Consider the following 282,790-nt stretch of genomic DNA (forward strand, 5'->3'; position numbering starts at 1 on the left):
TAGTATGGACATTTTAACTATGTTAATTCTTCCAATCCATGAGCATGGAATATTTTTCCATCTTTTTATGTCTTCCTCAATATCTTTCAAAAGTGATCTATAGTTTCTAGCATATAGGTCCTTTACGTCTCTGGTTAAGTTAATTCCAAGGTAACGCATGGTTTTTGGTGTTATTGTAAATGGGATGGATTCCCTAATTTCTCTTTCTTCAGTCTCGTTATTCGTGTATAGAAATGCAACTGATTTCTGGGCATTGATTTTGTATCCTGCCACCTTACTGAATTGTTCTATAACTTCTAATAGTTTGGGAGTGGATTCCTTTGGGTTTTCCATATAGAGTATCATGTCATCTGCAAAGAGAGACAGTTTGACTTCTTCTTTGCCGATTTGGATACCTTTGATCCCTTTTTGTCTTCTGATTGCTGTTGCAAGGACTTCTAGTACTATGTTGAATAATAGTGGCGAGAGTGGGCATCCTTGTCGTGTTCCTGATCTTAAGGGAAAGGCTTCCAGCTTTTCCCCATTGAGAATAATGCTTGCAGTAGGCTTTTCATAGATGGCTTTTATGAGATTGAGAAATGTACCCTCTATTCCTACACTCTGAAGGGTTTTAATCAGGAAAGGATGCTGTATTTTGTCAAATGCTTTTTCTGCATCAATTGAGAGGATCATATGGTTCTTGAGTCTTTTCTTGTTGATATGATGTATCACATTGATTGATTTGCGAGTGTTGAACCATGCTTGCATCCCAGGTATGAATCCCACTTGGTCATGATGGATAATCCTTTTAATGTACTGTTGGATTCTATTAGCAAGGATCTTGTTGAGGATTTTGGCATCCATATTCATTAGAGAAATCGGTCTGTAATTCTCCTTTTTGAGGGGGTCTTTGCCTGGTTTGGGGATCAAGGTAATATTAGCCTCATAGAATGAGTTTGGTAGCTTTCCTTCTGTTTCTATTTTTTGAAATAGCTTTAGGAGAATAGGTATTATTTCTTCTTTGAATGTTTGGTAGAATTCCCCAGGAAAACCGTCTGGGCCTGGAGTTTTATTATTTGGAAGGTTGTTTATCACTGACTCAATTTCTTCATAGTTAATTGGCCTATTTAAGAAATCTATTTCTTCCTGTTTCAGTCTTGGTAGTTTATAGGTTTCCAGGAAGGCCTCCATCTCTTCCAGATTGTTTAGTTTTTTGGCATATAGCTGTTGATAAAAGTTTCTAATAATCCTTGCAATTTCAATGGTGCTGGTCGTGACCTCTCCCTTTTCAGTCATAATTTTAATAATCTCAGTCCTTTCTCTTTGTTTTTGGACAAGTTTTGCCAGTGGTCTATCAATTTTATGGATTCTCTCAAAGAACCAGCTTCTAGTCCTGTTGATCTGCTCTACTGTGGTTCTGGTCTCTAATTCATTGATTTCTGCTCTAATCTTGGTCAACTCCTTCCTTGTCAGTGGGTTAGGCCTGTCCCTCTGTTGCTGTTCCAGTTTCTTGAGGTGAGAATATAGAAACTGCATTTTAGATTTTTCTATTCTTTTGAGTGAGGCTTGGATGGCTATGTATTTCCCCCTTAGGACTGCCTTTGCAGTATCCCATAGGTTTTGGACCGTTGTGTATTCATTCTCGTTGGTCTCCATAAATTGTTTAATTTGTTTTTTGATTTCCTGGTTTATCGAGTCATTCTTGAGCAGGATGGTTCTTAGCCTCCAAGTGTTTGAGTTTCTTCCAGGTTTTTCCTTGTGGTTGAGTTCCAATTTCAGAGCGTTGTGGTCTGAGAATATGCAGGGGATAATTTCAATCTTTTGGTATTGGCTGAGACCTGTTTTGTGTCCCAGAGCATGATCTATTCTTGAGAATGTTCCATGGGCATTTGAATAGAATGAGTATTCTTTGGTTCTGGGGTGTAGTGTTCTATATATATCTATGAGGTCCAACTCGTCGAGTATGGCATTCAAAGCCTTTGATTCTTTGCTTAGTTTTTGCCAGGGTGTTCTGTCTATTTCTGATAGTGGGGTGTTGAGGTCCCCTACTATTACTGTGTTCTTATCTATATGTCTCTTTATTTTGGTTAAGAGTTGGCTTGTGTATCTTGCTGCTCCCCTGTTGGGGGCATATATATTAATAATTGTCATATCCACTTGTTGAATACTTCCTTTAAGAATAATATAGTGCCCTTCTGTATCTCTCTCTATGGCCTCTAGTTTAAAATCCAGTCTATCTGATATGAGAATTGCTACTCCAGCTTTCTTTTGAGGTCCATTTGCGTGGAAGATGGTACTCCATCCCCTTACTCTAAGTCTGAATGCATCTTTGGGTTCAAAATGAGTCTCTTGTAGACAGCAAATGGATGGGTCATGTCTTTTTATCCAATCTGCAACCCTGTGGCGTTTTATGGGAGAGTTTAAGCCATTTAGATTGATAGAGATTATTGACAGATATGATTTTAATGATGCCATTTCTCTTTAAAGTCTTTGTATCGGTTGTGACTTGCTGCTCTGTATCACTCTTGGGGCCTTTTTACCTTTATAGAGCCCCCCTTAATATCTCCTGTAGGGCTGGTTTCGTGGTTACGAAATTGGTTAATGATTGGCGATTTTGGAACGTCTTTATTTCTCCATCAATTCTGAATGACAGCTTTGCTGGATAAAGGATCCTTGGCTGCATGTTTTTCTCTGAAAGAGCTTTAAAAATGCCCCCCCAAGCCTTTCTCTCATTCCAGGTCTCTGTAGACAGGTCTGACGTAATCCTGATACCTTTGCCTTGGTACGTGAGAAATTTCTTTGCCCTGGCCGCTTTCAATACTGTATCCTTGGATCTAATATTTGCGAATTGCACTATGACATGCCGTGGCGTAGGTTTGTCCTGGTTGAGCTTGGATGGGGTCCTCTCTGCCTCTTGGACACGAATGCTTGTTTCCCTTGCTAGATTAGGGAAGTTTTCAGCTACAATTTGTTCAAATATCTCTTCTAGACCTCTGTTTTTCTCCACCCCTTCAGGGATGCCGATGATTCTGACATTGGATCGTTTCATAGAGTCAGTAATCTCCCGTAATCTACATTCGTGGGCGTGGATTTTTTTAAGACCAGCTTCTATTTTCGTTTTTTCTTCTACTAACCCATCCTCCAATTCGCTAACGCGTTCCTCTGCCTCGGTGACCCTGGCCGTCAGAGCCTCTAGTTTTGACTGTATTTGGCCCACTGAGTTTTTAATTTCTGTCAGATTCGCTCTCATTTCTGCCCTTAGGGATTCTATATTCTCAGCAACGCTTTCTCTGATGCTTTTTTCAAGTTTACTCATCATCTTGACCATTGTTGCTCTGAATTCCATTTCTGATAATTGGGATACATCCATATGTATTAATTCTGTGGCCGAGGCCAATTCTGTGGCAGAGGCCACAGACTCATTATCTTTTCTTTGCTGGGGGGGACTTCTCCTTCTCGTCATTCTGATGAAGAGAGATTGCAGGGTTGTCCAGAGCCCAAGTGTTGACTGGGACCCAGGCCGTGCGCCCTTGTTTTATAGAGATCTTAGGGATGTGGGCTTCTTCCTTAAAGAGTTTATTTATTTATTTGAGAGAGAGAGAGACAGTCAGCAAGAAAGGGAACCCAAGCAGAGGAGTGGGAGAGGAAGAAGCAGGTTCCCGGTGGAGAAGCCCGATGAAGGACTCCTTACGGAGCGTTGTGATCACACCCTAATCCGAAGACAGGTGCTTGGTGACTGCGCCACTCAGGCGCTCCGGGTTGTGGGCTTCTTGATTTTTCAGCCTGCCTTCTGGGGGAGGGGCCTGCCTGCCGGTACTCAGAAAACCCTGTTTGGGTAGAGTCTCTGTGTCCCTTGCGAGGGGGGATGGGGATGGGCACCCTGTGAGCCGGTATTTCCGGGCTTTTGTTCTCTGGCGGCTTTCCCTGGCGGTTTGCTATGCCTCTTCTGAGAGAGCAGCAGCGGCTGAAATTCAGCCTCTGTCTCAGAACAGAGGGATCGCGGATCGTTCTCCACTGATGTTCTGGCCACTTTAACTCTGTTTCTGTTGGTGCTGCTCAACCCTGCAGCATCCCGGGCTGTGCGCCCCACACCCGGCGTCCCAGCCCTCACTTCCAGGGCCGGCACGTCTCTGTCCTTTGTGTTTCCAACCCCGCCAGCCGCCAGCCGCCCCGCGCGGGCTCCCGGAGCTCCCCGTCTCAGTCTGGTGTCTCACGGGTGCTGACCGCGAGTCCGCCTGCTCCCCCGTGCAGGTGGCCCTCCAGCCGCCAGCCGCCCCGCGGACGCTCCCGGAGCTCCCGGTCTCAGCCTCGATCCAGTGAGCACACCGGAGCTCCGGAGCTCCGTGAGATGCTTGGTGGTGCACGCTCCCGGCTCACGGACTCAGTCTGCCGTTTCCAGAGTGCGGGTCCGCGGTCCGCCCGCTCCCCGGTGCAGGTGGCCCGCCAGCCGCCCTGCGCGCGCGCTCCTGGAGCTCGCGTTCTAAGTCTGTTGTCTCGCGGGTGCCGTCCGCGAGTCCGCCTGCTCCCCCGTGCAGGTGGCCCGCCAACCGCCAGCCGTCCCGCGTGCGCTCCCGGAGCTCCCTTCTCAGCCTGCTGTCTCAAGCGTGCGGGTCCGCGGTCTGTCCGCTCCCCCTTGCAGGTGGCTACCGCTTCCCGGCGCCCTGACACGGCGGCTCCCTCCCCCTTCTGTTTAGCTTCCGATATCTGTGCGCGGTTTCACGGCTCCCCGCTTCGTACCTCGATACTCAGCGCTGGAGATGTTCATTTGTAGAGATCCAGATGTATCTTCCTGCGTCTCAGGCTGATTCCGTGGATATTCCTGCTGGTCTGGTACCTATCCAGCTCAACTCAGGGGACCGGCTGAAAAAGGTGTCCCCTACTCCTCCGCCATCTTAACCTCCAATCAACATGATATATTTTTAAAACACCATCATAATATATTAGTGAACTTGATTAAAGACAACTCTACTTTCGTCTGCCCGTATCCTCATAGAATGCCCTCATTTCACCGACTTTCAAGACCGATGAAAAATGTAAAGTGCAGAGCATTGAAAATCAATGTGGGAAAAATATGATTTTTACTTAATGTTATATTTTGTAGAAAATAAGTGGGATCAGTAAAAAAACTTTTTTGATCGGATTTCTATCTCTTGATCTTCTGAAGCAATTGGTTCTCTGATTTGAAAAAATTAAGTAATTAGCAAGCCATAAAAGAAATGGACTATCCCCCCTGATTTTACAAACTGACTGATGGGACCCAGGGCTGTGGGTAAATATTTGCAAACAAGTCTTGGAATACAGGGCAGAACATCACGTGTTGCATCTCAAGCAAATTCATAATCATAATCAATAAAGGTGGTGGCTGAAGAGTTCTCCAGTGTAACCGAGAGAAGGGCTAGCAAAAGGGTGGGTTAATAACTTTTTTTAAAAGTTATTAGTGCGGGGCTTGAACTCACGACCCTGAGATCAACACCTGAGCTGAGATCAAGAGTAGGATGATTAACGTCCTGAGCCACCCAGGTGCCCCCCCAGTAACCTTTTTTTAGTATACCTAGTTGTAGTGGTTAGTGATTTTCGTCCTGATGTTTGTTAACAAAATGTTAACTTGTGGAAATTCAAATTTATTCTTAGCTGCTCTTTAGCTTTTGGGATAAAAGTCAGAATCACTTGTCCTCATGTGACTGAGGTTTTGATATGAAAAGCCTTAAATACCCGTACTTATGAAAACAGCCTGGGAGTGCAATCCAGACCTAAAAGCAAGTTTCTGCTGGTTGGTCCTTGACTTCACTATCTCACGCAAGTGCTGGTGTATTCATTGAAGTTTCCTTGCAGCTGCCCTGTGATAGGCGGGGTGGGATGACCCACAGGAAGCAATGTTGACTACACAGAGCTAACAGTGATTGTCCCACTACTCTTCAGATCAGATCAGACTCTTCGGTGGAAATGGTTTTAAGGAATGATGGTCAGGAGGAGCTCTCACCTCCCATCTGGTGCAGTTCTAGAGGGATGCAAAGGTAAGAAGAGTTCATTTTCTATTTTCAGCTTCTAGGAAGAGTTCTGGGTTGAGCTGTTGGTGGGTGATATGTAGGAATGTGGGGCAAAAGGGTCTAGTAAAGGCTGAGGTGAGAAGGTAATTTGGGATGAATTAACCTGCTCCTGACCAGGCTTTTGAAGGACAGGTTCTCATCTATGTGGGGGTGAATGTTCAGGTAAATGTTCAACATTTACTTCAAAGGGAAAACATTAACTAACTTTCAGAATAAATGGAATTTGAACCAGAGAAATTGAAGGAAAGGAGAGGGAAGAAGTGGCTGGCTAAAGGAATCATATAGAGTCCTCTTCTCCTGGTCAATGGCTCTGTTGTGTATATTCATGAGCAGAAGGCATCTCCACACACCCTGGCTTCACCCTGACCTGATTTGAGAAGGAAACTATAAAACTTGATCATGTAAGGAAAATTTCTGGTCCATCCTTTATTCCCTGTCTTATGATAGAAATACCACTCTTTCAAGGTGCCTAGGTGGCTCAGTCAGTTAAGCGTCTGACTCTTGATCTCAGGTCAGGTCTTGATTTCAGGGTAGTGAGTTCAAGCCCCATGTTGGGCCCCATGCTGGGTGTGGAGTGTGCTTAAAAAAAAAGAAAAAGAAATATTACACTTTCTTGAGACACATAAGATCATCTACTAACATGTTTTGACATTGCCCCCTATCTATGGGTCTTAAATACAAGCAAAAATTATCTGAGACCAAATGGTCACAAGTTTAGGTTTTATCTTCAGGATGTTTTGCTTAGATCTGGATCCTGATCACTGAACAGATGGTTGTCAAAACTCCGTCAGTGTTGTTTTTCCCAGACAGAGGTAGTGATGTTATTGTTTAAGTCTATTTGTAATTATCTCTGTTCCTGTGGGCGAAAATGCAGGAATGACCACTTTTTTTCCCCTAGAGGACTAACCAGGAAAAATAGACAAACCAGACTCATTATAGGTCACATTAGAGCTAAGGCAGAGCATAAGAGACAGTATGAACAAGGGTGCATCAGTGATTTACTGCCACAGTAATGGTACATAACAAATAATCCCCTGAAACTTAATGGCTTAAAGCAATAAATATGCGTATTGCTGACAAGTCTGCACATGGGTATGCATGGTTCTTCTGAAATTTCCTGGGATCACTCCCATGTATGAGGGTCAATAATTGCTATCTGATTAGGGATGACTTCAGCTGAGATGAATGTTATGACTTTTCTCATTTCTGGTATCGTTTATCCTCAAACAAGGTGGCCCTGCTGTGTTTTGTCAGCCATGACATGAGCTCAAGAGCCTGTGCTTTTAAAACATTTGCTGATATCTCAGTGGCCAACGTGAGTCACAAGACCAAAATAAAAATTGAGGGGGGAAGGAAATATATTCCACCTTTTAATGGGGGCAGTGTCAGCGTCATGTGGCACTGGTATGAATGCAAGGAAGGGGAAAGAGTAAAAGCTGTCATGCAACAAATCTATCTGCAAGGGTAGTATACAACAATTAAAGAGAACTCTGAAAACCATTTTGAGTCGATCTGGCACATCAAAGCTTTCAGTAAGTCATCACGATGCTTGTGGTGTAGGGCAACATTAGCAAAGGCCAATTTGCCAGAGAAATTGAATTCTCATCTGGTTCAACCATAGAAATGCTGACTGACATTGAAGAAGTGATAGAATCCCATTAAAACCAAGTTTTCTTACGTGGAAACTGAAGGTTCTCATTTTACGTAGTTTCTATTCACATGCACTTATAAATTCATGATATAAATTAGAAATTTATTTTCTTTTACTGTGTCCAATTGACAGGAATTGTGCATGTTTTGTTCATTGCTATATTCCTAGCAACAAAACTTCTAACAAGGTCTGGCGCTTAATAGACATTTAATCGGTATTTGCTGACTGAACGAATGAATGGATTGTATTCTTGTGAACAAGAACCATAACACATGGCACTTACAGGACTTGCTATTATGATTTGTTCATTTTCCATCAGTCATTTTTTCCTAGAAGATGTAAATGTAAGCATTCTGCATGCATATTTATCATATTAAATTTTAATAATAAAACAATAAAAATAATAATGATGCTATCTATTAACTACTTAGAATATACCAGGTACTCAATTTCAAGTTTTACATGTATAAATCTGTTGAAATCATATAGACATTTGACAAGCAAGAGGAAGCAAGTACCACAAGCACCCCCTTTTATAATTTTAGTATTTATGTAATCACTAAAAGAGTTTATTTATTCATTTATTTTAGAGAAAGAGAGAGAGAGAATGGGGGAGGGGCAGAGGGAGAGAATCTCAAGCAGATTCTGCACTGAGCGTGGAACCCGACGTGGAATTCCGTCTCACGACCCTGAGATCACGACCTGAGCTGAAACCAGGAGTTGGATGCTCAGCTGACTGAGCCACCCAGACCCCCCCACCCCACTTTTTATAATTTTAAAAACTAGGGCATGGAGATAGTAAAAAAGACCTACCCAAGTTTACACAGTGTGTGACTGGAATTACAACTCAAGCAATTTAATTTAATTTAATTTAATTTAATTTAATTTAATTTAATTTAATTTCTTCCAAAGGCCATTTTTCATTTCTATAAGAAAGGGGTTGAAGAATGAATCTGTTCTTTGTAATATATTCACATTTACAGCACTAAAGCCTGTGTTAATACACCGGAAGGAGCAACTGCATGGTTTGGCCCAAATCCTCCACAGAAACACATCATCCAAGGAGACCAAACAGACACCCTGAAGACCTTCCTGAAGGGGGAGCCCCAAATCCTGGGGGTGAGTGAGCTTGACCTCCAAATGTAGCATCTGGGGAGATAGCCATTTCCAGAGAGGAGAGCGGGGTATGCAGTACGATGAGCTGTGTCATAAACTGACCTCCATAAACCTCACTGTGGCAGGGAATAGATATTTAAAAAATCAGAGGTGCTGTGATCTGAAAGGAAAATGCATTTCTCTAGTGAGAGGGGGGAAAAAGAAAGTTATCATAAAAGCTTTCTAAGCAGTCTTGAACTTGAGAAAAGGCCATGGATTCCTAGAGGTTTCATCCTGGGAGCCCTGTCAAAACCCTTTCAAATAGCTCCGTGTAAAGACCGCAAAATCATCTTCCTAGAAACCTGCGTGCGTCATACCCTGAGCATCCTCTTTTTCACTCCCCAGGTGGCTCAGATCCTGATTGGTCTGATGAAAGTGTGCCTATTTGCCATAGGTCTGTGTTTTTATTCTTCTGACTTATCCTATCGGTGTTATCCCCTAACCATGGTCTCAGGATATCTTATCTGGGGATCCTTGTTTGTGAGTACGTCGGAATTTCTCAACTTCCTCAGCGGTAGAATTCTGCGAATATTTCTTCCAGCCTTCTCTTTCAGAAACCAATGACTTGATCTGGGATTTTACTACTTAAAGCAAAATATGTGACCTAAATGCTGTGGGGTTCTGATCTCTGGTTTGGGGGAAGTGCAGGTGAAGGCTCGCCAGGCTGAGTGGATTCTTCCATTTTTAGTTCTTCGTGTCGGGAGCTGTGTCTATCGCTGCTGGGAGAAAGATGACGTTAAACCTGGTAAGGATTTCCCGGGGCCCGAAGCAACAAGCAAAATCAGAAGTGCTCTGTCTCAAGACAGAAGAAATAATCTCCAATTTTCTGAATCAGCTGGGCTTTGCGGGGGTCATGGCAAATTCCTCCATGAGGAAACTGAGGCTTGACTTAATTTTTTCACCCCTGTTGTCTGACATTCCATCCCTGGGATTAATTTGTGAATACAGAATCCAATGCTTCAGCCCAAACTCCTCTTTCTTTCTTAGACCTAGGAGAATTATTTGAGAATGTGTCTTCAACCCCTTCAAAATAAATGAATGTTTGTGTGTTTTCCAAAGGGAGGAAGAGCATGAGACAGAGGGACATAGGGGACACAGATCATTCTCTTCCAGATCAAAGGCAGCCTGGGAATGAACATGCTCAGTGCCGTGGTTGGGGGAATAGGGGTAATCATCTTAACAGTCGAACTGACTGTGGATCATGGACCGGAAAAAAGGTGTCTTATTCTTGTAAGTGTTTCTGAGCTGCTTTTATTTTCTGAAGTGATATTTATATCATCTAAATGTATGTTAGTCTGAGATGACTGTCTCTCAGTTGATCCTGGCTTATCACCACAAGCAGTAAGATCCAGGACTTTGATCTCACGGGGAGAATTTTCAGCCCCTTTTTGCAAGGGCCTACCAGGACAGCTACCTTTTTTTCTCGCATTCTTCCCTGAACACAGTGATGTTAGGAAATTGATCACTGGGATCTTTCTTCAAAGTCTCCAGGTTTGAGTTCAGATGGCAGCGGGCTGCCGTGCTGGCTCAGCAAGCTTGGTGTCATTTGCAGGTGGGGTGAGGAGAGTCAGGGTTCCAAGCCAAGATGCTCAGAGCCTTGGAAAGAACAATGATATCACTTCCGTAGACCTGGAGGTTCTCCACTCTTTAGGTGAGAAAAAAGTATAAATTCATTTAAGGATGTTATTATAAGGAAAATAACTTGAAGCGGACAACAGAGAACATTCCTAAGCCAAGAGAACTCAGGAAACACATCTGATTTAATCTGAATTTCCCTGCACTTATGAGGTTCCAGAGTAGAACTCCTCTCGGCCATTTTAGGATTTTCTTTACAATTTTTCTTTTTTTGGTTTGTTATGAGAGAGAACATACCTGTTTCTATAGTGGAATCAGAGAATACAGGGCCAGGGGAAGTATCCATCTATTAATTGTATTCCTTTCTTTTTTCCTCTTCTCTCTCCTCGCGGCATCTGCTTCTCTTTAGAGGGTATTCGAGACTGTAATATTAGTCCTCTCCCTGCTGGAAGTCAGCATCACTATCTCTCTTTCTGTGTTTGGGTGCAAGACGACCTGCTTTGTCACACAGGTAAGTGGTCAGGGCCTGAGGGAGGGTTCACATTTGTCATGTGACACTAGTCTGTGTTCCTGTGCCTCTCACTGTGTCTCTTCTCTCTGAACCAATGAGAAGGCTAAGAAGCAGCGTGAAGGAAAGATAGTTGAGCATGTGACTCCTTCCTGAACTTGGAGAGGACAGCAGAACACAGGGAGAGCTATGGCAGATGGTTCCGGAAGCCTCCTAGGTCTTGCTGGATATTGATGTTTATCTAGTGGGGCTGTGAGGCCGTGAAGGAAGGGATATTTAACTCTCAGGTCCCAGGACACAGAAAAGAAGTAGGGCCCCCAGGATGAGTTGAATCCCTCTGGCTGGAAGAGTGTGTGAATAACAATAATATTATTGCCAATCTTCACAGGTGGTGGTTATCCAGCCAACCAATGACCAGGTGCCCCCAGGAATGGCCCCTTATGAACATGTCTATGAGGATCTGGAGTTTTAACAGACGAGTTCCTGCTTTTAGAAAAAATTATTCATTGAGTATCACTAGGTCAATAATAACCTGCCTGCCAGAAAGGGTTCACATCTGTGCGTGGGAACATAGTTATTACAAAACCAAATAAAATACATTTTTCCCTCTATTGATGTTGATTGTGATTTTGAATCCCCTCCTCCCACATCGTCTCATAACCAATCATATGCCTGCGATGCACGGTATCATTTCTCATGGTAACTTTTAATGGAACTATACCACACACGCAGGACAGTGAATAGATCATCGTAACAGCTGGCCAATTTTTTTTTTAAGATTTTTACTTTTAAGCAATCTCTACACCTAACATGGGGCTTGAACGTACAACCCAGAGATCAAGAGTCACATGCTGTACCAATTGAGCCAGTCAGGCGCCCCCAATTTTTAAGATGAATAGAAAGTGAACATTGTCATGTAACCAGTACTTGCATCAATGAGTAAATGTTCCCAAAGTTTCAGGAGACTGTGACCCTTTCATTCACTAAGATCCCCAGGGTAACTGCAATCTTGACTTTTACCATGCATATGAGTTTTATCTGTCTTTGAATTTTATGAAATGGCGTCTTGTGATATGTATCACCGAGTATATATACTGGATATGGCTTCTTTCTCCTACCATGTTTGTGAACTTCGTTCATGCTATTGCCAGTGGCAATACTTCTTTATTCTTACTGCTGCAAGATATTCGAAGATGTATAGAGCAATCTATTATCTATTTAAGTACCAATGAACATTTGGGATGCTTCTACTTGGGATGAATAGTGCAGTGCATGAAAAATGTATCTATATCCTTTGGAACATGCATGTGTAAAATCCCATTGGGTACAGACATAGTGGTGGAATTGCAAGGTCATATCCAAAGTGCACGTAACCTGCGCATGCCTTCTAGCAGTGCCTGAGTTCCAGTCCTTGCACATTTTCACCTTGACATTGTGTGATTTTCATTTTAACCATTTTGATGTAGTTGTATCACATTGTAATATTTTTAATACTATTTATTTTTATAACAGTTCTAGATTTATTTAAAAAATTGAGAAGATAGTAAAGAGAGTTCCCATACACCCCAAATCAGTGGACATCTTGCATTAGTAGAGAATGAACCATATTGATACGTTATCATTAACTTCAGCATTATTATTATTCAGATTTCTTTAGGTTTTAGCTAGTACCCTTTTCCCGTTTAAGATCCCATCCAAGACATGGCATTTATTAGCTGTCGTGTTTCCTCAGGCTCCTCTTGGCTGTGACTATTTATGAGACTTCGTTCTTGATGACCTTGATAGTTTTGCGCAATACTGGTAAAGTATTTTGTAGAACGTCCCTCAACTGGAGTTTGTCTGATACTTTTCTCATGATTACACTAGTGTTTTGAGTTTTGGAGAGGAAGAACTCAGAAGTAAAATATCGTTCTTACCACATCCAATCAAGGGCACATACTGTCAACATGACTTACACTGTTGATGTTGACTTTAATCACCTCACTGAGTACAGTTTTTCCATTTTTTCCACTCTAAAGTTAGTTTTTTACTAACTTTTATACTGTAGTCTTTGGAAGGATGTCCCTATACAGCCGCTGTGTGCAGTCCAGACTCAAGGAGTCAGGAGTTACGATCTACTGCTTTGAAAGTGCAGCAACTGCATAAGTTATTAGATATTCTGCACTGAGATTTTGTCTCTTTTCTCCCACTTATTTATGCATTCAATTATTCATGTGCATGAATTCCTGAATACTTACACACTTTGGGTTATAATTGAATACTACTTTATTTTATTGCTCAAATTGTTTCTGTTTCCAACACTGTGGCTCCTGTGTCCCTTTTGTGTACCCCATCATTGTGTCTCATTTTGAGCACTTCCTTCTTTTATGGCACTACCATATTCTCCGGCTCATCCTATGTGGCTCCTGCTCAAGCCTTGGAATCAGCTATTTCATCAGGCAGCCCTGTTTCCTTTTAGTGGGGAATGGTATTAGAAACCAAGATCTGGGCTCTAGGTATGCTTGTGGCTATTGGGATGTCATTTCTTTCAGGTTGTCTCAGCTAACAGAGCAAAGAAATATACATATGTCTACTAACTCGTGTGTCTTAGTCGAGCTGCTAAAACAAAATACTGCAGACTGGGTAGCTTAAACACATTTATTTCTCATGGCACTGGAGGCTGGATGTCTGAGATCAGGGTACCAGCATGGTCAGGTTTTTTCCTGGCTTCCAGATAGCCATTTTCTGACTGTATGCTCAAATAGTAGAGAGCAAAGAGAGGAAGCAAGTTCTCTCATGTCTTTTCTTATAAGGTACTAATTCCATCATGACAGATCCACCCTTGTTACCGCATTCCCTCCCTAAGCCCCCAGCTCCAAAAACCATGATGTTGGGGTTTAGAGTTTCAACATATGAATTTGAGATAGGGGGAACACAGACACCCAGTCCATAGCACCATGTTGATCCAACCCTACAAAAGTTTCTATCTGTAGTCATCTGTTACATTATATGATACATCTGGTTTTGGAAAAAAAAATCACAAGAAGTGCTAAAAAAGGCAAAAGAAACCCCACAATTTTTACACATTTTAAAAACTATTCTGTGACCCTGTGGACTATGTAGAAATATGTTCTTTAATTTCCAAATATTTTGAATTTCCCCTTATCATAATTCTGTTATTATCTGAGAACATATTTTATATGATTTCTATTCTTTTAAATTTGTTGAGTTGTGTTTTAACACATGAAGTAACCAACTGGTTAATATCCCATGTACATTTGAGAAAAATGTACCGTTGTTGGATGGAAAAGTCTATAACTGTCAATTAGATCAACCTGATTGATACAGCTGCTCGCGTCATCCATACCCTTACTGCTTCTCTGCCTGGTTGATGTATCAGTTGCTGTCAAAGAGGTGTTGAGTTCTCCAAATATAATAGTATATTTGTCTATTTTTCCTTTTAGTTTTCCCCATCTTTTCCCTTAAATATTTTGGACCAGCCACAAGTGGTCATTGACAACTTGGAATATGGTTACTGAGACTAAGAAAACAGTCTTTAATTTTCTTAAAATTTTAAATAATTTAAATTTAAATTGCCATATGTGTCTAGTGGTTATTGTGTTGTGTAGAACAGAAATGGAATTGTTTGATCTCATGGAACGTAGTATTAATTTTACTTTTGAAAATTACTTTGAAGATTTTTGGTTTTATTATTCAAGAGGAACGGGGTAACATTTTGATTAGTTGTCAGTGGGCCAATTGAGCAACACAAGCTTTTATATATGAGCTTATTTACATAAAATATCACCAGAAAAGCTTAATGTCCTTAGAATGATGCAGTATGATTAATTAACCTAACACTATATTAATGAAATACTGTAACCTATAGGTTATATATATACATATAAATAGCTGTAGGTTATAGTATTTCATATAGTTAAAAGTATTTTTGCCCTTTATTTACTGTTTCCCTTGATGGATATCCCAATCTGAACTGAGTAAGCACAAACTAGATCATTCAAGAGATAAAGAAACTGATGTTTAGTCACAGAAGAGACACATCAAAAGTCACAGAGTGTAAAAGTGATGGACCAAACATGCAAACTATTTTCACAATTAGTTCAGGAAACTCTAAGTTTACTTCACTGTTTTTCATCAAACATTAAACTTTGGAACTTTACATCACCCTACACTTCCTGTCTCCCACACAGTGCGGGGAAGATGACCATTTAATGGGCTGTGGCAAAAGGTGACATGCTTCTTCCAGACCAAAGTATCTAATTGCCAAAGGTCCAACTTCTAACTTTTTATTTCCTTACCTTGGCAAAATAAAAGAACTTTTCCCAGATATCATGCTATTTGATAGAACCCATATCAGCATGGGTCTAAAGCAAATAGCTAACTGATAATGCACATGTAAAGTAGGAAGTAAATGAACTTCTGGTATGCTAAGCCAGCAATATTTCTAGGTTAAGTTTTGTAACAGAGCATAAACCTAGCTTGTGATGACATCCAATCAAAAAGTCGTGACAACCAAATTCTTAATATTATGAATGCCAGTTCTATCTTTGTGACTCTGAACCCCACAGTTGTATCCTCGCATGGGTATATTTACGCCTTGGTGGTCACAGGATGAGCTTCTTGCTGTCACTGTGGATGGAAAATACAGAAGAGAAGCCTCACATTTGTTTGCTAGTATCTGTGGGATAGCGTGAAGGTGTTTCTTTCTTACGGTCAAGTTCTTGATAGATTGAAGTTTGAGGAAACAAGTCTTGGTAAAGAGCTTCAGAAGGTGTTTTCCAGCAAAACAATATAGAAATCTATTAAAAAAAAACCAAAGAATAATCTGTAAAGACTGTAAATAAGCCATTAAGAATAATATACTTCAAGTCCTCAATGATTTGTCTCCAAATACATCTTCTCTTACTCCAACGATAAATTGTGTGGACTTTGGGCCCTGGGGAGCCTACTGGCTGCTCTCCAGAAAAGGTAGAGGGGGGTGTGGGGTCAATTTCAGTTATGACTATTACTACCTAATGATTCAACAAATAGTGTTGGAAAAACTGGACAGCAACATGCAAAAGAATGAAACTGGACCACTTTTTTATGCCACAGAGACAAATACATTTGAAATGGATTTAAGACCTAAGTATGAAACATGAAACCATAAAAATCCTAGAGGAGAACACAGGCAGCAACCTCTTTGACATGGACCATAGCAACTTATTTCTAGATATGTCTCCTGAGGCAAGGGAAACAAAAGCAAAAATGAACTATTGGGACTTCGTCAAAATAAAAAGCTTCTGCACAGTGAAAGAAATAATAAAACTAAAAGTCAACCTATGGAATGGGAGAAGATATTTGCGAGTCACGTATCTAATAAAGGGTTAGTATCCAAAACGTATAAAGAGCTTATAAAACTCAACACCCAAAAACCAAATAATCCAACTAAAAATGGGCAGAAGACAGAAATACACATTTTTGCAAAGAAGCCATACAGATGGCCAACAGACACATGAAAAATGCTCAACATCACTGATCATCGGGGAAATGCAAATCAAAGTTACAATGAGCTCTCACCTCACACCTGTCAGAATGGTTAAAATCAACAACACAAGGAACAACATGTGCTGGAGATGATGTGTAGAAAGGAGCACTCTCTTGCACTATTGGTGGGAATGCAAACTGGGGCAGCCATAGTATGGAGGTTCCTCAAAAAGTTAGAAATAGAGCTACCCAATGCTACTCGGCAATTACAGTACTAGGTATTCACTGAAAAGATACAAAAATACTAATTCAAAGGGATACATGCACCTCAAATGTTTATAGCGGCATTATCTACAATAGCCACGTTATGGAAACAGCCCAAGTGTCCATCAACTGACGAATGGATGAAGAAGATATGGTCCATATATACAAGGGAATATTACTCAGCCATAAAAAAGAATGATATCTTGCCATTCACAGCAATATGGATGGAGCTAGAGAGTATTATGCTAAGCAAAGTAAGTCAGTAAGAGAAAGACAAAAGCCATAGAATTTCATTCATATGTAGAATTTAAGTTCAAAAAAATGAGCAGAGGGAAAAAAGAGAGAGACAGGCAAACTAAGAAGCAGACTCTTAACTATGTTGGTTACCAGAGGGGAGGTGGCTGGGGGGCTGAGTGACATAGGTGACGGGAGTAAGGAGTGCATTTGTCGCACGGGAATGATGAATCACTATATTGTACACCTGAAGCTAATAGTTTTTAAATTTTATTTACATTTTATTTACAAACCCTTGTGTCGAGTGCTGACCTTCAACAGATCACAACAAAGGAGCTGCTCTGCTATGAATGAAAACCCCACCCAGAAGCAGGTCGTCTAAGAATGGTTTAGCACCAGGTTCCCCAAGAAGGTGCACTGTGCAATGGGCGGGGGTGGCCCCCTTTCCGGCCACACCCATTTCCCAGGATGAGTGTCTCCACACCCCCTGAAGCTAATATTACACTGTATGTTAACTAACTGTAATTTAAATAAAAAGTTAAAAAAAAACACAACTACTCAATGATTACTTTTTTCCAGATATTTAGCCAGCTGGGTATCAGTCTGCCTGACTTATTACCATTTAGTTTTTAGGAAGATAAAGGAAAATATAAGCATACCCACTAAAATAATTTTTGAACAACAGAAATAAGGAGATATAATAGAGCTTTTTGCCTTCTTTAATCGTTTTGGTATGAAGACTGTCAGCCCAGCTATTATTGGGACATTTGTCCATACGGTGCATTGCTGATGGGCTGGAGAAAGATGAGCTGATAAGAGAACATAAATTTGTGAGTATCTGAACACGTTATGTATGATTATGTATATACAACTTTAAGTATTTTTGTATTTTGTATTTGTGATTTGATATCGGTCTCTTATAATTAATGATTATTTGATGACAGAAAGTAATGTGAGGTTTTTAAAACAGGATGATTATTGTATTTTCATAGATTTTAAGTAATACTTAACCTATAGAGCTGTTACTAACATTTCCCTTCTCTTAGCAATATGACTTGTTTTTGACCTGGAAAATAGAGATAAAATTGTGACTATATTTCCTAGGCTCTCTTGCAGCTAAGCATGGGCAAATATTTAACTACTTACCAGCAAAATGTGGGAATAAATAGCATGTCTCACTTTGGAGTTACACCCTTAAAAAGAAGGGGATGTATTCCCATCTCCCTTTTCCTTTCTGCTGGTTGGGATGTGGATGTGACAGTAGGAGCTGGACCTCCTTCATTGATCCAGAAGTGAAAGCCATATTTTGAGAATAAAAGATTTACCTTTCCATTTCTGTTTTTGCTGAAAATATGTTGCCATAGAAAGCAAAGACCTGGCTTAAATAGCCAGAGAATATTTGAAATATAAAGCAATTCCAACACCACCTATACCATCAGAGAGAAGGATACCAACACTGAGAAATATCTAAGAAGAGTGTACTTTCCAATGTAGACATGATGGACATGAAGATAAGTGTCCAAAGAGTCAGAGAGGAAAACAGATAAGTTAATACCTCCCAGAGACATGAACTATGGTATAACAAATATTTTATGCCATTGGGGGGGCAGAAAATCTCCATAATTCCTGCCTTCAAAAATTTTGTAATATTACAGATCAGTGATTTCACAATTCTCTTTTTCTCTCCAGGTTGAAGTTTTATCATTATCTTTCGTCCATTCCACATATATATAATGGGTGTGAGTAGAGATGGGCAAATCATTTGTCTTTCAGCCCTCATTGCAATGAGCTACTTCTGGATTTGTTGGAGAGAAGTACAAATACGCAAAGATTCCAGGGCAATAAATGGTTTGGATTATCAACCTTTGTGAGTTGGTGAGTGTATCTTAGGTGTGAGGGGGAAGGTAGATGTTTATATTCGGGCCTATAAAGAAGGATGAGATTGAGAATGTTCCTCATCTTCCTTTAGTAATAGAAAGTCTGCCTACTTTAGCTAGATTTGAGCCTGACGGAATTCTGCAGTGTCTATATAGAGTTCAGTGTGATCGTGTGACACATGTTGGTCTAGTGGATACATTTCATTTCAAATCCATGACCTTAAAAGAATAAATATGTCTCCCCCTTCTCTGGATCTTTTCTCACTGCATGCTGCACAAGTATGAAGGAAGGAGCTGAGGTGGGCCGAATATCATGGTGTCATTACTGTAAGTATGTTATATCATATGACAAAAAAGACGTTATTTGGATGAGCCTAATATAATTACAGGAGTCTTCTAAAAACAGCATGTTCTCTGGATGGTAGAAGAGGAAGTCAGAGAGATTCAAAGCATGAGGAATGTTTGACAAAGAGGAAGTTCTCTGTTGCTGAAATGGAGGGAACCACTTGAAAAGATCCAAGAGGGCTTCTAGGAGCTGAGCGTAAGTGAATCCTGGCCAACCATCTCAGTCCCATAATCACAAGCAACCAAATTCTGCCAACAACAACAATGAGCTAGCAGACCATTCCAGAGTTTCCAGGAGTCTGGTGCCTCTAGTACATGGACTTCAGCCTTATGAGATTCTGAGTAGAGCACCCAGTCCGGTCCACCTAGACTTCTGATCTACAGAGCGTGAGGCACTAAGTAGGTGGTAGGTATTGTTTTAAGCTGATATGCTTGTGGCAACTTGTCAGGCAACAACAACAAATTATCATGTACTTTGGTACTGGAAATGGGGTAATAATACAATATTATTACTATAAGTATATCTAGGACATGTAAATAAATCCCTAGGATACAGGAGTGGCTTTGGAATTAGGCAGCGGGATGAAACAAGTTTGAGGAAAATTTTGAGGATAAAAATTTTCAAGAACAAAACTTTGAGGAGCAAAATTTTGAGGAACAGTGTAGAGAAAGCCTACAATGTCTCAAACGGAGGTTAGTGGAAATAAAGACATTGAGAATGCTGTCAGTGTGGCTCAGAAAGAAGTGAGGAAGGAACACATTACTGGAAACTGGAGAGAGGGTCTTGTGGTGCCGCGGCAGAAGTCTAATAGAATGTTCTCTGACAGTTACGTGGAAAGCGTAACTAGTAAATGGTAAACTTGGATAACGAACTGAGGGGATTTCCAAAGCATTGAAGGTAAAGCCTGGCTTCTTCTTGCTTAAAATGAAACGTGGAAGAGAAGAAATTCTACCTTTTGCCATGCCCGTGGGTCCATTCCACCCATGACTGACTGCCCTGAGGAATTCAGACTTGCTTAAGGAGCCCTTAGAATCATGGAATCCAATGCTTGCGATAAATGCTATACACTTGAAATGAGGGGAGTTCGGATGCCATAAACCTTTCCATTTTCTGTTTGAATTAACTCTAACTGACACACAGCCGTGGCCATGATTTCAACACACAAAAAGAACCAGGTGATGAGGCTGGGGAAAGAATGCTACTAGTGCTGTGTTACCTATATTTGTTAAATGTGATAATGAAACATAAAATTCTAACTGTATCTGAGTTTCTTAGTCTATTGTATTTTCAATTGTATATACCTGCAATCATATATTTCATCTCCTTCAGGTTTTTAAATTAATTATACCTTGATTTTATTATTTTTGGATGATAGATACTTTGTATATTCATCACACTAGAAAGTATACTTCATACAGTAAATTAATGGCTGGCCAGCTGGTTGTTTGAGTTCATGGCTATATGCCCATGAGTGAGAGTTTCTGTACGGACTAGAGAAGTAGGCACTGTGCATTCCAAGTGTGCGCAACACACCAAGTAGCTCCCACGTTGTCCACTGAATCACTTAGTGTTTATGTTTTTGTTCATTTTACCGAAGGTAAAAAAAAAAAAAAAGTCACTGACAACCTCATTTAATGAAATAGTTGAAATCATCCTCATTCTTCCAAGAATTGTACTTACCCAGTGAATATTCTTGTCATCCACTTTATAGTTGAGCATGGAGAGAGGAAGTGAAATTAAAATTTGCAGACAAGTTAGGATAATTAGGACAATCACAAGTCCCTGTTGAAGAAAATAAAATGTCATGCATTACCTTCCACCCTGAGGATAGTTTGGAAAGTTTTATCTCAGAGCCCCATGTCAGGCCCTCGAAAGGCAACACATTACATTATCCAAAATGGTGGCATGAGGTTGGATCTGAACCCGGAAATATAGGTGCTGCTATGGGAAAACAAGAGTTGGAGATGATAGTCGGTATTCTTGAATATACTAATACAAGGTGGGAAGTTAAACTTGATGACATTTCAGAATTCACAATGATTATTCCACTTATTATTATTAGTATTATTGGTGGTGGTGGTAGTGGTGGGTTATTAGTTATACTATTATTCAAGTTATTACTAGTCTGTCATAGATATCAGAAATGTCGCCAGTGCTTACAAAGCTGACCCTTCTCCATATTCCAGGCAGAAGTGTCAGGGCTTCAGATCTCCCCAGTGAGATACTGAAATTTTCCAGTTTTCCATTAGACTCAATTCTAATGAAAACCAGAAAGTTTCCTAAATTTGGAATATACTTTAGGGTGTGAAATTTTTTTGTCATTTTCCAAATAAGGCAATGTGTCTTCCAACTAATGTTCTTGGTTTCTTTTACTGGTTTCTTACTGATTTCTTTTTCCTCTTCCTCAGACCACTCTTTCCATTACTTTCCATTACTTTCACATGGCTTTATTGCAAAAAAAAAAGGTCTACTCTCAGGTAGAGGCAAGTCAGAATAACTACTCATTCTCCATGTAGCTTTGGGTAATACTTTTTGAAAATTCCTAGCAGTAATGAATATTATGATAGAAAATAATTTAAAAATAATAAAGTATAAAGTAAGAATTACCCCAATCTTTGACTCAGATTTTAATATCATTCCATCTCTTCACCATTTTTTCTTGAAAAATAAAATTTAGCTCACAGAATTTGGGGCTCTTTTCTATTGTGAAGAAATAGTTTTTTCTCTTTCTAAATGTGACACCTGTAGAGATGGCTTGAAAGGAATTTGCAAGCAGGGATTTTTGTCATTTCCTGAAATATACCAATGACCATGTGTCATCTTCATCATGCTCAGATAAGCATTCAGTCTTCCCAGAATTCCGGAGGATAATACTTACAGTTCCAATTGATTTGCTGCCCAAACAGAGAGTTTCCTTCTTGCAATCGTAGAGGCCATTTTTTGTTAAATTGTAGGACAGAATACAGATCCCAACAATCGAGACCAAGGTGCTGAGAGCGTTGGCACCTAGATTCCCTCTCAGCTGAAAAAAAGGGAAATAACTAGCTTATAAGTTAAGGACCAGGGGTTTCTAGACCCTACACGCTGGGAGGAGAATTCTGACTTAACTTAGCCATGGGATCTCTAGGCATTTGTCATCCCTTTATTGCCAATTCCGTTCAATGGCAAATCACAATTGGAAGAAGAAAAGTTGGAGAGGATTGATCTTTCTTAAACACATACCATGGATAGGATAAAAACATTATGGGCATTTTAGCGTCTCTAGTTTCTGACCCTGTATTAGCTCCTCCCTCCGCCAAACGTAAGTCTGCCTTGCTCAAGCCTAAGCCATGCTTTTATCTTTATTAGCATCCCCCTACCCCATACCGTAAAGACTTAAATAGCTAGATAAGTCTTTACTCATTCTTCTTCTGGTGACAAGATATGGGGATCAGAATTTCTAAAATCCCAGGAGATCTAGCTTGTCTGTGTCTAGCCATAGGACGATCACAGGATTCATTGGGCCAAATGGACAGTTACATGATGAAATGTATTACAAAATGATGAACCCCCTGGGTGACTGGGCTTCACATGGGAAAGTCAGAGTGTTACAAGTTCTCATTTTCTCCCTGAACGACAAATGGAAAACGTGTTAGCTTACCAGTGACTTTGTTTGCTTCTTGGCAGACACAACAGTCAGAATTCCAGAAATGATAAACTGTTTATAAGATAAGAAAGGTGTCTGCAGAGTAGAGACTTCTTCCAACTCAACCTCCCACCCCGTTGCCAGTTGCATATCTCGGTTCCTATCTACTGACCCCGGCCTCCCAGGCCATCCCTTCAGATCTCAGAGGAAAGCAGGTCATTAAACTGTGTGCACCGTACGATTAAAGTACCATAGTTATCCTTTTATTCTTATGAATAGTAAAATTCCTTTCACTAAATAAGAGAAGTGGACATAAAAACCACAGCAGAAATTACTTATTCAATGTGGAGAAAATAAGTAAATATAATTCAAAGACACACTTTGGGGTGCAGAAAAGGGAAAATGTGAGCTCAGATTACATGGCATTTTTCTCAATGTATTTGGCCAAGAAGTATGATGATTTAAGAAAAGTAACACTTCCCTACCCCCACCATCTTCTCTGATCCAAATATTATTACATTTCAGAGACACTTCTTCCCTGTGTCAAACCCAGGATTTTCTCCTCAAGCAAAACAGCAAGATTATACTGAATAGCTTCATACTACACAGTAATGAATAGAATTTAAGGGCATTGTTACATTATATATATTAAAGTTCAGGTTGGAAATTCAATCTTGACTAAGTATCGTTGCAAGTATTCTAGAATTGGCAAGATGCCATACAAGTTGTGTGTTGAGTTGATGAATGAATGAATAAATGACTGAATAATTATAATTGGAGATGTAAGTGAGATACTCACAGACAGCGCCCCCCAGAAAGAGAAGCCTGCGTAAATTGAGAAGAAAAAGATTCTGTACATTTCAGAATTAGGAGCAAGAAATCCAATTATCCCATAAAAGAAGCATTTCACACCAATCATAATCTGAGCCACCTGAATAAGAGACAAAACAAACCAAATTACCAACCATCGAAATTAACGAAACAAAAATACGTGCTTTAAAGACAATGGTGAGCATTTTTCAGGAGAGAGGATCACTTGGTCCAAACATCATGGTCATCCATAGGATGGACCCCTATATTATTAAAAGATCTGCTAAGAGGAGTCAGATCCTGGAAAGTGCTTTTTTTTCAGAGGCCAGTCCATATGGGGGCAACTTTGCTATGATAAGATACAGTCACAATGAGGCTCATCCAAGAGCTTAGGACTTTTATAGTCTCCTCTTAATGCACCCCTCCCCCATATAAACATGGTCCCTTGCTTTTAATCAACGTGCCTTTTTTCCACTCCACACAATGGTTGACACAGGTCATGACCTGGTCCCCCTATGCCAACCACTTCATTAGCCAGAATTATCCTTCACCCTCAATAGATTCCCCAGTTTCTCCTGGTTCAAAATTCTTTATCAGAGGTTTACTTACTTACCCCCAGTGCTTCTAGATTCCCCTTCAGGAATTTCTGCAGCTTGTCTAGTAGATGTTTCGGGGTACTAGATGTTTCTGTCGTTCCCAATGGGGTACTTTGGCTTTGGTTTGGAGGAATGTCCCCAGGCATCCTATCAGAACCCAAAGTTTTGTTCATTCTGTAACAGACGGTCATCTGTTAATAGCATCAGATATGCACCATCATAGGACAAATACTGTTAATCTTGTTGTAATGGAAGTAGATACTGGGCTTCTTTTATCAAGGTCTTTATCATATATGAAGAGAAGTCACTGGCCAAGTGATATTCATGTGTCCCTGCTGCTGACTCTGGTATCACTCGTGTGATAAACAGCAGTGTAAAGTAAGGATAGAGAGGACAGAAGTTGAGGAATATCAAATCCTACGTAACTATAAGATATCCTCCCAGGTTAAGGAATGCTATAAATCTCAAGACTGTTTTTTTGCTTGTTTGTTTCTTTTAAAGTTGCATGTGGCCACAGGCTTGTAAAAAAGTACCCACCATGGGAGTTGTGATATATCTATTTAGCCTTATCCACAGTGGAGTGAAAATAACCTGGGACTTAAAGGCAAATAGAGGGACGCGTGGGTGGCTCAGTTGGTGGGGTGTTTGCCTTCCGCTCAGGTCATGATCCCAGGGTCCTGGGATCGAGTCCTGAGATGAACTCCTTGCTCAGCAGGGAGCCTGCTTCTCCCTCTACCTGCACTCCCCCTGCTTGTGCTCTCTCTCTCACACAAATAAATAAAATCTTTAACAAAATAAATAAAGGCAAATAGATTTGAATGAAAGAAATATCCCTTTATTTTAATTAAATGTATCAAATAATTTATCATCTAATCCAAGATAGTTTTGAGAATGAAAGAAATCGGAGTAGTGTCCATAATTATGCTAGGGAAATAGGAGAGACCTGGGAATACACTATGTAAAAGCCACCTTACCTTTAATTTCTGTGTGACGATGAATGCTATATTTAGATGAAGCCCCAGGTTTGTCAACATAAAATATAATCATGCTTATGCCTCCTATGTGTGACACTGGAAATGATGCATCCAATTTTCCTAGTATCATCAGGGATGTAATAAATGTAGCATAAACTCTCGATTATCTTCTTAAGAAGTTAGGATGTGCTTTGGCACTTGTTGTCAAAACGATAATGGATTTCCATGGCAGAACAACCCCCACAAAGGCCTCCCTTGAAAACTAACTCATTTTTAACCTTCCCCCCCTAAATATTAGCTTTTTATTTCTTTATCATCTTCTATATCAATTTTATGACTATTTGCTAACATTAAGTTTGGAAAGTAGGGGCAGACTTTATTCCTTATTGCATTGGTATTTATGAATTCTATCACTCTCCCTATAATGTTTTAACTAAGTTTTGATTACACTTTATACAATTTCTCTATGTTTTATCCTCCAATTATGCTAATTATATGGGATTAGGCCCTTTATATAACTGCTTATGTATAAGATTCCTGGATCAAAGTGGAAACATAGCTTCTGACTCTTGAGATCCATGCCAAATTTCTTTAAAAAAAAAAAGAGTTAGCATTGTACACTGGTCACAGTAATGTTTGTATGTGTAAATTTCTTAGCAGTTCTAATGAAAAGATTAAGCTATCATGGCATGGAACTCTTACAGGACACTTAAGATTAATCCTAAGTATTCAATTTTTCTATTCCCAATAGCTGCTTTCAATTAAGGAGTTTAAACAAGGAATTGATCTTATGTGATCACACTGGAAGTGCTAACAAGAACATTTCTTTTTCTATTTCTTTAGTAGATGAGTCTTGACCACTAATACTTCGTAAATAAAGAGTATCTCATCAACCAGTTATTATACCTTTTTAAAATGTGACCCCTTATCCAAAGATGGTAAATAACTTGCCCAAATTCACAAACATATTTACAGATGTGGGACCAAAGAGTCATAGGTCTGATAAGTAAGAATCTGCTCTTTNGATCCCATAACGCCAGGATCACGCCCTGAGCCGAAGGCAGACACCCAACCGCTGTGCCACCCAGGCGCCCCAAGAATCTGCTCTTTAGATAAAGCCAGGCTCAGACCAACACACCCCTTATTTAGCCTCCTGAAGCCCACACATAACATATTTGAGTGTTTGAGGGAGCCATATCGTTCAGTATAATTTTGTCCGGGTGAAAATTAACTGTTGTGGGACACCCGGGTGGCTCAGTCGTTAAGCGTCTGCCTTCAGCTCAGGGTGTGATCCCGGAGTTCTGGGATCGAGCCCCACATCAGGCTCTTCCGCTGAGAGCCTGCTTCTTCCTCTCCCACTCCCCCTGCTTGTGTTTCCTCTCTCGTTGGCTGTCTCTCTGTCAAATAAATAAATAAAAAATCTTAAAAAAAAATGAAAGAAAAGAAACTGTTGACTCCAAAAAGTATCTCCTATCACTCCTCACTATGAATGTCATTATTTACTCATCTATTCACTCAACAGATATGGATTTTAGGTTCAAAATATTGACCATAATATTTACTGAGCACATTTTTAGTCCCTAAAATTCACTTTAATGATTTTTATTACAAATATGTTATTAGATACTGTAATAGTCTATCAAATCTTAAGCCAGTAGTTCAGCCTTTGCTCCTTTAAGCTAACATCCAACTGTTCAATATTCTGAGTAGGATTTTCACATTTACAGTCATCATCTTTCTAACGAATGCTGCTCTTTCACCTCTGTTGCCTATTTAGAAAGGACATTGCAGTATTTCTTGGTTACTCCACAATACAAAAATTAGCCTTGTTTACCACATGGTTCTCACCTTAAGTATTAACTTCAAAGCCTTTATAAGTTAACATAACTTCAAACCCACCTAATCTTCCTCATTATTCGTCTGCGAGATCAGTTATGAAACTCCCATGATTCTCACTAAGAATACTATTGTGAACGTAGCTGGCTCACCACATCCAGCCTTGACGTTCCGAATTGCACTTGCATGTTGTAAACAGAAAAGTTTCAATGTCACAATTCTAACCGAATTATTCCCCTGTATCTTAAATTGGGTCTGCTAGAAAATAGGGCTGGAGACCAACTTCCTCGTTCATGCTAAGCCTTACTCTCTATCCGCCGATGCATAAAGTGTGCTTGCATAATCAGAAAGTCAGAAAGCAGGAACGAAGACAAGATCAAATGTGTCTAAGTCACTGAAGCTTTCTACATTATCTAAAAAAAATTCCTGAAATATTTGGCATTGAGTATCTACCAGTGGAAAGAAAGGAAGAGCTGTCTTTGCCTTGAGCCCACATTCTGTCCAGTCTGTCTGACAGGTCCTACATCTGTGCCTTTCAGAACATAGACAAAAGTGCTTTCTGGTGCTCTGGATAATGGGGGGAAAAAAAAGTTCTACCTACCTAGGTTTATTCCACTGCACAGATGTGAGAGCCTGTAGTCTTAAGCTTTCTGTCTCTTCTGTGTCTATCAAGGACTGTACCAACATGTGGGGGAGGAAAATCTATGTTTTGATCTCTGTGTTTCCTCATTTGCTGTATTTCCACACCTAGGACTTCAGATAAGCAGCTCTGATGTATTCAGACAAAGTTGATATAAGTCATGTTTTGTTGCACGAAATTAGAAGCATTATAACCATAATCCCCAATACCAACTGAGTTTTATTTCCACACATTCTCTTTCCATTTCTTTCCATTAATCTGACAAAGACTGTATTTGTTCTTTTAACTTACTAAATAAAATTATTTCCTTTGGAGCAATTTCTAAGAAATTCATTTTTTCAACCAACTTCTCTTGGTCTTTGCTTTAGCACCTCTTTAACTATACCTTCACTAAAATAAAATAAACATAAACAAAACAAAAAATAAATATATCTCCAATAATACTTAAATTTCAGGAATATCTATCTATCTGTCTATCTATCATCTATCTATCTCAATGATCAGGCTCAAGTATACCAAGCAAAGAATTAACATAGAACTGTATTAAGATGACATTACAATAAAAATCAACAAACTGGATTAAACTTTGTTCAGATTGACCAAAGAAAAAAGAGAGAAGACAAAAGTTATCAGCGTAAGGAATAAAAGAAAGGATTTCACTGCAGAATGCAGAGATGTTAAAAGGAAAATAAAGAAATACCGTGAACAAATTTAACATCTTGAAGGAAATAGAATTACTTGAAAGACATAAATTATGAATGACTCAAGAATAGATGGTCTCAATAGTATAATGTCTATTAAAGAAATTGGATGTATAGACAAAACCATTTCAACAACAACAACAACAAAACCAACTCCATCTGTTTAATCATATCACTGGCTAATTCCACCAAATTTTTAAGGAAAAAAATAATTTGACATAATCCCTTCTATTTTACAAGGTCAGCATTACTCCAAAACCAAAACAAGACAAAGATGTTGTAAGAACTACATAGCAATAACTTTCAATATAGATGCAAAAATACCTAACAAAATTTTATCAAATCAAATCCGAACAAAGTATAATACACCACAACTAATGGGGCTTATTTCAAGAAAGAAACACTGATTGAAGAAAAAAAATCAATGTATACAATTCATCATATTAACAGAAGAAATACAAAAGCCCATATCATCTTCTCAAGATAGAGAAAAATCTACTTGACAAAACTTATTTATTCATGATAAAGAAAAAACTCTCAAGAAACTAGGAATAGATGGTAATTCCCATTATCTGGAAAAAGCCATATACAAAAACCTACAGTTACAACATACCCAATAGTGACCTACTAAATATACTCCCCTGTCTCCCAATACTAGTGTATCTTCCCTCCTCAGTCCTATTCAACATCTACTGGAAGTCATAGCCAATGTAATACGGCAAGAAAAGAAAGAAAAGACCTACAGTTTGGAAATTAAGAAATATAAATGTCCCTATTGAAGATACAATCTATATATAGAAAATCCTAAAGAATCTTTAAAAAAATCCAGTTGAGTAGTGTAGAGTAGACATGGCTTTCTGAAAAAAATCATTTAAAAAAGATAAGAGATAAAGTTTAATTTGTTAGACCATAATTGGATGTTTTTTCTACAGTTTTTTTGTCCCCATAGATCAGAGTTGAGCGTCTAAGACAGTGTTAAGTGCCAATTAATATATAGTAGTTGATGACATGCTATCAAACTGTGACAACAGTTAAGTCAGAATCATACTCTGATTGCCAGTTTCTCATCCTCTTGCAGGTGGTACAGGGAGGATTGTATTCAGCCATCTGCTAGTACCGCCTTAAATTTTGGTTAGACATATCCTAAGAGAGGCCACCTATGACTTTGACTACAGCTTACAAACTTGATAGTGTTCCAGGCCTTTCAAAAAAGTCAAAATGTGATGATGACTGTGCCCTTGTCAAGTAGTGTGTGGGTTATTTCAGGCTGTATCAGGATCCATGAAGCAAAGGAGACTAAGGACCTGCAGGGCATCAATCACTGAAAAAGCAGAACCTGTGTGCAGAAAGTGTGCGTACTTTCCTTTTTTTAAAAAAAAGATTTTACTCATTTATTTGAGAGAATGAGAGAGAGTGAAAGAGAGAGAGAGCACCAGTGGGGAGAGGGGAGAAGGCAGAGGAAGAGAGAAGCAGGCTCTCTGCTAAGAAGGGAGCTGGATGCAGGACTCCATCCCAGGATCCTGGGATCATGACCTGAGCCGAAGGCAGATACTTAGCCGACTGAGCCACCAGGTGCCCCTGTATTTTCCCATTTTAAAACATCAGTCACACTTTACTCATTGGATTGGTTTTATAGGACCCTGAGGTTAAAAACCGTAACTGACTTCATGATGTCAAATCTTCATGGTAGAGATAACACTACAATGGAAAAATAAAAGGAATGGTGAGTACTTCGAGGTGAAAGGATAAGAGCAGGGTTTATTTCAATTCATTTATTTCATGGAAATTTATGCTTGTTAGGCAGTGTCGGTAACAACGTGATCTACACAGCTGGCCCATTGTACAATTCCCAGTACAGCGTAAGCATTACAGTCTGAGATGAATGGCTTCTCAGAAATTATGTAAGTCAGTGGTTCTGGTACCTACCCTCCAAGGTCAGACCAGAGTCTCAAAATTCCTACAAATTGTCTGGTATGTTCCATTTTTTCATATTACGAAGGGTGTGCGATGACGCCAGTGGTCATGCTGATGGATCGTAGGCTTTCTTTATCATGTCCAACTGTAATCATAATTGGGGTAGAGTAGGAGACACAGCAGAGTCAATGTCAGCAAATCTGTGACTTTCTCTCCCCTTGAGAACGCTGAAGGCTCTGTTCACTGCCTGATTACTGATTTACTCCCAATAATACAATAAGAGTAAATCCAGGAATAGTTCGAAAGTTGACATATCAAACAACTAAGTGAGTTGGAAAGCCACCTCATCATAGTCATGAGAAAGAGTAGCCATGGGAAGTCCATGCTCATTGGAGGATAAGTCGACAACCACCTGTAGAGGAAGACCACCCAGTAGATGAGATTTCATGAGACGATACGACATTTCACTTGCCCATGGCCCTAGTTCTCTTAATGCACAGACCCTCCTTGGGGCCACCCTTCTTTCTTTCTTTTTTTTTTTTAAGATTTTATTTATTTATCTGCCAGAGGGAGAAAGAGAGAGCACAAGTAGGGGGAGCAGCAAGCAGAGGGAGAAGCAGACTCCCCGCTAAGAAAGGAGCCCGATGTAGGACTCGATCCCAGGACCCCAGGATCATGACCCAAACTAAAAGCCGATGCTTAACTGACTGAGCCACCCAGGCATTCCTACTCTTCTCTTTCTGACATAAACATCTACGTCCAGCCCAGCAACTTTCCTCTAGTCCCCAGTCTAATCTTACGCATGTGGCCGCTAGTGGCAAAACAGAATGTGACAGGCTCCTCATGTGACGGAGGGTCTTGGATGTTTTGTACGCTTTGAACGGTTCAGTAAAACTTAAAGAGGTAAATGTAAAAGTGGCAAAGAATATCCTAGAACACAGTCGAAGTCCTCTGGATCGTAGATACTCACTGAGGTCATATCACAGCAGACAGCACTGCATCCAAATGCAGACAGCAGCACTGAGATGATGAGTCCCAGGATGACGAGGATGAGCTTCAGAAACATAATCCCCTGCAAAGTAAAATCACGCGGGGAGGAAAGAGGGAAGGACTGAGCAAGGGAACTCCGCCACGGGCCCCGCGTGCTCTCTGTCAGAACTGATGGACAGACTGTCAATGGTAGTAAAGTATCCCACTCTGGCTTCACCTTCAGATAGAATCTGGGTGGAGATACACATAATTACTCTAATTTACAGACCCCCAATTTGCAATTTTATTTATTTATAATTTTCACACAAATGAAGTGAGATCCTGTTATGCACTTTTTTTTCTCAACATAAGCAACCAATCAAAAGCCTGCACATTTGCAAGCCATGCCTTATTGAGGTGTCCAAAAATTAGAATGTTTTAGGATCCCTTTATATCTCATAGTAATTTTCTCCATATGATCAGTAGCTCAGTTTGCTTTTGTTAAATATATACTTTCTAGAAAGGATCCTGGACTTTGTCTATCATTGTGCTGAATGGACTGAACACCTAGACTTCTGTTTACCTTAGTGAAGATAGCAATTACAATCACTGAGTGAATTCGTTGGCACCCATTCTGATCTTACCTAAAACAAGGATTTTATTTGGCTTCACCTGGTGTGCTTAAGTCCTAACATCACCAATAATTCATAGTTCAGAGATATTTATTCACTCAGGGTCAAGGCCCTGACCTTTTTCTTCAAGTTTTAAGTGGCGCCCTATTGCCTACCTATGATGAGAAAGACATCTGCAAGGAATTTTGTATCTATGGATAAATATCAGGAGATTTTTTCACTGAATCTGTCAATACTTACAGTCATGAAATAACGAGCTGATACGCTTGATAAGAGGTAATAGGATATGGTCACTCTGATTGCAAGGATTATTAGTGACAGTCCTGTTAATATGGCAGCCACGGTGTTTGCCCCAATGCTGCCACAGATCTGAAATAGAATCAGAAACTGAGTCCCTGTTCTTGAACCCGGCAAGTGATTGTACATATGTATGCATTTTATTTAAAATTCAAAGAAAATTGGAATTTGTAAAAATTATGCAGAGGGTTGCTATCTACTACGGGGTAATTTCTCATCTGAGCCAGATAGAGACAATGTGACCTGTGGGGAATAGGGAAGGAATCATTCTGGGATCTCAACTCAAGGCAGAGAAAAACCTGGGAATCGGAGACAGCTTGATCATTTTGGAGACGAAGGTTGGTCTACGCTATGCCTCTGAATTTTCTGAAACTGTTGATAAACGTACCATCTGTTTTGTTGTCTTCTTTCCAGACACAATGGACACAGTTCCAGATAAAATTAACTGTACAAAGATAAAGTGTGAAGAGTTAGCCTGCAAATACATGATTCTGTCATCCTTTTTCCTAACACTAAATACCTCTCAAAACTTCCCCCCAAATTTTGTGCTTCTAAATGATAACTATTAAGGATTTTACATAAATTCTAAGTAATACAGAGATCAAAGTGATACCAATTTACTTACAAAAATTGGTCCCAAAAGGAAAATAAAGGTATGTGCACTGTTTTCTAGTGCTAGATGTAGTTGGTGGAATGAAAGGAAGACCTTTATCATAATCCACAGGCAAATGTTCATTAGGCCGATCATGATTTGGCTCACCTAGAAAATGAGAGAATGTCTCTGAGTTAGGAGGACTCAGGTTTACTGTTAGAATCATTTGCCCCACAGTTGGAGGTTGTACATGACTCCAGCTTCTTTTAATTTGGACAATTCCATGATCAGTGCTTACATTTTTATTCAGCGTTCCCAAATATAAAACAGTTTGGTGATTTGGCTACTTGGCAAACGTGGTTTCTTATTTAAAAGTCCTATTTTCCTCTTGATACGGAAATTCGTGGGACCACTCTGAACTCTTCTCTCAGGTAATCGTGTAGCTTTGATCCAGAGCAAATTCAGGGGAACACGAGCCGCCTCAAAATCCTTAGCTGACCTTCGCTGTACTTACCCCAAGAATAACTGGCTTCCCCTTGAGAAAATTCTGCAAGTTCTTCTGTGCCTCATGAGGGAAAGGCATTGGCCCAGACCGGCCGTGGTGGATGGCTGGATCTCTTCGTTGGAGATCCATAGTTGTGTCCCTTGATGCCGTTGGTCTTCACAAGCCGCTGCTCCCCTCACGGGCGGTGTGCAGTCACAACACGTGGGAAGCATGGGCTGCCAAGAAAGATCAGGTAAAAGGACTAGTCTCTGATTCCATGCAGTAGTTAATGTTTATGCACATTTTAAAGTCAAAGGTAGGCACCGTGCTACATGTAAGGAACCAGGCCATGCAATTGTTTCCATTTTGAAGGGTGGGAAATCTGACATTTATTAAGAAATTAGCAACATATCTCAGGCAGTTCCGAATGACACACTCTCCCTTATATTGAGTTTCAGAAAGGCTATGTAAGCAGTGTAAGCTTAACGTTATAGGAAGCTGAGGATCTTAGCCTGAGTGCGTGTGTCTTACGGATCCTTTGGTCTTGACATAACGTTGACCATCTTGACCATGAAGCTGAAAATAAATATTGCCCTCTAGTCCTGGTATTCCCGCCCCATGGGGAGACAACGAAGGATTTGTTACTTTGTTTCTTTGTTTTGCTGTGTAGAATTCTTTCATTTACACCTCTGTTCCTAGGTAGTATCTGGTATAGTTATTTTTGTTTTGTCTCTGGGTTCAGGCTCTTGCTGGAGTTTAAGAACTCACAACATTTGACTCAACAAGGTAACAGGCACGCTCTTACACTCAGCGTTTGCTTCCTCTTGATGCCCCTGATTAACTCACCACACCAACCACCACACCAACGACACACAACTAAGTTATCACACAAACTATGCACAACTCACCATGTGTCTTTGCGCTGACAGAGCTGGGGAGGTGACTTGGAACCACGTCTGCCTGAGCCTTCAAAACTTTACTTTTCTATTCGTGATCTGCCTACAGAAATGTTATGCAAAACACCCACATATTAGGAATGCTTTCCTTCTCCGACAGCAAGAAATCTTCTTTTTTTTTTTTAAGATTTTTTAATTTATTTATTCAACAGAGATAGAGACAGCCAGCGAGAGAAGGAACACAAGCAGGGGAGTGGGAGAGGAAGAAGCAGGCTCAGTGCGGAAGAGCCTGATGTGGCTCGATCCCATAACGCTGGGATCACGCCCTGAGCCGAAGGCAGACGCTTAACCGCTGTGCCACCCAGGCGCCCCAAGAAATCTTTTTTTATTTGAACACATGGACCATCCTGAGTATAGACAAAAAATAGTATCGCCTTTTCTGTCTTCATCATGATGGCAAATGGATACTCTGTTTCGTGTATATTTCTCTTTGAAGTAAAATCATGGGAAATTTGCGATGGTCCGCGGAGCTACAATTTCACTTTTCCTCTAGAATTCAGTATAAAAATTTCTGGCTGTATGGTGTGCAGGTATGTTCGAATTTATCGGGAAAATATATTAAAGCAATAACGATGAAACAGATATTTCTTCTACCTACTTTTATTAAGTTCTGTAAAATCTGATGGTTCTTTTACAGAAATTAATGTCTTTTATTCTGAGGAGATTGACCAAAAAAACCCCAACCAAACAAAAAAGGAAACACTGTATACAGTTGAACCTTGAACAACATAGTTTTGAACCTTGCAGGTTCAATCCACGTATATGTGGAATTTTATAGTACAATAGTACAGTACTAAAAATGTATTTTCTCTTCCTTATGACTTTCTTAGTAACATTTTCTTTTCTTTAGTTTACTTTATTGTAAGAATATAGTATATAATACATGTCACATAAAATGTATGTGTTAATTGTTTATGTTATTGGTAAGGCTTCTAGTCAACACTGGGCTATTAGCAGTTAAGTTTTGGGGGAGTCCAAAGTTATAGTAGGTTTTCTATTGTGGGAAGGGTGTCCAAAACCCCCTGTGTTGTTCAAGGGTCCACTGTAATAACTTTCAAATGGAGAATGGGAGGGAAAAAGTCATGCATATTTGAAAGCTAATATGTAGATGTTGAATTTGCATTTGTGTTTAATGTGGGCCAGTGATCCTTTATATAGAATTGTTTCATGATATTCTGACTTTATTCCTACCTTTGTTTCAATGACAGTTACTGAACATTGTCTTCTCATGCTCAAAATCTCTGTTTTTGCTACCAAAAGAAGATCTACATTAGATACGGAAACAAATTTGCATTTTTCTTATATCTTGATAACATTATTAGTATGATACTGCCCTTACTATCTAATTTACTTTTTTTTTTTAAAAAGATTTTATTTATTTATTCGACAGAGATAGAGACAGCCAGCGAGAGAGGAAACACAAGCAGGGGGAGTGGGAGAGGAAGAAGCAGGCTCATAGCGGAGGAGCCTGATGTGGGGCTCGATCCCATAACGCCGGGATCATGCCCTGAGCCGAAGGTAGACGCTCAACCGCTGTGCCACCCAGGCGCCCCTAATTTACTTTTTAAAAAAATCTTTAATCCTGTCCCTTATTATTAATCATATCTGAAGCAAAAATATCATGTTTCTCTGAACAAACTATGACTCACTTTTCATGATGGTAAAGTCAACATCCTAAAAAATATTTTGTCATTGATACCTGATTTACAAAGCAGTCTTTGGAACTGAGAGTCCACTCAGTGTCATATACTTTTTCACAATTAGAGTAATGACTATGCAAAGAATATAATTCCAGATCAAGAACATCCTCCTTTTGGATCAAAGTTCTTTCATTGACACACACTCAAAAAATTGTCAAAGTAATCATTCATTACATAAAATTTTAAAAAGCAGCACTAAAAACCCTAGCCGACCTAAGGACCACTAGAAAAGTACTCTGTGTTGCAAGATCTCGCTAGTATATGATTTTTAGGCCAAATGTTTTCTGTCTTTTGAAAATGATTACATGGCTGAGATCGTTTCAAAGCACAATCTGGATGGTTCTATGGGTCTATAAAATTGTAACATTAAGTTTGTTACTAGTGACTCAAGCATTTTTTTTTTATGGAAAAAAATCCCCTGAGACGTCTATGTCCTTCTCAAGTAACTAGTTTTATAAAAAGTAGTTTTTATAAGATTATTCCACTGCTATGGTTTCCTCCCATGGAACATTTCCAGGAAAACTTGTATGAATCTTAGGGACTGGCATGGAATTGACATGCCCTCTTACAGGCCAAAGGAATACCCATGTAAATACAAAGAAAAGAAAAATACATACCTCTGTCCTAAAACAATATTCAGTCTTAACTAGATATTCATATAGGATCGGGGAACATCAGTACCTCAGAGTTGGTCTCAGAGTCTTTCCAAGGAAATTCCCCCAAAGCAGCAGCAATTTCTGCCCCATGTCTTTAGCAGGCTACGGGCTGTGGGAATTTGATATACGCAGGTTTTGCTCAATAAGACGGAACTCCCTGTTGTATGAAGAGATAATGAAACATCACCCTAAAAGGCATCTTTCTGCTCTGTACTTCTTGCAGATGGGTTTCTATGATGGGGTAAAATGCATGGTGTTGACGGAGATAACCATTTATCTCTGCTGTTCAGATAGCCACATCTCGAGTGCCAACCCTTTGCACACTCTTTTCTCAGTGTGAGGGCAAATCTTAATTCCTGTTTACCCACCATTCCCCCAAAGACCTTGCTAATGAAGCACGTGCTTTCTGTTTGGGGCTGTATTTTGATTTACAAATAAAACCTTAATTTTCCCATAGAAATCCTCACCTTTAATAGAAAATATGGGATTTTTCCATAAATATGGAGTTTTTACTCTCCTGGCTCCCAAATTATACTTTGTATGTTTTGCTAACAATGCCAGTTCCTCTGCGGTGACGTTAGCTTCCTTACTCCCATTTCTACTACTTGACAAATAATAATAGAAAAATAGCACACAATATTTATAGAGCCCATGTCAAGAAATCCAAAGATGGGAGTAATGTGCTATTTGCCCACATCTCTGGAATTATATTCTCTAAAAGTATAAGGGAGCTCTTGGATATTCTATCACCTTGGCTAAATTATCCTTTAACTTAGAAAGAACGTAGAAATCTGTCATCCTCTCCACCCTGTGATTCCTCCGGGTTCTTTTCTGGTCCTTGCCCATGGTTGCCATCATGAATGATGGAGAATCTCTGTACCACCACCCCGGCCTTCCTTCAAGGCATAATAATTTGAGGTAAAGCTTTTAATGGGGGAAAAGATGTTCTTTTCCTATCCTTGCGTCTGTCTACAACTGTGTCAAAGAAGGTTAAATGTTCCTCTTCTTGTTAGTTCGCGTTTCAAATCCATCGACAGGAACACTTTGCCTTTTCTTCACAAGCTTGAGTGTCATCCTTGCTCAGAGCCCATGCGAATCTTCTCTGTGTTGTTCCAATTTTGGTATCTGTGCTGCCGAAGCGAGCCCTGCTCTGCCTTTTCTTAACTTGAGGAATTTTCAGAATATTCTTTAATTTGCTGAAAAATTCTGTTGGGAAAGGAGTTTGACCTCTTTCAACAGCTTTTTCTCCACCTGTTGTAATGACCGTATGGTTTCTCTCCTTTATTCAAAGGTGTGAAACAACCTTGCACAGCTGGCATAAACCTGGATGGTTATGACATACTTTTTATAGGTTGCTGGGTTTAATTTATTAATATTGGTAAGGATCTATGGGTCTAAGTTCACGTAAATATATCCATATTTTATTTTCTTATGATATTTTCATCTGTTTTGGGAGGTGAGAGCTGGTTACTACTTGCCTCAAAAATAAACTTTGAAGTTTATCTTCCTCCTCAATTTGCAAGAAGTGTTTGCATAATATTGGTATTATTTCTTCTTTGAATGTTCTATAGAATTGACCAGCCAAGCCGTCTCCACCCAGTCTTCTCTGCATGACAAGCCTTTTAATTATGAATTCAATTTCTTTTCATGATACAGGTCTATTTGTATTACTCGGGGTCCTCCAGAGAAATAGAACCAATAAGGTGCACTGATATGGACAATGACATTTATTATACGGATTTGGCATATGTGATTATGGAGGCTGAGAAGTCCCAAGTTCCACAATTAGCAAGCTGGAGACCAGAGAGCCAATGTATAGTTTGGGTCCAAGTCCAAAGACCTAAGTAACAGGGGAGCCTACTACAAGGTGAGGTGTTAAGGATGGGGTCTATTTCTTGGTGACTAACATAACATAATAAAAAATTATTATAAAAATCCCCCCAAAAAAGGATGGGGTTTATTTTTAATTATTTCTATTCCATAGTTTTGTGGAGAGTGCCTCAGAAAATTCACACCCTGACACAGATGGCCTAATCCCTAACTCCAAGTAGCATTCACAGTATGATCTGAAATGAATGACTTTCCAGAAACTGTACAGATCAGTGTCCTGAGACATGCTCTGCAGGAGCAGACCAGTGTCCTAAATCTTCAACAGACTTCCTGATGTGTCTCTTTCTTTGTGCTAAGAAGGCTGTGACATGATGACAGTCCTGACGGCATAAGCATTGTATGCTCAATTCATTATGTTCAAAGGTAATACATTGATGGAAAGCGTAAGTGACCCTAGCAAAGTCAACATTAACAGACCTATGACCTTCATATCGCTGAGGACACCTCAGCCCCTCTTTGCTATGTAGACACTGATATATTTTCAAGAGCACAAGCTAGAACAAAATAGGAGTTGCTCCTCCAAAAGGTATATCACACAACTGAAGTGGGTTGGGAAGCCACGCCATCATAATCATGCTATGGAGATGTTATGAGGAGTCCACACTTGTTGGGAGATAAGTCAACTACCAACTGTGGAGAAACCAGGACACACAATGGATGAGCATGTGGTGTTTTGCTCATGGCCTTAGATCTCCCAATATCTTATGGATCCTTCTTGGGGCTACTTTTGTCTTGTTCTGATCCAAACATCTACACCTACGTAGGCACCTCCTCAATTCATGCCCAGTCCAATCTTCTGCACATGGATCCTAGGGGCAAAACCGAGCACTAGGGTCTTCTCATACGGTTGTGTAACATGAAACGGGACGTTTATATGCTTTGTACTGCCTAATAGCAATAAAGAGGTAAATATAAAAATGGCAGAGAATGTTCTAGAACACATGCCAAGTCCTCTGGACCACAGACACTCACTGAGATCACATCATAGCAGACAGCACTTGCATCTAAGTGCAGAGACACTGAGTTGACAAGTCCAAGCACAAAGAGAATGAGCCTCAAAATCATAAATCCCTGCCAATTAAATCATGTATAGAGAGGTGCCTGGCTGGCTCAGTCAGAAGAGTGTGTGACCCTTGATCTTGAGTTTGAGCCCCATGTTGGGTGTAGAGATTACTTAAATAAATACAACTTTAAAAAAAATTTAAGTAACTCTTAATAAAATAAAATAAAATCATATATAAAGAAAAGATTGAAGGATTGAGCAAAGTGAGTTTCTGCCGTTGACCCTGCTTGCTCTCCTTCATAAGTGATTGACATTTCTCAATGGGGGTGAAATATTCCACCCTGGCTTCCACTACAGATGAAGTATAAGTCAATGGGCAGCAGCATTAACCACTATGTTACACAGATGCTCAAATTTGCAGTTGTATTCACACAATGACATGAGCTCCTGCTTATCTGTCTTTCCTGATGTCACTAGCACGGAAACTGAAACATGAAAACTGCTGATTAGCAAACATTGCTTTATTGACACTTATGTGATTTGGAATATCTTAACAACCCTTCTGCACTTCATAGCAATCTTGACTATGTCCTCAGTGTATCAGTGCAGGATAGGTCCCATGTGATGTCTGCAGAGAGAATCTTGGACTTTGTCATCGTTCTGAAAGGAAAAAACACCTAGACTTTTCATTTTTTACCTTATGGAGACAGGGATCAAATTAATTGAATGAATTCATTGGCATCCATTCTTCTCTCACCTAAATAAAAGTTTTAGTTAGTTTTACCCGATATACATGTCTTCACATGACCAGTAACTTACAGCATAGAGAAATGTATCCAATCAGGGCCAAGGCCCTGACCTTCTTCCTTCAAGTGGTCTTTCAGGGGTAATCTATGCATTTCTGCCACCTGCCTTGAGAATAAATTCTGGAAGTCATTTTATATATGTGTAAACATCAGGAGATCTTTTCACTAGATCCGGAAATCCTTACAATGAGCAAATCATCTAATATGTTTTGCATGTCATAAATGAATCTGTCCAAACTGACCACAGTGATTATTAGCCATACTTCTGCTAATATGGCACTCACAGTATTCATCCTAGGCTGACATATATCTGCAAGAGATTCAGAAAATGTGTTCTTATTTCACATTCTTTAACTGACAAATGATTATACATGTGTGTGCACTACATTTAAAATAAAAGTATCATGAATTGAAATTTATGAAACGTTATGGAAGAATTTGCTATCCACTACTAAGGAATTTTCCCATATAAGCTAGAAGAGAATTCTGGGGAATTCTGGGGAAAGAATCATTCTGGAACCTCAAATCAGTCTCAATTGAAGACACACCTGAGAAGTTGAAACAGCTTGGTCATTTTAGAAACACAGATTGGCCTATTCTGACTCTTAATTTTCTCAAAGCATAGAGAAACTAACCATCTTTTCTGTAATTTTATCTCCAGCCACAATAGACAGAGTTCCAGATAGAATTAACTGGATATAAGAATAGAGTTAAGTGATTTAATCTATGAATACACCATCTGGAATCTTTTCTCCTAGCACTGAATGGTTCTCAATATGCTTCCCCAAATTCTGTGCTCAAAAGCCACATATGAAACAAATACTAGGAACATATACGTAGTCTTTTTTTTTTTTTAAGATTTTATTTTATTTAGTTGACAGAGAGAGAGACAGCCAGTGAGAGAGGGAACACAGGCAGGGGGAGTGGGAGAGGAAGAAGCAGGCTCCCAGCGGAGGAGCCCGACGTAGGGCTCGATCCCAGAACGCCAGGATCACGCCCTGAGCTGAAGGCAGACGCTTAAGGACTGCGCCACCCAGGCGCCCCGGACCATGTATATATTCTAACTACTAGAAAAATCAGAGTGATTCCAATTTACTTACAAAGATTGGATCCCCAAGGCAAATGTAGGAATTTTCAATTGCAAGCAGAGAGGCAGAACACAGAAAGGAAGGCTTTGCCGTAATCCACATTCAAACATTCATCAAGCCAATCATGATTTGGCTCATGTAGAAAATGAGAGAATGCCTCTGAGTTAGGAGAATAAGCTCTTCTACTTGCAAATTAATTGCCTCACGTTTCGAGAATGCAAACAACTCATGGCTCCTGTAATTTGGAGAATTGTTTATTTTATTTTATTTATTTGACAAAGAGAGAGATGGCCAGTGAGAGAGGGAACACAAGCAGGGGGAGTGGGAGAGGAAGAAGCAGGCTCCCAGCGGAGGAGCTCGATATGGGTTCGATCCCAGGACTCCGGGATCACGCCGCGAGCCGAAGGCAGAAGCTCAATGACTGAGCCACCCAGGCACCCCAATTTGGAGAAATTTTTGTCTAAATGTCTTAATTTTAAATTCAGGTTCTCAAACCCAGAGCATTTTGGAGATTTGGCTGAATGGTATATGTAGTCTCTTATTTAAAAGTCCACATTGTCCTCTGGATGTGGGAATTATTGTGACTCCAAACTCTTCCGTAGGCTAATCCTGTAGCTTTGACCTAAAGCAAATTTAGGGGAATATGAACCACTGCAAAATCTTGAGGAGGCCTTCAATATACTTACCCCAAGAATAACTGGCTCCCCTTTAGGGAATTCTGCAGGTTGCTCCATGCCTCGTGAGGGAAAGGCCTTGGCCCAGACTGGCCCTGGTGGATGGCTGATCTCTTTGTTGAAGACCCATTGTTGTGTCCCTTGATGCCGTTGGTCTTCACAACCTGGTGCTTCCCTTGCTGACAGAGGACGTATTGGCCTGAAGATCAGATAAAAGGATGACTCTGATTCCACACGAAGTTCCCGCCCATGAAGTTTCAGAGGAAAAGGTGGGCACTGTGCCAAATGACAGCTATTAGACAATGTTATTGTTTTAACTCTTGAGCAGGAAAAATTGATATTAATAAGCATTTAGCATTGTCTTGGCTTACTTAAGAATGTGGTACCTTCCGTCTTATTAAGGAATTCCAGAAAGGCTATGCAAGTCACGTAAAGTTACTCCGATAAGAAACGGAGGTTCTAGGCTTAGCGCTTGTACCATTCAGATTATTTGTCTTAAAATGTGTGGAACATCCCAACAATGAGCCTAGAATGAAACATAAACCGTTAGTTTTAGTGTTCCTGCCCCAACGAAGAGACAGTATTTAGTTTAGTTAGTTTCTTTGTTTGGCTACATTAGAGCTGTTTTTTATATGCAGAGTCCTAAGAAATATCCCACGTGTTTGTTTCAGCTTTGTTCCTGGGGTCAGGCTCCTATTGAAGTTTAAGAGCTAATAGCACTTTTCCAGTAAGCCCCCTTATAACCTGCATGCTCAGGGTTGTAGTTTTTTTCCCTCTTCATACCTCAGACTAACCAGCTGCACATTTACAACTCACACAGCCCTGAAGGGACCATACGTCCCCAGATGGGCATAACTGTGTGGATGGCTTGGTGCCACACCTGCCTGAGCCCAAACTCTGGCAGCTCCCCTCTCATCACCTGCTTACAGAAATGTCCAATGAAACACAGGGGTGCCTGGGTGGCTCAGCTGGTTAAGGGTCTGCCTTCAGCTCAGGTCATGATCCCGGGGTCCTGGGATCGAGCCCCGCATCAGGCTCCCTGCTCAGCAGGGAGTCTGCCTCTCCCTCTCCCTCTGACTCTGTGCCAACCCCCCCTACTGCTCGTGCCGTTGCTCACTCTCTCTCTCAAATAAATAAATAAAATCATTAATTTTTTTAAATGAAACACTTACATATTAGGAATCCTTTCCTTCTCTGTAGACAAGAAATCTTTATTTGAACACGTGGATCTTCCTGAGTATAAACAGAGGAGAGAATGATGTTTACATCTTCATCATGAGGACAATAGATATTGTCTCACATACATATCTTTATATTTATTTATTTTTATTTTTTAAAAGATTTTATTTATTTATTTGTCAGAGAGAGAGAGAGCACAAGCACGGGGAGCTGCAGGCAGAGGGAGAAGCAGGCTCCCCACTGAGCAAGGAGCCCAATGTGGGGCTCGATCCCAGGACCCGGGGATCATGACCTGAGCCGAAGGCAGACACTTAACTGACTGAGCCACCCAGGCGTCCCTCACATATATCTTTTTAGAAATGAGGCCATAGGGTACTTGATGTATACCCTAGACCTTCAACTTCGTTTCTAGGGTGCACTCTACAAATTTTGAGAAGTATGCTATATGAAAATACATAGAAACAATAAAGGAAAACAGAAATATTTTTTTTCTGACTTGATTATACAGTGTAAAACCTGTTCATCCTTTTAAAGAAATTAATGGTTCCCCCCCCAGGAGAAGGTCCAAGGGGAAAAAAAATCACTATTGTTATTTTCAATGAGCAGAATGAGTAGGAAAGAAAAGGCAGGAACATATGAGACCTCGTATTTAGGTGCTGAATTTGTATAACGACCCAAGTGGGATAGGAGCATTGTGGTTAATGCAGACCAATAATCTTTTTTTCTTTTTTTAAAGATTTATTTATTTATTTGAGAGAAAGAGAGAGAGTAGGGGAGGGGCAGAGGGAGAGAATCTTCAAAGAGACTCCCCCCTCGGTATGGAGGCTGAGGCAGGGCTGATCTCACAACCCAGGAGATCATGCCCTGAGCCAAAACCAAAAATTGGATGCTTACCCTACTGAGTCACCCAGGACCCCCCCAATAATCTTTTATACAGAATCGCGCCATGCTGTTCTGGCTTCTTCCAACTCTTGTCAGTGACCGTTACCGCACTCTGCATTCCCACACTCAAAATGCATTTTGTGTTTATTCTGTGTTTTGTTAGGAAAAATATATTTTTCTTATATCTCCAAAATACTATAATTAGCTCAAACTTTCTTCACTACTCAATTGACTGTTTTTTAAATCTTTTAATCCCTAGTTTCTCATCATCAAGTCCTAGCTGAGTCAAAAAATATCATGTCTCTTTGGATAAATTGTGACTATTTCTTCATGATGATAAAATTCACATTTTTACAATTTTTCTTTTATTGACTCCTGGCTGACAAAACACACTCTCTGGAAGTGAGAGCAATACCATACTTACTTCTCAATGAGAATAACGAGCACATGGAGAATAGAATTCCATATCGAGTACACCTTCTTCACGGATCACAGTCCTTACATTGGTTTAAAAATTTCAAAGTAATGATTTGTTATGTAAAACCGGATCGAGCAGCACCAAGGGAACAAACTAGCCAGCCTTGGAGACCACTGACAAAGTACTCTGTGTTGCACATTCTGGATGAAATATGGTTTTAGGAGAATTCTTTCCTGCCTTTTGAAAATGACTCCCTGATTGCGATCATTTCAAAGCACAACTTAGACGTGTTCTAAGAGTCTATAAAATCACAACATGAAATCTGCAACCAGAGACTCAGGTCATTTTTTTTTTTTTATGGAAAAAGAAATGCCCTCCAACATCGATGGCCTTCTCCAATAACTAGTCCAATCACAAATAGCTTTTATAAGATTAATATTCTCCTATATTTTCTTTGCATGGGACAATTCAAGGAAAATTTGTATGAGCCTTAGGCGCTGACTTAGACTGAGCAAACCCTCCAAAAGTCTAAGGGAATAGCCACGTATGTAAGAAAATAGGAGAAATACATATCTCTATCCCCAAACATCATTCAATCTTTATTAGGCCTTAGTGCAAGGCCAGGGAACATCATTTCGTGAGAGGATATTTCTGAAGCTTTCCTAGGAGGTTCCCTGAACACAGCAAGCAAACGTATGAGCAGCGTCCCTACCAGGCACTTTAGACCGTGGGCATCGGCTACACTGCACTGGGGTTTTACTCAGCAAGACAGTGCTCCCTGGTGTTTGAAGAGATGTTTGCACCAAGCTTAAAAGCATCTTTCTGCACTGCGTTTCCTGCAGGTGGTTTTCTGTGATGGAGTGAGTTGCATGATGGTGACACAGCTCCTATCTGTGCAGTTTGGGCACATTCGGCTAGTCGTGGTTTCGAGTCACCAAGCCTTGAACACCCCTTTCCATTCGGAGCAGAAATCTGAGGTCCTCGTTACCAACCGCTTGCCCAAGACCTTGCTGATGAAGGCTGTGCTTGCTGCTTAGGGAGGTAGCTGAACTTACATATGAAAGCTTCGTTAGTCCATAGAAGGCCTCTAGTTGGGAAGAATACTGAGGATTATTCTCATAAATTTGAGGTTGCCACAATTCACTGTCAATTTATCCTAGAAATTTATTCTAGAAAAAATATGTAAAAGGAGACTTATTCTAGCCCTTGAGGAAGTAAGGTTTGTTTTGTTTTGTTTTTTTGAGGCCTTGTTCTTTAATACAGATATTTATCACAATGGATTTCCATTGTAGCATTGCTTTTGCTGCATCCTGAATTTTGGTCTGTTTTCTTTCCATTTTCATTTGTCACAAGATTTTTTTTTTTTTAAGATTTTATTCATTATTTGACAGAGAGAGAGCGTGATGAGGGGTTTGGGGGAAGAGGGGAGGGAGAAGCTGACTCCCCACTGAGCAGGGAGCCCCATGCAGGACTTGATCCCAGGACCCAGGGATCACAACCGGAGCCAAAGGCAGACGCCCAACCAACTGAGCCACCCAGGCGCCCCTGTCACAAGGTTCTGTTAAATTTCTCTTTCAATTTGGTGCACTGGCTGTTCAGTAACATGTTTGATTTCATTTTTTTTAATTTCCCAGTTTTCTTCTTGTAATTGATTGCTAGTTTAAACGTACAGTTTTAGAGAGTGGTGTTCAACATTTAACCTCCTATTTTTATTTCTACCAAGGTAAAAAGTGAACGACCTCAGAAAGTGCTAGATGTTCCCCCCAGTTTGGATATATAATTGGGCAGGGGTCCTACTGTCATTCTCTTCAAGTTTGCCGCAGGCGATCCGCCCCTCACTGTGGTGCTAAGAGTTCCATGAAGACTTACAATAGAGAGTTACAAGATGTGTGGTTCAGAAGTGTTGAGTCACCGAATTCTACACCTGGAACTAATATTACACTGCATGTAAACGAACTGGAATTTAAATAAAAACTTAAAAAAAGAATTATAAGATGAAAAGTTTCCGAGGATCTGATATGCAGCATGGTGACTATAGCTCATAAAACTGTATTGTTGCTTGAAATTTGCCAACAGAGTAGAGCTTAAGGATTCACACGGCAACTGTGCAAGGTGATGGATGTGTTAACTTGATTGTGGAAGTCATTTTATAATATATACATATATCAAATCATCACATCGAATACTTTAAAAATACTATGCTTTGTCAATTACACCTCAGTAAAGCTGGGGAGGAGAAAGACTATCAGAATAAAGGGAATTCTAAAAATTATGTTGAGGAAGATTTTGTGAGGGAGGCTTGTGACTGATGCTCTGGCCTCTTTATTCCAAGGAAAGACAAGAAAAATAATCATCATAAACATGTGATCGAAATAATAAGTTAATAGTCTTTTACATTTGAGAAGCTTCCTATGATATGGGGAATGGCTGTAATGTTTACCCAGATTTATCTACATGCAGAGAGAAGGACAAATCCTTTATTGATTAGAAGCTTTATCGGTTAGACATGATGGCAATGATGGCACGTGGTATAAACTTGTCTTTCACCTGTACTCAAGCCTCTACTGAGTCGCAGCCTAATCCTTTAATCTGTTTTGGTTTCACATGATTTTAATTGGCGGGGGCACCTGTTGGCCTATTAGGTCCCAGGGAATATGAACTAATATGATCAAATTATGAAAAGCACAGGAAGTGTTTCAGGGATTAGATCTTATTATATGGAACCATCGTCTATGCTGACTGATAGAACGTGGTCAACAAAAGAGGATCTAAACAAGCTTTTGACTGTATATTTAATTTTTCTGTTTCCATCCCCATGACTGCAGGTTACAGAAGCATGTTCTCACATCCGTACTTCTGTCTCAGGTGTTATAGTACAAAACTGCGTCCTTCTCAAGGTTTTTGTAGAATGAAAGCTGAGGCAGCAAGTCTTGGTAAGGACCTTCTGAAGCCTATTTCAGGAAAAATAATGCAGAAAGCTGTAAATAAGCCAAAATATCATTCAGAATCATTTCACCTAAATCCTCGGAGTTTTAATCCAGTCCTATTCCTAAAGTTATATCCTGGCCTCCAAAGTCTATCCCACATTACCGAGTTGCTGTTATTTAGTACGTAGTCCCCAGAGCGGGCATGGTAGAGGTCAATGTCAGTCACGACACTGCCACATTTCCCGGTGATCCAGCCATGTGTCAGGATGTGTATGAACATTTTCCAGCCTCTTTACCTGTGTCCACAGAATTTATAGAGGTAAAGGAAAAAGAAAGTCTATCCATTTAAAGATATCCAGGATGACACAAACAAAGGAAAGATACAAGATCACAGCCTTCCTTTTCTGTCATGAATGTGGAAAAATCAGCCTGGCTATTTCTGGGAATCTTAGCTATTTATGAGGTCCTAGAAATTTAATCTGTGCCTGTCTGACATTTAATATATATCTGTATGTGTGTGATTTTATGTCTGTCTGTACTTAAATGTGTAAAGAAGATTTCACAAGAGAATATATGTAAGATTTTCTACATGTATGAGGGACGATCATTGTGTTTTCCAAACATGTATTTAGCATTCTTTTTTAAGACACTTCTATGAAGTTAAGGTTACATTTTCTTATTCCTTTAAAAAAATCATTTGTATTTATCTGAGCAAACAGCTGTCGATTTGTGGCTTTCTTTTTTCTTTTTTTTAAATTTAATTTTATTTAAATTCAATTAATTAGCATATAGTTGTGACTTTGTTTTTCAAGGCTATTTTCATCTCTGTGTGGCCAGATTCTAAGACCTGGCCAAGGGAATGTAAGAAAAATTACTGTGAACCACTCCTGAACCACTCACTTAAAATATATGTGTGTGTGTTTGTTTGTTTCTTTTCCTGCAGGCTAGAATGCACATCCAAGGGCTAGAACTGAAGCAGCCAGAATGGATACAGACATGAAATTCACAAGCGGAAGAGAACAAGGCGGTGAAACCATTCCTGACCTTTTTAAGATATTTTCTTTTCATAAGCTCAAAGGCCAACACTGCAAAAACCTGCATTGATTGACATCTGAAACAATTCCTGGATCCCCCTGCACCATCAGAATGTGGGGTACAAAAATCGAGCAACCCCCAAAGAGGGAAAGCTCCTTAATACCCAGAGGATAGTAAATAAAGTGCTGCTTAATAAATGAGCAGAGGAGAAAACCACAGCATTGCTTGGGCTTCTCAGAATCAGATAATTCCTATGGATGGGTAACATTAAGGTTATCAATGACTTGTTTTTCAGAGTGGGGATTGTTATTATTATTATTATTTTTTTTTTTTTTTAGTGCAAAAAGGTGCTTTTATTTTAGCACAGGGACAGACCCCATGGACAGAAAGGGGGATTGTGAGGTACAACTGATTATATACGAATGTTATTATTTTTAATCCTCCTACATTTTGGCGCTGAGTGGAAGAGAGTGCAGATAACAGGACTTCCACTTAGAAACTTCTTAAGTAACAAATAAATAGTTCCAGAATTATAAGGGAAAATAACAAATCACTCAAAAATCCTGGACTTTGAGCCAAGTGTAACAAATGTGTGAGACTTGTTTTTCTAAGGATCTTCCACCTTGATGAGTGGGGAGGTGCATTCAGTTTGGGGGAGGAAAGTTGAACCTGACATTGGGGTGGCCAGGAAACACAATGTGACCAGGAGATACTGGTCGTCTACCAATTTTCAATATCGTCTGCATCCTTGAATAGCAGAACTCCTAGGTTTAACTTACACAAACAACTGCCAAGATAACGATGAAATTATGCAACTTCCCTTGCAGTTGTGTGTGGCCACAGGACAAAGATCTGGGCATAGGAGGCAGACAGAAAGGAAAGAGCTAGAGAAGTAATTGTACGCAGAAAGAGAAGCCACACCACATCGGAGGTTAAATTTACACTACTCGGTGTGGGCTGCCCACTTCTGAGCTGTTACAGGAAAGGAAAATAAGATGACGACTTTAAGGCACTTTGGAGGTAGTCTGAGTTCACAGCACAAACCACAACACTATCATTGATCTCTTCATAGGGCGATACTACTAATCACTCTTTGAGTTATTTAAAGGACAGACGGATTTTTGTCTCTTTGCCATGTTACACAGTGCGTCACACAGGTAGGGATTCTGCATATGTTAAATATACAAATCAATGAATCAATAAGCTAACCAAAAAATGGAATTACTTGGTGTCAACATGGGTGGAAGTTTCTGATTCTCCTGGGCATTCATCAGTGTGCTGGAAAGTGTGATCAGCCTATGAAGTGTGGTTCTCTAAGTTCTACACCACCTGTTTCCTCTTTGTTCCACTCCAAAATTATGCAAATACTCTCAGCCCAGGTCACAAAATAATCAATTGCACCCTCATTCCCCCAAGAACTGCTACCTACCCGATCAATTTTCTCACCCTCCGTATTATAGCTGAGTATGGACAGGGAAAGCGTAATTGAAAATTGCAGACAGTTTAGTATCATCAGTATAACCACGAGACCCTGTTAAAGAGAATAAAATTTCACTGGGTTGGATTTTACTCCCACTGCCTTATGAAAACCTCTCTCCCAGAGCTCCACCTCAGGCCTTTGGAGCGGATCATCTTAGCATTTCATAAAATGGGGACGCCAGGTTGAATCTGAATTTAAAAATATAATGTGCTGCTTTTGAAGAAGAACTGAATTTCAGAAGAAAAAAAAAAGCCAGTGTTCCCATGAATTTTAACACATCCGTGACTGCATTAAAAAAATAGCCTTGGTTAATTTTCTGTGTCCACAAAGATCATTTTATAAGTTGTTAATATTTTAATATTGTTCATTCTCAGATAGCAGAAAAGATGCAATGTCTACAAGGACAAATCTTTTCAATGGATAGGGGATTCCAGGAGAAATGGTAGGGGATCCAAATCTCCCTACTGAATCTGGTCTCCTAACTAAAACCAGAAGTCTCCTAGAAGTCGAGGGTTCTTTTATAATAATTCATCTGAAAGATGTGAAATTGTCTGCAGGGCCAAGTCAGTGCTGGTTCTCAAAAATGATGCCAGTCCTTTTTAGCAGATATGTGGTATGAGGCCATCGTGACCTTAATCTGCGTTTTCCTGATGACCACAGGCATCTTTCCATGTGTTTATTTACCATCTATCTTCTTTGTCAAAATGCCTTTTCAATCTTTTTCCCATTTTTGAAACTTTTATACAGAAATAATTCAAGGAAGTTACAGGCAGTTGCTAAGAGAGCACAAGGTGGTCCCATTAACCGTTATCCACTCTCTCCCGAAGCTTGTATCCCATGTGTCTATGGAGCAATATCAAACCAGGAAATTAACACTGGTATGATGCGTGTGTGCGTGGTTCTGTGAGATTTTATAGTATGTGCAGATTTGTGGTAACGAGCACCATGATTAAGGCACAGTATGATTCCATCTCCACAAAGATATCCCTGTTTTCTTCTGCCATCACTAAGCCCTGTTCACCACTGATCTGTTCTCTGTGTCTATATATTGCCATTCTGAGAACATCACACAAATGGAATCATACAATAGGTGATATTTTGAGATTGGTTTTCCACTCAGCATCCTGCTCTTGAGATCCGAAGAAGCTGTTTTTAGGAATGAGTAGTTCGTTCCTTCTATTTGCTGAGTAGTGTTCTGTTGTCAGGTGTATCATAGTTAAATCATTTATCTCCAAGTGTCTGCGGAACACTTCGCTGTTGCTGGTCTTTGTGTGTAGCTCTTATGAGCATATGAAGCCACTATGACCAACCAAGTACAGATTTTGTGTGGAATTCAGTTTTTATTTCTCTGAGATTCACGCCCAGGAGTGAGATTGCTGGGTTGCATGTTAAGTGTATCTTTCGTTTTTTAGAAAATTGACAACCTACTTTCCTGAGGGATATTTTCCAGAATACCATTTTCTTTATCCACCAGCAATGCCTAAAAGATCCAGTTTTTCTTCATCCTTGACCCCATTCAGTATTGTCACTACTTTTTAAATTTTATATGTTATGTGAGGGAGGTAATCATGCCTTGTCATGGTCTTAATGTACATTTACCTAAAGAATAGTCATGTTAAATGTCTTGTCATGTGCCAATTTGACCCGTGCACATATTTTCTTCAGCAAAGCGTCTCTTCATATCGTTCACCCACTTTTTCATTGGATTGTTGGTGTTTTATTCCTGTGAATTCTTTGTATATTCCACATATATACTTCAGGTGCCAGTCCTTTGGCAGGTGTGTGTTTTGCAAACATTTTCTCCAGGTCCATTTCTCTTTTCATCCTTATTTTATGAATTCAATTCCTATTTTGTTCATTTTTCCCCCAAATCATCTTTATCATTATAAATGACCTTCTTTATCCCTAATGTATACCTCACTCTAAAATCTATTCTGATATTAGTTCACAGACCAACTTTCTTTTCATGTTATGTCTTTGTTTCCTTCCCTTACTACAAACATACCTGTCTCTTTATATTTACAGTGTATTTCCTATAGGGAACATGGAGTTTGGTCTTTTTTTTTTTTTTTTTTAATCCAATCCGTCCATCTCTGGCTTTTATTTATGCTATTTATATTTATTGTGATCATTTATATGGTTAGCCTTAAGTCCTTTCACCGTATTATTTATTTTATATTTGTCCTATCTATTTTTGTTCCCCTTTCTCCACCTGCTGCCTTCTTTTGGATTAATTACATATTTTTGTGATCTCATGTTATCTCCTATTTTTGCTTATTAGATGTAATTCTTTTGTGTGTTATTATCATGGTTCCTTTAGGATTTATATTATATATATTTCAACAATCATATATATATTCAACTGATATCATAACACTTTATCTGTAATATAAGATCCCTTTAATCATATATTTTCATTTCTACCCTCTTGGACTGGATGCTTTTGTTATTTTATACATGACTTATACATATTTTTAAGTCCCCCAAATATGTTGCTATCATTTTTGTTTAAATGGTCAATTATCTTTGAAAGATATTTAAATAACACAAAATTCTTATGTATTTACCCACATTGTCACCATTTATGGTGTTTGTGCCTTGGGTACATGCTCACTTCCCATCTGGATGCATTTTTCTTCTTCCTGAGGAACTTAACACTTTTTTTTTGTAATGTAAGGTTCTGATGGTAAATTATTTTAGCCTTTGCATGTCTAAATACATGTTTGTTGGGTCTTCATGTTGAAAGATATTTTTACTAGACATGGAATTTGAGGGTGACAGATTTTTTTCTCTGCATATTTTAAAATTTTGTTCACTCTCTTCTCCTTTGTGTTGTTTCTGATATGAAATCGGCTGTCATCCTCCATATGATATGTTTCCCCCCCCCACCCTGCTGCTTTTCAGATTTTCTTTCAATCATTGGTTTTGAGAAATTCCACTACGATGTGCCTTGATATAGTTTGTTTGTTTATTTTCTTATGCTCAGAGTTCATTCAGCTTCTTGGATTCTGTGAGAATATAAGTTTTGAGAAATTTTGGAAAATTTACCTAACACTTCTTCAAATATTTTCCTCTGTCTCACATTCTCTTTCTGTGGGGACCCCAATTATATATCTCTTCAATAACTTGAGGTTATTTCATTGGTCATTGATGCTTTTTTAGTATTTTCACATTTATTTTGTGCCTCTTTTTCTCACTTTGGAGAGTTTTTAATATTATTTCTTCAAGGTCATTATTAGTATTTTATTAGTAGTATTTATTTTCTTGAATGTTTATTCTGTTATTAATCCTAACAGCCAGTTTTTCTTCTCAGGCATCCAATAGTTTCCTTACTTTTTTTTTTTAAAGATTTTATTTATTCATGTGACAGATAGACAGCCAGGGAGAGAGGGAGCACAGCAGGGGAGTGGGAGAGGGAGAAGCAGGCTCCCAGCGGAGGAGCCTGATGTGGGACTCGATCCCGGAATGCCGGGATCACGCCCTGAGCCGAAGGCATACGCTTAATGACCGCGCCACCCAGGCGCCCCCACCTTTTTTTTTTTTTAAGTAGGCTCCATGCCCAGTGCAGGGCCCAGTGTGGGTAAGAACATGGAAACAAGCAAACGATGGAAATCACCACAGTCATGGACCAAGAAATAAATAAGATTGGTCCTTTGTTTGCCATTTTTCATGAAGGTATCCAGTTGGGATAAAGGAATATTGGGCTCTTTGCCCTGGCAATGTTCGTATGGAAGGGGAATATTTTGCCTTTTGTTAAAAGGACATCAAATTTAGCTAGAAATTATGAATAAACCTCAAGTGAAGGAACTTTTTGCAGGTACTCCTGATCTGATCCTGGGCCTCATAAGTTTTTTCAGCATTCAGAAGAGAAATACTTACAGTTGCAACTGATTTGATATCAGAACATAAATCTCTGTCACAATCCAGGAAGAGTATTTTTATTAAGTTGGTTGAGAGAATAAGAATTCCAATGCCGGAAACAATTGTGCTGAGAGTGTTAGCTCTCACATTTCCTCTCAGCTGAAATACAAAAAAAAGTTCATTCACTGAAACTATTCAAGACCCTTTACTTCCATTTTTTTTTAAAATAGAGATTTATTTATTTATTTTAGAGGGGGAGACTGAGTGGAAGGAGTGGCAGAGGGAGAGAGAGAGAGAATCTCCAACAGGTTTTGTGCTGAGTGCGGAGCCCCATATGGGGCTCTATCCCACAACCCTGAGATCAGGGCCTGAGCCTAAATCAAGAGTCACACGGCTCACCGACTGAGCCACCCAGGTGCTCCATTTCCATGTTCTTATAGGCCTCCATAAGTCTTTCCCAGCAGAGATAGTCACAGAGCATTCATAATATCTCTTCCTGCCAATTACATTAAATGGAAACCCACAATCGAGCAAAGGAAAGCTGGAGGCATTTGACAACTGAATAAAAGGTGCCATAGGCAAAGTCATCAGTTGTGGGCCTTTGTTATTTCCCTTTCCTGCTCTAGATGGGCCCATAGACGTCTACCCTTATCAAGCCTACAGGCATTCATTCTCTATATCAACATCATTCATGACCGGAAAGTTGATCTCCAATTTTTCTTATGCAGATTTGTATTCTGAAACTCCAGGGCAATATATCTTATCTAAACCTGAGGGAGCTTGTGGCTGCATCCAGACCTGGGGTGATCAGATAAATCAGTGGAAAGCAAAGACCTTTGTACTTGTCCTCAAAAGTACTGAAGAACATGGAACTTCTGGCTCACTGGGCTTTGTACAGGATATCAGAGTGTTAGATGGCCATACACTATCCATAAATGAAATAGGAATTAACTGATACTTTACCAGAGCTTTTGTTCGCTTCTTTGCAGACACAACTGTCACAGATCCAGAAATGATAAACTGCTCATGAGAGAGAAATGGGCGTATTAGCACTGCTTCCTGGACATTGACTGTCCATCTCTAAAGGACCAACTTTATCTTAGTGTGTATTTTTTTTCCTATGAAAATCCCTTCAAAACTTTGAGTAGAGCGGATTATTGAATTGTATATTGTACATGACTAAATTTTCCTGGCTACCTTCACATCTTTTGAATATAATTGACAATATTTAAAGGTAAAAAAATCTTTATCTAAAGCATAGGGGTGAAGTCAAAGGAATCCTGTGAATGTTTTAATGGAAGGTGGAGAAGAATGAAAAAGAGAGCTATAGATAAAGTTATTTTGAGGTTCAGACAAGGGACTAAATGCACTCATACAACAAGATATTCATCTCAGTAACTTTGGCCAGGAAAACAGAGAAGTTGAAAGGAGTAGTTCACCCCCTCACCATCATCTTCAACACTCCAGTAGCCTCTGCACAATTGAAGATAAGTCTGTGGATGAACCAGGGATTTTCTAATAACCCACCCAAGATAGTCTCCTAAAGCCAGTGAGCAGGATTTCACTGTATGGCTTTATGCTACACACCTAGAATTTAATAAGAATCCTCAACACATAGACCTTAAGGCTCATATTACAATGGCAGATGTCGAATGGCTGAGATTGAATACTGAACCTTCGGTCAGCAGGTGTGAAAACTCCGCAGCATTTGCAGGAGGCTAATGCACAACTGGATGGATGACTGAATGAAGAGTTAATTGACTATTTTAGACATAAGTCAGATGTACTCACAGCTAAAGCTGCCCATACGGGGAAGCCTATCTTAAATGAGTAGAAACTGATTTTGTGTATTGTGAAATGGAGAACCATAATTCCAATGATCCCATAGAAGATGAATGTCACACCAATCATTATCTGAGCCACCTGGATAAAAGAACAGATTAAAATACAGACATCAATGAATATTCCAAGAGAGATTTCTTTGTTCAAACATAGAGGTCACCCATGGATTGAACCCTCAGATGTCACTAATTCTACCCCTGAAACGAATAATACACGATATGTTAACTAAATCGAATGTAAATAAAAAATTAAAAAAAAAAAAAAAGGAAGAGCTCGAAGTAAAGCCTGGTACAGTGGGATCTGCTCCCTCTAGTGGCAACAGCTAAAATCGCATCACTGCGACCCCTTGTCCTGTAAGCTGGCATCCATCAAGGCCTCCTCCATGGGATTCCCAGCACCCCACTCTACCACCTTCCAGGCAACCCAACCACCACCACCACCACCCAAGATTAGACAAAGCTTCCGGTCTCTCCTCACCAACACTTCCACCTGGCTGAGGCTCACTTACCCCCAGTTGTTTGAGATTTTCCTTCAGGAATCTTTGCAGCTTGTTGGGTGGGTTTCCTGAGGTGTCAGATGTCACAGCCCTTCCTAACTGGGTACCTTGGTTTTCACTCGAGGAAATATCCACAGTTATCTCAGTGGAACCCACAATTTCTCTCATTCTGTAAAGAAACCCACTGTTAGCAGCTTTGGATTCACTATTGACCACTCACGATTCAAAATACTCTGTGCTCTTCTATGAGACATAGCAGTAGGAAAGTAGACACGAGTGTTCCTCTTTGTGCAGACTTCATATCTCACAAATCAAAGGAGTCTCAAGCCAAGCCATGTTTGTCTATGATTACAGGTCCCAACACTATGCCCACACTAGGCTCCTAGTAGCAAAAGTAGGAAAACTACAGGAGAAAGAAAATGATGGAGGCTTAGAAATGTCATTTATCGGGAGTCTGGAAAATTTTCTAGGTTATAGAAACATGTCACTCTTGTGTCCGGGTTTGAAAAAGAGTTCTATGTGGATTAGATGGCAAGATGGCCCAGAAAGAACTGTTTCATGTTGCAGCATGTATCATGCTGCCTTTTTTTTTTTTTAATGACCAAAGACTATCGCATTTTAAGGATACATCACATTTTGTTTCTGCATATCTGTCAACGGGCATTTTGGTTGTTTCCACTTTTGGATGACCACGATCATCATATACCATGTTGCTATAAACATTAGCGCGCAAATTTTTGTATGTACCTGTGCTTTTAATTCTCTCGGGCATAGACATGGACTGGAATTGCTGGATCATACGATAATTCTGTGTTTAACTGTGTTTAACCATTTGAGAGCTCAAGTGCACATAGATTAGTCTCCACGATTTTTTTAATGACCAAAGACTATCGCATTTTAAGGATACATCACATTTTGTTTCTGCATATCTGTCAACGGGCATTTTGGTTGTTTCCACTTTTGGATGACCACGATCATCATATACCATTGCTATAAACATTAGCGCGCAAATTTTTGTATGTACCTGTGCTTTTAATTCTCTCGGGCATAGACATGGACTGGAATTGCTGGATCATACTATAATTCTGTGTTTAACTGTGTTTAACCATTTTGAGAGCTCAAGTGCACATAGATTAGTCTCCATGATAGACTATAAGCTAGGCCATAATGCAAACCTCAATACATTTAAAAAGATAGAAATAAAATAAAGTATGTTTTATGACCACACTGGAATGAAATTAATAATCAATAATAGAAATGAACTTGGGAAACACACACACATGGAAACTAAGCAACATACTCCTAAAAGTGGGGGATGGGGGGTGAGGGAGTAGTGGTCCAGGAAAAAGCAAAAGGGAAATTAGGAAATGCATTCATGATGAATGACATATACTTATGGAATGCAACTATAGCAGTGTTTTCCAGAGTGGATCGACCATTTTCCATTCCCACCAGCCATGTGTGACAGTTCCAGTTTCTCTGCAGCCTCACCAACACATGTTATTGGCTGACCTTTTGATTGTAACCATTCTAGTGGGTAGAAAGTGGTATCTGATCCTGGTGTTGAGTTGTATTTCCCTGTGACTAAGGATTTTGAACATCCTTTCATACGTTTATGGCCATTTGTATATCTTCTTCGGAGAAATGTCTGTTCCGATCCTTTGCACGATTAAAAATTGTGTCATTTATCTTTTTAGTATTGACTTGTTAGAGTTCCTTATATATTCTAGATACAAGCCCCTTATCTGATCTACGATTTGCAAATATGTCTTTCCTATTCTGTGGGTGAGTTTTTGCTTTCTTGATAGTCTCCTCTGAAGCCTAGCTTTGATTGTGATGAAGTCCACTTGATCTATTTTTCTTCTGTTTCTCATATTCTTTTGCTGTTCTTATTTCTAAGAACCCCTTGTTAAGTCCAAGATCATGAAGATTTACTCCCATGTTTTTCTAAGAGTTTGGTAACTTTAGCTCATAAATTTAGATTTTTAGTGCATTTTGGATTCATTTTTACTTATGGTATGAGCTAAGGGTCCAACTTCATTATTTTGCACACGGCTTGTCACAGATCAGTTGACTGTAAACAGACACATGAACTTATTTCTGGACTCGCAACTTTATTCTATTGATATGTATGTCTATCCTTATGTCAATACTGTGCTTTCCTGATTATCATGGCTTTGTATTATTGCTTTGAAACTAAGTGTGAGTCTTAAACTTTATTCGTTTACAAAAACATTTGCTATTCTGGGGCTCTTGCAATTCCATATGAATTTTAGAATCAGTGTATCAACTTTTTAAACAGTAGCCAGCTGAGGGCCTCCTGGGTGGCTCAGCCAGTTAAGCGTCTGCCTTTGGCTCAGGTCATGATGCCAGGGGGTCCTGGGATGATTCAGCATCAGGTTCCTTGCTCAACGGGAAACCTGCTTGTCCCTCTGCCTGCTCTGCCTGCAGCTCCCCCTGCTTGTGCTCTCTCTCTGTCTCTCTCTGACAAATAAGTAAAATCTTAAAAAAAATAAAACAAAAAGTAGCCAGCTGGGATTATAAGGGACAGAGTATTGAATCTCTATTGACCACTGGTGGCTATTGCCATTCTAACACTATTAAACATTATATTTCATGAACACAGCATTTGTTTCATTTCACTATACCTTATTTATTTGAATTATGTCTTTGTAGCATTGACTTTTATGCTTTTTTTATTAAATGTATTCCTAAATATTTTATTCTTTTGGATGCTATTATAAATAGCATTATCTTATTAATTTCATTTTCAGCTTGTTTATTGCAAGTGTATAGAGTTACAGTGATTTTTGCATATTGATTTTGTATCCTGCACCTTGTTGAACTAGTTTATTAGCTCTAATAGATTTTTTAGTGGATTCCTTAGGATTTCCAATATACACAATGAGGTCATGTGCCAATAGAGACAATTTTGCTTCTTCCTTTCTAATTGGAATGTCTCTTATTTTCATTTCTCTTTCTTCTTTTTTTTTTTTTTTCATTTTCTAATTGCCTAACTAGAACTTCCAGTACAGTGTTGATAACAGAGATGGTGATAACAGGCAACCTTATCTTATTCCTGCTTTTGGGGAGAAAGCATCCAATCTTTCACCATTAAGTATGGTACTAGCAATGGGATTTTCATAGATGCCCTTTAAGAAAGCTCCCTTCTGTTCCTAGTTATTGAGTGCTTTTATAATGAAAGGGTATTGAATTTTGTCAAATGCTTTTCTGCATCATGTGAAGTTTCTTCTATCAATGGTGCATTTTTTGGTGTGTGATAGTGTAGTACATTCATTGATTTTCAGACAGTAAATTCACTTATATTCCTGGCATACAGACCATGTGGTCATGGTATATCATTCTTTTATATATTGCAGGATTTAGTTGGCTAGTGATTTGTTGAGGATTTTTGCATCTATATACCTAAGGGATATTAGTCTGTAGTTTTCTTTTACTGAGAGGTACTTTCTGGTTTGGGTATCAAGGTGAGACTGGCCATATAGAATGAGTTTGAACGTGTTCCTCCTTCTTCTACTTTTTGGAAGAGTTGGTGAAAATTTGGTAGTAGCTCTTCTTTAAATGCTTGGTAGAATTCACCCATGAAGCCATCTGGGCATGGGATTTTCTCTGAGGGCAATTATTTTTGTTAGTAAACCAATCTCTTTTCTCGTTAGAGGTCTACTCAGATTGCTTATTCTTGAGTCTTTTCAGTACTTTGTGTCTTTTAAAAATCAATCCATTTCAGCTAAGAAAGCTAGTTTATTTGCATACAATTGCTTATCGTATACAGTTATAATGCTTCTTTCTATAAGAGAGTAGCAATGTTCCCCTTTCTCTTTCCTTTCTAATTTCTAAATTGAGATTTTATCTTTTTTTCTTGTTCAAGGTAGCTGAGGATTTGTCAATTTTGCTGGTCTATTCAAATAACAGGCTTTTAGTTTCTTTCATTGATTTCTATATTTATTTTTGTTCTCTATTTCATTAATTTCTGCTCTGATATTTCCTTTCTCCTGCTTGCTTGAAGTGAAGCTTTTTTTCCTCCAGTGTCTTAAGGTGGAATATTAGGCTATTGATTTTTGAGATCTTTCTTCTTCTTCTTCTTCTTTTTTTATAAGAAAAAGAGTGTGCACACATGCGTGTGCATGCAGGGGTGGGGAGGGGCAGAGGGAGAGGAAGAGAGAGAATCTTAAGCAGGTTCCACGCCCAGCATGGAGCTTGATTAGTGGCTTGATCTCATGACCCTGAGATCGTGACCTGAGCCAAAATCAAGAGTTGGGTGCTTAACTGACTGAGCCACCCAGGCGCCCCTCTTCTTTCCTAATATAGGTATTTTCAGGTACAAATTTGCCTCTAAACACTGCGATAGCCGCATTCCATAAGTATATGTCTTTTATCATGAATGCAGTTCCTAATTTCCCTTTTGCTTTTTCCTGGACCACTACCCCTCATCCCCCCATCCCCCACTTTTAGGAGTATGTTGCTTAGTTTCCATGTGTGTGTGTTTCCCAAGTTCATTTCTATTACTGATTATTAATTTCATTCCAGTGTGGTCAGAAAACATACTTTATATTATTTCTATCTTTTTAAATGTATTGAGGTTTGCATTATGGCCTAGCTTATAGTCTATTATGGAGACTAATCTATGTGCACTTGAGAAGAATGCCCATTCTGGTGTTGGATGGAATGTTCTCCTTAAGTCTGTTAAGTCTGGTTGGTGTGTAGTGTGTTCAAGCCTTCTATATATTTTTTGATCTTATGCCTGGTTGTTCCAGCCATTATTGGACTGAGGCATTGAGTCTCTATAATTGTTGCATTATCTATTTCCCCCTTAATTTCTGTTGGTTTTGCTACCTATATGTTAATGTTCTATTGTTAGGTGCATATATGCTAGTAATTGTGTTTTCCTGGTGGACTGACCCTTTATCACTATGAAATGCCCCACTCTATCTATAGTCACATGTTCCTGCTTCTTTCTCACATTTTTTGTTAGAAAATGGACATTTTATATAATATTCTGTAGCATTTCTAGGAACGGTACTGCTCCCGGGCTTTCTATTTTTATTTCTTTGTTTACGTTTATGTTCACTGGCTGGACTATTTTAGTAAGCCTATCTCTCCGCCTGTAGAGGGAAGCTTCCCATGTGCCTCCTGGGTAACACAGCCTTGGGTATGCGCACAGTCACCCTGGGATGACCGTGGTTTTCTTCCCACTTGCTTTCATTGTTTCTTTCCCTGCCCTCAACCAGCTATCAATCTCCACTAACTGCAGGCTGATCGCTCTGTTGTTCTCCACGTGCCTTTCCCGCCCTTTGAATGGCTTCACACACACATGCAATCATACGTTCCTTTGAAGAGTTAGTTCCCGGTCAGTGTTTGACATTTGTTCCGGCCCCAGGCAGACTTCTCTCTGTTTCCCTTTTTCCCTGCGAAGCTAGCCAGTGTAGAGCTTGGCATCTATCTCCAGTTCATCTACGATGCCTTTCCCTACAACCTACGCTGCTTTGCGAGAACCTTCAGGCTCGAACTTCTCCACACTCCGATTCAAAGGGAGTAACTTCCTTTGGATTCGGAGACCTCTGTCTAGGGTCAGCTACTCCCCATCCCCAGGCAAATAAAATAATAAATCAAATCAAATCAAATCCCAAATCACAGCTCTGGTGCTGGAGTATCGGAACAATGACACGGGTCTTTATGCGTGAGACTGCTGCTTCAGGAGCTAAGCACTCTGTGGATGAGAGGAACCACCCAGGCCCCTCAGCTTGCCTCTCAGGGTGCGGAATCGAACCCAGGAGCTGGAGTAGGGCAGTCAGGACCCCGGTGTTCTCAGAGGGCTGTGCCCAAGGCAGAGCCACAAGTGCGGGTGAGAAGAAAGAAGGAGCGCCATGCTACAGGTCCACTCATCTGGAACTTGGCCTCGCAGCAGGCAGGGGGCAGGGTGAGAAGTGTTGATGTCCTGCCCCTTCTCAGAAAGAGAGCCCTCTGAGTGGGAGCCCGGGGAAGGTGGGCGGAAGACGCAGGTCTGGGTTTAAATATCACAGATTCTTGCTTTCCGCCCCGCCCCCTGCGTTTTAGTGGATTTGCCTTCAATAAATATCATTCGTTGACTCTACGCGCACTTATAGACACACAAAATGCTTTTTAAGAATTTTTACCAGTTTGCCTGAGGATAGCTCTGTAAAGCTCCTCACACTGGCGAGCTGGAAGTGGAACCTCTGAACCACTTTTTAGGTAGGATTTTCCTACCGTGATGCATTTTGTCGATCTGGTGTTGGCGAAGCAGGCGAGCGAGGTTCTTGTTTCACGGAGTCGAAGAATGAATCTTGTGGACAAAGGAGCGTGCGTAAAGCGAGAGAGTTTTGTTAAGCAAGGATGCAGGTAAGGCTCTCAGGGGTCCCGAGCGGGCTGCCAACGTGGGCCTCCACTGACGGTCTTTTATGTAGAACTGACCAGGGAGCTTGTGGCCTTAACATTTTTGTGACGTCTTGGTTTGGGGAAGGACTGGCGATAAGATCTTTCATGGCTTACTTCTTCTTTGGGGTCTGGTGACAATGTGACTGCCATCAGAAGGCCCCACCTCTGACAGCCAGGGCAGGACGGTCTCGTTTATTCCCTTATCTCTGGTTTCCTTAGGCCTCAGCATGTCTGGGAGTTTCGCTGAGCCTGGTGGTGTCGCCCCCTATCTAGCCCTCCCTGTCTAGCCCTGCCTGTCTCTTACTCATTTATGCTATGGTAATATTTGCTGAATACTAGTAACATACTATTACTCTAGGTATATTTTATATTAAATCTCATTAAATTCATTAACTGAATAATTCATTGGATCTTAACAATCCTACTTTGTAACTTTTAATCAAATTTTTGCTTGTTTTACTGAGTAAACGTGCACCCTGAGGTACAGACAAGTAGTGCGTTCCATGTCTCAAAACTACTACGAGGTGAGCATAGCCGTCTGGCTCCAGCGTCCACATCCTTAAGCATCGTTCTAAAAATAAACCTTTTCGTACACAGCTCTCCAGTTTTGTTGAGTGAAACTTGGAGGACACAATCCCGAGTAACGAATTAATGAAATAAACTAGAAGTACAATATTATGAGTCTTTAAACTTCTTGTCAATTTTTCTAAAGGAAAGGAGTAAAGAAAGAGTAAGGAAAAATGAGGGGGAAAGGAAGGGAGGGAGGGAAGGAGGGAAGGGGGAGGGAGGACGCACTCTGCTCATCACTCTGGTGCCAGCATTGTCTGGTTCTATGTATTTCACTGCAGCCTCGGTGAAATTAAGGTGTGAAGACAATCTGAGACAGTCTATATTTTAACTAATCTAAAGCCAGCAAGATTGTCTACGTGCTGAATTAACTTTTGATAAAAAGAACAAAGTGGCAATTTGGCCCACTGAGGGGCTGGGGGCCCACTTCTTGCTGTTTGCTTGCTTGCTTCTGGATCTAATGGGAGATTCTCATCACCTCCCAGGAGCACTTCTCTCCGCTGACTTCATTCATCATTCGTTTGCTCCACATGCACCCCAGGTTTCTAATAAGTGCCAGAATTGATCTTGGTCATTCTGACACCATGGTAATTCCAACAACTCCTGAACATCGAAGGACTCGGAGTCTAGTTCTGTTCCCTCTTTCCCCTGCCTGAGAAAGGATGCTCGAATGATAAAAACACGAATTCTCCCCAGTTTGTGGTCCAAAAATATGTTACTGGGGCAATCCCACCTTCTTCTGCCAGCCCTGCGGAGTGCACAATTACACAAAGTCTGTTTCCTACTCAGTAGTCCGAAGAGATGAAAACTTTCCCATAATCACTTTTATTACAAACAGCCCTATTGGGGCACCTGGGTGGCTCAGTCGGTGAAGCGTCTGCCTTCAGCTCAGGTCATGATCCCAGGGTCCTGGGATTAAGACCCACATTAGGCTCCCTGCTCAGCAGGGAGCCTGCTTTTTCCTCTCCCTCTCCCTCTGCCATCCCCCACCCCCACACTCTCTGACTTTCTCTCTCTGTCAAATAAAGAATTAAAATCTTTTAAAAACAAATAGCCCTACTGCAAGGATCCCCTGGGAAACATAGCCTGAAGAAGGCTTATTTATGATAAAGGGCAATTCCCTCAGGAAAGCAGGAGTGAGGATACAGGGAAGGGAGGCAGGGGAGCAGGGAGAGGAGACACAGAGGCTCAGAGCACACCCCAGAGCTAGCCCCTGGCGCAGGAAGCAGATGCGGTTGCACCAGAGCCCCGCCCTGCCCAGTGTCTATTTATCTCCAGAGTCAGGCTCTGTCTCCACATCCCAGAATTCACCCAGGAACCCCCTCCGGGGCCCCAGATCATGCAGAGTGAGGAGCGGTGCGTACCTGGTTGTTCCAGGGTACAGAGGTGGGGGTCCGGGGTCTCCTGAGGTCTTGCTTCTCTTCCGTGCCTGACACAGACTGAACCACCACGTGGGGGAACAGATCCTCACCCTGATCTTTCTGAGGCTCCTCATTGGCTGTATTTCCACCCCAGCGGGTTGTGATGTCTTTAGACAAATGTGGCTAATGGTTGATGCTTATCAAACGTCACCGCTCGTAATTAGGGGCATTCTAGCCTATTTCTTAGTCTAGCTAATAGCTTCATTTGCCACTCCTTCTAATTCCATGTCCTTCCAGTTTGCTGACTAAAGCTGTCTTCATTGTCCCATCATCAGTCCGTTCAAATGGGTCCCTCTTCCGTAATCTCTGCCTCCTTCTGGGCCTCGGGGAGAGCACTTGCTCAAACGCACCTGAGAAGGACCAGGGTACAAGTGAGCATTGACAGCAACAGTGGTCAACCTGGCCTCGTGTCTCCTTTCTGGGCTTCAGGAGGAATTTACAGCAATAAATATGGACAGATGGGGTGGTAGAAACTCTTAGTGAAATAGGTTTTGAGCTGAGAACCTTAGGACCAATATCTCCTCAAATCCCTAGGAGAAGAACGTCGAAGTACAGCTGACTCGAACATTACAGGCTTGAACCTCCTGGGTCCACTTATACACAGATTTGTTTTTTACAAATCCAGTACAGTACTCAAAAATGCATTTCCTCTTCCTTATGATTTCTGAACATTTTCTTTTCTCGAGCTTACTTTACTATACGATTACAGTATATAATTCATATACAAAATATGTGTTAATCAACTGTTTTCATTATCAGTAAGGCGTCTGGTCAACTGTAAGCTATTAGTAGTTAAGTTTTGGGGAAGTCAAAAGTTATACTTGGGTTTTTGACTGTGGCAGGGTGAGGGGAGTCAGTGCCCCTCACCTCTGTGTTGTCCAAGGGTCAACTGTGTTAGCTTCCTGATTTTATAGTTGAGAGTGCTGGAATTTAGAGAAAAATGGTTTCCTTTACTAATGATTGGTCTTTGAGTTCAACTCAGTCTATGTTTATTATCTTTTTAAATTTTTATTTTTATTTGGTCTTTTAAAAGATTTTATTTATTTGAGAGAGAGAGAGCTAGTGAGCAAGCAGGGGAGGGGCAGAGGGAGAGGAGAGAGAGAGTCCCAAGCAGACTCTGCACTGAGCAGAGACCTTGACTTGGGGCTCGATCCCACCATCCTGAGATCATGACCTGAGCCAAAACCAAGCGTCAGCGCTCAACCGACTGAGCCACCCAGGTGCCCCTGTCTTTTTTGATTTTTTAAACTAAGCATGAGTTACATCTTTCCTTCTTTCCTTCCTTCCTTCCTTCCTTCCTTCCTTCCTTCCTTCCTTCCTTCCTTCTTTCTCTCCTCCTCCTCCTTTTCTCCATCCCCTCTCATTTGTGCATCCATAGCAAAGTATTTTTGCCCTGGGCATTTGTATTAGGAACAGATCAGCTTGATATTTTCAGTTTGTTTTTATGTTTAGTTAGTATGAGTCTCAAGTAGGCTTATGCTGGTAGACTTTATCCCTGAACTAAGGCATGATCTTTTTATGGTCCCTGCTGAATGTGCTGAGTGAGTACAAAGGATGTCTACTGCAGCTTGAGTGTCCCTCCCTGCTTTAGATGAGCTCTAGGAATCACTGGGCTTTACCGGTTTCTATTTATCCTTTGCCCAGAACTGAGGAGTTTTGCACTGTTCTTCATAATTTACCATAAAACAAAGACTCAGGGACTCCTAAGCAGATTTCTAGAGTGCATTTTCCATCTAACTTCCTCTTCTCCTGAGGTTTTTCCTGCAATTTCTAAATCACACTGGCCTCCCTGAACTAAGGTCTCTGTCTTTTCAAGTCCATAAAGAAGCTAAGCTCTCATTTGATCTTGCTTTCTTCCCTGGGAACTGGCCTATTCGTCCAGACATAAAGCCTGAGTGCAGGGCTCATCTTCCTTGTTTTCATCCTCTCAGAAAAGAAATCCCTGTGCTCCCTGTTATACAGTGTCTGGAAATAATTCTTTCATATGTTCCACCCATTTTCCTACTTGTCTATATTAGGAGAGCAATCCAGGTGTCTGTTAATCTATAAAGTGTGGTTTCATATTGGCTTTGTTTTCTTATTTTCTAATGAGGTCAAATATCTATTTTTCATATTGGATACTTACACTTTTGCTAGTGTCTGTTTAAGTCTTATCTATTTTTCCCATTGTTTTGTCTCCTTGATTTACTGATTTGTAAGAGACACTTATGCATGTGGAAATAAGTCTTCTGTTGTTTATAATTGTGGCAAATATCTTCTGTCATACAGTAGCTTGCCCTTTATATAACTACATGATAGCTTTGAGGAAGAAATTTATATCTAATCCAGGCAATTCACATTGATACTGTGGTACCATCTAATTCCCAGAATGACTCAAATTTTATGAATAGTTAAATACTTTCCTTTATAGCAATGGAACCAGTAAGGACTCACACACTTATTCAGTTCCCTGTCTCCTTGGTCCCCTCAGTCTGGAGTAGTTTTGCATTTTCTTTGCTATGATTTTGATGGCTTTGAAGATTCCAAGTTAGCTGTTTTATAGAAGGTTTCTCAATGTGGAGTTGCCCGTATCTCATCGTGGTAGGATGAGGCGGGGATAGGACAGAAGGGTGGTGGGGTTTTTCTACTGCATCTTTGGGGCGGTTCCTGGTTTTGATTCATCACTTTACTGATGGTGCTCTGATCTTTCCCTTAATGTTTACTTCTCTATTCGCTTTGCTGATGTTTATCAAAGGGCAGTAAATTTCACTTTGAAATGTGGTATGTAACCTTCTACGAGTGGATGCTTTCAAATGTTATGACAGCTGATCTGTCACCGGGATTTAGAAGGGAAAACAGGTGGGTTTGGCAGACCTACTTAAAAACAGCAGATGTTCATGCTCAAATGGAATATTCCATCTGAAGCAACGTAACTTCCCTCATCTAGAAATCTTGTTGGGCTCTATTCACATAGTCACCAGCAAGAAATCTGAATTTGAGTGGGTTCTTGATCAGAAACAACCATGAGAATATTTATAAAAAGCAATTGTGCAGGCATTCCTCCTCTGTCCTCGGCATCCAACTGCTCAGATAAAACTAGAGGTATGTCTGCGACCAGAACACAGACTGGGACCTAGAGAAAAAGTCAAGCAGGCCTACCCAGAGAAAACCACCTGAGTTTGGGTCTTAAAAACTGCCCGAGGCAATTTCTCTTTGGAATCTATTTGAGAGACAACTGGCTTGTTACTGAGTTGATTAAAACTGCTTCTTCAAGAAAGGGTAGAAATATTTGATGATTTCAGCGATGCCTGGGCAGCTCAGTTGGTTAAGCATCTCGCTTCGGCTCATGATCCCAGGGTCCTGGATCAAGCCCCAAGTCCCACATCAGACTCCTTGCTCAGTGGGGAGCCTGCTTCTCCCTCTGCCTGCTGCTCCGCACTGCTTGTGCTCTCTCTCTTTCTCTGAAAAATAAATAAATAAAATCTTAAAAAAAGAGAAATATTTGATGATTTTGGACAGACAGTCAAACAGAGAGGAAGCAGCACAGAGAAGCTCATTCATAATGTGATCAGGTTCTTTGTAACACGGGCAAGGGAGGAGCTCTCTGAGAACCCCCTTGTCCCACTGCTGTGATCTGAATCCTAAGATTCTCTATTGATGGCAAAGCAGGTCATTGAGTTTACTAATGGGCATTCCCGGGTTAATGACCACACTGTTGTCTGGAGGACAATAAAATCTGGATGGAATTAGAGTATTTCAGAGGTGATAGTAACTTATTTAGCAGTAGAAGACGAGTCTGGGTCATGCCTCAAAGGGGTGTGTGGGGTGGGGATGGGAGTTAGCAGGAAGGATTTCTAGGTGATCAGGAATATGGGCCCCAGATGGCTGGACAATAAAGGTCATTCCCATGTAAGGCACTCAGTTCTAGAAACTTGTAGAGATTTAGAGGAAGAATTGGTTTGGTTCATATAGGTGCAGCCCCCTTCCCCAAGAAAATATAATGAAACCACAAAAGCAGCTGCTGGCTCAGAAGATTAGAATACAGGGGTTGATGCCTTAGTCTGATGCAGAGATTCATAAAATGAAAAGGCTATGGGTGCTCAGTCATGTGCCAATAGTCAGAGATACATAGAAAGGCAAGTGTACTGCATTGACCCCTCCTGGTTTCCCTGAGATCTAGGAATGGGTGTTAACCAGGACGGACACCTATGCTACTCTTGACTCCCCTGTCTTATTAAAGGAGCAAACTGATAAGGTGGAATTAATGAGCAGGAGCAATGAACTCCTGATCAGTTTAAGTACTGTGGATATATTGATGCTGGTCAGGTGTATATTTTAATGCTACCCATGGAAAATAATTGGCAAGTTGGTTTAGTGTTATACTGACCAACCGTGTTTCTCATCAACGTCAGAGCAGTGCTCTCCTGTGAAATTGGAATGAACGATGGAAACATCTGTTATGCAAAATATTTTCTTTCTTTTCCTACTCCTGCAGGGAGATTTTTGTGGTTGGGAGAAGATCTTGTTTTCAACTGTATTTCTCCAACAGGAGTAAAACATGACATGCCCTTCTTAGCACATCAGAAAAGGGAAGGCCAGAGACAAATGACAGGTCATTGCCAGCCATGCTTTTCTCTCTCAGGTTCTTTGGGTTTGCCTTACCTGTAGATTCTTCTCCAGAAGAATGATGGGGTTTTGAGAAGGTTGCCAGGGATTACGTCATTATTGATGAGGCCAAGATGGAGTTCTCAAAGACTGAGGGAGAATTCCTAAGACAATGTAACTTCTGCAAGGAACATTCCCTATATTCTTCTCGTGTCATGATTCTTCTGTGGACAAATTAGCTTCTGATTCTCAAAATGCCAATTTTTCCAATACTGATATTTTCCCTCGTGTAATCCATTACTGACTTCTTGGACAATTGGTAGACAGAGGGAGGAAAACGTGTGTCAGGCTCTGCAGATCAACATTTGTAGGTTGTGATAAAGGTCTGCATGTTTCAAAATAAAAGATAAAAGACTATCTCAGAGAGAGTCCACATCTTAACCCATCTTAACACCTTATCGGGAGGAAGTAAAGGCTGGAGGGTGCCTGCGGGCACATTGCATAATTATTTCTTTACACAACAGGGGAACTCAGCTTCGAAGAAAAATCCTAGGGTAAATGAGAGAAATATCCAGTACCTCACCGAATAGTGCCCCAAAGAGCCCAGTGTACTGCCTCCTAGGGGGAGCTCTGTGATGGGATCTGAACCAATGCCTTACGGAGCTATCATCCGATGAGCCTGGTGGAATGGAATGGTGTTGATGGGCCAAGGCATGAATCCCTCTCCTGTTGCCCTACACATGGGCAAACCTTCTCCGTTTGCTTCTGTTAGAAAATAAGTTTGGCCTCAGCCCAATTTCTGGGGCTTATCCAAATTATCTTTTTTGAGCTGCGATTTTGAAATTTTGTCCAATAGGGGATACATTTTAGGAACAGATTATTCCTTTAAGTAAAGATTACTGCGTTGAGAGCATTAATTGAGAAGGCTAAACCCCTTTCTGAAACATTTCTGATTTTGTAGGGAACACAAATGTTACTATCTTGCTGCAGATTTAATGTTGCAATTTTAAAGCTACAAAGAATTCTTCTAGGCTGTGTTTTAAAAATATCTGTTACTTATTTCCAATTAGCATTAGACCGTTTCCATAAAAATAATAGAAAACTGGCCAAGACACTTGCCTCATAGCTGTTTAGGTAACCAATATAAGCATCCCAGGGGACTGTCCTGAGACAGGTATGAATCTCAGAGGTGCTTACCTTGGTTAGCTAGTGTGTGATTTTCCCTTTTACACTCTTCTTCAACATTTGTAGAAAGATAATTAGTGTGGAATTCTTGTACTGATCTAAGGCCTTTCATCTAAGAGGGAGGCCAAATTCAAGAATTAGTTTCTGTTTATTTTCACTACTTTTGGTATAGAGGAAGATTGTTCTAATAATTGTTTGGCAATTGTGGAATTAGTGCAAGAGAATGAAAAGAATACAAACTTTACACTCAGAAATCTCTGGGCAAGTTCTACAAAAGGGAATAGTGAAATCATGTTTGTTGCTTCATTGCTGAATTGTGAGGCGCTCTAAATACTAAGATCAAGGCAATTTGAAGGCTGCAAATAGGGGTGTTTTCAAGAGAGAATGGTGATGATCTGATACAGGAAAGTACATTTTCTTCAAACTGTTTTGTTTGAGAATACAAAAATAAAGGAATAATTTTATTTTATTTATTTTAAAGACTTTATTTGAGAGAGAGAGAGAGAGCACAAGCTGGGGCACCGACAGACGGAGAGGGAGACATATTTTCCCCCACTGAGTGGGGAGCCAGACACAGGGCTCGATCTCAGGACCCTGGGATCATGACCCGAGCCAAAGGCAGATACTTAACCAACTGAACCACCCAGGTGCCCTAAAGGAAGAATTTTAAAAAACTGAGCTCACAGGGGCACCTGAGTGGCTCAGTTAAGCAAGCATCTACCTTCAGCTTGGGTCATGATTTCAGGGTCCTGGGATTGAGGCCCACATTGGGCTCTCTGCTCAGCAGGAATCTGCTTTTCCCTCCCACCCTTTCTCTTTCTCCTCTTCCTCACCCTCTCTCTCAAACAAATAAAATCTTAAAAAAAAAGAAAAAAAGCAACAACTGAGCCCACGATTGGCTGTGTAGCAGCTTACTAGCGAGGGTAGGAGCAAAGACAGAATATCAGCATACAGACGCACCTAATTGCCATTCTTGCAACCTGCTGAACATCCTAAGGAAACAGTAGGTAATGAAGAGGATTGTTCAAACAAAATGTATAGCTTGCAGCTTTATCAGCGTAAGAAGGAAAAATTCATCTTCTACCCTTCAGGTTCTTCCAGCTGGACTAAGAGTGCAATCTACATGAGTCAGATAACAGGAGAAAAACCCAAAGTCTCACTGTGTGCACATGGAGGCCTGGTACTAAATTGAGACCTAAAGAAATGACCAAGACAGGTAGTTTTTATACTTTTTAGACAGACAATAAAGCTGTGAGGAATTGACAGGACAAAGAAAACTGAACTTTGCAAGCTTCAATTAGAAAGAAATTCTAAACAGAATTTGGGCTGGGGTGGGAAATTAATAAAAAGGAACAGGTGTTGTTTGTATAGCCTTCCTGGACCTGAATTTCCTATCTCTGGTGCTAAGGATGTCTCTGTCCCTCTGGGTATGAGAGGGTACCTTCCACATGGAAGATTTATTTCCTTCTTTCAGGGGCAACAGAGGAGGGTCTGAGTGTCCTTCTTGCATGGGCCGTCTCTTAAGTAACTTTTATTTAAAATAATATATTGGGGCGCCTGGGTAGCCCAGTCGTTAGGCGTCTGCCTTTGGCTCAGGGCGTGATCCCGGTGTTCTGGGATGGAGTCCCACATCGGGCTCCCCCACTGGGAGCCTGCTTCTTCCTCTCCGACTCCCTCTGCTGTGTTCCCTCTCTCACTGGCTGTCTCTCTGTCACATAAATAAATAAAATCTTAAAAAAAATTTATAAAATAATATATTGGGGCACTTGGGTGGCTCTGTTGGTTAAGCATCTGTCTCTGATTTCAGCTCAGGTCATGAGATCAAGCCCCATGTTGGGCTCCACACTGAGTGTGGAGCCTGCTTGGGATTCTCTCTCTCCCTCTGGCTCTGCCCCTCTTCTCTCCCCACCTCCGCTCATTCTCTCTCTCTCTCTCTCTCTCTCTCTCTCTCTCTTTCAAAATCAATCAGGGATGCCTATGTGGCTCAGTCAGTTAAGTGTCTGCCTTCAGCTCAGGTCATGATCCCAGAGTCCTGGATCAAGTCCTGCATTGGGCTCCCTGCTCAGTAGGGAGCCTGCTTCTCACTCTGCCTCTGCCTGCCACTCCCCCTCCTCCTCCTCTTTCTCTCTCTCTCTGACAAATAAATAAATAAAATCTTAAAAAAAAATAAAAATAAAATAAAATAAATAAAAATCAATCAATAAAACAGTATGTCAAAGTGGTGCATTTTGGTGCGGCCTACCCTTGGTCCCTATGTCAGCTGTGAGGTGGTAAATACCAGATAAATTCACTGATGAGGTAATGTTTATCAATCAGATTAATGAGAACTGTAAGAGTTCAGAACTAGTTACCTCAAGGTGTCCACCCTGGCCTGCGGACGATTTCAAGCTGTGAACAAGCAAGGCCCAAACCACTCAGGAAGAAACTTTGACCTTCACCTTAACTACCTAAAAGAATTTAGATAGAAGATCTGCTCCAGGAAGAGAGCTAGCACCATAGATAACCACAGTGTCCTATGAGCTGGGGTGATTTACAGAGAGAAATTTAGCAAAGTCTGTTTGTTGAAATCCCTCTATGACCCATTGCTTCTGTGTGGCCCAGCAAACATTTTTTTTTTTTTTACCAGACTTTTACCCATTTTCATCTTCCTGTGAATTCCTTTCCTTTCCTTTCCTTTGGAGTCTGAGACCCCCTACCCTTCTCCTAAAGTTTAGGATGGCATATTTACCTCATTCTGTCTGACTCTCTTTGGTGTTTCCATGTCTCTATGGACTTCCTGTACATACGTAATTAAATTCAATTTTCTCCTATTCATCTGTTTCACATCAATTTAATTCATAGACCAGCCAGAAGACTCTTGAAGGATAGAGAAAAATCTTCCTCCCAACAGAACTTTGTATTTATATGTTTAGTTTCTTTCCTTTTATCTTTAATGGAGAACTTTTCCTATTGCATCTGAGAGAAGCTGCCACTTTGCTAGTTGACACAGAGAAGCTACATATCTACTTCTTAGTCCTGTTATTTTGTCACTAGATCCTTGGAATACAGAGATTTCTTTAGCAGGGTTCCCTAAAACCCATAGACCTTGCTGCTTTCCTAAACTACTTCTGTCATTTAGGTCCCCTGAATAATCTTAATAACTCTACCCCTCAGGTCTTATTAGGCCAAGATACTCTTTGTAAATGGAATATCACCATTTTCCATGGCTCAGATGGATTATCTTTAGATATCCCAGAATGCATATCAGAAAAAAGGGTATATTTCTCTACCGGATCTCCCAGCTCTAGATTCTAAATTACTTATACCAGTTTTGTCTGATCTACTAGAAAAGTCCTTATTATATTACACATTACAGGAAATACTGATACAGACCTCGAACCCTTGAAAAGTTGGACCCTTGTTGAACCTTAAAAGTTACCACGAATCCTAAAAACCAACCAACAACAAAATTTGATTCCTTTGGTAACCCAAAACAAGAAGCCACATCTGGTTTAGAATGAATTGTAAAGGATCTAAAACGAAGAAGGTTGAATGTATTTCAGACAAGACTGTTGACTATCCCTGTTCACTAGCAAAGGCACCTCGTGAATAAAACCACTCTTGCTCAGGATCTCAGAGCTGAATGAGATTATGTCTTGCATTTTAAGAAATGATTTCTAAGCAGAAAATTATTCATGCCTCCTATTTCTTCAGATCCTATTTATTTCTTTGTGGTAGAGCTCCACTCTATTTCTGTTAGAATTCCTGTTTGTGAAAAGTTTGCTTTCACTTGGGAAAAGCAAAACTCCACCTAGGCAGCCATACCTCAGGGCACCTGCACACCCCTCTGCGGTTGACAATCAAGACTTGAACCATAATTTAAGGTAAATCCTACTCTTTTTCAATATATGGATGATTTAATCTTTTTGCTCATTCTCTAGAAAATCGTGGCTCTCTTTATCTTCACCTAAAACTTGTCCCCGAAACGTAACTCTGATTCTAAATATACAACTTTTCTAATATTAGACCTATTTGGGGTATGGCATCTCCAAGACAAGCAGATATCAACAGACCATTAATGGGGCATCTACTTTTTCTCAACCAACTTTCAAAAAAGAGCATAGGGCTTTTTGGATGGTGGTAAGATATTGTCATCTGTAGGTCCCACATTTCTCTGAAATAGCCTCCACTATTCCCTGGCCAAAATTGAGGTGCTCAAATTTTTACCCTAAGATTCCACTCCTGATACCACCTCTCTCCCTACTTCGGGACTATTGTAATGGTGAATAAAAACATTTAGAATTTTCCTTGCTGCCAAATGGAAATAGACCTCTCTCTTCCTCACTCCCATCTCTTTTCTAAATCATGTCCTTGAGAAACATAGTATTTGTGAATCCTTCTTATGTTCCTTTGATATATATGTATGTATTTTTTTGGGGGGGGGTAAATAGACCTCTTGCCAGTATTACAACTCAGGAATATTCTTCTTAAAGGCCTAGAGCCTTCTCTTTGAAATGTAAACAATAAGAAAAATAGCGTCACCATTTCCTTGTCACTGTGGGAGTTTGGCTTAGTACCTTGCTCCAAACTGTCACCATCTACTTGTCATAGGGATACCAGATGTTTTATTATTCCTTCATACAAAGACAGTGAGCTAGCACAGATGGCTGTTCCTATGGCTAGATAAATTTAGGATGAAATATAAAAGAAAGTATGTGCTATCAAGAGGTCTGCCATGAGGTCGATTGCCATTATTCTTGGGAATATGTATCTAAAGGATGTATCTACTTAGCTGTCTAAAAATCCCTTTTGTGGATTAGCTATAACTTGTTGAGGAAATATAATTAGAAACAAAGTCTGCTCCCAACCCAGAAAATCACTCCACAAAGGAAAAAAGAAACAAAACCACTTCATCATTGAATAAGTGTTAAACCAGAACGTGAAGTGAGTAATAAATTTCTCCTGAGTTCCTGTCAATCATGTAAGTCACATCACATTTATATGACAATGTAGGCCTTACAACAATTTGTACATCTTCCCAAATAATGTTTCTCAGATGCAAGATACAAAGACACACATGGCCATCATCTAGTATATCAGGAGGCAATTTTGCAACTTAGTGAGAGCCACCCGTTGGAGTTGGACTCCTACCCTCCACAGAAACTGGGACGTAGGGGCACTGTCTTGATGACTGTATTTCAAAGTTATGGTCCCAAGTTGTTAAGAAGGACATTCCTGAGTCTTCTGAGTCTTAAAACTGTCAAAAGACATATTTGGCTTTTCAAGATGATGCTGGAAGGCTGGGTATAGGGACCCAGATTGGGTGCTGCAAGACCAGCCAAGAAGGTCTTTGGTTTCTCGAAAGACAGAAATCAAATGTGAGCAGGCAGGAAGTGAGGGCAGAGTTTACTGAAGATGTAGAGAGAGCAGATAAAGAAAGCATCCAGGACACTCAGAAATAAAAGGAAGATGAGTCTCATCTTTCTTCGGGGTCTGCGGTTTTTATTGAGAATGGACGTCTGGCGTGCATGTCTTCTCAGGTGTCCAGGAACTGGTTTGAGCAAAGATGAGGGCCCAGGTGTCATTCCTTAGAGACGGGGGGTCTTGACGTCGAGATATCTAGTGCCAGTGGTCTGGAATACACATATAATGGCTTTGTCTGGTCATTCTTACCTGGTCCTTCCTTAGATGTAATCTATTCTAGAGAAACCATTAACTCCTTGTCCTTTACCAGAAGGACAAATGTCATTTGCATTCTGAGGCGTGTACAGTGTGGGGTGGAGGGGCAGGTCCTAACAGAATAGAAGCAGGAAAAGGAGAAAAAGCAGATTTTTATGGAGTCCTTCAGTTTCCCTGTCTCAAAAAGGTATACATACATTTCAGTGAGACAGAGAAAGAACTTACCAGTTTTCTAAAGTAAATACTACAAGAAAGGGAGGAAGAGGGAAGTCTTTTCCCTCATTCTCAACAGGGCAAATTCATCCTTCTATCTTTAACTTGTATTTGCTCTTACAGGTGTATTTGGTACACGGGCTCATGATTTTTCAAAGTAACATTGGAAAATGTGTGAAGGGAAGTGGGAGATATAGGCTTCCATTTCTAGCATGAATAAGTCACAGAAGTGAAAGGCACAGCATAGAGAATATTTTCAATGGTGTTGTAATCATGTATTGTGACAGGTGGTAGCTATGCATGTGGGGAGCACTGCCCAACATTATAAGGGCCATGGGCGGGTCACCCTCAAAATATACCACAACAGCATATTGATTATTTTGAATCAAAGCCACTTGGTGAACAGTTGTTGCCAGGACACTCAGAACTTCCTCTGCCCCTCTGAAAGCAGTAAACACATGTCCCATATAGAAAAATACCCTTCCTGTACTAAGAAGTAAAAGGACACCCTTATCACCTGAGAAAGGGACTTTAAAGGCGAGAAAGCTGTAGGAATAAACCTTGTTACTTTTTTGCTAATCTACTAGTCCAGCCCAAATCCTGCTTAGAATTCCTTACTCATTTAAGGTCCTAACTACCTGTTTTCCTTTTCCTGTAAATTCCTCCCAAATGGAAGCCTCTTTGTCTAAATATATAAAAACTGCCTGCTTTCGTCATTTCTTTGGGCCTCAGCTTCATTATTGGACCTCTGTGCACACATAATTAAACCGTTCTTTTTTCCTCCTGCTTATCTATGACCTATAAATTGAATTCTTAGTCCAGCTGGAAGACCTTGAATGGCAGAGGAAGAATTCTTCCTCCCCTGCAACATGCGGACATGTCTAATCACTATGTTGTACCCCTAAAGGCAATATAACATTGTGTGTCAACTTTACTTCGATTTTTTAGAAAGGGCAAAATTTGTGGATATTGTAGACTTGCAATACAACTGTAAATAAATTTGCTAGCATTAAATATGAAGTAAAACTGTTTTCTGTCTTTTCTATATTTTGTGGAAAGGATTCTGGGTTAGAAGGATTTAAAATTTTCTTCATCATCAAAAGTCTTCTCTTTATCCAGACATTTGTCTCAGAAAGCACCTGTTCAGCTTTATTACAAACCACTAATCAGGGACACCTGGGTGGCTCAGTCAGTTGAGCGTCTGCCTTCAGCTCTGGTTGGGAAGGGTCCCACATCGGGTTCCTTGCTCAGCAGGGAGCCTGCTTCTCCCTCTGCCTGCTGCTCCCCCTGCTTGTGCGTTCTCTCTCTCTCTTCCCCAACCCCTGGCAAATAAAGAAAATAAAATAAATTCTTAAAAACCAAAAAAGAAAACACTAATCAATTTTCAAGAGAGGTGGTACAACTTTATGATAAAAAAGCAAGAACAGGGTGAATGGAAACGATGGGAATTGGATGGTGGGACTGACATGGGGTCATTGAGCATGATGGTCAAGAAAAAATTCTTGAGATGTTTGGGTGCAAAAAGGTGCTTTTATTATAGCACGAGCATAGGACCTGTGGGCAGAAAGAGCTGCGCTGGGCTTATGAGGCGCAACTGATTATATACTTCTAAGCTGTGGGGGTAGAGATATCGAAAATCTCTAAAAGGATTTCCCTATGTTAAAGAAGACTTACAGGACCCTGGAGGTCTGGCTGTTGTCAAGATAAGGTTGCTTTTAGTCTCTAGCAAAGCATTAAGGCAGCTGTGAGTTCCTTAAGGAATGTTACACTCTGCGTGTCTCAGGGATTTATCAGTGGGCTACAAGTTGTAAGGAAATTTAATTTTATTGACATTTCTCTTGCCTTGGTTCTCCTCATCAGGATGACTCCCCATCTGTCCTTATATGAGTGGGACTCAGGAAAGACAGACCAAAGAGACTGACAGGGAGCACTAGGTGTATGAAATTAGTTGAAGATTCCATTACCTGATTATTGTTAGTGATCCTGCTTAAAGCTTGACCTCTGAAAGAATAGGAGGTGATAGGTTTTGCTTTTCCTGGGTAGTCTTCTGCCTCTGTGACCTCCTGAGAAGATTTTTATTTACTCAGAAATTGCTCAATTAAAATCACCTGCTACTCAAAAACTTCATGGAGAGCAGAGACTAGGACCAAGGGGATAGGAAATCCTGAGAGAGTAGTGTATAAGAACTAGGACACTTTCTAGAAATATCAGCAGAAGCCTGGCAGATAATTACTGACATGGATTCTTAACATCTCAACAAGGAGACATACTACTAATTTTAAATACTGCCAAGTAGAAAGGGATATTTGGGCACATGATTGGTCCCGAAAAGGAAGTAAATTTTTGAGCTGATTTTTTGGTAGCAATCTGAGCGAATTTTTGCGACGTAACCTGTCACAGTGGATAAAGGCATGGATCCCACAGTGTTGCCCTCAGAGGACAGTTCCTATGCATGGGTGTAGTGTTAGCCCAGACAGTTTTTTGTTTTTGGTAATGCAAGTGTCTGACAACTTACGCTTTGAGTTTGAGAGGCATTCGTTTCAAACAGGTATCCGCCACAAAGACAGCTGTCTGGAATAAATACACTGCCAGCCACATGGTGAACAGCCGGGACTCCTCTTGCACAGACTCCTTCATTTCAGAGTTCTTTGTTGATTTTCCTAAATGATCCTTTGGGCCACTTGTTTCTTCTCTTCCCAGTGCTTTCAATTGTTGCTCTTGTGTTTTAAATTCACCAAAAAAGAATGAGTCCCCCAAACCCTAGGTCCTCACCCTCATCCCAAATAAAAGCAGAACCCTAGACCCCTGCTCTCTCCTTCCCTCTCACCCTTGACCTTGCTATGTGACCCCAGTGTGCTGTGTAATTTCCAGGTCTTTCTTGATGATTGCTGCTGGAGGGCGTTTTGCAATCCTAATAACCACAAATGTTGGTCCAGCCCTAACATTGGTTTGGTAAGGGGAGATGTCTGCGGGAGGCTCACTGGGGCCCAGATGAGTGTTCCCAGGCATTTCTAGCCAATTTCACTACTGTAGATGGGCTGAGACCGCACAAAACCCTGGAACTGCATGGTGATAACAAGATTCACACCATGGAGGAGGGATTTGTCAGTATTAGACTCACAACAACACAGCTTGTCTGAGAGAGGAGGATTCCTGTGGGATTGCTGTGTGGGTTATAGCCTAAAACCGAAACTGTCCTCAAGGCATCTTAATCATGTTGAAAAGGACTTGCTAGCCCAAATAGGGACAGTAGAGGGAGCACTTTCTCTCGGGAGTGGATACTGTGGAAAATCAGCCTACAAGGACCACGGAGCTGTAGAATGGACTGAGTACAACACATGACCATCATCATCACTGGGCTTTTACTCTTATTTAGGAAATACTGTTGGGTATTGGTGGAAAGCTGATGTCTTTGAGAATCAGTATTCCAGCCTGTAAGAGGACCAGCTAAGGGGCGGAAGGAATGAATTTGTGAGAGAGATACAATCTACATAAACGATCACTGTTCTTCACGGGCACATATGCCATGAATAACTAGGAAATACTTCTTTGTGGTGCATCAGGCTAGAATTAGATGGAAGAACAGCACCACTTTTATTTAGTGAAGTAGGTATACCCTGGGCTACAAGTCCAGAAAATTCACATAGATTATGTTAAAATTTTCCGCTACAACAAGAAAGTTTAATATGGAAAGTGTATTGCATAGTTAAAACTGTATTGTAATAAAATCAACTTCACTGATCATATAAAATAACATAAGATAGCTTTAATGAAAACACGGGCTTCAGGAAATCTTTGGTTTATGAAAACTTATAAAAATCAGGGTAGCATGGGCCCAAATAGGTGAGGATGTGTCATGTACCGACTTCTGCACAGAACTCAGGAGGAACGCGGCTGTGGGGAGTCGCTGGTGTTGAGAACACGTGTGAGCTTTGATAAAATCTTTAGTGCGTGAGAAGTGGAGTCAGATTATTATCTTAAGGATATGTTACCAAGATGAAGAACATCAGAGATACCCATCTGGCAGGTTGAATGAGATAAGTCACAGGAAACAAATGGCCCACACAGGACTCTGGGCAATGTTTTCTTCACACATCATACATCAGAGCAGGCCATCGTCTTTGAACACTGTAAGTTAGAGACTACACACCAGAAGGGACAATAACCCATTTGTGTGTACAGAGAATATGCAAAGGTAGGAAGAAATCTTTTCTCATCTTAACCCCGTGCTTTGTCTCCGAGAAGGCATCTAGGTGGGAGGGATACAAGTGCCTAGACTATGGGGGTCTCTATAAGTTGAGCTAGAGGAAATTTGTGAATGGAAAACTTTTGCTTGAAATCTTGCTGTGAACGGGCAGTTGCTTTTGCTCCTGAAAGATGAGGGGGAGAGGTAAATATCTGGGTTTCAGTCTTACAGGGCTGGAGTCCCTGCTTTAAGATCAATAGCTGTGTGTACATTGCTGAGGATAGGAAGCTGTAATTCAGCCTAGATTTATCTGCTTGGGTAGGTACGGGAAAAATCTGGGTTATGCCTTGATCCAAACATGGAAGTAAAATGTGGTACATTTCTGAGAGACATGAAATCCCCTGCCATTGGATTTTGCTATTGGACTAGGAAAATATTTAAATGTGAATCTATGCTGAGAAGTGTTTTCTTTCCTGGTGTGAACAGCCACGCAGGGACATTGCAGGCAGAGACAGCCCAGGACGACACGACAAATCTTCCTGAGAATGAGAGTATAACCCAACTACGTCATCTGGGTACCTGGGTTTTGCCCTCCCAGTGGCAGAAGAGTCTGCTGCTCTTCCTGAAGGGACAGCCCCAGGTCCTAGGGGTGAGTGGGCACATGATCTGAGCACAGGCTGTGGGAGAGGAACAATTCCTGAGATGGGACTGGGATTTCCTCACGGCTCTCCAATTCTCTAGATCATTGACTGTGATGGACTGAGTGGAGCCATCCTGAATGGCACAAACCTTATAGATTCAAGAAGTGGAAAGAAATGTTGTGAAGCTGTCCATCACTGGAATTTAAAAACCTGTCTCTACTTAGGTAGCAATTACATGAAAAAATAGTTGTAGACTAATGTCAATGTCCCGCATTGGATGGGGAAAAAGACTTGATAGGTAGACCGTTATCTTCCTGGGAGATCATCTCAGGATTGGGGTCTCAGAGGTGAGAGAGAAGTTAACGTGCACTGATTTGCGAGAGAACCTCCGTCCTGAGAAGCTGCCCCTCAAGGATGTCTTTTACCCTCCAGGCGGCTCAGATCCTCATTGGGCTGTTAACACTGTGCCTGGGTGTGACCATCAGTCCTTTTTCTCCATACGACTACGGACATCGATGTTGCATGATCACTAACACAGGCTATCATGTATGGGGATCCTTCTCTGTGAGTATTAGATTGTTCCAGTGTTTGCAGTTTTTCCGGTATCTGCAATACCTTCACCTTTCTCTCTCAAAAATCCACGCACTGCTGTTTAGGTCCGAAGCGTGGGCTGACTGTTTGGGTAGATAGTATTGGCAGGGGAATGGGGGGCGCCGGGAGGATGTTGTAAGGATGGGAGTGCAGGTGCAAGCTCTGAGTAGGTTCTCTCTCTTTGGTCAGTTCCTCGTTTCTGGAGCACTGTCGGTTGCTGCTGGACGGAAAGTAACCAAGTGTCTGGTAAGTGTCTCATTGTTGACGCTCAGGTAGGTCTAGTGAAACAGGGACTTGTTCAGCTACAAGGCTAAGGTGTGTACCAAAACCTGCTCATTCTCTAAAGAGGACCCTACAGATGTTTGGGCGGGTTGTCCCTAGACGGGGTTCCTCCATGGCACGTAGGCAAGAATGAAGGGCTTAGCGCTGTGCTCTGTGACTTTCCATGGGCAACGTGCTCCCTGTGCCTGAGCCTGAGGCAGACAAAGCTGCAACTATGCCGGAGGGTCCATCCTTCTTCCTTAGAGACCCCCAAGTAAATTCCCGAACTCAACTCAGAGCTGCTGAATGGCCCTGACCAACAAGTCTAACACAGGAAGAACAGGAGAAGGGTTCGCAACAGCTTATCTCTCTCATTCTTTTTAGATCCAAGGCAGCCTGGGAATGAATACGGTCAGTGCTATTGTAGCAGGGTTTGGCACAAGTTTGATCATTCTTGAAGAACTAGTCATGTATGGAAATAGGATATGGAGGTCTTCCAGGGGAAGTTTATTTATAGTAAGTATATCCTGTTTTCATCATGGAAATCTGTAAACTGGTTTTGTCTGAATTTTCCTCTGTAAATTTGCACCATGGAACTGACCGCGGCCATTGGTTACGTAGATGCTGGACACCCTCCTGAAGGCGAAGGGATCTAGGCCTTTGCATCTTGCCAGGAGCACTGAGCAAAAAAAGTTAGCTTTTCGATACCATTCATGTCTGAAGGCCCTGATGTGTGGTCGGTGAGTGGAAAATTCTGTAAGAACTCAGTTCTCTGAGGGGCACTTTTCTTGTGATTTTAAAAACTATCTGAGGAGGAAAAGGAAAACAGGTGTTCTGGGTGCTCCATGATGTTCAGGATTCTGAGCAACCAACTGAAGCGACGGGGGAGTGTGCGTTCATATTCTCAAACGCACGGGCGACCAGAGTGAGGGAGAAGCTCACGGGGTTCACTGCAGGCTGTTCTAAACACAGCTGCTGAAAGACCAAAGGAGCTGTGTAAGCCAAGAAGTCAACACTGGTCATGAGAGGTGGGGAGGAGTCAGGCAAACAAACAAAAGTCAGTATGGACACGGGCCTGGACTTACCTGACGTTCTTGAGCCTATGAGGAAAAGAGGAGAATTTTTTTTTAATGTTATGTTACTCACCATACAGTACATCCTTAGTTTTTGATGTAATGTTCCATGATTCATTGTTTGCATATAACACCCAGTGCTCCATGCAATACATCCCCTCCTTATTACCCATCACCGGGCTAGCCCAGTCCCCCCACTCTCCTCCCCTCTGAAGCCCTCAGTTTGTTTCCTGGAGTCTATAGTCTCTCGTGGTTCATTTTCCCCTCTGTTTTCCTCCCTTCATTTCCCCCTTCCTTCTCCTACCGATCTCCCTGCTATTTCTTATGTTCCATAAATGAGTGAAACCATATGATAATTGTCTTTCTCTGCTTGACTTATTTCACTTAGCATAATCTCCTCCAGTCCCGTCCATGTTGCTGCAAATGTTGGGTAATCGTTCTTTCTGATGGCTGAGTAATATTCCACTGTACATATGAACCACATCTTCTTTATCCATTCGTCTGTTGAGGGCATCTCGGCTCCTTCCACAGTTTGGTTATTGTGGACAATGCTGCTATGAACTCTAATACTATCCATTCTCAAGTTGTTTATTTGGTATATTTGAATTGGGAGAAAATTCAGGAATTCCTGTTAAAGAAAGGGGTTCATGTTGTAAATAGATGAGCTAGCACCAGATGTGAAATTTGGCCAACAACTTCTGCCCGATTCTTTCCTCTTCCAACACCCGCTTTTCTGTCTTCTGTAACCTGTGGGGATTTTCCGTGTGTTTTACAGGGAATGCTAACTGGAATGCTGTTCCTCTCTCTGGCAGAAGGCTGCATCGCTTTGTTTCTCTCTATATTTGCATGCAGGGTGGCCTGTTCTGTCAACAAGGTGAGTACTCTGGGTCTTTATGGGGTCTTTCTCTCTCTGTCTCTGTGTGTGTATGTGTGTATGTGTGTGTGTGTGTGTGTCCTCTTTTTGTGGAGCAGATTAGGAAAAGAAAGGGGAGAAATGCTGTTTCATAGAGAAATCTTTATCATCTTTGAAGGAGATAGCACAGGTGGAGATGGAGGGAAATGGCCAACCACACTCAGCCAAAGAACTGTCCCTAGACGCTGAAGAGTCCTCTTTTTCTGGGATGAAGGTCATTTCTGGTATTGTTGAAGAGGTGTAAGGAGAGGAGGGTTAAAACAAGAATGGGAACATAGACCCACCAGGTGTCAGGATTCTGAAGGAAGGTGCTGAGCAGCCATATTGCTCCTCAGCATATGGGACAACGTCGTCCCCCCCAGCTGTAGACTACAAGAATCTAACGTTCTGATTTTTCCACAGGTGGTGGTTTTCTTACCAAACAACAACAACAGCCCCTCAGTAGTGTCTCCTGAACACGTGTATGATGAGGTCGCATTTTAGTAGATCGCAGTGGTTCGGCGTTTCCAATCAGTTTGATCTATTTATTCTCCCTCATGTAACTGTTTACCACATACAACTAAGACTGTGAGAATACATGTGTCTGACTCTCCTTAAGTTTATATACTTGGGATCCATCTGTGACAAAACACAGGATAATAAATACTTATTATTTGCTGATGAGGATTATTCTTTTGATTTCCCACCATACATTTACCAACTTTTCAAGGAATCATAAAATAGTGTTATTCTAAGGTCCCCAGGTCTGCATAAACAGAAATAAATTGCTTGATTCGGATTTTCGTGTACTGGTCTGTGTTGTGCCAAATCTTTCACAGGAGAAAAAGAAATGCCTGTCAGTTATTTCTCATTCCAACAGCTCTGTGTGTCCCTATTTTTTTCTTTTTCTTTCTTTCTTTCTTTTTCTTTCTTTCTTTTTCTTTCTTTCTTTCTTTCTTTCTTTCTTTCTTTCTTTCTTTCTTCTTCTTTCTTTCTTCTTTCTCTTTCTTTTTTTAAGATTCTGCCCCTCTGGCTGAAGAGCCAGGATATTTCTACTACCAATGAATTCTTAGTCCAGGTTTTTCTTCCTGGGTTCCTTGATAACACTCTCAGACACAGGCATTTTGGTCAGAATAACAGCCCCACAAAGCTCATTAGATCCTGATTCCTAAAACCATTAAATATATGACATGGCAAATGGGAGTCAAACATTGCAAAAAGAATTGAGATTGCTAATTCTGGACTTTCTCTCAGGCCCAATATAATCATATGGGTTCTAAAAGTAGAGAACTTTTCCCAGTTGTGGTCATGGAGGCGATGTGACAAAGGAAAGAAGAGTCAGAGATGTAACGTGACAAGGGCCTGACCCACCATTGCTGGCTTCGAAGGGGCTGGAGCCAGGGAATGTGATTATATTGGACCTGAGAGACAATTCAGGAGAATCTCCCTATTTTATTTTATTTTATTTTATTTTATTTTATTTTATTTTATTTTATTTTATCTTTTTAATTTAATTTAATGAAAAAAAATTTTTAGAGAGAGAAAATGTGAGTTGGGGGGAAAGGAAGAAAGGGAGAGAGAGAATCTTAAGTGGGCTCCAGGCCCAGCACATAGTCTGACACGGCTCAATCTCACAATGCTGAGATCATGACCTCAGCCAAAATCAAGAGTCAGACGCTTAACTGACTGAGCCACCCAGGCGCCCCTCTCCCTATTTTAAAGTCAGATGTAAACAATCCTTTAAGAAGCAATCCTTACTCATCCTGTTTGAGGAGCCATTGGCTTTCCTTCCTGTTAATAAATTACAGATGATATGGATGTAGGCTGGGGAAAACATAATCATTTAAATCAATGATGCTGGACCAAGAGTGTTAAGTGAACTTAGGAGGGAGAAAAGGTAAAATTAGACTCATAATTCACATCATATAAAAGGCAATTCCACATGAATAGGGGATTTAGAAAAGAAAATCATTGCAAAGTCTAGAAGGCAGTATAGAATGATATATTACTATGTTGAGGCACAGACAAATTCCTCAGACAAGATGCTTAAAACTTGCCTGAAAGTATGTTTTATACAGTTGGTGCAAAATTAATTTTTCAATTAAAAAGAAACATAAGTGAAAAATCAAGAAGTAACTTTCTAAGGCATAATTGCAACACACAAAGCATCAACAGGATTAATGTGCAGAATCCTTTTTTAAAAAAGATTTTATTTATCAATTTGAGAGAGAAAGTGAGAGAGAGCATGAGCAGGGTAGTTGATGGCGGGGAAGGGTAGAGGGAGAGGGAGAAGCAGACTCCCTGCTGAGCAGGGACCCCCCCCCCCAATGTGGGGCTCCATCTCCCCATGACCCTCAGATCATGATCTGAGCCAAAGACAGATGCTTAACTGACTGAGCCACCCAGGTGCCCCTAATGTGCAGAATCTTTACAGACTGCAACAAGTCAATTTTTTCAGAAAGACATAGAAAAGGGCAAAAAATATTAACAGGGACTTCATAGAAGAGGACACGCCGATAACAAAGAAGCACAAGAAAATCCACCTTATCAGTCTTCAGGGAAATGTAAATTAAGTCCATGGTGAGCGCACAGCTTCCTGCCAAGTAGGGAATCCGATAACACCAGCCGTTGGCTAAGATGTAGATTAATGTGAAAATTTACTCTTAGTTTGTAGGAGGCATTTGATTTAAAAAACACTTTGGAAAACAATTTTAAGTTTTCTCATAAAGTTACATACCATATTTTCCAAAGAACTAGTTCTTGCCCTCCTAGGTATAGACCCAAGGGTATCCTTTTTTTTTTTTTTTAAGATTTCATTTATTTATTTGAAAGAGAGAGAGTGAGAGAGAGAAAGGACAAGAGGGGGGAGGGTCAGAAGAAGAGGCAGACTCCCTGCTGAGCAAGGAGCCCCACGTGGAGCTTGATCCCTGGACTTGGGGATCATGACCTGAGCAGAAAGCAGATGCTAACTGACTGAGCCGCCCAGGCGCCCCCCAAGGGTGTACTTGCACACATGTAGGTTAGGACTCAGGCACCAAAAAGTATTTTTTTAAAAGATTTCATTTATTTATTTAAGAGAGAGGAGAAACTGTGAGCTGGATGGAGAGGGAGAGAGAATCTGAAACCCAACACTGAGCACAGAGCCCAATGGGGGACTTGATCTAATGATTGCAAGGTCATGACCTGAGTTGAAACCAAGAGTCGGCCACTTAACCGACTGGGCCACCCAGGAGCTCCACTGAAAGGTATTTTAAAGCAAAGACGGTGTTAGCAAACAATTGAAATAATGCAATCATCCATCTACAGTGTGATGGATAAAAAATACACACACACACACACACACACATACCCGCATACAGAGAGAGAATGGAGAGTATGTATTCACTCAGGAACATTACAAAGCAGTGAAAATTGATGAACCACAGCTCCATGTGGCAACCTCAATGAGCCTGTTATGAAGTGAGGGAAAGGAAGGACACCAATGGACCAAAGAGGGTCATGCCAGTCAGAGGAAGTAGAGCAATGGTGCGTATGGTCTATCATCACGGGGAGATGCTCAGACCAAGGAGAGGGGGGATTCTGATTATTTCTGAAAATGATAATTAGGCCCAAACAATAATAAACATTTGAGATTTCTTCATTATTTTTCTTTTTTGTTTTGTTTCCAGTTTCTTTGGTTAATCCAGTTATAAGAATATTTTTCTTTAGAAGTTTTTTTTTAAGATTTTATTTATTTATTTGAGAAAGAGAGAGAGACAGAGACAGCGACAGAGAGCAGAAGCAGGGAGGAGAGGGAGAAGCAGGCTCCCCGCTGAGGAGGGGAGCCCAACGCGAGGCTCCATTGCAGGACTCTGGGATCATGACATGAGCCAAAGGCAGATGCTTAACCGACTGAGCCACCTAGGTGCACCAAGAATCTTTTTCTTTAAACCACCAGTCCATGATCTTTATGAGAATGAATGTGGATATTTGCAGTACCACCTCCTTAAATGCTTCAGTTCATATTTCATTGGCGTAAAGCATGTCAGAAATGGTTCTCTATTTCCTATGAAAACTAGTGTTATTTTGTGAAGCATAGTGCATGGATGGATTCTCCCACAATAGATAGAGTCATGTTTGAACTATGGCCAAACCAGTTATGAGTGATGTGACCTACAGTAGATCATGTCTTTGCTAAGCCTGAATTCCCCAGCTATAGAAGAGGGGTAGCTCTTAGGGGGTGTGCTATGGCTGGAGGGTTGCTTTCTCTTCTAAAGTGTTTCCTTCCATGGGGAGGGAGTCCACCAGAACAATACTTCTGGCCTCTTTTTCATCTGTCTCTTCCTACTTGTGCAGAAAGGAGGAAGCAGTGTGGTATATATGGAAGGAGGGACGAAGTGTATAGAGTCACTGCTCCCTCTGGAAGAGCTGCCTGGTTGCAAAGCTTAGAAAGGTAGCACATGACAGTGTGCTAACCTCGTGTGAGTCCATCCTTGCCATGACTTTGCATGGTTGTGTCATTCTGAGACCCACCTTTGGGAATCTAGAAGCCACCAGTTATAAGCCACATCTACTGGTATCAACTTACTGATCTTCTGGTTTACTCTATGATTTTCTAAGAGGTTAGAAACATGTTGAAGGAAGATAAATAATATTTACTGTGTGTCCCTCAAATCTCAATGCTTTGTGCTTAAGTCAGGGCCACTAAAAAGAGAATAAACTTAATATTTTGGGTCACAGAAGAAGGCACACAAATCGAAACATCTCACTGGGGCATGGAGGATGGACTTACGTTTTTGTTGTCTTATAGTGGGGCCTTGAGGGTTGTCTACTTTGACAGTCATTTAGCTCATAATAGCATGGTCCCTTGGTGAACACTTATATCTATAAACTATAAAAGAAGCAATAGGAAATATTTATAACTCTTTCTTTATCTATCTATGTATCTATCTATCTAGAAAGAGAGGAGAAAGAGATATTTACTTTAAAGAATTGACTCACATAATTATGGAGGCTGGCAAACTCAAAATCTGCAGGGTAGGCCAGCAGCTCGGAGACCCAGCCCAGGGAAGAGCTGATGTTGCATTTTGAGTCCAGAAACAGTCTGCTTGCAGAATTCCCTCTTTCTCTTGGGAAGCCAGTCTTTTTTACTTTTAAGGCATTCAACTGCTTAGATGAGGCCCACCCACATTATGGCGGATCATCCGCTTTACTCAAGTCCCCCAATTTAAATGTTAAGCTCATCTAAAAAACACCTTCATAGAGACATCTCAAAGAATGGTTTGGCCAAATATTTGGGTACTGTGGCCCAGCCAAGTTGACACAACATTAACCACCACAGTAAACACCACGTGGGAGGCATTTCTCGTAAAGTAACTAACTAAACTTGCCAACAAAGACGGTAGGGTATCAGCTGCTGCAGGAAGAAAAGTGTTCCCTAGTAGTCCTTTACACATTAAGGAGTAGAAAATTACTTTATCCTGAAGCTCGGGAGAGTCTTCTGTGTGTCTCGAAGCATTGGTGTGCTTGTAGTTCAAACGGGCAGTTTCAGGTCTGGGAAGGCACCTGAGAGTAATGTGCACTGAGAAGCAAACAGAATAGGGCAGACCTACTGAACTGGAAACCCTGAGGCATGTACAGAGTCTCGAAAGTCATACTCTAAGATTATGACTGTGTGCTTCTAAAGAGTGCACCGATTGTAGGTGGGCTGATTGGCAATTACTGTTTCCCAAAGAAATATGCTGGAGAGAGGTTGGTGTGCAGTCTCAGGAGAAGGCTTTTTGACCAACACATCCTGCCAGCCTCTGTGTGTCAGAGAAGGACAGGTGCAGTTCAAGCACCTGTTAAAAGGTGCTTCTATGAAGAAGATGAATTTGGATGCGCACAAAGCATGAAGTGGCATGAGAGCGGTATGCCCCTGTGGACAGAGATGTGGGAAGAGAATGCTTCTCAAAGCCTGGGGCATGCAAGAGTTAGGAAGGGCAATGTCTTGACAAAGTCATGGTGGAAGCATCAGGGACTTCATAGGTCTTTGAGCCAAACGTGAAGCAAGGGTTTTAGTTTAGGAATTTGCTGAGGGTGATTCTCCAGCTGAAACACGAGATGTGATCTGGAAGCCACCATCCAGGAAGGCAGGTTTCATGGGCCTGCATCGTCCCTAGTTAGATAGACGGAAGCATTTGTCATGGTGTAGCATTGTAAATGGCCGTTCAGAAGAGGTAGGAGGGGCCCTGCCCAGACGCAGAACCTAAAGACCATATCGCATGGTGGAAACAGAAGTCAGAACTTTATGTTAATAAACCTTTAAACAGATGTAGTGAAAGAATTAGAAATTTTTTTTTTAGTGGGGGAAGGGCAGAGAGAGAGGGAGAGAGAGCATCTCAAGCTGGCTCCATGCTCAGCACAGAGCCTAACGTCGAGCTCCATCTGACCACCCTGAGATCATGACCTGAGCCAAAATCAAGTCGGTTGCTTAACTGACTGAGCCACCCTGGTGCCCCAGAATTAGAAATTATTGTATTAACCTGGATCTTCCCTAACCCAGGTCTTTTGTTTTCATCCAGACTTTCTGCTCAAAACAAAACAAAACAAAACAAAGCAAAGCAAAGCAAAACAAAACAAAACAAAACAAAACAAAACAAAACATTCCTCTAGGCTGAGCTAACCACTTCAGTCATTGGTTGGCACGAGTGGGACCACATTAGAAGCTGAGCCTGGGTCAGGGAGAAGCATGCTAGACAAGAATGCAAAGCCCTAAGTATGAGAGCAGAGGCAAGTTTGGGAGTTCAAGAGAGAGGTTGACATGGTAAAACCAAGGAATTCATACTGGGAGAAATGAGAGGGACGGATCTGAGCAATGCCTGGGTGTGTTCTTACATGGCCTGGCATAGCGTGTGGGCATGACTTCAAATGCTTGGACTCCCCAAGAGGACAAAGGGCCACCGTCTGGGAAGAGGCAGTCATCGATCAATTTCTCCTTTCACATCCTGTCTCATAGCAAATCCAAGAGCAACTTCTAACTAAGCCCATGTTGTATTTTTCTTCAATTTATTGAAGTCAAATTCACATAAAATAAAAGGAACCATGTTAAATTGAAAAATTCAGTGGCATTTAGTACATTCACAGTGTCACACAGCCATCACCTCTACCTGGTTGTGTCCTAGTTGTGTCACTGCAAAATTAAATCGTGTACCCAGTAAGCAGTTTCTCCCCCAGTCCTCTCTCCCCGGGGCCCTGACAACTACCAGTCCACGAGTTGTCTTTGTGGGCTTACCTATTCTGTATGTTTCATATGTATGGAAACATACAATACATATCACCTTCCGTGTCTGGCTTCTTTCACTTAGCATAATATTTTCGGCTTATCTGTATTTTAACAGGAATTTAAATAAAGCAGAGAAGAGGGCAAAATAGGAAGTTAGTATCAGGCCTGACAGCATATTGGCTGGGGGTGCCTGGGTGGTTCAGTTGTTAAGAGTCTGCCTTTGGCTCAGGGTGTGATCCCAGAGTTCTGGGATCAAGCCCCGTGTTGGGCTCCTCTGCTGGGAGCCTGCTTCTTCCTCTCCCAGTCCCCCTGCTTGTATTCTCTCTCTCACTGGCTGTCTCTCTCTCTCTGTCAAATAAATAAATAAAATCTTTAAAAAAAAGCATATTGGCTAATACTCATTAAGCTCTTAATATATGCCAGGCTTTGTAGATGTATAAAGTACCTTCTAGACAAAATTTACTTCGTAGACAAAATCTCATTTTTCTTCAAAATAGCCTTCTGATATAGGTACACTATAGTCCTCATTTTAGAGGTCATGGAGATAATAAGTAATTTCCAAGATCACAGATTAACTGCATTGGCCGCCGATTCGAGGCTCGTTCCTTTAAAATGCATTCTTCACTGCTTGAGTGGGTGTTCCTTTAATGACAGAACCTTAAGAGAAGGTCAGGCTTGACTATGAGTGGAGGAAGGAAAATGAGATTAGTTACAGCAGAGCACTCTTTCCTTAGAGATAGCCCTTGCGTACTCAACTAGCCCATTCCCATTTCTACATGTGTCTAGTATATGTCTAATGGGCCTAGATATATTATCTATGTTTTATGTTCTCACAAGGCAGGTGACAGGTCCTTTTTATCTCAGAGTAAATCATTCCTGAGATCAATATGTACATATGCCTACTATTTGCTTCCTGTAATAGAGTAGGAGACAGACTGACTGGATTTGTATGCAGCCCCACACTGAAGTCAGGGCTATAGGAGACAATGGACAAGATGCTCATCCCATGTTGAAACAGGGTCTCTACAGTGAACCGTGTTAGCTGACAGCACAGGAAGCAGCCATAATGGTGGCCCTATGGAGTTTCATTATTCCTATAGACCAAGGACTGCTGCATGTTTCCCATCCCTCCTTTTTAGGAATCAGTATTCCCCACCCTTGAATATACATGAATTAGAATAGGGTGTGATGGAAAATACACTTTTTTTTTTTTTTTTTTTTTTGCTGTTGCTGCTGTTGCTTAATTCAGAGGTCTCTGACGGCAAGGAATCATGACCGGAAGGCATGAGACTACCTACACTCAGAGATCCTAGTTTTTAATATGGGTACATTGACTGGGAGGAGCTATTTCCTTTGATGAGAGGAGCAAGTATGTTTTGAGAGTGGGAAGAAAGGGTGCCAGTGGGTAATTCTGCACCAGAATTACAGATGGCAGAGGAAACTAGCTCTTGCCCAGAATCTATCTTGCTCTCCATTCTGGACATGGAGTTTAACTGTACATTTTAGCATTGGATGCTGGTAGTTCTATATCATGACCACATTCTGGAACATTACTGACAGTGAAGCATGCCAGGCCAGGCACCAGGACTTTCATGGTGACCTCCTTTGTTGTGCCTTCCTTAAAATTTGCTACATATACATATAGGGTTCTAAGGAATGACAGAGACCAGGTGGAAGTCAGGGTCACCAGATCACAACCTGGGGGAAAGCTGCCTCTGGCCAGGGGCTCCCAATGTGAGTTATGCCTGAGAAATGAATTTCGATTATATGTAAAGTGTTAGACTTCCATATGTCTGTTTCAGGGTCTATCCTCATCACACCAGTTTCTACTTTCTGTATGTGTTGCACAAAGCACTTAACTTCTCTGGATTTCATTTTCCTAATTGGTAAAAGGTTGTTTACAGGCACTGTCCTCAAATAAGGGTTGTGAGGATTAAATAATTTAATAGATTTAAGGTATTTAGGACAAACCTTGGCACATACTAAGCTCTAGATAATATTAATCATCATCTCTTAAAGAACCCTCATTTGATCTCCAGAATGCTAGGTCTTCAGAAATAGCCCTTTGTTTTTTTGTTTGTTTTTGTTTTTGCTTTTGGGTTTGTTTTTTTTTAATATATTTTTTCTCTAGTAATTTTCATTTTGAAACATTTCCTATTTTAGACATAAAGTTAATAAAAAATGAGCTGTAACTCACTGAAACCTCTGATTAATGGTGTGTTTTACTTTTAATTGAGTTGTTGCTCTATCTTTTAAACTCTATGAAAGATCAGATTTCTTAATGACCAAGGCTGAAGGCAGGCCCTTGTTTGAGGGACGCTCAAAGATAGAAGATACCTAAGAAGATTAGTGAGCTCTGTTTATTTGGTTGTGAAATAGTCTGTAGCTAAAGGATGGCATGACTTGCTCATGAGAGTTAAACAATCTCATATATTCATCTGACACTCACAATCAGATTAGGCTCTAAAAGGGGAACCTTCCAGGGTACCTCACTTTCACTAAAGAACGTGGAAGATTTGAAAGTAGTGTTTGTCATCTAGCCATTGCAGGACTGGGGAGGGAATCAAGCTAATTTCCACTTCTCACTCTCTTAGAGAGTCAGTAACGTGCTTAGCAGAGACCCACACAGAGTGAGTAGTCTTGGGGCAGAGATAGCTCCTCCCTATTGTCTGGATTTTTGTAGAATAGGTGTTCTTCCTCTAACATGAGTTGAATTTGGGGAACTAAAGCTAGATGTGATAATATCTCACCCTCTAGATAGGGGAGTGGATGGGTTGTAACCTGATATAACCTCCTCCGTGGAAAGATAGAAACACAAGACTGAGCAATCTGGGTCTAGTAGTAGGAAGACTTGGAGACTGAATCCATACTTTTCGAGACTATCTAAGCAGACTGTAATGCTGTTTCACATGCCAGGAAAGAGGATGTTCTTAGTTTTACAAGTGACAAGGAGTGATTCACGAACTTCTATAAAGAAAGCACTGATTTTCATGAGAATAAAGGCAGCTAGAAGAATTGTCTGAAGAACTAGGTCTTCTTCATCTAGCCATCTACCATATTCTGAGGAATAGTCCTCAGGCCTGTTAATAATGTCTTAAAAACAAAATAAACCCTTTATTGAAATATAACTAGCATATAAAATACTGCAGTTATTTTGAGACTACAATTTGAAAAGTTTTGACTTACATATACAATCATGAACCAGCATCACAATCAAGATAACACAAACATCACTCCCCAAAAGTTTCCTGCCCCTTCTCGTCCCCATCCTCATTCCCATAAATCACTGATCTGCTTTCTGTTGCTCTAGATTAGTTTGCCATTTTGGAACTTCATATCAATGGAATCATACAGAATGTACTTTTTCTGTCTGTCTTCTTTCACTTGGCTAATTATATTGAGATTCACCTGTGTCACATTGTCTATGGACAGTTCATTCTTTTTTATTGCTCAGTGGTAGTATTCCACTGTTTGGCTATGCCACAATCTGTTTATTCACTTACTTGTTAACAGACACTGGAAGTGTTTTCAATTGAGGGTTATTACAAATAAAGCTGCTATTGACATTTGTCTACAAGCCTTTGTACTAACATATACGTTTATTTCTCTTAGATAATTACCCAAGAGTAGATTATCTGGGTGATCAGTAGGTGTTTAAATTTTTAAGAAACTGCCAAAATGTTTTCCAGTGTAATTGGATCATTTCACATCCCCACCAACTGTGTATGGGGGCTTCTATTCTCCATGTTCTTGCTAATGCTTGTTATGATTAGTCTTTTTAATTTTAGCCATTCTAATGGGAGTATTGAGGAATCTCATTATGGTTTTAATTTGCATTTCCTAACAGCTAACGATATTGAGTATTTTGTCATGTGTTTATTTGTAATCTCTATGTCTTCTCTGGTGAAGTGTCTGTTCAATTATTTTGCACACATATTACCTGGGTTGTTTGCTATTTTGTTACTGAGTTTTGAGAGTTCTTTATGTATTCTGGATACATGACTACTATTAAATATATACTTTATAAAAGTTTTCTCCCAGTCAATGGTCTCTGTTTTCTTAAAAAAATACACTCTCAAATCCTAATCTCAAAACCTGCCTTTGAGAAACCAAACCCTAGATAGTGCCTTATAAAAAAAAATTTTTAAACACTGTGATACACAGTCACCAAGAAAACAGCAACATTACTTTAAAAAAAATCATTGAGGGGTAGGGTGATTAAATTGGCATTCAGATAATAAAGAAGTTGTATTAGATTTTTATTATATGTCATGCATTAGTGTGTGGTAATATACACTTGGTATCTTATTATATTTTCTCAAGTTCACCCTGACACAAGCAAAGAAGAGTTGGTACATTCAACAAAGGAATTGAGATTGGACCCAATGCCAGATGGTATGCCACTACTTATCCAAACTATTTGTACAAAGATGTTTCACTTGAATAAACCGTCAACCAAGAAGGAAGTACAGTTTCTAGGAAGAAGCAAGTGTGTAATAACAAATTACTCTGTGGAACCTAAGAACTAATATTTGCTTAAAAATGGTAATAGACCATCCAAACGAAAAGAGGTCTATTCATCTATGGAGTGCTAATACTGGTATTTGCTGGTCAACTATAAATTAAAGCACATATATTGTTAATCGTGTGTGTGTGTGTGTGTGTGTGTGTGTGTGTGAAATTGCATAATGAAAGATGTGGGAAGGAAGGTATTTGTAGGAGATTCCTATCAGAAACTCTGTCTTTGGTTGCCATCATGAATTCAAGAGGTACTGGTGTGGTAAAGAATGGTATGATGGTGTCTCATGGATCAGAGTGAACAGGGTCGATGTCTTGCAGCACTAAGTCTTCATACGATTCAGGTTGAGTCAGTAAGTCTTGATAAGGATCTTCACAATGTGATCTGATCACGCAACTTAGTGCAGAAACCTAGAAATATGACATAATGACATTTACAATTATTTCACCTAAATTTTCAGTGACTTTTGTCTGATCTTGTCAATTTATCTCTGCAATGCTCTATGTAGCTCACTGATTCCTAACTGATGGTACTCTTACTCTCTCCCCCAGGGGATATTTAGCAATGTCTGGGGACATTCTGGTTGTCAACATTGGGGGTGGAAGAAATCGTTGACATCGAATGGATAGAACCAGGGATGCTGCAAACATCCTACAGGGCACAGGCCATCCCGTCAACCCCACAGCAAATAATTACTCATTCCAAAATGTCAGTAGTGCCAAAGCCAAGACACCCTGGCCAGGCAAGGTTTTCATGACAGCCTAGGCAGAGACAGGGCAATTCCAGCCATGTCTGGAACCACCATAAAATATATTTTTCATTGATCTTGTCAGGTATTTATGTAGCCAACAGTCCATGCCAGCTTCTACAGGAGTTTGAGGAGGAGTCAGAGAGAGGACCACTCCATAAAAATAATAAAATGCAATTCATGGAGGGGTGCCTGGGTGGCTCAGTTGGTTAAGTGTTTGCCGTCAGGTCAGGTCATGATCTCAGGGTCCTGGGATTGAGCCCCATGTTGGGCTCCCTGTTCAGCGGGGAGTCTGCTTCTCCCTCTCCCTCTGGTCCTCCCCCCACTCATCCTCTCTGTCTCTCTATCAAATAAATAAATAAAATCTTTTAAAAAATGCTATCCATGAACACAGTGAGATATGTCGCTTTCTCTTTTGTCCTAGGGACACGGAAACAGAAATATCAGTATGATAAGTTTGGGGTATAGCAAGGCCAGCCATTTATGAGGGCTTTGCAGAATCTATGACATGTGATTATGTGGGAGACTACATATACACATAGGAATATGTACGTATGCATGAGGACATGAACACGTCGGTGCGTATATGATTGATAGGATTACATGAAAAATTATGAGGTGTGGAATTACTATTTAAATTATGTGTTCCTGTCGGCCCCGATCGCCTAATGGATAAGGCATTGGCCTCCTAAATTATGTGTTCCTAGAGCTATTGTATCTCTTACTTGACTGCCACTTTTTTCGTTAAGTATTTATTTTATCTGTTATGACTTTCACTAGTTGAAGACATGGGTAAAGCCACTGTTTCCTTATCTCACAACCCAGAAAATATAATACATATTCAGTATATTTTGGATGAATGAATAAGAAATGAAAGTGTGAGGGAATGAGGGGAACTGTGTAAGTCACTACGAATGAAATGTTTCTACGAAGGAGTAAGTAGAGATAAAATGGCTGGTGAGTGTAACACAGAGCCACTGATGTCTAAACTCACCAGCTCCCTGTCTTCCCATTAAGAGGGTTTTTGGGGGTGTTTTGATGTGGTGGTTTTGCCAACTCTATTCAACCAGAGATTGAAGTCAACAGTTAGCACCTATGATTCTCTGAAATGTTTTAAATGCTTCCTCACCTTCCTGATAAAAAAGGTTACTCACCCAGCTGATCTCATTGCCATTCACCGTGTAAGTGAGCCCACAGAGTGAGAAGGAAATAAAAATCTGCATGCAAGTCACTATCATTTGAAGGATCACAACACTCTATGGAAGAGGAGAAGAGCAAGAGTTTAGATTTCCCCAACCAGCTTTAGCCTGCCATGTTCTCATCCTGGTTGCCCAGGGGCCAAGGGTTGGTGGATATTTTGCAGAACAATGCACTTCCTATCCAAGATATGCACATTCTTTTCAGACAGAAGACTGGATCTGATACTAAGCTTGCTTCAGTGAGCACCCATGCATAAACTCCTACAGAAACAAATACCAGTTACGGGAATTCTAAATGGCAAAGCTCTGCAAAAGAACTCCCTTCACATTCTAGAGTCAGTTATTCATAGTTCAGCCATTTTGTCACAGGTATTAGACAAACACTGACTATGAACACACCAGGATTTCTGTCTGTCTGTCTCTCTCTCTTTCATACACACCCCCCCCATATATACATATGCATACACATACATACACACGTCATGTGATTCGAATTTACTCACAGAAAAGATGGATTTACCAACATTCCATTGGCTTTTTTTGTTGTTGTTATGTTATTCACCATACAGCACTTCATTAGTTTTTGATGTAGTGTTCTGCGATCCATTGTTTGTGTATAACATACAGTGCTCATCGCAATACATGCTCTCCTTAAAACCCATCATCGGGCTAACCCATCCCCCCACACCCTTCCCCTCTGAAACCCTCAGTTTGTTTCCTGGAGTCCATAGTCTCTCATGGTTCATCCCTCCCTCTCTTGTCCCCCCTTTCATTTTTCCCTTCCTTCTCCTAGTGTCCTCCATGCTATTCCTTATGTTCCACATATAAATGAAACCATATGATAATTGCCTTTCTCTGCTTGACTTATTTCACTTAGCATAATCCCCTCCAATTCTATCCACGTCAGTGCAAATGGTGGGTAATCATCCTTTCTGATGGCTGAGTGATATTCCATTGTATATATGGACCACATCCTCTTTATCCATTCTTCTGTTGAAGGGCATCTCGGCTCCTTCTACAGTTTGGCTATTGTGTCCATTGGTCTTTTAAATTAACATTAAAAGGATGCAGACCGGCTCCCAAATGTTGTATAATTTTAACCATAAATTAAAATTTTAATTTAAATAATTTTAATCCCTAGGCTAATTTTCTTTTTCTTTTTTTTTTTTAAAGATTTTATTTATTTATTTGACAGAGATAGAGACAGCCAGTGAGAGAGGGAACACAAGCAGGGGGAGTGGGAGAGGAAGAAGCAGGCTTCCAACGGAGGAGCCTGATGTGAGGCTCGATCCCAGAACTCTGGGATCACGCCCTGAGCCGAAGGCAGACGCTTAACGACTGAGCCACCCAGGCGCCCCCCTAGGCTAATTTTCAATTAATGTTCCAGATCAGGTCTCTCTTGAACAGTAAAAGACTGTTCATAGATCAGTGGGGGAGAATAAACTGTTCACAGATCAGTGTGCCCAGAGAAGAGAGAGAATTTGGAATGATAAGAGTATGTTTTTCAAATGGCATGCTCACATAATTCTTCAATTCTAAAATCAGGTTTTTGTTTCGTTTTGTTTTTTAACAAAATTCATGATTACATTTGTTTGGTTTTTTTTCTCCTGTTACTTTTCAACATTGAGAAACTTCATTGTAGGCTTTAGTCACTGAGGACTAATGTAACTGAAAACAAGCACCACATGTGAAAACACCAACCAACAAAATAGTACTTACACTTATAAAAGATTTAATCAATGAACACTCAGGTAGCTCCAAGCATTCAAATAAGAATACATTAACTAAATTCTTTGAGAGAAGAACTATCCCAGTGCTTGAAAGTAGTGTGCTGATGATGTTAGCTCCAATACTGACTCCAATCTGCAAGAGAACAGTGCATTTAGTAGAAGTACTCAGGGCCTTTTGTATTTCCAGACACATCTTCAGCATCCTTGAAGCACACCCTGGCTCACGGGCTAGTGTAGGCAATCCTTCATAAGCAATTCAATTTCCTTTGTTACTGAAGCAGTTTGCTGGCAATCCACCTCACATCATGGGAGAGAAGGAAATATCTGGTCCTTCTGAAATGAAAGGCCATGGACAAAGCCAACACGATGGGTGTTCTATTTGTTCTGGTATCACTGGTAGGAGTGATCTTTAATATGTCCACCCTGAATTAAAAGCTCCCTGATACAAACACACAAACATATGCACCATCCCCCCTCTGCCATTTTAGTCCTCCAAAATGTATCTCTTCAACCCTCACAGTGGGGTCTATATGTAAAGACTCCCTTACTTTGCTTCTTACCAGGAGATTTTTAAAAAATGTTCGCTAAAATTCATACAGTTGGACACTTTCTCCTCTTAAAAAAGCTAAGTATATGCCTCATGTTCTAAAGAATTAATAGATCATTGAAGAAAAAGTTGCAAGGTAGTCAATGAAATGGACTGGAATATTCAAATTTTGTGTTGGTTTGGCTTTGTGTAGAGAGTCAGGGTCCACTGTTCTTATTAACTCATGAAATGAGCAAAAGGGAAAATGATACTCACCAGAAATTTTGTTTGTTTTTTTGTACATGAGATGGTCAAAGATCCAGATGTGATGAACTGTTCATAAGACAGGGAAGACATTCATGGGGAGAACTCCTTTCCATCCACATCACCCACCTCCACCCTGGATGACCTAACCTGAACCCCACATCTCTCCCAGTCAATATGTATATTCGGACAGAATATTCCTAAAACAAATCATTGAACTGAACCAAGTTGAATCTGAGTGTATTTTGGGTGTATGGATGGAAGAATATTGATGTGGAGAGAAGGTGAGGCAAGAGCTCCACGTAGATGCCATCAGTTGTGACACGGTTGGACGGGAAGAATGATGCTGCCCTACACACCCCCATCCTGATCTATCCAAACATATTCTAACCTGAAAGTTCATTTGCTTTCTAACGTATGCCTGGATCATCTCAGTTCAGAATGATCGCTCCCTTCAAAGCAGGGAGCATGGGACTCAAGAGCATTTTTTTTTTTTTTGCCAAGTTCCTGCAATTGGTGCCGACGCTATTTTATCACCTTCTTGCCTACAAATTCCCTATCTACTCAGCATGGTGGCTCTGCTAAAAAGAATCTCAGCTGTTGTCTATAAAAAAAGAGGATAAACTTTAAATATATTTTTCCTCTTTAAATAACTTCTTTGGTTCCCAAAGTAGTTCTGACAGATGCTCACCGACACTGCAGCCCAGAATGGGTAGCCAATATAAAGGCAGAATAAAAGACTCCTGTCATTAATGAACCAGTAAAAAAAAAATCTCAATGATCCCAAATAAGCAGCATTTCAGGCCAATCATTATTTGAGCTACCTGGAGGAAGAAAAACAGAACAGAGGGGTGAAGTAGAAACTCTCCACAATTAGAGACGTCTTTCCCGCAATCTCGGGATCACATGTGAATTCACTTGATTTCTTCCATTTTAATTGGCTCTTAAAAATAAACCTTGGAGGGGTGAAATCCAAAGAAATTGTGTTGGTTTCCTAAGCCCCGTGGATGGATACTATCTCATGGGGATATTATGTTTGGGAAAAACATCCCATTCGATCTCTGGGAGCCCAGAACAGCTTCACACCAAAACATTTGACCTAACGGTGCTCCCAGATATATTTTCCTCACCCACTTCTTACCTAATCTTATGAATTGGCATGAAATAAAATTATAGACCACTTAATTTTCCGTACTCACCCTCAAATGTCTACAGGACTAAAGGTAACTTACACCCAGGGGTTGCAGATTCTTTTTAAGGAAATGATGCAGCTTGCTGGGTAGATGGGGAGTGGAATCAGATGGGTCTGCTTGTCCCACCTGCATGCTTTGAATTTCATTTGTTGAAATGCTCTCAACAAACTCACTGGTACCAACGACATCGCTCATTCTGAAAAAGACCACACATGGAATTCTTCATTAAGCCCCAGAACACTCCGGGTGCAAGATGCTGCACACGTTTCTGGGAGGGGTTTCAAAGAAAGCAGCAGCACACTTCATAGTACTGTGAGAGGGTTATATTTCATAGGAAGAGAAGACACTGGCAAAATGTGTCACCTGTAAAACTTGTTACCTTGGCTCTCAACAAATCTATCTGAAGGAGATGAGAAGCAACCCTTACTAGAAGCCTGGAAGGGTGGGTTCTGAGGCCCTGCAGGATGGAGTCAATGGAATATGGGATTCTGCAGCACCGTAGTGGGAGACAGGAAGGGGCAGGTAAATGGGGTGCCACTGGGGCTTGGACAGTTTCATTATCACTTTCAGGAATCAAAGATGCTCACCCTCGCGAATGGTGAAATCTGATTGAAAGGATGCTTACCTTAATGTCAGGCACAGCCTGGCAAATACCCCACCTCTCCCAGTTATTTGTTCTGGGGCTTCAGAAAATTCACGAACATTCTCCGAGTTTCTATTCTTCAGCTGTGATTGAGGAACAGCAATGCTTATCTCACCTCATAAGGACTTTATGATGTAATGTTTTTGAGATAATTCATCAAAGTTATTTAATAAGCAGCAACATTCCAGTTAATTTCTTTTCTCCTCAGAACAAGAGCAATTTAAGCTTTCCTATGAATTCTCCCATATCATTGCCTAAAATTTCAATTTGATCAATTTTTAGAATAGAACAGAATAGACCTCACTCTTTTGGCCTTTGCCTCTAAGCCTAATTTTTTTTTTCTAGAAAGCTACACTACTTTTTTTTTTTGAGAGATAGAGAGAGAGCAAGTGAGCCAGTGGGGAGGGAGGGGCAGAGGGAGAGGGTGAGATAGAATCTTAAGCAGGCTCCACACCCAACACCAAGCCCAACGTGGGGCTCGATCTCATGACCCTGAGATCATGACCTGAGCTGAATTCAAGAGTAAGAGGCTTCACTGACTGAGCCACCCAGGCACCCCAAATCTATACTATCTTTATGTACTTAACATAGTAAATGCATTATAAGATTTTGAAAAATAGAGAAAAATTCATGTAAAGTTGGATTAACTGCACAAACGTTTGTCACCATTCCACCTCAATATTCATTGGTATACATAAATGGTTTTTGAGAGCTTAATTATGGTTTATGTGTATACTTGTCTCTGAGCTTTTTTTTTTTTTTTAAAGATTTTATTTATTTATTTGACAGAGATAGAGACAGCCAGTGAGAGAGGGAACACAAGCAGGGGGAATGGGAGAGGAAGAAGCAGGCTCATAGCGGAGGAGCCTGATGTGGGGCTCGATCCCACAATGCCGGGATCATGCCCTGAGCCGAAGGCAGATGCTTAACCGCTGTGCCACCCAGGCGCCCCTTGTCTCTGAGTTTTTTACACTTACTGTTATATATTAAAAGTCATTCCAAGTGTCTTCTAATCATCACTTTTACGTTTGTACAATATTTCATAAAAAGGCTAATGGTATAATTTATTAAGCATTCTCAAGATGCCATATATTTAAGTGATATTTTTGCTATTGCAAATAAACATTAATATTTGCTATTGCAAATAAACATTAATATTTATAAAATTTCCTTTGGTGGGATTATTGCATCAAAATGGAAGGCTTATATAGCATGTGTTACACATCCCAAATTTCATGCCAAAAAGGTTTTCTCTGTTTTCACTCTCACTAGAAATACCTGGATTATCAGGTTCTGACACCCTCACTGAGACACTTCTTTTCTAAGGATTAAATCAAATATTTGCAAAATATTTCAAGCTGAGTATAAAACGTAGTCACAGATTTTTTTCTCTTTCTGGCTGTGACTTCCTAGTAATTTAAGATTTGATTTATTTTTGTTTCTTTAGCATCTAGACCATCGCTTGGCATATAGTGCGAAAATAACCTTTATTTTTAAATGAATTAATGATAAGCAGTGAAAGGATGATATTGCTGAAATTCTAAAGCAAAAACAAGTAATGCTTTTATGGATAAAATATGAATTCTGATGCAAAGGACAACAGAATTAAGAATTAACTTCCTGAATTACTTTTGACCATATAGTTTACATTTGCCTCTGTGAAACCCTTTCTCTCTGTGTATTTCAGAGTTTAAGAAAAGGGCATATTCAGCTTTTGGTGAAGAAGATCATTTTATTTTCCAAAACTCTGATTTTAAAATAAAACACTGTCCTAACCTGTGTATGAGCACATATGCATGTGGTTAAAAATTTTACATGGATCAGAAGGGAAAACTAATGATTGTCTCTGAGTGCAGGAGGGGGCAGAGGGGGCTGGGGGCTCAGGGCTGGTAAATAAAGATTTATTTATTTTTATTATGTAACATGGAAGCAAATGGGGGCAAGCGCGGCCTGTTGACTCTGGGCAGTAGGTGAAGTATTTGTGACACTGTTGTCGGTGCGTATATCCTTGCCGAACAGGTAACAGGAAGAAGATACTGACACACAAGAACCACCGAATTGGCAGAGCAAGGATTTTCTGCTCCCCGCTCCCCTCCCCGGGTCCTCACTCTGCCAGCCTGGGTCTGCTCCCAATCCAGGGATTTTGTATATCCCCAGCCCAGACTCATCACAGAATCATTGCCAAATTCTAAGAGAATACATGAACCCGAAAACGCCCTGCACCTACCTTGCCGTCCGTCCGAGGTTTCTGGGGTTTTAAGTACAAAGCCGTCCTGGTTTGCGACCTTGTGCTTCAGGTCTTTCAGGGAGTGGCCCCCCTGCCTTCTGCCCTGGAGAAGGATGGTTATGGCAGAGCTGTTATTCTAGACGTCTTTATTTCCAACTTGGGCTTACATGTAAGGGCAGTAGAGATAAGCTAGCCTTAATAGTATTGGAAGATTATCGTCAATCTACCAAGCTCGGAAACAGATCTTTTAGCAGCTTCCTGAACTCTTCTAATGGTAAATATTCTATCGTATTTGTTTTCACTTGATTCTTTTATTTGGACTCCAACTCCCTGAATGACTTTTATATTAATAATTCTGTTCTAGTTCTTGTGATGTTCTCAACAAGCCCCTATCAACAAAAAGTAACTTCAAACCCTGGCCTCTTCCCTGCACCACATGCTTTTTCTCCTTGCTGACAGTTCACTTTTGAAAGGTGAAAATGTTTCCTTTCCCTTATCTCAAACATCAGAGAGGTAGAGTCAATGGCGCTCCGAATGTCTTCTTCCAGTCCTTACATGACACTAGGATCTGCTTATTATATGTATTTTAGAATTTCTTTTTTTAAAGGAAGCTGAGGATTGATCCAAGCTCACACAAGCAGTAACTAGTCAAAGCAGGTCTGTCAAAACCCGTGCCTGTGTTTTCAGGGTTAATTTCAGCAAGCCTATAACCACCTGAGCCGTTTTGGGGGAGTCCCTGCAAGGCGCTGACCCTTCATCAAGGCATGAACACATTGACTCATTGTGTTGCTTTGTCACCATGGGTGTGAGGAGTTTCTGGGTGCTTTGGGCCAGCGTGTCAGCATTATTTATTGAAAACAGTGTGCCTAGTGATTTGCACGTGGCTTCAGGGAGACCACAGAATGTGTGCTGTTGGGGCTGGTTACATAACATGCCCCCAGAACAAGCCAGGGGGAAGAAGTCCAACCACCACTATGATTTGGGGCTCCTTGGTCCTGAGGTATTCTGTTGGGATTCCCTATCAAAAACAGAACATGCATTCCAGAGGGAAGGGGGAGGCAATTGGAGCTCAAGCCTGGCCTGATGCGAGGTGGTTTTTAGCTGGAATGTATATCCTTAGTTTAATGCTATTGTTGATACCGTGTTCTATCTCTGAAATAGATCCTAAAGTTGTACGCAGAGTCCTATTGGGTCCTATGAGTCTTCTTTAGAAATTCAACCCTACCTGCTTCTGTCGGAACATTTGGCATCAGAATTGACATCGCACTGAAGACCCGGATTCATCTTTAACTAAAGATATTGCTAAGATTTTATTTGTAGATAAAAAGGATGCTTTTGATAAAGGGGATGCCCAGGTGGTTACTGAACCACTGTGGCCAGAAGGAGCACAGGCTTTAAAATCAGTTAGTGACCATAGAACTTCCTGGTATAATATGGAAACGGTAGAAACTTGATCTTAGGACCTAGCAAATTGGATGAGTAAGAAACTGCCAAAAAAAAAAAAAAAAAAAAGTGGCAAGTGAGCTAAAAATTTCTTTTCAGCATTCCTGCTTAGCCAAAACAAAAGTGAGCTTTTCCCTTTTTGGCCAGCAGGAGGAGTGCCAGCCAAAGGAACAGGGACAGCTCCCACTGGTAGACTGTCCCTCCATCTGTTGACAAGGCTCTTGAGAATTGAGTTTCAAAAGGATTAAGGGAGAGGTGCATCCTCTACACTCAAAAAAGGGCACGTGCTCTGCTCTCCCTCCTTTGCCTTATGATGATCAACGGCTACTGAAGCTGTGGAAACACTGAGGAAGCAGGTGGCATCAGAATGGCTCCACAAAGACTGTGAGACAAGCTCCCAGGTGGGATGCTGCTTGGCTAGGTGATGACTGATACCGTGATAAAAGATGTCCCACCAGAATGGGCACCTGATTTGACTTTGTCGTTGTGACCTGAGGAAGATGGAAGATGGCAGTGCTGAGGCATATTTTTCTTTGGCTTTCTTTCCTTCTAGTGTTTTCTCTGGCTTTGGTATCGGGGTAATCCTGGCTAATGGAATGAGTTGAGAGTGTCCCTCCCTTTCTTTTGTGAAGAATTTGTCATGGATTGTTATTATTTTGTCTTTATTATCTGATAGATACATTCGTCAGTGAAGCTATTTGGGTCTGAGCTTTTCTCGGGGGCAAACTGTTTGAATATTATTTTGATGTTTTCACTTGTTATAGATACATTCATGTTTTCTAATTCTTCTTGGATCAGTTTTGGTAACTTATGTCTATTTTATAATTTCATTTATTTGTGTGAATTGCTGAAATAAAATTGTCCAGAATTAAATTTAATGTCCTTCTACGGCTTTTAATTTTTGTGGAGTTGGTGGTGGTGCCCCCTCTTCCTTGACTGATTTTGATAATGTGTGTCTCCTCTCTCATTTTCACCTGGTCTGTCCAGCTGAAAGTCATCAATTTTGCTGGAATTTTCAAAGAACCAACTTTTGGTTTCATTGAATTTTCTTTATTATTTTTCTGTTTTCTGTTCCTTGATTTTTTACTTTAATTATTTCCTAATTTCTGCTTCCTTTGAATTTAGTTTTTTTCTAGTTAGATAGGAGGGGGCTTAGTTATTGATTTGAGACATTTTTATTTCTGCTTAAGTACTTAAAGCTATAAATTTTCTTCTAGGCCCAGCGTTAGCCACCTCCCATGCATTTTGATATGTTTTCTTTTTTATTCAATTTAAAATATTTTCCAATTTCTTTTTTTTTATTTCTTTGACCCATGGTCAATTGAGAAGTGAGTGATTTAAATTTACAGTTATGTGGGGATTCTACAATGTCGTTCTGCTATTGAGAACTCATTCAATTCTGTTTTGTTCAGAAAACTTATTTTATAGTATTTCAATCTTTTAAAATTTCCTGTCTTTTAAGTTCGAGCATGCGATTGGCGTTTGTTTTCTGTCGCTGTAGAAAAAATACATGATTCCCAATTTCATGGCTTAACACAATCCAAATGGATTACCTCACAGCTTCCTTGGGTCCAGAGTTGAGCATGGCGGGATGGGGTTCTCCGCCCAGGGTCTCAAATGGCAAAAATCAAGTGTTGGCCAGAGCTGCTGTATCATCTGGGCATGGGGGCACCTTCCAAGCTCATTCAGGGTGCTGACAGAGTTTAGTTCCTAACAACACTGGGAATGAGGTCCCATCTTCTTGTTGGCTGTCAACCAGGGGCCTCTTGGAGGCCATTCACCGTTCACTGACACATGACTCTAAGACGTGGCAGCGGCCCCATCATGGCCAACAGGAGATGGTCTCTGCTGTTTGAATCTCTGATTTCCTGAGTCCCTGACCTCTAGACCCAGATTTAAGGGTCTTGTGTGATGAGGTCAGGGCTGCTCAGACAATCTCCCCTTGATTAGCCCCAAATCAACTCCTAGTAATATTAGTTATACCTTCAAAAGTCCTTTTGCCATATAACAGAATTCAGGGAGTGGTATTTCATGATATTCGTTAGTTTCACTCAAAACCCATTCACAAAATGGGTGGAGGATTTTAATAATATAATACATTTTTATATATTATGATATCATATTAATATTATTATTTATTAGTATACATTTTATTTTGTTAGAATTTTTTTATAATAATTTTTTATTATGTTAGTCACCATACAGTACATCCCTTGTTTTTGATGTAAAGTTCCATGATTCATTAGTTGCGTATAACACCCAGTGCACCATGCAATATGTGCCCTCCTTACTACCCATCACCTATATATTCATCAGGTTAAGTGGGTTATTAGTGTTCAAGTCTTTCATTTTCTTCTTGATTTTCTGTCTAGTTTTTCTATCAGTGGTTGGGGATAAAATATTGAAACCCAATATTGCTGAATTCTCTTTTCAATTCTATCAGTTTTTCTTCCTATATTTGAGGGGCTCTGCTATTAAGTACACATTTATTTACACTTGTTTCTTCCTGGTCGGCTGACCCTTTTATCATTATAAAATTTCCCTCTTTCTCTCTAATAATATCTCATACTGAATGTATTTTATTTGATATGAATTTAGCCACCTCAGCTCCTTTATGGTTATGCTTTGTGTCCTTTTGAAGATGCAAATAATAAATAATTTCTGAAAGATGCATTGTCCCCCTCACTGATGACATGTGCAGACAAGTTTGTGGGTACGATTTCGTGCCATCAAATTAGCTGCCTGCAGGGAAATTCTCCAGGGAGACTGAATTATTACACTGGCCTGCCTATTTATTTGGGGGGAAAGTGTTTCTTTTTATCACCATTGGATGTCAGGAGAGTCACTTGTGGCAGAAGCTCTGAAAAGGGCCATTACTGCTAAAATCTTCCTTTGCAGCAAAGGGATGAGAAAACAAATTGTCGTCTAAGATTCTCCATTTAAAGCAGTATACAGACTCTCTCTAAGAAATGAAGGATTTGATGAGATTAATCGGTTTCCAAATCCCAGAGGTGGATTGAAATTAAAATTGATTAGAGGATCAACTTGGTGTAGGGGAGTTGGAGGGGAGGTGACCGAAAAGAGAAAACACAACTCAAGGTAACTGAGCATCTTCTGTGTGCTGGGTGTAATGGTAAGCACCCCACACATGTGTTTCCAAACATCTTCATATCTCCAGGTAGATGGCAGGCTCATCGCATGCACGCTAGAGGGGCTAGTTATGTTTAGAGTGTTGCCTAAACGTCTGGCCGCCTTTTCTGAGAAAGGAGTCAAAGCTAGGAGAGGCCCAGGAGGAGCTCCAGGACTAAACATTTTACTGGTGACTCATGATAGAAGTGGTGGAGTGGCGTGGCGAGGATGCAGTGGAGTCAACCAACTGTGTGTGGAAGGAGGGTGGCCCCATGTGGTTGACAGCCCCACTGGGAGTGTCCACTGGGGAGTTCTCGAAGGAAGGAGTCATTCTCTCACACACATGCACACGCACATTTATCCCCTACATTCTTTTTGGCAGAGAAGAGTGTTCTTGAGTCTGTGCTCAAATAGCACTTAGTGCCCTGTATGGTGCTTCTGTACCGTTACTGTCATCTGTTTCCCCCAATTGATTATGAATTCCCTGAAGCCAAGGAGTGTATCTTATTCACCTTTGTAACCCTGGCATCCAGCATAGTGTCTGGTACCCCCAAAGTGCCCATAAATGTTGAATATCCATAATAAGCAAAGAAAGAAGAAGAATGGTGTACATATGTGTGTGTAGGGAGGGAGGGAGAAGAAAGGGAGAAGACAATGAGGAGTGAGTTTGAAGAAAGAGCTGAAAGCAAAAACCAATATTCCCCTCTCAGAATGAAAAACAGAACGGGGAAACAGCATCAGATAAGACACAGTGAGTATGACCCTGACATAGTGGGTCAGGGCAGGGAAAACGTGAGAAAATCATTCCAGGAAATAGAGCTTATAAAAAATTAGGGGAAGTCTTTCAGCACCAGCTTGTGTGTTTGTGTGAGTGTGTGTGTGTGTGTGTGTGTGTGTGTGTGTGTGTGTGTGTTGAGGCTTAACATTTACACTGGAACAACTGTTCTTTGTTATTTTGAAATCAGGAAAAAATATGAACTGGCTGACTCTTAATAAATATTCTAGTTAGGCTTTGTTTGCTTGGTTTGTTTGAATAGCTGATGAGGAAGAAGGGAGTTCAAATTGAGGTTTATATCTATCACTGTTGACTTACTTTGTATTTAAAAGGAAAAGTAAACAAATGAGTTTCCACAATTATGTAAGGATGATTTTGTGATATTTATAATAAGAAATATATATTTAGTCTTCCTTCTAGTTCCTGGCACAAATCTGTGGAATTTCCTGAGTGATAGAGCAGTCAAGATTTCTTTTTTTATGTTAATGAGTTGACTGACTTTGGGAAAGCCCTCAGGGAACCTAAGGATGGGTTGGGGAACCTTCCCAGGCAGAGGAACCAACCTTATGATTAGAGGATGGGCACTTTCAGTCCACCTGCTCCCCACCCCCCACGACATCTGGAAAGGAGAGAGGGGCTAAAAACTGAGTCTAATCACCAATGGCTAATGATTTAATCAATCTTGCATATGTAACAAAGCCTCCATAAACCGCCCAAAGGATAGGATTGGGATAGCTTCTTGGTAAACCCAGGGAGATTCAGGGACAGTGGTGCTCCACACTCCTTCCCATTCCTTGCCCTCTGTTCTCTTCCACATGGCTCTTCTATGGTCATATCCTTTTATAATACACTGGTAAGCCAGGAAATGAAATGTTTCTCTGAGTTCTGTGAGCCACTCTCAAGAAAGCAACAACCAAGGAGGAGGTCTGGAGAACCTCCATCCATAAGCACTGAGCCCTTCAGCTGTGTGGGGTGTGATGTTATTTATCTCCAGGTAGATAGATAGTGTCAGCACTGAGTTGATGGCTTGGTGGTGTGGAAAAAACACACATCATAGTAATGCAATACGGATTTTATGTTGAAGCCAATTACTTACACAGCTCCTGACACTTAATCGTGGGGGGCATGTCTGCATGTTGTAATGAGAATAATCATGTGATGCAACACTAGGGTCTACCATGAAAGAGTCTGAACACCACCATTACTCGGTTGACTCCTGTTTGCAATTAAGGAGGACAAGAAAGAGTTGTCTCCTTTACTTCACCATGACCTCTGAATCACACAATTCTGTCTAGTTTCTTGGGACATGTCTATCTGGCAGTCTAGGAAGTGGTAATGTACACATCTGCACTTTGCCTGATGGCAAATCAAGAGACCCCCCCCCATTGAACAAATATATTCCATAACAAGAAAACAAAGATATATTTTCAGTGTTCATTATATAAAAGCCTACTTTTCAGAGAATTCAACCTTTGCTTTCTTGAGTTGAGTCTCTTTGGTTGGTTTTTATACGGCATCATAAAACCGAATTTCTGATGAATATTTCCCCTAAGAAGGCAGTAGTTCTTCATTTCCAGGGTCAGAAAACGCCTTTGCGGGCATGCTGGATTTATTCTTGTAACTCTGGGGCAAGAAAAGCACACTCTAAAAGAAACAAAATATGTTAGTTTTTCATATGCTTGTTCTTCATATGTTAGTTCTTCATACTTCACTCAGGTTCAGGTTCATACACACATACACACACACACATATGGCATGGATATATATATATATATATATATATATATATACACACACACACACGTATATATATATATGTATATTGATATCGTTTCCTCCAATCTTTGTGTGTGTGTGTATATATATACATATACACATTGCTTACAAGATGAATAGTATGTCATTAAGTTCTTTACATAAGTGTGGGTCATTAGCTCAATATTCATTCTGCATTCTTTAATACAGTTTTGGATAAATCAAGGCTTTTTAATCTAGTGAAATGAAGCCATAAATCCATGAGGGTGGTAGGGTGCTGTCCCATGGACTTTGAAACAACTATTTTTTAAAAGTATCTTTTAAGTGAAAAAAGAATTTTGAGATCACAGGAAGGTGAAACCAGAACATAGGATATTTATGAATCGAGTCATGTGCGGAAACGCTCTTGACCAAGTCAAGGTGGTTAGAGAGACTAGGGCTGTGGTAGAAAGTGTTCCTGTCTGGAAAGGACACAAACCAACTCTGGGCACTTGAGCACAAACTCATACACAATGCTGGGCAAGCCACTTAAGTTCCAGGTTTCTGCATTTACAAAATAGAAAGATTGAACCAGTTGATTTTTCAGGTTCAACCATCCCATTTAGTTAATCCTCAACCGGTCAGCTACTCAATTGCCATCTTCTTTCCTCATCTGTCTTCCACCCCCATCAAGCTGTTTCCCACGTGTATCCCGTGACCTACACCTGCCAACCCATAGGCGACTCTTGCTGACATCATTCAACACAGCCCAGACCCGGAGATATACCTGGCAGACTCAGGGAGGCCAGCCAGCACACTCACCCCAGCAAAGTTGGAATGAGCCTCTTTCCACCAAACTGCAGCAGCGAGCAAGGCCAGACAGAACTCCAGAACTGTGCAAATCAGCATCACAGACAGAGTTCCCTGAAATTCAGGAAAGACAAGGTTGGTGGTGCTTGAGTCAACTGATGCCTTCATGCCTGTTCAGTGTTGACCGCCTCAACCATCGGAAGGACATCCGCAGCAGGAGAACAATGCTCCTTACTAGCCTGCAGCTGGCTTCATTTGCTTATTTATTCCCTTGAGAGGGGGGTGAGCAGAACCCCATCAACTACACATAACCCGCTTTGTGCATTGTTTCTTATCCCACTGAAACATAGTGACATCCGATTACACTGTTCACTCAGTGAGGGACACAATAATGTCAGGACTGGGACGGGACAACCTCCATTCTGGCCTCATCTCTACCACTTAGTAGCTGTGTGAGCCTGAAGTCTCCACACTTATCAAATGTGCACAGTGATATTTCCTTCTCAGACACACCTGAGAAACAGTGAGGCTTGACCTCATTGGTGCAAGCCCTTTGTAAAATTCAACACGAACACCCCCTCTGGATGGGCTTTCTTAGCCTTTCTTGATATTGATAAGAGTTAGAAAGAAAAATCAAGGCAATAAACGTAGCATAAACAGAGCTGCCTCCGTTGCTAACAACCCACACCAGCTCGAAAAAGAAACAACGCCCGAAGACTAGGTTCTACCATTTCCGTCCTGAGGCATCCTTCATGCAGACCTGGCCATCTGATAGAACAGGAGAGAAAATGTGATTGCACAAACCTCTAGTCTCTTTACGTACAGTTCAAGAGGGAATACAATTTCCTTACATTAATTAGAAACTGTCCCAGCAAGCATGCGCAGTATAATCCCTTTGTGCATAAAGCAAAATCATTCCTCATGAATGCATATTTATTCCTTCCACAAATCCCTCCCAAACTTCTCTCCAGAATTTTTCCCAACATGGGGCTGCCTCCCCCATGTGTTGGTTTATGCCAATTACTATCAGCCTCATTTGCATGTGCCTTTTCTCATTATAATATCATGAACCTGCAGAGAAGCGTAGGGGGCCAGGTCCACAAGGAGAGGGGTGCAAGCGCGTGCTTGACCAACTCCCTTAGCATCTGGCCTCCTCCAACTGTGGCCTTGATGTAACTCGCGTTTGTGATTGTGGGACACCAGACACTGCACAGCCTCTTTATTCTCATGTTGACTGTGTCTTTCCCGGGGCTTTCTAAACACACGCATTCACTTTGATGCTCCAATTGAGGACATTCTTTCTATTAGCCAAACTACATTGCTTTCTTTTTTTCAATAATGGCAATCGTAATCAGTTCCCATTCTCCATCTTCCTACATCTCTTATTTCCCAATTTAATAAATCCCACCCTGCCAAGTTACCACAAACAACAATGATGCTACCTTCTCCCCTGATCAATCTTGTTCATCACTGTGCTCCCTGCAAGGAAGAGAAGCCCTCGCCTCTGAGGCCATGTTTCCTTCTCTCTGCTTCTCAGTGCTGGGTCTGGTGTCCACTCAGACTGAGTTAACACCCCAGCACACATACTTTCCAGGTTTCTTGACCACTAGGTTCTTCCTGCTGTCTTTCCCTTTCTTAATTTACCATTCCATGTGCCAAGATTTTTGGTTGAACAAACTCATTTCATACCTCTAACAACACAATTATTTTGATTATTAAGAAACTCTATCAACAGTAAGTTTTCATTTTTCATCATCAACTTGGTTTGACATTTGCTCTTCCATTTCATCTCACTGGTACATAATCCCACAGCCTAGCCACTTTATCTCAGTCAAGCAGTCCCCTCCCATGCGCATGGCCTTAGCCTTCCCCCAGATGCCCAAACCAGAAAGAATTAGACAGATCTTCGAAAGAAGGATTAACAAAAGTCAAGGATTTCAGAAGCTTCCTAAGATTGGAAAACCTGTCTAAAAATACTTACAGCCAGAAGGGTTTTGGCCATGAAACAGTTAGTCTTAGCATATGGCCAGAGAAAACGGAAAAAAGGATGTCCTCTAGGTACCTTGCCCTCTTTGTTCAAGGTACAATTCCAAAAGGCAGGATCCAAAGCAGCCAGGTTGACAGAGAGGAGAATAAAACCCACGAGAGCACATAGAGAGCTCAGAATGTTTGCAGCCACACCGCTCTGAGCCTAAAAGACAAAGGCTGAGTTAGAATCACTGTCAATGAGCAACACATGCCTCTCATCCCGCTTTGCCAAGGCATTGCAAAAATTTATTTTCTTATCTGTGTCCGTCAGGGGACCTAGCATCGGTAGACTTCAACCAGGATGTCTCCCCAGTACTTAGCAACATCTCTGAAACTAGAAGGTAAATCTTGGCCAAGTGAATGAATATCTGAAATATTTCTACCTAGGCAGGAATTCAGTAGGTGGCAGAGAATATTGCTCTTCTAAATTCTTGATTCAGGACTGAGAGTAGGGCTCCATGAGGCCGTGCCTGCAGAACGCCCATATGCAGCAGATATGATTTCTCTCTCCCTCGAGTCATTCAGAAACCCCTTGAGGAAGCCATCGGCCACTCAGAGGAGGCAGATGAAGCAAGCTACTCTTCCTTACACATGATCCACTTAAATGGACGCACACTCCCAAAGACGAGAGTGGGAACATAGTCCTCAGGCTTAGGTAAGCCCTGCAGTGGACAGGTTCTGGTGGTCATGGGCAGAGCTCCATATGAATGAGCATAGCCGGAGTTCTAGCCCCAGAACCAAGGACAGTGTAACATGTTAGCAACAGGGTGAGGTAAAAGATCAGACTCGATGTCAGGACCTGAGGTCCCAGTGGTAGCTTTGCCTGAGACCCTCTCCATTTTCTGGAGTGCTCAGTTCCCTAATTTCACTTCCCTCTCTGGGTTTCATTTCAACATTATAAGGTGAGTGAGGGGAATAAAAAAAAATGATCTCAGAAATCTGTTCTATCTTCCCCAATTCACGGAAGGGGGAATTGATTAGGATTATCCTGAAAGCTGTACTTATGGGTAAGTGTAGTCCAGGGCAGACCAAATAGCCATAAATTAGAATATTATATAATCCCATCCAGGTCGCTCCTTCTTTAGGGGCTCAGCAGTAGGAGTGTTGGGGACACAGTAGAGAATAGGCAGCATATTTTTCTCCTCCTAACCACAGTTTCCCAAAACAATGACTATAAAGTGTATGCTCCTGGGCCTTCTGATAGCCAGCAAGAGTCATGATTTCCAGAAGATATATTTCTTAGAATGATTAGGGTTTGTTCTGGGACAGCATTCTTCCCCAGCCTCCAAAAGGCCTGACAGAATGTGTGACGGCAGTAGAATTCCCTACAGGATGGATGACCCTGGTGAGCCTGAGCTAAACCCGATATCCTTGAGTTTACTGCCCTGTTCATTCTGGTATTGTTCTTCTCTGGGGTAAGAGCCCCAAAAGCCTCCCCTCGAGAATCTAGAAATATTGTTCTTGTATTGTGCTACCCAATGTGGTTTTCACTAGTCCCATGGCCTACTTATATTTAAAGCAAACATAAGTAAAATTTAAAATCCAGTTTCTCAGTTTTACTAGCCACATTTCAAGCTCTCAGCTGCATCCTGTGACCACCAGCCTGGGCAGCATGACTAACTGCATCTCTATCGTCACGGGAAGTTCTACTGGACAGCACCGATCTGGCAGTTTGGAGATTAGTTGATGGTTCCAATTGATCAATCTCTAAATTCTTATGGAAAAAAAGAGGTAGATTGACATTGTCCTTGAGCACTCTCTCTAATTTCCTGCTGTCTTCAGCAAATGTTTGTAAGAGAGCTTCCAAATTGCATTCTTGTGCTGCTGTGATATATGGCATTCTCACCCATGACCCCCAACATTAAACTACTCGAGGGATCTAGGATTGAGTGAATACTTAGTGAACATTTACAGATTAGAAATCTTCTCCTTATCACACAGGTTTCCTCTCCCTGCCACTCCCAATTCTGGTTTTCCTAGAAGAGTTAAATGCAGGCAAATTTGTTTTCTTAGCCAACACCAATGACAAATGACAACTTTTAGGACCTGAGAGTTCATACTCAAATCCAAGAAAAGTATAAATTTTACATCAGATAGATAAAAGAATGAGAGATAGGTCACATTTTGACTGTGTTTCCTCAAGGGTTTGGACAGATGGGTTTACACAGCGAAACCACAAGAAAAAGACATCTTTATAACACTGTCACCTTCTTTGTTGTTGAAGATCTAAATTTGAAGGCCAGTTACCATGTGAAGGGAATTATAAGGAGGCAGACTTTTTCTAGAATAGATTCCTGGACATTGACCCAGGCATAATTTGACACACTGAATGAAGAGTATGATTTAGGGTACAGTGGTTGGAGGAGTGTGCAGTGGACAGGAATATTGAAGAGCCAGTCTCAATTCCTGACTCTGCCAAATATCTGCTCTGGAACTTAGTTTCCAACTCTGCAAGGTAGAGAGATTGACCTTGAAGAGTTCTCCTTCAATTGCCATGCATTGTGGGTTTTGATTCTCATACTCACCAAAAGTTTAGTTGATTTTTTCTCCATGATGACAGATAGAATTCCAGAAATGACAAACTACTCAGAAAGGAGAGACAATGGTGAGGTCAGTTTCTATGTACAGGTGAAGCTACAATGTCATGATCATGGTGTTTATGGAAAACTCCTATGAAAACAGTCCTGGAAAACCATTGACCAACAACGTTAAGACCCAATAATTACACAGATATGACTTTTGTTCCCCAGAGTATGCAGAAATGTGATATATGGCCTTTCCATAGGCAGCTATAAGTAGGAATCTATCCCAGGAAACAAAATGAGGGCCTTAAGGGCCAGGAAATAAGGTGTACAGAAGAAAATGTTGGAGTTAGACATTATGTAGAGAAAAATATGAAAGCAATGGTATGGAAAAAGAAAAGAGTGGGGGCAGTTAACAGATATGGAGGACAGAAACACACATTTTAAGTTGGTGGCATCCCCGGCTAGGGTGGAGTGGCGGCTGCGATCAGAGAGAAGACAAGGCTGGACACAACGAATCATTAAGGCTGTGTACCTGAAGTCAAAGCTACTATTTTACAATATTCATAACCTAATAGATTTGGGACAATGAAGTAATAGGAAATCCTTTCACAATGGGGAAAAAAGGAGGACAAAACAGGGAGAAGAGAAAAGTTGTAGATCCCACAGCCCCAGCATTAAGTTCTTCAGGTCTACCTAAATAAATCCTGGGTCCTCAAAATTGGACAAGGTGCCTCTACCAACGTGAGCTGTGCTTCATGACTGGCTCAAAGAGTAGAGTATGGAAAGATGAAGGAAGAAGTGACTTTACAGCAGAGGAACCTGACCACTCCACCTCAGCCTCAGGGTCAAGGTTAACGTCATCAGAGACAAATCATGTTGATAGCATATGCCCTTGATAGGATATCTCACCTCTGTCCCTTCCACCGGAAAATCCATCACAATTAGTCTGAACATGAGAAAAAAAATATAACCCAAATTTAAGAACATGCTAAAAATCAAAAAATCCTGGCCAGTGCTACTCAGGATACCAACATTCTCAAGGACAATTTTGAGAAAGTGTACAGAAGCCGAGGATATACAAGTTTAAATGTAATGTAGTATCTTTGATGGGCTCTTGGAACAGATAACAGGACAAACTTGTGACATCCTCAGAGATGTCTTCCCACCTCTACCCGCCAGCCCCCCCTTCCCCGCCCCACCATCCTCCTAAAGATCTCTACTCACACACAAGGCTCCTACGAATGGGTAAGCAGCCTTCAACAGGATGGAAAGCATCGGGGTATATTGTGGAGAGGAGGGAACAGATACCAAAATAATTCCCCAACTCAACACCATTGCCCCACACAGGATCTGGATTGTCTGTTGGAAGAAGAAAGGAGATGGAGGACCTGGGTGGTTCAGTCATGAAGTGTCTGCCTTCAGCTCAGGTCATGATCCCGGAGTCCTAGGATTGAGCCCCATATCAGGCTCCCCGCTCAGCGGGGAGTCTGCTTTCTCCCTCTGCTCCTCACCCTGCTTCTGTGCTTTCTCTCTCACAAATAAATACATAAAATCTTAAAAAAATATATCAGCATTTGGAAAGGCAAGACCTCTTAATCTTTGCCAGGGTGCTAGCATCTCTGAAGGACGCCTGCAAGGACACAGACACTGAAAAGCTCTGGAGTGAGAACTCTGCAAAGATGTTTTGGAGGAGGTGCTGCTGTGCCGCGGACAACTACTGTCTCAGGACACCGGGCAAGTGCCCAGCAAGTCTTCAGGCATCTCTGCCTCTCCCCCTTGCTTGCTCACATGGTGCTGGGTCCCAGCTCCGTGTGAGACTGTTTCCCCTGGCTCTCTGATTCTGTTGCTACTCACTCTCCTTCTATCTCTTATGGGAACAGGGGGCATCTGAAAGCCCTCACACTGTCTTCGCCCTGGCGGTGTAGACATGCCTCCTTATACCCCCCAGACCCTGCTGGACACAACACAGAATCTGGCCCTCTGGCCAGCTCCTTGCCCCCTCCAGTCCATGTCCCTATAGCGGAGGATCTTGGCTTCCAAGTGGCCAAGTTTTCCTCCTTCACATCTACCTCAGACATTTATGGCTCTGTTAACATTTACCAAGCCAACGTTTTCCAAGCATTATGTCCCATGAGCCTCATAGTAATCCATAGGATTGTATATGTGAGGCAGGACAATCATTCCCACCGGGTTCTGCAAACTTAGATCATATCGTGTAGAGACAATTCCAGGAGGCAGAGCTCTATAGTGTCCTCCCTGTCCTAGATATACCCTCCCCCCTCCCTCCTTCATTCTGTAGAGCTTCTTCAATAAATCCTGCATGAGAGGAGAAAAAACAGCAGAAGGCAAATATCTCTGTTCTCAAAAGGGAAGGAGTAAAAGGGGAAGGAGGTTAATTCTTCCTACAATTTGTGGTGATGGAAAAATTGCTTTCAAAAACATCAGTCAGATTATTAAACATGCAGTTGGTGAACACAGGAAAAAAATGTACCTAAGATATGGAATTATTTACCATTACTTTTGTAGAAAATATATAGATGTACAGCTTTTTGTATGCCAATTATTCCTCAATAAAGTGTTTTTCTAAAAAAGAAAATGTTGAGAAGTGTGCTACTGCAAAAATACAGAAACATCAACAAAGTCACTTGCTCAGATTCAGAATAGGGGAAATACATTTTTCATATCATCTTACGTTTGTGGAAGGTTCAGATGCCCCTCCAGGGGGCTTCCTTTGGTCTGCCCATTAACCTGAAATTCCTCTGGCAAAACTTAAGAGCCTCCACACTCACCATGTGGTCCCAAGACTTCAGTTCTTTCCTGTGCCCCCTCGAAATCCCAGTCCAGCAAGGTCTGAATCGGACTTACCCCAAGAACTTTGATCTCTGCTTTTAGACGTTTCTCTAGGCTGTCTTGCCTCTGGTTGGTGGGCTTGGGTGTCTCTGTTTGGGGGAAGTTGATGCCATTTGGTGTCAGAACTACGATGGTCTGATTGGCCATGGGTTGTGATATGATGGTGCCACCAACACTGGAAGAGAAAATAAATTCAGCTCATAAAAAGTGTAGAGCTCTCAAGGCTCCCCACACTGGGAGCCAGTATTTTCCCATTAGTCCTAACTTGACCTATCCTTTCGGGAAGGAAACCGATCACGTGGAGCTGTGAAAACCACAAAAATTTGGTATCATGAATTTTTTTTGCATAGCATTTGGCACAGTCCATTCATTATAGATAAGAGATGCTTCACAGGGAAGCAGCAGCACCAATCGTGAGAGGTCTCAACATCCAGAGGCAAAGGGTCACAAAAAACTTGCAATATGTAGTAATCTCTCTTTCCTCTAGTTCTACCCACAACAACTGAATTGCCAAATATTCAGTGAATTTCACCCTCAAACTTCCCTACCAGTCGTGAGACGCAGGAAGGGTTCTCTTTGTCAACGTTTTCCTATTCAGGTTGTGCACATCTAAACTAACTCTGCTCGTTTTTTTAGTCCAATAATAATACTTACTAGGGTTAATCCTAGGTGTTGTATTTTTTTTCTTAAATATTTTATGTATTTATTTGACAGAGAGAGACAGCGAGACAGGGAACAGAAGCAAGGGGAGTGTGAGTGGGAGAAGCACCTTTCCCGCGGAGCAGGGAGCCTGATGCGCGGCTCAATCCCAGGACCCTGGGATCATGACCTGAGCCGAAGACAGACGCTTAATGGCTGAGCCCCCAGGTGCCCCTAATCCCAGGTGGGTTTTTTTTTCATATTTTACTGGACATTATACTGTAGTGCCTTTTTTTTTTATTTTTTAAACTAAGCCCTACACCCAATATTGGACTTGAACTCATGACCCCGAAATCAAGAGTCACATGTTCTACTGACTGAGCCAGCCAGCCGCCCCCATCCTATAGCACCTTTAATCTTACAAGAACCCTGTATGTTACTTAGTTCTTTGGTTAGCAAAACCATGTCATAGTTAGGGAAACTCAGAAAGAAAAAGTTTATTACGAATGGAAATAATACCCACTTTGCATACATGCATGGCAAAGAGTTAATGCTGAAGAAATATTTGCAGTTATGATGATTACTCAGGCACCTTCACACAACTGGGCAGCTGTAGAACCAGGGCTGGACCCCACTGTCTCTGGGTCTGGAGCCTTTGCACAATGCATTAGAGCATGCGACCTCTTCGTCCATCCCACCTAGCCGCAGCTCCTGTGCCTGCGTTGATTCTGTGTGGAGAAGCAGCAGCACGCAGAAGCATGGAAACGGGACCTGGAGTCATGAAACCCAGGTTCAAGCCTGGGTCCTCCAATTGCCTGCCTCAAGGACCTGTGGTGTTAGCGGTATTAGCGGCTAGCTGAGCTTGGATTTCTGTTGGGGGCACCATTCGCAGCCCAGGGACTGTCCGGTGTGCACAGGGCCAAAGAACATCCGAAGAGGTAAGACTGTGCTCCCATTAAACACATGACCTCAGGTAAGGGACTCATCAAGATCACACAGCAAACAGCAGAAAGAGTTCAACCAAATACTCCTTCCCCCTGCTCCCTCCATTTCCAAAATACTCTGGTGCCCCTCATGCTATTTCCAGGAGCCACCAATCAAATATCCTCTCTCAGGGAGGAACAGCGGGGGAGTGGGAAATGAAAACAATCTCTCAGCACTGCCTACCTGTCTCGTGGATCAGCCCCTTGGTTCCAGCTGAGCACTCACACACTCCCAGGAGACTGTAACTCTGGGTTGTCACACAGTCTTGTAGAATTTTCTACTTGTCTTTATCTTTTGAAAGCCACCAGCCCTTCCTTAGTCCAGAGTTTACAGCCACAGGGGACGTGACCCTTACAGATGGGAGATTTGTGAAATGTGCCTGCACTTCCCTTTTTCCCAAACTCCTAGCAGTTTGCTTCAGAAAAGTCACAAGGAGAACCACCTACTGGCTGGGAGAACGTGGGATTCCTGGAGCTCTATGTGTGCACTGCCACCCCAATACTCACTAGCTCTGTTATTGGGCAAGTCTGTGTTTTTCTCTGTGACTCAGTTTCCAAATCTCTTCATATGGAAATAATATCAACGCTGCTGATTTGTTATAAAGTTTAGAGAAAATGTTTCTAGAAGGCCTTTACCACTTCCAAGGACTATTCCATAATATGTGACTAGTCATAGTAGCATTGACTGTAATAGAGAAATTGATAAATAATAGTACTCAATTATATATATCTAACCATAGTCTGACTATACTGCTTTCAAGGAGCAATATTTTAATAATATGTAGCTAAAAATAGTAATAATATAGAAAGAAATTTTTTTGTTACTCATGTATATTTTTCTTTTTTCCAGTTCCCTGGGCCTTGGACAGGCTGAACCAACCCCTTAGCACCCACTGCCTAGGAGCTGGCTGCTGCACAATTGTCTTTCTTCTCTGGCCTCTCTCTCTAGCAATAGATCCCTGTCCCCGGACAGGTTGGACACCTCTAGGAAGTGGTGAAACCAGCTGGTGGTGTAGTTGTGTAAGGACGTGCACAAATATCGCGGACTCACATGTGGGACAGTTTTGTGACACAGAGGGGCCCTGTGCCTCCTCAAGCCCTCCGGTGGTGTTCTTTGGAAGCCGACTTGCATACACCACATGAAGTAGCAGCAACAGGGCCAGTCACATAAGCCGAACAGCCCCATCCCACAAGCTTCCTCCTGCTCTTGGGGGAGTGCCAGAAGGATCCCGGGAACACAGCTGGACCATCATCGTCACCTCAGCGTTCCGTGGTTCTGCACTTAACTCCATACTTCAAAGAAAAGAATTAAGAAACACCATTAAGGTTGGCTTAGTTCCCAGGACCAGATGGCACAGATTACTAAATGCAATTCTCTTTTCTTAAATTCTAGAGATGAGTCTGAGGGGGAACGGACTCGCCCAGAAGCTGTGGAAGAGCTTCAGAAGAACCTCTATCCTATCGCTCCTGGGCTTCCGTGCCACTTCTTCTGTCCCAGGTGCCTACTGGCATTTTCCCATCGTGCCCTGTGCCCTTATCACCATCCCAGCAGACAGTAAAATAGTGGGGTACAGCTCTCTCCTGGGCTTTGACAAAGAAGGAGCCCAGCCCCATAAAGGACAACCACAGCCTCTTTCCCTTGAGTGGAATGTGCTAAAAACCAATTTTTTAAGTAATATTTTTTAATTATATTATGTTAGTCACCATACAGTACAATTAAATCTATCGACCAAGCAAAGATTCCCTCTACACTGTGTCTTCTTCTCTATAGTATTACAACTTTAAATGATCTCAGAGGAATTATAAGGATCGCATGCGATGGCACCTGTAAAGTACTTGGTACAGAACTGTACAGACTAGTAGCCCAGAAAGGGTCTATCAGCGGTCTTCCCTCAACACCCACCCGACCCAAACTCCCAATTCCAATCTCCCCCCCTGCTTCTCTCCCCCACTCTGCATCCTCCTCCTTCTTTTCCTTTTCTTTTGGGCTTCAGTTATATCTGAACAAGAGGCTCCACTCTCTATTCTCTCACCATAGACCCACCCCACCTTGACCATCTCTTGTTTCCAGAGTCTGAACTCTGCCAACCCAACCTGGAGGGAAAGGGAAAGAGCAGTTAACACCTGAGGTTAATAATTTAGGACAGTGCTTCTCTGAAGAATCACTAATGACATTTTGATTTGGATAATTGTTTTTATTGCAGGGCAGGGGGTCCTGTCCTGTGCCCTGCAGGATGTTTAACAGGATCTCTGGCCCCTACTCACTAGATGCCAGAGACACTGTCCACCCCAGCTGTGACGTCACCAGATATTGCCAAATGCCCCCTGATGGAGAGGGGACAAAATCTCCTCATTGAGAACTATTGGTCTAGAAGGAAAATGTTTTTCTGTGACTTCTGTGTAAAGGCAAGTATGCAAGAAACAAATGATTATTGTTTTTTAACTCATTAATTTCTTTATTTTTTTAATTGTGGTAAAAAAACCTCATAAAATTTATCACTTTAGCCATTTTAAAGTACACAGTTCAGTAGTGTTACATAGGTTCACATTATTGTGCAACGGTTCCCTAGAACTTTTTCAGCTTTTTGTGAAACGGCAGCTCTACACCAATTGAATGACAATTCCCCGTTTCTTCCACCCTCAGCCCCTGGCAGCCATCAATCTGGCTGTGCTTCTAGGAATGTGACTACTTGAGATACCTCACAACCATAGAATCATCCCTTGTTTGTCCTTTTCTGACTGGCATATTTCACATAGCATAATGTTCTCCAGTTTCATCCACATTGTAGCAAGTGATAGCATCCCCCTCAATGGAATAGTATTCCATTGTCTGCATACGCCACTTCTGGTTTATTCATTCATCTGCTGATGGGTATTTGGGTTGTTTCCCTGGCTGTTGTGAATAATGCTGTCATAAATGTGAGTGTGGAATCTTTTCGAGATAAGCTAATTCATAGCTCTCCTTTCCCTTAGGGTCAATTTCTAAAGATTTATTTTGGTTTGGTTGGGCCATGCTTTCCTGTTTCTCTCTCTGTCTTGGGATCTTTTGTTGAGATTTGGGCATTTGGGGAAAAATAGCCACCTCCTCCAGTCTTTCACACTGGCTTCATAAAGGGGAAAGCCTTTGCCATCAGCATGGCTAGAGATTCTGGGGACCCCTCCAACCTTTCCTGGGGATGTGTCTGCTCTGGGCATGTGCGTGTAAACCTCCCAGTTAAAGAGGTCTGCCTACTTCTTCTCTGAAGCCCACGCTCTTTCTTCCTCTGCATCCATTTGAGGTACTATGGTCACACTGGAGCTGTGACAAGCCACAGTGCTTGCTTTGTTCTGAGCAACCCCCAGTCTCACATCCACACTGTGCCAGTTTCCCTCCGCACTCCAAATCCGTGAGACAGAAACTGATCCCTCTGGTGCTCCCACAAGAATCCAGAAGGCTGGACACATGCTCTGTGCCTCCACTCCTCTTCCCTCCTGAGGAAAAAGCTGGAGTTGGGAGTTTTCTCCCAATCATATCACACTGTGCCGGGCAGATAAAATATCAAACGTTTTTCCCAACCACTTAGATGCATCTCTTCTTGCCTTTGTGCTTGCCTAGGGTGCTGTGACTTCTTAACTGGTTTCCAGTGGGGTCACAAGGCAATTTGGTCCATATATTGCTAATTCGATGTCTCCATGTGAGAATGGGGGCTTGGGGCTTCCGATTCCACCATCTTGCTGATGTCGCTCAAGTTAATTTCTTGTGATAAGATCTTATTCTGTCTGCTGAGAGGTGGAAAGTCTCCCTTCTACCTGTGGCAGAAGCTGCAAAGCAGGTGTTTTTAGAGTGATAGAGAGTTAGATTGGGGAGTAATTTTGGTGTTCATTTCTCAAAGCAGGTCATTGTTCCAAGGATCCACTTGAAAAGTACGAAAGCCCAAACTCTTTGGACCCAAAACAATCATCCTGGTCTTCATTGTTTTAGCCAGGTCCCATCTGCTTCTCAGCTTTTGTCACTGACCCCCTGCCCCCTCTCTTCTCAGAACCACAGGAATCTTCTTCAAGTCACCAGAGACATCTGTTATTCTCTTTATTGTCATGATTACTCCTTCCATTCCATATCCCCTCTTGCTCCTAAACAGAAGGAACTCTTCTCGTTCTGACGCACTTATCATAACTTCTTTAGTGGTATCTGATTCTTTGGACTTCTGGAAAACAAAAGCTATAAACTAGCAGGCAAAATCTCCTTTTCCTTCCTCCATTTATATATTCCTGTACTTCCCCCACCATTTCCTCACTCCCCAGTTAATAGTTTATCTTAAGGAAAAAGCTAAGAAAGTCCTAAAATGCTTGGACTGAGAAAGAAAAAGACAAATGTTGTCTTGCAAGAATTTTAGTCTTGCTCACAGTCTGTGGATAAATTGCTGTTGGGCAATAGGAAGTCTGAAAACACAACCTGACCCTTTAAGAGCTTTGGAGAAGGAAGGGCCAGAGCCCAGCACAAGCTAGTTCATGGCAGAGACCAAGATGCTCCTACATAAGTGAGAAGTTTCTTCCCATAATGGAGAAGAAGCCTGCAGGGGGCAGCGAAAAAGGGGAAAACTGTCGTCCAACTGAGAATTAAGTGGACTGGAGTGTGTAGGACCTTTTTGATTTGAAGAAACAGGCCCCTACCCTGATCTCTGTGGGCATCAGGGTATTTCCAAAGGGATAAAACCTTGTGTGTTTCGCAGCTAAGGAACAGCCTCAGGTCAATTGCTTTCTATTTGTGTCCCATATACACAGAAATCTATTGCATTTCCGTACACTAATAATGAAGTAGCAGAAAGAGAAATTAAGGAAACAGTCTCGTCGTTTACAATTGCACCAAACATAGTAACATACCTAGGAACAAACTTAAGCAGGGAGGTGAAAAGCCTGTATTCTGAAAACTATAAAACACTAGTGAAAGAACTGAAGATGACACAAACTAGTGGAAAGATATTCCATGCTCCTGGGTTGAGAGAACAAATACTGTGAAAATGTCCATACTACTCAAAGCAATCTACAGATTTAATGCAATCCCTATCAAAATACCAGCAACATGTGTCACAGAGCTAGAACAAATAATTCTAAAATGAGTATGGAACTTTGTAGTCTTTTGTAAGACCCTGAATAGCCAAAGCAATCTTGAAGAAGAACAAATGTGGAAGTATCAGAATTCCAGCTTTCAGGATAAATTATAAAGTGTAGTCAAAACAGTATGGTACGGGCACAAAAGCAGACACATACATCAACAGAACCGAATCCATAGCCTAGAAATAAACCCGTGCTCATATGGTCAATTAATCTTCAACAAAGGTGGTAAGAATATGTAATGGGAAAAAGCTTCTTCAACAAATGGTGTTGGGAAAACTGGACAGCAACATGCAGAAGAATGAAACTGGACCACTTTCTTACACTACACACAAAACCAAACTCCAAATGGATTAAAGGCCTAAGTGTGAGACCTGAAGTCATAAAAATCCTAGAAGAGAGCATAGGTAGTAATTTCTCTGACATCAACTATGACGATATTTTTCTCAATAGGTCCTCAGACGAAAAGGAAACAAAAGCAAAAATAAACTATTGGAACTACATCAAAATAAAAAGCTTCTGCACAGCAAAAGAAATTGCCAACATACAAAAAGACAATCTACTGTATGGGAGAAGGTGTTTGCAAATGATATATCCAATAAAGGGTTTTATCCAACATCTATAAAGAACTTGTACAACTCAACACCAAAAATAAATAAATAAATAATCTAATTAACACCTGGTCTGAACACATGAACATGCATTTCTCTAACGAAGACATATAGAGGCTCAACAGATGCGTGAAATGATGCTGAGCATCAGTAATCATCAGGGAAATGTAATTCAAAACCACAATGAGCTATCACCTCACACCTATCAGAATGGCTAATGTAAAAAACACAAGAAACAAATGTTGGTGAGGGTGTGGAGAAAAGGGAACCCTCACGCACAGTTGGTGGGAATGCAAACTGGTGCAGTCACTGTGTAAAACAAGGCAGAGGTTCCTCAAAATATTAAAATATGATCCTGTATGGGCACCTGGGTGGCACAGCGGTTAAGCGTCTGCCTTCGGCTCAGGGCGTGATCCCGGTGTTATGGGATCGAGCCCCACATCAGGCTCCTCTGCTGTGAGCCTGCTTCTTCCTCTCCCACTCCCCCTGCTTGTGTTCCCTCTCTCGCTGGCTGTCTCTATCTCTGTCAAATAAATAAATAAAATCTTTAAAAAAAATAAAATATTATCCAGTAATTCCACCACTGGCTATTCACCAAAGAAACCAAAAACACTAATTTGAAACGATATATGCACCTGAATGGTTTTTTTTGCAGCATTATTCACAACAGGCATAATATGGAAGCAGCCAAGTGTCCATTGACAGATGAATGGATAAAGAAGGAATGGCATATATATATGCATACACAGACACAGACACAGACACACACACACACACACACACACACACACACATAATGGAATATTACTCAGCCATAAAAAAGAATGAACTATTTGTGTCCCACATTTATTATTGGTATTTTGTTTTATGGCTTATATCCGAAAATGTTTTGAAATATCTCTCTTCAAATTGTTAATGTGGACCAACTGATAAAGAGATAGTAGTTTTACAGTCATGCCAAGGTTTATGGCTCTCTGAATAAGTCAATATCTGCATTTAACTTCCCAGTTGGGGCAAACATTGCCTTACCTGAAATATACAGATTGTTTAAACTGTGCTATGTCAAACGAACACAAGATCTAGGCCAATTTTCTCTTGAAATAATAAACATTGAAACGTAATTAGGATTAATTTATTTAAGAGAGCTTGCTACAGTTATGTCTTCCCAAGAAAGATACAGCATTTAGAGCTTGATCTCAGAGTTTCTGTGGAACTTCATTCTGGATTATTATATTCAGAAATTTGGGGATATAATTATGCTAGTAAGTTATATAGGAGAATGTTATTCTTAGGAGATAGGTTCTGGGTACTTAGGTACATCTAGGTACATCATGACCAAGTATCATGATGTCAAGCACTTGCTTTCAAATGATTCAGCCACTCGATGTATGTATGTATCTGTAAAGTGGTTCTGACAACATTCCAACATGTGTGTGTGTTGGGGGGGGGTTCCCACACCACCAAACAATTCTTGCACACCAGCAGGTATCCTTCAATTTGCCTCAATTCTGACGCTATCTACTTGGATACAGCATCAGATTCCACAGGTTAAGGGCTCAGTCCCACAGAACCAATCCCTTCCACAACATACAACTTCTGATGCCAGTCGCAATTCCAGGTTGTTACTTGTGGTTCTGACCCACTCCCTATAGATTTGGGGATTCGATCAAGCCCTTGGGTTTGATTCATTAAACTGAGAAGCATTTTACAGGTGACTCTTCATAATGTGGGGGTTGGGCCCCTGACTCCTGAACAGTTGAAAACTGATGTATAACTTTTGCCTCTGTAAGAACTTAACTAATAATTGCTTACTGTTGAATAGAAGCCTTATCAATAATGAAAACGGTAGATTAACATATATTTTGTATGAGTATTACATACTGTATTCTTACAATAAATAAATAGAGAAAAGAAAATGTTATTAAGAAAACCATAAGGAAGAGAAAATACATTTACAGTATGTATTGTTAGAAAATCCATATGTGGGGCACCCGGGTGGCTCAGTTGGTTGAGCATCCAACTCTTGGTTTCGGCTTAGGTCATGATCTCAAGATCGTGGGATTGACCCCCCACATCAGGCTCCATGCTCAGCATGGAGTCTGCTTGTCCCTCTCTCTCTGCCCCCGACCCCCACTTACATTCTCTCTTTCTCAAATAAATAAAAAATAAAAAATTTAAAAAAATTCCATGTATAAGTGGACCCACACCATTCAAGCCTGCATTGCTCAAGGGAAAACTGTTATTACTAGATTACTGGTTTGTCACTAAAGGACCTGACTCAGGAACAGGCAGATGGAAAAAATGCATAGGGCAAGGTGAGGGGAAAGGGCACTGGGCTTTCATGTCCTCTCTGAGCATGCCCCTTTCCCCAAACATGCACGTGTTCACCAACCAGGAAGCTATCCTAACCCTTTCATTTTTTTTATTTTTATGGAGTCCTTATTACTCAGACATGATTGATCGGCCATTAGTGATTGATTCAACCTCCAGCTCTTCTCCTCTTCTGGAGCTCAGGGGGGCAGACAAAAAGTTCCAACCTTCTAATCATGTGGTTGTGTCACCTCATTAATATAAACCCAGTCAGTGGAAAGCGGCTTGTTATAAATCACAAGACCCCCATTCCACCTTTATGTCTCTGAAGGGATTTTAGGAACTGAGGACAAGACAGCAAACATTATAACAAAAGATGCTCCCATTGATCTTATCACTCAGGAAGTTCCAAGGGTTTTGGGAAAAGTGAATCAGGGACTGTGAATGAAGACTGAATATATATGAGAAATATACTTTGGTTTTCTGAGTGACCAAATACATATTTCTCTAAATTACACTCTGTGTGTCCCTGCACAGTCAGTAATATAAAATAGAATCTATAGATGTAGACAGATAATGCCCATCTAATGCACAGTGCCGGGGACAAGTATGCTGTCCAACAGAGTGGGTTTACTGACTCGTTGCCACAAGGGATGGCGTGCACCATAAGAACTAGGAGACACCTAACCAGAGGAAGAAATGGGATTATTTTAGCATCTGGGGAAAGGTGGAATGTAGGTAAACTTTAGATGTGGCATTTTGATTGGCTTAAAGCCAAGCAGAGCTGTGTATAAAGCGGTTACCAGCAAGCCTGGGCTAGAAGTAGATTCAGGGTGCCATTTCCTTGGAAACCAGAAAGTTAAGAAAAAATGTGTAATGCTGAATCCCCAAAGCCCTTAAGTAAAGATCTGCACTGGTGATTTTTGGATTTGTTTGTTCGACTTTTTCCTTTCCGTTTAAACTAGGAATGAAAATTTAAATGCTGGTGTAATTCTTTGTTCCTGCACAGACAGCCTGGAGAAAATGATTAATACATAGACCAATTTATGTGTATGTTACATACAGGTAAACCACTTCATATGTAATCTACCTGCATGAGGATGAGGAACACCTATTTTGAAAATTAACTTTCAATGGTCTTAGCCCAAGTTTCCAAGAGCTGGAGACAGGGATTTAATGTTGATGTTTTAGTTGGAGGAACATCAAAAGTGCTTAAGTCTTAATAAAAAGCGTAATGGGAAACACAAAGGGAACACAGCTTGTTACCCTCTCCTAGATCAAAAGTGAGAAAAGTGCCAGCACCCAGAGGCACGCAGCCCTTGAGCTCCCTTCCAGCCATTACACCCCCATGGGTAACCGCCCTATTGACATCTAATACCCGTGATTCGTTTGTCCTGGTTTTGGTATCTCAATAAATAGAATCATACAGCATGTACTCTTTTGCATTTGCCTGTTAAAGCAGAAAACTACAGGGGCACCTGGGTGGCTCAGTCAGTTAAGCATCTCCCTCAGGGTCCTGGGATCGAGCTCCACTTTGAGCCCCATGTCCAGCTCTTCGACGCTTGGCAGGGAGTTTGCTTGTCCATCTTCCCCTTCCCTGGCTTGTATTCTCTCTCTCTCAAATAAATAAATAAAACTTAAAAGAAAAAAAAACCACAGGCCCGGAATAGAGTCACTTATGTTAAGGCCCCAGGTCAGCAAACCAAAACTTAACACTTAATGCAGTTTTAAGCCCCCCCCCAATGGAATCTCTAACCAATCAACATGGAATTTCCTGGTCAGCACTAGGAAATTTACTGATAGACCCCTTCCATCCCCTTAGGAGGATGGCCTTGACCAAAACAATGCATTCTTTGCTACTGATTTCCTTTTTCTGCCCCCTCTTTGTCTTCAGAAGCCTTTCCTTTCCTGCAGCTCAACATAGCTCCCTTCTATTTGCTAGAACGTGTGCTGTCCAACTCATGACTTGTTCAATAAAGCCAATTTGATCTTTCAAATTACTCAGTTGAGCTTTGCTGTTTAATAGCCTTCTCTTCACTATTAATGTATCATATTGCTGGGTAACGCATAACCCCAAAACAGGAGTTAAATTAACTGTGTATTATCTCTTTTGAGTTTGTGGGTCGGAGGGGTTTTAGTATGGTAAAGGGAAGCTAATTATAATTATAATTATAAGCTAATTAGATACGATGCCAGGTCTTTATTGTCACTTTTAACTGAGAATTCCACACTGAATACGTTAGAACTGCCTTTCGAAGAGTAACTCTGGAAATAGCTAGAACGTCAGCTCTGTGAGGTCGCAGACAGCCTGGTTCGTTCATTGCTACATGCTTGGCAAATAGTAGTTGCTCAATAAATATTTGTTGAATAAAGACATTGTAGAGATGGAGTTAATTTGCAGGTGTACTGGAAAAGCTCTATCTCTATCCCTGGGGATGTCTGAATGTCTGGATTTTGACTCCTGGTTGAGACAAGAACTTTGGAATTTATGATCTGCTGTTTAGAATCCCAAATGGCCTTGGTGACCCCCTCTATCAGCTTCTTTACTAATAGTTTGCAACTAACCTAACCGGTTTCATGAAGCTGGCTTGATGTCTTAATGAGACATTGAGAGATTCTTGCACAGATCTGGGCAGTTAAAGCCAGAATAGCATGGTTCATGCATCTGGCTGGGTCAATGAGGAGCATGTACCGTGGAACCTCTCCAACGCTTGCCTGTACTTTCTCTTGCTGCAGCGTACCTTTTGTCTTTAGGTAAAAGCCTTATGTGAGAATACTCTACGGAGTCTGGTGAGTCCTTTCAAATAGCCGAACTGGTGAAACAAGACTGATTTAGGCAATCTAACTAAGAATAAAGAAGAAATAATATTTGCAGGCAAGAAATAATATTTGCAGATGATATTTGAATGAATTTTCTTTTTGGATGAGATGTATTCCAGATAGAGAAATAAAAAAATACTTGAAATATGAAACCTGCAATCACTAGGCCAACTAACACAAATTTTTTCAGTTTTTTAACTTATTTAAGTCATCTCTACACTCCACCGGGGCTTGAACTTGCAACTCCGAGATCAAGAGTGGCATGCTCTTCCAGCTGAGGCAGCCAGGTGCCCTGAAAACAAGTTTCGTATAAAAGTTCTGTAGTATTCCATTGAAAGGTGAATATTTGGATTGTATACACGTAATGGATTCATAGCCAAATTTGTGTCACATTTGTATCACAAGCACATCCCTAGTTACAAAATAAATTTGATTAGAATGATATTGAGATAATTTAACCAAGTACTAAATAACTAAATTTTGTAGTAGAGATATAACTTTCATTTGGTAGACAGTCTTTACCAACAAAAAGAGGACTCTGATCTTACACCCAGACCTTGCCAGGGCTTCGTAACTTAAGAATACACACACACACACACACACACTCTCTCTCTCTCTCTCTCTCTCTCACTGTAACCTTAAAATTTATGTATATGTATATATTACATATATATTATACACATACATATGTATGCATGTATGTATATATGTAATATGCAACTTACGTCATTTGGGGACCTTGGTGTGGCCACAGCTTCTGTGGTTCAGAGCTAGAGGTAAAATAAAAAATTTTTCATTGCTCTCTGTCATATTTAATCAAATTTGGGAGGGAAGGAATACTAAGTAGATGGGTAGTAAGGAGGGCACGTATTGCATGGTGCACTGGGTGTTATACACAACTAATGAATCACTGAACTTTACATCAGAAACCAGGGATGTACTGAATGGTGACTAACATAATATAATTAAAAAAAAAAGAAAAAAAACAACTGAAGGAAAATCAGTTTTCAAAGGTAATCAATACGGACCACAGACTCTGGTCTGGTAGCCAGGCAAAGGAAAACAGCCTGAATGACAGCTGGGCTGCAAAGCACCATGAGGTGCCTGACCCCCAGCTAGCCCATGACTCTCTTCCTCCCTACGGTCAGCCCCACTTGGCCAAGCTGAAGAAGTCCACTCAAGAGGTGGGTGATTCTGGTGAAGCTGTATGTATTAATAGAGAAGAATCGGAACAAGGTGCCTGACTTTTTCAATGGGGGAAAATTCCACACTTTGCTAAAATTGACAATAAAAATAGGAACAACCAGGGAGCAACCACAGGGACTTTCGGAACTTCCTCCGCCTGATGTCTGCACTTAACTGGACATGAAAAAAAATGTCTAAATTTTAGCCCTACAAGTTAGTCAGTTAGCTAAGTTCCTGAGAATCACGTAGGCTGTAGCAACCCTAAGGAATGTCAATCAGTAAAAAAACAAATCGTTGACCTTAAAGAGGTTCCAAAAGGAAGCCAAACACGTTGTCAGCTTTGTTTAAACCATATCTCAATTTTAGAAGTCATATTTTCCCTTATCTACCAAGAAATCAAAAGAAAGTGACTTTATGTATCTTTTCTGTGTTTATCATACAGCTATTTAAAAAATCAAACCAAGGAACGTATTTCGATTGCTTCAAAAATACAAATACTTGCCCTGAAATTTGTATAGCTTTGTCTCATTGTGTTACCACTATTTTAATTGTGTGAAAACAAAAATCTTTGAACATGAATCAGAACTGTCTGGGTATTACTATATAAAGGCATTGGAAAATATCAGAACTTACATATAAAATAACAATTGAAATGTGCAAGTGTCTTCTATGAGTTGGTTCTCAGGGAATCTAAAGAGGGTGACTTAAGAAAATGAGCATATGGGGGCGCCTGGGTGGCATAGCGGTTAAGCGTCTGCCTTCGGCTCAGGGCGTGATCCCGGCGTCATGGGATCGAGCCCCACAATCGGGCTCCTCTGCTATGAGCCTGCTTCTTCCTCTCCCACTCCCCCTGCGTGTTCCCTCTCTCGCTGGCTGTCTCTATCTCTGTCAAATAAATAAATAAAATCTTAAAAAAAAAAAAAGAAAGAAAATGAGCATATGAAAATCGTTCTACTCGAAGTTTATGGTTGAAGATTTTAAATGATCAGGCAAGTATTAACTTAATTAAATGACATCTTTAGATATCCTTAGATGAATATTACATGTTGGAAAAGGAAACAAAAAATACAAACATATTATTTATTGGGATCCTTTTAAAATTGAAAGAAAAGACCAATTCTTCCTGTCATCATGGAACCAGACTTACTCTGTAGACCACTCTGTACAATTACACAACTAGAAACAATTCTAAATAACTACTTTCAGACATTGGACAGTAGTCACTGCAGGGCTTACAACATGGAGAAAATGGAAACAAATGTGAATATAACAACTGGTCTGGTTCTGCATGAAGAAAGTTTCTAGACCATGGTCAGGGAGATGGATCCCTACTGATCTTGCTCCACTGAGAAGACAGCAATCAGAGATTAAGGGAGCTGAAGCAGCTAAAATTGAATTAGTGAGTTCAGAACCAGAAAGGAGCTAGCTATGAAGAAAGAAGAGTTCCCGAAGTCTGTAAGAAAGTCTCCACGAATTTGTTGTCAAATACTAAGCTGACATTTACAAGTTGAAATTCCAAAAGTCCAATCAGACTAAACAGATAGTTGCAAGTAAATCATTACCAGATGTCACACAGAGCTGGGAGACATTCAAGTTTCTATCAGGGGAGTGCAGAGCCTATAGGAACTCTTAGAATATAAGGACCTCTAAATGAGTTAAGCCTTAATGATAAATCTAAACTAGTCCAGAATAATAATGATTCTAAAGCCTCCCTATAAAGGCTTTTACAAACATTAAATTGTAGGCCTAGAAATGCCACATAACACAAATCTATTTTTATTTTTATTTTTATTATTTTTTTTAAAGATTTTATTTATTTATTTGACAGAGACAGAGACAGCCAGCGAGAGAGGGAACACAAGCAGGGGGAGTGGGAGAGGAAGAAGCAGGCTTCCAGCAGAGGAGCCTGATGTGGGGCTTGATCCCATAACGCCGGGATCACGCCCTGAGCCGAAGGCAGACGCCCAACCGCTATGCCACCCAGGCGCCCCCACAAATCTATTTTTAAATATTTATGTACATATATGTATCTACGTAAATATATTAACAAGTTAACAATGATTATCTTTAATGACAAGATTACTGGTGGGTTTTGCCTCATATATTCCTAGATTTTCTAGTTTTTCTGCAGTGTATTAGTATTATAATTAGAAGAAAGGAAAGAAAATATACCAAAAATCATACACTCTTTCCCTTATAAGTTTTAGAACTTTACCAAATTAGTGTTTTTTTACAATAAAAGTCCAGATTAGAAAAAAAAAAGTCTCAGAAGAATCAAACTGATCTACAAGTTTAACTGCCTGTCAGAAATAAAGTGTAGTATTCTGAAAAGAGAAAATGTGAGCAGTCAACCACAAAAAAATGACTACATCTAGCATCCAATCCAAAATTATTATACATGCCAAGAAGCAGAAATAAGACAATAACCAATAACCAGGAGAAAAACCAATCAATAAAAACAGACCTATACATTATTGGAAAGTTTAAAATGATATGATATGAAATACAGGCAGGCAGTCTTCTCTAAAAGTTAGAATCATAACATCTTGCTCTAAAAGCCTGGAGTGTTTGTATGAACTTGTTGCAAGTAAAAATGCACTACTCTTATATTGCTTATATAAATAAAAACATAGAAAGGTTTATGGATGCAAAAATTCTTGCCAAAGGAAGACATTCTCTGGCCATTTAATATAAAGCCAAAGCAACATCTCAGCAAATACAAGTATAGGTATTTTATAAAATCCAAGAAACAGCATAGAATCAATTGATGTAGGGTCTCGCAGGACTTAGTAAGAGCTTTGGCTTCTATTGTGAATTAAAGAGGAAACCACAGTAGGATTTTGTCCAGTTACTGCACTACTTGAATAGATCTATTTTAATTCCTTTATATGTCTAAAACTTCAGGAATTGGCTTGACTCCAGATGTTGGCTCAGTTCCAGGGATACCTTGACTCAAGAGATTCAAAGGACATCGTTAGGGACTGATCTTTTACTTGGAACCTCTCAGATTGGCTCTCTTCTGTAAACATTTGTCTCTGATAGGATTCATAGAGTAGCATGATGACTGTTTAGAGCATTAGATTTATATCCATACAGCTCTAAGCACAACAGGAAAGAAAAAAGAGGAAGATTCTCTTTCCTGGTCAGTGAAGCAAAAATACTGGAATTAGCATTGCTTGGAAATGTATCATTTGTACAACTAGTTTTTCTTAGGTCCCTAAGCTACTTCACAACCAGCCACTTTAGTCAGGTTGATATGATTCTGCCATTGCCCAGATCTAGGAGAAATTGAGGGTAGAGTCAGGTCCACCCTTGTGGGGGTAAGGGAATGGTGGTTCCTTAGAGGAAATTCAGGTCACGATTAAAAGAACAAAAGGGAATAAATATCAAAAATATCAAAGAATGTATCAAAAAATGTAAAATGTAAATGAAATATTGGAGAAAAAACAATAAGTGAGGGAGGGAGCTGTCATTTAAAATATCAACACATATAAAATAATTAGAAGATTGCACTAGTAGAAGAAGAGACAAACATGTTTCTATTGCACAGTAAAATACCAACATTTAATGTCAGTGTTTTCTAATATTCAACAATAGTAATAAAAAAAATGCTAGAGATAACTCTATAAAGAAAAAATTAATGAATATACTGTAAAGTTGAAATGAGATATTGAAACTGAGAATTCATAAATAAAATGATTTTTAAAAACTCTACATTAAATTCAAAAATAACTTTAGGGCAAGAGACAATGAAAAGAAATGTAAGAAAAAAAATAGCTCACTAAGAAAACATAATTGCATCAGAGAAGAAATATAGATGATGGGTTAGTATCAGTAATATGAAAATACATAAACATAATAAATAAAAAGTAAATCGGCAAAGAACATGAATAACTCACAGAAGAAAAAACCCAACAAAAACCCAAGTTACAATTAATAAGGAACTCAACTGAAATGGTTTAAACCATAGAAATTATTCATTAAAAATCATAGTTAAAATAAGCTTTAGGATATAGCTTCTCAACTATGGCATCAAAGACCCATCTTATTTCCATGTCTTGCTATTTTTCTTCATTGAATTTTATCTGAAAGCTAGTTGCTTTATAGGTAAACACATCTGACAGTAATAAGCCAGGTTACTGGTATTCACATTGATGCCCAGTAATACAAATAGAATATCTATATTAATATAAAGGCAAAGTTTTGAGGTTCCACCTTGATAGGTCTTGCTAGATCACTGTTCAATCTTCAACCAGAAAAGGGAATGTCTTAATTGCCTTTTTCTAACTACTGTCAATCTGCAGATCTGGAGAAGGCAAACAGGTTGGTGTAGACGGAGGGAGGCCTTACATTTTCATGAATGCCATTTCTCCTTCATGTGTTCTAGGCATCCTTGTCAAAGATCAGTTGGCCATGAAAGCATGGCTTTATTTATGGGCTCTTCATTCTGTTCCATTTTTCTCTGTGTGTTTTTGCCAGTACTATACTCTTTCAGTTACTGCAGTCTTGCAAGGTATTTTGAAATCAAAAGATATAATGCCTCTAGCTTTGCTCTTCTTGCTCAGTGTTGCTTTGCTGTTTGGGATCATTTCTGGTTCCAATTTTTGTATTGTTTTTTCTATATCCATGAAAAATGCCATTGAAATTTTGATGGGATTTCATTGATTCTGTAAATCATTTTGAGCAGTACAGACATTCTGACAATATTAAGTCTTCCAATACACAAACACAGGATATCATTCCATGTATTTGTGTCTTCTTCAATTTCTTTCACCAATATCTTAAAGTTTTCAGTGTACAAACATTTTTTGAGAGAGAGACAGTGAGTATGTGTGTGTGTGTGTGTGTGTGTGTGTGTGTGTGTGAATAGTGAAGGGGAGGGACAGAGGGAGAGGGGAGAGAGAGAAGGTAACACAGGGCTGGATCTCATGACCTTGAGATCATGACCTGAGCTGAAATCAAGAGATGGACACTTAACCAACTGAGCCACCCAGGCATGACTTCAATGTGCAAATCTGTCAGTGCCTTGGTTAAATTTATTCCTAAGCATATTATTCTTTTCAATGCTACTGTATATGTGATTGTTTTCTTAATTTCTTTTTCATTGTTATTGGTAGTGTATAGAAACACAGCTCTTTTTTGTATTTTGATATTTTATTCTGTAACTTCAATGAATTTATTAGTTCTAGAAATTTTTTGGTGGAGTATTTAGAGTTTTCTATATATAAGATCATAGCATCTAAAAACAGACCATTTATTTCTTCTTTTCCATTTTATATGTCTTTTATTTCTGATTCTTGCCTAATTGCTCTGGCTAGGATTTCTAGTTCTATGTTGAATAGAAATGGCAAGAGTAGCATGCTTGTCTTGAAAATTTTCTGCTTTTCATTATTAGCTATGGGCTTGTCAATTATGGTCTTTATTATGCTGGTACATTTCTTCTAAGCCTAATTTGTTCTTTTTTTAAGTTTACTTATTTATTTATTTATTTATTTATTATTTATTTAAGTAATCTCTATACCCAACGTGGGGCTTGAACTCACAACCCCCAGATCAAGAGTCACATGTTCTACTGACTGAGACAGCCCGATGCCCCTCTTCTAAACCTAATTTGTTGACAGCTTTTATCATGAAATAAAGTTGAATTTTGTCAAATTCTTTTTCTGCACCTAAACTAAGAAGCTTCCACATAGGAAAGGAGATAACAAAATGATAAGACAACCTATGAAATGGGAGACATATCAGCAAACAATACATCTGATATATACATTGGATAACTGATTTCCAAACATATAAGGAACTCAAACAACTCAATAGCAAAAATACCCCCAAACAGGAAACAAAACAACAACCCAAACCCAAATAACCTGATTAGAAAAGGGGCAAAGGACTTGAATAGACATTTCTGCAAAAAGACATACAAATGGCCAACAAGAATGAGGAAAGATGCTCAGCATCACTAATCATCAGAGATATGCACATCAAAACCACAATGCAATATCACTCACACCTGTTAGAATGGCTACTATCAAAAAGACATAAATGTTGATGAGGATGTGAAGAATAGGGAACCTTCATGCACTGTTGTTGGGAATGTAAATTGGAACACCATTATGGAAGAGTATGTTGGTTTATCAAAAAACTAAAAATTAACTACTGTGTGATCTAGCAATCCTGCTTCTTGGGTATATAGTCAAAGAAAATGAAATCACAATCTCAAAGGGGTATCTGTACTCCCATGTCCACTGCAACATTATTCACAATAGCCAAGATATGGAAACAGGCTAAGTGGCCACCAGTGGATGAATGGATTAAGAAATATGTGTGTGTGTGTGTGTGTGTGTGTGTGTGTGTGTGTAATTTCAGACTTAGAAGGAAATCCTGCCATTCATGACAACAGGTTGAGGCTGGAGGATGTTATGCTAAGTGAAGTAAGCCAGACACAGTAACACAAATGTTGTATGTCTCACTTACATGTGGAATTTAAAAAATTCAAACCCATAAAAGGAGAGAGTAAATGAGAGTTGTCAGAAGCTGGGGAGTGGGGGAAATGGGGAAATGTTGGTCACAGGGTACAAAGTTTCAGTTACGCAGGATTAGTTAAGTTCTGGTGATCTAATGTACAGCATGCTGACTAACTTAATAAAATGTATACTCGAAACTTGCTGAGAGAGATGATCTGAAGTGCTCTAAGCACCAAAAAATAAAAGTTGACTTTGTGAGGTGATGGGTATGTGATAATCATTTCACAATATATACATATATCAAAACATCATATTACATACCTTAAATATATATAATTATTATTTGTCCATTATACCTCAATAAAGTTGGAAAATTTAAAAAGAAAAAGTTAAAGGAGAAAAAAAAATGTCCATGAACTTAAGGAATAGCACAGAGGACCACAGGGGAAGGGAGGGAAAACAGAATGGGAAACATTCAGAGAGGGAGACAAACTATGAGAGACTCTGGACTCCAGGAACCAAACTGCATGTGTGGTGATGAGCACTGGGTGTTACATGCAACTCATGAATCGTTAAACACTACATCAAAAACTACCGATGTACTATATGTTGGCTAATTGAACATAATTTTTAAAAATGCAACGATAGTATTTCTATCATGAAAATGTTACTTTCTCAGAAAGAACTGTCCTGGTTACTTTTTCTAATGTCCACCCTCTCCCCAGCCATTGTTAGCCTGCTAACTTGCTTCATCATCATAGCTTCTAACAACACATGAAAATCTTTTGGCTGCTTGTTTACATGTTCAGCTATGCTCTGCCCCCTAAGTTTAACCTACATGAGAGGAAGCACATCGCTCTCTGGATGCCTGCCCATCACAGGCACTTTATAAATATGTGTTTAATAAAATGAGACTGCATGGATATACCCACAAATACATACACATGCACATATGTACTCATGTATGTGTGTATTAAAGCTTTTATGGCTCAGTCTGTGCCAGCCAGAGTAGTAGTTGCTCTGCCTATATTATCACAAGTCTACGAGCCATGTGATATTGTTACTATTTTACTGAAGAGAAATAGGAAGCACAGAGACATTTTGTGGTATGCATGGCAACTGGGAGAGATGGAATTTTCAAGATGAAAACCCAGGATTGTCTGATTTACAAGCCCCCATTGTTTACCACCACACTACATTTCCTGATATCATCACTTAGTTCCTTTCCACCATATCACATCTGACTAGGAAGTAGGCAGTGCATGAACTTATTGTTTCTATTTAATTGAATTTATTTTTGCTCTGTAATAAATCAAATGTATTTAATGAGCATTCAGGAAATACCATGTATTGCACAATCACATATATGGTACTGGATACATACTTGATTAAGATATAATCCTGCCCTATAGGAGAGAGAGAATGGGGAGGGAAGAGAAGGAGAAAAAGTGGGGGGAGAGAGAGAAGGTAGGGAAGGAGGGAGGAAGAGAAATGGGAAGAGAGATCAAAAATATAAATTAAATCTGACACATGAAATGATTTTTACTCTATGTGTACTTACATTCATATAATGGTTTGTGTGCATAGAAGGACTGACTGTGCATTAGAAGGTATTTTCTATGGTAGGAGAAAAACAGGAAAAGGAAGGAGAGGGGAAAGCTATGCATATCAATGTTCTGAAGGTAAAAACACCTTGCATTCCCAAAGGCAGGAGAAGAAAATCAAACAAGTAGGAGGAGCAATGGCCAGGGAAGCAGACAAACATAGTCTTTAAGGAGCCCTCATTTCAGCAATGTCTTTTTGACCTTCTTCTGCTGAATCTAATTTACCAACTTAATGTCCTTATATACAGTTCTGAAGATGGTTAAAAACTTTTTGGTTTTTTCGTTTGTTTGTTTTTTAAAGAGAGAAAAAGCACAAGCAGGGAGGGGCAGAGAGAGAAGGAAAGAGTAACTCTGGAGCAGGCTCCATGTTCAGCAAGGAGCCTGACATGGGACTTAATCTCATGTGATGTTGAGATCATGAGTTGAGCTGAAATCAAGAGTCAGATGCTTAACCGACTGAACCACATAGGCGCCCCAATGGATAAACATTTTCAAGCACCACTGACTCATTCAATGCATGATTCATTTATTTAATTTCTGCTATTGTTGATAAAGAGCCAGTAAAATGAGCTGTTGAGTTCTGGGGGGAAAATGAGGACATGATTTTGAATTATAGATATATATATCACAGCTGGATTCTCATACTTTCCCAAATGTGGTTCTTGCACAACTTTCAGGATGGATTTTCTGGAACACTTTGTTGTTCGTCTGTTGGTGGCATCAAACCCTCTGAAAATGGCACAGGAGATGCAGTTTCTGCCCCGTGAGGATTTGATGGCATAATCAACACAACCTGCGAAGTCGATCAGAACGCCATATGTAACTCAACCAAAAAATCACTTCCTGTCCACAAAATGGCATCACTATCAGAGTCTACTCTTTCTTCTCTGAATTTAGTCTTCAGATTGACTTGGTGGGGTTTCTCTGGCATTGTGGAGATCAGACTGGACCTTGGAAAAACACGCAGTGATAGCTTTTGGCTGTTTCTGTGACCCTGTAAGTGGACTGATCTTACATATGGATGATGGTGCACAGCACGTTGGAAACCAAGGTGTTACAGAAAATTTATAGCTCCTCTTTCAAATCCGGTTCTTTATTCTGATGGCAACAACATACCCAAATCATGATTTGCTGGCCATGACTCAATCATTTAAAAAACCACAGTGATCCAGAAAGGCAGGAACCATCAGCAAACTAAGGAAAATGCTGGTCTTTCTTCCGCAAACTCAGTGTGAAATGGAGTACGTATGTGTGTGCAGGGTGGGGAGGAGGATAGGAACAGGAAGAGATGAAACTTCGGCATTAATGGCTCAAAGACATTGTTCTTCTGGATTTACACCAAGGGATTTCTGGGAGCAGCTTTTTCAGCTCTGTAACTCCAGGAGCAGAAGGGAACACATGCCTAGACATTATGATAGGAAGGTTACTAAAGAATTTGCTCCCATGCTGTGGTCAATGAAAATAAAAAGCTTCACTTAATGAAATTACAAAGTCATTAGGAATTGCTGAAGACTCTAACCTCAAGGGTCTTACAATGCCAAAGGCCATGGACAGAGTTAGTCCACCTCTCTTCTGTGGGGCAGGAGATGTGGCGTAGCACAGAAGCCCCAAAAGAAAGTAAAGAGGCACAAAATGGTGGAGAAGAGGAAGGGAAAAAATAATCTCATCAAAGTATTACTATTTTAGGATTTGCCTTTGGATAATAAAACTATGAGCGACTCCTGGCATTTTAATTCAATTCTTGGAAGATATCCTTATCCTGTTCTTCCCAGTGCCTCTTGGTCTCTTCTCTCTTCCCATTTGCCAATCCCCTCTCTCTATGTGATGTTCTTTCAGTGGCCAGGAGGCTCTGCTGCAGGTCTCAGGGTAAGAGATGGGCAGGTATGCACACATTGGTAAAGAAGTTTGAAACACGGACTTTCTTCAGTAGCCCAGGGAAGGTTGCAATGATAGGATAATGGAGCAAAATCTGGCACTCTCTGGGGACCTCTCCATCGTGAAGTAGTCTCTGATCTGGACTAAGAGAGGACTAGGGGGAGTAAGGATGGAAAAATCAGTTTGTCTTTATTCATTGTGGTAGGCAAGATGCTAAGATGACACCCAGAGACTCATGCCACTACGTGACTCCCCCTGCTTGAGTATGGGTGGGGCCTGTGTAGATGATGGGATAGCGCTCCTGTGAGTTGGATACTGAGCAGTTGACTTTGAGTTTATCAAAAAGAACAGTATTCTGTAAGCATTTTTCCAAGGAAGACATACAGATGGCGAACAGGAAAAGGTGCTTATTAACATCACTAGCCATCAGGGAAATGTGAATCAAAACCACTGAGCTGCCACCTCATAGACCTGTCAGAATGGCCAGCGTCGGTGGGGATGTGGAGTCTCCTGCACCATCGGTGGGAATGCAGATCGGTGCAGCCACTACGGAAAACAGTATGGCGGTCCCTCAACAAATTAAAAATAGAAACACCAATGATCCAGTAATTCCACTACTGAGTACCTACCCAAACAAAATGAAAACACTAATTTGAAAAGATATATGTGCCCCTATGTTTATTGCAGCATTATTTACAATAGCCAAGATATGGAAGTAATGTAGGATCCGTCGATAAATGAATGGATGAAAGAGATGGATATATACTACTCAGCCATAAAAAAGAATGAGATCCTGTCAACCGTGACAATATAGATGGGCTTAGAGGGAATTATGCTAAGGGAAGTGAGGCAGAGACGGACAAATACCATGTGATTTCCCTCACATGTGGAATCTAAAAAATAAAACAAACAAAACAGATTCTTAAACACAGAGAACAAAATGGTGGTTGCCAGAGGGGAGGTGGGTGGGGGATGGGCAAAATAGATGAAGGGGCTTAAGAGGTACAAACTTCCAGTTATAAAATCAATCAGTTGTGAAGATGAAAAGTACAGCGTGGGGAATATAGTCATTATATTGTAATAACCTTGCATGGTGACAGGTGACACTTAACCACGGTGAGCACTGGGCACTGGATAGAATTGTCAAATCACTAAGCTGTATACCTCCATTTAAAAAAAGGACATAATTCTGGGTAGACTTGGCCTAAACATGGGAGCTGTTTAAAAGAAACCTAGAACATGGGAGGTTTCCACTCTCTCGCTGGCCTCAAAAGCAGAAGTCAGTTGTCGTGAGTTGCACAGCTGAAAGGAAATCAATTCTACTCCATGAGCTTGGAAGAGGATCCGAGGCCTCAGCTGAGACCACAGCCCCAGCCAGCTTCTTGATTACAGCCTTGTCAGACCCCGAGCAGAGGAACCAGCTGAGTTGTGCCTAGACTCTTCACCCATGGAAACTGAGAAGTCATAAGTGTGTGTTGTTTAAACGTCTAAGTTTCTGGAATGTATTACATGATCACAGAGAACTAATACAGATGTCGTCGAGACAAGCCAAATACTCACTCCCTCAGGATAGCAACAGGTTACTTTGCATCCAAAGGCAGAAAGGGACACAGCAATGCAGAACTCAAGCACACCTAGCAGAATCACCATAGCTTCCAGACCCTAGGAACAAATGTATAACCAGGAAACGTGAGAAATAGAGATGGCAAGATGAAAACACTGACCATCTGATTACAAGGCTACAAGGACTGGCCTGCTGTCCGAAAAACCGGCTCCTCACTGCGGCCATACACCCTTGGCCAGTGTCAGCCTGCTGAATGTCACACACCCTGTCATTTTTTTCATTAATAAAATAATCACTTTTCCCCACCCTCTATCTTCCAGTGGTATTGTTGATACAGAATGTGAAAACTCTTTAAAGGGGGTAAGGGATCATAAAGTTAACTTCGGTTTTTCAAACAGCAGAAATTCCATCTAGTTGACGCGATAGTATGATCTCTTATCTTGGTAGTTATAGGCAGAGTAATAATCGTGGGCAGAATATTAATAGACCAAAGAGGTCCACATCTTACCCTCTGGAACCCAGGGATATGTCGAGTTACATAGCAAAGGAGAATTAAATGTGCATATTAAATTAAGGCCGTTTATTAACTGACCTTGAGATGGAAAGATTATTCTGGATTATCTGGGTGGGCCCAGAATAATTAAAGAATCCTTCTAAGTAGAAGCGGGAGGCAGAAGAGTCAAAGTCCAAGAGAGATTTGAAGATGTTGCTCTGTTTGCTTTGAACACAGAGGATGGGACCACAAGCCAAGGACTGTGGGCAGCCTCTCAAAGCCAGCGAAGGCCAGGAAACGGACTCTCCCTCACAGCCTCCAGAAAGGAATGTAGCTCAGCCAACACTTTGATTTTAACCCAATGAGAACCATTTTCATACTTCTGACCTCCAGAACTGTGAGATAATAAGTTTATGTCGTCCAGAGTCACTAAGTTGGCAATAACATTGTTACAGCAGCAATAAGAGACTAACATAACAATAAAAACCAAGTTAATCAGTCTTTAATCCATCTCCCCAGAGAACTGAGTTTAGGTTTAATCTTTAACCAAAATATATGGTCAGATTTGAGAAACACTGAGCAGTACTCTTACTCCTAAAAAGCTGAATTGGATGCCTGGGGTTCTTTGGTCTAAATATTCTCTCTTTTTCTCTCCCTATCCTTTTGGAAGTGCCAATTGTTCAAGAGCCCAGGACACAAAGTGACACAGACTCAACTGGGCCTTGAGATAATTGGCATTCATCATTTTTTAAAAATCTATTTACTCATCTCTTCAAGATATTGTAGCCTCTATGTTTCAGGATAGTTGTAGGCACAGAAGATGGAGCCGTAAATAGAACAGACAATTTCCCTAACCTCAAGGATCTAGTGGTGTAGACCAGGAATTGAAAAACTTTCTGCAAGAGGCCAGCTAGCACATATTTTCAGTTTTACAGGCCGTAAGGTCTCTGTCACAAATACTCAATTCTGCTATTAGGGTACCAAAGCAGCCATAGATAATATGTAAACAAATGGGTATGGCTATGTCCCAATAAAATTCCATTTACAAAAAACAGTGGTCAGGATGGATTTCCAACAAAAAACAGCAAATATATATATAATATATGAATTTGAGCCATATAAAACCACTGTCTTTCTAGATCAAGCAGAGTTGATCATTGGCAATTTCATACTGTTCTGCCTAATGATTCCAGGTAGTACGTGCTGTCCTCTTTCCTGCAAAGAGCTCACCTTTTCTAACCTCTTTTTATAATCATATTTGAAAGTAAACTCTTAGGCCTTCATCAACCTGTAGCTGCTTTCCAATATTTCTATACTTTCCTCCAAGGAGCTCCTAAAGGTAGGGGCCTGGTTTCCTTCTTATGTCTCCTAGAGTACCAGCGCCAGGACCAGGAGTAAAGTATGGGTTCACAGACCTGCAGACTGACCATACAGGTGCACAGGCAGGAAGAGACCTGATACTTCAGATCCCATGATACTTCAGACCTGATACTTCAGATCCCATGACAAATCCCCTTATGGATTTGTCCTGCTATAGGACAGGCAAAAAAAGTGTTCACACAATAGGAATTTGTGATGGCCTCTGGGAGAAGGTGATTGAGATGAAGATGGAACCAGCTACCTTATTTAGAAGGCCTCTTGTTAAAAAATCGTTAAGAACTTTAAGACAGGAACAGAAGAGTAGTAAAGCAGGTGTAGGGCTCTTCTAACTGGTAAGCCCTGTGTGCCTGAGCAGGTCCCATTCCCAGGCAGTCAGCCCCATGAAGCCGGTCCACTCCAGGTTTGGTCCTTAGCACTGTATCCTGACAGATTGAAAATAGACAGAACTGCAGAATCTGAAAGTAGGTTTCTTCTTCAGGATAACAACATAGAACAATATTAAATATAAATACGAACAGGACATTGGAAGCAGGAAAACACAGAGTCTCATCTTGCTTCTGCCAGTTCCTAAATGCATGATCTTGGGGGGAAAAATCTAAGGTCTCTGAAGAAACTCTCTTATTTTGAGTAAATGACAAGAAATAAACTTGCCTACAATAAGCCCTGTTAGAAACCTCAAGGAAAGTATCAATCAGTTTAGCAGAGACAGCCAAGGGGTTATTTTGGCTTGACTATACAACACTCAGGACTTACCAAGGATTAGCGTGGAATGAAGAAGAGGCATAATGAGTCCAGAAGAATGCTGAGTTTCCACGTTTGGGTGAAGACAAGAGACAGTGAGACAGAGAACTAACTAAGCAGCATGGAGAAAGGTCGGAAGGAAGCTTGCACGGAGGGAAGATGACAAGAAACTCAGCGGTGCCGAGAATGGCTAATAGACTTTTTTTTTTTTTAAGACTTTTTAGTATAAAGATGTAGTTGCATTTTAGCCAGGGCTGTGCCTCAAGAATGCTCCCACCCTGCACTTACCCAGAGGCCCACAGCTTCACAACCTACAGTATTTTGTGTAAGTGGCAATTTGGAGAATTAAAGCCATTAGGATAACATCTAAATGAGGGCAAGTGGTACAGAGAAGTAGAGAAATACAGAATGGAAACTGAGAATTTGCCAGGAGGTGGATGTTGAGGCCCAAAGTGCTTAATCTTGCAAGAACATCCAGAGGTGTGGGGAGGGGTAATGGGTGATTTGCCACTTGTTGGATAATGTTCAAGATAATTTTATTTTATTATTAGAAAAACAGGAAACTCCATCAGAGAGCTCTGGGAACACAGAGGGATTGACATCTGGGCTCCCTTTTTAGAGTGGATAACAGAATTGGTGTTTTGAAATTAAACAGAAAAAGAAATACGCAATATGTTTAGCATACTAACTAGTGAGAATAGGTGTTCTATAACTCTGAGCTTCCTTCCCACTTTCCCTCATCACATATGGAGGAACAAAGAGAAAGAGGAGACATGGGCCTGGCTCCTAAATGAAAGATTTCCCTTTTCTTCAGTCATTTGCAATTTCCCAAAGCGATTCATTCATCAGTTAGGGACTATGGAGTGCTACTTTTGCCAGATCCAGAGCTCCTGTGACTTGCTTCCATCACAGTATCCCAAGAAAAGAGGAAGCACTCACCATTAAAATAGACAGGGACATGAAGCAGTTCTCTGAGTTCCCAAAATCCCTGCAGTGAGCGAGATTGAATCGAAAACCATTCATGTGGCTTGCACCGAACAAGATCCCAAATGCAGCCAAGACAGAACTGCAGATGTTTAATCCTAGGCTACTTCTGATCTAGGAAGGAAGGAAAATCAATTCAGCAATCCAATGGTAGCCTCAGGGGTGTCACCAACAAGCCCTCGCTTCTTGTCCTCACAGCCTAGTCCTATCTTGACTGCTGTGCTGTCTCCTCACGTGTCTCTCCCCTCACAGCACTTCCAGCTTGTCTCCTGCCCAAACACAAACATGATCCTGCTGTTTCCAAGCTTGAATCCTTCAGACGACCCACACACTTGAGATAAACTCTTTTTTCCATGTTAGCTGGACAGTTCTGTCCGTGCCCATCTCCTGATGTGCTCTGTGTCGGGTGCCTGGCTGCACATTATTTTCTAAATGTGGCTCCCATGGTTTTTTTTGTGTATGACCTCCTTCTGCTCTGTATTCCTTTTCCTGCATTCTCTTCCCTTGGAGGCTAATTATAAGAACTAAAATTCTCCAAGAAAGCATGAGAGGTTTAGTGTGGCTGTAGCATGAAGGGGATTTTAATGGTGATGGCTGGACCAGATGCTAGGGAGACATACTGAGGTCAGATTTGGAAAACCCATAGAGATCACGCTCCGTAGTCTGATCTTTATCCTTTGAGCAAAGAAAACTCAAATATGGTCTTTAGCCAGCAAAAACATATGTTGAGATATGGGCTTTTGCCTTTTATTGGCTTTGTGAAAGACATATCCGCATGAGAGTTGTGTGTTAAATTTGCTTTTCTTTATTTAATAGCCTTATTGTGAATTTCTTTCATTGCAAGCCAAATGAAAATCCTTTCCATAAACAGTTGGAATATACACTTTAACCAATAAGTCAACAAATACTATGCCACACCAACACTTGGTGTCACTGCTGTGGACTGGATCTCAAGTTGCAAGATCTATTTGTCCAGTCCCATTTGACATTCCTTTTCAGGAATTCTTTGAATTTTCATAAAGATTCTCTCAACAACTGCCTTCCCAAACTATTCATTTGTCATATCAGTAATTTTATGATCAGCCAATCTTTTATTATAATTTCCGAAAGACCAATGCAGCTATATAAAACAATCTCTCCTGATTTTTAAAAAACAAACAAAACCCATCTTGTACTCTTGTAGAATAAATACTTGGTTAGTTCTTCTTCTTTTGGGACAAAAATAAGCAAACAGATTAAAAAAAAAAAAAAAGGAAACATAACTCACCAGACCTTTTGTAGTTTTAACCCCTGCTGCAATTGACAAGGACCCTGAAACAATAAACTAGTAACAAGAGGAAAAAAATTCAGGTAAAAAACTTTAAACAAATATTTGAAGTCAAAACTTACTAAAACTTACCCCTGACTGTGATAAATTTTTTAAACAGACCAATTATATTGGTAGAAACACAAAAGATTATAAATAACTCTCTTTTCCCAGAAACAACAGAGAAATTCTACCAGATTCACGGAAGAATTTTTCAAACCTTTCAAAAAAAAGTCAAACTGCAATGGTATTTAGACATTTGAGGGCCTTGAAATATAAAGAAAGCTTCTAAATTCCTGATATGAAGGAACCCTAATATGATACCAAAATTTAATATGATTTTAGAAAAGAAACTAAAGATCATTTTTACTTAAAATGACTATTAAAAGTTATAAACAAAATAGTAGCAAAGAAAGTTTTAAAATTCCATATTAGATGCTGTTTATTTTTTTAAAAATTTTAATATACTATTCTATCTGACTCCATCAGTTGGGTAGTTATTTTCTATTTAGCTAAAACAGCTGGAATCAAGTTGATTGGATGCCCCCTGCCTTAAACTATTTGACTATCTGAATTTCTGGGTTTGCTTTCCAATTTGATTTCAGGAGTTTCAAAAATTGTATCTTAATATCAAACAAAGACTGATCTAATGAAACAGCTTGGTAAATTTCTTCAAAACATTTATAAATACCAAGACATGGAGGTGGTAAACATTAAGTCATCTCTAGAAAAAAATACCAGGGAGAATCATCCATCATAATATATGAAATGAATCATGACTAAGTGGGATATTCTTTCAAATGTCCAGGTTGTTTAATATTGAATATTATTATAATTTATAAATACAGATTTAAGGAGAAAATTCACATCTAACTGTTATTCATGTTTACGTTAAGACATTTAACAGAATTCAACATTATGACTTAAACATTATTAATAAAATATGAAGATTTCCATTTTCCATACATGATGGAACATTTGTCTTGGTCTGAAAGACTTTACCATATTTATTGAAGAAACACTAGGGCCATCTCTATTAAAGTCAAAATCAAGGTAAAAATGTAGATGAGCATATATTACTTTTCTTAGTATATTAACCAAAATAACTATGTAAGAAAATATTTGAGGAAAATGGTTGCATTTACTGCTATTTAAATATGAATGTGTTATGCTGCAGATCTCTAAGAATATCAACTAAAGGCTACTATAAACTCTAAGAAAATTAGGTAAGGCACATGGGAAGAACATTATATACAGAAATTATATACAAATACATATGTATTTGTGTGTGTTTGTGAATATTTGTTTAATTATTTGAGAGAGAAAGAGAGTGTGTATGAGTGGGGGGAGGGGCAGAAGGAGAGGGAAAGAGAGAATCTCTAGCAGACTCCACACTGAATGCAGAGCCTGATGCAGGGCTCAATCTCCTATGAGATCATGACCTGAGCTGAAATCAAGAGTCAGACGCCTAACTAATTAAGCCACCCAGGTGCCCCTGTATTTGTGTGTTTAAAGACAGGATTTAATGAGAGAACTTCACTTATCATAGCAAAAAACATATTAAGTTTCCGAGAGGAAAAAACTTACCAAGAACTAGGAATAATATGTCTGAGTAAAACTTTACAATGTTCCAAAAGTCCACAAAAGAAAACTTGAACAGATAGACTCATGAGGGAATAATTTTATAGCATTCTGGAAAAAGATGTATAGCTGTACTGGAGACTAAATTGTCAAAAATAAGAGAAGCTTGTGATTGGCTCTTGGTATTGGTTGTTGTATTGTAGAAGAGAGTGAAGGAAAGCACTTCACAGGTTTGGAAATAAGGCTGAAAGAATAATAGAAGGTAGCAGCAAAAATGTTCCACCAATTAAGCAAAGACTCATCTAGTGGGATTCCTACGATGGTTTGAGTGACAGCTCAATTGACAAACACAGCTCACGCAGTTTCTGGAAATCTACAGAACATGTGTAGAGGACATAAATTATGAGAACTGGTTTCCAAAGTGGTCCTAAAAAGGAAATTAAAGGGGAAGCAGAAAATGTGAGTGGCTGATGTCTGCAAGACTGAAATCAGAAAACCCTGTTTGAGCCCTGATTCCTGTATCAAATTATAGCATGATTTTGGGCAAATCACTTAATTTCTCCAAGTCCCAGTTTCTTCATCCACAAAATGAGGGCAATGGTAAATCCTTCCTCAGAAGTCTGTGATGGTTGCACAAATGGAACTGAATATACAAAGCACTTAGAAGAGTACCCAGATTATGGTAAGTGTTGAATAAAAGCCATTATTGACATTAGTATCATCAGACGTGTAAAGCATGGTACAAATGCCCAGGAGTAACACAGCATATGCTGCTCTTCAAATCTTGGACAACTTCTGTAAACAGTCAAGGGGGAACAAAAAGCCAACTCTATGATAAAACTCTAAACTCTCTCATTCTCAACTTTGTAGATGAATGGGAGCCCTACAATACTTGAATAGTGTTTTCTGGTTCTAACATAAAACCAGTTTATAAACTTATTTTCCTCTTGTCACTTGATACTTTATGTTCTGTTTACACTCTTAATTTGCAGAGAAACTCTTGCATTTTATGTTAAGGGAAAATTTTTAACTTTCTAATTTTTGTAATTATTGTTGTTAAATTTATGAAACAAAATTTATCTAATAGCAGCTCCATTTGCTAAGATTTGATAGCCAATTATAAATTGCCTGCATACCAGTCATGTCTCCTCTTCCATTCTGCTCATGACCTTCAGTGAACACTTCCCAGCCTAACTGAGAAGTGAATCTCAATTAGTCCAAGCCAAGAATGGCAAATCCATTACCTTTGCCCAGAGTTGGTTTGGGAATATAAAAGATTTGTGCACACAAAGCATTTATAAACAATGAGATGTATCAAGTCTGACATGATATGCCAGTCATCCCTCAGTGAGGTCCTTGCACTCCTCAACTAACCAATGCTGGAAATGACTAGCCACTGGGTTTCTTGTTATGAAACAAAATCCTTTCAATGTTTAATCCATTCTGGCTTGGGTCTTTTACTACATGTGGCTGTAATATATTGTGATACATACTAAATATTTAATCTCCCCAGGTTTCTGTGAGTCTTATACTATTATTCCTACTTTAAATGTGAGAAAATGGGAGTCAAAAGGAGATTAGGTGTTTTCCTCAAAGTTACAGAACTACAAAATAGGGTAAGGATATCATTCTTAAGCTCAGGATATTAGCAACTATGTTATGTTGTCTCCAACTATATCAGAAGGTATGCTACTCACCAACAGTGATCCCGCAATTTTGTACAACTCATACTCTGACAAATAATGAAGTTCGTTAAGTGGAAATGTGACATTAATGTTTATTATTCCCAGACTGAAGATCATCAGGGCAATCAGGATCTGCACAACCTGGAAATGATGAAGAATGTAAAAACTGATTATCTACCACCTCCTTTCCAACCAGTAAGTTACCCTCTTCTTCATCTTTTGAAATAGTCAGATGGTCTTGATATTCTCCTGTCATTTTTCTTTCATATAAAGAACTATGGGTATATTAACTTACTAAAATTGTCTCTTGGGATATCTATCCCAATTGTCCCAGTCGTTTTCAAGGTAAAAACAATGTACCAGGACCTACCCAGAGGTGCTTTACTGACCCCTGTGATGTTACTCCTACTGCAGCTCTTGCTCTCCTTTGTGCACACTCAAATAGGAGTGACTCAGAAATTAGGAAGCAAGGAAAAATAATGTGAAGGAAGGAGCATGTGTATAGGAGAAGAAAAAGAAAAGAGCAATATGATCTTTTCTTGGTGTCTAGGGCCTGAGGACATGAGTACAGGGGTCTAAAAATAGAGGCACTGGAGTATAATTATCCCATGGCATCAAAGGATACGAAGTGTCATAATGATTTTGTCCCATTGGTTTAAAGCTTGGGCTAGAGATCAACCTCTGTGTTCACTCTCCTTCCACCTGAACTAATCTTTCTTTAAACTGTCCATTTCTTTTGGGCACACCCACCTGAGACTCCAGACAGAAATGCACAGAGAATGAAAGAATTTTCTTCCTCTGAGGAGCTCGCTAAGAAAATTTCCCAGACACGGTAACAATATGGGGCAATCAGCTACCAGAAAGATCTGTTGAATGGACACCAGCTAGTGTACATGTGGTGGCCTTTTCTTTTGTTGCTCTTCCCTGCTGAAGTTAAAGTTATCATGGATAACCCACAAACCTAGAATAGATCTGAAGTCATTCTATTTTAAATACAATGAGATTAGAAGGATGATGTAATAGAATATTGTACCATTTTTGACTGACAGGGCCTGAGCATCAAATGCCAACATCTCTAGGGCTGGCTGATGTATTATGAGGTTAATGGGGCAGAGCATTTGTCATTAAAACTGATCAGCTGTGAGTTTATAACACGATCTGTTACTCCAAGATCTGCCACAGACTTACCCCGAGCACTTTAGGTTCCCCCTTCAAGAACTTCTCTGGCATCCCTTTCCACAGATGTGGGTGTAGAACAGCAGACTTCTCTGGCTGGTACACACCAGTGCCAGCCCCTGTGGTCCCTTCTAGTCCTTGAGTGGTTGCCATGGCAGCAGAAAAGGAGCTACAATAAGAAATGTAACTTAGGATGAGGTCCTGTTAATGACAGAATGAACTGTGGTCTACATTCCCTTGCTTTATTATAGCAGCTATTAGAACATCTTTGCAAAATGTAGTTATTGCAAAGGCCAGCCAGGAAAGTGGAACAAGAAGCACCTTAAGGAAAGAAACCGAGAGAGAAATGCCATGTGTCATTAAGATGCTAGAAAGTATGAAGAGAAGGGAATCTAGATAGAATTGAGGTGAATATGCTGAGCCCCTCAAATATAAGAAGTCTATACTCACATTTTATCTGATTATAGCCACTTCCCCTGTGGGTTTTTTTTAATGATTTTATTTATTTATTTGTCAGAGAGAGCAAGCACAAGCAGGGGTAGAGGCAGAGGGAGAAGCAGGTTCCCTGCTGAGTAAGGAGCCCCATGCTGGATTCGATCCCAAGACCCTGGGACCATGACCTGAGCTTACGCTTAACCGACTGAGCCACCCAGGCGTCCCACCATTTCCCCTTTGAAAGATAACTTTTATAATAGGAATAAACTACACAGAATCATCTACGTTCCCACTGATCGTAAAGTGTTTTATGGTCTCCCTTCTCTAGTTGGAGCACAGTTATGTTCTCAGAGCTGGAAACCTCCTCCAGGTTCATCTTAATAAGTATGATTTATTTAATCTTGGCTTTTACCCTATAAATTCCGGACTTTGTGGATGGAATTTATGATCCCAAGTCATAACCCTGGCACTGAGAATTTAAATCCCTTGCCCCATTTAAATGTTTTAAATCCTGACTTGCCAATGCATGGCAAGGACACATAAGATTATTTTTCTGAGACTCAAAGCACAAACACAATACTCTCATCAATATAGTAACCCCAGTCAGGTTATGTGGAAGTAAGTTTAAAGCACCGGAACACTGTATCTACTCATTTGAATCCATATTTAGATGTTGCATGGCTCACATCCATAAATTTTGAGGGAAGTTAAACTTAAGACTTTGCATAGCCACAATCAATTCTGATACCATTCATGCTTCACGGAGGCTCCATCAAAGTCTCAAGTTTGGAGATGTGTGCTCTTTCATTGGTAGCACAAGATCAAAGAATGTTCTAGTAACACACATTTTCTATGTAGTGGGAAAGAATTCATTTTCTCAGGAAAGGATTATTAATGTATATTTATACTCGGTAGGCAAAGGGAACTACAATATTAGTTATCTAGCAAAAAACTGGCCAAAATAAGAAAAAAATGAATCCATTTCAGAGATAGATAGGAGAAAACAATCCAAATGAAAATAAAGATTAATCATTTAAAACATTAATTTAATTTTAGTAACACATATATTCAAAGTTCTGGAAAGCAGTAAAATGAAAAGTACAAAATAGTAAATCATAAAATAATAAGTAAAGCAAAAACTTTTAAAAATAAGATGACAGAAAAAAATAATTAGTAATTCATAAAGAATACATAATATGAAGGAGAATAAAACAGTTACAATCAGGAAGTAAATAAGAGGAAATAACCAAAAAGTCAATGTTTCTTCTTCTATTCTAGAATACTTCCAAAAGCAATACAGAAAAAGAAAATTAGAATTCCATTCTGAAACTGGGACACAACTAAAATTACCATAATTCAGATGAAGTAATTGTCAAAAACAATGAAGACTGCATTGAGGATGAATTTTGGGGAAATGCAGAAAGAGTATCAAAGAAGCAAGACACTATGCCACAGATTTCACAGTACACTTACCAAAGGCAAGAGGCTCACTGAGGTATAAAACACATGCTGTTGTTTATAATCCAGAGAACGAACACACCATCTGACAGCTGCAGCTTCCCTGGACAAGTATAGTTCTGAGACGTAAAAGGTGGGAATAACAGAAAAACATCAAAAATCCACTTTTGTAGGAAGCCATCTATCTCTGAATAATTCTTACACTGGAGTCTGCAAAGAAGGAAGCAAGTATTCTTGCCATAAATCTCCAAGAAATCCTACAGATTAGAATCATCTGAGTATATCATCAGAATCAAAGATCACCAAATGCACAAAAACCAAGAGATTTAGTTATGAGAAACACCAAGTGCTTCAGATATTATGATAATCAAATACCGAATATGTAATAAATATGAATTGTTCAAATAAAAACAGAATCACAAAAATGAGAAAGCACAGGTAAAGTGCCAAAGTGATGTGACAAATTTCAAATGTAAAGAAAACAACGTCGACATTGAAAAAATACTTGGTTAATGTGTTAGACTGCACTGAACACTGAAAAGAGAATCCATGAACTGGAAGATAAATCTGGAAAAATGACCGAGAAGCCACCTAGAAAAGGAAATGGAGAGGATGTGAAAAGAGTATAAACACAGAATTAAAAGTTCGAGATGTGTACAGAGTACTATAAAGAGAAGACGACAAATGGAGGATAGGCGAAATTGAAAATATTTGGAAGGATAAATACTTAACTGATGAGACATAAACCCACGGACGCAGGTCATATAACATATACCAAGAAGTTTTATTTCAAAAATTTATATTCAAACACATCATGGTGAATTTACAAGACAGCAAAGACCAAATATGATCTTAAGAGTAGTAAAAACAAAAAGTCAGATCCCATGCAAAGTGAGAGCAATTAGACAGCAATTAGACTGATAATGATGTAAGCCAGAAATCACAGAAAAATATTTTTCAAAACCCTGAGAGGAAACAATGATGAACTAGAATTTTGTTATATGCACCAAAACTATGCTTCAAGATCAAGAGTGACATGAAGACATTTTCAGATAAGTAAACACTTGATAGAGTTTACCACCACTGGTAAACAGCCACTAAATAGAATATTCACTAAGTAGAACTTCCAAATGATGTGCTTCAAAAATGAGAAACAGTGGTTAGCAAAGAAACTGGTAAACATGCATGTACACATGTTGTTTGTACAAAATAAGATCAACAATACCTGATTCATTAGGTGAAACATAAGGACAAAATAGAAAACACTGGACTCCCCAAAAAGCAAAATTCGGGATTGGGATGATAAGAATTGGTCTTCTAATATCCTTGTGCTCTTTGGGAGATGGGTGAAGATAGTAACTTTAGATTTCAAGTAAGAGTGAAAAAATCAAAGCTACAAATAAAGATAAGAAGTGGGTTGTGTAACTTCTTTCAATAAAGGAAGAAAAATGCTATGAGAAAATGAATGATAAAAAAATGTAATCTATCAGCCAAAAAGGCAAGGAAAGAGATAAGATAAACAGAAAAATAAGAAAAACAAACAGAAAGCAAAAATATGGAAAAGGGGTAATCACCTCCAGAATTGCCATTTGAGGGCATCTGAAAATCCACTCTTCTTTAAAAGAATTGAGATCACACTGGGAAAATGGTGAAAATCAACTTTCTCAGAACTCTAGACATTAACCAAGCTCTTGCAACAATCTAAAAAGTATTTTTTCAACGACAATTGTTGAATTTTGGTGAGCATATTGAACTTTGTCATTTTTTTCTTTGTGGTAAAATATTCACAAGATATAATTTACCATTTAAACTAGTTTTAAGTGTAATAGTAGCTTTAAGTCCAATCACATTGTTGTGCAAGCATTACCACTCTCCATTGCCAAAACTTTTCTATTTTCTCAGCTGAAACTCTGTATCGAAACTCCCCAATTCCACCTCCCCTGGCAAACATTATTCTACTTTCTGTCCTCATGAACTGAATTACTGTAGGAAACTCATATAAATGGAATCATGCAATGTTGTTCTTTGGTGACTTGCTTATTTCACTTAACAAAATGTCTTGATTTCACTCATGTGTAGCCAAGTTCCAAAACTTCTTTTCTTTTTAAGGCCGAATAGTATTCCAATATATGTATAAACCACATTTTCTTTGAGTATTTCATTGATTCTTTTCAATATTTACATCTTAGCAATAGTGTCTTCCAGTCCATGAACATGGAGTGTCTTTCCATTTATTTGTGTTATCTTCAATTTCCTTCAGGAATATTTTGTAGTTTTCTTTTTTTTAATAATAATTTTTATTATATTATGTTAGTCACCATACAGTACATCCCTAGTTTTTGATGTAAAGTTCCATGATTCATTACCTGCGTATAACACCCAGTGCACCATGCAATACGTGCCCTCCTTAATACCCATCTTCAGTGTTGAAAGTCTCATCTCCTTGGTTAAGTTTAAGCTTAAATCTTTTCTTATTTCAGTGCTATTATAAAGGGAATTATTTTCTTAATTTCCTTCTCAGAATGTTCATTGCTAGTGTAGAGAAATGCAGGTGATTTTTGTGTGCTGATTCTGTGTCCTGCAACTTTTCCTGAATTCATTTATTAGTTCTAACGTGTGTGTGTGTGTGTGTGTGTGTAATCTTTAGGGTTTTCTATATATAAAAGCATGTCATCTGTGAACAGAGATGATTATACTTCTTTTTACAATGCTGATGATGCCTTTTTTTTCTTTATCTTGCCTAATTGCTCTGACAGGGACTTCTGTTTCTATGCTGAATACAACTGGCAAAAGCAGGAATCCTTGCTTATTCCTGATCTTAGAGGAAAAGGTTTCATTCTTTTACCATTGAGTACAATGTTGACCATAAATTTTTTTACATATGGCCTTTATTATGTTAAGGAAGCTTCCTTCTATTTCTAGTTTTCTGAATGCTTTTATCAGGAAAGGATTTGTATTTTGTCAGATGCTTTTTCTGCATCAATTGAGATGATCGTGTGTGACTATGTCATTCTGTTAATGTGGCATATTGACTAATCCATTTTTATATGTTGGACTATCCTTGCATTCTACGTATAAGTCCCACCTGGTCATGGTATATAATCCTTTTAATATGCTGTCGAATTTGGTTTTTAGTTCTTTGTTGACGATATTGGTATCGATAATTATAAGGGATAGTGTTCTGTAGTTTTCTTGTCATGTCTTTATCTGCCTTTGGTATTGACGTAATGCTGACCTCATGGAATGACTTAGGGGATGTTCCCTCCTCTTGAATGTTTTGGAAAGTTGATAAAGATGGGTGTTAATTGTTCTTTAAATGTTTAGTGGATTTCACCAGTGAAGCTATCTGGTCCTTGGTTTTTCTTTGTTGGGAGGTTTTCAATTATTCATTCAATCTCTTTTCTAGTTATAGGCTTCTTCAGACTTTCTATTTCTTCATGAGTAAGTCTAGGTAGGCTGTGTGTTTCTAGGAATTTGTCCATTTCATTTAGGTTATCCAAGTTTTTGGGAACCAATTGTTCATAGTACTCTTTTATAATCCTTTTATTATTTCTATAAAATCAGTAGTTGTGTTCCTTTTCACTTATAGCTTAGTTATTTGAGTCATCTTTTTGTCATAGATAATCTAGCTAAAAGTTTGTCAATTTTATTGTTCTTTTCAAAGAATGACCTCTTGGTTTCATCAATTCTCTCTATTTTTTTTTTTGAGCTTTGTCATGTTTTAACTTGCCCTGTTCCTATTACCCTCTCCAACTCTGTGGTAGCCTTAAAAACTAGAAGCCTTAGAACCATAGAAGCTACAGAAACTAGCCACATAACAGCCTGTGGAGGGGTGAGAATAAAATTGGAAATCCTTAAAAAGCTCCATCCCCAGAGAATTGTCACTGTTTGACCCGTTTGGAAAACATCTGGAAAATCTCTACTCATAGATCTTGTCTTTACTTGATATGACTCAAGGCTCATTCAGTGATGGAAGCCCAAACCCCAAGGTGTTTGTCAAAAGTGATCATCAGAGGGGGGCGCCTGGGTGGCACAGTGGTTAAGCGTCTGTCTTCGGCTCAGGGCGTGATCAGGGCGTTATGGGATTGAGCCTCCTCTGCTATGAGCCTGCTTCTTCCTCTCCCACTCCCCCTGCTTGTGTTCCCTCTCTCACTGGCTGTCTCTATCTCTGTCAAATAAATAAATAAAATCTTTTTTTAAAAAAGTGATCATCAGAAATTGTTTAATTCACAGCTTCCTGAGGCGATGATACAGTTGGAGTAAAGAAAAAGCTGGAAGAAAAAAAACATGAATGAGATTTTTGCAAGGATCTTGAAAAATCCTTAATATATCCCTGGGAATCTAGAAAGCCATACATGTGTAGATTGTATGTGTGCCCACGAAAGACCTGAGGGGTCCCTAATTCCTCAACTATGGCTTACCTTGGGGCTCTGTGCAAGCAAGAGGGAAAGACTATAGAGAAAAGAAACACAGAGTTATAAACTATTGGAGTATTAGAGTTGCCCAATGCATGCACACATACATGACCTGAGACAAAAGGGTAGGAAACTTATTGGGAGGAGGGGGCTCTTAAAGATATCTGTTAAATCATTAGCCTACCATTAAACTTATCAAACAAATTCTAATGTGCACAGATTACAAAGAATATAGACTTCACAGAAAAGATCTGGCAGTCACTACACAACAACAACAACAAAACAGCAATGACAAACAGCCAAACAACAATGAATACTTGGAATGGGGTATTCTTTGAAAAGACCAACAAAACTGGAAAACCATTAGCTAGATTAAACAAGAAGAATTATAAGAAGAAATTACTAAAATCAGAAATGAAAAAGGCAATATGATTACTAACCTTACAGAAAAAAAAATTATGAGACTACTGTGAATATATGCCAATAAATGAGATAACTTAGATGAGACAGTTAAATTCTTGTGGAGACACTAATGAAACTGATGGAATAAGAAACACAAAAGCTGTATAGATCTATAACAAGAATTTAAATTAGGAAATTAAAAATTTCCTACAAAGAAAAGCCCATGCCCGTATGGTTTCACTGATGAATTCTATTAAGCATTTTAAAAAGATTCAATAACCCCTCTTCAAAAACTCTCAGGAAAAACTGCTAGAGGAAGGACACTTCCTAATTCATCGTTCAAGGGCAGTATTACCTTGATATCCAAATCATGAAAAGACATCACAAAAAAGAAAACTGTAGATGAATATCCTTTATGAACAAAGACTCAAAACTTGTTTAAGGATTCAATTCAGGTAGATGTGCATCTCACCGAGTGCCCTGGTCAGAGTGTTCCCCAGACCTGTTCTGTAGATGAGAAAAGACACTAGAGCAACAACGAAACACACATTCTTCTCAAGGGCACATTCTAGAATATACCATAGGTTTGGCTAAAAAAACAAGTCTTGGAAAATTCAAGAAAATTAAAATCATACCATGTATCTTCACTGACATCAGTGGCATGAAGGTAGAAATCAATAACAAGAGGAAAATAGGAAAATTTATGAACATATAGAAATTAAACAACACTCCTAAACAACCAATGGATCAAAAAAAGAAATTAAAGGGGAAATTTAAAAATTTCTTGAGACAAACAAAAATGGGAACACAGCATATCAAATTTGTGAGATGCAGCAAAAGCAATTCTGAGGGAAGTTCATAGCAATAAGTGCTTACATTAAGAAGAAAGAAAGATCCCAAATAAACAAGCTAACTCTATACCTTAAGGACTAGAAAAAGAAGAATAAACTGAGTCCCAATTATCAGAAGAAAGGAAATAATAAAGATTAGAGCAGAAATAAATGACATAGAGAACTAAAAAACAATAGAAGAGATTAACCAAACTAAGAATAGGTTTTTTGAAAACACTAACAAAATTGACAAACCCTTAATTAGGCTAACCAACGAAAAAAGGGAAAGAACCCAAATCAACAAAATTATGAATTAAAAAGGAGACATTACAACTGATACCACAGATTCAAAGGATCATAAGAGGCTACTATGAACAACTATACACCAACAAACTGGACAACCTAGAAGAAAAAATTCTTAGAAACCTACAATTTACCAAGATTGAATCAGAAAGAAATAAAAAATCTGAATAGACCAATCACTAGTAAGGAGATAAAATCAGTAATAAAAAATATCTTCCAACAAAGAAAAGCCCAGCACCAAATGGATTCATTCGTAAATTTTACCAAACACTTAAAGATAACACCAATCCTTTTCAAACTCTTTTGAAGAATTAAAAAGGGAGAAACTTCAAACCTCATTTTATGAGGCCAGCATTAGTCTGATACCAAACCCAGAAAAGAACACTACTAATAAAGATACTAGAGGCCAATATCCTTGATGCATGCAAAAATTCTCAGTAAAATACTAGGAAACTGAATTCAGTAGCACACTGAATGGATTGTTCACTGTGATCAAGTGGAATTTATTCCTGAGACCAAGAATTGTTCAACATATGCAAATCAATCACTGTGGAAAAGTGTCGAGGATCCCCAAAAATAAAAAATAGAACGACTATATGATCCAGCAATTCCTCTTTTGAGAATATGTCCAAAGGAAATGAAAACACTAATTCGAAAAGATATCTGTACCCCCGTGTTCATGGCAGCATTACACACACACACACACACACACACACACACACACACACTATATTATTCCTCAGCCATAAAAAAACCCAAGGAAATCCTACGATTTGCAACAACATAGATGGACCTTGGAGACATTATGCTAAGTGAAATATGTGAGACAAGACAAATATTATATAATCTCACTTACATGTGGAATCTTATTTAAAAAAAAAAAACCCAAACTCATAAAAAGAGATCAGAATTGTGGTTACCAGAGGTGAAGGATCAGGGTGGAGAGAAATGGAGGAAGGTGATAAAAAGATGCAAACTTCCAGTATAAGACCAATAAGTACTTGGGATGCAATGAACAATGTGACGACTACAGTGAACATGGCTATATAATGTATAGGAAAGTTGTTAAGAGAGTAAATACTAAGAATTCTCATCACAAGGAGAAATTTTTTCCCTCTTTTTCTTTTCTTTTTGTTGTATCTATAACAGAACATGGACATTAGCTGAACTGACTGTGGTCATCATTTCACAATATATATATCAAATCATCATGATGTATTCCTTAAACTTATACAACGATATATGCCAATTTTTTAAATAAAACTAGAAAAGAAAGAAGAAAAATCTGTTATTTCCTTCTTACATCATAGAGGCCAAAAGTATTGTAAAAGTAACTACTGGTAATTCTTAGTCCAACTAAAGGCGTACTTTAGCGTACTTCTTTTCTTTTTTTTTTTTAAAGATTTTATTTATTTATTCAACAGAGATAGAGACAGCCAGCGAGAGAGGGAACACAAGCAGGGGGAGTGGGAGAGGAAGAAGCAGGCTCATAGCGGAGGAGCCTGATGTGGGGCTCGATCCCATAACGCCGGGATCACGCCCTGAGCCGAAGGCAGGCGCTTAACCGCTGTGCCACCCAGGCGCCCCTAGCGTACTTCTTTTTTAATGCAAATAAATTTCTGCACTCACCTCTCAGACTTATCTTCAGACTAAGGAGTTAGGAGATGTAGGCCCTATCTTGTCAAACATCCCTGATGGTTCTCCTTCTATATTTAATAAGACTGTGAGCTTCCCCCAAGCAGACACTATATTAAAATAACACTTCCAAATGACTCTAACAGTCTTTCCATAATTCTGTGGCAACATACATCTGGTCCTGGTAACTTGGGGCTGATGCTCTGGTCCTTCTAAAGAACTCTAACTATAAATTTACCTAACTGCCTTCTACCTTCCTACCACAGAAATCCATCTGCTAATTGCCTAGGGAAGATAAATTCCACAAGGATAAATATGTGTTTACCCTCCAGGCCTCGACTTTTCTACTTTCAAATACAAAGGAAGCCAAAACAACAAAGAAGTCTGGAAAGGTATGAGGAATATTTCCTCCAGATTAGGGAAGACTCTGAACTGTAGTCTTACCATATTATTTGTGACATGTGTTGGGCTGTTGACAACTGCAGTGTCTTTCTGTCATTGTTGCTCCTGCTACAGATGTGGAGAAACCTAGAAAACACCCCATTTTTCTTCTACTGATGCCAAATCTCCTTGTGGGTGAGCACCGCCACCCATCTCTTGTTTCCTAATGTTTTATCACCAGTTCCCTTCTGGGTTCCAACTGCCAACGAGGGAGCATGACAATGGTGGTCTGAGGGGCCGCATCTCCTTCTTTGTCAATCTTATAAAATAGAATAGAGGCCCAAAAGGAGGCAATAGACTAGAGGCCCAAAAGGAGGCCTGAACTTAGACGGTTGGTTGGGGATGATGATGGGAAAGTAGAAACTGGGACTCGGGCAGGGAAAAGGTCTGGACTAGGAATTGAAACATCTGGTTTCTAGTCCTGGTTCTCTTACTAACTAGTCTAACTCTGGGTAAGTTACTTCCCTTCCCTTGGTTTCACTGACCTCATCTGAGGAAAAAGGGCATCAGGCACAGTTGCCTCAAGCTTTCTGATCTTAAAGATGCCAAGAATCTACAAAATCTCTTTCTTCGGTGGACTTCCTCACTGGTATCTTCAGTCTAGGGCTTGTGTCTCACAAATGCTGCCCCAAAACGGTTGGAGAACTAGGTCAGACCACAGTGTACCCCAGGGCCTGGGTAAGACTGGGGACCCCATCTTCATCTGACAGCATCTCCACCAAATTCTGCACATCGCAGGCCTTTTCTGACTGACTGCTGAATTATAAAACTGATGTCAGACACAGAGAATAAAGACCACGGAAGAAGGAGCCTCAACAGTACATGAAATACCTAGTGAAAAGCATAAAATATTGCTTTCAGTTTCCTAAGAGCCTAGGGATTAGGGATCAAACGTACCTGAAACCACCTCATCCAGCATCAGCCTCTAGGAGCCTGTCCTTACCCCCATCCTCTGCAGCAAAGAATGTTCTCCAACCCACCCCTCAAACATACACTTAAAGGTGCACTAGACCCACCCCAACCCAGAATACCAGTTCGTGCTGTGAGAAGTGACCTGATCCTGTCTCATTCCACTCCCAGGGATCCTAAAACCAGTGAATGAGAAAACCATCAGCCCCAGAGCCTAGGAAGGCATGTCCCTACCTTTCTTCAGGCCTGCAATGTCTGCAGTGTGACTTATGAGTGCCGGAGACTCTGGACAAGTGCCTTCAGTCCAGATAACAACACTCGCCCCCACTCCACACCTCACTCAGGTCAAATCTGCATTCCTCTCCTGCAGTTTTTCTGAACCCCAAAGGCAGTGCTGAGTATTTCTGAGATTCACAGCTGGTTCCTTTTTTATGTCGGAAGCGCTAACTGATTTAGTGTCCCTAATATGGATGTGGGTGTCTGTTTTGAAATTTGCTGAACAAGCACTGACTGCCTCATACAGTCTTTTATAGGAAAATAATAGCATGTATATTACTGTGTTTATCAGTGGAAATCAGTGGTTGAGGATTTACTGTGGGTCACACTCTGTTCAAAGGTCTTTGTATACACAAACTAATTTAATGGAATTTAAAACTCACTTGAAAAGCTCCTCTTCACAACTTCACACATTTTCACCTGCTCTCCTCATCTCCTTAGAGAACTGCATGTTACCATTCTATATAAAATTTAAAATACATCATTTACATGAAAATCCAACATTAGGGATGAATGCCTGTAAAGTGGCAACAAGTCAATTACATGGCAATAATTAATAAGACAAGTTTCTAAATCAAAGAAGCATCTGGTATCATAGAAAGAGCTTGTTATTTGACCAAGACAAAACCAATCCCAACCATTTATTCATAGCCTTATTATTTCTCTGAACATAAGATTCCTCATTTGTAATATGAAATCAATACTTTATATGGAGGATAAAAAGCAAGTAGTGTTTGGTTCTCATTCAGTAAACATTTTCTTAAAGAAAAATTACTTTGAGCCATCAGTGTGCGATGTGCTGTAGATAAAATGGAGGAAAATGATAGAGGGTCCTGTCCCTGAGGAGCTTATAGACTACCAGGCATACAAACAAGTAACTATACCACCATAATCCAGGATAATCAGTTCCCTGCCAAGTAGAGTAGTCTAAGAGGGCTAACAGAAGGATTAGTTAATCCAACTCTGGATATGCAGAGGAGACTTCCCGAAGCTGCATCTAACTGGGGACCTAATGACTGGTCAGGACAATGAAAGGAGAGTTGGGGGATGGAGGGTGTTCCCACAGAATCAGGAAAATGAAGAAGAAACAAAGGGCAAGAGATATCAGGGTGCATTCAAAAAACCTGCGAGTGCTTCGTAATCACTGAAGAAGAGAACCGGAGCAGACCATAAGAATAGCCAGACAATTCAGGGCTTTGCATCAATCACCTTCAGCACTTTGGAATTTACTTTAGTAATGAGAATTTATAAAGTCTTCATGTTAAGGAATGTAATTGTATCTATATTTAAAACTGATTAGCTGTTTCTTATGTGTCAGGCCATATACTTCAGATGTATGTCTACTTTGCTTTTCACAGAAGCTGAAATTGAAGTTCAGACACGTGCACAGAGTTGATGTAGGTAAGACTGAAATCCGCTTTTGCCTAATTCAAAAGATTGTGTTGTTTGGAATCCTCTGAGAATCATTCTCAATATTAAAAAGAAAAGTTTTTCAGAAATATTGTCCTGGGCACCATGTAAAGAAACAACAGGAAGAAGAAAAGTCACGAAGTTAGGCTCATGGAAGCTACGGTTATACATGGAACAGATGAGGGTTACTTGACCTGCCACTGGAGCTAATGAAGGCGGAGAGAAGTGAATGCGTTTGAAAGATGCTTAGGATGTAGAAATAGTCATACTTGGTGGTAGAATGGATGTGTGCGGTAAAGAGCAAGAGCACAAAAGGAGGACACTCAGATTCTGTTTTAGGGAGCTGAATGAATGATAGGACCATTCTCCAAGGCAACAGACATGGCCAGGGACAGAATTACAGGTACAAATAGTAAAATTTTGAGCATGTTTAGCTTGGATTGTGTCAAGACCTTCAATAGGATTGGCAGTTAGTAATTGAATACCTGTCAGGAGCCATGGAGTGAGAGCAGGCAGCTGTTGCAAGCAGAAGGATGAGATCACCCAGGGTTGGGGGTGAAGGCAGAGAAGACCAAACCCTTTGAGAGAAGATAAAACCAGTATTAGCTGGAGTAGGAGTTCCCAGAAGGATATAAAAAGAGAGCTATGGAAGGTATTAGGAAAATGTGCCATCGCACATGCCAAAGGCTCCAGAGAGTTTCATAACTTCACAGGAGGGGCTAAGATGCTGGACTAAGGACAAATGTCAATCTCCTCTCCCACTCCAGATTGTATGGAATGACAAAAAAGTTAGACACAGCAGTAGCTGGCAAGTGATACTGAAGAATTATGGAAACACAGTGAAGAGCAGAAATAAGACTTGACAGAGAAGCATGAATAGAACCTCTCTACCCCCAAAGTAAGCAAATAAAACCACCATAGAGATAAGAGCAAACACAGAGAGTTCAGGTCCAGTGTCAGAAACTGTAAATAACAGGTGAGTGGGGAAGAGCCTGGGGCAGTTATTTAGCTAATTCATTTTTAAAATTACTTTGGAAACAGCTGGGTCAGTCGTCCCTTTCTCCCTCACCCAGGCACCACACGCCAATGTGGTGTAGCCCCAAGCCAAGGTTTGGGAACTGTTTTCTGAGCAAAATTACAGTTCTGCTTTAGGTAAATACACAGGATGTGAGTACCAGATCTCAGTAAGAAGCAGAACAGAGGCAGGAATAATTTCAAACATTCAAAATAACAGGAGAAGAAGAAAAAGTAGGAAGAAGGGTACTATGGAATTGGTACTCAAATGAAAGTCCTGACCGTACCCTCAAGAGCTGGGTTTCTGATGATGGAGACTCAGAGGGCACCTTGGTCTAGAGAAGCCTGGTGCTCTCTCTCACCTAAGTCACGATCTACCTGCACATGTGACCTGGCTTCATGCCTACTTCTCCCTCACGATCATCAGATGTAGGCTGTGGTGAGCAGCACGTATATTCACTGACATGAAGAAAGCTATTACCAAGTAAAAGTGTGAATAAAAATAGAGCATTTAAGGAAACCAATACCATAAAATAGAGTAACCAGATTACACAAATGAACAAACGAAAAATGTTTTCTATTTTTTGGCAACTGCTCTATATTCTCTTGTCTCCCCCTTTATTGCTGTATTTTCAATATGAGTACTTTCTCAATGAGTACTTTTTATTATAATATTTCTCCCTTCAATTAGTCTAATTATATAGTCTTTTCCTATGTGTTTACTTATAACTCTAAAAATCACAGCATGTATAACTGATTTATCAAACTCTAATGAGAATTAGAACTTTAATTTCTTCCAGGAAAGCCGATCTTAAGATGGTAGATTTAATTCCAAGTATACAGGTAAATATATTATGTGTAATAAGTGACAAAGATTTCAGACTAGATTTTAAAAAGCCAAAACTTAATTACTTACTATTTAAAAGAGGTTACTTACTATTTAAAATTACTTACTATTTCTTTTTTAATTTAAATTTAATTAGCCAATATATAGTACATCATTCGTTTCAGATATAGAGTTCAGTAATTCATCAGTTGCATATAATACCCAGTGCTCATCACATCATGTACCATCCTTAATGCCAAACAGAACCTCTAAAAATAAAAAGCGAATATTGAAAATCCACTGAATTTCAGATGGCATTTTAAGTATATATAATCAAGAAAGGATATATACCAGAACATATAAAGAACTCTTACAAGTATTAGCTAAAACAGAGACAACTCAGCAGAAAATTGTTCAGGAGACTTGTTCAAGCATTTCGCAAAAAAAGAATACCCAAATGGCCAAAAAAGATATGAAAATATGCTTAATTTCATTAGTAATCAATAAAATGAAAATTAAAACCATAGTTACATACTACTGGACACCAAACAGAATCAGCAAATATTCTTAAATAAAAAGAACCCCAAATACTAGGCTAATTTCTCTGAGTTTCCTTATCATTTTCAATAATTAATGAAAAATTCCCAGAGATGGTGAGTTGCCCTTAGCTATACGAATTCTTCAACCTGTCTCTCCTCCCGTTCTCCGATTCCTGCCATTGGCCAAGCCCTACCAAATGGCAGAGGTCACCTTTACTACTACCACTTGGTTCCAAAATGGGTTATTCTGGTATTTCCCAAAGTGTTTCAGTGGAAACTAGTCCGTTGAGATACTATAAATCATAAAACAGGAATGGGTAGATTCCATGGATTATTAAGTTTAAAAAGGACGGAAACTTCACTATCCTCTGGAAGAACATAATGAACAGTAACTGTGAGAAGTCCTACAACATATAAACACTCAAAAGTCAGGACAAAAAAAGTATTATCTAAGAAACAACTGGTCCTAGAAGGCCACCTCAGAACTGTTTTGAATTATTAAAAGATATAACCCAGCAAAAAGAAAGCTAATATGAAATAATGAGTAAAACACAAAATAGCATTGAACAAATTAAGCAATGAGACATTGAAGCCTAAGTGCTTTTCATGTAAAATATAACAGCTGGAACTCAAAAATGACATGACTCCAACATGAGAAACAGGAGGAACAAGTACGGGTATCCTAATATCCCATTTGCAATAATTGAGGGGTATTTCTTAAAGGAAAAAAGTCTGAATACATTTTCAGAAAAATTAGAAAAGATGCTGGTCGAGCCATAACTATATGTCTACTCTTTTCCATTCCTTGAATATCTAGTTCACAAACTTACAACTATCTATCAAAATCTTTATCCATCATTTATTATCTATTCTTTTTAAAAATATGTACATCTAATATATTATAACTATGCCCCATAGAGACAAAAATGCACTTTCTCCCTCCCTAGGGGGAGAATAAAGCATAGACAGACTCATCAATGCATCCAGTCTCTTATTCTTACCTAATGGTAAATTTCACTATCTTAACACATTCCACATATCGTAGAAGAAAGGAAGAGAAAAAATGAAGACAAGATGAAAATAATAGGAGGTAGATTGTGATTTTTCCTATAGGCCCTGGATTTTATTTGAAACACAATTCAGAAAGTAATAGCCAACAAGTACCTCCAAATTAAAGACAGCTTTTGGATCCATTTCTCCAGAATTAAAAAAAAAAAAAGTTAGCTGAACAGCTCAGTGATCATCGTACCTAACAGCCCTTTACAGAAAAAGCCTAGAGATTCATCATCAAAAAAGAGATTTTTGAAGGGAATTTATAGGACTACAGAGATTTTTGGCATTTCCCACATTAGTCCTCGCAAAAAGACAAGTGCATGGTCAGCAAGGGAACTCTTTGGAGGTTTTGAGGGAAGGGCTTATCAGGAGGCAAGTCTGGAATTTTACTTGCTGAGCTTCAGAAAACCGTAAGCCAGCCCCAAGCTGCCAGCAGAGCAGAGCATAAGCAAGTTCATGTGTTAACTGGCACATGAACCTTTGAGTTTTCAATGGCTTAGAGATTCTTGCCTAACTTGGCCCCAAAGAAGTCTGAAGACAGGACCTTGACAAACTGTTGCCTATGGCAGAGGAAGCTAAAGAGTGGGGCAAGCTACACTTGGGTGCATGGAATCCACATGGACCAAGAGGATGCTGTAGGAGGTAGCTGCGTTTAGCGCTATTAAAAAAATAATAATTGAAATAAATTCACACGGCATTTTTTTCTGATCTTTTTTTAGTATGTTCAAGTTAGCCAAAATATATAATACATGGTAATTTTGAGGATCAAATTATCTTTAAAGAAAGAGAAAGAGTCACAGTACCAGTAATCTTGACCGTAGACTCCGGTATCAGACAGGGCTAGGCTTGAGTCCCATTCCTTGTGTGAGCTGAGACCAATAAGCATCCCGAGCTTCAGTTTATTCACCTGTAAAATGAAGATAACATGTCATATGATTATTGAGAGGATAATCTACAAAAACTGTTTAACACTGTTAATATAGAAATACTTCAACAGGAAGAAATATTCCCAGTAACACTAAAGAATTCAGAGAAGCAAGACAATAACAACAAAATGTTCATTGGATTTAGCCTGAAGGAGGTCATTAGTTTCCCCTTACCCTGGTCTCAACTAATTTCCTTTCTCTAGAAGCAAGCATTTAAATTTCTAGTTGTTTCATTTTGTGTTTACTTCCATATTTCTAAGCCAATGTATTTATTTACTTACCTTTAAAAGATTTTATTTATTTAAAAGAGAGAGAGAGATCACAAGCAGGATGGGGGAGGCAGAGGGAGAGGGAGAAGCAGGCTCCCCGCTGGGCTTGGAGCCTGACAGGGGGCTGGATCCCAGGACCCTGAGATCATGACCTGGGCCAAAGTCAGATGCTTAACTGACTGAGCCACCCAGGTGCCCCTAAGACAATGTATTTAATACTTTTTTTTAATTTTGGGCTTTCATAACTAACTCCCCATTATCAAAGACAACGGACTAACCCCTGCGTCCTCCTCCCTTACTCTGGATCCCGCTCCTCGCAGTAACATTTTCTTTTCCCTCATTCTCCCAATAGAGTTTTATCGTAATTTTTAGTTGGATCAATATACGGTGTTTTAGTCATTAATAGCTAAATTATTATGCATGTTATAATTGTATCTTCTTTCAACCATTTCTTTTCCTGGAGTTAAAACTGCCTCACATTTCATATGCTTAGTTTTTCATATACCTATAAGCAATTAAGTCCCAAATACCCCACGATGATGCAAATATCTCAATGTCTGCAGACTCATAGGACAATACATCAGTTTCACTCAATTTTTCTGGAGACATTCCTTCTGGAACCCTGTATTCTGTTGTTTCAGTTAGAAATGATTACCCTCTAGGCCTTCTAAGATCTTATTTCATTCTTCTTAGTGAATTTACTTGATTTACTAATTCACTAACTTTTTAGTTAGAACTGGCACTTCACTACGTCCAGTGATACATTCAACTGGAGGCACTTCCAATTCTTGAGACTTACTGACTTCTACCAGTGAGGATCAGCCTTTTTCCAGACTTCTAGCTCTATCAGTCAGATGTACACTTTTTGTGGGCTGCTAAGTTATTTACTACTCATAGTTTGCTTACTAACATTGAAAAAATGGGACACCATTTTCTCTTGTATTTTTTGGATTTGTAGATTTATAACTTTCTTCCTACCTCTTACTGTCACTTTTGTTAGGTTTCATGAGGCAACAGAATTAGATGTGTTTAATCCACCAAGATTAGCCATCAGTTAAAAATTATATGTTTTCTTGCCAGTCTATTATACCTCTGAAGAAGGGAATATATCTTATTTATTTTTCTGATTTCACTTAATGGTATCTGATACCACACGGGGACATTTCTATTGAATGCTACTGGGTCAAAGGAGGGAGTGGCCGTAGGTGATGCATTAGGAGGGAGTTGAGATATATCATCAGAAGAAATTAAATTCCAGTCTCAGCAAAAGACAAAGGAAAAGCCTCAGACATCTGGTATTAAAGATTAGAGCAGAGGAAAAATGTGAGGACAAATATATTAGAAACTGGGGGTCATGTAAAGTTGAGGTGCTATACTTACGAACTGCTCTTCATTATGTTGAATCTAGGAAGGATGTTGCTTTGCTGTTTCTTAATAAAAGATTTTTTTCTAGTGTTTGTATAATTCCAAATTAAAAGCACAAAGTCAGCGTATTTTTCTGTGTGGGCTTCCTCTATGATTATGAACAAAATGGTTCTGCAAATAGCAGATATGCAGGAAAGTATTATTCTTGAGAGATCACTCTGAAAATGCCTATTAATAACCTCTGACACCCGTGCCTGTACGTGACTACTGCCTAACTGTTAGAGACCCACATGGACAGGGTCTGTGTAGTACAGTAGCCCAACTAACCCACGCCAGCATCAAAGCAAGATACACACGTTACAGTCGTCTTTTCTTTACCACTGTCAGCTCACTCAACTCTGCTCATTTACTGCTCTGCAATCATTTCGGCAATTAAGTAAATTAGGTTTTTACCTAAACTTCTTAGAGAATGTCTTTCAGACCAATCAAACTACTCAAATCGAAAAAATATATATATACATACACACACACACACACACACACACACACACGTTTTATAAAGAAACAAAAGCACTGCTTCTTATTTTTTTCAAAAGGTGAATTCTAAAGGCCTACAATTCAGGGAAATCTAATCTCACTTTTTTGAACAAGTTTCACAGCAAATAATAAACACCAACAATCCATGGCAAGTAATTCCCCCAACACTTCCGTTTTATCAAGAGTTATAAAAACATATTTTTGGTACACTGGATTTTACCTTGTGACTGTGGAGCAGGAAAAAATAAATTCCACAAAAAACTAAGTAAAAGATCTTAGCATTTCTCCAAATCCAACTTCAGTGGCTTGATAATGATATTTCTCACAGTGTCATTTCCTCTAAATTCTGAACCCAAAATGATCAGTTATCTCAAGTTTCCTCCAATATATTCATTAATCCAGACAAATGCTATTCTCCAGCAGCCATTCATTATAACTTGTTTTAATAAATAAAACAGTAGATGACTTAAAACTATATACAATTTTTTTTTCTTTAGGCCAAGGGGACTGGGCTGTGGGCTGCACGTGCCATTGTGGTACCAGAGAAGCTGACTCTGGGGATATCTGAATCTGGGACTAGCTGCTGTGTATTCTGAGTAGGGTGCTGGACAAGATGCTTTATACTTATCTCCTTTAATTCTCACAACAACTCTACAAGGAAGGTATCATTGGCATCATGTTATAGCTGAGAGCTCAGAGAAATTGGGACACAAAGCTAGGGTCACACAGCACAGAAGGGCTAAGTCCAGATTTGAAACTAGAGAGATGGGTCTTTGAAGAGCCCCCACTCTTCATCCGTAAGGATCCCTGCCTCCATGCCAAGCTCACAGGACGAAACCTAAGAGCTCTTCACAGCCCCAACACGCAGGAATCTATCTGCCTTCCTGGGCTCTGGGGTCTGTGATAAAGTGAGACAAAGGATGTGAAAGTGTTTTGTAAACTGTTCAGTACTATCAAATGCAAGCTGATTGCAACTTGTCCCCCCAGCACAAGAGCTCTCCCAATGAATTATGACGTTGGATTTCTACGTTTAATACTTCTTTGAGACATAGTTGACATATGACATTATATCAGTTTCTGCTGATGACCACCACAATGTCTGGTTAACATCTGTCACCACACAGTTACAAATATTTGTTTTTTCTTATGATGGAAACTTCTAGGATCCACTCTATATAGGAACATTTTGATAGGCCAATTAAGCCTGATTCAGTAAGATTTGAGCTCTTGCTATGAGTTTTAGGAAAAGGGTATGAAAACCCTATGAGCAGGAGCTAACAGGGAGTAGAGATGGCCAGTGGTAGCAAGGGAAAACCAGAACACAGGGCACCTGCTGGACTCTATCTCAGAGCTTGCTGCTGTGAAGACTAAGGAGCAAAGGGGCCAAAGATGAGAAGCTACAGGACTTCCCAGGGAAATAGCCCAAATTTTCATTTCTGCTCAGCTGCTGAACTCAAAGCGACGCCAGTGAGGTTTTGTTTCTTCATCCTCCAAGAGAAAAACCGAAAGAGACATATTCTAATGACCAGCCGACCTGAACCCCAGTGATTCCACATCTGGTTAGCTGCCACCATAGCTTCTAGCTCTTCCCATCTGACTGTCGCCTGGTCAGTATGGACAAGCTGGTAAGAACACCTCTTCCCCTGCCAGCAATGCCACCTTCCACGTGTATCTCGTGCCTGCTATTTCTGCAAACCTGAGCACCTTGATCCCTAAAGCCCAGGCCTTGACACATGCTGGGGCTGACTGAACACGCTCCTCACTCTTCATCTGAGCTGTCTGGGACACAGCAGCACACACAGGCAGGACTCCACGTGGCAAGGTCAACATCTTATCCAGTCGCAGTGTGTCCTGTAACAAAGAGCAGATGCTGCCTGAGATAAGACAGAATCCCAAGGACATTTTCCTCTGGTCTTTACCCTGAGAAACTGGTGGGACTCCAGGAGGTAAAGGTCAGGAAAGTGTGCCGCCTCCCCTGCTCTAAGATAGCTGCAGCCTTTATCCTCTATTAGAAGGTGATTCTATATATAAAAGCTACGTAAAACATCAGGGAGAGCAATGGAGACACCAGCAGACCCAGAAAACTGCTTGATCCAAAGTTGGGATTTAGACTCACTGTCACCTCTTTGTCTTCTCACCCACCTGTACTTCCAGTTTCCATGTTTATTATCCCTGTGAGCCAAAGCCAAGTTTCACTTCATCGTTTCCCCCAGGATGGGGGCCCGTGTGGCACAGTGGAAAGATCCCAGGGCAGCAGACGTGAGCTCTAGACGTAATCTGGTCACTCCCCAACTGTGCCTCTGGGAAAATCTCCCGTAAATTTGGAATAAGAAAGCAAACCGTGTGGGTTATTTGGAGGTTTAAGAGCAAAGCACTGCTTCCCCCATGCTCTCCCTGTGGGGGCACAGCCTCCGCTGGGGTACTTCTTCCAAGGTCAGCCAGCAACACGCAGCTCCTAGACCCCACTCCTGCTCGTCGACTCCAGTAACAAACGCTTTCTTCTTCTCATGCCTTTAGCCCTAGAGCGGACACAGGCTCCGGCCGTTTCTCATCTTTGCTGCCTTCCATCCCTTCTTAGGCCTTCATTAAAGTCCCTTCAAATGAATCCTGTCAGGGGAATTATGTTTCCTGGGGATCCTGGCTGATAACTGGGGATTCAACACGACTGAACGTGATGGGCTGAAGGACAGGGAAGTGCCTACCCCACTTCTGGGGGTTCCTGAGCCAGCAGTGCTGCTGCCTCGCAGTGATCTGCACCACCATCCTCTGTCCTGGGCATGGCTTCTCACCATTCTCCCCACTTCTTCCCTTGCCCGCCTGTGGTCTGTTTTCAGAGTGATTCTGAGAAAACACAAGTCAGATCCTGTCTCTTCTTTGCTCAGAATCTCCCAATGTGTCCCACCTCACTCAGGATAAAAACTCAAGTCCTCAGTGTGGCCTCAGGCCCTTGTGTGACCCAGTCCCTAGGCAGGGCAGATAGCACTGCCTGGTCCTCTCCTGCCCCCGGCTCTCTGCTTCAGACACACCACCTCCTCAGAAACACCAGGCACATACTTGCCTCAAGAGCTTTGCTCTTTCCATTTCTTCTGCCCAAGGAATTGTTGGTGAACTCTAGGGATTGTATGATCAGGTTCCAGAAAATTGTTTGAATCCACTCACCATGTTCAACATTATTAGTTGGAAAAATAATAGTACCCAGGTAATAAGTTAGATTAAATTGTATTCACCTCAATTCCTTCTGAAACACATTTCTTTATTAGCTATTTGGATAGAGTGTGAGAACCCTAGGGGGTACTCAAGGAACACAAGGTGATTATTTAATTGCTGGCCTAGGATGGGGTGTAATTTAAAATTCCTGTGGGGGAGACAGGGCTGGAGAAGAGTCAGAATAAACCAGTGAAGTTCTGTACTGTGTGAAATAGAGATAGAGTCAAAACCAAACCAAAATCTCTACTAGTGGTAATGGCCCAGCCATGAGAGAATTGGGATTTACAGAAATATTCAAATGATTTCATTACACCTTTTTAATGTTCCTCCCAGCTCTTCCACTGATCCACTCCCTGGCATCGAGCATCCGTTCTCATCTGTTGGCTTCACTGGAAATGACCAGGTTGGCTCAATCCCCTCCAAAGACATTCCCAGCCCCAGAGATCCTGAGTTACTCCAAGGTCTTTCCTTGACATATTTCCATGAAATGTGTTCCAGATGCCCAAGTCCTGGAATGCAGGAGCCTCCGGGTATGGGTCAGGCTGTTTCCTGCATCAGAGGCCAGTGGCCTCCACTGAGATGGAAGGAAGCCAGGTGTTGGGGATGCCACCTGGCCACTCATCCTGGAGCCTTCCCCAACCCTCACCTTCTATGGCAAGGTCCACTTTCCACAAAACAGAAAATAGGGCATGGCAAAGTCCCTGGTGTCCCACCCACAGCCCAAATCATACAGAATAGGAGATCAGGTGAGATTTTCATCTCAATCTCTCCTTCTACCTTAATCCATGCCCTCCTCTAGCTGGCAGTTGCTCAGACTTTCCAGAATGTGAAGATGGAGAAAAGAGGAGACCAGAGTACATAACAATTAGACCAAGTCCGAATGATTGCTTTCACCTTACCCACAGTGTAGGGGATGAGATGGGACGGAGGGCACAAAAAGCACACTTTGAAATGAAAGCATTATCGCTATACCTGTCAGCATCATTAACACCCATCTTGAGATTCAACTTTGTGCTATGCTTTTTATCTTCAATCTAAATTATCCTTACAAACATCTTTCTATAGAATAGTACCTCCTGGGGAGCCTGGGTGGCACAGTGGTTAAGCGTCTGCCTTCGGCTCAGGGCGTGATCCTGGCGTTGTGGGATCGAGCCCCACATCAGGCCTCCTCCGCTATGAGCCTGCTTCTTCCTCTCCCACTCCCCCGCTTGTGTTCTCTCTCTCTGGCTGTCTCTATCTCTGTCGAATAAATAAATAAAATCTTTAAAAAAAAAAAAAAAGAATAGTACCTCCTTTTAGCAGATGAGACAACAAGAGTCTCAGAGGGATGAATTAATTTATCCACTAAGCCCTCAGGTAATATGGGATAGAAATGGGATCCAATCCAATCCATCCAGATCTAGTACACGCACTACAGCTGTAGGTCTGCCTTCCCAGAGGCCCTCCCTGGAGCCTCCCCAAAACACTGGGGTTTGGTGGGACTTCCAAGCACATTTCCTTGCCCACTGTCTCCCTCTTGTGGCTCCATTAACTATGTCAACTCAATGTTAAGGAAATGAGGCAAGTTATTCAGGAGAGTTGGGGAAACTGGTTGTAAATCCATTACCCTCATGATACAAGTCACTTTTTTCCCCGGGGTCACAGTTTTCTCCTATTTCAGTGTAGGGAGATCTCCAAGTCCCTTGTAGCTCTCATTTCTGTATTTCTAAGATGCATACTGGTTTCTCACGTAGAGCCCACTCCAGCACGTTTACATTATAAGAACTGTGTGTGTGTGTGTGTGTGTGTGTGTGTGTGTGTGTGTGTGTGTGTTATTTAAGTGACTCCTCAGTGAGGGTCTCCATGACATTAGCACTGCTCTAGCACAAAAAAGGAACTGGACCGTGCAGGACTCTCAATGCATTCAGTTTATCACGCGTTCACAAGGGGGCAACCCAGGGCCATTCAGGGCACTGCCTAACCTCAGGGAACTTGGTCAAAACGGCTGGTAAATGCAAGATCCAGGATTAGAACCTAGGTTTTCGGGCTCCACACTGAAGTTTATTACTTCCACACATATCTGTACCAGACTGAATAAACTTAGTAATGAAGAGGCCGCAGACAGGAAGATGGCACAAAAGGAACTACAACAGTGTGCTGACACATCTCGCCAGCAGGGTGAAGGCAGGTTAACTATAGTTTAAAACACGAGCATTTACATGACTCCTGTCCTGGCATCCTCCATCGCATTAAACACTCCCTAGAGGTGAGTCTCTTACACTGTTCTTCACATATGCAAAGATGACTTAACAATCACTAAACTGCAGAATTGTTTAAGGGTTGAAGCATGTCACAAGAAGGTGTTTGGCAAGTGGCAATAAAGATGAGTGTTTTTCTAAGCTTAGAGAAAAGCTCCCCAAAGGAAACTGACTAGGAAGTCCCACGTGTAGGAAGAAAAAAAAAATGAAACAGAATTCAAGAGAAGAGAACTGGGTGTAGCGGCCCTGAGGCACAGGAACAGGCCAAGCCAACAGCAGAGTTTTGTGAGGAGATATTCAGGGACGGAGGGTGATGAGGAGAGGCAGGGAGATGACAACAGTCATCACTACAGGGCAGGTACCCACAGGACCGTGTGTCTTTGTATTCCTGGACACCCTAAGATGGTGCGCTGTTTTCCACACATTTGAAGTCAACAGGGAACAGCCGTGCCTGATGCCAGTGCTTGAGGTTTCTCTTGCTCCTCCATCCTAATTCATCCCCCAAACCATGACACCCTTTTCCTTCTGATGGAGAAAGAGTGAAAAGTGCATCCTGGCTCATGTTTCTGAAACAACCAGCCCCAGGAAGGTCTATAACTTTAAGCTTGGATACAGTCCTCTAGCAGATGATTTCTATAGGGCTTTCTTTATATGGCAGCTGGGCTAGTTTCTAGAACTGGGCCAGGGTTCCTGAGGCCTCGCTGTATTTTTTCCCCATGATTTCGAAGTAATTTATTGAGTACATTCAATAGACATTTACTAACATTTTTTATACACTATCTTCATATAGAGACAGGCTGCTGTCTGGGATTTCTACTCTCACTGTCTTACCATTCAGTTTACTTCAGCACCAGCAACACACAATTTGTATCTTTTGACATATATTCTACTTTAATTTCTGGTAATACGATCCTTCCTGCAGCATTTCTCTTTTTAAAATGCTTCTGGCTAGATAAACTCATTCCATCTGAACTTCAAATCATTGTCAAGTGCTACAAGAAACTTTTTTTTGGCAAGTATATTACATTTGAAATAAATTTGGGAATAGCTGACATCCAGAAATACATTAATGTAGCCAAGGCTTGTTTTATGTTTCATTATCAAATATGTGTATATTTCCTCAGGTAAGTCCTTCACATTTCAGTGAATTCCTGATTATTTTACACTTTTGTTGGAATATGAACAAAATATATTCACTTCATATTTTAAATCCGGTTACTGAAAGTTTGAGAAACTATAAAGCTTCATTGGGCTTGAATCTTTTTATAGTGGTAACAAATGTTTGTGTTATTGATTTCCCCTTTTATTGCAATGTGATTAGTGAATGTAATCAGGATTTTTTTTAAATTTAATGACTTTTTTGGGGGATGAATTTATGGTGAATTGTCATCAATGTACAGTGAGCTTTAAAAGCATGTTTCTTTTATATTGGTTTAGTCAAGCACTTTAGTACTCAAATAATTTTTTTTGCTTATATTTCTCAAAACTTGCATGTTAAAAATTCTCATGACTATTGTGTTTTTGTTAGTTTCTCATTTCTCTAGGCAAATCTTTTAATTATTTTTTATTATTTGTATATTATGTGATTTAGTCATAAGGACTTTTTGTTGTCTAATATTAATATGGCATCCTTTGACCTTTTATTTTGCATTTTCTGACCTATCTTTTCCTTTCCTTACCCTTGCAAACACTACTGTATTATAGGGACCTCTGGAAATACAAATGCAATTTTGTCACCATACTGCTTATAGTCTCCTGTGGCTGCTTATTGCCTCTGGGACAAAGCGTGGTGCCTCCAGGAGGCATTCAATGCTCTGGGCATCCAGGACCTTGCCTCCCACCCAGTCGGATCTCTCCCTTCTCACTCTGATAGAATCGTAACACACTGCTTCTTGTTTCAGGGCCCTGACCTCTGCCTGCACTGATCTGCCCACCTAGAATCCATATGGCCACAAGCATCCGCTCTTCTTTGCAAGCACCACCTGCATGTCACCTGGAAAGGCCTGTTCTTCCCCTTGTTTAACTGGCTTCTCTCACCTGTGTGCTCCCACAATGGTGTCCACACAATGCTTAAGGGTAAGGACAGTATCTTATTCATCGTGTGTTGCTAGTCTCCAGCACAGCTGGCATGTGGTTGGCACCCCATAAATAGTGGCTGAATACGATACTTGTGAAGGGCAGCTGATGTAGAATGGTAACCTAGGATAGTTGCAGCATGGTAGGGCAAACAGGTATGATCTGCTCACAAAGATTGCCACTGGCACTGAGGACTCCCTCAATTAATATTTGCCGGATGAATGTTCAATGGATGGACAACGGTGTGACCGCCTGTCAAATGCCGAATATCTATCCTGTGTGAAGCAGGGGAGAGGAGCTTTGACAAACCTGTTTTCAGGCACATCTTCACTCATAGAACAAAATGCCATCATATTAAGAGAGTAATGAAGTGACAGGGAAGATAATCTGAATTTGGGGCAAGAGCAAAATCAGACAAGGTAGCAATTGTAGGCAGTGTACTCACTGGGTATCAGTACTAAGCATCCTCTTACCATATTTCTTTTGCACAATCAAGTGCAATTAACAAGTAATAATTAAATGTCACAGCCTTTAATGGATTCTTCAGCTTAGTATCAATTTTCTACAGCCTAGAAAAACTTACCGGCTGAGGTCCCCATTGGGGAAACCAAAATTCCTGGTGGGAGGGGAGTCCGTTTTCTCCTTGGTTGTACTGGAGAAAACAACGTTGACTGTTTCTGTCCAGCTCCTTTTCCCATGTCTTTCCTCCAGAACAGTTTGGTTTCCTCTCCTCATTTTCCATTCTTCTTTTCTAGGGTCCAGAGTAAAGGATTTAGATAATCTATCTACCTGAATTGGAGAGACAGAGGTTTTTGTGACAGTAAACAAATCATTTTTATGTTTCTAAAAGCAAAGTAGAGAAATTACATTAGTTATCATATAAAAAAGGAGTCAAAGTATAAGGCAGAATATTTAATTAGATTAGAATATTCTAGATTCAATGGAATACAGGTATCTCCCATGTTTTAAAAGTTTGCCTTACGCCACTTTAGTTAATGAAAGACCTCCGTTCGTACCTGTTTTCACTAACTAAAAGAAACTCAGAGGGTTTTTGCTTTTGCGGAGGGCTCTGTGGCTCTTATCCTTGTGAGGTTTTTGTTTCCCTGGCTACAGGAGGACCTCCCAGCCCGTTTCCCTTGTGCCACACACCAGTCCCTGAAGCAAGCAAAAAGTGATATTCAGTATTCCTGACTGATGATCACACGCTAGACATCTGGATTTTATACCCAGGGTTCTTGTTTGTAAACATTCCTTTTGGCCTGAAGGTTCAAAACAAGACTACTGAGAATCGTTCCGATTGGACCATGCTGGGTCCCATGCCCATGCCGAACCAATCACTGCGGTGGGAGGGACCAAAGCCGCTGACTGATGGCCTGGAACCAGAGCACGAGGGAGAGGGGGTGGACTCAGTTCCTCAAAACCATGGGGGTCTCCAAGCACCAGTTATCCCTGTTGGGAAGCGCAAATGGAAAATGGATGAGGAGACAGGATGTGGCCCCATTTTCATCCTGCCGCATTCTCTCATCTCACTAACTCTCACCCAGAAATGCTTCCCTCAGCTTCCGCATGGAGTTGGAGATCTTTTAGCAGCATTCCAACTTCCCTCAGCTCCACATTTACAAAATTTAGAAAACAAGCGCAAAACAGACCTTTTGAACAGTTACCCCATGAAAATCTATGTTTCTAGATCTCCATAGTTAACCTAGCCCTACGACATCGTTTCCCAGCAGCAAAGCTGTAGCTCAGAGGTATCTGAAGGAAGGAGGGTAGATGGAGAAAAAGAAACCTCCACTTTCATCCTCAAGGATGCCAATCAATTCCAGTTTTTCAGAAATGATGATGGCTGAATTTAAAATAACTTAAAATTGAATTTGGGCACCTTTTAATGCTGTCTGCAGTAGGGTGGGGAGGGAGCACACTGCTTTCTCTTTCAGAGGGTGGGCTTTGAGACACTGTGGTACATTATTAATTAGATTTCTCTCAAGAAACAGACCCAAAAGGAGGCGGAAGAGGAGGAGGGGAGGGGGAGGGACTAGAGGAGGGGGAGGGGAGGAGCGAGGGAGAAGAGTAACTGTATCAGGGCAATTGACTTACGTGGTTATGGAGGCAGGGAAGTCCCGCAGTCCTGCCTGCAAGCTGGAGAACCAAGACAGCTGGTAGTGTAATTCGGTCGGAATCCAAAGGCCTGAGAATATTAATCGAGCAGTAGATTTCGTCTCAAAAAAACTGAAAGTAGTTGGAAGACAAGTCTCATAAAAATATACCGAGTTCCCATTTTCCAGCAGTTACACACAACTGGGCTTCCTTTCCCTCTTCACCCTATGCTGAGGCACCATGAAAGTTTTTACAAACTCAGGAGGCCAAGACCCCAGTCTCAAACTCAAGCAGTGACTAGGAGGTGACATTCTACGGTGACTGCCAGGATGAGTGCTAATGACAGAGTTGCAGCTGCCTTGGAAAATTTATTTTTATTTTCAAAGGCAGGAGCAAAGGAAACCCCCTTACGCTCTGGCAGAAAACAGAAACTGCCCATCCGCATTCATTTCTGAGCCGCAGCAGAGAGAGGCTGCTAGTGGGGCAAGTTCTCTCCTGGAGCTGAGGGTCACTGACTCGGGCACTGCCATAAGTCCTTTTGCTAAGGGTCTGCCCCAGAGCTCACTAAGGGTCAGGGTGGGCTCAGAGAGGACACGGCATGCATATCTAACCCTCAGATCGGATGCCTGAGAACCTTCCCTCTAAAAGCCTCTCCACTTACTTTCGCAAACAAAAAAATATGATCTTGAGTGAGTTCCTGCACTACTCAGTGTCCTCCTCTCTCTGCACAATAGGAAGAGTGAAACACAGGTACCAGCCCTCCATACTCAAGGGTGAGAAATAATGAGCCAATACTTAGAACAGTGCCTGACACCACCCCTTCCTCAGTACTCATGGGTTTTCCTTCTCCCCCTCTTCCTTTCTTTCCCTGCTTTGCCTTCCTAGACAATAAAGCTAGTCTACCGGTCCTGGTCCTTCACTTTCTCCAGAGAGCCTGACCTCCTCCTTCCCCACTTCCTACCACACACTTACCCAGAGAACGACCCACGTGACTTTCTGATACCATTCTTGTTGGCCCAGACAAAAAAGAAAAGCAATGTATGGTGGAAAATTTGCATCGGATCCTATATATTAGGGCTAAATGTTCCATCTGCTTTCTGAAGTTGCATGTACACACGTGCACACACACACGTGCACAGTACCACCACACATGACTGTGCAGGTGGAACACAAATCTAAGAGGCTCTTCACTTTTGCAACCATCATGGATTTATGTACTTTTTACAGCTTCCCAGTGAATAAGGGAAGGGTTAAGGTGTAGACAGGGAGAGATAGGGGGCCCCTGGCTGGACTCTAAGACTGTCCCTGGCAGGCAGAAGCACTAGACAGTGTGAACAAAAGATAAGGAAACAGACCACCCAGCCCTGGATGTGAGGGAGTATTTTTCTTTGGTGGCTGTAGTGTAATCATACAATGTGACCAAACCTCAAAGAATTCAGTCATGAAGGGTGTTACCTATAGTCCTTACTCAAACCAAGACAGCACAAGAATCTCAAGGCCACAAGCTTCCCAGTCAGTTCTCGGTAAAAGACTGCCACCAAAAGCCCTTAGTGGCAACCCATTCGGGACCCCTCTCACTCTAGAGACCTTTTTCTGTATCCTTGCTTAATAGAACTCTATCACTTTGCTCACTCTCCTTTATCTACAAGATTCATTCCTCCACTCCTTGAGACAAGAACCCTGCGATCCTGTACCACCAGCAGATGGCAGCAAAGTGTCCCGAAGGAAAGGCATAAGGCTAGATGCTAAGCTGTCCATCTGCCTGTCAACAGGACTCATACAGCAGGAGATAGGGCTCCGTTGCATCTGAGGCCCAAAGACAATAGATAACTCAGAGTCATGCCAAGGGTGGAGCAATGGGAGGGATCTGCCCCAGGAGTAGGCCACTTTTATATTAGAATTTTGACCAATGAAAGATTTTCTTCCCAGAGAATATTTTATTATCGATATTGTTTAGAACGCTTGCACGTGGATGACATAAAGCAGATGGCAGTTTTGTAATTATTTTAAAATTTCTACAGACAATGCTTCCCCCTATTGCCTGCCCTTGGAGGGACTGTGCCCATCACCACCCCCACCCCTTCTTGATTTGCCGATGCAGCTGGTAATTGCCCCTAATCCGAATGAAATGCCATTCATGCAAACAGAAATTGCAAAAGAAATAGCCAAAAATGGTTTTCTCAACCAGCCTATAAAATACTGAGTTGGAACTCAGAGAATTTCATTAGCCACAGAATATCACTTGAAAACTTTATTGAGAATTTCATTGGAAGAAACTTGTTGAGGTTCTATGGGGTTTTTCCCCTCTTCCCACTGTAGCAAAAGGAAGGAGGACTTCTCCCTCAGCTCTAGGCTCAGAAACAGATGCTTCCATGGGACCACGTGGGGAACTGAATGTGCAGACTCCCCTTGGGGAAGACGGTAGACTTGAGTCTAACACACTCCAAGGAGACAAAAGAGGCTAAAGTTTGGGCTTTCAACTCTGAAGGCCGGTGTATTATCTATCACTGCATACCAAATGACCACAACCTTACAGGTTTAATAACAACACGCATTTATTATCTCACGGTTTCTACAGGTCAGGACTGGGCATGGCTTAACTGGGCTCTTCACTTCAGGGTCCCATAAGGCTGCAGTCAAGGTGTTGGCAGGGCTTTGGTCTCAACTAAGACTTGTCTGGGGAAGGATTCACTTTCGAGCTTCCATAGTTGGTGACAGAATCCAATTTCTTGCAGCTGTAGGACAAAGAACCCCCCCGCTTTTTTTGGCTGGGTGTTGCCTGGAAGTCTTTTTAGGCCGTTGGTTAGAGTCTATTCTAAGCTCCTAACAGCTGCCCACAGTCCCTGGCCACGTGGAGCTCCACAACTGCCTGCTGCCTCAAAGCCAGCAAGAAAGAGAAAGAGACACCAGTAAGACAGGCTATAATCTCCTGCAACGTGATCATGCAATCATGTGCACATAGTCACGTACATTCTGTGACCGTGCTATATTCTATTTATTCAAAGCAAGTCATAGGTCTCACCTCTACTCAAGGGAAAGTAATCACAAAGGGCATGAATGCCAGGAGGCAGGAAGCATTAGAGCACCCTGGAGTCTGTCTGCCACAGCAAAGCAGGAGAAGCAGGTTGTATTGGGGTGGCTTCCGTCCACAAGTCAGCCATGTGAAAGAAACCCCACCTGAGTGGTCTTAGACCGTGCTCCAAAAGGATACCAGGAGAAGCAAGGAGACCTTGAAGAGAATGAGGCTGGAGATTTTCGAAGGACACCCAGGGGTGGGACGTAGGAGGAATCATGATCCACTGGCTGAGTTAGTGCACTAAAGTACTGAGAGGGCGAAGTCAAGGAATCCCAGTGATGGAGCCCCAGTGCACTCAGTCCCTAGCAGCCTGACATCAAGGTGGGAAAGTACAGTCGAGGTCCTCGTTCCTGCCCTTGACTGCAAGGAACAGAAATCCCTGTCAGCAAGCTGGGGAGGACTGTCAGAGAGAAAGAGTACTCTTTCCTCCTTCCCATAATAGATGTCCTGTTTAGAGCAGGCTGAACTGAGAGAGAAGCTTTCACTGTAAATGACAGTTGAAATTTGATTCTTATGTAAAACAGCACATTTTAAATATTCAAGTGGCTAGAATTCTCTACTCCCTGAAAGCAACTTACTTGAGATTTTAAATAAGAAGCTGGGGACATCTAGTCCTGCTGAGGATGTCTGAATAGGGCAGTTGTGGGGAAAGAATGAGGCTTTTTCTTTGAAATCTATGAGTCCTGCTTATTCAAGTACAAGTTACAGATTTTGAAAACCCAAAAAGAAAAAGTGCTATATTATTATTTTTAAAGATTTTCTTTATTTATGAGAGAGAGAACCGGAGACAGCACAAGCAGGGGGAGCTACAGAGGGTGAGGGAGAAGCAGGCTCCCCGCTGATCAGGGAGCCTCAGTGTGGGGCTTGATCCCAGAACCCTGGGATCATGACCTGAGCCAAAGGCAGATGCTTAACCAACTGAGTCACCAAGGCACCCCAGTGCTATATTATTTTAGTGCTCTCCATGTTGCATACACTCATGCTTAAGAAATTGAGCTATTAAATTCCTTAACACCACAGGATGCTCCTTAGAGAAGAATTGGGGTATTTTTAAGTGACCTTCTTAGAAAAAGTGCTCTATCCTCAAATTCTAATTAAAGAACCATGACTGTAAACCAGTTGTAATTTAGCTATTTTAACTAACTCACTTTTTCTACTTAAATAAATGCATTAAAAAAATAAATGTCATCACTGTACATTTTTGTGCAGTATTTATTACAATAAAAAGAACCACAAATAAATGTAATTTTATATGGAAATCATTGCATATTAAATAAATAAGAAATATCTGTAGCAATAAATCTAGTTGACTATTTAATGGCAAGAATTCGTATGATTATAACTGGTTAAGTGCTGAAGGGATTTTGTCTGAGTACCACTTACTTAAAATGAAGGCAACATTTCATAACAATAAGGTAGCTTTTTCAAAATTTAACCAATATTAAGAATCTCAAATCACAGAAGGTTCATAAGATTTTATCTGGTAAGATATGAGATGTGTCAAAGAGTAAAAGAAACATCATCAGAGCTACCAAACAAGAAAGAAAGAAAGAAGAGATAAAAAGAAAAGAGAGAAGAAAAGTAAAGAAAAAGGAAGGGAGGGAGGGAGGGAGGGAGGGAGGAAGGAAGGAGGGAAGCAAGCTGAGTTTATGTGTTTATAACATGTGCCTGGTAAGGAAGCACCCCAGAGAGGAAATTCATTAAGAAATCACTGAGTGGGGAAAGTAAGGATTTTTCCACTGGTAAGAAGGACGTTTCATGGTGGTTATGTAAACTGAAGACTGAAACCCTAGCACTAGATGGGGAAAACCAGTTGTTTAGAACAAGTCCTGCTGTTCAAAGTTTATAATCATTTATCAGCTCCAGTGGATTGAATCAGTTGTTACGAGACATAATACTCAGTTTTGATTTATTTCCTAGAAATATTTACCTTTCACATTCAAAATTATTTGCTAGCCAAAATTATAGGAAAAAAATGATGAAGAAATTTTGGTCTTCAAAATGCCATTAACATTTGATATAATGCAGAGGTGTGTGTGTGCATGTGTTTAAAAATGAAATATAAAATTCTTCTAAATGCATTTTAATAATATTTGCAAAGTGTTGGTAAAATGATTTCATGTCCTTACACTGCGTCTATCTGTTTTAAGAAAATAGGAAGAAATCTTCTCAAGTCTTAAATGTGTCATTTCATAGTTTTTCAAATATTTACAGCTATATCTTCAGGTGAGTTCATAACCAGCTTATGTGAACTATGCAAAGAATCCAGCTCACCAAGATAAATACACACACCTCAACAGAAATTATCTTGCAAATTCAACACTAATTGTAGCAAGATAACTTGCTTCTTCATTGTAGGGTCTCCCTATCTTTCTTACAAAATCTCGGTAACTTTATTCAGGAATGCTATAATGCACAACTATAAAAATGATATTTTCTAGCTTTTCTTGTGGATGGAAATGGCAATGTGACATGGTTCTGGCCAATGAGACTTAAGAAGAATTTTGCTGGAGATTCTCGGAACGTGTCCATTTCTACCTTCCGCTTTGCTATCTTTCTTCTGCCTCCTGATAGTGGAGCACCGAACTTGCTACTACCATACAGCTCCCATGAGGATGAAAGCCTACGTTAGTAATGGAGAGCTGAGCAGAAAGATGGAAAGGAGGAGCTCAAATGTCAAAGAGGACAATGGACCGTGCTCTGGGGAACCTCTCCTGGATAGTCTGCATCCACTGTTTCTGGAGAAAAGAAATCTCAGTCATTTCTGTTCTAGATCATAGATCTGAGATGCACTTCCATGTTTACTAACTTCAGGGTCAGCCTGGCCGGAGAGGGTGGGAAACTGGGAAATTCCTGGAATTCACCCTCGAAGCAAGCTTGTTAGCACCACGAGTCATTTGCCGTCTAGAGCACTAGGACTCTGAAAAGGGCTGAGGATATTCCCGTCAATACACAGGAGCATAGATTTGGAGTACATGTAGAAAAACTACACACAGAGCCCAGAGATCAATCTAGACATGAAATATATTTTTCTGTAAATGGGGTGGGAGAAGATATTGGGCAAAGAACACAGATTTTTATGAATTCTAATATATGTAAAACTTAATGCTGGGCACATTATATAGACTTATATACATGACTTAATATATGACTAAATCCTCACATAAATTCTGAAAACCTCTTTGTTATCATTTTTTATGAGAAAACTGGTTATTTAACTGATTTCCTCACAAATTCCCTCTCAGACTCAGAAGAGGTGTGAGAGAAGCCCAATGACCAACATCCTTCTTTGACAATTTGTTCAAAGCAGGTCGCAGACCCAGAGGAAAGTCTGGACCATGAGGGTTTTCCTCAGTAATGATGACGTTGGCCGTGGGGATGGAGATGATGACAAAGTGACAGACTTTTGCCCTGATGCATACTTCACCCAGATGCCAAGAGACTTGGATTCTAGTCCTACTTCTTCTGCTGACGTGACGAGTGATCGGTGGTAGGCTCCTTCAGCAGTATCACCTCATTTGGAGAATAAATGGATTGGACTAAACTTCTCTCCAAGTATTTTAGGAGTTTCTTAAATACCCCTGGCTTAGATTTGCTTCTCTCTCAGGGGACAGCCTTACCACCTTCAGGAAACTGAGAAAGTATGGATCACATCATGCTGCCAGCTGTTGCTACAGGCCACACTTTCCACAGCCATCCTAACCCCTGCCCTTCTGAGCAGAGGCTGTTCTCCAAGCAGTCTTAACAGGAATGTTAAAGTGGCAACAATGTCCCCTCAATACTCCGCACTTACCAGCATGTGAGCTTGTATGAGGCCTAGATGGCTCTGCTTCAGGCCCCCAGCCATTGCATCCTTCCCAAGATGTGCCTGGGTTTGCCCGAGCACTAAATTATAAGGGAGATATGAAGCCAGAGGCAGAGAAGAAAGAGGCACCCAAAGAAGTGACAGTTGGGCAGCAAGTCCCCATAGGTTGCTTTCAGTTTGCCAAGAACCTGGGAGATGGGAAAATAAATAAATTCTCCGAAATCCAAAACGAACATCATTGTTATCACTATTAACTGAGTACCTGATTTTTGTAAGCTCTTTGCATCCTTTCTCTTTAGTCCTCCCAACAGCCAACAGTGGAATCATTATTATCCATCCCTATTTAGTAGACAGAAAACTCAGGCTAAGATAAACTAGTTGACTTACCTATACGAATGGGGGAAATGAATTCTAACTCGGACCATGCAAGTTACCAGTGTTCACAAGCTATTTATTCTTATGTGTTACTTGTATTTTGTGTCCATTTCCAGTGCTTGAAATTTAGAAAGAGAAAGCAGAGGTACTTTTCATGCATTGACAGTAAGTACAACGAAGCTCATATCTTGTGTAATCATAACTTCTGCTCTGAGAAAGGGGCAGGAAGTCTCAGAGGCTGGAGAGCAGAGGAGCAAGATCATTCTGGCAGGAACAGCCAGTAGGAAGTTCTGGCTGAGAGTTCCCTAGCAGAGAGCTAGCCCACCAGCCATCACTTACAGGACTGGGCTACAAGAACAGGTGGGTACCTTGGTTCAGATCCTGAATTTTGTGGGGAGATGACTGTCCTTGGAATAGAGAGCCAGGAATCAGATTCTTATTCTGTCTTCTGAGTACCTGCATAACTGGTGAGTTAATTCCCTGCTCTGATCATTAGTTTACCACTTTCCAAACGAAAGAATTAGGTGAAACAATCCTTAGGTTTCCTTCAAGACTTGAGGTGACGATTTTCTACAATTCTCTGCATTTATTGGTATGTCACTCAGTCTTACACAGAATGTACTCTCAGAAAATACTGCACTATTAGACTGGATCCTGCATTAGGACCCCAAGGTTCCACTCTATTTCTGTCATAGATAAAACTGCTGCATGCAAAGCAGTTCTCTTCTAAGCTATGATTTGTCTCCAAAGTGGGGGTTTAAGAACTGTCTGGAAAGGTTGTGGGCCGCCCCAAGTTTGCCTCCATTTGATGAATGTGGAGGGACCAAGAATCCCTCTAAGACTGTGGAGTCTGGGGATGATGGCATCCGTCTAGAGACCTCCTGCGAAACCATAAAGAATGTTGTCTCTATATAACCCTAAAAGGTAGCAATACATGTATCATAGCCTTAAACTCCATAAATCCACTTCTGAAATGTTACTCTAAGGAGATAATTGAATAGGTGAGGCACAACAGAGTGCAAAGATGTTCACCACAGCGTTGTTCATAATGGTAAAGAGAGACAGAGAGAGGGAGGAAGAGAAAGAAACGATCTAAATAACCTTCACTGATTAAATGAATCTTGAAACATCTATTCATTTGGATACACTGGCTTTTCCACTGTGGTAAAATATATATAACACAAGATTTAGCATCTTAACCATTTTTAAGTGTATCATTCAGTGGTATTTAGTACATCCTTATTCTTGTGCAACCATCCCCACAACTGAACTCCAGAACTTTTTCATCTTCCCAGACTGAAACTCCATGCCCATTAAGCACTAACTCCACATTTCCCTCCCCTCCCAGCCATGGTACCCATCATTCTACTTTCTGTCTTGACGAACTTCAGTACTCTGTCTGTCTCCCAGAAGTGCCATTGTACAATACTTGTCCTTCTATGACTGGCTTATTTCACTTAGCATTTTGTCTTCAAGGTTCATCCACACTGTATCATGTGTCAGAATGTTCCATTCGGCTTTTAAATTTAGGATTTTTATTACTTACATTCCTTAGTGTCAGAGATGTCCACAGAATAATGCTGAGGGCAAAAAGATTTCTAACAGACCTGAATAGAATGATTCTGTTTATGTAGAACGATGAATGTGTGTAAACACATAAAAAGAAAGAGGGAGAAAATGCAAGAATGCAAAGGTTATGTATGAAACGCTAGTTATCGTGTAGAAGTCGGGATTTAAGGAATTCCGTTTTCTTCTTCAAAATGTATTTCCTTTTTCATTATATTTGCTAGGTTATATACTTTTTTAAACAGAACAATTAAAAATAATTAAAGAAAATAAATGTACACGGCATCCAGAGTATGGTAAGTGTACCAAGGAGGCTTCCAGGTCCTAGTGTCAGGACTAGAATCAAGTATATCCTGTAGTCCTTGGGTATGAGGACCGAAAAATATAGGAAGGAATCCTATAGAAATCCTATAGGAAAGGATCCAGAACTAGAGACTTTTGTTTTTAAATCCTTAAATTGGGATTTTATTTTTTTAAGTTTTATTGTGGTAACAACACTTAACATGAGATCTACTCTCTAACAAATTTTTAAATGTGCAATACAGTAGGTCTACCTATAGGCCCAACGCTGTGCAGTAGATCTCTAGAAGTTACCCGACACAACTGAAATTTTATACACATCGTATTGCAACTCCCTATTTCTTCCTCGCCCAGTGCCTGGCAACCACCGTTCTAGTCTTTGCCTCTGTGAATCTATTTTAGATACCTCGTATAAGTTCTGTCACTCAGTATCTGTCCTTCTGTGACCAGCTTGTTGACCAGCACAGTGTCCTCATAGTCAGCCTTACAAAGGAGGAAATCCTGCACTTTGTGACAATGTGGATGAACCCCAAAAGACTGGGGATTAAGACTAGAAAGAGGAAGGAATCTACTTAGCACATTTGGGCTGGTAAAACACAGGAGCTCAGCAGAAGCCAATTTACTTTTACCAGGAATATGGGAACAAATGTCCAAGGTCAGAAATGCTCCTATGGCTAGTATCCAAAATCTATAAAGAACTTATCAAACTCAACACCCAAAGAACAAATAACTCAATCAAGAAATGGGCAGAAGACATGAACAGACATTTCTCCAAAGAAGACATACAAATGGCCAACAGACACGTGAAAAAATACTCAACACCACTTGGCTTCAGGGAAATACAAATCAAAACCACAATGAAACACCACCTCATCAGTCAGAATGGCTAAAATTAACAAGTCAGGAAATGACAGATGTTGGCAAGGATGCAGAGAAAGGAGAACCCTTCTACACTGTTGGTGGGAAAGCAAGCTGGTACAGCTACTCTGGAAAACAGTATGGAGGTTCCTAAAAAAGTTGAAAATAGAGCTACCTTATGACCCAGCAATTGCACTACTGGGTATTTACCCCAAAGATACAAATGTAGTGATCTGAAGGTGCACCTGCACCCCAGTGTTTACAGCAGCAATGTCCACAATAGCCAAACTATGGAAACAGCCCAGATGTCCATCAATAGATGAATGGATAAAGAAGATGTAATATATATATATATATATATATATATATATATACACACACGATATATATATATATATATATATATATGAATATTACACATACATCAAAAATTGAAATCTTGTCATTCGCAACGATGTGGGTGGAACTGGAGGGTATTATGTTAAGCAAAATAAGTCAATCAGAGAAAGAAAATTATCGTATGATCTCACTGATATGTTGAATAAGAAAACAAAACAAAGGACCATAGGGAAAGAGAGGAAAAAAATAAAACAAGACGAAACCAGAGAGGGAAACAAACCATGAGAGACTCTTAATCACAGGAAACAAACAGGATTGCTGGAGGGGAGGGGGTGGAGGGATGGGGTAACTGCGTGATGGACATTAAGGGGGGCATGTGATATAATGAGCACTAAGTATTATATAAGACTGATGAATCACAGGCTGTACCTCTGAAACCAAGAACACATTATACACTAATTAATTAATTAAAAAAAAAAAGAAATACTCCTGTGAGTGAAGGCAGAGCTGGAGAGTAGTAGCCAATGGACTTCGGCTATGAGGGAGGGAAGACAGAAGGGCTGAGGATTGTGCGTGGCTAGATGGGCAGGCCCATACCTACCAGGGATATAGAAGAGCCCAGGCATTACATTGCCTGGGTTCAGATCTTGCTCCATTATATGCTATATATACAATCTTATGCAAACCATTTACCCTTTCTAAGCCTCGTTTTCTTTTCTTTAATTAAAATTCCAGTTAACATTCAGTGTAACATTATGTTCAGGTGTATAATTTAGTGATTCAACACCTCCATACAACACCGGGTGCCCCTCACAAATGCCCTCCTTAATCCCCATCACCTGTTAAACCCACCTCCCCCCACCTCCCCTCTGGTAACCATGAATTTATTCTCTATAGTCAAGAGTCTGTTTCTTGGTTTTCCTCTCTCTTTTCCCCATGTTTGTTTGTTTTGTTTCTTAAATTCCACATATGAGTGAGATCGTATGGTATTTGTCTTTCTCTTACTGACTTATTTCGCTTAGCATAATACTTTCTAGATCTATCCACGTTGTTGTGAATGGCAAGATTTCATTCTTTTTGATAACTGAGTAATATTCCATTGCATAACATGTCTGCGTGTGTGCATGTGTGTGTGTGTACCACACCTTTTTTATCCATTCATCAGTTGATGGACATTTGGACTTTTTCCATAATTTGGCTATTGAAGATAATGCTGCTATAAACATTGGGATGCATGTATCCCTTTGAATTAGTATTTTTGTATCCTTTGTCTTTTTTCCATTGGATATTCTTTCCTGCTTTGCTGAAGATTAGTTGACCCTATAGTTGTGGGTTCATTTCTGGGTTTTCTATTCTGTTCTATTGATCTATGTGTCTATTTTTGTGCCCAGTACCATAATGTCTTGATCATTATAGCTTTGTAATATAACTTGAAGTCCAGAATTGTGATGCCTCCAGCTTTGCTTTTCTTTTTCAAGATTGCTTTGGCTATCTGGGGTATTTTGTGGTTCCATATAAATTTTAGGATTGTTTGTTCTAGCTCTGTGAAAGATGCTGTTGGTATTTTGTAGGGATTGCCGTCAATGTGTAAACTGCTTTGGGTAATATAGACATTTTAACAATATTTGTTCTTCCAATTCACGAGCATGGGCTGTGTTTCCATTTCTTTGTGTCATCTTCAATTTCTTTCATCAGTGTTTCATAGTTTTCAGAGTACAGATCTTTTACCTCTTTGGTTAGGTTTATTCCTAGGTATCTTATGGGTTTTGGTGCAATTATAAATGGGGCAGATTCCTTGATTTCTCTTTCTGCTGCTTCATTATTGGCATATAGAAATGCAACAAATTTCTGTACATTGATTTTGTATCCTGCAACTTTACTGAATTTATTTATCAGTTCTATCAATTTTTTGGTGGAGTCTTTCAGGTTTTCTATATATAGTATCATGTCATCTGCGAATAGTGAAAGTTAGACTTCTTCCTTGCTGATTTGGATGCCTTTTATTTCTTTTTGTTGTCTGATTGCTGTGCCAGGGACTTCTAGTACTATGTTAAATAACAGTGGTCAGAACAGACATTCCTGTCTTCTTCCTGACCACAGAGGAAAATCTAAGCCTTATTTTCTTATCTGTAGAATTCAAGTAACAATAGCACCTATCTCTGAGAGTTGCTGTGTAGACTAAAAGAGACTCTACACAAAGCTCTTACCAGAGTGCCAGACTCACAGTGGGTGCTGAGTAAATGTTAGCAATTATTATCATTTTATCAGGAATTACTGTTTAATTTTGAAACCCAGAATCTTTCCAAACCTGATGATTTTTCTACTGCTCTGGTTTTAAAGATGTGCTAGAATGCTCACCCATGGCCTCTTTGCCCCGGCTGTACTGCAAAGGATTCAGTGTCAACACTGATCGCCTCCTTGTTTATGTTACCTTAACCATACTTCCGTTCAGATTCCAAAATCCCAAAAAAAGAAAATTAACTCCTTAGACAAGGAGAACGATATTTTTAAAAACTTTTCAAAGGCGTTTGATACCCAGAGAGCATGAGAAACGACCAGGGCATGGATCTAGGAGTAGAAATGGGGTAGAAGTCACCAATGTTTTATTGAGTATGGAGCACCTGATAAAGATCACAGGGACACAACAAAAGGCACTCATCTAAATCACCTCATTCAAATCCTCACAAGAGTCCTTCATGATAGCATTGTTATCCCTGTTTTATATTTAATGAAACAGGATAAAAGAGGGGAAATAACCTGCCTGTGGCCAGCTAATAAATATCTGAGCTGGAATTCCGATGGGTTTTAGACATAACTGATATGTCCTGAGAGTATATCATGTGCACTTGCTCTATGTTGAAACCATTACATGCATCATCTCATCTCTCCCTCACTATGAACCTATGAAGTGGCTAAAACAACCTGCTTATGGTAAGTTTAGAAATAACTGGTGGGTGTAGAATATAAGCATAGGACTGGGCTCCAAGGCTTATGCTCAGATATGCAAAATGATGCTGAGGCATTGACTTCCAGCTCACCGTCCTTTCCCATCTCCCTCACTACTAATGAGATTGGAGATGCCAGTTGCAATCTTTATATGTTATGCACTCCCTCCAAGAGAACTTAGACATTGAGGAGAAGGATCAGGGAACAGAATGGTGGCACCATCAGATTATCACAAGCTTTTATCCAATCTATGGCCTTCAAGGGGGAGAATGTTGTGCTGAGAACAGATCCAGGGAGCATCCTAGTGGCTGGACTCTGCTGCTCATTCCACAGAGGCTCAGCAGCACTGCTGAGCTGGTGGGCAGCAGACGACATGCGCCTTGAGTCTACACTGGAACTGCCAATGTTAGGAAAGAAGAGAAGATGAGGAGAATTAATGTGGTGTTGAGGAAACTATCACAAGCTTCTGAGCCAGGCTGACTTGGTTCAGACTGTTATGGAAATACAGGATAATAATAATGATATTTGCTACCAGGTATTAAACACTCTCAATGTGTCAGGCTAAGCACTTTGTGTATTTCATATAATGAAAATCACTTGAACTTATTAGTCCTGAGTTTCTAATGCATAAAGTGGACTTAATAACACCTAATCTGTTATAAAGATTAGAGCTACTATAGCCTAGTGCCTGGAATTTAGCAGAGTTAAATAAATATTCGTATTAACAATCATTGAGCTACTATGGGCAAGAGGGTCATTCCTTGTGGGACAGGAGCTATACAAGAGATGTGGGCTAGGATTAATCAACATCTGAGTGGAAAGAAAACAAGACTATGATGGAACACTGAGCAGTATGGGTGCAGCACAGAAGTACAAAATCAGGACCTGTGGCGTGGAAATGCAGCACAGCTAAAGCACAGATACGTGGGCAGGACAGGGAGGCTGGAAGCAGTGCTGGTTGGAAGGACAATGAGGTGGATACGCTCAAGGCTGCAAGGCAAGTTCTATATGAATTGTTTACCTCTCCACTGTGGGACTCCTCAAAATGTTTATAGTTTTCTCCCCATGATATGCTTCCTGTCCACAATGGATGGACTGTGCCAAGCATGCTGGCATTCCAACACTTCCACTGCTCCCCACATTCAGTTGTCCCCTTGGACAATGGAGAAAAATCTTAAATGGTTTCACATCTTCAGGTTGAACCTCGGGTCCTAACTGAGTTCACTGCCTCTTCTAGCATCGTCAGCATCATGCTATCACAGCCCAAGACCAAGGGAGACTTTGAATCCTTTACTCCAAATGACATTATCGTCCTCAAAAGGGAAAAACCTAAACACAGTGACCAAAAGGAAGATAACCCAGAGAATAGTCTGCAGGAAGAAGCTACAGTCCTTGGAGTAAGTTGATGTCATTGTAAGGCGAACACGGGGGAGAATGTGGTGAATGCCTTCAGACTACAGATCTACAGTGGATCTGGGACAGTCTTTCATTTTTTTTTTCCATCTGACTCCAGGTTAATTGGGACATGAAATGGGGCTTTATGGGAAGACTCTATCCAACTCAGGCCTTTCTGTAAACTAAAACCACTAGGTCTCTACTTGAAACCTATATAAGAAAGTCTCTCGCAATTTGTCTCTAATATAGTAGATTTTGGATTTAACCATATGATTTTACTCAATAGGATTAAATTAGATCTTTCTGTTTTGAGCTCATTTCTTAACCATTTTGAGATGAGACAGTTTGGACTAACCTCACTATAGATTTTCCCCCTGTTCGCCTAACTATAAGACATCCACATGTCCCCGGTTCATCATCCTTCATATCCAGGACTTTAATTCCTACCTGCTCTGAATATCCCCTTTTAAGACCTGACTCCTATTCATTTTCAGCTTCGGAAACCTGCCTAGTTGTGGCCTCTGGAAGTTAGGGTCAGTTAACAGCGTAATCCTCTTCATTCCCCAATTTGTTTCTCAAAGGCCTCCTCATCTATTGTGCAAACAGAAACCTAGCTCCCAAGGGCACTGTTTCCACCGCGACCCTCACTTCTGGGCCTGGAAGTGAAGGCAGTCTCTTCTTTGCTTCTCACGGACACTTCTAGATCAATCTTCTCCTCTCAATCTCTAAAAGCTCCTACTTTAGTATCTCATCATCCAACTAAGTAATTCACTCCCACTTAAAAAAAAAAAAAAACAACTTAATGACCCTTTTTATGTATTATTTGAAAAATCTTAATTCAGTCTTCTACCCCCAAAAAAGATATTTTTAAAAAGTTATCTATATTATGAGCACGGGAAAAAATTAATTATCTCAAGCAATTTAATTAGTCATGAACTTCAAAAGGTTCTATTAGGTAACTCTAGTATTAGGAATAATTGAGAACTGATAGGAGAATTAAAATTTCAGAAGACAGAGTTTAGTTTAAAAATGTAAAAATAATCAATGTTTTAGAAAGTAACATTAATAACATACTGGCAAATCTGAAAAGTGATCATCCTTAGAAAAATCATTTGATGAACATGTTGCTTGAAAATAAAACCAATTGTTTGTCATTCTGCTATCATTTACCAATACTCACTCCTTAATTTACTTCTTCCAAACAACAGGTTCCGGGCAGACTTGCCCTGCTCCCTACAATCTAGCCTACATGTGGCCTAGAATCACAAACACTTTTCACTGTGTCCCTCTGCAATCAAGAGATACTGTAAACATGTTTATTCATTCAGGCATTCAGCTGCCATTTTTGAGCACCTTCAACGTCTTGGCCATTATTTTACACACTTAGGATAATAGGCGGACTATACAGTTAAAAGAAAAAAAAGAAACTGAGACCTAGTCTCAAAGTCCTCCTGCTATACAGGAGGACTCCAGGTTATTGCCACTTTTTTTATTCTCCTGGGTAATTTGCCTTTTCCTTTTGAGATACTGTCCTCAATCACTGTCACTCCTTCCAGGAGAGGTCCTATCATAAGCCTTAACTGTTTCAATATTCATGTTTATGATTCCTCCAGTATCACATCCTCTCTTTCCTTGACCTCTTCTCCCCAGGTATCTTCCCCATCCTTCCTTAGGCAAACATTCCGTGAGTCATACCCTGGGCCTTATCAATACTAACAGCAATAAAGCCACCATTACCTACATTTCAAGCATCCCATACTCCACCAACTCTGATCTTTTTAGGGTGTAGAAAGTGTTCAATAAATATAGACATTATTATCACCAAAGTCATGAAAATAGTAATTATTATTAAAATCCAATGATGAATAAGATAAGATGGATTATGGGACTAGAGACTTTCTACTCTGTTTTATTTCAATTGAAATTGAATCCTATATTAACTCTTCCTTGGTAAGTTTGCTTTCTACATCCATCTAGCTGAACTAGCATCCAGAAAAAATTTCTCCATTTGCTTTTCCTAGAAAAAAAAATTTGTCAACTATCTTTTTCAAAATAAAGCTAAAATAACATTTGATCACTCCCTGATTTGCTAGTTTAATAATCCTATCAGAAAAGAAGAGGTTAGTTATACATGACTTTCTATTAGAGAATGCCTATTGGCTCCTTGTAACACCTTTTTTTTCCTTTTTATTTAATTTAATTTAATTTAATTTATTTATTTATTGTGAGAGAGAGAGAGATTGAGCACACATGAGCAGAGTGGATGGAGCAGGAGAGGGAGAGAGAGAATCTCAAGCAGGCTCCATGCCCAGCACAGGGCTTGATCTCACAACCCTGAGATCATGACCTGAGTTGAAATCAAGAGTCAGACACTTAACTGACTGAACCATCCAGGCGCTCCCTTTTTTCCTTTTTAATATGACAAATTATATCTGTACTCTTTATAAACACAATGTACATTCAAATAATCACTTTCATCTGTTCAAAGTGTGTTCCTAGAATTTTCCTTCTTGTCTTTTGTAGATTATCCAGATCCTGTGCTGCCTGTTGATTTCAAGTTTGGGGGCTCTTTTGGTTTCTGCTCCCTACTCTTCCCACTTCAAGCCAACAATTTCCACCATTTTGATGTCTGGGTACCCATTTGTAGGAGCTCTATGTGTGAGTAGAGTGGGGTGTCCACGAGCGGATATGCTTTTTAAATGCTAAGTAGGTGCTAAGTCACTCCATGACTCCCAAGAGGTAGGGAGAGAGGAGAAGGCAGTCAAGGCCTCCGACTTTCCCTCTATCATTGTCCCTTGTGATGTTTCTCCAATTCAGGAAAAGCAGCAGATGGGTTTAATCCCTCCTCCTGTGTCAGCATCCCAGGGAGTGGCTGGTTGGGGCAGGAGGCAAGAGGGTAATACAGTGGGCATACCAGGACAGCATTTCTTACCTGGCCTCACAGCCTACCTTTGGAAAAATGGAAGATTTTTCACATTCTTCTTTGGGCCTTTGATGAGGCCATTGGCTTTCCTCTAGATTAAGAATAATCCATCTGTCAGGTAGAGAGTGAAAAAATCAATTTTAAAATAGAATGAGCACCACTGGTAGATGCCACAGGTTTGCAGAGAATTAAACTGGAAATAGTAAAATTCATGGGAAGCGAGGGCACTTGTTATATGTTCAGAAGTAATCCTGAGAATTTGGAAAACTTTTTTGATGCCTTCCATCTAATCACTCAGGGAGAAGGGCCTAGTCAATCCTTTTCTTTGGAGATTGGAAAAGGATTAGGCGTGACTAGCCAGGGCCTAGTCACGCCTCCCACAAAGGGACACTTATTTTCCATGTAGTATCTTGTACAAAGAAGAAAAAAAGCATACATTCTGGGCAGATGAATTCTACGAAGGCACCACCATTGTATGGATATAGCCTTTGTGTGAACACAAACTATGCAGTGTTGCAAGGAAGCCCTGCTCCTGCCCCCAGAGCATAATTCGCCCTTATATCCCTATTTGATCAGTAGTTGTGACTCCCACATTCCCTTACGAAAAGTAGAAATAGGTCATGCTGGACCTTCTTTGTCGGTGACTACCCAATCCCTAAAAACCACAAGCTTAACCAATGTTTCAGCTTCTCAGAACATTCTCCCTCCACCAGCTGGATCCTTAATACCGCTGAGCTCAAATACTGACCTCTGGTGCTTCAGGATGAAAGACTCTTCACATATGTCCCTGTACTTCCCACCTTCCTCAGCCCCCTACACCAATACTTGAAGCTCACGTGTTTCGCTATCTTGTGCCATCAGAGCGCCTTTCATAAGTGCTTCTGTTGGCTATTCCTGCGTTCCTATCCCTTCAAGTCACTGGTCTTTCTCAGCTTCCTTTCTTCGCACCATGTAATTCAGCACTGCTCTCCTCCTTCCACATACACCTCCTCTCCAGGCCACCTCCCCTGACAGTGATTTTTGCTAACATAAATCCAGATCCTCTGTGCATCTGCCCATTCTTCAAAGTCAACGTAAGCATCCTGAGAGTGGAAATCAGGACTCTATCAAAATGGACCTACACCATTCCTACAGTGTTATCTCCCTAGAAGTTTTACATTACTGATTGATTGATTGATTGATTGATAGTAACATGGTGGCCCCATCTCCACAAGACAACTGAACTGATTATTTTTCTCTTTTCTGAGCAGTTTGCCATTACTGGATCCCTCTCGATTATTTCTGGGAAAAAATCAACTAAGCCTTTTGTAAGTATGAGAACTATCAAATCTCAGCTCATTGGAATAAAGGGAACTCAAGAGTTAATTACTCTAGTTCAAAGTTTCCATTCACAACTTAAGAAAATAGGGCTCTGAGCAGGAGAAAGAACCCAAGTTCTCACTGCTGGTCTCCCGGCAGAACCGGTATAAACACAAAATTCCTTGCCTTCTAGACCAGTGCTCTTCTCCTACACAGCGTACTCCGGGATCATATTCCAAGCTTGGAGGAGATTTACGTCACTTGCTTAAGCAGTAGAAATTTTTAAATATACCATGAAGTCTTTACAGTTTGTTTTCTTGGCCCTGAAGAGGGTAGATGGCCATCCCAGCTAGAACCTAGAGATCCTTTTTCTGGAAAAACCTGTCTCATAATGAATTAATTTCCCTAAGTGGCAAAGTCAGAGACACAGGTGTATGGGCTTAGATCCTGTGGTTAGCTCCTCCACCCTCTCAGAAACAAGGAATTATCAGACTGTAGCCACTTTCCTGGGGTGGGGTCTTTGATCCTCTCCATAGCAAACTTTTCCTTTCCCCTGCTACACACTCACGAAGACGACTTAGGGAAAAGCTACATCCTGCCTCAAGAAGATTCGGGGTGTAGTCAGCTATGGATGAGGGCACATAAGATGGTGTAGGAGGCTGGTATATGTTCCCAATACTTGAAGCTAGAATCTAAACCCCAGAACCAGTGGACAGAATTTTGAAATGTTCACCCCATTGGATGGAGTCAGAGCTCTGGGCTTGGAACCAGGAAATCTATACTCTGTCCCAGCTCTGTTGCTGACACATCTGTGTGCTTGAAAAAGTTCCTTCCTTCTCTGGCCTTCAGTTTTCTCATTTATAAAATGTGGAAGATAAACATGTGGATCTCATAGGTGGCTTCTCAAGTGTCCTGAACACCCTAAAAGGGAAAAACAATACTTCAGATGACACGGCATGACGTGGGCTCCACACATAGGACACAAGACAACATGTGGGCTCCATCGCCCACGTGGCAGCTCTGGGCAAAGGCACTGCCCATTCCATCTGCTCTCCCTTCGGTAACTCAGCACTTGAAGTCACACAGCTACCAGGTCTAGGGAGAAGGGGGCAGAGCAACCATCCTCCCAACCCACAGTAGCCTATAATGATGTTCAAGTAGAAAAGGGCATATGATGGGAACCTGGCACAGAATCTAGCACATCAGTGTCCTTGCATAGAAACCATATTCTGTGAGAACCCTTTACCCTGAAATATAGAATATGACCCAGGAGAAAGTGTGATGCATGTGGTTCTCAGGCCTGATCCACCTATAGGTAGATACCTTCCAGCTTCTCCAGTTTTCTCTTATATGGAAAGAAAAGACATAGATTGGTCTAGGAGGGACCAAAGGCCATATTCCAAAGGTATTGAGGAAATCAAGGAATATATTGGAAGTGGTTTGAGCAGTTTCACCTGTCTTCAGGGAGCCACGGAGCCAGCACCCCTATCCCGAAGGAGGAATTATTCATGCATTCTTGCACTCAACAAACATTTGTTAATATATCAGGTGATAAACTAGACAGTGAAGAGGGATACAGAGATGAATAAAATACAGTCTGTACTCCCAGAAGTATGCAGGTTAGGGGGGAAACAGACTTAGGGAAGCACCACTGTAGTGTAATGGATGGAGGGATAACAGTATCACACACTGCTTCTGCCATGAGCGCCCAACGCAGAATTTCTTTTTCAGGCCATGAGCAGCCTGACCTCAAGTGCAGTGAGTTCTCTCACTGCTGGAGCAGGCCTCTTCCTCCTTGCTGATGGCCTGGCAACCCTGAAGACTGCCTCTCGAGGGTGTGATTCAGAAAGGGAGTATCTAGCCACACTGCCTTATTCGATGTACTATTATTCGGAATATGAATTCAAGAACTGTCTCCTGACTAGTGTCAGTCTAACAGTAAGTAGCTTCAGACTCAGTATCCTGTCATGTGAAATCTCAGTTTCTCTCCTTTGCATAATTTCTGCTTTTTCAGCAGTCTGTATCCTGCTGATCTGAATGCCTGGAAGCAGACAGAAAAAAAAAATTGTGGTTGAAAGAGTCCTGTCAGCAGACTGCAAAATATAAGGGATGTACTGTGCCAAGTCAAAATAGGAAATCAAGAAGGGCTGTGGGTTCAAGATAGGTCTCTTCTGGCAAGAGAAATATGCAAAAATAAACTATTGAGATGACACCCAAAATAAAAAAGCTTCTGCACAGCAAAGGAAAATATCAACAAAAAGAAAAGGCAACCTACTAAATGGGAGAAGATATTTGCAAATGACATATCCTATAAGGGGTTAATACCCCAAATATATAAAAACTTACACAACTCAACACTGAAAAAACAAATAATCCAATTTAAAAATGGGCAGAAGACATGAATAGATATTTTCCCAAAGAAGACATACAGACGGCTGACAGACACATGAAAAGATGTTCAACATCACTAATCATCAGGGAAATGCAATTCAAAACTGCAATGAGATACACCCTCACACCTGTCAGAATGGCTAATATCAAAAAGACAAGAAACAAGTGTTGGTGAGGATGTGGAGAAAAGGGAACAACATGTGCTGTTGGTAGGAATGTGAATTGGTGCAGCCACTCTGGAAAAATTAAAAAAGAAATACCATACGATCCAGTAATTCCACTACTGGGTATTGACTCAAAGAAAACAAAAATGCTAGTTTGAAACGATATATTCACCCTTGTGTTTACTGCAGCATTATTTACAATAGCCAAGATATGGAAGCAACCTAAGAGTCCATCCACAGACGAATGGATAAAGAAGAGGTAGTCAGCAGTCTTTCCTACATAAAAAATATTCCATTCTCAATAGGTTTAGCTCTCAGGGTGCCCTCTTTGTTGAGCAGGCATTCCCCCCACCCTCAACGCAGGCAGAAGTATCCCTCTTCATTTGAATTTTATTTGATTTGGGATTAATGTAGCCACATTAAGTTAGCTATAGAACTTGGACTTTAAGCTCAAACACATAATTATTATACTTCAGCCCAGCAGGGCTGGCAGAGGGAGAAGGGGATGGAAGATGGCCCACCAATGGATTCCACTCCTAGAAGAAATGCCAACATCTCTGGACAGTATTTTCTTGCCAAAATTTCCCCCAAGCTGGATGGTCATCACCTGTTGATGGTAAAAATCTTGGCTTAGTCAATCCTCTATATATAGGCTCATAGTTTTAAAACCATACATTTTGGCCTTTTAAGGAGAAAAATTTCGTCCTTTATGACTCCTCTAGCAGGAGCCAGGGAGACAAATGTAATATCTCTTATTCCCTTGGCTCTGTCTCACGAATCCCAGAAAATGTGTGCAAGTTTCTGCCCATGTGACCCAGAGGTTGTCAAAAGCAACCCCTTTGATCCTGGAGCTTGAGGAAGTGCAAGGGCACAGAAATGCATCTGGTTAGAAATCAGTGCAAGGAAGCCCAGGAGACAACATAACCCTGGTGCAGGGCAGACATCAGGCAAAGCCGTGAGGGTGAGGGAGACATCCTCCCTGTCAGGACACTGAGGTTTTAACTCAATGGAAACTACTCTCAATACATCAAACTGTCTCCTACTTTCAGACAACCAGAGAACTTCCTGCAAAATCAGAGAAGTTGCAACAGGACCAACCCCAAACGCCCACTCTTTATTAACACAAACATAACCTGAGCAAAGTAACACAACATTTAAAATACATATCTGAGGTTGGAAGAAGGAAGAAAGGGAGGGTGGAAAGAAGGAAAAAAATCGAGGAAGAAAGATCCCTTATGTTCCAGGAGCTAAGAAGGATCCTGCAGCCAGGTAACCAAACAAGAGCTGGGACCAGAAAACCAGAGAGGTCTGGACGGGAACACAGGTGTTACAAGCTGAGATAATGGCATTTTAATGCCCATGACAAATCTGAAGTTCTTCAGGCCCACACTAAGTGCTCTGTGATATTGTTAGAAGCAGAGACTTAATATTTACCCTATTTATGAAAATAGGACAAGGAAATCTCTGCCCAACATCCCACGAAGGTTTAAGAAACTCTGCCATAAAGGTTTCTAGGATGAATTCATCTCACCAAGCCACGGGAAGGAATGGACTGTATCCAAATCCAAAATTACACATAAAACATAGGGACTTCAAATACAAGGATTAACTTTAAAACTTCCTGGGTCTGTGGAACTCCTGACGTTCTATCAGAATCAAATGTAAAACTTCCACTAGGGAGTCATCCATAAACCCAACCAATGGGTCTCGTGTATATTAAAAAATCCCCTCCACCCACCCATATACTAACATCATCTAAGAGTAAAAAAGTTTGAGAACCGTAAGAAAAAATAGGGAACAGCAGGAAATGCAACACATATGAAAGTTACTCAAGAATTGGAGGTTATATACCAATTTAGAAGAGTATAATGAAAATATATTTAAATGATTAAAGGCATAAAAAAGGAATTAAAACCAAAATTAAAGAACATGACAGTAGGAAAAAAGAACAAGTAGATTTGAAAAAGAACTAAACAGTATGATTAGAAATGCCAATTATAATCTTTGAAATTAAAAATTTAGTGTATCAGTTAAACAGTAGATTCAACATATCCAAAGAAATAAATAGTGAGATGAAATTTAAGGTCTGATTAAATCACACAGAGCACAACACATTACAATAGAAATCTGATAAATACAAGTGACAGGTTAACAGGGAGGACACAGTGAAGCGAAAAGGGTCAATACACATCTAACATGAGCTCCAGGAGGATAGCCAGGGAGAGAGGAAATATGCAAAAAGAAATAACCGGCCAAATTTCAGAATTAAAAAAAGACATGAGATTTCAGATGCTTGAAGCTATGAACAGAGACCGTTCCTGGATAAATAAAAACAAATCCACATTACAAACATCGTAACAGTAAAAATAACTAGAGATAAAGGAAGGGTTTACTTCCTTTATCTGCTGCTATGTATTTCCCTGCTTCTGTCCACTGCTAGAGCTCTCAGCCCCCAGTCTGCTCTCTCCAGTCAGGCACCAACCATCCCTGGCTTGATTCACAGGGGGTGCTGGTGGTGATGCTGGTCTTCACTGTGCTGGAGCTCTTACTGGCTGCATATGCCTCCATCCTTTGGTGGAAACAGGTGTACTCCAACAACCCTGGGGTGAGTACTCTGACATGTCACATGACACCTGCTGGGTCCCAACATTTGAGCTGTGATGATCCAGGTCGAGAAAGTGTCAGAAAGAGAAATCAGTTAGTGGTCATGAGATTTGTGTAGAAGGCGATTTTCATAGTGAGGAGAGAGTTCTATGAATGGGTTCCTTCATGATGACACTGGTATTTGAGATTATTAGTGGGTGCCTTCTGGCCAGCAAGCCAGTTAGAGACCTGCTTAATATGAAGTTAGAAATCACCTGCCCCGTGATGGCTGGGTTGTTCAGTTGGTTAAGCAGCTGCCTTTGGGTTAGGTCATGATCTCGGGGTCCTGGGATCAAACCCTGCATCGGGCTCCCTGCTCAGCAGGGAGTCTGCTTCTCCCTCTCCCTCTGCCCCTCCCGTGAGACCCCACCTGTGCTCTCTTTCTCTCTCTCAAATGAATACATAAAATATTTTTTTTAAAAAGATAAAGATAAAAAAAGTAAAGAAATCACCTGTCCCAAGCCCTTAAGAAAGAACTGTGGCTTGGATAAAATCACATGGAGAACGAGTGATACAGACTAACGGGCTGAGAATGAAAGCTTGATCTCCTCCCTCTTGTCATGGACACAGCCACCTCCCTCCCTAGAGTCTCCATGGCCCCATCCCCTTGCTAAATGTGATGGTATCTTACTAGGGCATCTCTGTTCTGTTTATGCTTTTCTGTGTTCTTCCTTACTCCCTCTTCGGGCATGACATTACAATTTAAAAATCCTTGCCTTTCCTCTAAGAGCCGTATTTTTTTTTAAAGGAAATTACTTAAAGGGACAGAATAATGATTCAATTATGGTCTTATTAGTAAATGGTAACATGATTAGCAGATTGAAGAATGAAATTTGTTTGAAATTAATACTGATACAATCATATATTTTGGTAAAGTTGGAAAGGCTACTACTGTACAACACATGGAGGGAATGCATTCTAAATATTGATCAAAGAAAGCCTCTAAAATCAGCGTTTAATAACCAGTGATACACTTTCTCTTTTCTAGAGTGCATTTTCCTTGCCAAGGTCAAATCCAACATGTCAAAAAGCTCTTTAAGGTCACGGGCAGAAGTAATGCCTCAGAAGAAAAAGGAGAAATCCAGGGCTCCTGGCAAAGTGTGATTAGACTTTCCTGAAATTTCAGCTACTTTATACACTGAAAGAAACTTGCAGAAAACAGCTTTTGTTTGGCACTTGCTCACTGTGTAATTTCATTGCTCTTGAAAATAATCTCACAAAAGCCCATGTGGGTAAACTGAACAGAAAGTGATTCGTCTACCCATGAATAAGGAGAGAAAATGTGCTCTCTTGTGCTAGTGTGAAGTGGCTGAGTCACGTGGCTCCGCAGGCTCCGCTTCTGTATTACTTTCACACTTACAATGCTTAAACATTAGGTATTAGGGACTGCAAGAACTTTTAAATTAAAAGTACTTTAGAAATATATGGCTCCATCTCTCCCAATTGAATGAAGTGAATTTCTGGTCAATTGAATGTGGCTCAATATTCTGTCTCATTTAATGATTTTATTCTTAAATATCTGGCTTCAAAGATCATAATTTATCATAATGCTCTTCCCCATCTAAGTTCTAGGCCAAATAAGAAATTAGCCATGTAGAAAGAATATCCACTTTATTACTGTACTGGAATAAACAACATGACCTATCCAATAGAGAGGGTCCCAATATTGTCCCCTGGGTCTAGGCCTTGGGTCCTATCCCAAGGGAAGGATGCAGCAGAAATGCAAACATATGTTTTCCAAATGACATGTACAAAAATGGTCATAGAGGTAATACACATAATTGCCTTCAAAAGGAAACTATCCAAATGACTATAAACAATAAAAGAGAGAAATAAAAATCGTGGTATATTCATACACTGGAGTACTAAACAGTAATGTAAGTGGGCAGACTATAATTACGTGCAGCCATATAGATAAGTCCCACACATAATGTTCAAGGAGAAAAGGGCCATGTATAAAAGAGTACATACTGTATGAGTCTATGTGTATAAACTTTAAACACAAGTTAAACTAGTAGATAGTGTTAGAAGCAGGACAGCTGTTACCCTTGGGGGGTAAGCATTTACTGAAAGGGAACCCAGAGGGTCTATGGGCTTGCAGAAACGTTCTTTCCTCGATCTGGTGCTGGTATCATACCTATATGACTTGTGTTCTCTTGCTTCTATGCTATAATTGAATAAAAATGTTTTTGAAGAAGTTACTTTTGACCCCTTGACCTGTCTGGTTATTAAGCCATCCCTCACTTCTCCATAGTCAATTTCCTTTGAAACATCATCTTCCAAAAACCTTGGAGTCATCTTCGGCTCTCCTACTTTTTTCACACACTGTATCTACTCCAGGCACATGGGCCTTCTGCTGTCACATATTCTTTCTTTAGAAGATTTACACTGGCAAGCCCTCTACCTGGAGTACTTTTTCTGCAATTACTTCCATTGCTTTCTTTCTCACTTCTCCAGGTTTTTCTTCAAATCTCTTTATTGCAGTGAAATTTCCCCCACCAACCAACGTAAAATTATGGGCCCCTCTCCCATTCACTTGCTTATTTCTTCCCCAAAGCACTTACTACTATCTGACATACTATGTATTTTCTTTGTTTATTAATTGTATGTCTACCCCCACTAGTCTGTAAGCAAGGACCCTCACTTACTAGTCTCCACTGAGGTTTTCAGCTCCTGCTTATGTTTTCACACGTGTGTGTGTGTGTGTGTGTGCGTATGTATTAGTATTTTATACTGGGGTGAAGGGCCTTGAGATTCCTCCTCATTCTGTAAGCCAAGCAATGCAATAAAATATTTAATCCAGGACCTATTTCTTATTAGTTTGTTTTTCTGTTAATAGGAAGGTTCTTCAGAATATCAGAAGAATTATATTTAGAATTATCTGGAAAAATATTTCAAATAATATTATCTGGACTAGATTCAGAATTCCCTGGAATACTATGAGGTGCAGTAAGAACAATGCATATTTCATTTGCAACTTCCCTCCACTCCCCCAGCCTGGTTGCCTTTCATAAATGGCATGGCCATCCACTCAATTTCTAAAGTCAGAAATTTGGGAGTCATTTTTTACTTCGTCTTCTGCCTCACTACCATATTCACTTTGGGAACCCAATTAAGCAAGAACCACTAGCAGAAAGGTTGAACAAATTTATGGCAAGAAAAGGAGTGAACAGTTTCAACCAAGTCCAAGCACACACTGCAGATATTGAACATATATACTAGAATTCTGTGTTCTCTCAATGTTTTAGAATAAAACTGCAAGTTCCCCAAAAAGCAACTCAAAATTAGTGGCTAAGCTGCACATACTCAGATCCTTATCACAAACTTTCTGTCCTTCCTCCCATCTTAACCAACAGGGGGTGAAAGATTCTCCCGGTTGGCCTGGTGTAAGCAGTCACGTTGAGAAAGCAAGGAACAGGGCATTCAGCTGGCAAAACTCAGGGCCCTGAGTCATATAAGCACAAGGAAATAAATTCTGTCAATACCTGACTGTGCTTGGAAGTGGGTTTTCCCCACTTGAGCCTCTAAATGAAAATACAGGCTGTCTGACACCTTGATTGTAGCCATCCCTGTGAGACCCCGAACAGAGGCATCCAATTAGGCCATACCTCAACTCCTGCTCAGTGAAAATCATAAGATAATAAATGTGTGTTGTTTTGAGCCACTAAATTTGCGGTAGTTAATAGGAAAAAAAAACAAACAAACCAATCGACTAAACTAAACAAACAAAAATACACATTAGATTGTTGCATGGAAAATGAAAGGGGGAAGGCCAAGCTCAAATTTTGGCTTCAACCCTTGCCAGCAGTAATGCTGGACCTCAGTTTCCCCTTCTTTAAAATGGATGTGATAGTATATGCAGAAGGAGGAATTTAGGAGTAAATATCTCATTTTATTTAAAGTAGCATTGGCACATGTTAAGTGTTACCTGTCAAATGCTAAGTGTGGTCTTCTGCAGGTGGAAAGCAAGAGGAATGCCATTTCCACCCAAAGAATATCACCCAGACTATAGCTGTCCCATAGAGATCCTGTCATTTCACCTCTCCATGGAATAGCCTAGTTCCTGCCTTCTGGTCTAAGTCTGCAGACTGATATTAGAGGACCCATCTTTAAGAAGCTTGAAAGTCAAGCAGGGGCAAAGGGCTGAGGCTGACAACTATAGCCTAGTTGGAATAATAAAATGAGATGCATTTTTGAAATAACCAAGGCAGATGAAATTTTGTCTCCTGCTTAATATCACTTACTCTTTCCTAAAAATCAGGTATTCTGCACAAAGACAGTTCTTTCCCATCATTTTAAAGGAAGAACCATATGCTATTAGTCAACCCAAACTTCCACCCAATTTCCAAAAATGTAAGTAAAAGGCAGTAAAATATCTATGTGTGAATAGTAAACTAAGACGTCAGGTTATAAAAGTGCTTAAAATACTGTAATTCCTTGATTGTCAAATAATCATAATGGTTGCTAACAACAGATGCTTTTTTTTTTTTTTTTTTGCAGTGCATGGCTGCAGTCTGAGTCAGTACCATCCCAGGTCACTTCCCCTTTACTGACACAGCATTCTTTCCAAAACTTCTCCATATGATTCTGATCATCTATCAATTCTGATTACAATTCAAATACAGACTTGTCTCACACTCTGTTTTGTTTAAAATGCTGCCTTGTACTTTGGGTACATAAATTAAAATTTACTTGAATAAATGTAAATTAGGAATGTGTACTCTCTCTGAAGTTTGGATGTGAGAATAAAGAGTCATTCTATCAGAAAAAAAAAATTAACAGAGAACACAGTCCACAATTATTTCTCTACATCAGTGGTCCTCAACCTGAAATGATTTTGCCCCCCACCCCCAAGGGACATTCGGCAATGTCTGGAGACAATTTGGGCTGTCACAACCGGGGATGTGGTAGTACCATCTAATGAGCAGAGGCCGGAGACACTGCCAAATACCCTACAATGCACAGAACAACTCCTTACAGCAAAGAATTAGCAGACCCCAGATGCCAGCAGGGCTGAGGCTGAGAAACCCTGCTAGCCATGGTTGCCGCAAACTAGGAAATACTCAAGACAGCATGGGTTCATATGATTTTCTGGATTTGTGAGACCACTAACCTTTGTGGTTTAATAGTTAAAATCATAATAAATACAGGATTATAAAGGATTAAATGTGGGAAGCAAAATTCCAAAAGGCGCTTTCTGTTCTTTTCATTGTACTTGTGTAGTTTAAATCAGGAAGGCTCTGAGCAGGATTAACTTTACTTGTCTTTCATGCTAAAATACGCTCTAATAAAGTAGCAACGACCTCTGGTCCTATACCTCCTTAAATATGGATTTTTACTCTATGAAGGAATAGGATTAAACAGCAAGCGAGACAATTCATCAACTACAAGTGGGAAACTCCTTTCGAAAGAGGGTAGAAGAAATACAAATTTTAGAGACAGGTGGAGTATGGCTCCTTTTTCAGCCCCTTAGTAGGTTACGCTGGGCAACATAGTCTTTCTGTACCTCAGTATGGGCACTACAGAATAGTTACAGAAACTGTCTACAGAAACTAGAACATAAGGGATGCTCTGTAAGTTTCAGTTCCTTCATATTCCAGTACATAGGTACTGGGATTTGTTTTCACATACATCATGTATTCGTTTTGTGTTTACCACCTGCTTATAATCAAATTGCCAAGAAAGTAGGTCTTCTGGAAAACTGGACTGATCCTTCACCAGGATCCAGGGCCTGGATATGCTCCAGAATTCTAACACTCTATGACTCAATGACTGTGATTCTGTGGTTCTAGGAGTGAGGAGAGCAATCGCTAAGGCTCATTGCTAAGGGCTCCATGTGAAATTGATGTAAGACCATGATTTTAGCTGCAATGTTCAGTCACTCACTCTTTTAAGAGTTCTACCATTGAATCATGGAGTCATCATCCGAGGTCAAAAGATCGACCCCTGCCATCATTATACAACCAAATGATACAGTACTGACTGCATTTCCCTATGAACCTCATCCCTCTCTGCTGGGTTTCCTGAAGGGAGAACCAAAAGTCTTAGGGGTAAGTCCTCTCCCATCCATGGGTTTTCCTGGAAGGGAGAAAAGAAGCTATTTTCCCAGGTGTGTCTGCACGGATGCTTTGATTCCCCTTCTTTTCTCTCACTTTTTGTTGCTAATGTTTCCTTCTTGATTAATCATAAAAACCTCTAGTCATATGTTTGTACAAATAACTCGATCTTCAGTAGAAGAGCCAATATGTAGCCAATAATACTATTTCCCTAGATTTTGATAAACAAGAGAAATAAAAGTTCTGCTTAGAAATGCACACAGTTTGCCTTAGAAATGTCTTATTTATAAGCATGTCTTAGAAATGCTTCTGGGGGCTTATTTAACTCTGGGAAATAGAGTATTTATTTATTTAGAAAACATCTTTCTTTTTTTATTTAAATTCAATTAGCCAACATATAGTACACCATTAGTTTCACATGTAGAGTTCAGGTAATCATCAGCTGCACATAACACTCAGAGCTCATCACATCACCTGCCCTCCTTAATGCCCACCACCCAGTTACCCCATCCCCCCACCCACTTCCCCTCCAGTCAGTTTGTTTCCTATAGTTAAGAGTTTCTCATGGTTTGACTCCCTCTCTGATTTCTTCCCATTCAGTTTTCCCTTCCTTCCCCTATGATCCTCTGTGCTGTTTCTTATATTCCAAATACGAATGAAACCATATGATAATTGTCTTTCTCTGATTGACTTATTTCACTCAGCATCATACTTTCCAGTTCCATCCACGTCAATGTAAATGGTAAGATTTCATCCTTTTTGATGGCTGAGGAATATTCTATTGTAGATACAGACCATATCTTCTTTACCCATTTATCTGTTGATGGACATCTGGGCTCTTTCCACAGTTTGGCTACAACTTCCTAACACTGAGGAAATCCTGGGGCTATTTCATGAGGCATTAGTACTGCTCTCTGAATCCTAGCAGAGAGGATGCAGGAAACTGGTGTACTTTTTCCAAACATTTTATTGAGGAGGTGCACTCAGGGCGCGGTGGAACCTCCCTTAGCGCTAAAAGCCATTCGCGGAGAGGTTAAACTTCCTCTTTGTGCTGTTATAAGCATTGGGAGTTCTTTGAAAATTATAATCAAAGCTCCATAGTGAGCCACAGGGTAGCCAAAAAAACTTAAGTCATAAAGGTGCCTAGAGGAGAACCACTACTTGCAGGGCAGTGCTATAGAGTGTGGCCTGGGGAAAAACCCAGAATGCTTGAGGAGAAGCTGTGTCCTGAGAAGAGCTGCCAACCCCAAGACCAGCATGGTGCAGACTCCTAACAGGCTGAAAAACCCACTAGATCACTCTCACCTCTAGAGAGGCCCTTGCCTGAAGAGCAGATGGGACATAGAACTCACCCCAGCTTCTCTACTCTACATCAGCAAACTTCAAACTTTTAGAGAAGTGGGCTGAGCTGTAACTGCAAACGCCTATATTGGATGTGGAAAATGTGTGTGCTGAGGGGTGGGGATAACAGTAGGATGCTGGAGCTACCAAAGGGGAATAAGTTAAGGGTGAATAGTTTGCAGTCTCTGTCCTCAAGAAGCTTGCAAGCAGGTCAGGGTTATGGTTAAATCTGTCTGGTGCAAGGTAAATTGGTAATACCGGGGATATAATAGGTAGTTAGGGATGAGAGTGAGGAATGTGAACCTGAAGGACCCAGGTAAGTGTGATGAGGAAAGAGACACTGGAATTTCTGCAAATCTAAAGGCAGTTGGCACACAGAAAAGGAAGGCATTCATGTGGAAGGAGGTGTGACATAAGCATAACGGGATGCCCCAGGGACCTGGAAGAGTCCAAAGAGACTGGGGCACTTGTGATCTCATGGACCCATTTCTTTCCTCACAGGCTATCCAGATCCTGCTTGCACTGATCATTGTGGGCGTCGGAACTATATTTGCATTTAATTACATCAATTTCTCCCAGAAATTTCCCCTCGTTTTCCTCACAGGATACCCATTCTGGGGAGCACTTATTGTGAGTACTGTTAGTCAGGAGCTTTTGAAAAATTAAGGTCAAGGCTGGTTTGAACTGCTTCAGGTGTTGGAATAATGAAACCCGTGAATATGGTCCCCAAGGCGACCAGAGAGCCAATCCCTTCTGTGCCAAGAGAGTGATGCCGTTTGGTCACTGCATTACCAGCATCACAGTAATAACACTCTTAGGTGTACAGTGTTGTAAGTTTCCAAAGCCCTGTGTGTAGTGGAAGTCACGTGCTCCTTACTACCAATGGGAGATCAGATGGGCAAATATCCTACTTTCTCCTTTGCAAATACAGAAACGGAGTTTGAGAGTAGATAATAATTTTTATTTGAGTGTAGCTGACACACAATGTTACATTAGTTTCAGGTGTACTACATAATGATTTGACAAGTTTTTACATTATGCTATGCTCACAAATGTAGCTACCATCTGTCCACCAAACATCTCTATGACAGTATCACTGACGGTATGCCTTATGCTGTGCCATTTATTCCCATGACTTAGTCATTCCATAACTGGAAGCCTGTTTGTCCCTCTCCCCTTCATCCATTTTCTCCATTCCCCCTCCTCCCCTCCCCTCTGGCAACTGTTAGCTTGTTCTCTGTATTTATAGGTCTGAATCTGCTTTTTGTTTGTCCATTTTTTTTTATTCCATATATGAGTGAAATCACATGGTATCCTTTTCAGTTTGACTTACTTCACTTGGCATAATACCTTCTAGTTCCATCTGTGTGGTCTCAACTGGCACAACCTCATCCTTTTTATACCTGTGTAATATTCCACTGAATATACCACATCTTCCTTACCTATTTGTCTATCAATGGACACAGGTTGCTTCCATATCTTGGTTATTGTAAATAATGCTGCAATAAACATAGGGGTGCATATATCTTTTTGAATTAGTGTTTTTTGTTTTCTTTGGATAAATAATCAGTAGTGGAATTACTAGATCATATGGTATTTTTATTTTTAATTTTTTGAAGAACCTCCATACTATTTTCCACAGTGGCTATACTAATAGACATTCCCACCAACATTGCATGAGAGTTCCTTTTTCTCCACATCCTCACCAACACTTATTTCTTGTCTTTTTGATTTTAGTCATTTTAACAGGTGTAAGGCGATATCTCAATTATGGTTTTGACTTGCACTGATTAATAATGTTGAGCATCTTTCATTTGTCTGTTGGCTATGTGTACATCTTCTTTGGGAAAAATTTCTATTCAGGTCTTCTGCCAATTTTTTAATCAGATTGTTTGCTTTTTTTGGTGTTGAGTTGTATAAGTGCTTTATATATTTGGGATATTAACCCCTTATTGGATATATCATTTGCAAAAATCTTCTCCCATCCAGTAGGTTATCTTTTAAAATTTTGTTGATGGTTTCCTTCACTGTGCAAAAGCCTTTATTTTAAGGTAGTCCCAATAATTTTATTTTTGCTTTTGTTAAACCCTTGCCTTAGGAGTCATGTCCAGAAAAATGTTTCTATGGCCAATGTCAGAAGAATTACTGCCTGCGTTCCCTTCTAGGATTTTTATAGTTTCAGATTTAGGTGTTTAATCCATTTTGGGTTTATTTTTATGTCTGGTGTTAGAGAAAGTGGTCCAGTTTCATTCTTTTTTACATGTAGCTGTCTAGTTTTCCCAGCATCATTCATTGAAGAGACTGTCTTTTCCCCATTGTTTATTCTTACTTCCTCTATCACAGATTAATTGAACATATAATCATGGGTTTCTTTCTGGGTTTTCTATTCTGTTCTATTGATCTATATGTCTATTTTTGTGCCAGTGCCATACTGTTTTGATTACTGCAACTTTGTAGTATATCTTGAAATCTGGGACTGTGATACCTCCAGCTTGTTTTTCTTTCTCAAGATCGCTTTGGCTCTTCAGGGTCTTTTGTGGTTCCATACAAAGTACTTCAGTATTATTTGTTCTAGTTCTGTGAAAAATGCTGTTGGTATTTTGATGGGGATTACAGTGAGCCAAGATGTGGGAGCAACCTAAGGGTCCATAGATAGATAGATTCTTTATGTTCCAGATAAAGAAGTGGCTGAGATAACTATACTAGATTCAAGCCCTCATATCAGCCTTTAGAGAGATCTTCCATGAGAAAGTCTTCCTCCATCAGCTAGAGCAGACACAGTTTGCCCATCCCTTCCCTCTGCCAGGCCCAGAGCTCAGAATTATCTTTCTATTTAGAGCCCCGCTGGGCAAAACCTCTGGGTGGTATGTTTGGGACCTTAAGGAGGGGCCTGCCTCTTCCAGCTGACCCTGGCAAAAGGGGTATTTTTCAGTGCTGAGTATACCCAACACAATATTTCATCTTACATCAGTGCCTACTCTTCTTCCTTGATGCTCAGGTGGAAAAACTATATGGTCAAGGAGATTCACAGACATACAGACTACAATATAATCTCCAAAGGAAATTATAATATACAATGTTACGTTATAATTTACTTTGGAGATTATATTGTAAGGGAGTCAAACACATCACCTGTTAACTTTTATCTCTTTTCTTCTTAACAGTATGTTATTACAGGATACCTCACAGGAATTAATGACAAGGAAAAATGTCTGGTAAGTTACTTTTGTGACTTCTACATAATTTATGACCTTCTACTTGCTTTACATCATCTTTGTATATAAAGCCTTTAATAATTAAGGATCTCCTGGGAAAATCTTTGGACATCAAATTTGCAGTTCAGGTCATTCCTATTTGCCAATGTCACTGTTAGCCTTCACCCTTCTACTAATTCCCATTTCCCTGGTCAAGTAATCTGAAAGAGTTACTCATTGGAAACCATTCTACATTCCTCTAACTCAATGGTTCTTAATTGAGAATAATTTTGCCTCCTCCCCCAGAAATATCTGACAGTATCTGAAGACATTTTTAGTTGTCACAACTGGGTTTCAGGGTACTATTGTTACCTAGGGGTTGAAGTCAGGAATGTTTCTAAATATGCTAAAATGCACAGAAAGTCCACCACAACAAAAAATAAATGATCTAACCCAAAATGTCTGTAGTGCCAAATCTGAGAAGCCCTACTCTAACCAAAACCAATCCCAGGATCACTGTAATCTCCCTGCCCCTCACCCCCACCAACAGAAGCTTTTCTACGGGACCTGCCCAAAGTCTGCAGGAAAGAGTCTGACATTGATGGCAGATCATTCTGGGATAGAATCAAGGCTATCACTCATTGCTGTGTCAACTTGAAGGGAAAAGTACCTACTTCAAAGGGTTATTCTGAGAATTTAATAAGATATTACATTATGGGGGTGCCTGAGTGGCTCAGTCGGTTAAGTGTCTGTCTGCCTTTGGTTCAGGTCATGATCTCAGGGTCCTGCAATCGAGCCCCACATCAAGCTTCCTGCTCAGTGGGGAGCCTGCCTGCCCCTCTCCCTCTGCCCCCACCCCTGCTCGTGCTCTGTCTCGCTCTGCTCTCTCTCTCTCAAATAAATAAATAAAATCTTTTTTAAAAATATACTATGTATAAAAGATACTTAAAAATTTGCATTCCCTTCTAACAACTCATTTTTTTAAGACTCTAGAGATGTAAGGGTTCTCTTGAAGCCATTTTGACTGTGTTTTTATGGTCCTTTGTCATTTTCCTCCAGGCATAGCTATAGACCATAGGAAAGCTCTGAGGGGATGAAAGCCACCATCTCTCTCTACCTGTAGAAATAAATACAGACAATGCAGATAAAGTCCAAATGCTGCTGTTCTTTCCATATCAATTCCCTTCAGAGCTGAGGAATAAACTAAGGATAGGCAGACTGACCCCAGACTCACTGAGAGCTATGCAGAGGAAGGCAGGCAGGACACCACGGAGGCAGGAACACTGAATTAGGCATCCGAAGATCTGGCTTTCCATCCCAGCTCTGCCACCAACTGCAGGATTCACTTAGTCCCTGAATCTTATTCAGCTGTAATGTGGGGATAACAAGTGATCTGCCTACATCACAAAACCATAATGAGCATCAGATGAGACAAAGGCTGGGCATATTCTTTGTAAACCATAAAGCCCAATACTAACAGGGGGTTGCTTACTTAGAAATTTTAGTCCATTAAGGTCCTATGAGAGCCAGAACAGAGCCCAGAAAGAGCAAAGGACTGAGGATTGATAGAGATAGAATGTCTGTATGTCCCTGTGCATTTTCTACCAAAATGCCTGTTTGTAGTAAAGACTAGTGCTTGAGGTAAGCATTAAGTCATAGGTATACTTCCAAGTCCTGCCACACTAAGCCACAGCTGCTCCTGGATAGGACAGGCTGGGTAAATGTGTCACTGCATCTCTCATCACAACAGGCATACACAATCAAGATACAGTAAATATCTGAGATATGAGGCTTTTCTTTGTTTTTCCTTTAAAAAAGCAATAGCAGTGCTGGGAGCAGGTATGAATAAGACAGTTCCCCCTTCCTGGCATATAGTGGGGCAATCAGGACTTCTAATAATTTCCATGTTGGGACATTGAAATCAAGAACGGAAATCATTAAACTCCCGTTTAAATTTGTTGCCATCAGTAAATATGTTAGTGATTTAGTCGGTTACTGTTTGAATCCCTGGGAGAATGAATGAAAACCACACAAAGGCAGGACCTCATCTACTGTGTCAATCTTTGTGTCTCATGGGCCTAATGCAGTGCTGGACACGTAGCTGGGGCCCACTAAACACTTGTTAAAATAAATGAGTAAGTGAATACTGCCCTAAAATTAGGTGACATTATTCTCATTTTTTGAGGTAAAAATCGAGATTCCAAGAGATTAAGTTACCTTGTACAAGGCCCTTGTTCAATAGGATTCAAAATCAGGTCTAATTACAAGGTGAAGATATTTCCTAACACACCATTTTCCTTGTAGATTATGAAAGACCATGCGTGAGGATAAAATGAAAGTTTTCTTTAGCATTAACCATAGGGCACTCCTTCTTCTCTACCTGTTCTCTTTCTTGGCTTCCTAGCTCATTCTAAAATTTAGTTTGTCTTCTGACTTCAGTGAATCAGGATTTAACTTACCATGCCTTTCAGGCATACTGACCTGACAGAGCAATTCATCCCTGAGGCGTATTTGGAAAGACAAAGGCACTATGAATTTCTTACAAGGTATTTTTGGTTTGGGTTGGGTTTTATTTATTTTAATATTATTTTCAAAACTGTTTTTCAGGGACAAGGTGCCACGGCCATGAATGTTATCAGTTCCTTGGTTGCGGTGGCTGGGATTACTCTAACTATTATCAGCTACAGATACCAGCACAAGTACTGCCAGGTGCCTTCCCTCGAAGGAATATGTGTTATAGGTAGAATTCTTTTCAATGTAAGTGGTCCTACTCTGTACGGTGAATCTATATAATCTTATTTGAACTATGTTCATGATGCATCAATACATTACTTTTGATTACAAAAATGGAAGTTGAATTAGCATTTAAGCTGACTGTTGAGAAGTGTATTGTGATTCAGGATCTGAATCCTGGTTGTGTAAGTTCTCTGAGCCCCAGTTTCCTTTGTGTGGAACATGAAGATGATAAGAATATGTCCTGCATTGGGGTGTCATGAGGATTACTTAAATTGGAACACTGCCTGGCGCAGTGTAAACAGTCATAGGTTTTGGCTATTACTATTAGTACGACATGGATTGGATTAAATTCTACCTGTAAAGGAGTAAGGAGGAACAAAATGACCTAAAGTTTACTCAACTGGGGCGCCTGAGTGGCTCAGTCGGTTAAGTGGCTGCCTTCGGGTTTGGTCATGATCTCAGTGTCCTGGGATCAAAGCCAGCATCCCATCGCATCAGTTTCTCTGCTCAGCGAGGAGTCTGCTTCTCCCTCTCCTGCTGCCCCTCCCCCAGCTTGTGCTCTCTCTCTTACGATGTCTCTCTCAAATAAATAAATAAAATCTTTAAAAAATAAAGTTTACCCAGTTAATACTAACAACAAAATATAGTGGGAGCAGGTGTTTGAGCCACTTAATAAAGTATTTTAATAATTTTAGAACATAAGTCATTTTACACAAATGTAGCAATTTTATTCATTACAACAGATGAGATGTACCGTTGCCAGGAAACACAACTCTAAGTGTAATTTTCAGTATTTATCTAGTAAGCATTCAATGACATCATTTTTATGCATGTCAATGACTCCAAAAGGCCTTGCCCTTTACTTCACCAAGTAAATCCTGGGCTTTCATTTTATTTCTGCCAGCCACATCTTGAAGGCTTTTGTCTTAGAACATTAATGAGATTTGACCTGTTTGGATGGAAGTGAAAAAGAATCATGGGAAATTGTCTCCCCCAATAAAGGAGGAAAGAGAAAAGAGCTACCAGTTCCTGGATATGAGATCTTATTTAATCCTCACAATCATCCACAAAAGCAAGGCTAAGAACTCTCTCATATATTCTGAGATAAACTCCAGAATTAGATTCAAAAAAAGTTACTAAGGAAAGCCAGAAAACTATATGAGGAACACAGTCCTGTCCTAACTGGGCCAAGACAGACAGCATTATAATCCCTTACTCTTTTTTCCTAGTGGACAGGAGGCCACTACTGTACATTATGTTAGTATATGTCAGGAGGAAACTGTATACTTGACAGTTAAATATCCAGGTTTTTGACTCTGCATGGATGGCAACTGCAGGATTAGTTTCTATATACAGAATCAGGGAGAATCTGTTCCACGATCTCACGTGTATGACTCAACAATTCCTTGGTGTAACTTAAATATCACAAATAAGCTTTAAAAAAAAGCCAGGACAGTGGGCTCTAGACATCTCCTGAATGGACCTCTGTCCCAAAGACCAATCCACTGTCTACACTGTGGCCAGAGCCATCATTTAAAAATGCAAATCTGAGGGGCGCCTGGGTGGCACAGTGGTTAAGAGTCTGCCTTCAGCTCAGGGCGTGATCTCGGCGTTATGGGATCAAGCCCCACATCAGGCTCTTCTGCTATGAGCCTGCTTCTTCCTCTCCCACTCCCCCTGCTTGTGTTCCCTCTCTCGCTGGCTGTCTCTATCTCTGTCGAATAAATAAAAAATAAAACTTTAAAAAAAAAATGCAAATCTGAGCACATTACACAATGGCTTCTTGTGAAACACAGAATTAAGACCCAAATCTTAAAAGGCTTACAAGACCCTATAATACCTACCTTGCCTACGTTTGCAACATTGTTCCAGGTCTTTGTCCTTCTTACTCCACACATCCGGCACTTCCTCAAATTCCTTAATGTATTAAATACCCACTGTCCCAGGACCATAAGACAAGCTTTCTCTTGCTTCCAATGTTTCCCAGCCTGGTGCCTACCCTTTTCCACCTCCCCAGTTAAAACTCTTCATTCTTGAACCTCAGTTTAAACTTCACTTCATTGAGGAGTCCTTCCTGATTGCACCTCTACCCTTCCCAGTGCTGACCTCTTTGGAACTCCCATTACAGTAGTGTGTAGCTCCCAATATTTTTCATGGCACTTATCACACCTCGGTTAAGTAAATAATTGTCTAATTATTTGCCACTGTTTGCCTCCCTTTATTATAAGTTCCACAATGACCAGGAACAGGACCATCTTGCCCAACAGCAAATTTACAGTAGACACTTCATACATTTCGGTTTTACCAACAAATGGGGGAATACCCAAGCTTCTGAATGTGTTGCAGGGAAACCAAGCTTCAGACAGACTCAGTCGCTTGACCAGGTTAAGTGTGGCCTGACTGCACCCTGCTTTTCCAGTCTCCCCAACCCAAGCTTTCTGGACACCACGCTATTTCTTACTCTGCTTTTTGATCTAACCATTATCTTAAAGCAGAGTGTGCAGAACAGCAGTCTGTGGGTTATATCCAGCCTGCAGATATGTTCTATTTGGTTTACACAAGTGAATGAATAGCTGGAAAATGTCACATTAAAAATATGCATATCCAGCTTCCTTAGGAAAGAAAAAAAAAAATCATGGGACCCATGTTCCCACATGGTAACCATTGCTCAGAACTGATTAATGGACACATTCTAGGAACACTTATTCTCTACTGTCTCCCCTCTTAACTGTTCCACTCATTTGGGATGGTTGCCTGCCTCCTATAAGCACTGGAGTTTGTGATCCACACTTATCAAAATGACGTAAGATGAAAATTGTTCAATCACTGATGGCTCTGGGAGCATCTAAAATGTGGGTTTTCCCCTATTTGGTCCTACAGTATAAGTAGTCCTTGGCTTATATCTTTAAAATGATACAGCTTTCATTCCAAATGCCATATATTTATCCTTATTATTTGCAGGGAATTTTGTCAGTCTTACTGGTCATCAGTATAGTAGAGCTCAGCATTGCTGTGACTATTGCCTCCTTCAGAAGCAAGTGCTGGACAAACTCCGATGAGGTGAGTTCAGTGGTGTTATAAGAACAGATTCCTATTGGGACACTGCAAGATGACCTCTGGTCTAATAGCTGCCAAAGCAGTATTTTCAGATGCTGAACTAAAACTTCTTTTTTTTTTTTAAAGATTTTTTTATTTATTTGACAGAGATAGAGACAGCCAGAGAGAGAGGGAACACAAGCAGGGGGGAGTGGGAGAGGAAGAAGCAGGCTCATAGCAGAGGAGCCTGACGTGGGGCTCGATCCCATAACGCCGGGATCACGCCCTGAGCCGAAGGCAGATGCGTAACCGCTGTGCCACCCAGGCGCCCCTGAACTAGAACTTCTAAGGTGAAGAGGGTCAAGGAGAGATAAGCTTAACATTGATGGCTCACTCCACACTTTGAGATGACTATGCCTCTTTTTCCTGCCCTCTGCGATATCCAGTAGACTCTGTTCAGACATTGCACCTTATCTCCCTGACAAAATACATGAAGAGAAACAGACTTACTGGGAACCCATATTACTATGTCATGGGGAGCTTACACCTGGGCCATAAGGGTGTGTGAGACAATCCCCTCACCAGAAGGGAAGGAGAGAAGAAAAATAAAATTTAACAGCAATACTCATCAAAACTATCAAGACTCCCTTATTTTACCTTTGAAAGAACTAAAGCACAGAGTACCCTTTCCAGTGTCACAGAACATCAGGGTTCTGACTAAAATAATGAGGCTCCAGAGCCTGCTGTCTCAATCCCAAAAAAACCATTCCACGCCCTGTGTAAGGTGGGTGTTTTTCTTTTACATCAATTTTATAGAAGTTTAATTTACTAACAGTAAAATGCACCCATTGTAAGTGTACCTAATTCAAGGAGTTTAGACAAATTGTAAACCCCTCTTTAGCTACCATCATAATCAAGATACAGTGAATTCCTAGGGTGCCTGGGTGGCTCAGTTGGTTAAGCATCTGCCTTCAGTTCTGGTGATGGTCTCAGAGTCCTGGGATCCAGCCCCTCATCGGGCTCTCTGTTCAGCAGGGATCCTGCTTCTCCTTCTCCCTCTGCTGTTCCCCTTGCTTGTGCTCTCTCTCACTCTCCTCAAATAAATAAAATCTTAAAAAAAATATACAGTGAATTCCTATCACCCCAAAAAATTCTCTGGAACCTCTTCACAGCCAGTATCTCTGTCTTGATAAGTTTTTACTTTTTCAATCTTCATATACATGGATCATAAATAAGTACTCTTTGTGTCCAGACTTCCTCCACCAAGAAACATATCCATGAACTTCATCCATGGTGTTGCATGTATCAATACCATGTTCCTTTTACGTGAGGTCACGCCACAATTTGTTTATCTGTGAACTTCCTGATGTGCATTTGGTTGCCATGGAACATTTGAGTTCATGTCTTTGTTGTAGACATACAGTTTCATTTCTCTTGGAGCGTCATATCTAGGATTTGGTTGCTAGGTCAGATGGCAAGTGAATGTTTAACTTTGTAAGAAAATGTCAAACGGTTCTCCAAAGTGGCTATATCATTTTGCCTTCTTATCAGCAATATATGAGAGGTATATAACATTGATGGTTCACTCCACCCTTTGAGATAACTATGCTTCTTTTTCCTGTCCTCTCTGCTATCCAGTCATCTCTGTTGAGACATAGCTCCTTATCTCCCCGCCAGGTTGCTCCATATAATCACCAACACTTGGAATTGCCAGTTGTATTACTAATTTTGCTCTTCTTGCGGGCATATTGTGGAATTTCATTGTAGCTTTAATTTGCATTTCCCTGATGACAAATGATGATGAGCTTTTTTGTGTTTATTGTGCATTTGTATATCTTCTTTTTTTTGGAGATGTGTCTGTTAGAATCGTTAGCCAACTTTTATTGCATTATCTTATTGAGTTATAAGAACTTAAATAATTCTTAATACAAGTCTTTTTTTGAGATATGTGTATTGCTAATATTTTCCCCAGCCTTGGCTTGCCTTTTCATTTTCTTAGTAGTTTCTTTCAAATAACAAACTTGCTGAAGTCCAACTTATGATTTATTTTCTTTTATGGTTAGTCCTTTTTGTGTTCTAACAAAGCTTTGCTTATACCAAGACTGTAAAGATTTTCTTCTCTATTTTCTTGTAGAAGTCTTATAGTGTTAGTTTTTGTGTTTAGGTCTGTAACAGATTTCAAGTTAACTTCTACATATTATATAGCTGTGAGGTAAGAAGTTCATGCACCCCCCACCATGGAGAAACCCAGCTATGCCAGCGCTATTTGTTGAAAATACATTGTTTTCCCCCACTACTTGGCACCTTGGTTGAAAATTAATTCACCTCTTATTTATAGGTCTCTTTTGGACACTATTTTGTCCCATTGATCTGTATGTCTATCCTTCCACATATTACACACTGTCTTAGTTTCTGCAGGTTTCGTATAGTAACCTTTTTTTATTGTGGTAAAATATACATAGCGTACTATTTATCATCTTAGCCATTTGTTAAGTACACAATCCAGTGGCATTAAATATATTCAGAATGATGTGTAACCATCACCACTATATGCCCAAAACTTTTTCATCATCCCAATATAAACTCTGTACCATAAACATAACTCCCCTTTCTTCCACCTTCCACCCCCTGGTAACTTCTAGTCTATTTTATGTCTCTATGTCTACTTTCCATTATCTACTGATTATTCCAGATAATTCATAAAAGTGGAATCATATAATACTTCTCCTTCTGTATCTGTTTTACTTGACTAAACATGTTATCCAGGTTCATTCATATTCATCTATCAAAATTTCATTCCTTTTATAGATGAACAGTAGTCCATTTTGTGTATATTCCACATTTTGTCTATCTATTCATCTGCTGATGGACACAGCTTTTTTGCACCATTTGGCTATTGTGGACAATGCTTCTAGGAACGCTGGTATACAAATATCTGTTCTAGTTAATTCTTTTGGATATGTATCTAAGAGTGTAATTCCTGGGTCATATGGCAGTTCTGTATATAGACTTTTGAGAAACTGCAAAAATGTTCTGACAATGGCTGCATCATTTTACATTCCCATCAGCAGTGCACAAGGGTTCCAATTTCTCCACATCCTCACCAAAATTTGTTATCTCTTTTCATTATAATTACCATCCTAATGGGTATGCAGTGGTAGATACCTCATTGTGATTTTGATTTGAATTTCCTAGCAATTAGTGACGTTGAGTATCTGTTCATGTACCTATTGATTGTATATCTTCTTTGGAAAAATGTTTATTATAGTCCTTTGCCCATTTTTAATTGGGTTGTTTTTGTTGTGGTTGTTGAACTGTGGGAGTTCTTTATATATTCTGGATATTAACCCCTTAGTAGATATATGATTTGCAAATATTTTCTGTCATTCTCTAGGTGTCTTTTCCTGTTCTTGACAGTTTTTGATGCACAACAGTTCTTAATTTTGATGAAGTTCAATTACTACTTGTTTCTTTTGTTGTCTGTGTTTTCAGTGTCATATCCATGGAATCACTGCCAAATCCAATGTCATGAAGAATTCCTTCAATGTTTTCTATGAGTTTTGCAGCTTTGGCTACTTTTGGCATTAGATCTTTGATCTATTTTGAGTTCAATTTTATATATGGTGTAAGGCAAGTCTCCAAATTCATTTTTTGCATGTGGATATCCAGTTTTCCAGCACTATTTGTTGAGACTATCCTTTCCCCCACTGAATGGTCTTGGCACTCTTGTCAAAAATCAATCTATGAGGGTGCCCAGGTGGCACAGTCAGTTGAGCATCCAACTCTTGGTTTCAGCTCAGGTCATGATCTCAGGATGATAGGACTGAGCTCTGCGTCAGGCTCCACGCTCACCCTTGTATTGGGGACATAAATCTCATTTGGTCATGATGAATAATCCTTTTGATATATTGCTATATTTGACTTACTGATATTTTGTTGAAAATTTTTGCATCTACATAGACAAGAGATATTGTTAATTTCCTATTCTTGCAATGTCTTTATCCGGCGTTGGTATCAGGGTAATGTCAGCCTCACAGAATGAACGGAAAATTTTTCCCTTCTCTTCAATTTTTTGGAAGAGTTAAGAGAATGAATGGTATTAATTCTTCTTTAATATTTGTGAATTTTTCAGTTTTCCTTGTATCATTAGTTTCTATCTTCATCCAGGTATGGCCAGAAAAGGCACTTTGTAGGGTATCTTTTAACTCTATTGAGACTTGCTTTGTGGCATAATATGTGGTCTATTCTGAAGAATGCCCCATGTGCACTTAAGAAGAGTATGCTTTTTGCTGTTGTTGGTTGCAGTATTCAGGATATGTCTGTCAAGTCTAATTGGCTTACTGTGTTGTTTAAGCCCTTTATTTCTTTATCATCTGTCTGGTCATTATACCAATTTTGAAAGTAGGGTATTGAAGCCTCCAACTATTCTTGCTGAAATATTTCTCTCTTCCACTTTATCAATTTTGCTTCATATATTTTGAGGGTCTGTTATTAGATGTATAAAAGTTTATAATTGTTGTATCTTCATCTTCTATTGAAACTTTTATTAATATATAAAGTCCTTCTTTGTCTCTATAACCTTTTTTGATTTTAAAGTTTATCTGATATTAGTATAGCCTCCCCCTCAAGTTTTCTTTTGGTTGCTTTTTGCATGGAATAGTTTTTTTCAATAATTTCACTTTCAATCTCTTTGTGCCTTTGGATCTACAGTGAGTCTCTTGTACACAGTATATAATTGAACTGTTTTGTTTTGTTTTTTATCCATTCACGCCATCTCTGTCTCTTGACTGCAGAGTTTAAACCTTGTACATTTAAAGTAAATGCTAATAAGATGAGCTTCTACCATTTTTTATTTGCTTTCTATATGCCTTATAGCAAGTCACTTAGGCTCTGTTCACTTTTTTAAATTCTTATTCTGTTCCTCAGACTCAATAATTTCAATTGCTCTACCTTCAAGTTCATTGGTTATTTCTTCTGCCTCCTCAAATCTGCTTTGGAGCCCCTCTTGTGTATATTTTATTGTACTTTTCAGCTCCAGAAATTCCTTTGAGTTCTGCTTTATAATTATATCTCTTCATTGATACTCTGATTTTGTTCATACATCATTTTCCTATATTTGCCCATGACTTTCTTTAGCTCTTTCAGCATCCTTAATATAGTTGTTTCAAAGTCTTTATCTAGTAAGCATGATGTCTGGGCTTCCTTGGGTATGTTTGTGTTCATTAATTTTGTTTCATTGAATCGGCCATACTTTCCTGATTCTTTGTATATCTTGGGATTTCTTTTGTTGAAAAGTCAACATTTGAATCTTATTATGTGTTAACTCTGGAAATCAGATTATCCATCTGCCTTTGGGTTTTGCTGAGGGGTTTTGTTTGTTTGTTTTATTGCTGTAGAGCATCTCTGTGCCAGAGATAAGCCTGAGAGGAAAGCTTCAGGTCTTCTCAAGTCTATTCTGAGCCTGCATCATTTCCTGGGCATGCATGGTGGGCATTCTCCCATAAATACCATTGCTTTTAAATATCAAGAAAACAAAACAAAACAACCCAAAAAGCCCAAAAAACAAAAATAGTTGGAAGCTGAATAGTTTCTTCTAGAAGCTGTTTCAGCCAGTATGGGTTGAAATAATGGCATCTAGCCTCTGTGCCTACACATCAGTGATCAGAAGCAGCAATCTGCAATAAGAATACAGAAACCTGATATTTGGAAGACGTGATCCTAATTGCCCATCCTGGCTCCAGCAACATGGGTTGCCATCCCCCAGCTGCCTGTCAGGGGCTCGGAGTGAGAGATAGGTAGTCGCTACTATGCTGAAGGCTTAAATTGACTGACATAACCCACGAATTTACTAGCTAAGCTTTCCACTGGAAGCTGCAGGTGTTCACATAGACTCCAGAGTTGCAAAATAGTTATTTCAGAGTGTTTCTGCCAGTACAATTGCTGTACAGAAGAACAGACAGATTCCAGGAGCTCCCTAATTCTGCTTTCTTCTTTGAGGTTACCCTAGAATAATTCTTAAAATCAGAGAGTGGAAATCTTCTAACTTTGTTGTTTTCAAAATCATTTTTGGCTGTCCTACATCCTATAGATTTCCATATAAGTTTTAGAACTAGCTTATCAATTCCTAAAAAAATGTTGCTAGGATTTTGATTGGAGTTTCACTAAACTTATAAATGATTTAGGAAAAAATTACTTGTTAGTAATATTAGTCTGCTTGCCCATGTCATAGAATACGTCTATATTTTCTTACATATCCTTTTATTTCTCTCAGTAATATTTTGTAGTTTTCAATGTATAAGTCTTTAGCATATTTTGTTAAATTTATCCCTAAATATTTCATGCTTTTTCCTGCTATCATACATGTATTTTAAAACTTTATTTTCCTAATATCCATTCCTACATACAGAAATGCAATTTATTTTTATATACTGGTATACATTTAATTCACTAGTGCAAGTTCTAACTTCCATAAAGCACTAGAACACAAATACAATTTGGCCAAGTTCTTTGTCACTTTATAGCCAAGATCACTTTTCTTCTAGTCTCCAATAACATATTCCTCGTTTCTGTCTGAGACCTCATCAGAATGACCTTTATCTTTCATATTTCCACCAACATTTCATTCAGAATTACTTAGGTATTCTCTAAGAAGACTGAGGCTTAATCTATGGCTCTCCTTTTCTCTTCCTGGGCCCTCACCACAACTGCCCTTAATGGTCCATTCACAGCAATATAAGCTTTTTCTAGTATGCACCTCCAAACTCCTCCAGTCTCCAAACATTACCCAGTTCCAAATCTGCTTCTACATTTTTAGATATTTGTTACAGCAGGACTCCCACCTCTTGGTATCTATTTATGTCTGAGTCCATTTGGGCTGCTGTACCAAAGACAGGGTTGCTTAAACAACAAATATTTATTATTCATAGTTCTGAAAGCTGGGAAGTCCAAGATTCAGATTCAGGCATATTCAGATTCCTGATTCATAGCTGGTAACCTCACTGTGTCCTTGAATGGAGTAGGAGGCAAGGGAGCTCTGTTGGGTCCTTTTATAAGGGCACTAACTCCATTTACAAGGGCTCAGCCCCATTATCTAATCTCCCTCCCAAAGTGTCTACCTCTAAATACCACCACATTGGAGATTAGGTTTCAACATATAAATCTGGAGGGACACAAACGTTCAATTTAGAGCACCCAGTGTACTATCTAACAATACCTAACTGCTTACCATCTGCCATCACACAATGCTGCATCATAACATAGTGTTTTGGTACCCACTGTTTCTTTCTACCTGGATTTCAACTCTTATCTTACTTCATCTGAACTTTTTGCCTAAGGAATTCCTACTCATCCACCAAGACATGGATCCAATGTCACTCTTCAATGAAGCATTTCCTGGCACTCAAAATTAGGTCATCTTCTACACTTCCATAAAGCATTTAGTACCTATTTCTATAATAGCATTTGCTAAATTGTATCGCTATCTATTTATATCTTGGTATATCTATCATTGTGAGTACCTTACAGATGAAACCCACATCCAATTATTTTTGATCTCCAGTATCTAGTTCATCTAGTAGGTGAATAGTAAATCATTATAAAACTGAATATATGGGGATAGCTGGGTGGCACAGTCAGTTAAGCATTGGACTCTAGGTTTCAGCTCAGGTCTGATCTCAGGGTCATGAGATTGAGCCCCGCATTGGGCTCCACACTCAACGAGGAGTCTGCTTGAATTTCTCTCTCCCTCTTCCTCTGCCCCTCCCTAGTGCTCTCTCTTCCTCTCACTGAAATAAATAAATCTTTTTTAAAAACCAAAAAACTGAATATATGAGTATTAAGTGGATAATTTTTTTAAAGATTTTATTTATTCATTTGACAGAGAGAGAGAGACAGCTAGTGAGAGAGGGAACACAAGCAGGGGGAGTGGGAGAGAAAGAAGCAGGCTCCCAGCGGAAGAGCCTGACGTGGGGCTTGATCCCAGAGCACTGGGATCACACCCTGAGCCGAAGGCAGACGCTTAACAACTGAGCCATCCAGGCGCCCCTAAGTGGATAATTTTTAATTTCTGAGACACTTTATAATATTAAGTATAGGAAGAATATTTCAGACAATCTTAATCAAATTTCTCTTTTCAATATTTGAGATAATGGTGGGTGATGACTTGTCCAAAATAAAACCAATGAGTTGATGGCAAAGGCAGTGCTAGTAATGGTATTTGTTTTCTGACACCTTGTGTAGATGTTATGTTCTATCTACTATCTTAAGGCAGAGATGAAAAATCATTTGGGAATAAAGAAAAAAAGAACATCAAAATTTGGTTGTTACATAAATGTTTTCCCTACCCCTTGATTTTATAGATTGTATTTTTCTTGCCTTCGGATGTTACTCAAGATAGTGAACTATCTGCCCCTGAAGAAAATGCCACAATACAATTTGAGCTTCAAGAACAGTCTTCCACTGATGATTCCACAACAAACAAGCAACCTGTTTTCATTGGAGGCTATACTTTCTTCAAGTTAAGAATCTCAAAAAATCCGTTGGCCTTTCGACATTCAAGGAGGAGAAGTAGCAATATTTATTATACATCTTCTGAATCTATGCTAGATGAACAATGTAAAAATATCCCTCCACCTTCACAACTTCATGAAGAACAAACTAAGCTGAAACCTTTGCCTCCCACATCAGATAAAAAGCCCACAGAAAATATTCCATACACCGAACAACTGAAAGATGAAGATCTAAAACCTGCTATTGCACAATCCCCAAAAAGGCAAACCCAGCTGCTGCAGCCTCTAGCTTCACCACTCCAAGTTATTCCATCCTATTCTATAAAAAAACTCCAAGCGTTACCACCCAAAGACTTGCTATCCCACACTCTGCCGGTACAAGCCCCAAAACCCTATGTTACACATCCTCATGGCCCAACATCGGAAGACATGCCGTACCAAGACCTATCATCCCAAGACACACAATCCCTAGATATCCCATCTCAAAATGTACCATACCAAGACATATCATATCAGAATGCACCATACCAAGACATGGCATCCCAAGACATGCTGTCCCCATATCCACCACCCCAAGGCATAACTAACCAAGATCTGGTTTCCCAAGTACCAGCTCTGCCAGCACAAGTCGTGCTATTTGATGCTCCAACATTTCATGCTGCACAGTCCTCTAATATACAACGTCCAGATCAGCAGTCCCTTCAACAACAAAATCAGCAAGTTATGCAAGTAGCATATCAAGACATGCAATCAGAAGTCAAGTTACTGACCCAAGAATGGAAATCTAAGGAGGAATTCCACAGCAGGAAATTCTCAAAGTGGCAATCCCTAGACCGGCAAAACAAAAACTGGCAATCTCTAAAGTCAAATAATTTAGAGGAGCAAAACAAAGTCTTGCAATATCCAAAACAGAAATCCCCAGACCGGCAAATCCAAGGCCAGCAATCCCCAAAAAGGAAATCCCTAGATGAGCACATCAAGGACTGGCTATCCCCAAAGAGGCACTCCACAGATAAGCAAATCCAAGTTAAGCAAGACAGACAGAAACACCCAGGTCAGCAAGCTGAAGGCCAGCTGGCCCAATGGGAACAATCCCAAAGGCAACAATCCTCCTTTGGACAAAGTGAAGATCAACAGGACAAAGAGAAGCAATCCCCAAAGAAGCAACACAAAGATAGACAAGATAGAGCTCTACGGGTTTATAAGGAGCAAGCCCTCATGAAACACACCCATCAAGCCGAAGACCTGCAGGTCCAAGAGCAGCTACATCAAGATGGGCAATTCCAAATCCAGGAGTACCAAGGCTGGCAATTTTCAGGCCAACAATCCCAAGACTGGAGAGTTCAAAGCTGGAGAAGCAAAGATTGGAAAGTGCAGGAAATACAATTAGAAATGCCGCATTCCCTAAAGTGGGAATCTCAAATCTGGCAAACCCAAGATCTATTAGAGAAAGAATCTGTAAAGCAGAAAGCTCTACAACAAGAAGTCCAAACTGTGCACGCCATAACTCGACATCAACAATTACAAAGCATTCCATTTCAAGACAGTCAGTATCAAGATAAGAACCAACAAGAACTTAAATCCACAGATACCCAAAAAGAATCTATCCAAACAGACACCATGCAAACAAAAGACAACAAACTAAAAGACATGAAACAGGAGAGCCAAAACCTATACGACCTGCAGTCAGAAGACAAAAAGCCAGATTTTAATTGTTCCTCCTGCCAAAGCTCAGTACAAGACACACATTTCACTTCTACGTCTGATATAAATTCAGAACAAGATGTGCAGAAAAACATTTCAACTTGCTCAACTTCATACCAAGAAGATATTACTTTAACTTCTACCTCATGTTACCCTAAAGACGAAGAGCAACCTGAAGACTACGACTAACATGCAAACTCTACCCAAATGCCACACTGCTCCTAATTATGGAAGCAAAACAAGGAAGAACCTATGTTCTCAAGTATAGTTGCTACCTTATCCACTCAGGAGAAAACAAAGGGCATGCAGAACACTCAATGGATTTGTCCTTAATTAAAATAAAATGGCAACAAATATTAATGCTGTATCAAAACTTTCTGGGTTTGAAGGAGTAATTCACATTTAAATTCTGTTACCAGTATGAGTGTTTTAATTTATGATCACTAATTCAGGTTACAGCTGAATACATTTTTTACTGAAGTATAGTTGACATACAATATTAGTTGCAGGCATACAATGTACTGATCTGACAATTATATACATTATGAAACGCTCACCACGTACGTGTAGTTACCATTTGTTACCATATGAAGTTATCGTAATATTATTGACTATATTACCTATGCTGTACTTTTAATCCTGTTTATTTTAAAACTATAAGTTGTACCTCTTATCCTCGTCACCTATGTCACCTACCCCCCCCAAACCACCAGTTTTTTCTCTATTTATGAGTCTATTTCTGTTTTACAGTTTAATATTTAATGGACCTACTTTTCTATGGTGCTAAAATTCCTTGCCTCCTCCTCTGGGTATTATAGGGGCTCAGTAAGTCAACCAGGAAGTCTATGTAGGCTCTCAAAGGGCTCAAGAATGAAGAGTCAGTGAGAAATAAAAATCAATCCCACCATTCCCCTGCTTTCCTGTTTCCAATCACCCAATATACTACTACCTCCACAAATCTATGTTGAGTTTGTCCAATTATTAATGAGATATAATGTGGCAATGGGTAAAGACTGTAGTGTATAAGGAGAGAATAAAACATACCTAGGGACAGGAAAGTAGGAGGCAGGGAATGGCAGAGATGCAGATGTTGTAACAAAGTATGACAAACTGTGATATACTGAAGTTCTACTCACTTCTGTATGCCTGCACTCACTTCTAATTTATCAACCCTTATGACCTCAATGGTCAAAGGCAACTGACCTTTGGTGGTCAGTTTTGTGGTCAAAAGCCATCAGTGACCCTGCATCCTCCAAGGCTAATAACACTTTTTCAATCTTTTTTCTCAATTTCTTAAATACATTTGGANCAACCCTTATGACCTCAATGGTCAAAGGCAACTGACCTTTGGTGGTCAGTTTTGTGGTCAAAAGCCATCAGTTACCCTGCATCCTCCAAGGCTAATAACACTTTTTCAATCTTTTTTCTCAATTTCTTAAATACATTTGGAGTTAACCATCCCTTCTCTCTGTAATCTTCACCACTCTTGTTGGATTCTGCATTTTTCTTCCCATTTCAAGAAGTCTAAAATAAGTGTTTCCAGGGATCTCTTTCTTCAACATCCTCCTTTTTTGAAATCACATGCACTCTCATAGTTCCTTCATATCCTTGGGAATAATCCCAAACCGTGTCATAGCTAAGTCTTCAGCAGAATTCCACACAAAGGCTTGCTTTGAGTAGGCATTCAACCATTTTTAAAACACAAACTCTCCACCTAGAGGTGAGTGAATTTATGTGTGGTAGAATAATGAGGCATGGAGCTGGAGAGACTGACAATCGGCTCCTTTTTGCCTTTGCCTCTGTAGTAAGGATTAGCTGTCTGAACTTCCCAACGTGGTTCAACCTTGGTAGGGTCCTTACCTGAGTTGGCCTCCCATTCCTACATGGTTGCCACTTTGTATTCAACTCACTCTGAATAATACTAATAATTCCCCCTTTTGCTTCAGCTAGATTAGCACATATTTATGTGGTGCTTATATGATATGTTTACCTTTCAGTCCACAAATGCAGGTGTTCAGGAAATAGATATTTGCAACTCTTAATCATATTATTTGAGAATCCAACCCATGCAGTCAGTTCTGCCCATTTTTCTTCATACCCATCCAACAAACTCACACAAACACACACACACAACACACACACACACACACACACACACACACACACACACGGATGCACCTGTGCACAGGGTCTTATCTTAAAATAGTGTAAGTCACTGGAGAGGTGATTCCTGTCATTATTGGTTAGTCCACACCACTTACCACTGAGAAACTCATTGTCTCAGTTCCTATTAGAATGTAAGTGTCCTGTGAATTTAATGCTTCTGTACCACACTTGGAATATAGGGTTTTTTCCCCAAAATTGCAAAAGTACAGTGCCTAGGGGCTGGGCTTACAATGTAAAAATGTAAGAAAGTTAAAAACCATCTTCTCTGAGGTTTTTCCACTCCACTGAGAATGCTAGGGAGCAAGTCAGAAGCCCCTAATCCCCTTTGGGCCCACAGGCAACTTTCCAATCCACAAGAATTCCACTTTTCTTTGTTTTTCAAAGGCAGGTCCCCCCCCCTTACCTCCTCTTTTTGAGATACCCTGTACTGTCCTGACAATAAGTTTGGGTCTAGAGCTGACAAAATCAAATGTGTTTAGGAGCCAATAAAGGAATGTAAATGTGCGAAGTAGCTGTTTATAAAACAAGGTGAAAAAGGCTGTAGGGAGCCAGAGCATTGATGATTTACTTAAAGGCAACCTGCTTTTTTTCTTAAACTATCTTACTGCTAACTGAGGTTTGTTTTGGTAAAACTGGGAAGAGTTGATTTTTCAGATGCTACCTTATACCTACAGTTCCCAAGATCCTGTGGGAAAAACTGAGCTGACTGCTCACAAGTACACCTTCATTTGCTAGATTAAATCGCCCACGTAAGGATTACAGTAGGTGAGAGGGATCGGAGTCGGTGAGAAGGTGACTACCAATGGAATGTTGGTGAGGTGATGCTCACCACACTTCCAGGCTTGGCCCCTTAAATCCCCTGCATTTTTCTCATAATCTGTACTGGCCAGACACAGAGAATCCAGGACCCAGAAGATGCTGAGATGTGTGGAGAATTGTGCCCGACCCATTAATAACTGCATAGATTAAATCCATTGGTGAACGTTCAGTTGGATTGTGACCTAAGAGAGAAAACTTTTATGGTACTAGGCCAAGGAAAGCATGGAATTTTTTGTCACAGAAGTTAGCCGACCCTGAGTAACAGAGCCGCTAAGGCAAAACACCTTGTTCAAAATGGTAAGAGCCTTACCTTTATCTCCTTGTATTAGCTATTGCTGTCTAACAAACTACCACAAACGTAGCTGCTTAAAACAGCACCAATTCATTCTCAGTTTCTATACATCAGAAGTCCTACATAGCTTAGTTAGATTATTTGCTCAGAGCCTCACTTAGCTAAAATCAGAGTACTGGCCAGCTCGGTGTTTCTGAGGCTTGGGATCCTCTTCCAAGATCATTCATTGTTGGAAGAACTCAGTTCCTTACAGTTGAGGTTAGAGGACCCTGTTTCTTTGCTGGGGGCTTCTCTCTGCTCCTGGAAGACACCTCCGTTTCTTCTCATGTGGTCCCCTCCATCTCCCAACCCAATGATGATTTGTCCTCCTCAAACTTTTCCTGCTTCTAGTTCTAAGGGTTCCCATGATTACACTTGGCCCACTCAAATAATCCAAGATGATCTCCCTACTTAGAAGTAAACTTAGTAAAGCTCAAGGTAGCCTATTCATGGGTGTGATATCTTCTCATATTCATGGTCCTAGGAATTAGGGCACGAAATTTTCTTGGGTGCCATAATTCCTATTACATCCCTGATGTGCAATAAAGGAAGAAGAAAAAGGATTCAATATATTTTGATGTATTATTTTTCCTTTTGATATATTAACTTGCTTTGTCACACACACAGCCAAAGTAGTCATTTTCTGGGGTTCCAATAATCACAGTTACATATTCACATGGTTTTAAAAATAAACAAGTCAAACAAAATTATCTTGAGTAACAAGTAGCTCTATTTGGAACTCTAAATACTTCCAATTCATCCACGCACCAGACAAATATAATTTTCTATGAATACCTTTATGTGATGAAAGTTGAGAAGCACTGATCTCCTCATTGTGGAAGATCAAAGTTTAACTCTTTCCTCTCTCAAACCCCCAACAATGATGACACACATAAACGTTCCCCATCCCCACCCTCTCTATAAAGCCCATAATTTGGGCAGAGAGACATGTGTTATTTATCTCTTTATGACCATATATGGCATCGGAATTGAGCCACCTAAATTATTCTTTCTCCTGCACAGTGTTTTCCCCTCCTCTGGAATGGTGTTCTTTTACTTCTTTCTTGGTTGCCTGCTTTCTTGCTTTTTCTTTCTTTTTTACTTCCTTTTCAACCCCAAACCTCTCCAATGTTATAAATTTCTTAACATACTGATTCATATTACAAATAATATCAATTTTATCATTTTGAAGGAATTTCTACTGGAGAAACCCAGCCTGCTCACCCTCCATTGCCAGTACATAGCTGTCATCCCCAAATCTCTTTCCCATCATCCCTCCCTGATACTTTTTCCCATAACCTCTCTTTTACTTTATATCTCCTTTATTTCTCTCTCTTGCTATCCTCCCTTGTTATGAAAAACAAAGCAAAACAAAACAAAATACTTCCATAGATTTTTTCCCCTCTTTTGCCATATATGGGTATAACACATTTATTGATTTTTTAAAATTTTTTTAGTATAGTTGATACACAATGCTATATTAGTTTCAGGTAAATAGCTAGTGATTCAACTTCTCTATACATTATGCTATGCTCACCACAAGTGTAGTTACCATCAGTTATCATACAACACTATTAAAATATCATTGACTATATCCCCTATGCTGTGGCTTATATTCCCATTACTTATTCATTCCATAATGGAAGCCTATATCTCTGACTCTCCTTCACCCATTTACAAACACCCACTCCCTTCCTTCTGGCAACCATCACTTTGTTCTCTGTATTTATAGGTCTGATTCTACTTTCTGTTTATTCATTCGTTTTGTTTTTTAGATTCTACACATGAGTGAAATCATATGGTATTTGTCTCTCACTCTTATTTCACTTAGCATAATACCTAGGTCCATCCATGTTGTTGCAAATGGCAAGACGGCATCTCATTTTTTATGGCCTCATAATATTCCACTGTGTGTGTGTGTGTGTGTGTACACATATCTTCTTTATCTACCCATCTATCTATGGACCCTTAGGTTGCTCCCATATCTTGGCTCAATGTAATCCCCATCAAAATACCAAAAGCATTTTTCACAGAACTAGAATAAATAATCCTAAAATTTGTATGGAAACACAAAAGACCCTGAATAGCCAAAGACATCTTGAGAAAGAAGAACAAAGCTGGAGGCATCACAGTTCCAGATTTCAAGATACACTACAAAGCTGTAGTAATCAAGACAGTATGGCACTGAGACAAAAATAGACACGGAGATCAACAGAACAGAATAGAGAGCCCAGAAAGAAACCCACACTTACATGGTCAATTATTCTATGACAAAGGAGGTAAGAATATACAAATGGGGAAAACACAGTCTCTTCAATAAATGATGCTGGGAAAACTGGACAGCTACAGGTAAAAAAAAAATGAAACTAGAGGGGTGCCTGGGTGGCTCAGTCGTTAAGGTCTGCCTTCGGCTCAGGTCATGATCCCAGAGTCCTAGGATCGAGGCCCACATCGGGCTCCCTGCTCCGCTGGGAGCCTGCTTCTTCCTCTCCCACTCCCCCTGCTTGTGTTCCCTCTCTCGCTGGCTTGCTCTGTCAAATAAATAATAAAAAAAATCTTTAAAAAAAATGAAACTAGACCATTTTCTCTAACACCATACACAAAACTAAATTCAAAATGGATTAAACACCTAAATGTTCGAAACCTGAAGCCATAAAAATCCTAGAAGAGAACACAGGCAGTAATTTCTCTGACATCAGTCATAAAAACATTTTTCTAGATATATCTCCTAAGGCAAGGGAAACAAAAGCAAAAATAGACTACTGGACTACCTCAAAATAAAAATCTTTTGCACAGCAAAGGACACCTTCAACAAGGCAAAAAAGCAACTGGCTGGATGGGGAAAGATATTTGCAAAGATACATCCGATAAGGTGTTAATATCTGAAATATATAAAGAATTTATACAAGTCAACACCAAAAAAGCCCCAAACAATCTGATTAAAAAACAGGCCAAGGACCTAAACAGACATTTCCCCAAGAAGACATACATATGGCCAACAGACACATGAGAAGATACTCAACATCACTAATCACCAGGAAAAGGAAAATCAAACCACAATGAGACATCACCTTACACCTGTCAGAATAGCTAAAATAAAAAAGACAAGAAATAACAAGTGTTGGCAAGGATGTGGAGAAAAAGGAACCCTTTTCACTATTGGTGGGAACATAAATTGGTGCAGTCCCTGTGTAAAACACAATGGATGTCCCTCAAAACAAATAAAAATAGAGCTACCATATGATCCAATAATTCAACTACTGGCTATTTACCCAAAGAAAAGGAAAACACTAATTTGAAAAGATAGATGCACCCCTATGTTTATTGAAGCATTATTTACAACAGCCAAAATATGGAGGCTCATTTATTGATTTTAATGTTCCTAAGAACTGTTTTCTGGATTATTTTCTAACATTAAAATAAAAATGAATACATATATATATATATTTTGTTTCATACTTCAGTGTTTTTACTTTTCATGCTCTATAAAGTTTTTTTCAACTTTACATTTTGAGGTATTTTTAGACTTACTCAAAATTCTTTGAAGCTGCAAAGATAAGTGTCAGATTTACCCTTCAGCTAACTTCCCTCAATGGCTACCTCTTATATAGTTGAAACACAATATCAAAACCAGGAAACTGATACTGGTACATTTACAGTTAATTAAACTACAAACCTTGTTCAGTTTTTGACATTTTTTGTCCTACATCTGTATGTGTATGTATTTGTGTATTTAGTTGTGTTTAGTGCTATACAATTTTATCCTGGGTATATATTTCTTTAACTATCACAACAATTAAGATACAGAACTATTTCACATCCACAAAACAACTCCTTCTTGATACTTCCTTGTATTAACACCTCACCATCAACCCTACCTCTGTCTCCTGGCAACCACTATTCTCCCTTTCCATTGTTTAGTAATTTCAAGAATGTCCCATAAGTAAAATCATACTATACTTAAGCTCTTGAGATTTTTTTTCACTGAGCATAATTCTATTGAGGCCCATTCACGTTGTGTATATCAACTGTCCATTTTTTAAGATGCTGAATAGTCTTCCATTGTTGATTGTACCAGATTTTGTTTAAGCATTCATTTACTGAAGGATATTAAATGGTTGCTTCACGTATTTTTTCCATTATGAATAAAGCTGTTAGAAACATTCACATACAGGTTTTCGTATAAATGTAAATTTTCATTTCTCTGGGATAGATGTCTAAGAGTGCAACTGCTAAGTTATAAGAGCCTGCCAGACTATTTTCCAAAGGGACTTTACCATTTTTACACTCCTGTCAGCAATGTATGAGAGATCCAGTTTATCCACATCCACACTAGCATTTGGTATTATCACTTTTCTATTTCAACTGCTCTAAGTTTGTAGAGATACATGATTGCAGCTTTGATTTACATTTTCCTTAGTGGCTAATGAATTTGAACATCCTTTTATGTTTCCAGTAGCCCTTTGACAAAAAGCACATGGAAGATAAAGTTTGGAAATTGTGTATATCTGAAAACATTTTAATTCATATATCTTCAAAAGTTCAATGGTTTATCTTGGCTATAAAAATCTAGATTAGAAAAACTTCTGAATGTTTAAGGCTTCACTGTCTTCTCAATTCTAGTATTGATGTTGGAAAGTCCAAAGCCATTCTGGTTTTTAGTCCTTTATGTGTAACTCAATTTTTTTTCCTCTTGGAATCTTAAAGGATGTTTTGTTTGTACAAATTGCTCTGAAATTTATTTATGTGTCTATTTTCATCAGTTCTTCTATTTAAATATAATTTTTAAATTATTTTCTCCCCTGTTCTTCTCTTACTGTAACTGCTGTTGAATCTCCTGAATTAGTCATTTTATTGTTATTGTTATTGTTATTATTATTACTATTATATTTTCTCTTCTATTTTCTGTTACCTTCCTCTTTTTTTCTACATTCTGGTTAATTTTCTCCACTTGGGGCGCCTGGGTGGTGCAGCGGTTAAGCGTCTGCCTTCGGCTCTGGGCATGATCCCGGCATTCTGGGATCGAGTCCCACATCAGGCTCCTCCGCTATGAGCCTGCTTCTTCCTCTCCCACTCCCCTGCTTGTGTTCCCTCTCTTGCTGGATGTCTCTATCTCTGTCAAATAAATAAATAAAATCTTTAAAAAAATTTTTTTCTCTACTTAACATCCCAACATGTCTACTCAGATTTTCTTTTTGGCTATCATTTTCATTTTCAAGAGATCTATTTGTTCTCTCTTTCCATTTTATAGTGTTCTCATTTCATGGATGTAATATTTCTTCCTACACTTCTGAGTGTATTAGTGAATTTCTGGTCAAGTTTTCTTCTCTTATATAGTCCCTGATTTTTTCTTTTTATTTCTGTTTCTATATTTCATGTTTCCTCACAATTCATATAATTTTTGGTTATCTGTTCATATAATAAAGGGAAATACGAGAAAGTTTTATTGGATGGTTGGAGCATACAGTGTTTGCCATCTGTGAGCTTCTCTGTTAAATAAACTTACTATGTCATTGATTTAAGAAACCCTACATTTCAGTATCCTTCATATCTTTCTAACTAAGGACTTTAATTTATTTTTAGGTTCTGATATATTCTATGTTTTTTACCTGTGTGATGTTCTGGGCAATGATTTTATTTCCTCTTTAGTCCATGGTTAAAATAATCCCCTTCCCTCATATCTGATTACCCCTTCTGAAATATATCTGGGAGGGACACTGGGTTTTATTATCATTCATGGAATAAGATATTTATAATTTAAAGAGCAAGAGAAATCTAGAGGATCTGCAAGCCCCTAAACAGATGACATCTGGTCATACTAGGCGACTGCTACTGTCTAGAATATGACTATGGATCTCTAAAAGGGGGGAGATTTTGCAACAGAGGGAAAGATAAGAAATTTAAAAACAAAATTGAGCTTCAGCTGCAGGAAGAGAAGAGAAAGAGAAAGGGCTCAGAGGGCCTTTCTTGGAACTTTCTAGCAAGGAAATTAGGGAAGCTGTGACAAGGGGCAGCCTGATCCCATTAACTATGATGCCCAACCAATCAGTTGGACCGTTGTAACTTCCCTGGAATAACCAGCAAGTGAAGCTTGGTTTGGGAACATTGAGGAATACAGGGATATTATACATTATTCCATAAACCACTTTGCAGCTAGAATAATTCCCACGAAAAGAGTAGATTTTGGCAGACTGGAAAATAAAAAGAAACCTAAAGATATGGGAAAAAAGAAAAGTAGTGCACAAACTTATTTTACCCATGTATCAATGGGCCTAGATGCTTTATTAGCAGGAGGGTTATGGAGTTCCACAGCCACCCTGAAATACAGAAATGAGGTAAAATAACTTCTGAACCAACTCAGTATGACATTTCCAAAGTTCCTATAGCTAAGCTTACAAAAATACACTGAACATTCAGCTGATAAAGAACCAACCAAAATAAACTTTGGAAATAATGAAAACATAAAACGAAGCTTTTAGCCACTATGATTAAAATAGTAAGAATAATAAAAAATGCTAATTGCTATTATTTTTGTAATTACAATTTATTTAGCATCAACTACATACCAAATACTTTATAATTCACTCACAATAGTCCTATAAAGTAACAATGACTATTCTCATTTTTAGATAAAAGATGTAAAATTTTAATAAATAGTTAAGTTAATATGAATATGTAAATTAATGTATCACTTAGCCAAGACCTCATACCTAGTAAATAAAAGGGTTTGGAATTAATTCTAAGCTCTTATGCTCCAAGGATTGAGTCTTTCAGAACTGCATCTCCACAATTAGCTTGCAAGAATTAAAGCACAATAAAAACTTCAAGTAATCTATCATTTTTCTCATGGCTATTAAAACATTGTTCTAGTAATCATGCTTAGGGAAAAAGAGAAAGAGAAAGAGGAACTGGAAAAGGTTCAGAAAAAGCTAAAATATGAATAAAGAAAGATGAAATGGTATTATAAAATATATTGGAATAGAGTTTGCTTAACTCAGAGAACAATAAGGGAAGATCACCATTAGGATTCTATGTTCATGAAAAATTGAATGCTGGAAGGTAAATTCAGAGAAAAACTGTAAGAGGGTTGGTCCTTTAGTATGTTCTAACCAGCAAGTGGCTAGAGGTTGTCACATCAGGATTTTTGATTTAGGAAGACCTGATCTTATTAGGAAACACCAGAAAATGACAAGGTAGAGTGTGTAAATGAATACAAATTCTCCTCCTCCCTTCATCAATGTCCTTGTACTATGACAGTACAGATCTTCCCATGAAGGTATGGAGTCTGCTTCCTTACCCTCGAATATGGATTGTCCCTGCAATATGCTTAGGTCAATGAGAGGTTAGCATACATGATTCAGCAGGAGTTTAAAAAACATTTGTGAGTTAGAGAAGAACCAAGAGCCTACCAACTGCCAGATATGTGACTGAGGCCATGCTAAATCATCTAGCTTTGGCCACTTCATCAACTGACCACAGATGCAGAGAAAACCTGGCACACAAGAGCTGAGCTTGACCAGACTGGTAGAACCACCTACATGAATTGTTTGCAAAATCAAATGCTGGTTGTTTGAAGCCACTCAAAACTTTTGAGGTGGTTTATTCACAACTAAAGCTAATAAAATCGGGTGGCAAAAACAAAAGTTGACAGACTAAATAGATACTATGTCTATTCAAGAAGTGGATTATTAATTAATTCTGAGGGCCTGAGAGGTTTTGTCCCCTACCTCCTGAAGACAGAGAACTAGAATAAATATTCACAATGCTCATTTATTTGGGAACTAAAATGTCTTCACAGATCACCTAACCCAGCCTGATCAATGTACATATGTGGAACGAAACTAAGAGAGGGGATGTGACTTGCCCGAGGTCACGGTGAGTTGCTAACTGAACTAGGACTACTGGGCAGGTCCTCTGACCTCCAGTCCTGGGTATTTGACTCACTAACCTTGAGATCTCGACCAATCCTGAGATTCCATGACTCTGTGACTCTATGGTTCTATAATTCCAAGACAAAGCACAACAATGCCCGTGCTCCAGACAGCCTTGGTACAGAAGAAGAACATGGTCTAGACTTAAGTACCATCAAGAACATTTTTTTCATTTCAAAATATCAACTGCGCCATCATGGATTCAAACACTGCACACAATCCTGTGTTTCTGCTATTTCCTCCAGAAATCACAATTCCTGACTTGCAGTCAACAGACCTCACAGCCACAACCTATGATACGAGCGGCCCTTTTCCAAAATTACTTGCTACAAAAATGAAAATCTTAGGGGTAAGTCAGATTTGCCCCAATGTATACTCAACTGAGGTGTGTTGTGGACTGTTTGTGTTCCTTACAATTCATAGTTGAAACCATAATTCCAGTGTAATGGTGTTTGGAGGTGGGTCTTTTGGGGGGTAATTAGTTCATGATAGTAAAGCCCTCGTGAATGGGACTAGTGTCCTTATAAGAAGAGGTCAGAGAGGTAGTTAGCTCTCTTTCCACCATGTGAAGTTACAAAAGAGAAGCTGGTGGTCTGCAACTCAGAAGGGGTCTACACAAGAACCCAACCATGCTGGCACTCTGATCTCAAAATTTCAGTCTCCAGAATCATGAGAAATAAATTTCTATTGTTTATAAGCCACCCAGTCTATGAACCATGGGCTTAATTAGCCACCCCCAGTATGGTTTTATAGATTCTATAACTTTGCAATAGAAGCTGAATTAAGATAAGGGGTGGAGGGAGAAGGAGAGGGAAAGAAATATCTGGCAGCACAATGTTTCAAGGTAGGAGTTAATTCCAACTTTTATTTCCATCCAATTCAGGAAGCATATGTCATATTTCTAAACCAATTATGTACAAGGTTCTATGGAGAGGAAGATATAAAATGAATAAGCCAAAATCTTTGGGCTCTTGAAGGTTGAGGTTAAAGTAAAAAATCTCCAAATTGACCACCTAGGAGTTTTTTTCCTAGTCAAGTTCAGAGAAAGAGAAAATCAAGTAGAAGTCAATAGATTAGATTTTATATCCTGGGTTACTGAGTTCTACAGTTTTACATTTTCCCAATCAAGACTCAGAATTCAGTTTCACAATATGATATGGTATTTTTATATCTGGGGCTTTTGCAGAAAATCTCCTTAATACCGTAAATGCTCATCTCTCCCCCCACCTATCCATTTCATGAATATTAATTATTTTTTATTTACCAATCCTCCTCCCAGAAAATGTGATTCAGTATGTTTATGGTTGTGATAGTGTCTATATCTTCTAAATTTTTGTCGTTTCAATCCCAAGCCTTCAAGAATGGAAAACAGAAAGAAAATGACTTTTTTTCCAGGAAAAAAACAAAAAACAAAACAAAGTAGAGAAAGGTGGCTCTGACATGTAGATAAGGGCCATCAGTCTAAATTGCTTTAGCATCTATTCAAATATAATGGTACTGAAACTTCTGCTAAAGAGTTCAAATACTTTAACAAATATGGATTGGACTATGTGCAAAAAACTATGTTAGACACTATGGGGGTTACAGAAATAAATACAACCTAGTTTCTCTCACTGAGGAGAATAAATACATGATTTAAAATCATAAAATAACAATATTAAATACCACATTTCAATGTAGCATCTAATAAGAGCCATAAATGGTTGGGGGTGAGGGGCAGGAGAACCCAGAAAGGGAACATTTACTTCTGTCTAAAAGCAATGACACCACATTATGGCAAAGTTGGCATTTAATCTGAATGCTGAAGAAGTGACAAAATTTAGTAAGTAGTAATGAAAGGAGAGGAGAAAAGCAGAATATTCTGGATAGAGAAAGCATTGTGAACAAAGAGCTCAGGGTAGCATAGTTTGGGAATGGCAAAAGAGAGCTGGGAGCAAGCAAGTTAGACTTGAAAGACTAAAGGGGATTAAAAGACGAAAGAAAGAAGAAAGAAAGAAAGAAAGAAAGAAAGAAAGAAAGAAAGAAAGAAAGAAAGAAAGAGAAAGAAAGAAAGAAAGAAAAAGAAAGAAAGAAAGAAAAGAAAGAAGGAAGGAAGGAAAGAAAGAAAGCAAGAAAGAAAGAAAGAAAGAAAAAGAAAGAAAGAAAGAAAGAGAAAGAAAAAGAAAAATCAGGATGGATAAATACACTGCAGTACATCCATACAAGGGAATGTTACTCAATGCTCAAAACAAATAAGCCATCGAACCATGAAGAGACATGGAGTAATCTAAAATATGCATTGCTAAGTGAAAGAAGCCAACCCGTAAAGAAAACAAACTATATGATTCCAACTATGTGACATTCTGGAAAAGCCAAAATATGGAGACAACGAGATCAGTGGTTGCCAGGGTATGGAGTAGAGAGGGAGGGAGGAATAGGTGGAGGACAGAGGATCTTTAGAGCAGGAAAACTATTCTGCACAATACTATAATGGTGGATACACGTCATTACACATTTGTCAAAACCCACAGAATGTACAACACCAAGACTGAAGCCTAACGCAAACTACAGACTCTGGTTGACAATGATGTGTCAGTGTTGGGTCAATTGTAACAAATATACCACAATGATATGGGATATTGATAGTGGGGGAAGCAATAGGGGAGGGAAAGAGAAAATAGATGGGAATTTTGTACTTTTCACTCAATTTTGCTGTGAACCTAAAACTGCCTTTATAAATAAAGCCTAGGGACGCCTGGGTGGCTCAGTCAGTTAAGCGTCTGTCTGCCTTCAGCTCAGGTCATGATCCTAGGGTCCTGGGATCCAGCCCCACATCGGGCTCCCTGTTCAGCAGAGAGTCTGCTTCTCCCACTCTTGCTCCCCCTGCTTGTGTTCTCTCTCTGTTTGTCAAATAAATAAATAAAATCTTAAAAAATATATAAAAATAAAGTTTATTGGGGCACCTGGGTGGCAGAGCGGTTAAGCGTCTGCCTTCACGCTCAGGGCGTGATCCTGGCGTTATGGGATCGAGCCCCACATCAGGCTCTTCCGTTGTGAGCCTGTTTCTTCCTCTCCCACTCCCCCTGCTTGTGTTCCCTCTCTCACTGGCTGTCTCTATCTCTGTCGAATAAATAAATAAAATCTTAAAAAAAAATAAAGTTTATTAATTTAAATAAAATGGTAAGTATGTATGGTACATTTTGTTATGGATATTTTACCAACATTTTTTTTAATGTGAAAAATAGTATTTTGGAGAGAAAAAGAAACAACCAGGAAGGTAATTTGGAGACCTAATTGCCAAGCATCCTATATCCCTCCCTACTTAGACTTTACAATATTGACAAGTAGCTTCCAATCTGTGAAATCAACAAAACACCTAANCCAATCTGTGAAACCAACAAAACACCTAAGGAGTTTCATAAAATGTGTATACCAAGTCCCCAGGCCTTGTTCCAGAACTACTGAACAGCAATGGGGGGGGTTGTGCAGGGGGATTGAAATCTGTATTTTGTAAACACTTCTCTGAATTTGATGGCCACCAGATTCGGAACCTTTGTTTCAAACAAACTGAGAGGAGTAACCAGATTGGTTCTGCTTTACGGTCTTTCTTCAGCACTGACATAACACTGGAATAGAGGAAAAGGAAGCTGGTGCTGAAAAGCCACTTAGAGAACAATTTTAATAGTTTAGACGGATGGGTAGTGGCTATTCAGTTAAACTTACTCAAATGGACTTGGACTTGAGGAAAAGGCTATCCTTTGCAACTCACCTATTTAAAGGTCATAGTGGCCATGGGAGTGAATGACAGGACTCAGAGAAGGTAGACGGAGAGTAAGAGGGCAGAGAACATAACACTCACACATGGTACACCCGCCATGCTTTACGTCATTCTCACCAATCTTCCCTAACAATCATCAAACCATCGCTTTACCTTTTTTCATTATTTGTTTAATTTTTTTAGGAATCTCCACATTGCTTTCCATAGTGATACATCCCACTAACAGTGCACCCCATCCTCACCAGCATTTGCTATCATGTCTTTTTGATGATAGCCATTTTAACAGATGTGAGGTCCTATCGCTTAGTGGTTTTGATTTGCATTTCCCTGCTGCTTGGAGAGTTTGACATGGACCTCTCAGTCTAACCTGGAGATTCTATTCAGTAACTATAGGATAGAGGATATAGGGCCTGAAAGTCTGCATCTCTAACTCTCAGGTGATCCTAATGTTGCCAATCCACGGGCTACATTTTGCAGAGCACTGACTTGGATCATTTTACCTGTTACCAAATATCAGAAAAAGGGATCAAGAAAACATCTGGGAGCATCATAAAGGGGCTTCTAGTATCCTTCCCCTATTTATAAAAGAAGGTAATCACCAAATCCTTTTCACCAAAAGAAGATGGTGTATATTTTTGAAAAGGAAACCTACCATTTTGCTTTTTCCTTACCATGACTTTTTCCTCTATTTATAGGCTATGCAGATCCTGTTTGGAGTGATGAACTTTTCTTTTGGAGTTGTTTTCCTTTTCACCCTTGAAAATCCATACCCAAGGTACCCCTTTATATTTGTTTCAGGATATCCATTCTGGAGCTCCGTTTTGGTGAGTACAGTCAATTGAGTTCAATTTGAAGCCATGCCAACAGGGACACTAGGGAATTCTTAATTACAAAACGAGCTGCATTCATTTGTAAGATATGCTTTGAAAAGATAAAATAAAAATCAACTTTGTTGAAATTATTAATTCATCAGAGTTACTGATGTTCCATCATTGGGTCCTGAAGCTCCTTTGGGAATATGTCCTTGGGTCTTGAAGTCATTTGTCCATTCATTCAAAATGAGTTACTATTATAAGCCGGACACACAGAGGAAAGCAATGAGGATCCAAAGGTTAATAATACATGGACTCTCACTATGAAAGACAGTATGAAGTTTCCTCAAAAAATTAAAACAACTGTATGATCCAGCAATTCCACTTCTGGGAATATATCCAAAGGAAATGAAAACCTTATGTCTGCACCATATATCTGCATCTCCATGTTCACAGCAGCATTCGTCATAGAAATCAGGACATGTTAACAACCTAAGTGTCCATCAAGAGATGAATGGATGATAAAGTGTATATATATATACGTGTGTGTGTGTGTGTGTGTGTGTGTACACAGCCATAAAAAACAAGGAAATCCTGCCACTTGCAACAACATAGTTAGACCTTAAGGGCATTATGTTAAGTGAAATAAGTCAGACAGGGAAAGACAAATACTGCATGATCTCACTGATATTTAGAATTTTTAAAAATTCATAGAAAAAGAGCTCAGATTTAAGGTTACCAGGGGCAGAGAGTGAGGAGAAAGGGGATGGAGGGTGGCGGTCAAAAGGCACAATCTTCCAGTAATAAGATAAATAAGTACCAGGGATTCAATGTACAACAGGATGACTTCAGTTAACAGTGCTGTATGATATCTATGAAATTTTTTAAGAAAGTCAATTTTAAGAGAGTCTCATCACAAAGAAAAACATTCTTTTCTTTCTTTTTCCTTTTTTCGGGGGGGTCATATCTATATGAAATAATTGATGGGAAGTAATGTTATTATAATCATTTCACAATATATACAAGGTAGATACATAAATCATTATGCATACGCCCTAAACTTATACAGTACTGTATGTCAATTACATCTCAATAAACCTGGGGAAAAATAAACAAACAAAAATAATAATACTTGAGCCCTTCCTTCAAAGGGCTCTCAGTTTAACAAGACGAAAACATGTAAACAGGTCATTTCAAGGTAATGCGATAAATGATATCACACAGGTGTAGAAAGTGGTTGTGTAAGGAGAGATGAAAGGTCAGTTTACTCTTTAGAGAAGTTAAGAAACAGGAAGGCTTCTCAGATGTACCTTTGAGCTACACAGAGGCATTTATTTAATTACATTCAATAAACGTTATTTTAGCACCAAGTTTAGTGCCAGAGAATGGATGGTGTGTGGGAATTCAGGGAAAAGGCAGTTCTTGGTCTCAAGGTCTCTCAAGGACTGCAAATGGGTAGCAAGGATGTTTCTTATAAGAATGACAGAATCTGATTTTATTGCTTGTGAACTGATTTGACACCAGTGTGGCATGATATCAAAGCTCAGTCCACAATAGCTATAGAGGAAGGTGGATGAAAAAACTAAAGCCCAGTAAAGCTTAAAAAAAAAAAAGAAAAGAAAAATCTCATGTTCGAATGACACTTAAGGCTAAAGCCTGCTCCTAGTTCAGTATTTTGTCCACTACTCATTTGTGGACAATCTTGTCATGCATCTCACCCTGCTCACTGCTCTGAGGATCGTGTGAACTAGGAAGGAAGGCATGTGTACAAAACACATAGAAGTCTATTCTCTGATAACCCTTCAACATCAGCTAAGCAAGCCCATCACTAAAATATTTATTCTTTTTAATAGTTCATTAATTCTGGAGCCTTCCTAGTTGCACTGGAAAGAAAAACCACAAAAACTCTGGTGAGTCACATTTTCCCCTTCACTAAAAATTAATAACTTTGAAATAATTAATTCTAGCCTTGAAAATGAATTTGGAAAATCATTAACCCACTATAATTTCACAAACTGTCAAGTACTGATACCAATCAACGGCATTGGTCTTTTGTCCATAGAATCATAAAACACTAGTGTCAGAAGAGTTTTCTAGGTTATCCGGTTTCTTATTTTACATATGAAAACACTGAGGCATAGAATGAAAGCCAAGTTGCTAAGCCAAATGGTAAAATGGGTCCCAGTACTCCAGGAACTCCTTCATTCATTCTTTCTGTCATGCCAGACACTTTGAAAGGCATTAGTTTGACTCACATGATAGGCTCACTGTGAAGACAACCTAAAAATAAATAAATAAATAAATAAATAAATAAATAAATAAATAAATAAATAAAATAAATAAAATAAACCTTATAAGCAGAAGTTCAAAATAAATAATAGTGTTAATGAATGCAAAAGTTTAACTTACAGATAAATTACAAGTAGAATATTTTTACTTTTCTCAAAGAATCAAAAATGTGAGATATCAATTAACAAGCTAGTAAATTATTTCCAACACAGAACTTCTCCTGCAGGTTTGAAGTTTTAGGAAGAAATAAAAATTGCAAAGAAATACAATGTTTAGTTAAACAGAGTCATAAAACAAAAATGTAAATAGGTCATGACTTTTACCAGAGCATCAAAGTGCAGTGCAATGTGGCCAAGCTTACGTACCTCTTTCGTTCAGTGTGCACCACTGCCCCCAACTAAATGGAAGTTAACTTAGGCACAGATTGTGGGGGATGGAAGGGTTATTAAAAGTTCACTGCATTCCCTCATTCTCTGGCTGAGAGCCTGAAGCCCGAAAGGATGAAGTGTCTCGCATATGATCACACAGCTGCATTGTGGCATTGCAATGCTGTGACTAGAACCCTCCCTCCAGTCTTCCCCACCATTGCTTTTTGTCTGTAGACTCAGTGTTACGGTCTTCATCTCTTTCAGGTGAAGTTGAGCCGAATAATGAATTTTCTTAGTGCCCTGGCAGCAACAGCTGGAACCATTCTCCTCACATTTGGTCTCATTCTAGATCAACACTTCTTTTGTGGCTACGCTGAAACGATTAGTCAGTGTCAGGCTGTCGCCACCCTATTCATTGTAAGTATGCAGCATTTTTATGGCGAGGAGTAATGGGTGTAATCATAAAGATTTATTAGCATCCAATCAGCAAAATCCAAATAATGTTCTGGACACATGTATTTTCTTTTATTTACAAACATTTATAGAAATCATAATATCTGATAGGTTATACCAGGCATTGTGGAATAGAGAAATAAACACATTACAACTCCCACTTTCAGGAATTCATAGATGAGTAGAGAAGATAAAACATATACACCAATGAGTATAATATAAAAGGTAGAGTGATACAGGAAGTAAAAGGCAGGTATCGCAGTATGATGGTAATTCTTAGTCCCAGATATACTTTAGAGTCATAAGCGGAATGTTTGTATGGTTTTGGTTTTGGCTTTAATATTTAGGCTGGACTTCTTTTTTTTTTTTTTTAAAGATTTTATTTATTTATTCGACAGAGATAGAGACAGCCAGCGAGAGANTGCAGGTATCGCAGTATGATGGTAATTCTTAGTCCCAGATATACTTTAGAGTCGTAAGCGGAATGTTTGTATGGTTTTGGTTTTGGCTTTAATATTTAGGCTGGACTTCTTTTTTTTTTTTTTAAAGATTTTATTTATTTATTCGACAGAGATAGAGACAGCCAGCGAGAGAGGGAACACAAGCAGGGGGAATGGGAGAGGAAGAAGCAGGCTCATAGCAGAAGAGCCTGATGTGGGGCTCGATCCCATAACGCCGGGATCATGCCCTGAGCCGAAGGCAGACGCTCAACCGCTGTACCACCGGCGCCCCTAGACTGGACTTCTGATAAAACATGGTATATACTGAAAACAGGCACTTATTTCTGCTTTTTCCAAAACACCACTAATATTAGTTTAAGGGAATGTAAAAGATGTAAATCTACATGGAGAGAGAAAAATAGCCAACAAGACCCATCAGAATTTGTTGAGAAAGCTGAAAAGTAACCAATCACCTACGGAAAAGGGAGTCCTCATAGAAGTAAAATATCAAAGTTGCAGGAGCAGATATTCTTCCTCATCTTTCTCCAGTACTTAGAAGGAAAACATCTTGTCTTTCACCATTAAGTAGGATGTCGGCTAAGGGTTTTTTAGATGGACTTGATCAGGCTGAAGAAGTTTTTTCTTTCCCTAGTTTGTTGAACATATTTACCATGTGTGTTGAACTTAGTGAAATGCTTTTTCTGTATCAACTGAGATGATCATGTGGTTTTTGTCCTTTATTCTATTGTTATGGTGCATTGCACTGATTGACTTTTCTATCTTAAATAAACCTCACATTCTGGGGATAAATCACACTCAGTCATGCTGTATAATTCTTTTTAAATGTTGTTGGATTCAATTTTCTAGTACTTTAAGATTTTTGCATCTTTATGTATAAGGGATATTGGACTATACTCATCTTATGATGTCTTTGTTTTTTGTGTGTGTCTGGTTAATATTGGCATTATAAAATGAGTTGGAAAATATTGCTTCCTTTTATACTTTTTGGTAAATTTTGAGAAAAATTATGTTGAATTTTCCATAAACATCCGGAAGACTTCACTGGTAAAGTCTCCTAGGTCTGAGCTTTTCTATGTGGGAAGTTTTTTTTTTTTAAGTTACCTGTTATCAGTTTATTTAGATTTCCTATTTCTTCTTGGATCAGTTTCAGGAGTTTGTCCCTTATTGTCAGTATAAGCGAATGAAGGAACATGACAATACTGATTTTCAAGAAGGCTGTCTTGGTAGTGCTGTGTTAGTAGAGTGATCTACCAAAAATCTAGAAGCTTGAATTAGCATAGAGGAGATAAAATAGCCAAGAGGATAAGCCCATCACCATCAATGGCATTGGTCATTTTGAGGGAGAGTAGTTTTGTTCCAGCCACCTTGTGTGGACGCAATCTAATTCCTAATTCTGAGGTGCTTGGGCTACCTGTGTATTAGCTGTCCTATCTTTTAGACCATCTACTGTTGTAAAGTTTCTAGAGGACTACAACTTAATGTCTGTAATAAGTGTGGTAGTGGTGATTTTAGTGAGATCTTATTCAACAAGGCTCAAGTGTACTCTTTCCCTGATGATATTTCCAAAATAACCAATCACCTGCCTATGGTCACAAAGAATGATTAATTAGATGTCTGGCAAGGAAAAGTAGTCCACGTCTGTTAGTGGAAAAAACTGACAAATTTATTATATAATCCAGTTATCAGAATGAAAGTCAAATCATTCGGTGAAATATAATACAGAAATAATTTTGGAGAATTTAGTCAATGATTACCAGGAAATAGATAATAGGGACAGTGAAGGCCTTGGAATATCCACCTCTGCTTGCTGACACAAGAAATCAGCAGCCTCCTACAGGTGGAAAATGTGAAGAGACTCTCCTACAGACGATTTCCTACATATAGACAAGACTGGAGAAGGTTCTTAAAAGACTTTAATGAGTAATCCAAGACAATATCCTAGAAATATCCTAGAAAGGATATTGGTCAAAGAGACACCTCACTTATTAGTCCTGGTGGCTGGCTAACAAGACATAACTCCTTTCCTAGGATTTATTCTTATAGATACACAAAAATATAGATAAAAGGCAGATAGACAAGATGGGTAACGTGGCAAAGCTTTGGCAGACTTTTTCTTCACCCCCACCCCACTAAGGGAAAAGAAAACAAGAACAGATATGAAGGGATGATGAAAAAGTCCTGGGAAACCTGATTCCTAGGACAAATAAAATAAACCCTACCCAGTAAAAAGTGCTACACTCACCTCATCAACATAGATGTGCAAACCCTGGACAGGGTTGCTCACAGGCAGTCAGTGGAATAGGCACTAAATGAGTCAAAGGACCAGAACGATAATCATGAGGGGTCTGACTAGACATCTCTGGGGCCTCTGTGACTGTCTAGCACCTTCAAAGACCGCCAGGAAAATCAATGACAGTTAAAAGCTGAATTTATTAAATTTGCTAATCAAGGGGGAGCATAGCATCTCAGACATAATAGAGGAAAACAGAAAAGGGCATTTATAGGATTTCATCAGCTGGAGGAGTAATAAGGTAATTTTAGGGGAGAATAATAGTAGTCTCAAAAGGAACTGGTTAGATTTGCAAACTTGAAGAGTTACAGAGACAGTCAATGGTCTAATTCTTGGAAAACATGAATTCACATGGAATTACCATTAAAACATCTCTCTGTGGCCCTATTTTGAACATAAAGCTCTGAGACATCTTATGTTAAAACCTTGAACTTAGCTATTTGGTCTTGCATATCATGCTTTGGTACACTTCACCAATTTGCTGAGTCAAAGTACAGTAATTTTTCAAATCATGGTTTCTTTTCATTATCAATTCTCAGTAATCTTAACTAAAACTAAGACAAAAACTAAAAACTATGAAAATTACCAAAAGGAAAAAGTAGAAGGAACTGGACTGATACCTACCTTCTCAAAACCAACAATAAAAGTCAAAAGACTGAACAACATCTCCAGTGTTCTGAAAAAAATAACTGCCAACAAATAACCTATCATTCATTACCCATTATTGTGATATATATCACACACAATGGAATATTACTCAGCCATAAAAAAGAATGAAATCTTGTCATTTGCAATGACATGGATGAAGCTACAGTGTACTATGCTAAGTGAAATAAGTCAGAGAAAGACACATATCATACGATTTTACTCATATGTGGAATTTAAGAAACAAAACAAATGAACAAAGGGAGGAAGATAAAGAGAGAGTCAATCCAGGAAACAGACTCCTAACTATAGAGAGAAAACTGACAGTTGCTGGAGTGAGATGGACGGGAGATGGGCTAGGTGGGTGATGGGGATTAAGGAGGGCACTTGTGATGAGCACTGGGTGTTATATGTAAGTGATGAATCACTGAATTCTACTACTGAAACCAATATTACACTATATGTTGACTAACTAGAATTTAAATAAAAACTTGAAACAGAAAAAAAGAAGAAAAAAATCTTAGAAGAATGAAGTGAAATGAAGAATTTTAGAGATACAAAAATTGAGCTTGCCTCCTGCAGACCAGAATTAAAGGAATAAAGAATGAATTCTAAATAGAAAGAAAATGATAGCACAATGAGATGCAAGAAGGAATGAAGAACAAAGAATGTGATAAATGTGTGGACAAATACAAATGAATACTGCTGGTATAATGCAGTAATAATAATAATATATATTGAGATTAAAGAAGTATTTAAAACACCAATCAGCATTAACATGTAAGTAGAGAAGGGAGCAAATGGTGTTTTTGTTACTGGTGTTTGCTACGGACCTGAGTTTTCCTTGAGAAGAGGGTGAAGGTTTGAAGAACTTTTAGACTTTGATATGTTTTAATACTTAATGGTATCATCAAAAGTAAAAAACTAGAACTAATAGGTGCATTTAGTCTATTATACCCAACAACAAAGAATACACAGTTTTGTAACACATACTAACAAAAGATGACTATATATTGGTAAATACAACAATTTTGGATTAATATCAAAGGCTGAAGACCTAGTGTATGTCCTATGCAATAAAAAAATAAACAATGATAAAAATAATTTCAACCTGTGTGGTTGGATATTAAGAAGTAGGCTTCAAAGTCATTATTGGATCAGGGAAGAAATAATAATATGGATCCAAAGATGTTCTGAGATGAAGCTCAAAAACTTGAGGGCAAAAGTAAAGAAATACTTTTAAAGCAATTCATAGCTTGGAAATGTGGATACTATAAAATATGAAACTTTGAAAATAATGGCCCAAATATTAATCTCAGGGATTAAAGGAGAAAAAATTAGCCCAAAGAAAGAAGAACAAAAGCAATTAATATGTAATGACAAGAAATTAGTAAATTAGTAAAAAAAAAAAATTAGGCACATATTAGAAAGGATCAAAATAGCCAATGATTGCTTTACTGAAAATACTAGTAAAATACACAAATCCTTTTTTTCTGGTTATGACAGAATAATTTATATCAGAGCATCTCTCTAGTGAAAACCACCTTTTATTAAAAGTTTATTAAAATAACAAAAAACTTCCATTTGAACAAACACGAAAGAAACCATGGCAGCCAGGATTTAAAGTGCAAGGATCCTGTGAGAGTTGTACACGTTGAATGAATAAACCCAAAATTCTCCATTGCTTTCCTCCACAAGTTATTTGCTGATACCAAGATATATAGGATGCAAAGCTCAGAAGCCAAGTTGATAGGAAGCTAAGAGGCTAAAAGGCCAAGAAGAGATTTCAGCAGTCATGCAGTACTGTGGACACACATTGTTCAGAGCCCACCAAGAGGAGTAGTGGAGTCTGGTAAACACCCCAAAATTTCACTATTGAAGAAAGACTACACCCTAGAACTAAGCACAAAGGACACAGACCAGCCTCACAAAACTGAAATTCATCCTTGAATTATTGTGTTCATGGTAACCTTCCCTTAATCTGTCTCATGGGAGAAAATTAACTCATCCCCAGAGGAAGATAACATAGTTTAGAATTTCCACCATTTTTTGCATACTACATTTATTATTAAGTGTAAAACAAAACAAACAAAGAAACTAGTCATACCAGAAGATAGGACTGAACATCTGAAAAACAAAAACAAAAGAATCAGGGTGCCTGGGTGGCTCAGTCAGTTAAGTGTCTGCCTTTGGCTCAGGTCATGATCTCAGGGTCCTGGGATCGAGCCCCACGTTGGGCTCTGTACTCAGCCGGGAGTCTGCTTCAGTATTCTCTCTTTCCTTCTCTCTCTGCCCCTTCCCCCACTCTCTCTCTCTCTCTCACTCTCTAAGATAGATAAATAAATCTTTAAAAAAAATAATCAATGATAGAAACCACTCAGAGGTGACCCATATGGTAGGGTCATCAGATATAAACTTGACAATAAACATGGCTGTTATGTCCAAGAGAGAAGAGAACAAGTCGGAGAATATTACAGAAGATGACACCTATTAGAAAGAAGTCATTGGGATTTAAAGAACTGAAATCTATGGTAACTGAAACTAAGCCCTCAGCATATGGGGCGAACAGCATATTAGACACATCAGAAGTGCACAGGAAGAGAATCAGTGTAAAATATGAAGACTAATGCTGGGAGGGAGGAAAATGATATAAAATATTAGAAAGAATAAACTTAGGGGACATATGGAGCAGAACAGAAAAAAATGTGCCTTATATAAAACTGAAGAACCACAAGAGAGAAAATGAAAATGTAGCACAAGACTAATGCTTACAGAGAGAACGGCTGATGATTTTGTAAAGGAATCAAAGAGAAGACATGTATTGCATGGGGCACTGGGTGTTACACTCAAGTAATGAATCATGGAACATTACATCAAAAACTAGGGATGTACTGTATGGTGACTAACATAACATAATAAAAAATTATTATAAAAAAAGATATAAGTAGAAAAGAAAGATAAGATTATCCTCATAATTCAATAAAGTGATAAAGGAGACTATCAAGAAAATGAGAAAAAAAAGAGAAGACATGAACCACAAACAGGAAAATATGAGGAAAACTACATAAAGCACAAGGTACTCAAATTTCTGGGGGGATAAAGTCTAAACAGCAAAACCTAAAAAGAAGCTGGGGGGTGGGGGTGGGCGTGAGTACACTACATTCAAAGAAACAAAGGTAAACTTTCAAATGACTTTTCATCTGTAGCTCTGACAGAGGCCAGAAAACAGTGGAATGACGTTTTAAACTGCCAAAATTCCAGAATTCTGTGTCCAGTGACAATGTTCTTCAAAAGTAAAGTTGAAGTAAAGATATCAGACTAACAAAAACTGAAAACAATTGGTATTGGCAAATTAGTCCTGAACACAGTAATTACTAAGTAAGAATACTGAACCAGGAATCAAACCTCCCAAAAGAGAAAAGTCCAGAACCAGATGGCTTCACTGGTGAATTCAACTAGGAACTTAAAGAAGAATTAACACCAATCCTTAAACTCTTAAAAAGAGAGAGAGAGAGAGAGAAAAGAAGGATCCAAATTCAATTTTTAAGCCCAGGATTAACCACACCAAAACCAGACAACTACACTACAAGAAAAGAAAATTGCAAGCCAACATCCCTGATGAACACAGATGCAAAAATCCTCAACACATTGTTAGCAAACTGAATTCAATAGTATATTAAAAGTCTCATACACTATTATCAAGTGGTATTTATTCCAGGGATGCAAGGATAGTTCAACATACACAAATCAATAAATGTGATATACCACATTAACACAATGAAGGATGAAAATCATATAACCATCTCAATAGATGTAGAAAAAGAATCTGACAAAATTCAATATGAAAAAATTTAAATTCTCAACACACTGAGATAAAGGAGCATACCTCAACATAATAAAGGCCGTATATGGCAAGCCCACAGCTAATATGATACTAAACAGTGAAAAGCCAAAAGCTTTTCCTCTAAAATTAGGAACAAGACAAGGATGCCTAGTCTCATAATCTCTATTCAAGATAGTACAAGAAGTCCTAGCCAGAACAACTGGCGGAAGAAAGAAAGAAAAGGGAAGGGAAGAGAAGAGAACAAAGAAAAAGCATCCAAATCAGAAAGGAAGAAGTAGAAATATCTCTGTTTTCAGAGGACATATTATACCTAAAAAGCCCTAAAGACTCCACCAAAAAACTATTAGAACTAATAAATCCAATAAGATTGCAGGATACGAAAATCAATATACAAAAATCATTGCCTTTCTATATACTAATAAAGAGCTATGAGAAAGAAATTAAGAAAACAATCACATTTGCAATTGCACCAAAAAAGATAAAGTATCTGGAAATAAATTTAATCAAGGAGGTGAAAGATCTGTACATTGAAACCTTTAAGACATTGATGAAAGAAATTGAAGACACAAATAAATGGGAAGATATCCCCTGTTCACAGATTGGAAGGATTAATAGTGTTAAAATGTCCATATTACCCAAAGCAATACACAGATTTAATGCAATCCCCATCAAAATGCCAAGGGCATTTCTTTCAGAAATAGAAAATAGTCCTAAAATTTTATGGAACCACAAAAGACCCCAAATAGCAACTGCAATCTTGAGCAAGAAAGAAAAACAAAGCTGAAGCCATCACATTTCCTGATTTTCAAACTACACCACAAAGCTATGGTTATCAAAATAGCGTGGTATTAGTATACAAACAAACACACAGATCAGTGGAATGAATAGAGTCCTGAAATAAGCCCAAGCATATATGGTCAATTAATTTACAACAAAGGAACCAAGAATATATGACAGGGAAAGGACAGTCTCTTCAATAAATGGTATTAGGAAAATTAAACAGCCGCATACAAAGAAATGAAACTAGACTACCATCTTACACCATACACAAAAATCAATTCAAAATAGATAAAAGACTTGAATTTAAGACTAAAACCATAAAACTCCCAGAAGAAAACAAAGGTAGTAAACTATTTGATATCCGTCCTGGCAATGATTTCTTGGATTTGACACCCAAAGCAAAAGCAAAATAAACAAGTGGGGCTACATCAAACTTGAAAAAGCTTCTGTACAACAAAGGAAATCATCAATAAAATGAAAATGAAGCCTATGGAATAGGAAAAAATTTACAAATCAAATACCTAATAAGCAAAATACATAAAAAATTTGTACAACTCAATAGCCAAAAAAAAAACCCAATTAAAAAATGGGGAGAGGATCTGAATAGACATTTTTCTAAAGAAGACGTAACAGATGGCTAACAGGTACATGGAAAGACGCTCAGTATCATGAGTCATCAAGAAAATGCAAATCACAACCACAATGAAATATCACCTCACATCTGTTAGAAGGTTATTATGAATAACAAGTGTTGGCAAGGTGGTGGAGGAAAGGGAACCCTTGTGCACTAGTGGTGGGAATGGAAATTGGTGCAGCCACTATGGAAACCAATATGGAGGGTCCTCAAAAAATTAAAAAGAAAACTACTATATAATCCAGCAATTCCACTTCCGAGTATTTATCAGAAAGAAAACACTAACTCAAAAAGATATGAACTTCATATTCGTTGCAGCATTATTTACAATAGCCAAATCATGGAAACATCAATGGACGTATATGTGGTACATTTACAATGGAATATTATTCAGCAACAAGAAAGAAGGAAATCCTACCATTTGCAACAATGTGAATGGACTTTGAAGATACTATGCTAAATTAGATCTCCATCTGACTAGATGTAGGAAAACAAATACTGTACAATATAACTTACATGTGGAATCTTAAAAAGCCACATTTATAAAAACAGAGTGGAATGGTTGTTACCAGGGGCTGTGCGGTGGAGAATTTGGACAGATGTTTGTCAAAGAGTACCAACTTCCAATTAGAAGATGAAAAAGTTCTGGAGATCAAATGCACAGCATTGTACTTATTGTTAACAATATTGTATTATATACTTCAATGTGGCAAAGAGATTAGATCTTAAATTGTTCCCATTACAAAAAGTGAAATGATGATTATGTGACATGAGAGAGGTGTTAGCTAATGCCACAATGGTAATCACATTGCAACATATAAATGCTTCAGATCAACTTCAGATCAACACACTGCACGCAAACTTACACAATATGTCAATTATATCTCCATTAAAAAAAAAAAGGAAAAGGCAAGGCACAGAATGGGAGATAATCTCCTCAATGCATATATCTGACTGGAGACCCATATCCAGAATATATTAAGCACTCCCGAATATCAATAATAAAAAGACCAAAAAAATGAGTAGGACTTGAACAAGCACTTCACAATAAAAGATATGCCAACAGTCAGTAAGCATGTACAAATGTGCTCAACATTATTAGTTACTAGAGAAATGCAAATTCAAAATCACAATGTTCATATACACACCAGTATGACTTTAATGAAAAGGACTGGCAAAACCAAATGATGGCAGGAATGTAAAGCAAATGGAATTCTTATACATTTTTGGTGGGAATGTAAAATGGCTCAACCACATTGGAAAACTATTTGGTAGTTTCTATTAAAATTAACCAGGCCTATTTTACGTGTCAGCAATATATACAAGACTGTTTACATAAAACCTATTCATAACTGTTAAAAACTAGAAACAATTCAAATGCCTATCAACAACAGAGTGGCTAGAGAAACTGATTATTCAAACAACAGAATACTACTTAGCAACAAGAAAGAAACAGACTACTGGTACATGCAACAGCATGCATGAATCTCAGCCCATTATACTGAACAAATAAATTCAGATACAAAAACAAACAGGCAAAGTTATTAAATGGTGTTAGAAATCAGAATAGTGGTTGCCTCTGGATGGAGTCGGGGGACTGACTGGGAAGGGTCACAAGTGAACTTACTGGGGTGATGGGAGTATATAATATATGTTGATTTGGAAATCAAAAAAGGGTAAATATATATATTTACATATAAAATCTGGTATGGTAAAAGAAGTGGAAAATATTTTTAAGGCAGATAACAGCAGTTTGTTTTACATACAAAAAGTCAAGAACACAATATAAAAAATGGACAAGATTATGAGGAAGGAATTTATAAAAATGCAAATGTGGTGGCCAAATATACTCAGAGCGATGCTCGAATTCACTCGTAGCCAGGGAAATGCCAATTAAATTAATAGTGGACTAAAATACATCCATTAGATTGGCAAAAATTAAAGTTATAAAAATTATCACAGGTAGGGAAATGGTGAAAAGGATGTTCCTGAGTATCCGTAGCAGAAATCTGAAATGTTACTACCATTTTGGAAAGCAAGGAGGCATTTATCTCAATGGAAGATACCAAGGTAGCTCTCTCCATGGCAATTAAACACCTACATATAAGGGCACGTGTACAAGAATGCTTATTGAAGCATTGTATTCAGAGCTTTAAGAGTGAACAAACACAACAGAAGAGGAGGAAAAGGAAATAAATGATTTCCATTGTCACTACAGAATAAATAAATTACGGCAACTATACCATGAGATATTATCATGTGGCCATTAAAAACCATGTGACTCTAAAATAAACAATATTTAGACCTATGCTTAAAACATGTAGATAGATACAGTTGCAGAACAGAATGTTAACCATATCGACCTTCACAAACTTTCACTGGCAAAACACTTGTGTGTCCAGCCTCTGGGCTCCTAACAAGGTGTGTATCCCGTTCATGCTCTCTGCTGCCAAGCGCATTTGAAAATGGTCTCTAGGGGTGATACAATGCACAGGAGATGGTACTATTCGCCAATGCTTCTGTGTGTCTTTTTATACATGTTCCTCTTTTGTCTGTGTCGTTAGGGTTTTTCCCCTTTTTCTTTCCTTTTCTATTTGCTTCTATTTTTTTTCCTATTTCTTAACCTTTCTTTCTCCTTCAACACAACATGTTTTGACATTATTTCTTTGTATTGTATATACTTATGAAATGGAGCATATCCGGCATATGATATAGAAAGTGGATTGTTTTGTATGACTTTCTCTGAAAAATACTGTGCTGTCCTTTGCTGTGCTGTGCTTTCCTGTGCTGAAACAGCTGTACGCTCTCATGATCTTCCACTATTTCACTTCCTGAGCATCAGACACACTTGAGACATGTGGGATAGCTTTTCTTAACTGGGCATTGCTACCTCATTGGTATCAGAAAAACCATTATTGTGCTAATACCATGATTCTTTTTTTTTTCTTCTGTTACAGGGAATTTTGATTATGTTGATGGCCTTCAGCATTATTGAATTATTCATCTCTCTGTCTTTCTCAGTTTTGAGGAAACCCTTTTATTGCTGTGACTAATGGTGCTGAATATCACCGTGGGAATAAAGATGTGTTATAATATCATCAAGAGGTGAATTATGATTGTGAGAAAAAGCCAGAAGGAACACAGAGTCTTAAGGCTGGCAACTGTCGGAAGTGAAGGGGAGTGACTTAAGGGAGTGGGGTCTGGGAACATTTTGGCTAATAAAACACATCCTGCATCTTTGCAATTCCATCTCTTCCTCTCCCCAAATCACATGGTCATCTTGATGCCACCTCCTCTGTTAGTCATGCATTTACTGAACCGAAGGACGGCAATGTAGTGTTGAAACTGTACAGAGAAATGACCCAAAGCCCACGGTGTGGAGTGACCAGGTCTACGACATCTCCTGCTCATTCCAAAAGGCTACCTCGTGGCTCCTTCCATGGTTGTGTGGAAAAAAATTGAGTTGGTTGGAAGAATGGCTTGGCCCACAGAGTTTGCATTGATACTGCAAGATCATCAACGTTAGCTGCTCATAACAATTAGAATAGTAACAAGGAGAGCATAGATTGGTGAAAGCTACTATAACGTTCCAGACACTGTGCCCAGGTTTTTTGTGTATTACTCATTTAACCTCACAAAAAGTCTAAGAGGCAAATTTTATTATTATACACAGTTCATGGACAAGGAAGCTGAAGCCTAGAGAAGGTAAGCAAAGTGCGCCAGGTGCCAAAGCCTGCAATGGCAGAGCCATGATATCAACAGGCAGTCTGGCTGCAGAGCCTGGGGGCTCAATCCCTGCACCACCATACCAACGCCTCTTAGACTCTTGGGTCTCAGAACCCCTTTACACTCTGAAAAAAATTCTGAAGACTCATTACACATTAATACAAATGACCTTTTATTAACATAACTGTTATTTTCCAAAATAGAAAAAAAATGAGTGTGAAGAATGGCATTGATAGTTTTACAAATCTCCTCTTTCAGCTTACTTTTCTTTTATTTTTATTTTTAGTTGTTTTTGGTTATAGTTTATTTACAAACAAATGCACACATTTCATGTCTATGTACTCCCCTGATGCCATCACCATAACTGAGGTACTAAGCATATCCATCAGCTCCAAAATTTTCTTGTGCTCTGTTGTGGGGTTTTGTTTCTTTGTTTTTTGATGAAAACACTTAGCATGAGATCTATCTTCTTAACGTATTTTAAAGTGTACAATTCTGTATTAGTAACTAAGTACTCTGTTGTACAGTAAATCTCTAGAACGTACCTTGCATAACAAAAACTTTATACCCACTGAAAAACAAAGGCCAATTTAATTTTACTGCACATTCAAATCACCAGAGGAACTTTAATAATGTGTCCCCCCTGCCCCCAAATGCACCAGATATCACTCCATAACAATTAAGTCAGAATGTGGCGAGAGCCTGGCATCAATAGTTTTTAAAGCTTTCTAGGTGATTCCAGTGCAGAGGTTCTCTCTAGCTTAATGGAAGGCAACTGGATTCTGGTAACCGCTTCTGCGTTCAGTCTGATATGGTACCTCATGTGCTGTAGCCTGTGGAGATGACTGCTGTAAACTTGTGGAAAGGGGAACTAAAGTCTTGGTATTAAAATGAAAGCTGTTTTGAGGTCACAGACACCCTACAAGAGCCTCAAGGACTCCGGGAGTTTCCCAGGCCGCACAGGGAGACGGCTGCCCCACATTATGTTTCCTTCCGCTGACTAAACACCTGCTAAGCATTAGGGAATCTTCCTTCTGTCATCCCAGCTGTCACGACAGCCCTCTGAGGTAGGTACATCTAGCCTGTGTCACAGGCATGAAAACTGAAGCTCAACGTGGTTGATTTTTCTGAGACCACAAAAGTGAGTAGGTTTTGGAACCAGGATTTGAGTCAAGATGCCTAACTCCAAATCTCATTATCCTATGCTTCTTTTGGTATAGAAAACACTTAGCATGTGCGAAGAGATAAACTATCAGGTTTCCATTTCTGATGTAAGTTGGAAGGAGAAAGGCCTATGGGTACATATGTGAGGGCAGGAGGCAGGGGAGTGAGATTCTAATGAAAAAATATTTGTTTAAAAAATTTATTCCCAGTGGAGTCATGTTCTGATGAAAAATATCTGGTGCCTGAGTGAGGCTGAGATGTGTGGGTATGTGATATACATTTAAGGGTGAGACTCCCCATCACCTAACAGTAAGGGCTCTTCAGTCAGACCCAAGGTCTAAATGTCAGTTTTGCAATTTAAAGCCTGAACAAGTTATTTAACCTTTGTGAGATTTAAATTCCTAGGCTAAAATGCAATAATAATACCTAATGGGTTTACCATGAGCCTTAAATGAAATGTGATCTAATTTAATCAGTGCCTGGAACTTAAAAATCACATGGTAAATGGTAGGTTTTCTTTTAAATTTATAATTGAGGTTTTCTTGCTTTCTAAGCATCACTTTTTATCACATCTGTGGCTCTGAGCCAATTTCCCTCATTTCCTGATTGTTAGTCCCCACAATTATAAAATGGAACCAATGCTATCGGTGTTATGTGGACAGTGCCGGGCATATAAGTAGGTGCTCAACTCATGTGATCTGCCTGTTAGAAATATAAAGCAGTCCCTCAGAACAGAAGGAAGACCTCATAAACTACAAAGCTCTCTTGATACTGGATAGCACTGTGATAATCTTCTGGCTGGGAGAAAGAACCAAAGCAGAATCACAATGTCTCACAGCAATCAGAAAAAACGGCCCCACTTCCAAGGGACATAGAGACTTTCAATGACTGAGTAAGGCAAGGACACAATTATGATGTAATTTCTGTAGGAGAGGCAAAATGTTCCAAAGACCCCCGCAAAAAAAATAGTGTTAGGAGTTAGCGGGAATAAAAGGAAGGGAAATACGAATTAAATTCAAGTTTAGTTAATAAACTTTTGTGCAGACCTTAAGAAAGAGACCATCATCTGGAAGCAAGAGGGCCACTAGGTAATGACAAAAGGAGGAGCGATTCTAAATGTGTAAATGTTTGACCTAATATCCTCAAACATTACAGAGAAAAATAAAAATTATGGAACACAGGAAGTGCTGCTGACAAATCCAGACTATAGTAGGGACTTCAACACACTCAAGCACTGAAAAGTCAATCAATCCAAACCAGCAAAGACAAAGTGAAAGTTAGTTTGTTTATATAAATTCAAATTCAAGTTTATTCAGGAGGAATAACACAAGAGCCGCCCACCTGATCCCTCTGGTCACAAAAAACAGAGTAGCAAACACTCTAAGACAGACTCGGAAAACAGGGCCTATACAGAGAAAAGGATATGAAAATTCAGGTTGTGTGAGCCCAGTCCAAGCCTTGCTGATGCCAGGCATTTGCCAAATTTCCATGCCAACTAACATGAAGGCACATTCCGGTAACCACCCACCATCCTGGACTCCAACCTCAGGCCTCACAATCACCCACAGCTCACATCTCCTGTAATTATTATCCCTCACCAACATTCAAGCACTCCAGCAGATCATCAGACCTATAACCAGAAGCTTAAATAGATAGCAGATCTTGTGTTTCCGCTCCTCTTCTCTCTGTAAGATTTATGAGAGGTGACGGCATGCCTTTTACTCGTGTATACTTGATGACAGCAAGTTCTCTATTCAAATGGTAGCCTGTTTCACTAATGAACTGTTCCCATGGTGGGGAGATAGGATTTGTTTTGATGTTGCCCCAAAATCAGCCACTCCAGAACTACTCCTACCCATAAGCTCTAACCCTCTGATCCAAACCGTGTAGAGAGAGGCAGAGAGAGAAACAGAAAACAGAGGAAGGGGGTCAGGGAGAGAGAGAGGTGGGAAGAGAGAGGGAGGAAGGGAGAGGGGGAGAAGGAGAGACAGAGGGAAGGTAGGAATTAACCTCAAATTTGGCAGGAGAGCTGACATATTCCAGCCTTCTAGTTTAGGCAAACTACCTACTACAGCCTTGGGTCTCTAATAAAATAAGGCAACGTACAAGGAAATTAAAAGCAACGAAAAATCCAACATACGAACATAAAAGTTGTACATGGTGGGGGCAGGGGAAACAATACCTTTGGACAAAATTTTATTTGATTCCTTTCCCAAATATTTACACTTTCCTGGCTACTGGCTTCCTCCATTCCCTCACTTGATCTAGCAGTGGCATAGCTCCAGGCCAGACTGAAAAGAGAGGGGACACAAGGGAATGAGCAGATGGAAGAAAAGGGGGGGGCCTGTAGGTAAAAGGGCTACTTCTGTTTGTATCCCAAAATATGGAACTCTTACCTCAAGCTGCTTAGGATGTATTCTACAGCACTAAAGTATACTTTTAGGCCATTTCTAGTAAATCCCACACAACACATACATGGTCCCACTAGAACCCTAAGATGTGTAAACGTGGACAATATTTGGAGAGGGATACCTACAACATTCCCAAATGACCGGGCTTAATGATTCCTGAATCTCTCCGCTTGGATGCCTTCTTCCCACCTACTCACTCCTAAAAGTGAAGTAAAAAGGTAAAAGTCCTAACAGCCCATCTTTAGAGAATTTCTAGAGCCCTTCTTGCCCTTGGGGACCCACCATCCACACCTGCTTACAGGGTGGGGGCTGCAAAGTTCTTCTAATTAAGGTAGCGTAAAGTACGCCAGGCAGTCCCCTGGGGTCCTTTTCAAGAAGTGAAACCTCCTGGTAAGGCAGAAACTTTTTTGTATATCCTTTGGCTCTGGTAAGTGTGCATTAAACCAAAGTGATTGGGGCAAAGGCCAAGGTAGCAGAAGCCACTGATTTCCTGTCACCTGGTATCTATGAGAGGCCCCAGACCTGCCTTATGTCACTCACCCCTGTGTACGTGAGACACCAGCAGTGGAAGTGAACTCAGCAGCAAGCATCCAAATCAGCCACGCGCCCGGAGGCCTTGGACACTCAGGTAAGGAGCCAGTTTGCTTTCTTTAAGTGACTAAAAGGGAGCGGCAGGTAAAGCGTTGGATGGTTTGGGAGACAGCCATTCACTCAAGGGTTTCCCTGGTCAGGTTTTCTGGTATTGTCACAATTTGAGGAGGGGTACCAGGGCTTGCTGCCCACCCCCTCCCTTAACCACTCCCTCTCTCAAAAGAGAGCCTGGCCAATGAACTAGGAGCCATTCTACAAAAGCAGCAGATTGCAAAATGTAGACAAGAGCGTGGTTACCAAGCTCCTGAGCTCGAACTGGAGCTCAGCCACCTACAAGTCTACAGGCAAATTACCAAACCTCTACGTTCCTCAGTTTGCTCACCTATAAGATGGGAGCAATGGTATTACCCACTGCTTTATAAGATTAAATGAGCTTAAATCTTAAAGCTCTTAGAACCACCTGGTTCCAAAGAAGAAAATGATCAACCGTGGCTATCGTGAAAATATTTCGACTTCTCGTTTTGAGTGCTTTTTCTCCAAAGATATCCTGCTAGATGTGAATACCCTGAGATGTTGTTAAATCACAGGCTACCCTTTTCTGGAGGGGACTGGGAGGACATCAAACTGAGCACAAAACCCTGCCTCAAATCTATCACAGAAGCCTACAGTGAGAGTGGACACTGCAGACTAGGAAGATTTAAGGAAGGGCCACAAAGATGAGTTTTAGCCACGTCATAACTGTTTCCTAAAACCATTATATAATGTGATTACCTTTCCCGTTTCCCACAAAACGGCTTGATCTCACTGGTCATCAAGTGAGGTGAAACGATCACCTTTTGGTCCAACATCCTGAGCATTTATGTGTAAATACTCCCTGAGGAAGAAGTTCAGTTTAACATTTATTGAGTTCATAGTACAAGTAGAAAACAGGTTCTCTATGTAACCCTAGCAGGACATCCCTTAAGAAACGTACACCCCATTAGAGGAATTACAATATTACTTCATGAGAAAGAAAATAGTTGGTGACAAGGAAGGAATGCAGAGAGCTGGGGGCTTTGAAGAAGCCATGCGGGACAGTCTCAGGTGATGGGAGTGTCTAATGAGGAGTCTGGCCGTGAAGGGGGAGGGAAGGGAGCATTTCAATGTAGACACGTTTCCAAAAAGAAAGCAGGCGATGTATCCAGATCAGTGGCTTCGGTGGGGAGCAGGGGGGTGCAGCTTCAGAAGGGACAGACAGCTGCACTGTGAAGCCCATGGGGGGCCAGGTGCAGGTTTTTGCCAGAGGCAATGACAGCCCAGACAGAGTTCAAGCTCTGGACGAGCAGGCCTTGGAGCGGTGATTCAGGGCCTGATCTAGCAGTCTTGCAGAGGATGGATTAGACAAGAGGAAGACCGAAGGCAGAAGAGCAGGATTTTTGTGCTAAACCAGGAGAGGAAATGAGAATCAAACTCATGGCGTGACACTGGAAGTAGAAAATGGTCCACACACAGGATGAGATACCTTACAGAGGAAGAACAGCGTGACTTGGCCGCTGACCGAACAGGGGGGTGAAGGAGCTGGAGAGAAACGTGGCTCCTGCTTTTTAAACCCAGGGCACAGGGGAACAGAAATAAAGCAATGGGAGCGGTCATGCCTGAGGAAAGACCACTGACTCTGCAGCACGGTCCTTGGACAGAGCAGCCTCAGCTGAGCGGCTCCGGCCACCAGCAGCAGCGAAGCACGGAGGGTGAGTGGGTGGTGAGGAAGTGGAGGAACGGACTGGAACGACAAGCCTGGAAGAACCTGGCCCTAAGAGAGGAGACACTCAGCAGTGGCTGGGGACATTGCTAGATCAAAGGAAGGGGCTTTGGGAATGGGGGCACTGCAGCATATTTTAATCATAAAAAGGTCCAGTAACTGTTACTGTTTGAGTGTTTAGTACATTATGAATTGCAAATCATCTCACGTTCTCAAACACTACTTTGAATGGTGAGAGGGCAAAAGTGGCAAGCAGCAGAGCCAGGCTAGCATGTTCTGCAGTGCAGCACCGCAAATAAAGACTGAGGATACAAGACCCACTTGCTCTGAAGGACCGACATCCCGGTGGAAGGAGAAGGGCTGAGGAGACAGGCAGAGGCAAAAGAAGTCAGAACACCCTTCCTCAGAAATAATACATGCATGAGGCCAGAAAGGATAAAAATGCAGAACTATTTTGAGTAGCAAAGGAGGAAGTTGAGGTAACAAAAGCTAGGCAGCTTTGAACTTCTCATTAAATGATGTAATCACTGGACCTAAAAGTCATTATTTGAACCAAAACCCATAAAGGCTGTGAGATTTTCTGCAGCGGATGCACAGAGAAACAGTGGCGCCTTTTAAAAACCAAAAAAGATTTGCAGAAGTCACTATAATAAGATGTGGCAGTGCCTGATCGACTGAGCCCTGATGGTAATATAGTTTAGTGAAAACAAAATCCTATTGTGATCACATTTTGACCAACGCGCCCAGTAACCCCCGCTAAAGTACCAACTAGGCTTTGAGCGTGGCTGTGTGTTGGGCACTGTTTTAGTCATTGTGAATAATTAAAAAACAATGAGAGGCAAAGCTGCAGGAATCTATGCTATCCTTAGGAGTACGTACTCTAATTTTATATATTCCCATACAACAAAAATTTGATTACCTAGTCTACAATGCCCTGGCATTTAGAGGGATTGTTTCCATAAAAAAATGAAGTAACATGCTGAAATGGGTATGTTTATAAACTGCTATGTTACAATAACATGTGTTGAAAGTACTTCATAGAAATAGAGTTGCCATAGTGAGGCATCAATTTTAATAGCAAAATAAAGTATTTCTCCCCGATGGTCATTACTGCCACTAGCCATTGCAGGCACGACCCCAGTAGAAACTGCTTATACAGGAGGTTTATCTCACCTATAATACAGACACAGCCTCAGGTAGTTGAAAGATAAGGAGGAATTAAAACAATGCCAGTCGACTCATCTCCTTTATCCAGAGAACTGCTCTTTAAGTTGTCCTAAGAAAAGCCCTCTGGAGAGGAGTGTGGGGACCCCAGCTCATTCCCTTCCTACCAATGGGAAAAATTTACCTCTCTGGGCCTGCACTTCCATATCTGCAAAAGAGACAAAATGCCTACTTAGTAAGGCAGGCGTCGGGCTTGGCACTGGATGCATGACATCCCAGGCATGCAGAGGGTGCTAGGTAAACAACTGAACTACGTGGTCTGGCCGTGAGGCAGCGGAAAAAGCACCAGCCTCAGGGCTGCGGTGACCGCTTTCTGGCGCGGCTGTCACTGAGTGCGAGGTCTGTAACGAGCCACAGCCCACCCCTGGGCTGCAGCTTCCTCATTTGTCAAATGAACAGAATGGTTTCTGAGGTTCTAACCAGCTCCAAAAATTCTGCCTGGTGATAACAATTGGTCTGTAAACTCCTTCGTGGGCTATATTATAATACATTCCTTTTCGTCAGTGATCTTTTTGGTTGGTTTGTGGTGCAAAGCACCAAAACCTCCAAGACCACATGACCCCTGATCATTGAAAGGTGGAGCAAAATCCAGTGCAAAGCACCCAGTCGAAGACTCCTCTCTTCCCTTCAGCCCACAGACATGACAAACAGTGTTTTCAGTTGCTTTCTGGTCATCCAAATAGCACATCCATCTGAAGAGGGGAGAGGGTCATAACTGAAGGGCTGAACCCCTATGCTGCACAGGGGCCAAAGCAGCCAGATACCTTATTAGATAGGTCCAAGCCCTCACTTTCAATCTCCAGTCGTCATGTAACTGAGAACAAGTGACCTAACTATTCCGTGCCCGTGTCACCTCTTCTACAAAACAGAAGGAACAATTCATCCCTTGTCCACTCTGTGAGGCTTATATGAACTCCAGATGTGAAATCTCTTTATCATTATAAAGTGGGTGCAAACATGAGGCCTGGGTGTCTCCCAAGCCCTGTCCCACAGCACACCTGCAAGCACCCGGCTCGGTGTGACTTCAATAGGAAAGGCAAGCTGGATGGACAGTCATGGTCTCCAAGGCCGCTTACATGACTTACAGCTGACAAAGACGAGACCAAATATGTGTCCCTAAAGAGAGATTTCCAGGGCCCAGGAAAGACCCAATGGAATCCATGTAAGTAATTGACGTAAACAAATAAATGCCAAAAGGAAGAACAAGATGAAAGTTGAGCAGTCTTACAACATGAGAACTGGGAAGGGTCTTGGTAATAATCACTGTCTAACTTGAGAAATGAATAAATCATGAATGCTAAGAACAGATAGCACTTCCTACTTTCTCCCCACGTACGAGGCACTTCCATATGTGAACTTACTTATTTCTCACAACGTGTCTGTGACAGGGGTACTGGTCTCATTTTTCCAATGGCAAAAACAGAAACTAATGCTCCTAAAGGTAATAATACAAAGAACTTGAAGAACAACAAAAACAGGTAATAATTACACAGACGCTGGTGCCTTACACACATTCATTTCCTCAGCAGTGTTAAGAAACTACTCAATCCACATAATTTAGATACTGAGCAAGATTGACAGGTCTCTACTTTGGTGGAATTTACATTCTAGTAGGGAGAGATTGCCAATAAACAAGCAAGCAAGTAATCAAGGTAATTTCCCATAGTGGTAAGTTCTACGAAGCAAAAAACTGGGGTGCTATGAAAGAGGGATCACTGTGGACTGAGGATTCGGGCAAGGCTTTTCTGAGGAGCTGACATTTGAGTTACACCTGAATGAAAAGACAGCAGCCATGTACAGCCCGTCAGTCCCTTTAAGTTTTACAGAAACCCTACACTATAAGGCAAGAATTATTATTACCATTTTACAGTTGAAAAACTTGAGGCCCAGAGAATTTAAAGAACTTGCCTGTAGTTTCACAGCAAATAGAAAAATCGCAATTTGAACCTAGGCAACCTGTCTCAGGAGGCCATAGTCTTACATACAACCTTAGAGAGCCTCCTTAAAGTGATTTACTCGAGGTTGCAGAGTTGATGGTAGAGGAAGACTAGAACCAGCTCCTCACCATACTCCTTCATGATGCCTCTGGCCCAGCACAATGGACAAAAGCCAATAAGCAAAAGGATGAGGACAAGTCAAAATACATTTTCCAATATGAGAGTGTAAGAAAAGCATCCAGGGATGAGAGACACCCAGGACATGCAGACAGACAAGCACAGATTTCTCTACAATGATAAAGTGTGCCCCATTGTTGTCAAGAATCCTGGCAGGGATCCCGGGGCCCATAGGTCCTTGACTGAGTGGCCCCCTTCAGATCCTGTCTTTAAACACAGCAGTAGGGTTTGCCTCAGACCCAAAGCCACTGGGGAGAGGCCATTGTCTACCCTCAATGACACTCATGGAAAGAATATGGAGAAAAGTATTCAGATGCATGAGTCAAAAGACTGCTGAAAATCTTATTCTCTCTCTCTCTCTCTCTCCCCCATTTTATTATTTGTTTTATTTTTAGGAGTTCTGAGGGTGAAATGACGACACCCAGAAATTCAATGAGTGGAACTTTCCAAGCAGGTCCTATGAAAGGCCCTACTGCCATGCATCCTGTTCAAAAAATAATTCCCAAAAGGATGCCTTCAGTGGTGGGCCCTACACAAAACTTCTTCATGAGGGAATCTAAGGCATTGGGGGTAAGTCAGCTGCACTCCATTCTGTATCCTAGAGACTCTTTGGTCTACAGAAGCAAATGCTATAGGCCAGGCACAGAATGCAATTCAACTAGAAGGTATCTGATCCAACCCAAGGTGTTCTTTTGTTTGACACAATGCGCCAAATGAGGGATTGGCTGAGAAGTTACTACAGTGATCTATCTCTTTTTGATTTTGTGATTTGCGTATTTAGGGGTCTCCCACCCAAGTCTGTCACCAGCATCTCAGGCATGTCTGCCTTGGAAATGCCCCAGGTGGCGGGGAAAATGGGTCTGAACAAGAAACGGTCTTGGCACCTTCGCCATGTCCTTTAGGCAATTTACGCACCCCCAAGTCAGAGCCAGGGCTTCCAGCCTTACTTTTGTTTTCTGACTTGATGATGACTTCAGCTCATCATCAGTGCCCTCATTCTCTCTCCAGGCTGTCCAGATTATGAATGGGCTCTTCCACACTGCCCTCGGTGGCCTCCTGATGATTCACACGGATGTCTATGCACCCATCTGTATAACTGTGTGGTACCCTCTCTGGGGAGGCATTATGGTGAGTAAAAACTAACAACCATTTGGGAAATGACGCAGACAAAAATGTTGAGGAAAGTATATGGCTGGGAAATAGGTCAGGAGGTTAAAGTAATTTAAGGAAAGAGAGGTTGACTAAATTGACTAAATTGAGCATGAATCCCCTTGAAAGTCAGTGGTCATGCTTCATGTGAATTCAGAGAGATGCCCTACCTGGCCAGGAATCTACACAGGGAAGGAAGATTGTCCAAAGTGGGACCTCTGCAAAGTCATTGTGGAGAGGGGGGAAAAGGGCACTAGACATTTGGACTGTACGGCATGGTGTTTCAGAAACAGGAAGCCACAGGAGCATCCCATTCCCTCCCACCTGGTCCTTCCTCCTACAATTCTGTGTAGCTATTGTTGCAGGTGGTAAAATCAGTCCCATCCCAAATGAATCTCTTCTGACATATCTGCAGAGCAGCGATCCTTATGGCTGTTTCATGTACATGTTTTCCAAGCTCGTTACCTTGTCTGGGTGTGGTATGGGGCAGCTGTGTTCATACCATCATTACACTTCCATAGCTGCTACCATAAAGATGTGTCCAGCACTGAAATTTTCAGAACAAAGAGAGATGGATTAAAACAAGAGTTTCCTCTCTTTTATGGCCTGAAGGGTAGACAAGGAAGATGAGAAATAACTGCCATCATTTCCTGTAGCAGCCAACATTTTGGTAGAGCGCCTATGGCCTTCAGGCCAAGGATTTCCTTCCACACTGATTCACTCTTCATTGGCATCAAAGTCACTGAAATCACTGTGAACTCCAAAGAGAAATTCCATAAGTTTAAAAAAGAGAAAAGTAAAAGAAAACTTTGAAATTCACAGTTGTTAGTATTCATTGACCTGAAAACGTGAGTTCTGCTTCTGGTCTTACTATATTCTTAGTCACAGCTCCCCAGTTAGTTGAATAAAAGGCATAGACTGAACATAGTTGAGCATGAATAAAGGAGAAATATGACTGCTGAAAAATGAATGAGGACTGTAAAAATGGCTGGACACTTCAGTGAAAGTGGTTGGAAATGTGAATAGCTTTTTTACAACCAGTTCTCAATGTGAAAAGTGACCTCCCTCTCTGCCTCTTCTCCCATGTCCCCCACACCTTCCCCACCCACCACCTCTTTTTTCACAGTATATCATTTCTGGATCACTCCTGGCAGCAGCGGACAAAGACCCCAGAAAGAGTTTGGCAAGTAATCATATGTCCTTTTTTCCCCACATCAGAGAAATATCTACTTTCTCAGTTGAAAACAAAAACCTTTAAAGACCTTTGGGATCACAGTCGCACTGAGTTATCTCTCAATCCGCAAATGCAAAAGATTCTCTACAAAGCTGGTGTGATGTTATTCATGATAAACTTGGAAATGAGACCTACCTAATTATGTCCATGGAAACACAACTAAAGGCAGAGCCAGGAACAGCAACATGCTTATGGTCTTAGGAATGTGTGAGACTAACAGATCTCTTTGAGAGCTGTGTCATTTCTCTTAGACCAGCATTTAGGAAAACTCTAATCAATACTGTGATGAATTCAATCCTCGTTAACCTTGAGCAAGTCAGTTTACCTCTACGTACCTCTGTAAATGGTGCTACCACATTGTCAAGAGGATGAAATGGGCCGATATACATGCAAGTGCTTCAGAGAATTTAAGGAGCTACAGAGGGACTTACTGTATAATCCCCACAACACATTTACACCCAGGGTCCTGAACTTACCAGCAAGTTCTTCCCCTAAGTTTTTTATACTTACTGATAAGTTATTACTAATGTGTGTCACTTGCAAAGTCAGTGAGGGATTGAGTGGATAGAAATGGCTCCTCTCTAGAGGTGGTCTGACAAACTCAGTTTTGGGGGGAAAAAAACAAGTTGTTTTATTCTCCAGATATAGCCAGTCCTACTGACTTGCTGTCTATAGGTCTTATTACCAGGGATGAACTATGTAATATTTTAAAATAATCAATAACCCTATACTATTAGGTACTTGTCATATATATATTTTCCTGTTTCGACCCTTGATCATTCCTGCAAGTAGAACACTCACTCTGACAACCTTTACCTATGCTACCCGGAGACATCAGCCCTAAAGACATTTTTAAAGATGGTAGACTGAGGCTGAATGCAACCTGTGTCAACAGGGAGTAGGTGGTGGTGTTCTTGCCACTGTTTGTTTCCACTTGATGGTACAGACCCAGAAGGTTCTATCTGTGCCTTCCCTCCCTACACCCACAGTACCATTTCACTTCATTGTGATGGAAGGACCTCCTTCTCCTCTTCCCTCTCCCTTTCTTTGCAGACAGATACAATCTGGACACTATTTATATTCACTTACTCAACCAATATTTACTGAATGCCGACCAGGCTGTGGCAGTGGCAATGAAAGGAAGTGCAAGGGCACAAAATAGAAGAATTTAGGATGACTCCTAGAATTTTTTCTTGATAAACTGATTGGATGTGAAGGGGTAAAATGAGATAGGGAAGACTGAGGAAGGAACGTGAGTTAGAGATGAAGGTTGTCACATTACAGTGAAAAGGACACTAAAACCACTAAGAGAAGTGTGATTTAGTATGATTTTGGTGTAGCGCCCTTGTGAGTCAGAGGAATGGGATCTGGAATTCCTTCCTAGCTCAGATTCCCCAAATGAAATCAAACCCCATTAACAAATCTTCATGTCTCCATTTCAGATCAAAGGGAAGATGATAATGAACTCATTGAGCCTCTTTGCTGCTATTTCTGGAATAATTTTTTTGATCATGGACATATTTAATATTACCATTTCCCATTTTTTTAAAATGGAGAATTTGAATCTTATTAAAGTTTCCACGCCATATATTAACATACACAACTGTGAACCGGCTAACCCCGCTGAGAAAAACTCTCTGTCTATACAATATTGTGATAGCATACGATCTGTTTTCTTGGTAAGTGTGAAATCAGGTTTCTTTTCAGGGGAGAAGTTTAGCACTTTTATTATGAGTGTCAACTCTGGATCAAGATACCTGCTACTTACTGCCTATATGGCTTTTGGGCAAGAATTTTAACCACATTCTGCCTCAGTTTCTTCAGCTGTAAAATGGGGGAATTAACAGTACTTATCTCGTAGGGCTGTTCTGAGTGATAAGTTAACATATGCGAAAACACTTAGAACTGGTACACAGGAAGTGCTATGTGTTTGCTTTAGTATTATTATTATTATTATTTTTACTGGCTAATATTTATTAGTATGATTAAGATGAACACTGAAGAAGTACCTAAGTTGTTACGAACATCTTTTGCCTCAGTGAGTTTTCAGGGTACAATTTGAAGGGGGAAAATGCATCTTCCAAGTATAGACAGTTTTCTTTGTTGTGATACCATACCACCTAAAGCTGGATACAACTTAATTTGGGATTCAGCGGTTAATTTTTCCGACATAGAATTGATTCTTCAATTAATTACTGCTGCCTTATTCTCTATCAGCAACGTGCATTAACCATCTGTGGTGTAGTAGTTCTTACAGTTGGTCATTACTCACCTAGAGAGTTGGCCTTTTAATCATTTAATTTTAGCCAACACTCATTGACTGAGCACCTACCATATTCTTTGAGCCATTATTATATTTCTGCCCTCACTTTTTCTGTTGTTCTTCAGGGCATTTTTGCCGTGATGGTGATCTTTACCTTCTTCCAGAAACTTGTGACAGCTGGCATTGTTGAGAATGAATGGAAAAAACTGTGCTCCAAACCTAAATCTGTAAGTAGTAACCACTCCGTCTACTCACCCCACCTAGGAAATCCTGTCTACAAAAAATCATTTATGGAGAATGGAATTTAATATAACTTTGAGACTAGGAGCTTCATGAAAAATGGTCTTGGCAGATTTCTGGAAAGCAGAAAATACCTAATGAGACAAAAGTATCTTCAAATTTGAAATAAGTCTAAAGGTTAGACAGAGGGTACAGCCCTCTAGTATGTGCACTTACTAACCTTGAGTTCCGCTTCACTCCACGTGCCCATCTTGATTTCATGATTCCACACTTAATGTGTAAAAGAGGGACGGCTGAAGGTCGAAGGCTGATAAAAGCACTAGCTCTTCCACCTCATTTCTCAGTATTCCCCCCACAAACTGCACCTTTTCATCAAACCCCACTTGCACAACAACAGGTTCAAAGAGGCTCCACAATTGGGAGATAGGAATATCCCAATGACAGATCGGTTATCAACTACTTTGACCCACAGAATGTTAGCTTCAAATTTAGAAATCATCATAGTTCCTTCATTTTACAGATGAGAAAAACAGGATTCGAGAGAAAACAACCTTCTCAAGGTTATATCCAATAAAGGCAAATCAAAACTAGAATCTAAATTCCTCTATTACTGCAGTGTTCTTTCCCAAATACTGTGTGATCCTTCCAGGCAAAATGGCAAATATCTGCTGACCTTGAAGATGAGCTTTGATAAGTGATTTGCTCCATTGGGAAATCAATCCTGGTATTTGGAGGCATATAGGAAATAATATAAACAGCATAAAAACCAGGAGGTATTTGATAAATATTCATAGAGTTTGTTGACAAATGTGCTAATGTCACAAACAAAATTGTTTAATTTTGTGTCCTAGGATGTAGTTGTCCTGTTAGCTGCTGAAGAAAAAAAAGAACAGCCAATTGAAACAACAGAAGAAATGGTTGAGCTGACTGAACTATCTTCCCAGCCAAAAAATGAAGAAGAGATTGAAATTATTCCAGTCCAAGAAGAAGAGGAGGAAATGGAAGTAAACTTTCCAGAACCTCCCCAGGATCAGGAATCTTCACCAATAGAAAATGACAGCATTCCTTAGATGAATTTTTTCCTTTCTGTTTCCCTTTCTTAGGCATTAGAAACTAGTGTTCATAGCTTCCAAGAGACATATCCACTGCCATTTCCTGAGGCCCTCTGCAAGTATCCTCCATGTGTCCCTCTGGCCTTTGCATGGAGTGACCACAGCTTGCTCACGCTCGCATTCTCTCTCTCTTTCGTGCAGAGAATACAGCCATTGAGTCAACTATGTCGGCATCCTTCCTGTTTGGGGCAACTTGCTTACGTTACAACAAGACAGACTAGGTGCTGCCCCACATGATTTCTCACTAGCCTTTTCCTTGGATAAGGCTTTGCAGTAGTGGTCAGAGTGGCAATTCCATCTCTGCCCCCTATGAGAAAGATAAATGTGGGCTCCAGGCCATCCCGAAACTATCTGTAATTCCTTCCATATCTACATATTTTGTGGAGTCTCTTTTGCACCCCTGTCTTAAGGAAGGTACAAAATAGTAATAATGAGGTGCAATAAGGAACTATTCCAGCTATCTTTCTATGGGGCTGACACTGTGGTACATTCTTAGAGCATCACACCCCATCCGGGAAGCTCTAAGTGGCCAATATCCAACCCTTTCTTTGCACAAACAGCACAGCTTATAAATGGGCATGTCTGTATCTGTCTTAACTCTTCCTAACTCCTGCTCTAGGCTCTTGGTTGCACTGTCCACCTACTTTTAGCCTTTAGGCAAGAGAAGAAAGAATCAAAGAAAATGCCATAATGAGTACCCAAATCTTAAATGATAATCAACAGTTGTATTTGTAGAGTAATTTCTAGTTCCCAAAGTAGTTCATCAAATAACTACATTTGATCTTCCATAAACAAGAAAAAAAACCTATCCATATTTTACAAATGATTCAAAGAGGCTAAGTGATTTATAAATAAGTAAAGGTAATTTGTCAATGGTCACAGCTAGTAATTTTGAGAGCCTTATTTCATACCCAGATCTTCCTACTCAAATCCTATAATGTTTGAAATAACCAAACTGCCTGCATAAACTACTTGAGCAAAGTCGACAGGTTTTAGTAAGCACCTGCTCTCTGACCAGCATGAAATGGGTATGGAGAGACACAAGAGTCAGGAATCGAATTTTACTCCTTGGGGATAAAAAGACTTAGACATTCACAATATTTGGAAAACTACCTACATCATTAATATATACTTAGCTGTTAGATTACATAATCCAGACACTAAGTGCTATCGACATTCTCAAAAAAGAAGATCATGCTTGAAAATAATATGATTAGTTACGATGCCAGATCTCAGGCAATAGCTACCTTACTTCTCAATTCCTGTTTCTATTCAGACATACTAGTACCCAACACAGAAAGAATGTTACTATAATCAATTACATTTAAGCATTTTCTATATGTTAAGTAATTTCCACTCCCTGTGATATTTCTACTTTGTTAGGGACAACCAATAGAAGGTATTTTCTATGGTTAGAAAAAAAGAGATAAGACATTTCTCTGTTTATGAAAAGTCCTCAAAATTAGCTTCAAATGAATAAAACTATATATGTGTTCTTGTCTGAAACCAGTGATTCCAACATGGTGTTTGCCCAGCCTTCTCTGTTCTTGTGATGTCAGCCCACGAGGGAAGCTCCCATAGCCTTAAACTCATATTCATCTAAGCTCAATCTGGGTTTGAACTGTGTGATGTTTGAACATAACTATATATACCAGTGTATTCTTACCCACACAGAGCCGAAAGGAAAATTTTCATGGAAAATTTAATAATTGAAAAACAGATTTCCCCCAGTTAGCACTCCAGAATGTGGATAAAATATGAGGCAGGCACTCTTGCCTTGAACTAGAGGAAAGGGACAAGAGCAGTGGCAGACCAGAGGGAAAAAATTAATGACAAAACCTTCAAGGAAGAAAAGATCTCACCTCTATCTTATTTTCTCCACTTCTGGAATATATAGAGGATCCCTCTCTGAATCCCTTGTGTTTTTAAGAATTTTATTTTATATATATATTTTATTCAAGTATAATTAGCATACTGTGTTATATTAGTTATTTTATTCATTTTTATGATCTCAAGTTAGTTTTTACTGACCTCAAGTAACTCATGAGACAGCACTAACGTCTACTGTTAAAGAAGAATGAAGTTAATTGCTATGATTTCTCCCCAGTTATCCCTTTGGCAATTTATTCCTAATGAGGTGACCAACCATACCCGTCTATCTGGGACTGAAGGACTTCCTGAGATTCAGAACTTTCTGTGCTAAAACCCAGATAGCCGGAGCCAAACCAGGATGGTTGGTCACCCCAGTTCACAGCAATACATAATTGTACCTAGTTGCAATCACTATATAATCTGCTTTTTTTTCAATATTTTTTATTATATTATGTTAGTCACCATACAGTACATCCCTGGTTTTTTATGTAAAGTTCGATGATTCATTAGTTTGCGTATAACACCCAGTGCACCATGCAATACGTGCCCTCCCCACCACCCATCACCAGCCTATCCCATTCCCCCACCCCTCCTCCCCTCTGAAGCCCTCAGTTTGTTTCTCAGAGTCCATAGTCTCTCATGCTTCATTCCCCTTTCTGATTACCCCCCCTTTCTTTTCCTATCAATCTTGCTAGTTCTTATGTTCCATAGATGAGAGAAACCGTATGATAATTGTCCTTCTCTGCTTGACTTATTTCACTTAGCATTATCTCCTCCAGTGCCGTCCATGTTGCAGCAAATGTTGAGAATTCGTTCTTTCTGATAGCTGAGTAATATTCCATTGTATATATGGACCACAGCTTCTTAATCCAGTCATCTGTTGAAGGGCATCTCGGCTCCTTCCATGATTTGGACCTTCCACAGTTTGCTGCTATGAACATTGGGGTGCAGGTGCCCCTTCTTTTCACTACATCTGTATCTTTGGGGTAAATACCTAGTAGTGCAATNCACCCAGTAGTGCAATGGCTGGGTCATAGGGTAGTTCAATTTTTAACTTTTTAAGGGACCTCCACACCGTTTTCCAGAGTGGTTGTACCAACTTGCATTCCCACCAACAATGTAGGAGGGATCNACCTTCCACAGTTTGCTGCTATGAACATTGGGGTGCAGGTGCCCCTTCTTTTCACTACATCTGTATCTTTGGGGTAAATACCTAGTAGTGCAATTGCTGG

At 40.0% G+C, this 282,790-nt stretch overlaps 11 protein-coding genes, 1 long non-coding RNA gene and 1 other non-coding gene across 39 annotated transcripts; 7 read left to right on the forward strand and 6 right to left on the reverse strand.

The window, feature by feature from the left end:
- Positions 1-5,780: 5,780 nt before the first annotated feature.
- Positions 5,781-11,526, forward strand: LOC105241294 (membrane-spanning 4-domains subfamily A member 4A-like). Of its 17 annotated transcripts, none has more exons than XM_034645895.1 (9): positions 5,844-5,993; positions 6,238-6,427; positions 8,590-8,796; positions 9,178-9,316; positions 9,521-9,577; positions 9,892-10,062; positions 10,385-10,483; positions 10,817-10,918; positions 11,304-11,526. In XM_034645895.1, the coding sequence occupies exons 4-9, from the start codon at positions 9,202-9,204 to the stop codon at positions 11,327-11,329; spliced, it is 570 nt and encodes a 189-aa protein (XP_034501786.1). In that variant the 5' UTR covers positions 5,844-5,993; positions 6,238-6,427; positions 8,590-8,796; positions 9,178-9,201; the 3' UTR covers positions 11,330-11,526. The 17 variants fall into 17 exon arrangements, with proteins under 17 accessions (XP_019663903.1, XP_034501779.1, XP_034501774.1 ...); XM_034645894.1 differs by having other exon boundaries at positions 8,661-8,796; XM_034645896.1 differs by having other exon boundaries at positions 8,669-8,796.
- A 2,012-nt stretch (positions 11,527-13,538) lies between these two features.
- Positions 13,539-27,634, reverse strand: LOC100478515 (high affinity immunoglobulin epsilon receptor subunit beta). Of its 2 annotated transcripts, XM_011235268.3 has the most exons (7): positions 27,545-27,634; positions 24,151-24,307; positions 23,527-23,658; positions 22,743-22,799; positions 21,981-22,124; positions 20,783-20,884; positions 13,539-15,714 (listed from the first exon to the last, which is right to left on the reverse strand). In XM_011235268.3, exons 1-7 carry the CDS (start codon positions 27,628-27,630, stop codon positions 15,574-15,576), a joined length of 819 nt encoding a protein of 272 aa, XP_011233570.2. In that variant the 5' UTR covers positions 27,631-27,634; the 3' UTR covers positions 13,539-15,573. The 2 variants fall into 2 exon arrangements, with proteins under 2 accessions (XP_011233570.2, XP_034501616.1); XM_034645725.1 differs by lacking the exon at positions 22,743-22,799.
- A 2,245-nt stretch (positions 27,635-29,879) lies between these two features.
- Positions 29,880-36,663, reverse strand: LOC117796717 (membrane-spanning 4-domains subfamily A member 4D-like). Of its 4 annotated transcripts, XR_004621363.1 has the most exons (9): positions 36,510-36,662; positions 34,081-34,171; positions 33,203-33,408; positions 32,722-32,856; positions 32,485-32,541; positions 32,040-32,168; positions 31,169-31,270; positions 30,211-30,610; positions 29,880-29,982 (listed from the first exon to the last, which is right to left on the reverse strand). XR_004621363.1 is itself a non-coding variant. In XM_034645731.1 (8 exons), the coding sequence occupies exons 3-8, from the start codon at positions 33,320-33,322 to the stop codon at positions 30,305-30,307; spliced, it is 582 nt and encodes a 193-aa protein (XP_034501622.1). In that variant the 5' UTR covers positions 33,323-33,408; positions 34,081-34,171; positions 36,510-36,663; the 3' UTR covers positions 30,022-30,304. The 4 variants fall into 4 exon arrangements, 3 of the variants coding, with proteins under 3 accessions (XP_034501622.1, XP_034501620.1, XP_034501621.1); XM_034645731.1 differs by lacking the exon at positions 29,880-29,982 and having other exon boundaries at positions 30,022-30,343; positions 36,510-36,663; XM_034645729.1 differs by lacking the exon at positions 29,880-29,982 and having other exon boundaries at positions 30,022-30,610.
- An 860-nt stretch (positions 36,664-37,523) lies between these two features.
- Positions 37,524-37,630, reverse strand: LOC117796889. Its single transcript, XR_004621587.1, has one exon. It is a non-coding gene; the product is annotated as a U6 spliceosomal RNA (small nuclear RNA).
- A 9,277-nt stretch (positions 37,631-46,907) lies between these two features.
- On the reverse strand, positions 46,908-64,531 carry LOC105241292 (high affinity immunoglobulin epsilon receptor subunit beta-like). The gene is made up of 7 exons (XM_011235264.3): positions 64,411-64,531; positions 56,078-56,234; positions 55,519-55,650; positions 54,691-54,747; positions 53,746-53,886; positions 49,816-49,917; positions 46,908-47,375 (listed from the first exon to the last, which is right to left on the reverse strand). Exons 2-7 carry the CDS (start codon positions 56,231-56,233, stop codon positions 47,286-47,288), a joined length of 678 nt encoding a protein of 225 aa, XP_011233566.2. The 5' UTR covers position 56,234; positions 64,411-64,531; the 3' UTR covers positions 46,908-47,285.
- Positions 64,532-80,154: 15,623 nt separating this feature from the next.
- On the forward strand, positions 80,155-84,544 carry LOC105241291 (membrane-spanning 4-domains subfamily A member 4A-like). 3 transcript variants are annotated; one of them, XR_004621445.1, is made up of 8 exons: positions 80,155-80,302; positions 80,780-80,942; positions 81,367-81,498; positions 81,715-81,771; positions 82,171-82,302; positions 82,408-82,526; positions 83,635-83,733; positions 84,175-84,544. XR_004621445.1 is itself a non-coding variant. In XM_034646230.1 (8 exons), exons 1-8 carry the CDS (start codon positions 80,295-80,297, stop codon positions 84,225-84,227), a joined length of 726 nt encoding a protein of 241 aa, XP_034502121.1. In that variant the 5' UTR covers positions 80,155-80,294; the 3' UTR covers positions 84,228-84,544. The 3 variants fall into 3 exon arrangements, 2 of the variants coding, with proteins under 2 accessions (XP_034502121.1, XP_034502122.1); XM_034646230.1 differs by having other exon boundaries at positions 83,672-83,733; XM_034646231.1 differs by lacking the exon at positions 82,408-82,526.
- Positions 84,545-109,866: 25,322 nt separating this feature from the next.
- Positions 109,867-121,333, reverse strand: LOC100478260 (membrane-spanning 4-domains subfamily A member 6A). Of its 2 annotated transcripts, none has more exons than XM_034646027.1 (7): positions 121,144-121,333; positions 119,353-119,512; positions 117,712-117,846; positions 116,488-116,544; positions 113,997-114,125; positions 111,947-112,048; positions 109,867-111,034 (listed from the first exon to the last, which is right to left on the reverse strand). In XM_034646027.1, the coding sequence occupies exons 2-7, from the start codon at positions 119,482-119,484 to the stop codon at positions 110,939-110,941; spliced, it is 651 nt and encodes a 216-aa protein (XP_034501918.1). In that variant the 5' UTR covers positions 119,485-119,512; positions 121,144-121,333; the 3' UTR covers positions 109,867-110,938. The 2 variants fall into 2 exon arrangements, with proteins under 2 accessions (XP_034501918.1, XP_034501917.1); XM_034646026.1 differs by having other exon boundaries at positions 109,902-111,034; positions 113,916-114,125; positions 121,144-121,330.
- Positions 120,159-123,357, forward strand: LOC117796755. Of its 2 annotated transcripts, XR_004621414.1 has the most exons (4): positions 120,159-120,220; positions 120,679-120,914; positions 121,810-122,457; positions 123,164-123,357. It is a non-coding gene; the product is annotated as an uncharacterized LOC117796755 (long non-coding RNA). The 2 variants fall into 2 exon arrangements; XR_004621413.1 differs by lacking the exon at positions 123,164-123,357 and having other exon boundaries at positions 121,810-122,680.
- Positions 123,358-141,607: 18,250 nt separating this feature from the next.
- On the reverse strand, positions 141,608-182,614 carry LOC100478010 (membrane-spanning 4-domains subfamily A member 4A). The gene is made up of 9 exons (XM_019808336.2): positions 182,487-182,614; positions 180,976-181,181; positions 170,579-170,682; positions 153,842-153,998; positions 152,666-152,794; positions 149,349-149,405; positions 148,037-148,195; positions 144,480-144,581; positions 141,608-141,837 (listed from the first exon to the last, which is right to left on the reverse strand). The coding sequence occupies exons 2-9, from the start codon at positions 181,132-181,134 to the stop codon at positions 141,718-141,720; spliced, it is 987 nt and encodes a 328-aa protein (XP_019663895.2). The 5' UTR covers positions 181,135-181,181; positions 182,487-182,614; the 3' UTR covers positions 141,608-141,717.
- Positions 182,615-189,966: 7,352 nt separating this feature from the next.
- Positions 189,967-211,137, forward strand: MS4A7 (membrane spanning 4-domains A7). Of its 3 annotated transcripts, none has more exons than XM_034646380.1 (7): positions 189,967-190,102; positions 196,989-197,148; positions 199,670-199,804; positions 201,320-201,376; positions 203,100-203,306; positions 206,427-206,528; positions 211,067-211,137. In XM_034646380.1, exons 2-7 carry the CDS (start codon positions 197,002-197,004, stop codon positions 211,082-211,084), a joined length of 666 nt encoding a protein of 221 aa, XP_034502271.1. In that variant the 5' UTR covers positions 189,967-190,102; positions 196,989-197,001; the 3' UTR covers positions 211,085-211,137. The 3 variants fall into 3 exon arrangements, with proteins under 3 accessions (XP_034502271.1, XP_034502270.1, XP_034502272.1); XM_034646379.1 differs by lacking the exon at positions 211,067-211,137 and adding an exon at positions 207,555-209,364; XM_034646381.1 differs by lacking the exons at positions 199,670-199,804; positions 211,067-211,137 and adding an exon at positions 207,555-209,364.
- Positions 211,138-212,446: 1,309 nt separating this feature from the next.
- Positions 212,447-233,425, forward strand: MS4A14 (membrane spanning 4-domains A14). Its single transcript, XM_002927632.3, has 6 exons — positions 212,447-212,616; positions 214,465-214,593; positions 217,128-217,178; positions 219,765-219,914; positions 222,855-222,953; positions 231,287-233,425. Exons 1-6 carry the CDS (start codon positions 212,479-212,481, stop codon positions 233,327-233,329), a joined length of 2,610 nt encoding a protein of 869 aa, XP_002927678.1. The 5' UTR covers positions 212,447-212,478; the 3' UTR covers positions 233,330-233,425.
- Positions 233,426-244,572: 11,147 nt separating this feature from the next.
- On the forward strand, positions 244,573-263,919 carry MS4A5 (membrane spanning 4-domains A5). The gene is made up of 5 exons (XM_002927631.4): positions 244,573-244,736; positions 248,840-248,968; positions 250,810-250,866; positions 251,878-252,030; positions 263,678-263,919. Exons 1-5 carry the CDS (start codon positions 244,584-244,586, stop codon positions 263,771-263,773), a joined length of 588 nt encoding a protein of 195 aa, XP_002927677.1. The 5' UTR covers positions 244,573-244,583; the 3' UTR covers positions 263,774-263,919.
- A 4,556-nt stretch (positions 263,920-268,475) lies between these two features.
- Positions 268,476-281,192, forward strand: MS4A1 (membrane spanning 4-domains A1). Its single transcript, XM_002927628.4, has 7 exons — positions 268,476-268,649; positions 274,084-274,258; positions 274,697-274,816; positions 275,964-276,020; positions 277,514-277,750; positions 278,460-278,561; positions 279,426-281,192. The coding sequence occupies exons 2-7, from the start codon at positions 274,100-274,102 to the stop codon at positions 279,642-279,644; spliced, it is 894 nt and encodes a 297-aa protein (XP_002927674.1). The 5' UTR covers positions 268,476-268,649; positions 274,084-274,099; the 3' UTR covers positions 279,645-281,192.
- Positions 281,193-282,790: the final 1,598 nt, after the last annotated feature.

Source organism: Ailuropoda melanoleuca, chromosome 16, assembly GCF_002007445.2.
Source record: "Ailuropoda melanoleuca isolate Jingjing chromosome 16, ASM200744v2, whole genome shotgun sequence".
Lineage (NCBI taxonomy): Eukaryota > Metazoa > Chordata > Mammalia > Carnivora > Ursidae > Ailuropoda > Ailuropoda melanoleuca.

Coding starts and splice junctions, on each gene's coding strand:
- LOC105241294 (XM_034645882.1), top strand. CDS start 8,965: ATGCATTTCTCTAGTGAGAGGGGGGAAAAAGAAAGTTATCATAAAAGC. Junction 9,317..9,520: donor CTGGGGATCCTTGTTTGTGA/GTACGTCGGAAT, acceptor TTCCATTTTTAG/TTCTTCGTGTCGGGAGCTGT. Junction 10,063..10,384: donor AAAAAAGGTGTCTTATTCTT/GTAAGTGTTTCT, acceptor TGTCATTTGCAG/GTGGGGTGAGGAGAGTCAGG.
- LOC100478515 (XM_011235268.3), bottom strand. CDS start 27,630: ATGTTGGTACAGTCCTTGATAGACACAGAAGAGACAGAAAGCTTAAGA. Junction 24,308..27,544: donor GTGCAGTGGAATAAACCTAG/GTAGGTAGAACT, acceptor CGTCTGTTACAG/AATGAACAAAACTTTGGGTT. Junction 22,125..22,742: donor AGAAGCAAACAAAGTCACTG/GTAAGCTAACAC, acceptor CCTTTTTTTCAG/CTGAGAGGGAATCTAGGTGC.
- LOC117796717 (XM_034645729.1), bottom strand. CDS start 33,322: ATGGATCTCCAACGAAGAGATCCAGCCATCCACCACGGCCGGTCTGGG. Junction 32,542..32,721: donor TCCTTTTGGGACCAATTTTT/GTAAGTAAATTG, acceptor ATCTTTGTACAG/TTAATTTTATCTGGAACTGT. Junction 30,611..31,168: donor TCTGCTGTGATATGACCTCA/GTGAGTATCTAC, acceptor CTTCCTCTACAG/GTGGTTGTCGACTTATCCTC.
- LOC105241292 (XM_011235264.3), bottom strand. CDS start 56,233: ATGAGAGAAATTGTGGGTTCCACTGAGATAACTGTGGATATTTCCTCG. Junction 55,651..56,077: donor AAAATCTCAAACAACTGGGG/GTAAGTGAGCCT, acceptor TCTTTTATCCAG/GTGGCTCAGATAATGATTGG. Junction 47,376..49,815: donor AGGGTGAGAAAATTGATCGG/GTAGGTAGCAGT, acceptor TTCCTGAAATAG/GCTTCAGAAGGTCCTTACCA.
- LOC105241291 (XM_034646230.1), top strand. Junction 80,943..81,366: donor GACAGCCCCAGGTCCTAGGG/GTGAGTGGGCAC, acceptor TTTACCCTCCAG/GCGGCTCAGATCCTCATTGG. Junction 82,303..82,407: donor CCAGGGGAAGTTTATTTATA/GTAAGTATATCC, acceptor TTGGTTACGTAG/ATGCTGGACACCCTCCTGAA.
- LOC100478260 (XM_034646026.1), bottom strand. CDS start 119,484: ATGGCCAATCAGACCATCGTAGTTCTGACACCAAATGGCATCAACTTC. Junction 112,049..113,915: donor TGGCCAAAACCCTTCTGGCT/GTAAGTATTTTT, acceptor CCTGAATTTCAG/GGAACTCTGTCTGTGATGCT. Junction 111,035..111,946: donor CTCATTCCAACTTTGCTGGG/GTGAGTGTGCTG, acceptor TGTTTCTTTTAG/AGTGTGCTTTTCTTGCCCCA.
- LOC100478010 (XM_019808336.2), bottom strand. CDS start 181,134: ATGGAAAATGAGGAGAGGAAACCAAACTGTTCTGGAGGAAAGACATGG. Junction 149,406..152,665: donor AAATTGCGGGATCACTGTTG/GTGAGTAGCATA, acceptor TCTTGTTACTAG/TTTATTGTTTCAGGGTCCTT. Junction 148,196..149,348: donor TTAAAACTACAAAAGGTCTG/GTGAGTTATGTT, acceptor CTTCCTTCCTAG/ATCAGAAGTAGCCTAGGATT.
- MS4A7 (XM_034646379.1), top strand. CDS start 197,002: ATGCTATCACAGCCCAAGACCAAGGGAGACTTTGAATCCTTTACTCCA. Junction 199,805..201,319: donor CATTTGTAGGAGCTCTATGT/GTGAGTAGAGTG, acceptor TTTTCTGAGCAG/TTTGCCATTACTGGATCCCT. Junction 201,377..203,099: donor AAAAATCAACTAAGCCTTTT/GTAAGTATGAGA, acceptor TTTCTTTTTCAG/GCCATGAGCAGCCTGACCTC.
- MS4A14 (XM_002927632.3), top strand. CDS start 212,479: ATGGAGTCATCATCCGAGGTCAAAAGATCGACCCCTGCCATCATTATA. Junction 212,617..214,464: donor GAGAACCAAAAGTCTTAGGG/GTAAGTCCTCTC, acceptor CTTTCCTCACAG/GCTATCCAGATCCTGCTTGC. Junction 214,594..217,127: donor CATTCTGGGGAGCACTTATT/GTGAGTACTGTT, acceptor TCTTCTTAACAG/TATGTTATTACAGGATACCT.
- MS4A5 (XM_002927631.4), top strand. CDS start 244,584: ATGGATTCAAACACTGCACACAATCCTGTGTTTCTGCTATTTCCTCCA. Junction 248,969..250,809: donor CATTCTGGAGCTCCGTTTTG/GTGAGTACAGTC, acceptor TCTTTTTAATAG/TTCATTAATTCTGGAGCCTT. Junction 250,867..251,877: donor GAAAAACCACAAAAACTCTG/GTGAGTCACATT, acceptor CATCTCTTTCAG/GTGAAGTTGAGCCGAATAAT.
- MS4A1 (XM_002927628.4), top strand. CDS start 274,100: ATGACGACACCCAGAAATTCAATGAGTGGAACTTTCCAAGCAGGTCCT. Junction 274,259..274,696: donor GGGAATCTAAGGCATTGGGG/GTAAGTCAGCTG, acceptor TTCTCTCTCCAG/GCTGTCCAGATTATGAATGG. Junction 274,817..275,963: donor CTCTCTGGGGAGGCATTATG/GTGAGTAAAAAC, acceptor CTTTTTTCACAG/TATATCATTTCTGGATCACT.